The sequence below is a fragment of the Sylvia atricapilla genome, chromosome 20, assembly GCF_009819655.1.
Source record: "Sylvia atricapilla isolate bSylAtr1 chromosome 20, bSylAtr1.pri, whole genome shotgun sequence".
In the NCBI taxonomy this organism is placed as follows: Eukaryota; Metazoa; Chordata; class Aves; order Passeriformes; family Sylviidae; genus Sylvia; species Sylvia atricapilla.
The window spans coordinates 5,921,441-6,126,594 of NC_089159.1; the positions used below are offsets into that span (position 1 = coordinate 5,921,441).

At 47.1% G+C, this 205,154-nt stretch overlaps 5 protein-coding genes, 1 long non-coding RNA gene and 2 other non-coding genes across 17 annotated transcripts; 3 read left to right on the forward strand and 5 right to left on the reverse strand.

Annotated features, from left to right (window-relative positions):
- The first annotated feature begins 14,763 nt into the window (after window positions 1–14,763).
- Window positions 14,764–73,644, forward strand: LRRC75A (leucine rich repeat containing 75A). The gene is made up of 5 exons (XM_066333287.1): window positions 14,764–15,067; window positions 39,177–39,305; window positions 56,994–57,096; window positions 67,585–67,594; window positions 72,908–73,644. Exons 1-5 carry the CDS (start codon window positions 14,804–14,806, stop codon window positions 73,491–73,493), a joined length of 1,092 nt encoding a protein of 363 aa, XP_066189384.1. The 5' UTR covers window positions 14,764–14,803; the 3' UTR covers window positions 73,494–73,644.
- Window positions 73,645–83,984: 10,340 nt separating this feature from the next.
- LOC136370297 (uncharacterized) lies at window positions 83,985–85,976 on the reverse strand. The gene is made up of 5 exons (XR_010745145.1): window positions 85,862–85,976; window positions 85,232–85,255; window positions 84,740–84,801; window positions 84,483–84,580; window positions 83,985–84,128 (listed from the first exon to the last, which is right to left on the reverse strand). It is a non-coding gene; the product is annotated as an uncharacterized lncRNA (long non-coding RNA).
- On the reverse strand, window positions 84,202–84,275 carry LOC136370345 (small nucleolar RNA SNORD65). The gene has a single exon (XR_010745155.1). It is a non-coding gene; the product is annotated as a small nucleolar RNA SNORD65 (small nucleolar RNA).
- LOC136370341 (small nucleolar RNA SNORD49) lies at window positions 84,916–84,989 on the reverse strand. The gene has a single exon (XR_010745151.1). It is a non-coding gene; the product is annotated as a small nucleolar RNA SNORD49 (small nucleolar RNA).
- A 3,142-nt stretch (window positions 85,977–89,118) lies between the features above and the next one.
- On the reverse strand, window positions 89,119–104,510 carry NCBP3 (nuclear cap binding subunit 3). The gene is made up of 13 exons (XM_066333288.1): window positions 104,266–104,510; window positions 102,694–102,759; window positions 101,869–101,974; window positions 100,851–100,976; window positions 98,752–98,880; window positions 96,441–96,514; window positions 95,482–95,590; window positions 94,644–94,743; window positions 94,232–94,338; window positions 92,863–93,142; window positions 92,010–92,167; window positions 90,619–90,783; window positions 89,119–90,106 (listed from the first exon to the last, which is right to left on the reverse strand). Exons 1-13 carry the CDS (start codon window positions 104,416–104,418, stop codon window positions 89,871–89,873), a joined length of 1,809 nt encoding a protein of 602 aa, XP_066189385.1. The 5' UTR covers window positions 104,419–104,510; the 3' UTR covers window positions 89,119–89,870.
- A 5,518-nt stretch (window positions 104,511–110,028) lies between these two features.
- CRK (CRK proto-oncogene, adaptor protein) lies at window positions 110,029–126,908 on the forward strand. 6 transcript variants are annotated; one of them, XM_066333289.1, is made up of 4 exons: window positions 110,029–110,350; window positions 117,566–118,101; window positions 120,821–120,925; window positions 123,630–126,908. In XM_066333289.1, exons 1-4 carry the CDS (start codon window positions 110,107–110,109, stop codon window positions 123,765–123,767), a joined length of 1,023 nt encoding a protein of 340 aa, XP_066189386.1. In that variant the 5' UTR covers window positions 110,029–110,106; the 3' UTR covers window positions 123,768–126,908. The 6 variants fall into 6 exon arrangements, with proteins under 6 accessions (XP_066189386.1, XP_066189388.1, XP_066189389.1 ...); XM_066333291.1 differs by having other exon boundaries at window positions 120,821–120,983; window positions 123,630–123,841; XM_066333292.1 differs by lacking the exon at window positions 120,821–120,925.
- A 3,083-nt stretch (window positions 126,909–129,991) lies between these two features.
- On the forward strand, window positions 129,992–150,525 carry YWHAE (tyrosine 3-monooxygenase/tryptophan 5-monooxygenase activation protein epsilon). Of its 2 annotated transcripts, XM_066333307.1 has the most exons (7): window positions 129,992–130,186; window positions 140,312–140,511; window positions 144,943–145,049; window positions 145,431–145,637; window positions 146,164–146,300; window positions 148,197–148,243; window positions 149,582–150,525. In XM_066333307.1, exons 1-6 carry the CDS (start codon window positions 130,123–130,125, stop codon window positions 148,202–148,204), a joined length of 723 nt encoding a protein of 240 aa, XP_066189404.1. In that variant the 5' UTR covers window positions 129,992–130,122; the 3' UTR covers window positions 148,205–148,243; window positions 149,582–150,525. The 2 variants fall into 2 exon arrangements, with proteins under 2 accessions (XP_066189404.1, XP_066189403.1); XM_066333306.1 differs by lacking the exon at window positions 148,197–148,243 and having other exon boundaries at window positions 129,994–130,186.
- A 363-nt stretch (window positions 150,526–150,888) lies between these two features.
- On the reverse strand, window positions 150,889–202,888 carry MYO1C (myosin IC). Of its 4 annotated transcripts, none has more exons than XM_066333297.1 (32): window positions 202,492–202,888; window positions 169,044–169,199; window positions 168,374–168,489; window positions 165,267–165,465; window positions 164,302–164,382; window positions 163,435–163,614; window positions 163,142–163,240; window positions 162,814–162,927; window positions 162,279–162,350; window positions 161,944–162,063; window positions 161,651–161,733; window positions 160,955–161,060; window positions 160,569–160,649; window positions 160,133–160,224; window positions 159,486–159,580; window positions 159,305–159,351; window positions 158,995–159,075; window positions 158,743–158,848; window positions 158,143–158,260; window positions 157,820–157,933; window positions 157,573–157,649; window positions 157,396–157,464; window positions 157,064–157,148; window positions 156,703–156,862; window positions 155,879–155,962; window positions 154,701–154,794; window positions 154,536–154,591; window positions 154,024–154,159; window positions 153,467–153,537; window positions 153,101–153,198; window positions 152,827–152,926; window positions 150,889–152,313 (listed from the first exon to the last, which is right to left on the reverse strand). In XM_066333297.1, exons 1-32 carry the CDS (start codon window positions 202,564–202,566, stop codon window positions 152,287–152,289), a joined length of 3,192 nt encoding a protein of 1,063 aa, XP_066189394.1. In that variant the 5' UTR covers window positions 202,567–202,888; the 3' UTR covers window positions 150,889–152,286. The 4 variants fall into 4 exon arrangements, with proteins under 4 accessions (XP_066189394.1, XP_066189393.1, XP_066189396.1 ...); XM_066333296.1 differs by lacking the exon at window positions 202,492–202,888 and adding an exon at window positions 200,701–200,790; XM_066333299.1 differs by lacking the exon at window positions 202,492–202,888 and adding an exon at window positions 192,942–193,705.
- Window positions 202,889–205,154: the final 2,266 nt, after the last annotated feature.

Consider the following 205,154-nt stretch of genomic DNA (forward strand, 5'->3'; position numbering starts at 1 on the left):
GAGCAGCTTTTTTTAATGTTTGAATTTTAAAAAAAAAGCCAATTCCATGCCATTTGTCTTTTGAAGGGATCCCTGCTGGTACTATTCCAGCAAGAGGGGGGGTTATAGGGAGGAAGGTGGTAAATTATTCCATGTAGTCATGGGATAATCACACCACAGAGTTGTTTTGTCAGTGGGGAAAGGATGAGAGCCCTGGGGTAGCTCAGGTGAGGTGGGGGACTGAAAAACAGCGACCCTGTATGAACAAAATTGTCACCCAGAAGGCACAAATGGCTAAAAAAGGTGATTTTTGGGAGGTTGGGGCTCGCTGTGGGGCTCAGAGCGATGGATGTGCCCCTAAATTTGAGCCTCCCCCTCCTGAAAACCTGGTTGTGTTCCTTAAAGCTCAGGGAATGGGGGAAAACAGCTTTAAAATGCACATTTCCAAAAGGAAACCCTCAGTGAGATCCCAGACGATGCAGGTGACCTGAAAGTGCCTGGAAATGAGGAGAAACCAAACGGGGATGTGGGTCAGGGAGAGAATTCCCCGGAATTCCTGCAGGGAAAGGATCTGTAGGACTGAGGGAAAACTGAGGAATGTCAGTGGGAAGGGGGAACTGTGCCTTGAGGGGACTTGGGGGGCTGGAGAGGGATCCCAGAGGAGGGAGGGGAAATCCAGAGGGGCTGGAAGGAGAATCCCTGAGTGGGAATTGCTGAGGAAGGATGAGGATTTCTGACCAGGGATCTCTGTGGATTGACTCTGGAGGGGAATTCCTGGGGATGGAGGGTCTGAAATGGGGTCCGGCAGCAGAGCATCCCTGCTGGAAGATGCCGAGGTGAGGATCCCTGAGGATGGAGGGGCTGGAGAGGGAATCCTGCAGACAGAGAGTGGGAATCCCTTGGGACTGAGGGTCGGGAGGGGAAATCCTCGCCGGGGATTCCTGAGAATCGTGGGGCTGGAGGAGCGTCCCTGCGGACGGAGGGGATGGAGGCGGCTCTGGGATTCCCGAGGGGGATCCCTGAGGATGCGGCCAGGGGGATCCTGGAGCGGCGATCCCGGCGGACAAAGGCTCTGGAGCGGCGTCCTTGCGATAGGAGTGGGTCTTTAATCGGGTGTCCCCACTCGGCGTGGTCCTGAGTGAACACTCTGCCACTGAGTGTTCTCCGTGTCCCTGTCCGTGTGTCCCTGTCCCCGTGTCCCGGTCCGGATGTTCCTGATGTCCCTGTCCCGCTGTCCCTGCCCGTGTGCCTCTGTCCAGGTGTTCCCGGTGTCCCTGTCCCCGTGTCCCCGTCCGGGTGTTCCTGGTGTCCGTGTCCCGCTGTCCCCGCTTGGTGGCGGCACGAGCCCGTCCTTTCCCCTTCAGGACGGGCTGGAATATCCCTCGAGCCGCGGCGTTTTCCCATCCCGGTGCTCCCGGGGATCTCTCCCCTCTCCGGGGGATGTCCGGGTCCGGCAGCGCCCGGGATTTGAGCACCGAGGGCAGGGGCGGGAGTGAAAACGGGAATTTTCTCCTGTTTCCAGCTGAGGTGCGATGGGAACACAGCCGGGAGGTGTCCCTGGATGGGAGGCTGCGGGTTCAGGAGCTGCTCCTCACCGTGTCCCCGACAGCCTCCGAGCACAGCCGGGCACCAAAACACCTCCCTGACCAAACCCCTTGTCCTTCCATCCGCACCCGTGTCCCAGTAAAGAGCAAACCCAGCCCGAGCACTCCGGAGTAGGCACGAGGCGTCTGTCCCCTAATGAACTCTTAATTACAAACGATCCTCATCAGCAGCTCCCTGGGCGAAGTCTGGGCAGTGAGGTGGTTTTCCCAGGTCTTGCTTCCAGGCAAGGAAAGGCAAGAGCAGGAAACTTGTAAGGGATAAATTGGGTTTGTGGACCTCCCCCCATGGAAACGCAGCCTGGTGAGCACCAAGCCCCAACAATCAGCCCGACCTTTCCCTGCCGTCGATTAAAGGAGGAATTGCGGAGGATTCGCTTTTCCCCGCTGTGTGAAGCGCAGCCCCCGGCTCTGATGCTGGTTCTGGTTCCCAAGCCCAGGGTCTGCCTTAACTTCGAATTAAAATCAACAGCGATAATTGGGGCAGAGAGGTGCCGATTCCGCCGTGAGGGCTCAGATCCCTGCTGGCAGCAAGGCTTCACCATTTCCCGAGCAGGACCCAGCCCCGGAGCGTAACTTTGCCCTGAAGGCGAAGTGAATGAACTGTTCTTTGGGAGATTTGAGCTTCCCCACCCTTTCTCCTTTACTCCAATCCCCGCGTTTCCCGGCCGGGATGGATGCGGGAACTGCTCTCCCCTCTCCAGCCGCTTTGAAGGAAGCTGCTGTGGAGGAGCGAGGCAAACTCCCGTCATTATCTACGCGTGGATAAAACGCTTTGTAGGAACCCTTCCCGACTGCCGGGAGAGCTCCGGGCAGGGAAAGCCGCTCCCCACAGGGATGCTGTGTCCCCAGGGTGACACCCCCAGCGAGGAAGGGACGCAGTGTCACTGAGCAGTTTCCAGAGGAAAATCCCTCCCCTGAGGCATTGCCGGGAGTCATTTGGGGAGTGAGGGAAGGCTGGCAGGGTGACAATGACAGCGGCTGAAAGGTGTCACTGTCAGCTGAGCGGCAGCAGGAAGGAGCCCCCGGCATCCCCAGGGATTGCCGGAGCTCAGCCCGCGGGGACCCGCCCGCTTTGGTTCCCCGGGGCCGCTGCACGGGGAGCACCACGGAACCCGCGGGGTGGTTGTCCTGACAGCAAAGGATCCTTTGGGATGCGCCTCCACACGGCTGAGAAGCGGGATCCGGCACATCCATGGAAAATCAGAGGGCTGGGAGGGCACAAATGACACACCCCGGGCTGGATCCGCCGCCGCTGCTGCAGCACCGACACCCCTCCGAGGGGTTTGTGACATTGCTGCTGCAGAGAGAGAGAAATGGGAGATAAAACTTCAGAGCTGCCCCCAAATGCGGGATGGGAGATGGGAGATGGGATATGGATATGGGATATAGGATGGGATATAGGATGGGATATGGGATGGGCAGGACGTGGCAGTGCTGCCTGCAGGTTCGCAGGGTGGCGGCAGCGCTGTCACCGAGGCCCTGCTCCCCTGCCCTGCCACCTGCTGCTGGCACCTCCCCTGAGCTGTTCCCAGTCCTGGGCCGATCTGGGAATGTTTTAATCACAGGATCAGAGCTCCCAGGCGTGGGGAGCGTTGTCCTTTGAGGGCTGACTGGGATGGGCACAGGCTGGGGGAGGCTCTGCTGAGTGGGGTGAGCTGCTGCCTTTGGACAGGATCAGGGTCTGAGATCAAAACTCACTGAAACCAACATTCCTGGCGGGGTTGGGTCGCTCTTTTTGTGGTTTATGCCCTGCTCTGAGCAGGAGGTGTGGGATACAACCAGTGCTCTCCACGGTGTGACCTCAGCGGGGTCAGAAGTTTGTGGCTCTTGAGGACAGCACATCTCTGCTGTTCTTGGCCGGATTTTCCTGAGAGCAGCTCACAGATGTTGATGTTGTTGGAAGCTCAGAACTTCCAGAGCTGGCTGGGACAGCCCAGCAGGGGCAGCGGGCTCCGGCTGGAGAGATCTCTGTGCTGGGGATGTGTCCTCTGGGGGTTTAGTAATGCTGCCTCCTCCTCCTCTTCCTCCTCCTCCTTTTCTTCTCCTTTTCTCCTCCTTCTCTCCTCCTCCTTTTCTCCTCCTTTTCTCCTCCTTCTCTCCTCCTCCTCCCAGCCTCACTCCCTGTGACCCAGCCCTGCTGATCATTTTGCCATGGATCGAAAATCCAGATGTGCCCTTGCTGCCAGGAGGTTTTGGGAATTGTCCCTCCCTGCAGGGGGAGGCTGCTCTGGGCCTCGTTCTGCTCATTTCCCCAAAATCAGCCGCTCCCAGCCTCGAGCCTGGGGGGTTTCAGCTGTTGCAGGGAGCTGCCAGGAAAGCTGCAACCTTCGGCATTCCTGGAAATGGGAAACCCTCCCCCGTCCAGCCAGCTCCTCATCCAAAACTCTCCGGGCTCTTAGGAGGGGTTGTGTTTCCTCCTGGCAAGGGCAAGGGTTGGGATTTGTTTGGTTGAACCTCCTGGGAGATGCCAAGAACGTGTTGGAGGGGTTCGATTTAATTTCTTGGGTTTCCAGATGTGCTGGAAGCAGAGGGTGACTCATTAATCCATCCCATGTGGGAATGCTGGGATCTGCATTGTGCCAGGCTGGAGGTCTGGAAGTGGCAGGGGGCATTTTTGAGGCTGTAAAGTGACTTATTTGTTTTATTTGCAAAGAAAAAAAAAACACCTACTTGTAAAAAAAAGAAAATAATGTTCATTTGATTTATTTGTAGAGATGTAAAAGGAAGGCAAAGTGATTTATTTGCTTCCAAAGCCACAAGAGAGGAGAACCCTCTCAGCAGAGCCAAAAAAGATCATTTAAAGCAGGAACCTTCTGTCCCTGGATGGGTTTGGGTCTGTGTGGGGTGTTTGGCCTTGGTTACCCAGCGATGTGTGACCAGTGGGGTCATCTCCTGAGGATGGATGGAGGGATGGATGGATGGATGATGGATGGATGGAGGGATGGATGGATGGATGGAGGGATGGATGGATGGATGGATGGATGGATGGATGGATGGATGGATGGATGGATGGATGGATGGAGGGATGGATGGATGGATGGATGGAGGGATGGATGGATGGATGGATGGATGGATGGATGGATGGATGGATGGATGATGGAGGGATGGATGATGGAGGGATGGATGGATGGAGGGATGGATGGAGGGATGGATGGATGGATGGATGGATGGATGGATGGATGGATGGATGATGGAGGGATGGATGGATGATGGAGGGATGGATGGATGGAGGGATGGATGGATGGAGGGATGGAGGGATGGATGGAGGGACATTCTCAACTAACCCTTGCTCCAAACCCCATCCAACCTGGCCTTGGGCACTGTAGCTCTGGTTTTGTGCCTGACATATTTTGATTTTCTAAAATTCTTTTCCCAGAGGATTTTCTGCGAACAGGAGACATGTTTTTGTAGCTGTAACTTTGTTATTCATTCCTTTTCCTCAGGAGGGACTTCTCATTGATGTCCCTCTGCTCTGACCAATGGGAGCGAAGAGGTTTGTCTTTTTGTCCCCAGTCAAATTGGTCTGTGTACAATAGTATATAAGGAAGACATCCCAAAAATAAAAGAGTCATTTCAGCCTTCTGAAGTCAGAGTCTGTGTCATTGTGGTGTCAAACAGCACCAGGACACTTCCAGGGATGAGGAATCCACGGATTCTCCAGGCAGAGTGGGAGGAATCACCCTCAGGGTGAGCCAAAGGGACAATTCCCCGTGGATTTCCTCACTCCAGCACTTGGCTCTTGTGTAACCTGACGAACCTGAAAACATGAACACACCTCAGCAGAATTATTTTGGGGTCCACAACCAACTGAAATGACTTCCAGAGGCTTTGGCTCTCCTTCCCCAAAGGGCCGTGGGTTATCCCAGCTGGAAAAGGAGGGTGAAACTGGGAATACTCAGTGCAATAAATGAACCAGTTGGGTCTTGAGAAGTCTCAAAATAGCAGCAGTGCCCCTGCTCTGCGTGTTTTAACACCCTCATCTTCTTACTGTGTGAAATCAGCTCTCAGCTGCAGGAGAGAGGGCTTTGATCCAGATTAAGGTTAAGACCAAGCAGGGAAGAGGCCTCTGAGTTGCTCAGGACCGTCACCATCTGCTGCTTGATGAGCTTTCTCTTCTCTTTGCTGAACCTTTTCGTGGCTTTGGGTTAATTTGTGCTGGGGAGGAAAAAAAAAATAATAATCCCAGTGTCTGGCTCTGCCAAGGAGAGGTTCTCAGTCCTGGTGAAAGAGGCTCTGGGATGTGGAGAGCTGGGAAATCATCTTTGGGATGAAGGTGATGAGAGAGACCCTAAAATTGCTGCTCTGAAAAAGGGTTTGGTGCCTCTGCAAAGCCAAAGGCCTGAGCCATGGATGAGTTTTTGATGGCAATTTACTAAGTTCTGGTGGTTGTTCCTTTTAATTCCTCAAAATTGGAGTCAAGGGACTGCATTTTAGAACGTGGTGCTTCCAATTCCGGGGTATTTTTGTGTCCTGAGTGTCCCTGGGATGCTGAGCAATGTCACAAAAGGGCAAGGGGAAGCAGACCCACATTTCCCAGCACTGCTTTTATATTGTCCTTACATTTTAGGCCTAACTTTGGGGTTGTGGCACACCTGCACAACTCATCTTTTCTTTCTGAATTTTGGATGCTCCAAAATCCACTTGGATTCTCTCCACCTGCATCCTCTCCCTCCTAATCCCGTTATTCTTCTCCCTTAAACTGCCTTTTTTCTTTTCCACTTCTATTCCCCTCCACTACCTTGGTGCTGGTATTTTCTCATTGTACCTCTGCTTGTCACAATGAGAGAAACAACAACCCTGGCTGAGCTGAGAAACTGAAACAATCCAGTTATTATTTCAGTCAATATATGTTCAGTTTGTATGAATATTCCGAATAGATTCAGTTAATATATGAAATATTCAGTTATTGGGAGGAGCAGATTTTGGCTTTTGTGGGATCACCTGCAGTTTTGGTGTCCTGTTCCCCTTCCCATTCCTGCCTGTCTGCATTCCCTCTTTTTTTTTTAAAATTCCACCTCTTCGTTTTAGGAACACGTTTTCCACCTGGGCTGGATTATTTAGGAATGTTTGGAGCTGCCTCCCTCCCCCTCTTCCCAGGAAAGGAGAACTGGTTGCACAAAAGCTTCACCCACCCCTCGTTTGGGGTAGGTTCACTGAGTTTCTCTCAGGGAATGGAGCTGTTGGATGTGGAAAAAACCAAAAAAAACTCAAGGGGAAAACAGGGGAAAAAACAGGAAAAAAACCAGGAGAAAAAAAAAAAAAAAAACAAACCAGGAAAAAACAGGATGAGGAAAAGCTGGAGCTCAACAAACTCCAGGGATGGAGAATTCTGGGCTGGAAAAGGGAAAATCCTCGGTTCCATCAACTTTCTGAGAGGAAGAAGGGGAGCCCTTACCAGGAGGTGAAAATGAGCTAAAATTGATCATTTTGGGAATTGGGGCTGCTCCCCTGGGGATGGGCTCAGGAATTAGGGAGCAGCAGGATGTCAATGCTAAAACCTGCTAAAACCTCTTGGATAAAACCCCAAAAATCAGGTTTTGGGCTGTGCTGGGAGGGGCTGGGCAGCCCTGACCCTGCCAGGGTTTGGGGACAAATTCCCTGGAAAATTCTCTGCCAGGGAAGGGCTGAGCCAGCTCATCCTGCCCCTGTGTTTGATTATTGCAGGGAAATTAATTAACTTGCATTAATTAGTTTGACCCAGGGGATTTTATTTATTTTTCCTGCTGATTTTCTCTCCTGGATGAGGCTCCACCCCAGAAAGTGCCTTGTTAGGGACACTCCTGAGAGAGAAAAAGGCAGGAAAAAAGTGAATTATTAAAGAAAAACACAGGAGAATGTTGATTCCAGCTGCCTTCATCCACTCCCTTCACCCCAAGAAACTGATAAGTAAATTGGGGGTTCCAAAATCAGAAAATTTCCCTCACAAAAGGAAATGCAAACTTTGATTTATAATGATTATTTTTAAAATACCAGCCTGTGGTTTGTTTTTTTTTTTACTCCAGACTGCAAAGAAACATGATTGAAGCCTCTCTGTGGACAGGAAATCTCAGATTTTGGTCCGTTTTACCCCATGCTTCAGAGATTTTGGCTGAAAACACAAAAGATTTTACTTCTTCCTTCTCAAAAGAAGAGTTTCCAAAATTTTATGAACAAAGTGCCTGAAGAAGGCATCACTTTGGGAAAGTCCAGATTTTGGTGTAGCAGGTGCTGGGATTTTATTCCTGCTCGGAAAACTTTGCTGCTCCCTCTAAACCTTCTATTCCCTTTTATTCTAAAAGAATTCAGCTTTCACAGAATTAAACTGAGGAAGGTAAAAATTCTGTAATTAAACCAAGGCTGGGCTCTTAAGCTGGACATGGGGGAGTTTGTTTCACCTGAGAATTAAGGTCTAAACCTCGTAGTCTTTGGAATGAAAACATTCCCTTCATCCTGGAGAAATCCAGGCAGGAACACCCCCAACCCAAACCCCACGACCCAAAATCCAGCTGGAACAACGAGGATTTATTTCTCTGCTGCCCTTCCCCTCCCATCTGCATTGATTTCCCTTTCAGCGAGCAGCAGGTGAGAGATCTTTAAAATTATTATTTCTAATTATTTATGGATCATTTTAAACCCTCGGGGAGGGGCTGCACTTTCCTCTCCCGCTGGGAATTCAGCCTCCAGGTGCAGAGGGTGAAGGAAAACCCAAGTTTTAAACCCATTTTTTCTCCCCCCAGCCTGGGCAGCAAAGAGAAGGCCGAGCAGGAGGGGTTTAAGCAGCTTTGCACAAATAGGATTTGGAGCAGTTCTGGATGAACAATCCCGGAGTTCAGCCCCTCCTGCTCAGCCCCAGGCTGATTTGGGAATTTTGTTCCCCCCAACTCTGACATTTGGGGTTGTGCCTCTTTGGAAAGGGATCTGGGCTGGTTTTATTCCTGGGATTTGCCTGAAAAGGGAAAGGATCTTGGAAAAGGGATCCTGGCAAAATGACCCTAGAATAGGGATCCTGGAAAAGAAATTCTGGTAAAGGGATGATGGAAAAAGGAATCTTGGGAAAGGGAGTCTGAAAAAGTAATCCTGGCAACGGGATCCTGGGAAAGAGATCCTGGAAAAGTGATACTGGAAAGGGGATCCTGGAACCATAAGGCTGGAAAAGAGATACTGGGAAGGGATTTTGGGAAAGGTATCCCGTGAGAGAAATCCTGGTAAAGGGATCATAGACAAGTAATGTTGGAAAAGGTATTTTGAAAAAGTAATCCTGGGAAAGGGATCCTGGAAAGGTGATATTGGGAATGGGATTCTGGGAAAAGGATCCTGGAAATGGGGCCCTGGCAAAGTGATCCTGAAAAAGTGATCCTGGGACCATGAGGCTGGAGAAGGGATCCTGGCACAGGGATCCTGGCACAGGGATGTGCCAAGGGGATCCTGACCAACACTTCCCAAGAGCAGGGCAGGTCCTGGGGGGTTCCCCTCTCCTGTGTTCCCAGCTGGGGCTGTTCACATCCCACCACGGATCTGCTGCTGGAGCCCTGCAGGGAATGCACAAACCCCCAGGAAAAATCCAAAGACACGCTTCCCAAACTTGTTGGCTCCCAAATCCAGGCTGCACAGAGCCACAGTTCCCCACCCCACAGCTCCCTGCCCCTTTTCCCTGCCGAAGCCCCTCTGGGCAGTGCTGTTCCCTGCAGCCCAGAGAGAGAATTCCCCCAGGAATTTCCCATCCTGCTGGAAGGGAAGCAAAGGGTGGCTTTTCCAGACGACTCCAGAGAAATGCCTGGCAGCTTGAACCTCGTGCTAAACAACTTTAAGGCAGCGTGTAAACAGACTTTGGGATTTATAAACACGGGCTCCAGGCCCTGGAGCTGTCTCCTAAGGGGAGGATGGATCGTTTCCTGCAGCCCCAGGGGTTTGGGGTTTGCTCAGGGATCGGGGTTTGAGCTTGGCTGGGAATGTTTTGTGGGGGAAATCCCGGGGGAGAGAGGGGGAAAGCACCAGAATTTGGGGGAAATGAGGTTGGAGAAGTGTTTCTGGTGGGTTTGGTACCCAGGGGTAGGGAGGTTCCCGAGGGATCAGCTGGGATGCACATTCTGGGATGCATTGTCCCATGGAGATCCCTTTTTCAGGATCCCTGGCCCATGATCCCATTGCCAGGATTACTTTTTCAGAATCCCTTTTCCAAGATCCCTTTACCAGGATTTATTTCCCAGGATCCTTTTCCATGATCCCTTTCCCAGGACCACAGGCAAACCCCTCCACAGCCCACCCCTTTGCACTGAGGGAACACTTCTGGAGTCCAATAAATATTTTTCTGTTCTTCTGATTGGATTAAATGACTCGTTAAACACTCTTTAGTAGCAAAAAAAAAAAAAAAAAAAAAACCAACCAACAACCCCAAACAAAAAACCATCACTCCAAAACCTAAACCAAGGAATTCCCCCCATGAATTCTCTGGGAAATCAGTAAAACCTTTGCTGGAATTTCAAAGAGAATTTCATGAAAAATCCCAATTTCCGTCTGTGGCAGCAGAATTGCTTGGAAGGGGATTTGGGTTTGCTTTGATTGTTAAGTCTTTTCTTCTGAAGATGTTTGTACAGGTACAGTTGTTCCAGTGCCAGGAGAGGGACGAGGTGCAGCAAATTAATAATTAAGAAGGAAATTTTCCACGTGGCAATTTGGGGGTTTTGGCAGCTCTGTCCCCTTGCCTGTGGTCACTTTTCCCCCTGGCACCCACACAGGGAAGAGTTTCTTTTCCTCCTCCCTGACCCCTCTGTGACCCTGGGCCCTGCTGAAATCAGATGCCAGAGCTCAGGGCAGATTTCAGGGCTCTGTTGCAGCAATATTTCTCTGGCTGCTCAGGTTCCCCCTTGCTTTGGGGATATTTTTTCAATTCTTCTCCCTTTTGCAGCTGAGGCCAAATGCAGGGAATTAATTCAAAGGTGAACACAGGAAGATTTCACCCACTGCCAGGAGGAGACATTAATGCTTCTACCTTTCATCTCTCCTTCCAAACACCTCTCATGTGTTGGTTTTTATCATTTTATTGCCCCCTTTAATCTGGAGTTTAGTTCATCTGCAATTACATCTCGCAGCATTTCAACCCTGCCTGGCTGTCAGAGCCCAATTGAATCAGGCTTAGGATGAGGATGGCTTTTTGTCCTTTTAAAATCACATTTCTCAATTTGGCCTCCTTCCCCAGAGATTGCTGGGACTCGCTGCTCTCCTCTGGCTGCATTTGCTGGGGTCTTACTGAAAGGTCGATTTTTAAAACTTCTTTTTGGAGGAAGAGATCGAAATCACATTAACTCCAGGATTCCTTTAAATGCCACACTGAAAGTAATATTTCCCTTAGTCTTTTTGCACACATTGAGCAGCACCTGCCTGGATTTGACACTGATATTTAAAATTAATCCCAAATGATTCCACCCCTATCAACAATAATTGGGAATTCCTGGGTTGCCCTTCAAAGCAGGAGGGTTTGATGAGAGGCAGAAGTTGGTCCCAGCTCAATCTCTGGTTTGAATGAGCTGAAACTTTCCCCCCAAAAATCTGTCAGGTGAGGAAGAATCCCTGAATTCCAGGGGGTTTTTGTGCTGGGTGTCCTCAGGAGGAGTGTGAGATTCCCCCTCTTTTGGGAGGGTTCTTTGGTTGGTTTGTTGGGGGCTTTTTAGTTGTTGTTTTGGGGGGAGTTGGTTGTTTGGTTTTGGGTTTTTAAGGTTTTTGGGGGGGTTTTTGGTTTTTTTGGTTGATTGGTTGGGTGGGTTTGTGGTTGTATTTTTTTGTGGGGTTTTTTTGTTTTGTTTGGGGTTTTTTTTTTTTTTTTTTTTTTTTTTTGTTTTGGTTTTTTTTTGTTGTTGTTTGTTTTTGGTTTGGTTTGGTTTTTTGGTAGGTTTTTTGGGGGGTTTTTGTGGTTGTTTTTTTTTTTTGGGGGGGGGGGGTTGGTTTTTTTGGGGGGGGGTTGGGGTTGGGGTTTTTTTATTTTTTGTCCTGTGTGCTCTAAGTAAGTCCAGGAGCAGTGGGTGAACTCCCTGCCCTGCTGGCAGAGGTGTCAGGAGGGCAAAGGTTGGGGTTTATTTATTGACTCAGGGCCACGGTTGCTGTACAAAACCCTTCCTTGGCCTGGAGTCCTTTGGGCTGAGCTGCCCCTCCTCTGGGGAGGAGATTCGTGGCTCCAGAGTGCCCCATTCCTTTGGGATCCCGAGGGGATGGGCATGGAGGGGTCCCAAAAGGCATGGAAGGGCCTGGAGAGGTTCCTGATGAGGCTGGGAGGGAACAACCAGTTTGAAAAGAGCTGAAAACGCACAAAATGCTTTTCTGAAAGCGCTGGGAAGTGACTGGATTTGGTTCTCCACATCCCTCAGGACCCGAGGGCCCTTCTCCTCCCACCCTGGGTGGGATATTCTGATTTTATGGCCACGTCCCTCAGGTTCTGGGGCAGGGAGGGGAGCAGGGATCTCAGCCCTGCCTGGGCTCTCCCTTTCTGCTGCCTCTCCACCCTTGGGTATCTGTGTTGGAGAGCTGAGCTGACCTTGCCTTGCTGCACCCCAGAGTGACAGAGGTGAGGGGACAACAGGCTCTGGGGTGAACCTTGAGGATTTTAGGGCTGGGAGCACCTTCCCTGCTGCTCCTGCGTGTGTCAGGACTGGGGCTGTGGCTGCACAAGGATTTGGGGGCACAGTGTCGGGCCCCAGGACTGAAATGAAGCTCCATCAGTTGGGTTTTTTGGCGCCCAGAGCCTTGCAGGGCCATATTTTGCCATATTTGTCACCAAAGGGAGGGGGAAATGCTGCTGGAGAGGTGTCACCACCCCTTCCCAGAGCTTCCTTGGTGACACTGGCTGCCTGTCCCTGCCTCCTTGGGGACATTTACTGCCAGATGAGGCTCTGGTGAGGGGCCCAGGGGGGTTGTACCCCAACATCTCCCCCCTCCCTCTGAGCCATACAGACTACCTTGATCACTTTATTGATAATTTGTTGAATGCATTGGAGCAATTATTAGCACGTCCATTACTATGATGATTAAAATGTACAGATCTATTTGTAAAAGCTCTTTCATCCACGATGTTAAATCCCACTTATCAAACAGCTTAAATTCCACTTATCAAATAGGTTATATCTCGCCAGGTCCCGTCATCAACTCTAATTTCTGACACATCTTCCTTAAGTTGTTGTCTGCTCTCAGGGGTGGATTCTGAGTGGTCAGATAAATTCGTACAACACCTCCCTCCAAAATCCTCACCCCCGTGGCCATGTGCTCACAAGGGGAAATCAGCTCGTGGTTTCTTGGCTTGCCTGTTTCCTCATCTGGCCGGACTGGCTGTGGCTGAAGGACAGAAATGCAGTTTTTTGGCCCCTGAGCTGTGTTTCTGGGGGAAGACACCCAGCTTTGGTGGTGTTTTTGGCTGATGTGCAGCCTAGCTCTGTAAGGCAGAGCCAAGCCCTGGTGAAGCCACTGGGGCTTTGTGTTGTTCCCGTGGTCTGTGGATCAGAATGAGGAGTTTTAGAAACAATTGCGGGGCCCTGCAGCTCGCTGGTGGTGCCTTTTATCCACCACAGTGACACGGAATTTGTGTGTTTGTGGATGTGCCATTGCACGGGATGCAGAGAGCCAGAAACCTCTCATGTGGGATTCTTTTTTAAAAGAAAAAAAAAAACAAACAAACGTGTCTGTGTTGGAAACCATTCCCTCACTGCTTTGGGATTCTTTTTTAAAAAGAGTTGCAAAGCTTTTCTGTGGTGGAAACCATGTCCTCAGATCAGGAGAGGGTCTGAGGCCACGGCTGGCTTTATCCGAGAGCTTCACTCCGTGCTCGGGGGAGATCAGGAGTGATGGACTATCGATGAATATCGATGAATATCGATGGACTATCGATGAATATCGATGGACTATCGATGGAGGGGTGGCAGCGCAGGATGGGGATGCGGAGGAGGCACAGGAGGTGACTCCCAGACGGGCTGGAGGTGAGCCGGGCTCGCTGTGGCAGGATGGAGAGCCGGCATCACCCGCAGGACACAGGCTGGGGACAGCGACATCCCCGCCCCGGGCACATCCCAACGCCTGCCAATCCCCCGGGAGACGAGGCTGCTGCGGGAATCCCTCCCAGAGGAACCCCGGCGGGGACACCCCCGGCCTCCCCTCCCGGAGCATCCCCCGTTTGTTGAGCAGAGCCCCCGAAGCCGCGGGGAAGGAAGGAAGGACGAGCCCCGTCCTGCTGCGGCTTCCTCCACAAGCCCTGCCTCGGTGCTCGGAGCCCGCCCCCGGCCCTCCCCCGGCTCTCCCGGCTCCGAGCGCCCCGAGCCGAGCCGCGCCTCCTCCGGGGGAGCCCCGGGAGCGCAACAGTTGCCCCCAAAGCTCGGCCACCGCCCGTCTCCGAGCCCGGGGGACCCCCGGGGGACGGCCCGGCACCGGCCGGGGGCTGCGCGGAGGAGCCGCCCCGGAGCCGCTTTCGCCGAGGCAGCGCCCGGAGCTTTGCCCGGAGCTTTGCCGGGATCCGGCGGTTCTGCCTCTGCCGGCCATGGAGAGCAGCGGAGGGGCCGAGCCGCGGCTCCTCCCGGCCGGTTTCAGCCGCTCCATCCTCCGCCTTCGGCAGCCGAGCCGCCTCGCTGCCGGGCAGCGACCGCGCTGCTGAGCCCCTTCGGCCCCATCCCGCATCCCCCCGACCCTCCCGGGCATCCCCAAAAAACCCTTTGTGCACCCTAAACCCCCTTTGTGCACCCCTAAACTCCCTTTGTGCACCCTAAACCCCCTCTGTGCACCCTAAACCCCCTCTGTGCACCCCTAAACTCCCTTTGTGCACCCCCAAACCCCTCTGTGCACCCCCAAACCCCTTTGTGCACCCTAAACCCCCTCTGTGCACCCCTAAACCCCCTCTGTGCACCCCCAAACCCCTCTGTGCACCCCCAAACCCCTTTGTGCACCCTAAACCCCCTCTGTGCACCCCCAAACCCCTCTGTGCACCCCCAAACCCCTTTGTGCACCCCCAAACCCCTTTGTGCACCCCTAAAACCCCTTTGTGCACCCCTAAAACCCCTTTGTGCATCCCCAAAAAACCCTTTGTGCACCCCTAAAACCCCCTTTGTGCATCCCTAAAACCCCCTCTGTGCACCCCTAAACCCCCTTTTTGCACCCCCAACCCCCCTTTTTCATCCCCCACCCCCCTTTTTGCAGCCCCCGAAGCCCTCTGTCCCCTGGGCGCCGCCGTGTCCCCGCTGCATGTCGCCCCGGGGCTGCGGCAGCCGCGGGCCATGGGCACCAAGCAGACCAAGGGCTGCCAGCCGGCCAGCGCCGGGGAGAGCCCCCCGGGCCACCACCGCAAGAAGGTGGCGAGCAGAGAAAGAGGCGATTTCTTGGCTTCTCTGGTGGCCAAGTCCGGCGAGAAGTTCGGGAAGGGCGGCGGCGCCGGCTTGCCCCCGTACCACCGCAGGATCTGCATGATCCAGGACATGCTGCTGCTGGTGAAGCAGGGCCGGCAGGAGGAGGCCACGGAGCTGCTGAAGAACCTGCGGCAGGTGAGGATTTCTCGAGGGCGGCTTTCTCCCGAGGAACGCGAGGGGAAAAAGACGGTTTTGGGAGCGACTCGCGCTGCTTTGGAAAGCCTTTGGCGGCCACGCTGCGCTTCGGCGGGTCCGGTTTTCCGTGGTGTAATTTTGGGGAAGTGGCTGAGGAGCTGCAGGGTGGTCAGAGAGGGGGAAATACCCCCAGGGAGGTGCTTTGCATTGTCTGGTGCATTTTTTTTTTTCTTTTTCCTCCTTCCCTTTCCTCGCTGGCGTTTGGTGCCTCTGGGATTTGCAGCCTACTCCAAGTGGTTCCCAACTCAACTTTCCAAAAAGTTTGGCGTTTCGAGCAGCTCCGTGAAAGCGCCGAGGCAGTCGGAGCTGGCAGCTTTTGAGAAATCAGCTCTTTTCTTGCTTGGCTCAGAAATACCCAGAGCTGGCAGCGTTGCTTTTTAATCTTTTTTGACTCACAATCGCCTGGTGGAGTTGGTTTTTTTGGGGATTTTTTTTTTTTGCTGGTGTTGACTGGGGCTGGGAGAAACGAGGCGCTCTGGGAGAGTGAGGAATTAATTGCAAGGGAGCCCGAGACCTTTTGCCTTGAAAAATCTGTTTGAGCTGGGCATTAGCTCGAGAAGCAACAGGACGGAAAGTTGCTGTGAGCAAACAGAAAAGCAAATTAGCATTTAATCTTTCCTGCTGATAGGTGCTGATAAAAACACCCGAGCGCTGGGCGTTTTCAAGGCTCTGGGGCGCGCAGGGCTTTGAGGAGCAGCGAGTTTTCCATGTAAACCTACAGCAGATCCATCTCCCAGCTCGGCTTTTCTCCCTCAGCTGCTCGGTGTAACCAGTTCTGCCAGCCTGGGAAAAGCTGCTCAGATCTCTGCTGGGCATCGGCAGCTGCTTTCTTGGCCTTTATTCTGTCCATGGGACTGGTTTTCTTTAGGGGGTTTGTGTTTGGGGTTCGCTGCTAGCATTTTTTTGCTGTTAGCATCTCTCACCCCATTCACACACACTCCCATTTTCTGGTCCAGGTCACTTTTCAGCGAGTGTTGTTTGGGGCATGTCCCCATTCACCCATTTCCATTTAGCCCTCTGCCCTGCAGGTTTGGGATTATCTTTAGAGCAGCCGAGCTGAGAAATCAGAACCCTTTCATGTGATTTGTGGTCTTTTATGGAAAATCCTCCCCACTTTCAGCTTTGGGATGAAAAAAGTTGTGGGTTTCACTTTTCCTGAGGTGAATGTGCTGCCTCTCTGGGAGTGGGGGACACAATTCCTTGGGACAGTGACCTCTCCATTTGGGATCTGTGTGGCTGTGGGGGTTGAGTTGGGCAGCAGATCAGAGCCCAAATGTTGCACCCTCTCAGCCACGCCAAATCTTTATCGCTGTGGCAGCCCATTGGAGCTGGCAGAAGGGCAGGTGCTAATTTTAGAGGGTGTTTATCTCAAACACCTCCTCAAAAAATAAATCTTGGGGCCTGTGAAGTGCCAGCAATCACTCTCAGGTTCTCCCTGGCTCCAGCCTGGTGTTTCTCAGCCATGCTCGGGTCTGTCCTCACCCTCTGTGCAGAGTGAGGCAGCTGGGAGGTGTCACCGTGGATGCCCCGGTGACAAACCTGAGCACGGGGGAGCCCTCTCATCTCACTGGAGATGGGGAGAGGAAAAAAAAGCTAAAAATTCATCTTAAACTGCTGGGGGAAGGCAAGGAACCTGTTACAGTCAGGTGCATCTCTGTGAGTGTCTCTGAAGAGCTCGCTCTGATAAAATATATCTTTGAGTGTCAAAATAGAGCACACTTTGTCCTAGATACCATAATAGACTCCAAGCAGGTTTTTAATGAGGAGATATTAATCCCTGCCTCCAGGGAGGGAATGTGGGATGCCCCACTGAACAAATCTGGGCTTTTCCAGCTGCTGGATTTTGGGTGGGGATGTTTTAGGAGGGCGTTGGTGGCTCTGAGGGACCACTTGGGTTGTTCCCATTCCAGCAGGAACCTTCCAGAGCTGAGCTCTTGGGGTGTCTGAGCCTGCAAACGAGGATTTGGGGAGAAGGATGAGCTTCTCCCCGTGGAAAGGGGTGGATGGATGAGCCTGGTGGGGCAGAGACTTTTCCCTGAGCCATTTTTAGGGTGTCCCCCCGCAGAGGGACTGTGGCTGCTCCACTGTGTGATGCTGCTGCTGTAAAACTGGGCGTTTTCCAGCAAAATTGAGGTTTTTCCAGCAAACCCAGTGCCCTGGTGCCCAACCCTCAGTAGAGATTTTTTTTAAATCCCAGGTATTTAGGTCACGGGGAGCCTTTCCAGTGACTCCAGCCAGCTTTGAAGCCAGCCCAGCGTGCTGCTGAGGGGTGGGTGACAGCATCCCTGCCCTTGGAGAGACTCCATAATTTTTTTTGGAGCAGGATGAGCACATAGCCAGAGCTGAAAAAAAATCTTTATTTTTCAGGTCTCTGTGCCATAACACCCTTCCCTACCCACTCACTGCAACACAAGGTCTGGGGGGGGCTTTGTTTTGCCCCCACAAAAGGCGTGTTTACTGATCAGGGCAGGACTGCAATCCTGTATTTTAAAGCTGCTGGAGCAGGTCCAGCCCTGCCACTGGCACCAGTGTCCACTGTGGCCTTTGCATTCCACCCATTTATTTAGAATTTATCCATCCTTCTCCCTCCCCTGAGGTGGGAGCCGTGCTGTTCTGCTTCCAGGCTCCTGTAAGGATTCATTTGTGTTTCTGGGAATGGCCTGGAGGTTGCAAACAACTATGAAATGCTGAGATACAAAGTGATTTTTTTTTTTTTTTTAAATATAAAAAGCGTGAAGAGCAGACAGACTTTGCTTCCTCAGAGAGGTCAGCAGTGGTCTCTGGTGTGGAGGCAACTTGATCCCACTGCCTGCCCCCAAAATAACACTCCTGTTCTTGCTGCTGCCAGCAGCCATTCCAGAGGGTTTGTGCTCCTGTGGCACAGCCAGGCTGATTTAACATCGAGCTCCAGACACACAGAATACTCATTTCTTTTCCCTCCTTTCTGCTCTGGAGCCCAAACCCTGCGCTGCACAACTCAAACCCCCCAAATCCCAACAAGTGCCTCCCCTTGGCTGACGTGTTTTCCCTCAGGGTGCTGCAGGGGGGATCCTTTTGGCACAAACGGAGTGGAGAGACACTGAAATAATGAACATTTTGGTTTAGGCTGGTGCTGGGGGTTGCCAGAGGCTTGCTGGTCACCTGGAGGGAGCTGCTGGCCTTCCATGGCAGTGATTCCTGCACGGACTAACTTGGGATTGATCTGCCATGAAGTGACCTCTTGGGTTCACCTGGCAGCATCTTCTGTGCTTTGCAACAGGGAGCTGCTGCAGGGAGAGGCTAAAAAATTAATCAATTGAGACATGGGAATCCACTCTCAGACCCTCAGGTGGGAGAATTCCAGCTCCACTATTCCCAGTATCACCAGTTGCAGAGGCAGGATAGGTTTTAATGTTCCAGAGCGTGGCACTTTTTATTTTCACTCTTTTTATATATATATATTTTTTTTTCCTTTTCCCCCCCATACTCTCGAGTTTCGGTGGTTAGGGCGGCCAAGCCCTGTCAGTATATTAAATTCTGGGAGTGTCCCTCCTGCCGGGGAGAGGATTTGTAAAACAAAGCATGTTTTCCTCCTCCCCGGCTGCCAAACGGATCGCTTTTCCCAGGCGGAATGGGGAAGAGCTTCCCAGCACATTACGTTGCACTCCAGGAATTTGCCATTGGTTATGGGCTCGACCTGCAGCTTTTGCTGCTGCTCTGGGGCTGGTGGGAGAGGGGAGGAAGAGGAGGAGGAATCCAGCAGATGTGAACATCATCTGCACGGGGCAGGTGAGCAGCAGTTCCAGGAATTAAATGGAGAGAAAGGAGGGGAAATAAAAAGCCAAGTGCAGCAATAAATGCCGGGGTGCTGAGCGTGGCCAGGAGCCAAATGCCAAGGTCCAAGGTGTGGCACCACCTGCAAGGTGGATTTTCTGCTGTGCCAGCCTGGGGTGGGCAGGGGAGAGGGGTCAGAGGCCCCAAAAGGGAAGAAAACACCACCAAAAATCCTATTTGCAGGAAAGGGCTGGGAGCAAAGGTGCTCATTATTATCTTTAGAGCAGCCCATCTGAGAAATCAGAACTGTTTCATGTGATTTGTGGGGGTTTTATGGAAAACCTTCCCCACTTTCAGCTTTGGGATGAAAAAAGTTGTGGGTTTCACTTTTCCTGAGGTGAATGTGCTCCCTCTCTGGGAGTGGGGGACACAATTCCTTGGGACAGTGACCTCTCCATTTGGGATCTGTGTGGCTGTGGGGGTTGAGTTGGGCAGCAGATCAGAGCCCAAATGTTGCACCCTCTCAGCCACCAACCCCTGTCCTGGCTGTGATCCTGGCTGGGATCCCTGGGGTTTATCTCAAAAACATCCCCTGCCGTGGGTGCAGCTCTGCCCCTGCCCCATCCCAGGCTGAGCCCGGGATTTTTCCTGAGTTTTGGGGTTTTTTTTCCCAGCCAGAGGTTGTGGGAAACAAGACATGACCTGAGCAGCCTGGGAACTGTGTGGCACAGGGATGTTTTATTAATTAATGATGAATATCTTCATTGCAAGAGGGACTTGACCGGTGGGGATAGTAAAACACTGAAAAAATAATATATATATACTGATGGAGACAGCTCACCTCGGGTTCCTGTGACTTCATTGAGACACAGGAGCAGAGAGAAAAATTCAATCGACTTGTGGCTGGCCTCTGTGCTTGCTCCTGGCCGTGTGCCACAGGGCAGCATTCCCATGGAATGGGAATTCCCAGGAGTGCTGGAGGAGCTCAGCACTGCTGTGTTTCCCCCACAGGTGAAAACCTGCTCCCTTCTCCTGCTCAGCTGAGCCAGCCTGGGGTCTCTGGGCTCCTCGGAGCCCGTGGGTGCCAGCAGAGCACAGGGATGAGGAATTTGGCAGGATTGGGGTTGGTTTTGCTCAGGTGGGAGCTGCTGGGGCTGAGGGAGGGCTCTGCAGCTCCGGGCAGGGTGGAAGTTGGGTAACCCTGCCCTAAGCGGGGTGGCTTTGGGATGAACACTCATTTCCTCTGCCTCAAGCTGCTGATGAAACCCCACCGGGCTCCCCACAACCCTTCTTAACCCTTAGGCTGCTGGAGGCAGTGCCAACAAATCTCTCTGGCAGTGCCAGGGTGTTTCCTGCCCCAAAAAAGGGTGTCTGGTGTTCCCTCCGTGCCCCCAAACCCTGCCCTGCTGTAAGATGCATCTTTGCCTCCTTCCCATCCTTCTGCTCCTCTCCCATCCCCTGTGGGAGTTGCAGGTGGATGTGTCCTGTGCCTGTTTGTCTGGGCACAGGGTTGGATTTCATCATTTAATGAACCCTCTGGAGGGTGGGGGAAATGTGATTTTGGGGGGAGAGGAAGGCTGAGAGAGGTGGGATGTGAGATAAAGTGGAGGCTGGGTTAGGCTGGGCTCTGTGCTGTGGGCACCTGGAACAGAGCATCAGGTCCTGTCTGTGCCCTCAGTGCACACAGAAATCTCGGAGCTGGCAGAAGTTAATGGTTCTTGTTCCACCTCAGCCGCTGCTCAGCACCTTCTCTGTTTATATAATATCAGGAATGTGTCTTTTTCCCCCCCCAGGCTCTGCTGTTTTCTCACCTGAGGCGAAATGCAGCAGCTGGGGGCTGCAGACAGCCTGGCATGCACTATTTTATTTTTTTTCCCCCTTTTTCTCTTGCTGCAGACTGTGAGGATGTCTCCTCTCTGCCAGCGTGGGTGTGAGGGCTGTGTGGGCAGAGCCTCATGCACATCCCAGGGCTCTGCAATGGGGGGTGAGGCACCTGAAATTCAGTGTACTGCAGCTTCAGCGTTTGATGTGCTGGGGGATTTGTGGCTGTGGCCTTCTCTTAGCTCAGGGAGGTGATTATATATTAATATTCATTTCCTTCTCCTACAAGCGAGGTGGAATTTGTTTTTTTAGTATTCAACATCTTCAAGTCCTGGCCAAATGCCTAATATGATTTAATGCCTGATTCCATTTCTCTTTCTCTGTGTGTGTGTGTGTCTCAGCCTCCTTCTCTTTCAAATTTTGGAGAAAAGATCACTGCGTGGTAAATTTAATCTTGCCTCTAAAAGGAAAAGCAAATTGTCTTTCCCATTCCTCTCCAGGCCGAAGGTTTTAGCTCCAATTACTCCTGGCTCTGACCTTGCTGCTTGGAGAGCAGGAGCTGCTTGGAGATCTCAGATCTTTTCGAGACTCTTTATCTTTCAGATTTCGTGTCTTTCAAAGTCGAAGGCGCTTCTTTTGTGCCGGGCTCTGAGCTCTGGAGAGAGGCTGGGCCTTTTCCTCCTGCCTTTGGGCTCCTCAGTGGATATCTCACCCTTCAGGGCCTCTTGATATCACAATAATCTCCCCAGAGTCCTGGCTCTGCTGCCCTGCAGAGGTTTGGTATTGCTGGAGGAGATTTTTGTGTTTCTTTACGAGGTGTTTCTGGGTTTTCTGGCATTTCCAAAATCCTCCTTGGCCCATGGAGGTTTTTCCTCGAGGTCTTCTCCTCCCCAGCCCTGGGTCCTGCTGCTGGCTGCTGATTCCAGTCCCTGCACGTCCCTTTTCCCTGTGGGATTGGTTTCTGAGCAGCTTTCCAGCCCAGCTCCTGCTCCCACTGCTGCTGCCCATCCCCGTTATCCTCAGGGATTGCATTTAAGGAGATTTCAGGGAGGCACTGCCCCAGCAGCAGCGCTAATTCCAGTTCTAACAGCGCTCGGGTTGAAATGAAGGCTGGTTAATTAAAGGAGAGGCTGAGCAGCCAACCTGGAGCGTGGGGGGTTTAGAGGATGGGGATTTGTGCGTTGGGTTTTGCAGCTTTCTGCTGAGCCACAGAAGGTGAGGAAATGGGGGTTAGGACAGGACCTGCAGCCCTGTGGGAGGTGCAGCTCAGTTTTCTGCCCTCCAGCATGTAAAACACAGCGAGGTGAGCGAGCTCTGTCTGTCTGTCCCTCCCACCCCAAGGACGAGCTGGGAAAACACGGCATTAAACCTCCTCGGATGGTTCCTGTGCCTTCTCTCCTCTCTCTGTGCAGACATTCCCTGCTGGAAGAGCGCAGGGCTTTGAGCCAAACTGGGAGCCCCAGTCCCATGGCTGGGAAATTCCCAGAGCTGCTTCCTTCCCCTGTCCCAGGGGATGCTCCAACCGAGCCCACTCCGGGGCTGGGAGCAGATCATCCCTTGTTCTGCAGGGCTGCTCCTCATCCCCCACGCTCCCCAAGGCCAGGCTCTTGGCACAGCCCCGAGATCCCAGCAGGGGAAAGCAAAGGCTGCTGAGGAAGGAGAGCAGGCTGCGGTGGGAAATGGTTCTTTTGGCCGGGGATGTGCTGAGGGTGTTTTTTCCCTGGGACGCCTCTGTCCCTGTTCCCACCCTGCCACAGGGGCACAGAGCTCCTGCTGGGGCTGCTTTGGGATTTGGGGCATCCCCAACGCCAGTGGGAGCTGGAGAACAGGATTTGGTTAAAAAAACCCAAATTTCTTGCACGAGGGATGAGTGGAAGCCTCTGCAGCCTCTGCCCCAGGTTTGGTCGGTGTTGAACAAACCCCAGCTCCTGGTTCAGCCTGAGCTCCCCAAAAATCAGGGCAGAGAACCCCAAATCTCTGCAGAAACAGGACTCAAACCTCTCCAGACAGCCCTTGGTCCATCCCATAAATGGAATCCCTCCCTTTTTTCCCATTGATCCCTCGATTTGGATACAATTCTCTCCAGAAGGGATCTGGGGAGAAATCTTTCTCCCAAACGTCTCTGTGGGTTTCCTGGACTTGCAGAGAAACAATCTGGAACGAGAGTGTGAATGATCTACACCCATGATTTACATCCAGCCAAAATCATGCAGGATTGGATTAAATCTTGATTTAAGCATCTGGGGTTTTGGTGGGTTTTTTTTTTTTGTGATGAGGATTTTTTGGGGGGGAATTATTCTATAAGAAAGAGGATGTTTTCCTGTTTGGTTGTAAAAAGCTGCTTCTGCTCAGTGTAATTGGATACTTCCTTTTCTGAGGAGGGAGCCTGGTGTATCTGGGGACATTTATTTAGGCAGTTGTGTGGCCGGGGTGAGGAATTTTGTGTGTTTTTATTCTGGTGGGAAATGGTGAATTTGGGGTTCACAGGATTGATTGATTGATCTTTTTGTATTTCTGACTCGAGTTACAGGGAAACAAAAACAAGTTTAAAGAGCAAAAAAGTGGGTTTTAATGGTTTTTGGTCAGTTAATAAACTCAAAAATGTGCTGGATAAGAAAGCAGACAAAGTGAATGTCTCGAAACAGATTTTGCATTTAAAGCTGGTTGATTCATTAAGTGGAGTAATAATTGTGCATCATGATTTACACTTCTGGTCACTATAATTACAGATCTTGGTCTCTCAGGTTGAAGTTTTACTTGCAGATTGGAGAATGTGCATTTCTGCTTTGTACTCCTGATTTTTTCACTGACTTGCTATAATTCAGCATTAAACTGGACTAAGTGAATCAAAGTTCTTGAAACTGGAGCAGACTCTTAAGATCACGGTGTGAAACATTTGGATTTACTGAAATTCAGATGTTTTCTTTGTCCCTGTGAGAGAAGCAAACTCTCCCCAAAGCTGTGCTTGCACTTCACTCTTTTCTGGTTGTTTTTATCACTGACTTCCCTAAAGTCATTTGCAGCCACATCCTGTCTACCTGGGCTAACAGGAGTTGTTTAAAATTAAATTAATTTTTCAATTTTAAAATTAAAGCCTGACCAGAGGTTGGTGTCACCCTAAATTCCTGGTTTGAAATCCGGGTGGTTTAAACAAAGCAGTTGTATTTAATGTTTAAAGCTATTTTATAGAGCAGCATGAATTGAATTTTAATGTCACAATCATTAATTCTTCCTCAGCAAGTTTGAGCATTTCCTGGTGACTTTGATGAGCCCAAATCCTTGACTTTGAGGTTTTTCTGGAGAGACTGAGCCAGCTGGGAGGATCCTTCAAGGAGCATCCAAATTCCCTGGTGCCAGACAGGGAAGTTGCTGTGAAAACCTTTCAAGAAAGATTTTAACCTTCCAACCTTCTTCAAATGTCAAATCTCCAATACCAAATCCCAGCCCTGCTCTACCTGATGGTTAAAAAATCTGATGCTGCAAATAAAAATCACCCAAGCATGGTGTAAAACATGGGGAAGGTTTAATTTCTTCCCTAAATCCCCCAAACTGACTTTCCTTCGTTGATATAAACCAGGGGTGAGGTTCCCTGTGGTGTAGGGCACAGCACTGATGGAGCCTCAGGATGGGAAATGGGAGATTTTCAGCCACTCTGCCAAAAAAAAAGAAAAAAAAGGAGGATAATTTTCCCATGCTGATGGTCTCATCCATCCCCTTCCCCACTTTTCCGTGGGTGTTTTAAGAGGAAAGGCTCCTCTCAGCAGTTCCCTTCCTCGGGCAGTGTCTCCTCCAGCAGGCAAAACTCGATGTTTTATTGTGTGTGTGGCATTCCCAGGCTGTCAGGCTGCTCCATGGGATCACTGAGTGCCTTTGGAGGGGAATTCAGAGCACTCAGCAGCACCCTGGGGACTGCAGGTGTGCAGCTGTCCCTGCTGAGTTTGGGACTCTTTTTCATCCTCTCTTTGGAGCAGAGGTGGAACTCCTCACCCAAAACCACAGAGTGGCACTGGTGTGAGTGATGCAAAGAGGCTTCAGGCTGACAGAGGGCAGATTTGGGTGGGATATTAGGAAGGAATTGTTCCCTCTGAGGTTTTCCAGAGAAGCTGTGGCTGCCCCATCCCTGGGAGTGTCCCAGGCCAGGTTGGAGCACCCTGCTCCATGGAAGGTGTCCCTGCTCGTGGCAGAGGAGTGGGAATGAGATGAGCTTTAAGGTCCCTTCCAACCCAAACCAATCTCAGCACAGATCTGTGGGTTTGGGAAGGTGAAAAAGGTGTCTCAGCTGGACGTGCACAATGTCTGCTCTCCAACATCTCCTTTCTCAGGATGAAAATCCAGTCTTTTCCATGGCATTCTTCTCTCTTGCCTTGCTGCTTTAGAACAGAGGTGCCAGCAGCCCCGAGAGCTGCCAGGACTCCAGGTTTTCCTGGATTTTAGGATGTGTGCATCCCTGTAAAGGCCCTGGGTGCCTCATAAACAACAGAGGCTGTGGGTGTGTGGCATCCAGCACGGCCCTGCTCCCACATGGGGACCAGCTGCTGGGACTGAACCACTTCCAGACAGGAATTCCTGGCATTTCTTGGCAGGGGGAGAACGTCCCAAAGCTGACTTCCCAGCCCATGGCACTGGTCATTCAGTAGAAAGGCTGAACTGTAAAACAGAGATGGTTTTGGTGCTTGTCCTGAGCTGTCTGTGGTTTTCCCTCTGGTTTCCTTCCCACCCTGGTGCTGTCCAGAGGAGGAGCATGGTGGTGACAGGGTCACCAGTGCAACTTTGGCCTCTGAGAAACTTCTCCATCCTTTTTCAGGCATAAAGCAGTTCTCAGATGAACTCCCTGAAATGTAGTGAGGAATCTCTGCTTGGGGTGCTTTCATCTCTTGCCCATCAGCTGCTGTTCTCCACCAACACAAAGAAAACAAATCAGCCCAACTCTTCTCCTGAAAGAAAATAAATCAGCCAAACTCTTTTCCTGAAAGAAAACAAATCAGCCAAAGTCCTCTCCTGAAATATCTTTTCTGTTAAAAAAGACCTTTTAGTGTTGCCGCATCGTATAAATCAGCTTTATTTTCTACAAGGGCTCGTGTTTGCTTGTGTGCCCTCCTTCTGGAGGAGGGCAAAAATCCAGGAATATTCCCAAAGGCAGGAATACAGTGCCATCCCCACGGGCTGAGGTCATCCCATTGATTGCAGGAGGATGGGAATGGCGCTGTGCAAAATCCTGGTGGGACCCAGCTCTGCCTGAGCCATCCCAGAGCCAGCAGGATGCTGGAATCCTCATCCCTGGAGGGTTTATGGGATGTGGGGACACGGTTTAGTGGTGGGTTAGTGGTCAGACTTGAGCTTTTCCACCCTAAATCATCCCAGGATTCTTCACCAGGGGAAAAAAAACTTCTCTATTCTTCATTTCTCAGCAGGAATGGAGGAGCAGAAGGGTTGAGCATCCCTCTGGCAAAGGGGAAGGGGAGCAGGGAACTCCCAAGAACAGGAATGAAGTGCAAAGAAGTGGCAGTGCCACGAGCAGCTGCTCCTTATCTCTTCCTGAGCAGGCACATCAGGGAAGATAAAGTGAAAAGGGAGAAGATAACACAGATTGAGTCAGCCTGGCTCTCAGAGGGAGGTTTTTCCAACCTATTTACTTGTCAGTGGTGATTCTGGACGAGCCTGTGGGATCTTCAGACAAAACCAACCCTTTTTTTCCTTCCTGTTTCATGCCTCGCAAAAAAAAAAAAAAAAAAAAAAAAAAAAAAAAAAAAAAAGGAATCTTTCTTCCAGGCATGAATTTCTTGGCACGGGAAGAAGGTCCCAAGGTGGGTTTGGTGTCACTTGTGTGCTAAATGCCACCCCATGGCTCAGCCACATCTGTGTGTGTGAGGCCGGAGGTGTCTGATTCACCACACACCAGTGGCTCCTGCACTCTAAAAGCAGCTCCAAGTCTGTGTTAGTCATGTTTTAACGATATTGAAATCAGCTGCTTGTGGCCGTTCGAGGAATTCCAGCCCGGGGCTGGGGCTGGCTCGGTGGGAGCAGAGCAGGGAAGGGGAGGCTCAGCACTGAGCTCATCCTGGCTTTCCTCTTGCTCAGCTCATCAGGTTTCGGGGATTATTCAACCCCTGGGAAAAGAGATGAAGGAGTTGGTGCTGCGTCCTGAAAGTTTCTGGGGTTCTCCTTTCTCTGCTGTGACAAATATCAGCGGTGGCTCTTCTGGAGCTGGAAAATCAACCTTCTGGGCTTGCAGTGCAGGAACTGGGATTGCGGTAGGAGCTGCAAACCCCAGACTTGGTTCTGGCACCTGTGGGAATACCCTGGGATCCAGCAGAGTGTTCCCGGGGATACCCTGCGTTCCCTGGGATACCCTGCGTTCCCTGGGATCCAGCAGAGTGTTCCTTGGGATACCCTGGGATCCAGCAGAGTGTTCCATGGGATACCCTGCGTTCCCTGGGATCCAGCAGAGTGTTCCCGGGGATATCCTGCGTTCCCTGGGATCCAGCAGAGTGTTCCCTGGGATACCCTGTGTTCCCTGGGATCCAGCAGAGTGTTCCCTGGGATCCAGCAGAGTGTTCCTTGGGATACCCTGCATTCCCTGGGATCCAGCAGAGTGTTCCCTGGGATACCCTGCGTTCCCTGGGATCCAGCAGAGTGTTCCCTGGGATACCCTGGGATCCAGCAGAGTGTTCCCTGGGATACCTTGTGTTCCCTGGGATCCAGCAGAGTGTTCCCTGGGATACCCTGCGTTCCCTGGGATCCAGCAGAGTGTTCCCTGGGATACCCTGCGTTCCCTGGGATATCCTGCGTTCCCTGGGATCCAGCAGTGTTCCCAGCAGGGCTCAGCCATCCCTGGGGGAAGCAGGAGGGATTAGCAGGGATTAGCTCTGTTACCGACCGTCCCAAGCCTCTGCTTCTCTCTGGGGACATTCCTGGGCTGGTGTCACACTGGAGGGAATTCAGGGGATGACCCAGGGGGCACGGAGCCACGGGTGCTGTGCCGATATTCCCGCTCTGGAGCTGCTCCCTGCCCTGTTCCTGGCTGTATTTTGGTCCGGGGTTGTGCGGGAGGCCCTGAGGGAAGGAAAGTGCTGTGAGGGGGAAGAGCAGCGCTGGGCTCCGCAGGGCGGCTGTGACAGGAGCTCTGCCCTGGATCCTCGCCTGCAAAGCGAGCTCCAGGCGTGGTTTTTATCTCCTAAAAATCTCCTAATTCCTGCTCGTCCCTGGGCCCTCAGGTCCCCCACGGGCCCCATGTCCCCGGCAGGAGCTCCGAGCTCCTCTGGCCTCTCCGCTGGGAATGTCAACAGCGGCCATCGAATGGCCCCGACTTCAAACTAAGCACAACCATTCGGATTGTGGTGGCGCGGGATTTGACACCTTTTATTGCTGAGAAGAGGGTGTGACGGTGTGATGGCAGGAGGGATGTCCCTGGCAATGGGGGCTCCTGTGGGTTTTGGGGTGCAGAAAGCCCCTTTTCCCTCACAGGGGACCCAGAGCCACCGACAGGGCCGGAGGGACAGGCCACAGCAGGAAAAGTGCTTGTCACCTGGCTCTGTTCACCATCGGGGAAACCCGGGGAGGATTGCTCTTATCAGGCCATTTTGGGTTAATTTGTCACCCTCAGTGAAACCCGGGGAGGATTGCCCTTCCCAGGCCATTTTGGGGTTTATCCGTCACCCTCAGTGAAACCCGGGGAGGATTGCTCTTATCAGGCCATTTTGAGGTTTATCTGTCACCCTCAGTGAAACCCGGGGAGGATTGCCCTTCTCAGGCCGTTTTGGGTTAATATCTGTCACCCTCAGTGAAACCCGGGGAGGATTTCCCTCCTCAGGCCGTTTTTGGGGTTAATTTGTCACCCTCAGTGAAACCCGGGGAGGATTGCCCTTCTCAGGCCATTTTGGGTTAATTTGTCACCCTCAGTGAAATCCGGGGAGGATTGCCCTCCTGAGGCCATTTTTGGGGTTAATTTGTCACCCTCAGTGAAACCTGGGGAGGATTGCCCTTCTCAGGCTGTTTTTGGGTTTATCCGTCACCCTCAGTGAAACCCGGGGAGGATTGCCCTTCTCAGGCCATTTTTGGGGTTAATTTGTCACCCTCAGTGAAACCCGGGGAGGATTGCCCTTCTCAGGCTGTTTTGGGTTTATCTGTCACCCTCAGTGAAACCCGGGGAGGATTGCCCTTCTCAGGCTGTTTTTGGGGTTAATATCTGTCACCCTCAGTGAAACCCGGGGAGGATTTCCCTCCTCAGGCCGTTTTGGGTTAATTTGTCACCCTCAGTGAAACCCGGGGAGGATTGCCCTTCTCAGGCCGATTTTGGGTTAATTTGTCACCCTCAGCGAAACCCGGGGAGGATTGCCCTTCTCAGGCCATTTTGGGTTTATCTGTCACCCTCAGTGAAACCCGGGGAGGATTGCCCTTCTCAGGCCGTTTTGGGTTAATATTTGTCACCCTCAGTGAGACCCGGGGAGGATTTCCCTTCTCAGGCCAGTTTTTGGGTTAATTTGTCACCCTCAGTGAAACCTGGGGAGGATTGCCCTTCTCAGGCCAGTTTTTGGGTTAATTTGTCACCCTCAGTGAGACCCGGGGAGGATTGCCCTTCTCAGGCCGTTTTTGGGTTAATCTGTCACCCTCAGTGAAACCCGGGGAGGATTGCCCTTCTCAGGCTGTTTTTGGGTTAATTTGTCACCCTCAGTGAGACCCGGGGAGGATTGCCCTTCTCAGGCCGTTTTTGGGTTAATCTGTCCCGTCTCTGGGGCTCAGAAGCAGCAGCCACCGCCCCTTCTGGGGTCTGCTGTGTGGTGAAATGGAGAGGAGGAATTTCATGGCGCTTTACTGGAAATGTTGGCTGGCTCTGAGGGCACAGCACTCTCCATCAGCCCAGGGATCAAAGTAATTCTGTGATTTTATCCAAAATTCTTTTTCTACTGCCCACTTCAGCTGTATGTCGCTCTGGGGTGTCCCAGTCCCTCCCTGTGGAGAGAGCTGAACGGAGGAAAGAAGTTTTGCTGAACAAAAACCAGTCTGAAGCACTCTGCTAATCCAACCCCTTTGGCTCCGGCGGGATTTAAACATGTGCTTGTAGTTAATCAGGTATTTAAGTGGTTTTCTGACTTGGCAAACCCCAGAGGAGACATCCCAGAGGAGCAGAAGGAGAGCAGAGCAGTGCGCTCACCGCTGGAGGTGTTTGGAAATGGGGATGTGGAGGGCAGCGCTGCCAGTTTGGGGTGGTGGGTTTGACTTTCTGTGCCTCAGTTTCTCTTTTTGTTCAAGGGGACACTCTGCAGGCAGCTGTGAGGCATCAAAGGTGACAAAAAAGGAGTTGGAATCAGTAAATATCAGTAAATATCAGTAAATATCAGTAAATGCTGGCGGTGGGGGGCACAGGAAAGGTCCTGCCAGAGGCTGCTGAATCCTGCCAGGTCCTGGAGGGGAGACCCCCAGGGTGAGAGCAGAGGGCTTGAGAAAGGATTTTAAGGGAAAGAACTCCCCTCACTCTTTGAAAAGCTGCTTGGGGAACTCCCCAGCTCTTTGTGGGGCTGCTCAGCAGAACTTTCATGGAGTGTGAGGAAGGTTTTCCCTTGGCTCCTGGATTTTGCCCCCAGAGCCCCTGAGCAGGGAGGTTTTCCCCACCTCACTCTGATTTTCCTGCTGGGATTGCTCTGGAATTTGTCTCCACACAACCACCCAGCCTCACAGCACTGATGTTATTATGCAAAGTGTAGATTATTTAACCACACAAGGATGGGGTTTTTTATGTATTGATTTGTCGTTGCTTTGAATCCCATTACAGGAATCTGCTTTATTAATGGACTTTGTCCATGCTCGAGATTAACTGGGGATGCTGGATTTGCAAATGAAAGAATTGGAATTCATGTTGTCCATATTAATTACTTGGGTGATGCTGGCTTCCTTGGGGAAACCTTTATTTTTATTCCACTCCTGTTGCTTTGTCTTAATTCAGAAAACGAGCTTGGTGCTCTGGGATTGGTTTTTCTCCTTTGCTGGAATTCCCTTTTAACAGCTTGGAAAGTACTGAGTGGCTTCATAGAATACACTGTTCCTGAGGATAAATTTTAATGCAAGAAAAGGGTCAGGGAGCTTTTATTTCAATGTTTAGATCAACCCAACTTCCTCCTCTTTTGCTTTGAGCTGAAATCTCTCTGTATCTTGTTCCATCTAAATCTTTACCTTGCAAAATCTCCTAATTCCTGCAGTGATACTCAGCCAGATTCTTGTGCTGAGTAATTCCACTCTCCTTGCTGGTAAAAAAGCCCCCAGGGATATACCTGAATTTTGGTATATTCGGGTATTGCTATTCATCCAAACCCATTTTTTCCCTGTGCTCCTGCAATGGTGTAAATGCCCTCCCAAAAAAACCCCCAAAGGCTTGGCATGATTTTATGGGAGTCAGCTGCAATTTGTTCACTTAAATTATCTTTTTGTCACGCTCACATCATTCCACAGCGGCCGGTTTGGAGAGTTAATTGAATATTTGTGTCTCTCAAAGATGCCTTCAATTCCTTCCCTTGAATAACTCCGGGAGAGGGCTGTGATGAGGAATCACTGATGCTTATTTTCTGCCTCAGAAATATCTGAAGGTTTTATCCCAGCACCTATTAAAGGGTGCCAAAGCATTCCTGCAGCCTCCCACCCCGAAATTCCGTGCTTTTGAAGCAGAGTTTAGCATCCATTGAGAGCTGACAATGCATCCCTGCACGGCTAATGCAATAATAATCAGCTCGGGCCTTGGGAGGGGCAGCAGCTTGGAGAACAGCAGCTCTTGGGTTGCAGCCTGTCATTGTGTGTGCAGGAGTGGATTGGTTTCTGCCGGGTCCAGGTGAGACAGGAAGGTCGTTGTTGATGCTGCAGGTGCTGGGGGATGGTGTGGGAGTGTTGGGCATCAAAACAAAACCCCTGGAGAGCTGTGGGGCAATCCCCACCTCGGGATTTTCGGCTGCATTCGTCAATCCCCCCAAATTATCCACTTTCTTTTTCCTTCATCGGATTGCAACAGCTCTGCTGGCTGAGGAGGGTGAGGGGGGCCCATCAAAAGCAACATTTTTGGAGTGGATAATAAAAGGAGATGTGTTGTTTCAGGTGAGATTTGCAATTCCTTCTGTGCTTGGCTCTCCTGGGTGAGCTCAAAGAGACTTTTCACTCGTTGTCCATCAGGAGACCCACACTGGCCTCCTCCTGAAGCCTCTCATGGTGACAGCTGCTGGGCCAGGACAACAAATCCTGGTTCCTTCCTCAGCAGAGCCTGGTTTAGGATTAGTGGCAGAGCCTGGCAGGGTTGTGTTAATTGTGAAGGGAGGGTCATTTGGAGAAGGTGGCTGGCTCAGAGCAGGGAGGAGTGAGAGCTGAGGACCCCCAGTGTCCCATTTGCCCTGTTAGGGCAGGGCCAGGTCAGGCTGAGCTCTCCTGTCCCCTCCACCCCAGCAGGCACAGCCCAGCTCTAGGAGTTTGCCCAGGCAGGTCCTCCCTGACAGCAGCTGGGGACCATCTGGGCCAGCTGCAGAGCATCTGTTCTGCCAGGCAGGCCTTTCCACAGCCAAACCCTGCTCCTTCCCTTGCTGGGATCTGCTCCTTCTTCTCTCCCAGTTCCCCTGAACTCAGAGGACCCTCATCACCCGTGGGAGCCGTGCCCCTTTCCCACAGTTTAACCAGGGTGGTGACACAGGAGTCACCTCAGGGAGGACAAAAGGGTGGCAGGATGGACAGGCAGCACCAGCCTTGTTGTCTGTTGATCCATTACTGAGGCTGGGTCATCTGAGTGAGAGGCTTTGGGCTCTTTTTTCCCAGCAGAGATGTTGGCAGGGATGTGTCTGGCTCATGGAATCTCTCTGTGCAGGTGAGGAGCAGACTGAGCTTGTGGGCTCAGTGTTGATCCAACAACTCCCGTCAGCTGGAGGGGGTACAGGGAGCCTGTGTGTGATTCCAGGCAGGGAACTGCGATTGGAATGCTGCTCCTGCACCAGGAGCCCTTCCCTTGCTGCAAGCCCAGACACCAGGGTGGCCTCTCACAGGCACTGGGAAGGATGAAGGCGAGTGATTCCTCCCCATCTGACAGTGCCACCCTCTCCTTGTGAACCTCTTCCCCTTCCCTGCCAGGATCCCAGTTCTGCTTTTCTCTTTTGTTTCCTGTAAATACTGACTTCAGAGTCGTTGGTGGATTTAGTGCTTGTGAGGGCAGGGTGTGAGAGCTGCACCACAAATAAAACTCCTCCGTGGCCAGCAGGAATCTCCTGTCACCTTCCCAAGGACAAGAGTTGTCTGAGCCTCGGGTTCCCTCCAAAAAAACCCCCACGGGGTCCTGAAGCAAATCATAAACATGTAACTATTATAGATGGGGGATCAGCTGCAAAACAGCTGGGGCTGCTTCTGGCTGGGCGAGTGGGCACAAAACCCACACACAGCCCCGTGCTTGTGGGGCTGGAAAACAAAGGGGAGAGAGCAGCACCTGGGGGATTTTCCCTGCTCCAGTTGCCTCAACACTGCATGTCTAGGATCAGCTAATTAGAGGGGCTTTTCTTGGCAGGTAACTGAGAGAGACAAGCTCATCCAGGGCCTGAGTCAGCCCAGCTGTCTCCGAGCAGGATGAATCACCACCCTCATAGGAACTGACAGCAGACTGAGCTTAGGTGGCAGCCCTGGCTCCTTCCCTGACAGCAGATAATAGGCAGCCTGTCCTCCAAGTCCATTTTCCAGCAGAGATCTAGAAGGCTTTTGCAAGTGAAAATGAGGGGTTTTTTTGTTTTGGGGGTTTTTTTGCTGTTGGGAGTTGGCAGCGTGATCAAGGCTGGGGCTGATCCTGGGAATCAGCTCCGTGCTGGGGCAGGAGTTCCTTCTGCAGAGCTGCTGGTCACAGGGCAAAAGGGATGATAAATTTATGAAGTTCTGCTCCTGGCCTCTGGTTTGGATACTCCAGGCAGCCCCTGGGATGCTCTAGGAAGCTCTTTGGGCAGACACACGAGGGTGGAAATGGCAGATTTGCTTAGATTGGTTATATTTGCATTTAATGCCTCACTGCAGAGCTGTGAAGGGGAGGCCCAGCAGCCAGACTGGAGTTAACAGGGTGGGAGTTGTGCAGGATTGATGCATGAACCTTTTTCTTTGGGTTTTAGCCAAGGAATGTGGGGGGCTCTGGGTGGAGCAGGAGCTGAGGGGGTGGGAGAGTGACCCCTCTCACAAAGTTGTGCTTTGCTCAAATCCTCCTGCAGCTTTTTCTGCCTCTTCCCCTTTGCAGGAGGCAAACTTGGTGGCATCACTCTCCTTGGGAGGGTTCTAAAGTGACTCTGGGCTGAGCCTGCTGCAGGCTGGGCTGTCACCCATCCGTCTGGGAGCAGCAGGAGCAAGTGACAAGTCCCACCAGGAGCCATCTGGTGCAGGCTCTGCATGGCCAGCAAGATCCTGGCTTGGGGCTGGAGCCACAGCCCCGGGCTTGGATGGAAAACCAGGATGTGGGCAGCTCCTGCTGCTTTAGGAGGGATGAGTGGATGAGATTTGGTGAGCTCCAGGCAAAGGGCTGTGCTAAAGGCAGTGGTGGATGAGAATGGTTGGAGTGGTTCAAAGCAAATCCTGGAGTCACCTTCCCCAAATGGCATTTCCAGGCTTTTCCTGGGATCCCAGTGGCCCTGTAAATCAGGAGAGCTGAGGCCATCCTCACTGAACACCCACAGGCACTCTCCTGAAGAAGTCTTAGCTGTAGCTTGGCCAAATTCCAGTTGGAGTCATTGCCTTTGCCCAGCAGTATGAAATAAAAGAGCATTTTTCTGCAAATCTCCTCTCCTCAGTTGTTTATTATCTGGCTGGCAGCATCACATCTCTGCCCATTAATCCATCTCTCCAAGTTCCTCCAATTCCAGCCTCCTGGAGGGGGTTCAAGCTGCCACCATTTATTATTTGAGTCAGTCTGCCAGGGAAATATTTGCTCCTTCCCCCAAGCATCAACTCCCTTCTCTCCCTGCACCTTCTCTCAGGGCTGGAATGAGCCATTTGTGCCTCCCAAACCCCTATGAACTCTGTGAAACAGAAAAACCTCCCCCCAGATATTTAAACTCTGATTTTTTATTTTTTTTTCCCTCCAGGCTGGTGGGATGGACATTAAACCTGCAGAAGCAGTTGCTGGTTTGTGTGGAGATTTCCCAGGGTGGCTTTTTGGGATGCCCCATCCAGATGTGCTGCTCCCGTCACAGCTGCTTGCCCTCCTCAAAAGTGCAAATTTGATCATCTCTGTGTGGCTGAGGGCTGCTTTGTCCCAAAACCTGCTGTGACATCATTCCCTTTGGGGGGCTTTGCTCTTCTCTCCACTGAAAATCATTTCCTGCCTTGGAAATCTTTTTTTGGGGAGGAGTAGGAGGAGTGATTGGGTTTTCCTCACAGGACACGTGTTGAGCAGCAGGATGTGTCCAACATGCAGAAAAACAAGGGGCTGAGCCCCACCCCACCCCTCTCTCTGAGCTCATCTTCCTCCTCACACTATTCCCACCTGCTGGAATCTTTTTTTTCCCCAGATAATCTGGAGCAGATGATGGATGGAACACTTAATTAATTAATTCATCAATCCTTCCTTCCTTCGTGCCCAGCTCTTGTTTACAACACCAACCTCCCTGCTTGGAAATTCAGGATGCTGCCCTGATTTTAGTGGAGATAAAGGAGATTTGGAAGAGGTGCTGGCCAAAACAGCAGCTCTTGGGATATTGGGGAGCAGCTGTGCTGAGGCTTTTGGGGGTTTTTTGCACAGGAACCTCATTTGGGCAGCAATAACTCCGTGTCTGTGAAAACAACAACAGCAGAAGCTGCTGCCTCAATGACTCCTCGCAGGGACCTGCTGCATTTCCCCCTAATTACAACTCAATTTGCAGTGATCAATGGTTTAATAAGCAAAAACGTGGTTGGTTATGGCTCTGTGTGGCCTGGGAGATGCTGGAAACACAACCTGGAGCTCCCAAAGCCTGGGAGCTGCAGTTTTGGACAGCAGAAAGGAATAAGAAAATGTTTTACTTGGCATGAGGGAAAAATAAGTTGGGTCTGCAGCTCCCAGAGGTTTTGCTTGGGTGATGTGGAGGGTGAGCTCTGAGTTTTGGGGCAAAAGAGCTTTTTTTGTGGTTTTTTGCTGCAAACAACAGATTGGGAACAGCATCCCTGTGCCTCTCACTGGGCTTGGGGTTTTCTTTTCAAAATAATTTGGGGTTTTTTTATACCTTTTGTGGCTGTGACTGGGGAATGTCTATTGCTGGCTGCTGGAGGAACATGTTACATTTTTGTTTTTCTGCTGGATTTTTGGATATAAACTTCAAATTCACCCCTCATACTGGGGTAAGTGGTTGGATTCTTTTGGTGGTTGGATTTTTTTTGTGGTTTGATTTTTTTTTTTAAAACCTGCTAGATTTACAGAAGTCTCCTCCCGTGGAGGCTCAGCTGCTTGGTGGCAGGAAGTTTATTTCCAGTGGATAAGGATGGATGAGTGGTTTATCTTCCAGCTTCCTCAAGCTGGAAACAAATGAGATGAACTGCAGGGAAGTCACGGGTGATTTGGGTTTGAAAAATTCCCCTTTTCCCTGTCACTACGTGCAGGGATGTTCCCATTTTCCTGACACGTGGACAAAGCACCTCAGCAGATTTCAGGGGTTTGGATCCACTCCTGAACACCCCTCAAATCTCTCCCGAGGCAGCTCAAAACTCCCAGCACTTTTAACCCTTATTTATTTGAAGTCTGCGCTTGCCAGCCAGGTAAAATCCCCTGGGAAGAGGGAATGTGCTGAAATAAAAGCGGCTGGAGGCAGATGCTGGGCGTTTTCTGCAGAGCCGGTGATGGGTGATTTGCTGCTGACAGCCTGAACTGGTGTTAAGTTATTAAATTGCAGATGAGCTCATCACTTGGCCTCGAACAAGTTCCAGCCTTGAGAGGCTTCAAAATATCGCGTGTGGTGGAAAAAAAGAGACAATGCTGGTGTGGCAGAGGGGTTTGGGGAGCAGCTGAGAAAGACATCTGTGCACAAAAAAAAAAAAAATAAAATAAAATGTGTGCACCAGGAGCGGGGAGGGAAGGCTCCATGCGAGAAATGTGGAGTTCTCCCAGGAGAGAGGAGGAGAAATTCTCTGATTTATGAGCTGGACGTTTTTTAATTTTAGCTGAGGAGAAAATAGGGAAGAGTTTTGAGATGATGCTGAGCCTGGTTTGACCCTGAGAGGTCCCAGTGAGTTGTCCCATGTCCCCACATTGTCACTCCGCTAGTGACTGCTGTTTGCCACAGATCATGGGCCAAATCCAGCTTTTGTCTGACGTTTTAATGTTTCCTTAACCCAAATGCGGAGCTTTACCAGACTGGGAAGGTGACATCCACGCTGCTGCTTCTCTCCTTGGAGGAGTGGGAGTCTCCTTGGAGCACCTCCCTGCACAATTTCTATTTCTTCTTCCTCTTGCAAAGGAGCCCAAGCTCTCTCCATGCTGAATTAATTCTTTTTTTTTTTTTTGAAGCACAGCTTGGCAGAAGCCGTGAGACAGACCAGAAATCAGTTTGGCCACTTGATTTTCCCGCTTGGACACGTTTGTTCCCACCTGGACACGTGCAGGGTTGGGGTTTGTGGCAGCTCGGATTTGTTGTTCCGATGGGTTGTTTTTGATGCTCCCAAGGCAGAGCAGCCTCACACTTGTGTGGTTTTTAAAGGCTCGTCTCTTTTTTCACTAAATGACCTGTCTGCAGCCAAGGAGTCGGTGTTAACTCAGCCAGTGCTGCGGGGCTGATCCTAAAATACCAAGGAAAGCAGTGGGATAAGCACTTGTCACCTCGTTTGTGGCCTGAGCTGTAATTGCTGTAATGTGAGATCCCTCGGGCTGCTGTGTCTGAAGGCATCATGGATTTTTTTTTTTTTTTTTTAATTTTTTTTTTGAAGTGTAGATGTTTGTTTTCAACCTGTCTGAAACCACGGAGCATCCACACCTACAAGCAATGTGCCTTCCCGTGGGGATTGTTTTTTGTTTTTTTGAGGGGTTGGAGCATCTCTGAGCTCAGCAGCAGCTTTGATTTATTGCCCGGTGCCAAGAGGTGTTGTTGGCTTGTGTTTCCCAAGAGGAAATTCTTTGTGCCACGTGCCACCAGCTCCGTGGGAAGTAAAAAAAAAAAAAAAAAACAAAAAAAAAAAAACCAAAAAACTCAAAAGGGAATAAAAAGATTATTTGGGTCTTATACACACGAATATATTTGAGGTAAAAGGAGTACACTGTGTGTAACCCTTGCCCTCCTCATCCCTCTGCAATGATGTGTTCCATACCAGGAGGAGTTCTCAAAATTCCTCAGATTATTCTGTCTGAGAGTTGCAAATCACAGGAAGGAGCCTCGGAGGGGCCCTGGGAGGTCTGGCCCATCCCTGGGGCAGGATCTGCTCCATCTGAGGACCACCTCCCTGTCCCTCTCCCCTGGCAGAGCTCCCACTCCTCCCCGGTCAGTCCAATCCAGCCTTTTTGCTCTTCCCTCACTCCAATCCATCCCCCCCTTTGCACTGCTGCAGTTTGAGGCTGGTTCTCCCCTCCCTGCACAGAAAACTCATCCAAAGCTGCATTTATTCTCCAGCTGCAGCTCTGTGTGATGTTCTCTGGGGTCATCTTGGATTTCATCCTGTTGCAAGGGTGTCATTAACTCAGTGGGCTCATGAGGCTGATGCTGCAGCCCCAAAGTCTCTTTGCAGAGCAGGTGAAGGCCAGGAGTGCAGCTTCCCTCAAGTTGACCCCAGGTGTCCCCTTCCTTCTCTTTGCCACTGAAACTGCAGGGAAAACAAAAACCCTCCAACAAGATTTTTTAGTGGGGATCATTTCCTCCTTGGCTGTTATAAATACACATTATATTGTATTTTCACAGTACATATCTTAATACTTGCAAAAAAAGCCAATATGATAAATGCTATATGTATCATGTTAAAATGGCTTTGCTGTATGGATATAGGTTTTATTTCTGCTGTTAGCAAAAATTAAGTGTAGAGGTAATAATTGATATAGTGGGGTTAAACTGTCTGCTTGGCTGGGATAACGTGATGAGGACCCTGCTGCTGACAGGCCAACTATCAAACACCTCCCCTCTGTGAAAAATATAGACCAAGGCCCAGACTGGAAGTAATAAAAGAATGGATTAAACCACAGCCAAAACCCATGTGTGCTCTGAAAAGGCAGAACCCAAGGAGTGGCCATGCAAAACAGTTCCTAGAATATAAAAAATTAGTTTGTGAAGAAGTATAAATATGCATCATGGTCTATGAACAGGCCAATGTAATGGGAAAAGGATTTAAGGGATGCCTCCAAAAATAAAAGATGTGCTCCTGACTGATGCCAAGCACCCAGCCATTCAACCCTTTGCTTTAGCTCTGTCTCCTGGTGTCTTTTCATTAAACCTTCTCAATTTCACTGAAAAGGTAAACCTCTTTTTTCCCCCAAGGGCTGCCTTAAAGAACCACTGGCTTTCACATCCTGCCTGATCTTGCTCCTTTGCCCTGTCTCCTGCAGGATTTAGGGATGGAGTCCACCTCTCTGGATGATGTCCTGTACCGTTACGCCAGCTTCAGGAACCTGGTGGATCCCATCACTCACGACCTCATCATCAGCCTGGCCAGATACATCCACTGCCCCAAACCAGTAGGTGCCACGGTCTCCTCACACTGCCTTGGGGAACTGGGAATGTGGAGCTTCTCCCTGAGTGCCAGGGGAAAAATCCTCCCAAGTTTTGGGTGGGTCTGGACCGAGAGGATGAGGTTTTTCCAGCTGAACAAGTGATGTTTGGCTAATGTTGGTGCTCCTTTTGGCTTGTGTGTGGTGTTCTGATGGACCTGCAGGCATCACTGTATTTGCTGCTAAAAACAGGTCTTTAATTTCCTGCGAGTGTGTCTGAAGGGATGGAGCCATTCACTGCTGCTTCTTGGGGATGCTTTACTCAGTTATAGCCTCCACTGGTGTTTAAAAAGGAGGGAAATTGCCTTTTTTTTTTTTTTTTTTTTTTTTAGCACTTATAGATTTCTTTCATGTTGTGAAGAGAGGCCACAAAGGTGCTGCTCAGGCTGTGGTGTGATCTGACTCTGCAGGGTTTCCTAAAACTCTGTGCACTCAGTGAAAGGCGTTGGGAAGGGTGGAGTGGCTGCAGGGGACACCAGGGACACAAACCTCCACCTGCAGAGACCAAGGCTGGCTGTCCCATGTCCCACAGCGTGAGGTCACAGCCCTGTGCTGTGTCAGGGGACCCATGGAGCCCTTTTCCCGTGGAGAACAAGATCCTTTCCTTCCTCCTCCCCTGTGAGCTGGGAGAATGGAGAAACCTCCCCTGGTGTTTCCAGGCAGAGAGAGAGGCCCCATTCCCCTGCTGAGCTTTGCTCTTTCCAGAGCACTGTGACTGAGCTGGTTTCTCCTCCTGAGGCTGAGGAGAGCTCTGAATTCCCTAGAGAAACCCTCCGAGGCCACTCCTGAGCCTGGAGCTGCCCCAGTGCCCAGCTCCTGCTCTCCCTTGTCCCCCTGCAGGGTTGTTTTGGCACCAAGGCTATGGAGGAGGCAGTGCCAGGGTGAGCAGGGAGATACAAGGTCCTCATTGCTCTGCTCAGCCCTGTGAGGCACATCTGGACAGCTGTGTCCAGTTCTGGGCTCCTCAGGACAAGAAGAGCTCCTGGAGCAGGGCCAGAGCAGGGGGAAAAAGAGGATGAAGGGGCTCCATGGAGCATCTCTGACAGGTAAAGGCTGAGGGGGTTGTGCAGCCTGGAGAGGAGATGCTGAGGGGGGACCTCATCCCTGCCTGCCCCTGTGTGCAGGGACCCAGCAATGGGACAAGAGGAACAGGCTGATGCCCAGGAAGCTCCACCTGAAATGGAGGGAGAATTTCTTCCCTGGAGATACCCCAGAGCTGGGTGGGCACAGCCCTGTGCCACGTGCTGTGGGCTGACACTGCTGCAGCAGCCAGGCTTGGGCCTTCCAGCCTGAACCATTCCAGGATTCTGTGGTGGCAGAACCCCAAATAAACCAGCCTGGGCAGCACCGAGGCTCTCCCTCTGCAGGAGATGGGCTTTGGATGCCCTTGGTGCTGTCCACGTGCTTGGCACAGCTCAAAGCACCACACCAGGGATGGAGAAATGAAGGGATGGATGATGGATGTAGGGATGGGTGTTGCCTTGCAGAGGGAAGCAGGGTTTGTGCAGCTGGCAGAGAACAACTCCAGCAGCAGCAGGGCTGTGCTGCAGCTCCTCATTGGTGGCATTGCCTTGCTCAGGTGCCACCAGCTGTGCTTTAAACCCTTTTAAATTTTTTTTTTTTGGGCAGCTGGCTGAAAAGTAACTCCATCCAGTGTTTCGTGCTGGTTTCCTGAGATCCTGATGTTCTCTAAGGCCCCAGAAAGCTGCATGCTTTAGTCACCAGGGTGATTTTCCAGCTTCCAGCCCTCTCTTCCCCCAGACTTCTTTACTTTGACAGAGGCTTGGCACCATGTGTGAGAGCAGGAGAACGCTCAGGGCCAGGAGTGCTGCAGAAGTTTTGGCTTTTGCTCTGCATCCTGTGGCACAAATACACATAAATATGTATGTTGAGGCAGCTGGGAGCTTGTCCTTATCCACCCAGAGATGGATGGAGCTGACCCAGACCCTGGTCCCTATTAAACTTCTTTTTTAAATATGTCCCTGCTCAGGGTTATGGGGTCCTGCTTCCCTCCTCCCTCCTGGAGAGGTTTTCCTGACTCTCTGTACATTGCTTTTTTTTTTCACTCAGCTTCTATTTATACCACCCTTAGCTTAAAGGTGACCCTTTGGTCCCTCTTCTGAGCTAAAATAAAAGTTGAATCATTTTTCCAAGCCCTGGGTAAACACGGCCTGAGTCTGTACAGGCAGAAAAACATTCTGGGGAGTTCAGGGGATGCTGATCCTAGCCAGCAAATCCAACCCAAAAAGCTCTGACTTGTGCAGGGGGAGGCTGGAGTGCAGTGAGGGAGGAATGTGGGAGGTGGAGATGTTTGGGTGAGTTTTGTGGGGTGTGCAGGCAGAGGTGCACAGCTGGATTGGGTCTCCCAGGCCCTGCTGAGCCCCCAGCCTGGCCCAAGGGCCAGGGAGCAAAAGGAGCCAAGGAAAAACTCTTTTTTCCAGATCATTTGGAAGTCAGAGGTTGGATTAGGTCCCATCCCTATTTTCAGATGTGTGTCATGCAGTTCAAGGAAACCCTGGAGTGCAGCTCCTGTCCCCGTTGGGGTTCCTGAGGCCTCGGAAGGGGCAGATTTGGTGTCCAGGACACTCAGACTGTGCAGGAGGTTTTCCAGCAAGGAAAGGGGCGTTTGCTTTGGATCAAAGACATCTGAACAAGTGTTTTCCCTCCTTTTATCTTCCTGCTTCTCCCCTCGTGGAAAAGGTTCCTTGGGGAGCAGCTCAGCTCCAAAGCCACTTCCCAAAACCCAGTGCCAGGCTGAGGAATCAGTGGGGGCTGCCCTCAGGGTGACATCTGCCTGTCCCCAGGGCCAGGAAAAGGGGACAAAACACCCCAGCAAAGCCAGGGAAGAGCAGAAAACACAAACTTGGAGTAGGAGAGAAGGGCCCCCGTGAAAAATTCACAGGTCTCTGTGCCAGCAGGGAGATCTGGCCCTGAACTGCTGGAAAATTAAAGCAATTCCCCTTTTTTTTTTTTTTTTTTTTTTTTTTTTTTTTTTTTTTTTTTTTTTTTTCTTTTTTTTTTTTTTTTCTTTTCCCCAGACCAAAGCCACGTGTGTGGATGAGTGATGGCTGTGATAGGGAGTGAGTCAGGCTGCCCTCCAGCTGCTTGGATTTGGGATAAGCCCGGGGGGAAAGGGGAAAGTGGAGCCTTGGGCAAGGCTGGTTGGGAGCTTGGTGCCCTTGTGCAGTTTCACTGCAACCCCTGGGATGGACCTGGAGGCTCCTCCAAGCCCTGAAGGCTGCCCCAGGGTGAGATTTATCTTTGCTGATCCCCACCCTGCTGCTCAGTGCCAGGGGAAGGCAAAAGCCCCATCCCAAACCCCAGCTTTGCCTGCCCATTCTCCTGTTGGTGCCTGCAGGAGGGCAGGTGGAGGAGGTGACCCTGTTCAAACACTGCGGAGTGGATTTGGGCAAATATCTCAATTTGGGAGCTGCGTGCAACAGGGAACATCATCCTCATCTTCCCCACTGAAATTCAAGATAAATGGGGACAGGGAGAGGTTTTAGAGCTCCTCTAAGCAGCTGGAGAGTGGAAGCAAAGTGGATTTTGTTGCCCTGGGTGGATGGAGGATCTGTTTTCCTGGCATTTGAGCAGTTTCTGTGTGGCCACATCCCTGGCCCCGACGTCTTTTTCTGCCTGAGCTGTAAACTGATCAGGTTTGCAGGATGGCTTTGATTCCATGAGCTGTCACCCACAAAAACAAGAAAAGTGGTTGTTGTGACCTGGATTGAATAATCCATTTCTAACCTTCCTTCAGCCCTGTGGGATAAGCACTTAATTTACAACTGATATTGGGTTTTATGCCCTGCATTTTTAATTTTTTTTTTCTGTCAGGGCTAAAATAAGCATTTTTCTTCTTATTTACCACCCCTCTGTGCTGTAAAACTGTATTAATAACCTCAGTCTGTGCAGGAGGAAGATAACAAGGGCACCATGACCACCAGCTCAGGGCCTTTCTCCCCAATAAACATCCCCATAATCCAGCTCCTCTGCCACGTGTGTTATTGTTTGAGCTGGAATTCAAATTATCATTCCAAGTTCCTGACATCAAATTTGTTTTTCAGCCTCAGGAGGTGAAATTATGGGTATGAAGTGGTGACACGTTCAGGGACACTCCAGCACAGAGTGATCTCATCAACCCCAGAGAGGTTTTTACTTTTCCCTGCTCCTCTGGGGTGTGCAAGGAAAACCCCACAGGGCTCTGAGGGTCCAAAGTGCTATGAGAACTCTGAGCATTATTTGTTTTCTGCTTTAAGAAACATCATAAAAGCAGCTGATCTATGAACAAAACCCCTCTAAACCCCCCAAAATAAGATAGAAAAGCAGAGGCGATGAGGAAGATTCAATTTAATTCTGTATTAATGGCTCTTCCTGGTGTGGTGAGGGGTTTTTGTGGTTGTTTTGGGTTTTGGTTTTTTGGGGGGTTCTTTTTGGTGGTTTGTTTTTGGTTTTTGGGTTTTATTTGGGGGGGGCAGGTTTGTGTGGGTTTTGGTGGTTTGGTTTGGTTTGGTTTGGTTTGGGTTTTTTTTTGTTTGCGTTTTTTGTTTGTTTTTTTGGGGGGGGTGGGGGGGGTTTTGGTTTTTTTTGCTGGTCTTCCTTCAAGTGTGAAGATCCCTCTCTGTGGGTATTTAAGACATCTGCAATATGTGAAGATGTCCTGAAGAAGGAAAAAGTCAGGAAAGCTCAGGACCCCGTTGGGGGCAGCTCTGGTTCTTTGCTGAGTTTTGATGTCCTGCAATCTGCTCTGCAAAAGGAGAGATGTTCCTTCCCTGAAGCTTTTGTGTGAGAGCTGGAGCTGAGCTGAGTGCCTGGGAAACGGGGGGAAATTACACTTTGCAGGGGTTTGGAGCATGAAATCTGAAAGGGGAATAATGGCAAGGTCTGGATGGGCTGTGATGGGAACGTACAGGGGTTTGTGTGAAATGGGACATGAGCTCTGCCTGATCTCCCTTTGTCCAAACCCCGTGGGGAGCAAAGAAGCTCCTGGAGCCTTGTCCCTCCCAGCCTGAGGAATGTGCTCCCAGCATCCCCATTTCCACATGGGATTGGGAATGTGACCAGTTCATCACACTCTGGTCCCAAAATCACACTGACCACTTAATCACACTCTGATCATAAAATCATTTAGGCTGGAAAAAGATTTTTAGATCATCAACTCCAACCATTAACCGGCCCAGCATGGCCAAGGTGACTTTCATCAAACTTCTTCATCTCTCTGATCCCTTTTTATGGGTTGTTCATGCCCAAATCTCAAGGCCAGCTGGGCAGAATTGCCAGGGCCCCTTTTTTGCTCAGCTCCCACGATAACAGCACGACCTTTCCAACCATCTGCAGAGCTCTGGAAATGCTGCAGGGGTGGATCTTCATCAGCCTGGAGATGGATTTTTGCAGCTCTTCCAAATGTCAGGTGCCACATCATGCAGCAAAGGGATGTGCTCAGCTTGCCCTTTTTCTCCCCCAAGAACATCTCGGTGACACCAGCTGTGGGATATGGGCATCACCACATGGCTTGGAGGATTAATTCATTAAAAAGAGGATTAAAAAAGAAACGAACCAGGAGCTGGAAAAGATATTTCAGTCACCTGTGGGTGAGGCTGGAGCTCCTCAGTTAAACTCCCAGTCTTTCCTCAGGATCTCTTCACCCACAGTATCCCCAAGGGAGGTGACAGATGAAGAACCAGCCACCTCATTAAACAGTAACAACACATTTTATTGATGTTTGCTGCTGGTAATTGGCGTTGGAGTTCAGCTTGTTTGGGTTTTAATGAGAATGTGATTTCCCTCAGAGGAAGGGAGGGTATTGATCACCTGCCCCTGGCAGGAGGCTGCTTTATTCACCTGAGCAGAGCCTGGTGAGGAGCTTGGGGAGGGCTGGAGGGGAGAGCTGGCGCTTGGCTGGGGGTTGGAGATCTCCTTCATCTCCTCCTTGAGATGCCAAGCAGGAGAACGTTCTGCTGGAGACCTGGGTTTAGCAGAAATGAGTGGTTCAATAAGGAAACTTGCAGGGCTTTCACAAGGAGGGGTTTCCTCCCTGCTGATAAACTTCTGCTGAGGGGTGAGGAATGGGTTGTGGCCACATCTGTCTTGGTTCAGGCAGCAAAGGCTGCTCACCACCTGCCCAGGGCTGGGAGAGAAGTTTGAATTAGTATTATTTAAAATTTTATATTAAATTTTTAATAAGAATTATGACCCGACCTGAGCGGGTTTGGGGCTATAATCAGCCCATGTTCCAACCCTGGCCCCTGAAGACTGGCAGTGCCCAGGGTACATTTTGATTTTGCTGCTCTCCTGCAGCAGCTGGGGAAGGGATGGAGCTGCTGCCAGATCCAGAGGCTTTGCCCCAAAATCCTGCCTTTGCCTCGTGCTGTGAGCTTGAAGAAAAACCAAAAAAATCCCCCGAATTTCAGCTTCTTTGCTGGTCAGGTTTGCAGGGGGCTTCAGAGGGGCTGGGCTTTGCAGGATGAGCTGAAAGCACTGAGGATAAACCCCTGGGTGTTCCAGCAGCCCTTTCCTCACTGCTCTCTCCAGCCCTGAATGAGGAATAAAGAGGAATATTTGACACAGGGGAGAAGCAATGTCTGGATTTGGGCACCAAAACACCCCTGGGGCTTGGAAGCACTCCCGTTTCTAGGACTAATGCTGGAATTTGAACAGTTCCTGGCATTCAGCCTGTCTGCAGCATCACAGCTGCCTTGCCAGGTTATTTCTTGGAGCAGGGAGAAGTTTGTCCCTTTGCTGCTGAGCTCCAAGCTCCCAGCAGGGTCACCTTGGTGGGACAGCTCTGCATCCCTCGGCTGGGCTGTGCCATGGGGGAGAGATGCTTTTAACCCAGATTTGGGGTGGCTCAGGACCCTGTGGGTCTTCTGAATTCCCTCTGGTTCACCCCACAGGCAGAACGTGTCCCCCCTTTTCCCTGGGAAGCACCAGGTGGTGGCTCCTTCCAGAGGGGAGGCACCTGCTCTGAATCTATCAGGGGGGAAAAAAAGAATTAAAATAAAACCAAAAATAAATTCTAAAATCCTTAAGATATAAATAATATAAAATAATAATAATGATTAAAAATTAAATAATAGAAGCAAAGAGCTGAGTTTTTATAAATAGGGGAAGGTGCCAGGAGGTTTTCCAGTGATTGCTCTTGCTCGATGGCAGGGACTGAGATTCTTGGCCAAAGTCCAGCGAAGTGCTTATCTCCCAGTTTGGGGGATTTGAGTAAGAGCTTTATTATCCCACCCTTCCCATCTTCAAAGAGTTTCGCAGTCGTTGGGTAATTTGCTAAATCCTCCCGATTTCTCTGTCACTTTTCCCCCTTGCTCTGCATCCTCCCGGGGAATCCCCGGCTCAGCTCCTGGCTCTGCATCCTCAGTTTCACATCTTGGGGCTCTTGGAAGGGATCCTGAGCTGCTCCTGGCAGGGCTTGGATAGCCTCAGCTGCTGCTGCCTCACCTCTTTTTCCCTAAAAAAAAATCAGGGAAAATCCCGAGTCCTGCTGTGCCTGCCCCACGGTGGTCAGTGAGCTGGGGAGGAGCCTTGTGCCCTTTCCCTGGGATTTGTATTTACAGGGCTGGATGTGAGGGGGTCCTGCCGCCCCTCCCAGGCTCCCGGGGCTGAGAATTCCCCCGGGGAATGACAGAGACATCCCAGGGACACTCCCGGAGCAATGAGGGGCCGGGCTGGGCTCTGCTTCCCGTGGGATCCCATGTGGTGCAGCTGATCCAGGCTGGGAAAGTGTCCGGGGTGATGTCCTGAACGTGGGATATAAATAACCCATAAACAACCCATAAACAAAACATAGATAACCCAATAACCTATAAATAGCCCATAAATAAACCATAAATAACCAATAGATGACCAAATAAGCCATTAACAACCCAATAACCCATAATAACCCAATAACCCATAAATAGCCCATAAACAACCCATAAATAACCCATAAACAACCTATAGACAACCCAATAACCCATAAATAACCCATAGATAACCCAATAACCCATAGATAACCCATAGATAACCCAATAACCCATAGATAACCCATAGATAACCCATAGATAACCCAATAACCCATAGATAACCCATAGATAACCCATAGATAACCCAATAACCCATGTCTCCTGTCACCCTGCGAGCAGAGAGGGGACAGAGGAGGGATGGTGGTGCCTGCATTCAGGAGGTGCTGGACGAGACCCAGCTTCCCAAGGGGATTTTCCCTGGGAAATCTTGGTTTTCCTCTGGAATTCATCCTCCCTGTGTGTGCTGAGGGGGAAGGCAGTGCCTTCAAGTATTGAATTTCTTGGGGAGCCAAATGTAATTGTGCAATTGTAATATTGTAATATTGTGATATTGTGATATTAAACCCTTCCATACCTCTGAGGGGGTCCAGCGCCTCCCAGAAAATGGCTTAGACATGGCATGGGCGAGTGTGTCTTGAAAAAGCAAAAAGGTTTTAATAAAAGAAGAAAATATTACAAAACCAAAAGAACAAAGCTGAGCACAGTGTAGGGACAGGTCCCACACCTGCTACAACACCCAAAAGTGTCCTGAGAAGCCTCGTGGTCGCCTTTAAATATTGAACCCTTTGGGTGGGTTTTTTGGCAAACAGCCCAACAGAAAACAGCCACATTTCTGAGGAACAGGGAAAGAGACCTACCAGTGTTCTTGTCTTGGCACTGAGCTGATTCCTGCCAGGACAGCAAAGTTTCTGGGTCCTTCTACCTTATTAGAACAGCGAGGGTGAATCAAACCTTTCCCTGTATGGACACACCTGCTGGGAGCGTTCCTACAGCCGAGTGCCACCATCCCCTGAGCAGAGATGGTCCCTCTGATCCCAGCAACATCCCGGCTGCTTTTCCCCTCTTGGCTCTTGTGCTGCAACGATTAACCTGCTGTTTGCCAGAGTCACGAGGAAACCCAGAGGAACCCTTGTGGGTTTTCAGCTGCTGTTCCAGGGCAGCTCTATCAGCAGGATGCAGGTGGATTTGGCATTAAGGTGCTGCTCCTGTGACCTTTCCAGTGGCATTCCCAGAACGGCTTCATGTGCCTTCATTATCTTCTGTTCTTCTCTTAGAGCCAGGATTAAATGCTCAAGAGATGCAGTTTGTGTTCAGACTCAGATGTTTATTAATTTTTATCTATGATACAGGCTCACAAGCTGGGAGTTCCAGCTAACAAAGTGAAAAATGGCTCTGTCTCTATCTCTTTATAAGGTCTCATAAGCACAAACTGTCCAATTATGAGATGACACCTGAATTATTTTTACTTTTAAACCCCATAACCAACCACCTGTGGTCCACAATACGGATTTTTCTATCTAATTACAAGATACACCCCAAACCTATGAAGAAGAAGAAGGTAAAAAAAGTAGAACTTGGCTTAGACCCTAAATCCTCCATCTTGCTCTATATATATATTAATGTATTCTAAACCCCTAAACTCCGTGTTTCCCACCCTGTGATATCCCACACTTCTATTTCAATTATACATCCACAATCCCAGTGCTGTCACTCCGTTTTGGAAGCTTTTCCCAAGGCCTCAGGTCAATGGAGTGTTTGTTTGGGGCTCAGTGCCTTTGAGCACAGAAAAACAGGAATTTCAGTGCCCAGGGTCCCAACAGCCTCATTTGTAGCACTCAAGTGGGTCCAGTTTATCAGGAGTGGGGATGCTCCAGGGGCTCCTCCCCACACCTGGGCAGGTTTAGGGCCAGGAAATGCAGCACACACCTCCCTGCCATTCCCCACCCTGGCCCATTCCTCCTTTGCCCTGGGAGCTGAGCTGGGCACCCTCCAGCAGCTCTCAGGGAAGATTTTATATTCTTTTCTTTATTTTCTTCTTGATTTTTTTTTCTTTTGGCAATTTCCCTTTATCTTCCCTGTCCCCCCTCAGGGCTGTCTATCACCTCGGATTTTATTGCCTCCTCTAATTGCTTCTCTGAAGTCCAAGTGCAATATTACTCCAGGATCCTTTGGAACAACTTCCTGAGCTGCTGCAATTCCGTTCATCTCCTACTTCTGCCTCCCTCGATAAGCCTCATTGTCCAATGCTTCTCATTTCGGAGTGTCAACACCTTTGGCAAAGCAGATTGGGGGGGAAATGTGCAAAATTTGGTTTCCATCCTTTCCCTTTGTTTCCATAGATTTTGCTTTTTGGTGTTTTGCCCCTGCTGCAGCTCCATCAGCCTTTAATTTGGGGTTTATTAATTTGGGGTTTATTAATTTGGGGTTTATTAATAATTTAGGGTTTATTGATTTAGGATTTATTAGTTTAGGGGTTTATTAATTTAGGGTTTGTTAATTTGGGGTTTGTTTATTTAGGGTTTATTAATTCAGGGTTTATTAATTTAGGGTTAATTAATTCAGGGTTTAATTGCTGGCTCCTCGGTGCTCTGTGGATGCCCTCAGTGCTGGTGGGGGTTTGTGGTGGCAGAACTGGGATTTTTAAGGGTTGAACAGGAGGAAATCGTCTCCTGGAGAAGGATCCTGGCTGGTGCTCAGGGGGAGGTGACCACCCACCCATCCTGGCAGCCAGGACACGAAGGGGGAGCTGTGACAATCCCAATTATTTGGGGGTTCCAGCTCTGGTAGATTTGCCTGGAATGGGAGGATTTGCTGGTTTGTTTTTTGGGTTTTTTTGTTGTTTGTTTGGGGTGGGTTTTTTGGTGAGGGGGAGTTGGTTTGTTTGGTGTTTTGGTTTGTTGGGTTTTTTGGGGAGGGTTTGTTTGCTTTTTTGAGGTTTCTTTTTTGTTTGATTTTTGAGGATTTTGTTGGGGTTTTTTTGGGTTTTTTTGTGGGTTTGGTTTTTTTTTTGTTTTGTTTTTTTAATTTGGTTTGGTTTTTTTGTGTGTGTTTTATTGGTTGGTTTTGGTTTTTTTTGGGGGGGGCTTCTTGGGGTTTTGGGGGGTTTTTTTGTTTATTTGTGGTGTGGTTTTTTTTTTTTTTTTTTTTTTTTTTTTTTTTTATCATGGAGTGAAGACAAGTGCCACGCTCAGGGTTGCATTAATTTGCTGAAAGCCCAGGGGATAATTCTCCACTCTGGTCCCCTCAGGTGACAGCCTGGTTGTCCCTGCAGGCCCCACGAGTGGAGCCCACTCCCATTTGGCACCAGTTGCTGCCTTTCCCCTCATTGAGTTTTATGCTGCTGTCGAGCAGAACTCCACAAAATGTTAATTTTGCCCTGGCACAGAGCCCTGCCATCTGCTGCAGGACACCTTCAGCTGCCAGAGCTGCTCCAAAAAGGTGCTGAAGGGCCAGAAGTGCTGCTCAAGGTCTGTCTTCTCCCCCTGCTTCTGCAGCTAATTACAGCCACAACCTTTAATTATTCTTAGGCAAAAGCATTTTCAGCTCTTCCCTCTGCGAAAGGGTGGCTGCTGGATGGGAAATGTTGTGGGGTTTCTGATAAGGTTTTATCAAAGTTTAATTTTTGCTTGATGGAAGATTGATCATTCTCCTTTAAAAAACAAAACAAAACAAATTTTTCTTTGGATTTTATTTATGCTACTTCAGATTTTGCCTCTTTTTGCCCTTTTTTTTTCCTCTTTACCCTCTTTAGGATTGAATTTTTGGTGGTAAAACCTCTGTCCAAGCAAACCAGGAGGAAGGGAGTGAGGTTTCAGCATGAACAGCATTCCCTACCCAAACAGCATCTGGAGCTATTGGCTGGGTCTGCATTGTTTCTGTGCAGCTTTTATGCCTTTTATTTCTGTTTCTGGGCATCTTTTAACGTTCTCTCAGCAGGATTTCCCACAAACCATTGAGATTTCCTAATTTTTGGGGTGGTTTGTATGAAAACACCCCCATATTCAGTGATGGAGGCTCTGACTGTGTCTAAGCCCTGTGGATGCACAGTGAGCATTGCAAAATATGACCAAAAAAAAAAACCCCACCAACTCTCATTTTTATTAAAATGGCCTTGATTAAATTGCTTCAGTTCCTCCTCTAATTTGAATTAAACCAGACAGGATTATTTTCCAGAGGATTTCTGCTCTGTGCCACGGGGCTGGGGTCAAACTCCTCAGCCCTAAAGCCACGTTGTCGCATCATTTGGAATTTATTTTTGGGATCTGTCACTCCACCGTGCCAACATCTGCTTCCCTCTGGGCATCACCCATCATCCCTCATCCTCCACACGGATCCTCTTCCCCGAGGAGCCTGGAATGAGGGAAGGGGAATTACAACACTCCTGTGGTGGTGTTTTAAGGGCATTCTCTGGAGAGCTCGGCCATGCAGGAGAGGGGCTTCGGGTTTGGGGTTTGGGATCGGGAGTTGGGATTGGGAATTGGGATTTGGGGTCTGGGAGTTGGATTGGGGTTTGGGGTTTGGGATCTGGGAGATGGGATTGGGAATTTGGGGTTTGGGATTGGGGATTTGAGATTTGAGATTTGGGGTTTGGGATCTGGGAGTTGGGATTTGGGGTTTGGGATCTGGAGATGGGATTGGGAATTTGGGGTTTGGGATGGGGATTTGAGATTTGAGATTTGGGGTTTGGGATCTGGGAGTTGGGATTGGGAATTTGGGGTTTAGGATTGGAGATTTGGGATTTGGGGTGGCATCCTCCCCCTGCACACCTGGATGAGGCTGTAGGTAGGAACAGTCATCTCCTGGTTCCTGGGATTGTTCAGGGAGACGGTGGATTTAAATCTTTTTCTGCCTCTCGAACTCACAGCATTAGCTGGAGGAAAACCCTTTTAGGACTTCCAAAGGGAAATCTGGGCCTGGCTGCAGCACAGATGTCTGCGAGCAACAATAGGCTGAGCCCAGAGCAGAGGGGGGAGGGCAAAAAGGAGAAGAAAGGGAAGGGAAAAAGCAAAGCAGAAAACCATTAGATGACTCCAGCCGCTCGTGACAACATCAAAAGGGAAGAGTCGTAAATTTGGATCCCATTAAAGGCAGAGGGGAGCAGGAAAAGCTGTTTTGGGGGTCACAGCTGCAGGTTTGGGGGTGGGCAGAGCTCTGTGGGGTTTATGGGACAGGGATTTCCTTCTCTGGTTCCCTGAGATCAGCGGCTCCTGGGAGGGTTTGGGGGCTCCATTCGCACTTCAGGCTGTGAATCCCTCACACCGTGGGGCCATTTCCACATTTCTGGTTTGCTGCCATCTTTTCCCAACCCCAAAATCCGTCCCTGGGGATTTCCCTCTCTTTGGCCTCCTGCTAATTTGGGATAACTGATTGGATACACATTAAAGGCATTGAGGATTTTCTCCCCTGGGGCTTTCCCAGGGCATGTCTCACTGGTTTATGCCTTTGTTTAACTGCATAATAATTCCATTTATCATTGTGAACATGGAGGGGGGTGGGGGGCGTTTGTCTTTCAACTGTTTGAGGGTTTTTTGCTTAATAATCCAAACTATTATCCTATTGTCCCAGAAAAAAAAATCAAAAAACAAAAACCAAACAAAAAAAAAAACCATCACCAAAACAAAGCAAAACAAAGCACCACACCAAGGAGGAGGATTTGGAAGGAAATCTCTCATTCCCTTTATTTTTCAGGTGTGAAATAGGTCCTGTTTTAAGGTTTATTGTCTGCTGAACTGCGTGAAAAAGCAAAAAAACCTTGGCTGGGGGATCCCCCCACCCCAAATGTTTCCTGTGCAGGGAATGGTGTTTCCCAGGATAAGTGTGGTCTGTGCCTGGGCAGAGCGTCTCCTGCCTCACAGCAGCAAACCCCGCAGCACCCAGAAAGGCACAGTGCCAGTGTGAAAATCTTCTAAAAGAACCACAAAACAGGAGAGGGGGGAAAAACAACCCTTAATTTTAATATATTTGGGAAGACCAGGGAGTTTTTTATGTTAAGATAAGCAGGACAGCACTATTTTATTTTATTTATATTTTATTTTTATTTTTAAGCATGATTGTGAGCGACAGAGACGTGGAACTGTGTAATAACACCGAAGAAAACTCCCGTTGCCTCTCGGCAGCGCGCAGACAATGGCTAATTGTTGTAATTTGGGTCACTGCCCTGCTGTGCTGCAGCAGGAATCCTTCAGCCGGCCCTTCCATCCTGAGCCTTGGCCCCGCAGGGCTCTGCCCACCCCGGGGGTTCTGCTGCTGCAGGAGGAGCCGGGATTCATTCCTTAATGAAAACAAATTAATTGGCTGTAACATCTTTATCACCTCTGCGTCCTCCTCCGAGCTCTCTCTTGTGGAGCAGCGCTGAAATCCAGTTTGGGGACCCAATCCTGCCCATGTGGTGACACAGGGAGGCAGGCAGTGACTCCGGGTTCTTGATCTGCAGTGGGAATATAGATATCTAGAACGAATAGACAATATATTAATTATTATATTAAATTATAACAATGGAATTATTATAATTTCATTATCATATCTATATTATATAACGTAATAGAAAGTATATTTTTATATAATATGATATATAAATATAATATTATGTATTATATATTATTATATTAACAGTATAGTAGTGTATAATAGTATAGCATGGTACATATTATTAAATTATTTTATAATAATATATTAATAAACACTAATAAGTCAATTAATATAATATTATATTATATATTATATAGATATTATACATATTTATATATATTATATATATAATTGATTGGTTGATTGATATGTGAACCACAGCCCTGCTCATCCTGGGGATTTTCCTGTTCTCTTCAGATGGGCCTGGCAGAGAAGCCAGGAGTGTGCCCGGGGTGGTGGAAGGTGTTGTGCAGGTGATGCCTCGGGCCCGGGGCTCAGGGCTCCCTGCACGTTGGCAGGACACAAATCCCAGCTCCATGAACCTCCGCCTGCTCCTTTTATCCCTGGGTTTGGCCAATTCCCATTTGTTCACCCGGAGCAGCAGGAGCCTGGTGGTGCCCAGCCCTTTTTGGGGACACACAGGGCTTTGGCTGGTGCCTCTTTGTGAGGTTTTCATCTTCTTTTCTTCATGTCAGAGCCAGGATTAATGCACACACACAGTTTTCGTGTTAGGACTCAAAAGTTTATTAATTCTTTTCTATTCTATTATCTAGCTCTTCACCTTACCTTATTCTAGTACAGTCTCAGGAGTTGTGAGTTCTAGCTAACAAGCCCTGCCGTGCAGTTTTCCCTCCCAGAGCTTGAAAACCAGATTTAAAATTTTAAAAATGCAATGATTCCCAGCCCCTGTGATGTTAGAGGGGGCCACATCTTGTGTGAATCCTTCCCTGGGTGTGTTCCAGGAGTGTTTGCTGCTGGGATTGGGCACTGCTGGTGAGGAAATGCAATTTTTGTGCTGTTTTGTTTGTCCTCTCCATGGGAAGGGCACCCAGGTCTCCCCAAACCCAGCTCTGTGGGGTTCAGGCTCTGCAGGCTGAGCTTTCCCTGCCCTCTGACACCAAAAAATCAGCTTTACACTGACCTGCCCTGAGTGCCGTGATGCACACTGAAGGGGATGTGGCTGAAAGAGGTTTTGGCATTGATTTTGATGTTGTGGGGAGCAGCTCATCCCTGGGAGCTGCAGGATCTGTCCAGAGGAGTTTGTGGGGGTTTTTTCCATCCTTCCTGAGGGTGCTGATGGTGCAGGGTGGGGAGCTGGGGTGTTAGCCCAAGGCTGAGGGAGCATCCCACAGGAATATTTGGCATCATCCCTCCTCCAGGCACTCTCCCATTCCCCAGAGAGCTTCAAGCCTTGCCAGCACGAGCTGGGCTGGGGTTTAAGCTGATTTTTAAGCTGATTCCTTTTCCAAACAAGCTCTTGGGCTCAGTCCCACCAGGGCGTGTGTCAGCTCCAATTATTTCCTGATAGACTTGGATCAGGAACAGGGAAAAAGCTTTTGTTTGGAGCCCTTGGCACGCACCAGCAAAGTCCCTTCTGTGAGTTTTGGGCCTGTCCTGGGAGGAATTGCAGAGGTTTGGGTAAAAACCTAAAATAATGGGGGTTCCTGAAACACAGAGTTTGTCTCATCCCTGGGAATGAGCTGTGCAGAGGGAAGGAGCCCATGAGGAGGGCTCTGAAATGGGAATTTTATTTATCACTGGGGGGTTTTATCGACAGAGTTGATGTGTGCAGGAATCAGGTTATTAATATATGATTTAAATATTTAAATCATATATGAAACCCTCCCAAAATAGAAATATCCCAGGAGCTGCAGGGCTTGGGAGTTGATCTTGGGAAGGAAAAGGGCTGCAAGGGTCGGGATGGCCACGGAGGGATGAGCTGGATGTGGGGAAAGGATTCAAATATTCCTTGTCCTGCTGCTGTCCCTTTCCTTGGAGCTCTCAGAGTGCCAGGGCTGAGTTTGCTGAGCTGAACTCCTTCAGGCTGAATTATTCTGGAATTGCTTTGATGGGAAGTCCAGGGCTGAGCTTCCCTGGAGGTCTGGGAGCTGCTTGAGGGGAAAAAAAAACAAAACCAAAACCTCTCACTGGAGAGGCAAGATGGCCATGGCTCGTCTGAAACAGCAAAAAAATTTTTTTTTTTCTTTTGACTTTCTCAGCTTCTCCTCCACCTTCCTCTTGTGAATCATTTCGCTTCCCCAGCAGCTCAGCTGGGATAACGCTGGAGACAGCTGGAATTGTCTCTTCCAGGGTTATTTTGGAGGCAATTTGCAGCACAAAAAAATGAAAAAAGCCAGCACCGTGGTGTCCTTCCCCCACGATTTTAGCACATTGTTCCCTTTTCAGCACTCTTTTTTTTTTTTTCCAGGGAGGGCTCAGAGCTGGAAACCCCACTCATTCTGCTGTTTTAGGGGCTGCTGAAATGCTTAAAAAAAAATAAAATAAAAAGAAAAGCAGATGAAATGAAAGCTGCTGGCACCTGGCAGCTCGCTGTGGGTACAGAAAAAAAATAAATATATATATATAGAGAGAGAGAGGTGTCAAAATCTGTGGTGTTTTCTTCTCCTGTTGGGGCTGGTGCTCCCACAGGCAGGGAGGTGTTGCTGGCAGTGTTGCCTTCCCAAAATGTTTTGAGGCTCTCCTGAAGGAATTGCCCTGTTTTTCCAGGCTTCCCAGTGGGAAATGGGAGGGAAAATCTTGTCTTTCTTCATTTTCTCGGTGTTGACTCCACGGGCTGAGCCTCTCAGGGTTCATCCAGACCCGGGGCTGGTTCTTTGCCACAGGGTGTGCAGTGGGAGAGGAGCTGAGGAATGAAATTTGGGGCATTAAAACCCTGATTTGGGGTGGTTTTGTACTCCTATAAACTCAGATTTCCTGGGAATCAGAGGCTCAGGTGGGAAGTGGCTCCTGGTTCCCAGATTTTCCACACCCTGTGTCCTGCTGGGATCCCTGAGTCTGGAGTTTCCACCTCAAATCCCCTGGTGGAAATTCGAGTCAAAATCAAGATGATGCCGTGTTTCTTCATGTTTTTATTTCTCCTGACAATCGAATGTCCTGAGATTTTCTCTTCCCAAGATTCCACCAAACTCTCGAAGCCTCTGGGAAGAAGGTGGTATTTAACCAAATTTAATCAATCTCTGCCAAATTTTAGTGCTGGAAGCTGTTGCGTGGTGTCAAACGGTAAGGGTGGAATAACAAAATAATGATGATGATGATGATGATGATGATATTCCTGCAGAATCTTAGCAATCCGAGACCTTTATTTCCCCCCTTTCTGGACAGTTCTGAGGCTGGTCCCTTGAGGTTTCCCGGCTGGAGCCGCTCTGGCTGGGAGCAGCCCCTGGGTGTGGTGACAATGCCGCAGAGCCCTCAGCCCGTGTCCCCTCCGTGCTTTTTGCAGGAAGGGGACTCTCTGGGAGCCATGGAGAAGCTCTGCCGGCAGCTCACCTACCACCTGAGCCCGCACTCGCAGTGGAGACGCCAGGGCATCATGAAGAGGAGCCGCAGTCCTGGTGAGTCCCCGCTGGGTCACTGTCCCCAAAGTGGCCTTGCCACCCCCCTCAGGGCCACCACACGGGGCTGGGGACAGTGGGAAGGGGCATTTCTCGTGATTTTTGGCAAATTTGGGAGCTGCCTGTTGCTCTCTGCGGCGACGGGAGGAACAAATCCACCGGGATGAAGGGAAGTGCTCCGAGCTGGGAGGTTGGAGTGTCCCATCCTCCAGATTCCTCCTTCCTCTCCAACCTCAGCAGCATTTCCCTCATTTCTGGTTCCTTCTTGCTCCCCAGAGGTGTTTTCCTCTGTTCCCACCTTCCTTTCCCTGTGCAGAGCAGCATTTCAGTCCCGGGGAGGAGGAATGGTCTGGAAAACCTGAGCCATCCATCCTCCAAACATCCCTTGTCTCCCAAAGCGCTCCAAGAGCTCCTAATTAGCTGGTAATTAACGCGCAGCCCTGTGTCAGCATGCACACCGTGGCTTGCAGTTTACACAGGTTACGATTCGTTAAAAATAGGGGAAAAAACACCCAAATACCCTCTCCTTATCCAGCGAAGCTCCTCCTTATTCCCATCTGTTGTCATCCTGGATCCGCAGAGCCGAGAAACCTCTGGATGAGGGAATAGAAAAGCTGCTTGTTTTCCTGATGTTGGGCATTATCTATTTATTACTTTTGCTTAAGGAAGCGAGAAATAGAAAGGAAGCTGCCGCCTGGGAGAGTCAGGATTTGTGTCCAGGTGTTGGTTAGTGATCTCGGTGGAGTTTGGGTTGTAATGGAGCTGTAGAAGGAATTAATCCAATGAAAAAAAAAAACAAAAAACTGGGATAGGTAAGGAGAGGGAGGAACTGTGGTGAAAAAACTGTGGTGGTTTTTTTTTTCCTGAGGAGGAAAAACAGACACAAGGAAATAAATGATTGAGTGGCCAGGTAGGATTAGGAGCACATCTCCCAGGGATCTGGCTCAGCTCCTTACAAAGCGCTGTCCTGGGAGACCCAAACGCGGACAAACGGGTTTCATTAGCAGCGTTACCCACTTTTGGGGTGGTTTTTAAGGTGTATTGATGGCTAGGATTTGCAGTTTCCAACAAAGCAGCAGGAATTGGGAGTGTTGGAGCTGCCGGGCTGTGTCCCAGCACACGGAGCTGGGATGACCCAGCAGCTCATTACCCTCATTAATTAGGATGAAAATGCTCACGCGCTTCTCACCCCATCGGGGCATTGATCCAGTCACACATCGCGGAGCTCTTTACAGCCCCAAGAACACACGAAACCCTTGAAAAGGAAAAGATTTCGAGCCCTGCTCTGTGTGCCCCTCTGTCTTTAATTAGCAATCCCTGCCCTTAATCCCCAGGCCGGGATGAGCAGCGGGTTTGCGAGGTTTTATCTGCAGCTTGTCCTTGGAGCAGCCTGAGGTTTCCCAGGGCTTTAGGGACAGGGAGAGGTTTGGGGAGGAGGTTTTGGGAAGAGGTTTGGGCTGTCAGCGAGCCCTGGTCGCACAGAAGTGACCTCAGGGCTGCTGGTTCTGCCCCAGCCAGGCTTTGCAGGGTGGGATTTCCCTGGATTTCTGGTTTGGATGCTCTTTTAGGAGGTGGCTCTGAGTTGAACCTTTTCTGGAAGGTGAAGTCAGTCTTTTGTTAAGCTCAAAATACCGTAAAAGAGGGATTTTATCGAGAGCATCCTGCTCCGGGCTGGGGTGTCCAAGTGCCCTGTGCTGTTCCCAAGGGAATCCTGAGCTCCCATTCCCAGCTTTTGGCACTGCCCTGACCCAGCCCTGCTGCCACGTGTGGCAGGAACTCCGCAATATCACGGACCCACCTTTCCATGTGTGTGTGAAAGGGAAAATCGCTTTCCTCATCCCACACCACCGTATCCATGGCAGGTGACAATGGGAAGCAGAGCAGTGGGAGGAGGATGGGGACAGAGGATAGGGCTGATTTTTTGGCCAGGCAGAGAAGAAGGCGGCTGTGCTTCCCAATCCCAACTCCTCCCAGGCTGGGTGTGCTCCTTAAATCCAGACAGACATTCCCAGCCTTGGCACAGCAGCACCCAAACCTCTGCCAAATGACCTTTATTTTTTGGCACATTATAAATCTGTCTGGCTCTCCCTCGCTGTCTCCGCGCCTCCCTCGGAATACATTAAAACATCCAGGGATGAAAACCGGCGAGAGCCAAGAGCAGCGGGGTGAAGCCAGACTGCTCAGGTCATTTCTCTGCACCTGGCTCTGCCTGGGGACAGGATTCCAGCCCAGAGCTGCACCAGCGAGGCTGAAATCCTGGAATTTCCCTGCTCCTGCTGCTGCCAAGCGCCCTGTCACAGCATCACAAAGGGAAAATCGGGAATCGAAGCTCCTGGAATCCCTGTGGAGCTGGGGCTGGGAGGGGAGGTGTTTCCCAGGGGAAACCATCCCCTGGGGATATCCCCTGCCTTTCCCGGCTGTGGTAGGAACCAGCAGAGAGGATGAGGGTGGCGGCCACCAGGTGAAGGCATATCAAAATATTCACGTTTGAATTTACAGCAGATAAACCCTTTTTTTTTTTCAAATTTTTAAAATTTTTTAAATTTTTTTTTCCCCACAACTCTTGTTGCTGGCCCTGCACATAGCGAGGAAGAATTTAGGGTGAAGCAGCTCAGTTTAAATGGAATTAAATGGGGTCAATCTGGACCTAAATTCGTGGATTTTTTAACTCTACTGCTGCTCGCAATAAGCAGAGAAACCCCAAATGTCCACAAGCAGGTGACTTTCTGCACTTTCTAAGCCCATTTATTGTTTTACAACTCCCAACCCTCATTCATGCAAATCCCCTGGTGCTGGCACCTGGAAAGAGCCAGGAGCTGATCCTTTTCTCCATTTTCCTGGGTTTTCCAGCTGGTTCTCCTGAGCTCCAGCCATTCTTTTGTTTGCCACTTGTCCTTTCTGCTGGTGACACTCGGGACTCAGCCTGAACTCCTTCCACCCTCTGATGTGAAACCACTAGAAATCACCTTGAAAACAGCAGGGAAAATTATTAATTTGGACAGTTTTTGGAAACGTGGAGGCTCTGGGAGGCTGTGGCAGGTTAACCCTGTTTACCTGAGGGTTGGATCCTCTCCATGGCATTTGGCATCCAGCAGGTGCACAGCCCGTTAGAACAGAAGGTGTTTGGATTTCAGAGTGAATTTACAGAGGTTGAACAGCCTTATTTTGATGGCAGGAATGATCTTTCAGCATCCCACTCCCGATTTCACCGGGGGCACAGAACATTTCGTCCTGCAGGAATGCTGGGCTTTCGTGTTGGCAGCGCCTGCTCGCGCTGCTTTACAAAGAGAAAAGAAAAAAATCCTGTAAAAGTGAGTTTTTCCTGGTGGGAGAAGCCCTTTGGAAAAACAGAAAGGGAATGTTTGTGGCTGGGAATCCTCCTCTGCTGTGGCAGCTGGTGGGCGAGCGAGAGGAGCTGCAGCTCCTGCAACAAACGGTTCCTTCAGAGCATCCAGCACAAATCCAGGCGGTGGGAGGAGGCTGCAGCAGGACTCTGCAGGGTCTCCTGGCCATTAACATCCCATTTCTGTGTGTGTGCTGCAGGAGGCAGGGAATGTGGGAGTGGAGCCTTTGGGATGTGTGTGTGGGCGATCCCGCCGTGTCCATGGGATTGTCATTCCATGGGCATTCCGCGGCTGTCCCAGGGAGCAGAGAGAGGACACAGGGTGCCATAGCTCAGCACTCAGTGATCTGGCTGGTGGGGGTAGTGTTCCAGCTTTTGCAGTGGAAAACGGGCGATTCCCAAACCCCTCTGCTCTTCCCAGCGCGGCCTGAGGCTCTGGGTGTGGAGAAAAGCAAAGCTCTGGTGGTTGTTCAGGTTGGGAAGCAGAGGGATGCTCTGCCCTAAAGATGAGTCCTGCATCCCTCAGGAGGAGCTGGGGGAGGCTCAGAGCTGCTCCTGGTGGAGCTGCTGATTTTTGGCTGGGTCACATCACACAAAGTGAACTTTGTGTGGTCACTGAGTCCAGGAATCCTCCTCAGGAGATCCATTCCTGCTTTGGGGGTTCGCTCCCAGGTGGCACTGAATTCCAGCTCCTGTCTGCTCGTGTCTGGTGGCTGTTCCCCTCTGTGTTCCTGCAGCACAGAAAGATTGTGCCTAATTGCGCTTTAATTTCTGTTAATTGCCCTGAGAGCCTGTGAGGGGCCACATCTGAGCACGTCCCACACCTACTTTTGTGATTGAGGGCTGGAAATTCGGATTTAATCCCTGTTTACTCCTGAAATTCAGCATTTAAATCCCAGCCTGGCCAAGGCAGACGAGGCTTTCTCTGGGAATATGAATGGCCACCAAAAAGGTCCTGCAAGGTGTCTGACGTGTGGCTGTCACTTGTCACCAGCTTGGCTGTGCTGAGGGGACAGCAGAGCTGTTGGTGCAAAGGGAAATCCCTTTGGATGGCTGGGAATGGGGAGGGTTAACCACAGGCACTGAGTAATCTTCCCTAATAAAATGTCTTAATGTGATGGGAGGACCTGGAGTGACACAGGAACGAGCAAAGATTTTGGGGAGAGGAGAGTGGAAAACCCTTGGGAGACACCTTTGGTTTGGTGGGGTTCACTCAGGGCTCTGTGAGCTTTATAAATCTGGGGATATTCTCTGTGCTTTTGGCAAAAAGTTTGGGAATTTGTGGCGTTGAAGAGCAGGAGGGGGCTGGTCCCAACAGGGATTTGGTTTTCCCCACACAGCAAATGAGGAGTTGGATGAGGTTCAGGACACACAGAGAGAAAGAAAAAAAAAAAAATAACAAAGAGCTTTTTGAGGTACCAATAAGGAGCTGGGGGAAAATAACTGGGTGTAATTTTATCTCAGGAATGCCTTTCATCCCCTCTGTCCTCCTCACCTCACTCTCCTCCGTGGCCATGGGCATTGCCTCCATCTGCCTACTCGGGGACTCTTTGGACTTTTTTATAGCTGCTCCAAGATGTGACTTTTCTCTTTCTCTTACGGCTGGGCTGGGAACAAACCCTGATTTGCCCTGTCAGTTGTTCTGTTCCCAGTGCTCCTCCACACGATGCAGCCCCTTGAGTTTATTCCCTTTGGCACATGCCTGGCTGCAGGGACAGTCCCTGCTGTGCCCTCTGATGGCCTCGGTGACTTCCAAACTCGGTGCAAAATCCATTTCCCAGGATTTCTGAACGGGAGCAGCACTTGGGGCTGGTCCTTTGCCTGTGCCTGGCTGGGATTTGGGATTTTTTTTTTTTTTTTTTTTTTTGTGGAACCCCAGTGGTTGTGTTTGGGTGGGATGGAGAGGTAAACCTGGAGTTAAATGTTTCTGCTTCCCAGAAAAAAAGGGAAAATGGAAAATCCCAACCCTCTGCAGCCCCCTGGAGCTCCTTGTTGTGTAGAAATTCCAGTGAATCTCTTCTCCAAAAATGCTATTTAATGTGTGAACATCCCCTCTGGCAGCCCCAGGGCTTTGTGACCATGCAAAAACCGTGGTGAAGTGTTTTGTCCTGCTGGGAATGTTGGAGGGGAGAGGAGGAACAGACCAGCAATCGTCCAGAGCAGGCTGAGTGGGAAGAAGGGAGGAATTCCATCCAGCTGGAGATGGATGTCTTGAATGAGAGAGGAATTAAGGAAAAAAAGAAAAAAAGAAAAGAAAAAAAAAAAAGCTGTGTCATTTTAAAGTCGATGCTTTGGTGTTAAATAATTCTCTTTTCAGGCTAGTGGGGTATAAATTCAGGGTGTCAGGCAAGGAGGGATGGAGCTGACAGTGCACAGGATGTCCTGAGCTGCTCCCAGTGTTACAGCAAAACTGAGGCTGAAAACAAACCCAAGGAATTCCTTTTCCACCCAGTTCTCCCTGCTGGGTGATGGTGAAGGGTCCAAAAGCCGAGAGAATTCAGGACAAGCCGTGAAACAGCACGGTGCACACTCCAGAGGCTTGGGAGGAAAACGTTGTGATGCTTCTGGTTGAATTTAGAGAGTCAGAGACCTTTGAAAAGGGGCTAAACTGTGAACAGATGAAATGCCTGGTGTGGGGGGAAAGGTGGAGTGCTGCAAATCCGGGGGAGTAAAGATTTATGGGGGCTGTGGTTGAGAAATAGTTCTGCACCGTGTGGCTCACAGCAATTAGAGCTATGAGCTCTAATTAGAGGAGACTGCCCCCACCGTGGGATCATCAAGGCTGGAAAAACCCTCTGAGATCCAGTCCAGCACGAAGCCAAGAACACATCTCCACATCTTTTAAATGCCTCCAGGTTCCCCTGAAATAACTCCAGGGAGATAATTATTGATGGTGTCCTGGGGAAATCTGATTTTTCCTGCTCCTGTTGGAGTGGGAGCTGTGGGATCTGCTTCCTGGGAAAACTGAGCAAACCCCAGGGAGCAGGTGCTGAGATCACTCCTTGCTGCTGAGAGCAGGTTTGGGCTGGGAATGAGCTCTTTTTCCAGCCGAGTTTGGCTGGGGCAGAGGTTATCCCTGCCCCTGGAGAGGCTGCAGCCAGGAGCTGGCATTCACCAAGAGCTGCATTGGAAGCTGCTGGAGCTGAGCTGTAAATAATTCACGTGAAATGCCACCGGGGTGGTGGCACAGGCCTGGCACATCCAAAACTTGAGGTGTTCCAGTGGCTCCATGTGTCAAATGAGCCCTTTGCCCTGCTCCTTGTCGGGGCTGCCCCAGGACTGAAAACAGCTGACCCCAGCTCAAAGCTCCATCCCCCCACACTGCTGAATATCCACCCTGACAAAGGCTCCAACTGCCTTTTGCTGCTCCTGCCAGCCAGAAATGCTGGGAAATGAAGCAGGAACAACCCGAGGCTGGGCCGAGGTGATTTACAGCAGCAGGACATCCCTCCCTAGTGACTTTCCTCTCGCACTTTTGCTGCAGCCTTATGAACTTGGGGTTTTAAGGCACTACCTGGGATTTAAAACCCTCCATTTCAAGCTACCCTCATCCTCCTTTTCCTGTCTCCTCTGCAGCTGGATCAAGGAATAAGCTGGTGGTTTTCTTCCCTTGCACTTGGGGTGCTTGTTCCTCCTTAAATGTGGTTTTTAGTCCGATGATTAATTAGGAAAGGCCTTAGATGGTAAAAGTGGGGGGGGGTTAATTTTTTTTTAATTTTTTTGGGGGGTAATAATTACTCCTCTGCTTCTGGGCAGAGTGGAAATGAGATTTTCCACGGACACATGGCAGGGATTATTTAAATCCATCCCACCACTGGGCGTGCGGAGCCGGGAACCCACCAGTAGAAATTGTTATTAAAGGAGGGAATCAGCTGGGAAAATAACTCATCTGCCCGGCTTGGAAGAAGTCCAGATACTCTGTGATGATTTTTCTCGTCTCAAACCCACCTGAGTCCTTTATTTTGGGGTGGTGAGGGGCAATTTTGAGGCTGCATGCTGCTCCATGGGGGAAAGGCATCACTCCCCATCAAACCCCCAGCCTGGCTGTCACCCCGGGCTATAGATCCCAATTAAGACAATCAAGGCAGATGATGAAGCTTTGATTAGGCGCACTTTACATTCATTTTATTTCCCCAGCCCTTTCAGGCGGTGAATGAAGGTGTTTGTAGTGAGCTCATCCATCACTTTTAACCCGGCGGTGAATTCCCACCTCCCACTCTCTCTGAATGGAAATAACGCTTTAAACGCTTTAAAATAACAAATGGGAGCTGTGTCACCGAGGGATTCCTGTCTGTCCCGAGTGTCCCCACGGGTGGCACAACCTGGGCTCAGCCACCCTTCATCACACACCCCTGGACTCCTGGGAGATGTGCTGGAGAGAGAAAATAAAACAAACTTCTGGAGCATCCCAAGCACAGAAGGTTCTTTTGCATCTCAAAAGGGATTTTTGGCACTTCCAGGAAAAGGTTTCCAAAGCCCCTGGACACGCTGAGGTTTTTCCAGGCGTTGCCAGCCGGTGTTTTGACACATGGCAGTCGTGTCCTGGTCCATTTGGTGCAGCCCAAATATGTCCTTCCAGGTGTTTTACTCGCTCTTATCCAGGATTAGCGCCAGACTGGGGAGATGGAATTGGGTTTTTTGGGGGGATGAAACCACCTTGGTGTGCTCTGGGGAATGAGGATTATTCCTGGCAGAATTTCCCATCTGGAGCCAGTCCTCTCCTGAATTCCCTGTTTTATTCAGCTGCTGGGATCTCCAATGAGGCTCGTTATCCCAAAGATGATGAGCTGGAGACTTGGGGGGGAAAAAAGAAAAGAAAAGAAGAAAAAAAAAGAAAAAAAAGAAAAGAAAAAAGGGAAAAAAAAAAAAAAAAAAAAAAAAAAAAAAAAAAAAAAAAAAGAAGGGGAAAAAAAAAAAAAAAAGAAAAGAAAGAAAAAAAGAAAAAAATGGGGAAAGGGGGAGAAAAAGAAAAAATAAAAAGGGGGGGAGAAAGGTGTGTTTTGACATAACATGGGCAAATCCAGAAGATTTGTAGCTGGGCTGATCTTCCCAGCGCCGTTCCTTGAGCAGGAAGGAGCACAGTGACACAAACTGGTCACTGGTGGGTGCAGAAAGCAGAGGGGGAAAAAAGGCAAAATATTTTCCTTTGGAGGGCCTGCCTTGGAGCAGAGAAGCCAAACAGGCAGCCAGGGAAAATCCAGGGAAGGCTTTTGTGGTTTTCCTGCTTGTCCAGCAGAATTCGCCGTGCTGTGGGGCCTGGGGGAGCTGCTCAGAGCACAGGATCACATTCCTCCTGCTCCGTTTTCATCCTCGGGCAGAGCTGGAGGCTGAAATCCCCCCTCATCATCAGGGAAATAACCTGCCAAAGCAGCAGAGAGCAGGGGAAAGGGAGTTTGCTTTGCTGCCCGGATTTTCCCCTTTGTTTGGCTTTGCAGGGATGGCTGCAGCCTCTTTCTGCTGCCCCTGGGCTCAGGGAAAGGGGTCTTAAAATGAAATAACTGCGCCAAAACCCCCGTGCCCAGCAGGGAAAGCGACTCACAGGGTGCCAAAATTTCAGCTTCAACCTCTGCCGCAGTTACAGAGGAGAGGGGCTCTGGGAAATCCTCTCATTGGGACAGAAGGTGAAAAAGCCACCCCAAAAAATCCCTTTTCCTTCTGAAGGCAGGGAGGGAGCAGGGCTGTGTCCTGGTGTTCCTCACTGAGGGGACAGCGGTGCCTTTGTTCTGCTGGCCTCAGGGGGAGCCAATATTTGGTGCTGATGTGAAGCAGATTCCCAGGGTTGGAATTTCCAGGGTGTGAAGGAGCAGCCCCACACTGCTCAAATCCCCCTCATCCTGATCCCAGGGATCCCAACCCCATCCCAACCCCATCCCAAGCCCTGGCAGCACCGTGGGCCCCTGCAGGGAAGGAGGATGGCCACAGGAGCAGGGTTTGCTTGGCGTTTGTGCATTAGAAACCAGACCAGACAAAGCTTTTTTATTTTTTGGCTCAGTAGATGTGCAAATTCTGATTAAAAACTGGCCAAAGCTCAGGTGAGAGGCTCTTGGCTGCCTCACTGTGTCCATCTCCTCATCCTTTGGCTGCTGCAGCTCCTCCAGCACAAATCCCTGGATGTTCTTTGGGATGTTCAGCACTCTGGGGTGGGTTTGCTGACCTTAGGATGTGCTTGGAGGCCACCAGCCCCACTGGGACATCCCAGATCCATCCCAGGGGTCCCTGTCCCCCCAGACCAGCTGTGCCCAGGGGCAGGAGCTGGAGTTTTCCCTTGGAGCCATCACTGAGCACGGCAGGATCCACGCTGGGCTTCACTTCAGACACCAGAGCTGTTGGGATTTTGGTGGGAAGAGCAGGATTTGGCTTGGAATAGGGACCTGCTGAGGATTGGGGGTGGGGAAAGGGGAAAATAGGGGGAAAATAGGCTCTGGAAAAATCCCTTTCCAGGGAGGGAGAGGGGCAGGGAGCCCTGGGAGCCGGGCTGGCGGCTGCCTCTCGTGCTCTGGCTCTCATCAGAGCGAGGGGGGACCTCACTCTGCCTAAACTCTTCCAAATGTGATCTGTGCTCCAGGAAAATAAACATCTTAGGGAAAGCCAAGCCCCAGGCACACATTTTGGCAGCTGATCACTCCCTAATTGCAGGAAGAGCAGTTTTGGGAGAAGGTTTCTTGGAGGGTTTTGGTGGTGTTTTTTTTATTATTATTATTATTTCTTTGGGTTGTTTTCTGATGAGAAAACTGGGCTGGAGGATCAGAGCTGAAACTTCTCTCCACACATCTCCCCACCCCCCCAAAAAAAAATCCTGGGGTTTTTCCCTTTGTATGAATGGAATTCAGCTCGTTCAAGGAACAGGAAACACAAAACATCTTCTGCTGAGTGTGAGCCTCAAACCTCAGCGAGGGCCTGAGAATACAGAGAGTTCTCCACAATTTATTCCTGGATTTTGTTGTGTTGTTTGACAACACCAGGGGCATATTTGGGAGAGGATTTTGGTGGGCAGAGGTGAGTTGGAGCTGTTTGCCTGGGTGGTTTCCCCCAGCCCAAAACTCCTCGGGCTCTGGAGGATGGGATAGATAATTAACACCAGCCCCAATAATTAACACCAGCCCCGATTTCCATCTGCAAATGGACTCGTGGCAAAGCTCAGTTTTGGTGAGGGGACAGAGCAGGAGCAGGAGCACTCTGTGGAGTGGCACTTCCCCTCGCTTTTGGGGTCACATCCAGCCTGTAAACGGGGTCATCCCTGCCCAAAATCAAACAAAGAAACAACAAAACCGAAGGAAGAGGCTGGAATTACAGATTTGAGGGAAACCTCCATCCTGCTTTCCAGAGGAGTGCTGGAGTCCGGCCAGCACTGCTGTTCTCCATCCCTCTCCCTTTTCTTCTTTCCTCCTCTCCTTTCACTTCTTTTAAACATCTTGGCAGCCAGTTGTGTGCTTTTATGAGCAAATCATTAGGAATCTCTTTTCCTGTGGCCTCTTTGGACACTGAGGGCTGCAAATGGATTTAAAGTTCCTTTTCCTACCCAGCCCAGCTTCCTCTCTCCTGTGGGCAGTTGCTCATGTAAATCCAATCTGATTTGGGTATTTTTGTATCTACCCAATCATAAAAGTCCCTTTCCAAGAGTCTTTCCAGCCCTTTTTCCCCTCCTGTTTTAGAAATTGAAGAAAATGCTGTTTGTTTTATGGCAAACTCTCTTATTGTAACACAAATCCCTATTTCGGGCCAATTCTCTTCCAGGGAGTCACTTTCAGAAGCAATGAGCCCAACGTGTTGTTTTCCTTTGGATTCCTGATTGTTTTTCTCTGGCCATTTGTGCAAATTGCCTCTCCTGCAAATGCAGGTTCCAGCAGCTGCAGCTCCTTATTCTGCTGGAGTGGAGTTTGTTGGAAAAATTCCAGCAGTTTTCTGTATAAAAACAGAGGTTTGGGAGCAAATTGTGTCGTTGAGAGGATGATATAAATACATTTTATTTTGGGGAGGGTGGGATAGGAAAGTGGAGCTCTCCAACAGCAGGAGTTTACTTTTTTTCTTTTTTTTTTTTTTTTGCACTAAATTAAATAGAGTTATCATTATAGCAAAGCATTTTGATGACTCCCAAGTGCTTATTTTTAGCGTTTGTTTAGCAGGAAATGAAAAACAAGTTGAGAGGGGTGGGAAATGATGGTTCTGAAACAGAGCAAGAGCCTTTCCCTTCCCTCCCCATCCCAACGTAGGCTCCTGGGGCTGGGTGCAAAGGAGCTGCTGAATTGTCCCTGATTCGGACATTGGTCAGGTGGGGGTGACAGAAATCCATTTTCTGAGCAGCTCGTGGCTTTTAAAGGTTTAATTGGGTCCCTTTGCTGGACGGCACTGGGACACTGAGGGGCACAGGGGGACTGGGGGGTGCAGGGGATGAGGAGGGGTGGCATTTCCATGGGATATCCAAGAAGCCGGGCTGGGAATGGTCAGGGAGTGCAGACATGGGCCCAGCACGGGGGTGACATTGCTCTGGAGTGACATTGAGAGGGGACATTGCTCTGTGGAGTGACACTGCTCTGTGGGGTGACACTCTCTGTGAGGTGACATTGTGGGGTGACACTGTGAGGTGACACTCTGTGGGGTGACATTCTGTGAGGTGACACTGTGGGGTGACATTGTGTGGTGACACACTCTGTGAGGTGACACTGCTCTGTGGGGTGACACTCTGTGAGGTGACACTGCTCTGTGGGGTGACATCTCTGTGAGGTGACATTGTGAGGTGACACTGTGAGGTGACACTCTGTGAGGTGACACTGTGGGGTGACATTGTGTGGTGAACACTCTGTGTGGTGACACACTCTGTGAGGTGACACTTTCTGTGAGGTGACACTGCTCTGTGGGGTGACACTCTGTGAGGTGACACTGTGTGGTGACACACTCTGTGAGGTGACACTTTCTGTGAGGTGACACTGTGAGGTGACACTCTGTGAGGGACACTGTGAGGTGACTCTCTGTGGGGTGACACTCTGTGAGGTGACACTGTGAGGTGACACTCTGTGAGGTGACACTGTGAGGTGACTCTCTGTGGGACACGACTGTGGGGCTCAGGACTGTGCCCCTGGGCAGGATCTGGAAATACAGAAGATAAACCATCACTGGGCAGTTCTGCTGCAGCTCAGAATCCCCTTTCCCCATCAGCCAGCCCCAGCTCAGCCCGGGTGGAGCCACGGGGACAGCAGGGACCTGGGACCTGGGGACTGGGGATTTGGGGATTTGGGGACCTGGGGATTTGGGGATTTGGGGATCTGGGGATTTGGGGAGCTGTGAGAGCACAGAGCTGTTCCTGCAGCAGCACAGCAGGTCACTGTGGGGATCCTGCTGCCAGAGGGAAATTCAGGGACAGTTTCAGCATTCCCTCCAGATTTGCTCTTAAGATGCTTAAAAATTCCTCTGCTGAATCCAAGGAACAGCCCAAATGTTGGGGATTTTCTTTTGGATTTGCTGTTTAGGGTCGTGATTCCCACAGAGCATTCCCAGAGCAGCCACAATTCTTTTATAAACAGCCATAATAAAGGTAATTTTGATGGCACATTTCAGGCCCTGCCCTCCCAAATCCAACCCCTTGCAGCAGGAAGAGGCTGGGATTTGGGCAGCAGGACAGTGATGTTACAGGGATGTCTGGAGTTTATGGCATGAAAAGTGCAAACCTTGGCAAAGCTGGGAAGGCTCTTGGAACAAAAAGATAATTAATCCCCACTGGTGCTTTCCTAACAGCAAAGACTTAGGGATTTTTAATGAATTTATTGGTAAGCTCAAAAGAGGCTTTAAAGTTCCGTATTTTGATTTATGTATTTTAAAAATCCTCTTTTACCCTCTCTAAGGAGGGAATCTTCCCAAGCTGTGGGGAACAGAGGCTTTAAACAGTTTGTGACCACGAGCTCAGGAGCAATCACAGCAGTGCACACACGGGCTGTCGGGAAAATCCAGTAAAAAAAAAAAAAAAAGAGGATGAGCCCAAAGGAGGAATTTCCTGTCTCTAAATTTTGGAGAATTTGGCAACTCCAATTCTGGTCACTCCTTGGGTGAATTGCAGGATTTTGGTTGCTCCTCAAATTCAGTCCCTCCACAATTTTCTTTTATTTTCTTTTCTTTTTTTAACATTATTTTTAATCTTACCATGACTTTGGACGTTGTCAGCCCCAGCAGTGCCCTGCCCACTTGGGACCTCCCACAAAGCCCTTGGTCTCAGGGATGTCCCGTGGCTGGAGGGGAATTTGAGCTCCTTTTATCCCCTGAGGATTCAGTCTTTCAGCATCAGGAGGTGTCCTCAGATCCTGCATTAAGAGGGATGGAAAAAGAGCATTTCATTCTCATCTCCTCTGTTTTATTCATCCTCATTATATGTCAATATTTTATCTAAAATATTTTATCTAAAATATAAAATAATGCCAGATATTCAATATACAATATATTGTTGTCTAAGTCACATTCCTTCTTTAAGCTAAACAATTGTATTTATTTGTCTTGATTCCTCCTCTGAGGGTGGGGATTCCCAACCCTTTACTCAAAATTATCATGAATTTGCAGCTTTTTAAAATTATTCTTTCCTTTCCCAAATCTCTGTCCCAGTGTTTGACTGCCATAATTTGGGCAGGGATTTTGAAAAAGCACTTTAATAATGATCCTTGCCACCACCATTATTTCAGGACAAACCTTTCATCTCAAGATTTTATTTTTTGTTGTTGGGTTGTGGGGTTTTTTTGGGGTGACTCATGACATCCGATAATATTTCACTGACATTTTTGTAAATCGTTTTCTCACCAGGTGTCTGTGTAAATTTCTTGCTGTAATTCCTCACTCTCTGGGGCTGCCTCTTCATCTTCCCTGAGCTGTTCCTGCAAGGAATTGGGCTGAACATCCCAATTTTCCTTCAGAGCACGACACATGTCACAATCTGTGCCGAGCCTGAGAGCAGTGCCCTGAATTTAAACCAGGAGGAAACCCCTTTCTTTTAATTCCCTTTGATCTAAACATCAATATCCCTGTTTATGACAGCGTTTTCTGATCTGATTCCACGGGAGAGAGCTTTTAGCTCAGCGTGAGCGTGGATAAATCAGCACCCTGCCAATGTCTGAGCTTAGTGAAGGGCTCTGTTCCCAATCCTGGTGTTATATTGGGCAAAACCCCAGCTGGGGAGAGGAAAAAAATTTAAAAATCAGTGTTTTCCCTATGGAACAGCCTTGTAAATGTGAGGATGAAACCAAGTGGGTGGAAGTGATCCCCCACTAAAGCCCCGAGGGATTTGTTTAATGGTTGTGATTTTTCCTGGGATTTGGGGCCCGTTCTGTGGCCAACTTTGATGGCAGGGCTGGGAGCTTTTCCAGCTGTTTGTTAACACAAATACCCCCTGGTTTCCACGAGCTGGCTCAGAACAGCCCGGGAGAGTTGGGATTAAATCCTCTCTGGGGGTTTGTTTGCTCAGTTCCCCCAGAACCAGCCCAGGGCTGCTCTGACCAGGGGGTTCAGGAGATTTTGGTTTTGCTCAGCAGCAGGGTGAAAAGGCAGTTTGTGCAAGAGAATCAATCTGTTCCAGTGGGTATCAGCTAAATCTCTGTGGGGTTTTTTATCTTCTGTTCTTCTGTTACAGCCAGGATTAAATGTTCAAGAGATGCAGTTCGTGTTCAGACTCAGATGTTATTAATTTTTATCTATGATACAGGCTCACAAGCTGGGAGTTCCAGCTAACAAAGTAGAAAGTGGCTCTGTCTTTATATATCTCTGTACAAGGTCTTTAAGCACAAACTGTCCAATTATGAAATGACACCTGAATTATTTTACTTTTAACCCCATAACCAACCACCTGTGGCCCCAATATGGATTTTTCTATCTAATTACAAGATACCAGCCAAACCTATGAAGAAAAAGGTGAAAAAGAAGGACTTGGCTTAGGCCCTAAATCCTCCATCTTTCTTTATATATATATTACTGTATTCTAAACCCCTAAACTCTGTGTTTTCCACCCTGTGATATTGCAGTTTGTTGCTAGAGGACATGAAATGAAGGACATGCACAGTCAGGGCAAAAAGAGAGAGCAGTTTATTTTTTTACATGGATTTAAATAGATTTTGGGCAATGATCATGGATTGGAGAATGAGGTTGCCACCTCTCCAACTACACTGGTCAAACCAGAGGTCCATCAATTGTCCCTTCTCCATAGAGGAATGTAAACACCACTTCGTTTTTGTGAGAATTCATGAGGAATCCTACTACAAAAACGCAAACATCAGGAGGCTGGAGAAGATCAGGGCCACAAGGGTTCTGTTTGAATCACACACCACAAGGCCAGTGCTGTCAGTCAGTTTTGGAAGCCTGTTCTGAGGCCTCAGGTCAGATCCTCAGGTCAGATGTGGGGTTTTCTTGGGGCACAGTGCAGAAACCCTAAAAACTCCCATTGCCCAGGGTCTCGACATTAACCCCTGCGTGCCCTTGCCTCTCCCCTCGCAGCCTGAAGGCCGTGCTGATGGGGAAACCTCAGGACAACACGGTGGACTTGTCGGGCATCCCTCTGAGCCCCAAGGACGTGGAGAGGGTGACGTCCTACCTGGAGCACAGCTCAGAGCACATCGACACGGTGGAGCTGTGCTTCACCGAGCTGACGGACGAGCTGCTGCTGCAGCTGCTGCCCGCCCTGGGCCGCCTGCCCCACCTCACCACGCTGGCCCTCAACGGCAACCGCCTCACCAAGGCCATCCTCAGGGACCTCACCGACACCCTCAAGGACCCCAGCAAGTTCCCCAGCGTCACCTGGATCGATCTGGGCAACAACGTGGATATCTTCTCGCTGCCCCAGCCGTTCCTGGTCAGCCTGAAGAGGCGTTGTCCCAAGCAGGGCAACTTGCCGACCATCCTGGAGTTTGGGGAAGGGCAGGTCAGCGATTTGGAGGGGCAGGAGGGGCTGGGGGACAGCCAGGAGGAGCTGAGGGCTGGGCCAGGCCAGGCTGGCAGCACGGACTCGGGGCACACGGACAGAAAAGCCGAGGATGGGGAGTTCCCTGGCTCACAGCGAGGTGCTGCCACGCCGCAGACATGATGTCCAGCCCTTGGGTGGGCACCTTGAGCAAGGATGACTTCAAACCTCGGAGCTGGGAGGGTGTGTTCCCCACTCCTGGGTGCTGCAGGAGTCCCAGCTGCTGCCTTCCCCCTGTGCCACGGATGTCAGCGGTTTTCTTCTCAGAGAACACGTCCAAGTGATTGCGTGAGTGTTTGTATTTCCCAAAAGCTGGCCGGGTGTTTTGAAGCGTTCGTGGTGTTGCTGTGCTTTTGGCTCTCTCAGAAATGCCTCTCCAAGGGGCTGCAAAACCTCAGAAGGGCAGGAGAAGGGAGCAGGGAGGCTGTGCAGGGAAGGGCTCCCTTTCCTCAGTGCATGGACAGACAGCAGCCACCCCAAAGGATGGGATAAACCTTCAATCCTTCCCACTCCTGACTTCGGGGATCACTGGTGACAGGCGTGGCTGCTGAAACACAGCAAAAAGCTGCTCATACACAACCCAGGGGTGTTCCTGTCAATATTGTGAGCCCAGCCCAGAGGGAGAGCTTTGTTTTCCTGGGGCAGGGATAAATCCCAGCCTGCAGCGTGCCTGGACAGCACCCTCACCCTGCAGCCTTACCAAAACCAGTGGCACCTGTGCCTGCCCAGGATTTCTTCAGTAAAATCCAGTTTCCTATCAGCTTCCTGAGCTTTTAATGAGAGCATCTGCTCCATTCTGGGAGGGACACACAAATCCTGGGCTCTGGAGCATCACTGACAAAAAGAGAACACGGTACTGAAGGGTTACAAAAGGTAAAACAGCCCTGGGGTTCATCCCCTCTCACTGCCACACAGCCAGCTGGGATCTAAAGCCTCAGAAGGCCTTGGGTCACTTGGCCATGGCTGTTGCCCCCTGGACCACAAGTGCTTTGTTTCGAAAATGTTCCAGTTTTTTCTAAGGCAGGGCTTTGGGTTTGATTGTGCTTCAGATGGGAAATGGATCAGCCCAGAGCAGCAGGGCTGGAATGTGCATTTTGGCTTTTTGGAACAGGAATTTCACTGGATCCCAGACCTGGGGAGGGGCAGAGAAGTGGGAAAAGCTTCCTGTTCTGCATGTTCCAAGAGAGCAGACCTGACACCCTTTGCAGAGGGAGCATCCTTCTGTTCCAAGCCCTTCCCCTGAGCAGCTCCCAGCAGTGACTCCAGCTTGGCTTTTCTTGGGTGCAAACAGACTTTTGGTCCCATTGGCTCTGTCCATTTTTCCAGAGGGGCTTCAGTGGTTGTTTGTGCTCCATTTGCAAGAAGGTAACTTAGAAAAAACTCTGCTACTTTTAATACATTTGGCAACACTCAGTATGATTTGCATGTAAGCCTTTTTTCCTTATGGTTTTGTTTTGGTTTTGTTTTTTTTTTTAATTCTAACTCTTTCCAACAGGCATGAAAAGAAAACTTTCCAGTGAATATGGAATATTTCTGTTTGAAATAAAGGAGCTATCCATAAACAAAATAAATGATCATGTTTAATAAAATCCCAGTATTGTATTTTTCCTCTGTCCAGGTTGAATGCCCAGGAAAAAAACAGGACAAGGCAGTGCTGAGAGCTGCTGATCTGAGTTCTTCAAAGGGCTGGAGAAATAAAGAGCTCAGTTTATGGGCTGGATTCTTCAGGGTGGGCATAAAGTGGACACAGAAGCATCATAAAAGAATCTTTTAAATTTTAAATATTGCCAGTGTGCAAAATAATGTGGGAGAAAGGAATGCTGAGAGCGGGGCAGTGCTCCACAGGGAGTTTATCTCCAATATTAGTGCACTGAAGGAAAAAAAGCTGTTTATCTGCAGCAAGAGCTCTATCCCAGCAACAAACCATGGGGGCCAAGGAGTTGGGGGGAACATAGGGGGATTTAATCAGGAATAAGATTTCTCTCTGCAGAATAAAAGAAGAAAAAAGAAACTGCAGCAATTTCTTCTTTCTGCCTCAGTACTGGGCTCCCCTCCTCCTCAAGCCCCTCTGCCTGGTTAAATTATTTAAATCACAAGCACCTTGCTGCAAGGTTTTTATTCCCTGCTAAGTATTTGCACAAGGCAGAGGAGCTGCCTGGACCCCCCAGTTCACAAATTCACAAACCAGAGGCACTTTGCATTTAGAGTGAGCTCTGCATCCTTAATTCCTGCTCTGCTCCATTCCCTCACGGACAAAAACCACCCAGGAGGCCACATTTCCCCTCCAGCTCAGCTTCCACCTGCTGGGAAACACATCAGGCCATGAAGAAATAATTTCAGTATCTCCAAAGGGAGATCCCACAGCCTTTGCCCTGTGCAGGTGTTGCACTGCTTGAGCCACCTCTGCTCCACTGGTACTGATGAAATCCCTGTGCCCAGTGAGGACTGAGCCCTTCTGAGACACAGACAGAGCTAGAAAGGGCTTTTTAATCAATACATCCGTGCATGCTGAGGGATGCAACAAATTACTTGCATGGAAAAAGGGGGAAAAAAAAAAAAGCAGAGCTGTTGTAGAGAGTTGGTTATAAAAGCTTTGGCTCATCAGAGCCTTCCTCACAGTGTGGATTAGTTCAATTATCCACTTAGTGCACTTCAGGATAATGATGATCCTGTGGGCTCAGCACAGAGTGGGGCTCAGTTGGGTTTGTTGGGTTTATTTTTTTAAAGGAAGCAGGGTGAGACGCTTCCCTTCCCAGCTCATCAACATCAAAACAAGCTCTGGGCTCACTCCACGTGTAATCAATGTTTCCTGGGCTACACTGGACTGCTGCTTCGGGTCAGAAGCTTTTAACTGGCCTCAGATGAAGGATTCAAGGACTGAAAATCGCTGCTGTTAGAATATTAAAGCAGAATGAGGTCATTTCTTGTCAAGGAGGGGAGGAAAGGGCCACCATAAAATAAACAAGGCATAAAATGCCTGAGCCTGGCTTGGTTGGTTCTCTCCCACCAGCACCACAGCTCTGCCTGGGCATGAAGCAAAGCAGTCTGGAGAGGAGATTTATGCCCTCAGCAACAAAAACGTAATTGGAAATCATTCTGTGCAGATTGAGGAGCCCACAGTGAGGGGAATGGAAACAGCAGGCAGGGAATGAGAGAGGGATGAGAGAGGCATCAAAGGGCTGGTGCCATGCTCCAGAGAGCTCCTTCCAGCTGGGTGACCTGGGAAGAGCCTGCAGAGAGCCTGTCTGTGTTTTGAAGGTGGTTATTCATTTTAAATGAGGGTTACACTCTCAGAGGATGGTTGGGAGCAGGAAAGAGGGCGGGGAAGAGTCACCCCCAAGGGAGTGTGTGGGAGAGCAGAGGGAGACACAAAAACGCTGCTGGGGATGTCCAGAAGCTCAAAATACTTAAGCCAAAAGCACTGCTGCTGCTCAGGGGAGGAAGTCAGCAAATGTCAACCCAAAATTGCCCAAATACCAACTTTTCCCTGAGGAACAGCCAAAAAGTGACCTAAAGGATTGAGGGGACACCACGGGAGGCAGCGTGGTCAGGGACTGCCCCAGGCTGGGTTATCCCACTACAACTGCCTTTGGAGAGGGGCAAAACTTTCCAGGGCTCCCCTGTGCTTCATCACCCCTGGTTTCAGCAGCGCAGGAGGTTTGTGAGCTCATGTTCAGGGAGCACTTATGTCCTGGAAACACAAAGACTCTCCCTGCTCCTTAGCGGGGATCTGCTATTGCCATGGAAACTAATTGACCTTATAGCAGATTCATCAAAGCTAGGAGAAAGGGGGGAAAACAAGTGACCCAAGCTCTGCAGTGAGATGTCCCTTGGTGAGCCGCAGATGAAATCTCCTCCCGACCTCTCTGGCACAAGGATGTCATCCTGCGATCCCACTTTCTTTCCTCCACTCCAAGGGCAGTGGAGTTTTCCTCTGCCTGGGGGATGATTTCCAGCAGCAGGCTGTAGGGAGCACGAGGAGAGGGAGCTCGATGAAATGTCTGTAACAGGAAATTCTGCAGGACAGAGCCATCCCTCACAGCTCCCTGCCTGCTTCCAGCCAGGCTCCAGTCTCACTTCCAAGGGGGACCCAGCTCCAGGCACAATTACATTAATATTAATTAATTATCATGGATAAATAGATGGAGCTCCATCCCCAGGCTGGACAGGGCTTGAAACAACCTGGATTAGTGGGAGATGTCCCTGCCCACAGCAGGATGCTGGAATGAAATGGCTTTAAGGTCCTCTCCAACACACCAAACCATTCTATCAAATGTTTGTTCTCAAGGAGGATCACAACAGAGCTGTTGCTCACTGGAGGAATCCTGGATCCCAAGCGGCATACAGGAAAGGTATTTAGGAATAAATTGTCATTTTTTATGTGACAACTCCAACGTCCATCAGCCCGTGGCTCAATGACCCCTGATGGATGGGGGAGTGGAGATGCTTCATTTACAGCCCTTATGGCACTTCTGGGCATTTTTTTATCTCCCCCTGTTGTAAATACAGAGACAGCAGCTGGTTTTACCTTCCAGCTCAGTTGATGGTTTTACATAAAACTGAAGACCTGTTTTAATAGAGTCAGAAAAGATGCACCTGTTCACCACAGCCTTTAATTATGTGTGCAGTTTGCTGAGTTTTCTTGGCTCCTAATAGCTTAGTGATCCTGTGGCTTCTGAGCCATCTTTCTTCTTTGCGGTTTATTTAACGTCCATCTGAGGAGAAAATAACCTGTGTGGGGTGGTTTGCATCCAGCAGGTTGGGATGAGCAACCCCAGCCTTCAGTGAGCCTGGTGCACGTGGCAGCTCTCAGGGAGGAAAAAACAGATTTCAGTTTACAAAGAGGAGAGAAATATTAACATATAAGCTCACTGAAGGTTTGGCCTGGGTATTTATCACTGGGTTTTCAAGGGTGTGTGCTGTAAAACCAGGTTATTCCTGGCTCTCCCTCTCAGCTCTGTCCTTCTCACATGAAAACCAGAGCTCCTCTGGGTCTGGGCAAGGCTATGGGGAGGTGGCTTTGTTGATCAGTATTTTGCAAGCAGCACCCACAGCCATCCATAACACAATCTACATCATTAAAACCTCAAAGCATCTTACCACAGGCCCAAATTCCTGGAATAGACCTACAGAGACTCAGGGATGGATGGAAACTATGGGATTTTGGGCTACAACAGATGTGGAAAATCCAGCTGCATCAGGAACGAGCTCCCTTGGGCAGCTGCTTCCTTGCCTTGGAACTCACTCCAAGTAGAGCTGCAAGTTCCAGCTCTTCTAGAAAATGAAAAATAAGGCACTAAAGAATCAATCCCACTGTGGTACCCTGCTGCCCCAGGGCTCTGACTTCTGATCCTACAGGATTCCACTGCTGGGGAATTCTGCATGCAGAGAACAGGCAGAAAATCCCAGAGGTGGACAGGCTTCAAACATAGAAAATAAAGGCCTCTGCTGGGGCTGTGTGCATTTACACATCACTTTCCAGGAGGAGAACTTCAACCATTCCTTTTTTTGTTGTTTCATCTTCACTGTACCCACCTGCTTGTTAATTAATTGATTCCAAGGCTCAGGATTTTCCCAAGCTGTGCTTTCCTGCAGGCTCAGAGCTCCCCTCCACCACAGGCACAGAAACAGCAGAGCTGGGGCTGAAAACGCAAATATTATCCTTCTTCTGTGCTAACCCCCAAAATGAGCTGAACTCCCAGGGCAGGGGCAGCCACCAGCCCAGAGCTGTCCCCTCACCTGGTGGTCACATCCATTCCTGAACTATTTTGGTGTTCATGGTGATTCTTCAGCCCTGTTTTCCTCCCTGAAACCCTTCTTTTGCCTCAGCTTTAGCCTCTGACCTGGTGCCAAGTGACACCACATTGCTGCTGTCCATCTCCAAAGACCTTTTGAAGCATAACAAGCAGCACCTTTGAAATCCCTTGTCCTTGATGCAGCTCCTGCTCTGCATTTCCAAACAGCCTGGCCCTGACACTGATGCTTTATTTCACCTCCTGCAAGCACAGAGCATCTTCCTCCAAAGCACAGCAACAAACAGGCTGCTGGGGAGGTGACTGGATAGATTAAATTAAATTAAATTCAAAGTGCAGGTACCTTGGTGCAGGGGCTTCCCATCACTGTGCATTTCAAAGCTCCCACCTCGCTCCCAGCTTGAAACCTTCCATCATCTTCCCAGCAGGTATCCCCTGGATTTCACTCAGCACAAAGAGTTTATTATTTACTGCCATGGCTGAAAGGAATAAAATACCTGATTTGACACAGTTCGGGAGAATTGCTTATCCAATGACCAACCAAATCCTCTGCCTGCTCCCAGCACGGCTCCAAGCTCCAGTTTCTTATCTGTAATGAGGGGATGTGGAACACTGCAGACTGCTGCAGGATTATCAGATGGAGCACAGATGTAAAACATTAATATTGGGTATTTCAGCTGCTGCTGTTGTTGTGAGCTGCATTAAAAGAGCTCACAGATCACCTGAGCACCAGCACTGCACTTGCTGGCTGATAAGGGCCAGTAACCAAATTACCATTGGGTACCACTATTATCTTGACTCAGGTGTTTATTAATAAAGTTTCAGCCATCCAGGAAATTTTTTTATTTTTTATCATGGCTGATAACCCCAGGCTTAGCTGGAAGCTTTTCTTTAATGTGCTGTTAAACCTCAAGCCTACTCCACTGGTTCAGCGATAACAGCACCCAACAACCCAAAGCCAACACTAACAAATCTTTAGGTGCAGTTTACAAGTGCACAGAATACACAAAAAACCAAGAAAATCAAATCTGGAGTTTGATCCTACGGGATCTGGGAAAGCACAAGCAAGAAAGCAATCCAAAAATCTGGGAAATAAACTGAAATGATAAAGAAAACCAAGGAGAGCCCAGCAGAAAGCCATAGGCAGCTTCTGAAACATTAATCATTATTTGTTTAGAGTTCATATTGCAACTGTGCTGTGTGATGATTTTACCACAAACCATTACAAACAAACAACAAAAAAAAAGCTGTTATGGAAAAAAAATCCAAGTATTGACTTGCAAAAAACTAACAAACAAAAGTCTAATTATTGGAGATTAAACTTTTAACATCTCTATTGATTAAAACAACAGGGATTTGAAATCAGTCTCCACTGAGTGATTTTCTCGTTTGCATTTTGTTCAGGCTCAGTTCCAGGCAGGTGCTGGGCTGGGGTGTTTATTGACTCAAATGCACCTGGAGCAGGCACAACTTGGCAGCTCCTGAGCTGCATGAGAGGGAAAGGTAATGAAGGGCAATCGTCCTTTATTTTTATTAAATAAAATAGGTTTTAACTCCTTTGGCTCCTCATCGCACTCAGATAAGGAACGTTTTGGGGCTGGGACCACCACGACTGCAAGTTTGCACAGCATCACAAACTGAGCCTTTGCTGGTCCAACACTAAGAAACATTAATTAACAGCTAATTAAAGAGTGACATTTTCACTGTGTGTGGGATTCTCTACATAGTAATGAAAGTTGCAAATCTCTTATACAACAGGGAGGGAACCAGCAGTAAAACCAAGTTTCCCCAAAGAAGCATCTTCAAAGCTGCAAAAATCTGTTATTTCAAATGCTCTGAGCTTGGTCACTGCCCCATCTTGTGGGCTCAAGTGTCAGGAGGTAAAGCAGGACAGATGTTACTCTTTGAATTAGAGCACAGGAGCAGAAAATGCTCAATATTCTTTAAATCAGCCCTCCTTGCACGCCCTAAATCAAATCCCACCTTGTTCAGTCCTCACCACTTCAGCAGTTTTAGGATCAGTAGATAAAACAGCTGGGCTGAGACTGATCTCAAGCGTAAAATGAAGGCACTGAATTACATGAAGTGACAAAGAAGGGGAATGTTTGTCCTAGCAGAGCATTAAATGATGCATTAACCTTGTCCTTCACAGGAACACGTGAAATGTGCTCCAGCCCTGGCAGCACAAGGTCAGTGGGGTGCCAGGAACATTCCTGAGCCTGAGAAAAGCCAAAGACCCCCTGGTTATTTTGAGTTTTTGCTCTGAGCAGCTCAAGAGTTGCTGCCTGTGTTATCTCAGAAATTATAACAGAGCACTTTAGCTGGGAGAAAACAAACCTGTGGCACTGGTCTTGCAGGACACCAATGTTACTCCTTGCTGGAAAGCAGCAGCTCCTTTGTGCCTCGCTTCTCTGGAATGAAGGAGAGTTGGGAAATGAGCAGCTCTTCCTCCTGCTCTGAGGGGAAGAGGGATGAAGTGTCAATATCTAGGATTTGTTGGATCCTGCAAAGCTCAGATACACAGGATATCCCTTGCTCCTTTCTAATTAAGTAGATACAGCTCACACTGCCTCAACTGAAACAGCAGCCACCAAGCCAAGCTCTTTACATTTCCATTAACAGTTGGATGTATTAATTATAGTAATTTATAGCTTTGCATGAGTGATTATTCTCATGCTGGTGCAGATATGATTGCTTTACAATACCAATCAAGAAGTAAGGATGATAACCAGCATTTATGTGAAATGTGAGGCTTGTGATTTACAGGGAAGGAGCATGAGGCAGCTCTGCCCCTGCGGGTCCCTCTCCTCCTCCTCCACAATTCCAGCCCCTCTCCATGCACAGCACATTATTTTGGGGATAATCTCCATGTTTTTCTCTCAAACAGCGATTTGAGACATGGCACTGCCATCTCCCTTATTGCTAAAAGCTGGCACTCGGCCATTCTTTGCTTGCTGCATATTTTTCTTTCTTTCTGCTTTAATCTTTTCATCTATTTTAGATTTAGCCGGCGTTGTTGGCTGCTGTTGCGTGCCAAAGGGATTCCTGCCAACTGTTCTTTTTAAACCTTTAGAAAATCCAAAATAATTGTGTTTTAAAACCAGATTTTTGTCTGCTGTTTATTCCCCAACACGAAGTTTTAAGTGCTCCAAATGTAATCAAAACAGAATGGTTTTATTTCCCCTCCCCTCAAGCAACATGAAATTATCTGTGCTCCCCTGGAAGATCACAGTAAAATGTTGAAGATACTTGTTTTGTTTGAAAGGCAGCATTTTCTAACAAAAATAACACTTTTCCATTCATTAATCTCAGCAAAAACCCCAGCCTGTTAGAGGATCCCTGCTGAGGAACTTTGGTTTTGATTAGAACAATAAACAAGTGATGCTAAAATGAAACTCATGAATACTTATCTCCAACAGATACCACCAACTGCACCCTCAATAAACCCAGAGAAATTCAATATCTAAGTTTTCCCAGATCAACTTTGCTCTGTTTTAATGAGAGAATTCTAATACTAGAAAGCAAAAATTACAAAATAAGTTGCAGCAAACCTCCTCCATGCAAATTAAACAGCTCATTAAACAATTGCTGATTAGTTCTGTTTGCTGAGGGCATGTGGCTGCTTTTACCTCCATGGTCTGCAGATTCACATTTAAAAAGAGGTGCATTCCTTGTGCTCTCTGAGAGCTTCAAACCCATTTTTGTTCCCAGTGCATGTTACAAGAAATGTCAACATGCTCTAATACACAAGCTCTTAAAATCAAGGCAGAAATAGTTTTATTTCTTTAGACACTGAGAACAGAATGTAACTGCAAGTTTTAATTAAACAGTGGAGTAACCTGCTCGTCATACTGCTCAAATCCTTTCAGATGAAGAGCAACTAATTAATTCCAAACATGTTTTACCTACTCCATTGCTCAGGCTGAATGTTTTTTATAAGCCATGGATGTCTTACATTAAGAATTCTGGGGGGAAAAAAATCCAGTTTAATTTACCTGCCATGTTTTAGAACCAGATTTCTCTGAAAAACACTAAGCCTTTTTTTGTGCATACTAACTTTAAGAGAAGTTCCTGACATTTTATATCTCATGCAATTTATACCTGGGATAGCACAGCCACCTGTTTTTGGAAGGGACAGGGACACTGCCCTGTGAGCAGCACCAACTCACAGAAAATAAAAATTAAGTGTGATTCAGATTTTCACCTGAACTCCCCAGGGAAATCAAAACCAATCCCAAATTCTCTCACTTGGGGCTGTACAGTGAGCACTGTGTCCCCCCACTGGCAGAGTGACCACAGGCTCGTGAGGAATTAAGTTTTATTAGAAATTAAATTTTGCAAAAAGCACACCCTAAAATCTTCCATTTGCTGACATCAAGTGGGCAGAAGGCTCAGCACCATCAATTTGGATGTTCAGAACTGAAGTGTTACAACCTGCCAGTTACACTGACATTAATAATAAATTATTGGGGAGTTTTGGCCTCAAATGCTGGGTTTTCACTCATTTAAGCATCTCCAAGTTCCCGAGATTCCCCCTAACTCCTGAACTTTGCAGCAGATTTTGAATTCAAGTTTGAGATCACAATCAGAAAGAGCAAGCCTGCAAACAGGCTACAGATGCAACTGCATTTGCTGCTCTGGCTGTGAGAGTATTTAAGGGCTGATCTCTGCAGTAATTACACTCTTGGTGTCTTGCTTAAACTCTAATTACCACACTAACCCCAGTGGCATTATCTGCAGTAAACACTCTGTGATCTGGGTACATTTTACAGCAAATTATGGAGTGCCCAGTGTGTTTATTAAAAATGTGTTGCAGAATGCAAAGTCATTCCTTAATGCAGTAAAGTGACAAAACACAGGGTTTAAAAAAATATTTTAATGTACATGTCATAATACTTCGTTACCACTTTGTAACAGACAGAAAAACGTTGTGTTACACAAAATCCTCCAGCTCAGGTGTTTTGTTGGAGTCCTTCTGCCTCAGGGATGTTCCCAGCAGCACCACCTGGAACACAGGAGAGCAGGGTCAGGTAACCAGCCTTAATCGTCATTAGTGCATCTGTTAATGAGTGAGATATCATCAGAAAACCTTTTTCTCACCACCAGTCAATCTGCCGGTAATTCCAGCAAGTTTGGGTTAGTTTCATCACATGATATCACAGGGAAATGGACACATTTGTGACAGAATCAAGACCTTTTAATTCTTTGTCTACAGTGCAGAAACAGCTGCTCTTACACATTTACTGCCTGTATTTTAGTCCAAGTATTTTTTTTTTGGCCTAGAACTTAATTAATTATACATTTAGAGGAGAAAAAAGCCACCAAGTTCATCTAAAAGCCCAGTAAGTATTAAACTCACCCAGCAGATTGTCCTGCTCTGCTGTCCCAGTGCCCTCCACAGGACGTGTGAAGAGCTGTCACATCAGTGGGTGCACATCAACAACCTGCAGGCTCCACCTAAATATGCCAGGAAATAAATATCAGACTTAAAAAATTATGGAGCACAGATGAAGTGAAAATACACATCCCAAACTCCTCGTGCCCTACAAACCTCATTCTAAATTTACATTTCCCCGGTACAGGATTCTGTACAGTGCACTGAAACCCCTCACTCACCTTCACCTCAGGGCCACCTGCTGCCATCCCGTGGTGTCACATCCAGCTGGAAATCCCAGGCCCTGCAGGGGAAGTGGGACAGAGGGACACGAAGGTGAGATGCCTGCAGGGAGAAAAAAGCTGCCTGGGGGGTTCCAGAGGATGAATGTCGAGGTTTGAGCCCGTGTGTAGCTGCATTTCAGACCAGAACCAGGGTATCGTCAGTTCTCGCATCTGACGGCACTTCCTATTCAGGGTTATCATCATCAACAGCCGCTAATTACCTCCTCTAATTAATCAGTCACTCAAAACACTAGCTTTTGTCTCAAACAGTTGTATAATTTCCCCCCGTGTATGAAGCACTAACTCTTCATCTGCATGGACACAGAATGTTTTATTATTTTTTTTTTTACTCAAGATGTATTTTAACAGGTTATTCTTGACTTGTAAATGCCTGGAACCTCTTTAACAACTTTGCACACCTTAATATATACATAAAAAACTTTAACTTACTTTTTACTTCAAGCCATCTTTCTGCTGTAGGAATAAAAGCAAGAGAAGTGTTACTAGAATACTCTTCAGCATTATAAAGCAGGTTTAAACAGGGCAAAACAAGAACAAATCCAGACCCTCATGATTAACTTTGTGCTTCCACCCACTGTGCTTATATTAATATGAATCATTGAAATAATTATATCTGATATTAGTAGATATTAGATCAGAACTTTAAATATTAGTAGTCAGCAATCCTCTCTAAATAATTTCAATCAGGAAACTGAGAATTACAAAAATTTAAAGTAGTATAAAAATGCAGCTCGCAGAACTACATTTACCAACAAGGCAATTTTTAAATTGAAATTGCGAACACCCCAATGTTCGCTGTGGGTGTGACTTTTAATGACACAGAACGGGTCTGGCACATCGAAAAATTAAAATAAGAGACCTGATTGCTGAAACTGCACCATAAAAATCGAAAAAATCTAAAGAAGAGACCTAATTGCTGAAACAGCGCCATAACAATCGAAAATCTTAAGACGAGACCCGATTGCTGCAACAGCGCCATAAAACTCGACGGACGGCGCCGGATGCCGAGCGCTGCCCACAGCAGCGATACCCGCCCTCACGGAGCCCCTCCCGACTCACCGGGGCGGCCTTTCCGCAGCCCTGCCGGCGGGGTCGTGGTGCCGATGCCGCCTCCATGGTGGCCTGAGGGGACAAGGGCCGTGAGGGGACAACGGCCGTGAGGGGACAATGGCCGTGAGGGAAAAGGGCCGTGAGGGACAAGGGTCGTGAGGGGACAAGGGCCGTGAGGGGACAAGGGCCGTGAGGGGACAACGGCCGTGAGGGGCCAAGGGCCGTGAGGGGCCAAGGGCCGTGAGGGGACAAGGGCCGTGAGGGGACAAGGGCCGTGAGGGGCCAAGGGCCGTGAGGGGCCAAGGGCCGTGAGGGGCCAAGGGCCGTGAGGGGACAAGGGCCGTGAGGGGACAAGGGCCGTGAGGCGCCACGCGCGGCTCCCCCCTTCCCCTGCAATGGCGCGGCCCAGGCAGGCCCGGCGGCCGCTGCCACTGCCGAGCTGGGGCTGAGCGCTCCACCTCGCTCAGTGGCCCGGGCCATGTGCTCGGCAAACCGGGCCTGCCGCTCCCCTACCGCCCGCCCTGCAGGCCCCGAGCCCGGCCCCGAGCGCCGCTCCGCTGCGCTCACCTCACCGCCTCCAAGGGCACACGAGGAAAAGGACGGCACGCCTTCGCCGGCCGGTTATAAAGAGTCGGGCGGTACCACCCCGCGGCGGGGCCGGGCGCTGCCATTGCTCCGCAGCCGGGGGGGGCCAGGCTTCAGTTCCTCCCGTGAGGGGCCGCGGCGGGCGGAGCTCACAGCCCGGCCCCGAAACCAGCTTTAGGCGCTGCTGGAAATGCGTACTATTTATAAATACTATCGTAAATGCGCTGTTATAAATGCATAGTTGGATTTTCGCAAATATTAACATGGCTACTCTATGTATAATTATACTGTGTTATGTTTTATTACTAAGAGTTTAGAAGGGTAATGAATGTGTATTTTCTGGCTTTTTTTTCTTCTTTATAAGGTCTAAAGCACCAAGCCAGAAGTTATGGGAGGAGGCGTCACCTTGTGACCCTTCATTAAAAACCTGTTAACTTTCTGTTTTCTCATCCAAATGAAAAGAAGCAGAAGAAAATTTACACTCACGTAACCAGACTGAGTGGAGCCACCCACTAAATAAATCCATTAGATAAATTGATCGGGAATACTTAAAACTGATCGAAAGAAGACTGTTTGATTAACATCTGTTGCATATTCAACACCGCTCTCCTTAAAGAAAGAAGTCCTAAAAGGGTGAGGTGGGCTATGGGCTGACCTTGTGCCAAGCCTTATTCTTGCTTATTCTGTCTCCTAATTTGTCTATTTTCTTGATTTTTTAAATTAAACTTATAAATTTTTAAAAGGAGAGTGGAACTCGTTTTTCACACACCTTTTCCAAGACTTCCTACACGAAGGACTAGTGTGGTGCTGTAGTAAATCACCTAAAATTCAGTTTATTCCTCTGAGGCACAGATCCTCCAGCAAGAGCCAAACCAAACATTCTTTTTTTTTGCAATTTTCAGCACAAACACAGTGAAACACACAGCTCTTGTCTCCCTATCAAACATCAATTTCTGCATCAAAGTCTTGTAGGTGATGATAGCTGGGAGAGCAGTAAAAAAAAAATAAAAATAAATCAAGAACGCATAAGCTAAGGACTGCACAAAGAGAACACAAAGAGAAAGGGACTCGGAACAAAAATCTCTTTGCAATCTCTCGATCAAATATATGGAAGTTAAAATGTTGAGAACAAACCATTGACTTGGAATCCCAAGTTCATTTCTGATTCCCAAATCCCAGCACTTCTTGCTCAGATAACTAAGGAAGCCCAAAGCTTCAAAGAAACAATTTGGCCCAAAAGCCCAAAGAAACAATTCTTGATACCAGCACTCTTTGAGGCTTCTCTATACACCATAAAAAAGCAGAACCAGGCACACTCAATTACAAAACCCTCTCTACGAACAATAAACCTCGATTTTTCTGGCAGGCAAGCTCCTGTGGGCTCAGTATCACACATAACCCCCCAAAACCATAAAGCCACAGTCCTGACCTGTGGGGGAATTTTTAAGTTGTATTTCTGACAACCTGGAAAGCAGAAGCAGAGTTAAAGGTGCCTTTTCCTGAAACACAGGCCTGTGCTTGATTTCACACATCTTTTAGATCAGCTAAAGAGATCCTCTATTCCCATTAATTTATCCTTCAACAGGCTTAAATGAGGAATACTGACATGGAAACACCACCCAAGAGTTCCCAATAATCCAGGAGCTTTGGTGGTTGATTCAGGAAAAGAAAAGTTCCCAATGGCTTCAAAGCAGTGACACAACACAAAGGTTTTACTGGCAAAAAGACACGGGTTAAATAAATTTTATCAGGATCTGGAGAGGGGGTGTGATTCTCTGGGAAAACCTGGGGAGAGGGTATCAGTGAAAGCACACGTGTAAAATGAGTTATTACAGTGATCAGACATTGCAGGCGTTTCTCTCAACAGTACTTTTATGAGACATTTATATATTCAATAATTAAATATAAAATCAAGGATGAGTGTCACAAAACAAGGAAAGAGTAAGGCTTGAAGCCTGGCCAGCCCCCAGATTGCCCCTCCAGTCACTGTGCCTGTCATTTGACCTTTCATTTTACATGCTGCTATCCTCACACATCATAAAGCATAAAAAAAAGGTTAATTTTGCAGATTCCTTGCTGAAACCTCAAACCTACTTCAACTTAGTACAAAAATGGGGGGAAAAAAAAGAAAAAAAAATTTGCTTGTTAAAAAGCAGAAATGGGAAGAGAAGTTCACAGGTACTTTGGACTGAGAGAACCAAGGAACAGGGACAATGCAAACAGATTTCAGACTATTAAAATGGTTTTGCTACCTGTTGTTTACCTGAATGTGATGTGCTGCATTATTCCTCACTCAGAATTACTGGCAACATGAAAAAAAAATAAAATAGCAGTTGCACACTGATCAAACCCTTGTCCTACCCAGGGAGGGGTGAAAATGTGCAGGTAAAAAAGCTGAATGGAACAATCACCCATGTCCACATCCACGTGTACTATACAGGAAGAACACCCAAAATATTGACAGGAGACTGTGATCCTAAAGTTTTCCTTTTCTCTTTCACTTCTACTGTAGATGGAAAACACCACTAGAGTTTTCACTGTGGCCAACAGCAAGATTCTCACAAATATAAAAATGCTTTTCCAAGCTGTTGGATTGCTTCAGGACATAATCCAGGTGGAATGAAAGGAATATAACGTCTCCTCATGGAACAACAGCAAAAAGAAAAAAAAAAAAAAAAAAACAACAAACCAAAACCCCAAACTCTCAGGGTTTTACAGAATTGTCAAACATCCAACTTGGCAGTCCTGAACAGCTCAATCCCTGCTACAGCAGAATGTGGCATCACCAAAACAAATGAGGATTCCTTGGATTCTGGTGCTGCCACTGGGATAACTACATGGCATTTAAATGTATTAAAATGTGTAACTTGGGTTTACATTCAGTGTGTTGGAGGAAGGGAATGTGATAATCAATCCCTTCATGCTTTATCCTTGCTGGCTGCCCACCCAGGAAGCTTTATTGTTATTACTTCAAGATGAAAGGAAAGGTGCTGGTAAGAGCCAGAAGGGCAAGGCAATGATGTGGATAATGAAACGCCCTGTTCTTTGGATGAAGAGTGTAAAACATTTCATTAAAAGCCTCCATGATGAAAATATCAACAACAGAAAAGGTCTCCTTAAAAATACAGAGCATTTCTGCCTCATCTTTTAAGTTCAAAGCTCGGGGGAGAAAATGTTTTGCTACAATTCACTACAGGTTTGCTGTCATAAACAGAGAAGACAATGCCCTACAGAGCACAGGGCCAGCCACGGACTCCAGACAAACGTCTTTGCTTTATGTTTCAAGTGGTTTATGCCTCTCTTGTTGTAGAAAAGGAACAGAGACACTTCTGGAACCTTCACTGCAGAGTCTTTGCCAGTGTCCAGCTTTTGGGCAGAGGGGATCCTGCCACGCTGCAGAGTCACCACCTGGAGGGTGGGGCTGCAGAGGCAGTCATGATTCAGAGTCTGAGCCAGAGCTGCTTTCCCGGCTGATCTCGATTTGTAGGGAGGGTAAATGATCCAAGCGACTCTTTTTTTGCCTGGATTGTTCTTTTTCCTTTATGAGAGCACCCCAAACCCTCTGGAGCTCAGAGTCATCTTCCTCTGGAGATGCCACAGAGTTTTCAGCTTTCTCTGGAGTCTTTTCTTGTGTCTTTGGAGCAGACCCCAATCTGGTCCATAAATTACCTAAGCAGATGAAAAACAAACATTTTAAAAAACCCCAAAACAGACAGGACTGAGAGGAAGAAGTCAAGGAACCAATTCTTAAACCTTAAACTCACTGCAACTCTTCAAACCCTTCATACTCCTCCCACCTTAATATTTGGCATGGAACTGATTATGCTTTCAAGAGTAATTGCAATTAGGCTGCAGGAGGCTCAGGGCAGCCTTCTTCACTGTTCCCCATTTGCAAAGAATGTTGAATTCACACCTGAAGTGCCCCTGCATTCCTGACACTTGTTCTGGTGCCCATGGTTTGAAAGCAGTCCTTGATCTTCAGCACACATCCATAAAAATCCTGCCCCCAAACCCCCCCAGCTCCTCCCTTCATGTATTTAGATTTCAAAGCTCTGAACGTACATTTGCTAATTTATCCTGAATTTTGTTCAATTTTACCCCTTCACGGCTTTCTGCTAGAATTTATCTTCGACTCCAAAACCAAAGGAAGTGCAGCAGAGCATTTTCTGCACAGCACTAACCTGATTTCTTCTCTCTGGTGTCAGAGTAGAGGCCTTTTACATCTTGTTTGGGGATTCCCAGCCTGCTGTGCACATCTGAGATTGGCTCTCGACGAGGAGCACAGGTACTGCTTGGAGCTTTGATTTCTGGGGAGTGTGGCCTTTTTCCCAATCTCTGCCTCACATCTGGGGATAGTTTCAGTGATAAAATTACAAAAAAAAACCCAAAAAAACCCAAAAAAACCCACAAACGACCAAAAAAACCCAACAAACCCAAACAAAAAATATCTATATATATATCTGTATCTATCCTATTGTGTTTACTCTACCTCTGCCAGCTCAGCTTATGATCATTCATTATTGAAAACTAAACAGATTCTCTGTTTTTATCTTTTCCTTAGTTCTATTCATTTAAGTATTTAATACTCAGATTTCCTGGCAATTTCTGCAATACAATTTAGCCAGATTTCGTTTCAGATTTGGCCATAAATTTGACATTTCGTGTTTTCACGCTGTGCTCTGTCCAAAAGATAAAAACCTAAGTTATCCCATGGCCTGCTGCTTTTCTGGTGTAGCAGCAGTGTGTAAATATCCAGCCGGAGATAAAATTCCAGGAAAACTGGTCTGCCTTCAACAATTCTTTTCAGGTAAGAGATACCAAGCAGTGGTAGAATTCTAAATCAAGGTATCTGGCAGAATAAAATAAAAAGAATACTAAAGATATTAATACTTAACCCTTGATGTGAATTTTGTATTCTGAAGTTTGCCTGGCTTAGCTGGATGTTCCCAATTGTTCAGGGGGTCCAGACAAAAATAGGCAAAGGAGATTTTATGACCATGTGTCAACTTGTCAGAGGGCCAAAATGGGCAGGAGGGGTAACATATGCAAACACAATTTTGACATTTCATTGATACAAAAAGGTATTTTTCACTTATCAGTCAGATAACATTATACATATGTCAGAAGCAGCTAAAATAATACATGTTTAAGTCAAAGAAATACGTTATTTAAGCTCAGAAATAAATCCTGCCAAATGCTAAAACACCCATCTTCATGTAATACACATTTTTTACGTAGATTTTTAAGTGTAGTCAGTGTTTTATGCTTGATTTTGTGCATGACCTTCCCTGTGTGCTGCTTCTCAGCTGTAGAGAATCTCTGCCTCAAGGAAGGAGGAAATCAAAAAGGACAAAGTGGGGGAAATTGGCACAGGCAAAGAAAATGGATGGACATAAACACCACTAAAAAAGCTTTCACTAAAGTGGACTCGATTTTTTCCCCAAAGCCATTCCCAACTCAATCTCTTAGTGAGGACAAACTGTGTGAGTGCAGGGTTTATCCGCAGTGGAGCACAGGTGTGAAATAAATACATTTCATGACAATTCTGCCCAGCAATGAGTGATAAAATTACCTGATTTGACAGTGCTGTTTGGCTGCCTTGGCCCAGAGTTATTCTGTCGTTTCTCTTCCAACAGGAGCCTCACATCTGCAACTTTCTCCAAGGATCCTTTGCTGCCAATCCTGTTTTTGATGTTGCTGGTGGCTATGCTGTCTGCTCGCATGGAATTCCTAAAAAAAAAAAAATCATAGGTTTGATGTCCTCTAAATAAAATTCAATCTAATATAGTTCTTACGTCTTTTTATATGGAAAATTACAGCACAGAAATTAATAATGTATTTCTCAGCTGAGAAGTAGTAAAAACAATGCTTAGCTGTTCAAGCCAGAATCCTGAATGTAACAATAATTCATGAATACCTCAGTATCCATTTCAAGGCAGTGAACTGTTGACATTATAATGAGTATTACCACCCTACTGAAGGGACACATGTAAAAATTATTCTATTAATCTACAATATATACAACTTTGGTTAGTGAGCCCACAATAAACAGAAATTCCTTTTTATCATCAGCAATTGAAGGTTATTTTTCTTTCTGAGATAAGGAGCAAGGCTCAAAGACAAAACAGAAAGAGGAGTTCTTCTCCATTAATTGAAGTTGTTTGCAGAAATTTCTCTTGATTCTACTTCGAGTTTTATTATTATTAACAAACAAGAATAGAGAGATCTGCAGAAGAGGCTGTATTTAAAAAAAGTTAATTTTATTAAAAGCCTAGTTTCTGTATTTCTTGTTAGAATATCTACTACAAAATTATATCAAGAACTGAAAAACAGTTTCAAGTTAGAGCTGTGGAAGCTTGAAGACAAGTCACTAAAATCCAGAAATGCCTCTTCACTGCCGCTTTTAAAGACTAAGAAACTTTTACCTAATATTTTTCAGCTGTGACTCCACCTCATCTGCATACATGGTCATCTTCATGCTTTTCTTGGGCGAGGGGGTGGAGATCATCTTCAGCTCCAGGTCGTAGTCCATCTCATCCGAGTCAGAGGCGCTGGATCTCCTGGCGGCGCTGCGCTCCCGCGACTGCCTGAAAGCCTGCAGCTCATCCCGGTACTCCACCACCACCCTGTCATCTTCATCCATGTCCTGATCCTCCTCCTCCTCCTCTTCCTCCTCGATGGGCTCCTCGGGAACGTTCACCAAGCCTGCAGCAAAGCAAATTCATTCCCATCAATTGGATTTTAGCGTCTCTAGAAAGGACTTGGAAACGAAACCGAACGGAAAATCACCTCGCTGTAATTTATGATCTCCTCTAGATGAGTCTGTAGTTCTTTTAGTTCTCTCTTCTTAAGGAGAGAGGATATTTTGCCAAATATTTTTAGTGGAATCAATAAGTGGAATTAAACTGCCACAGGACAAAATGTCCCTGGTGTTCACTCCCTCAGAGGCCTGGCCAAGGACAAAGCTGGACAGAGTAATTAAAGTACAACTGCCTCTTGTAGAAGGTGAAAGTTCTTCCCTCCTGAGCTAAGCACAATTCCCAGGATCTTACAGGGCTTAATGTGCCAGCTGCTGGCTCTGCAAAAATCCTTTCAAGTCCTGCAAGCAGCAATGCCAAAAAGAACACAGGTGTCATTATTATGAATTCATCACAGACACTGATTTAAATAGAAACAGCTTCAATTTAGTCATCACCAGCACTCAGACATCTCTCCAGGCAGCACTACATGACCAACATAGAAAATCTTCCACGAGATTTGACACATTCGTGGCTGTATTTTTAACAGGCCAATCACACTGTACTTGTCTCATGTCAGGTTTTTACACCCATTATTTTCCTACCTTAGGCAGCAGATGAAGATATTCAAGCCCAATTAATAGAATTTTCTCATCTCTATTGTTCTACATTTAGAGATTGCTTTTTATAGACTGGGAGAATTGACTTAGCAAGTATGACAAATTGCCAAGAAGGCTGAAGAAGTCATTCACCCCTTCTTCTGGCCTTTGATACCACAGTCCCCATGCCCTAAATTTGTAAAAGGAAAAACGTCACATAAAAAGCAGCAGCTACGAGCAGAACGAAGCTTCTGCCTCAGGGAATTTCCTGTAATCTCTTAAAAACGGGATTCAGGTTTATCTTTTTGAGACGACTTCCACACATCCCATGGGATTGGTGAGGCAGCGCTCCAGATCCTGCCCAGCCCTCCATGTCCCAGTGTCCCCAGGGGGCTGTCCCAGTGACCCCAGGAGGCTGTCCCAGTGTCCCCAGAGGGCTGTCCCAGTGTCCCCAGTACCTGAGTGCCGATGTTTGTAGGGAGGAGTCAAGCCCACGTCGTCCCCAATCAGGGTCCTCTTCTTGATCACATCCCGGTGGATCCGGCGGGAATGGTACCTCCTCTTCCTGAAAAAACCACAGAGAGGATGACACCCCAGGCACAGGAGTTATGGCTCACTCTTTAGGATGAAGGATATGCAGTTATCACCTACTTTAACAGCAGACAGATTTATGTCACAGCTGGTCTGAATGGTTTGAGTATAAACTTTCTTTTGATGAGAAAATTCCTTGTAATTCACACTCACATTGCAAAAATATTATTTACACTGAAGCATCTACATAAACTAAATAGAAAATCCACAAATTAAAACAGTTTTAGATTAGCTTGTCTAATTACTTGCAATGTTCCAATTCCTCTGTCCAACACTCACCAAGAATTGCTAAGGATTCCTTTCATGCCTCCATAATTTGGATTGCCATATTTCATGTAATACTGGCTTCTCCTTGCAGCTCCCAGCTCCTTTTTGTCATCTACAAAAAACATAAATTAGTGGAATTTTCCCACTTGCAATGTAATTTAAAGAACAGCATAAAAACAAATAACCATCCAAAGACAGAGAGTGAGACTGTGAGACAGAGAGTGTGTCTTAAAATCAGAATTACTTCACCCTCCCCTATGAAGGATTCAATTTTGCTTACGCCTCTGGAATTTCTCCTACCACCACAGCTTTATTTGTGTCTAGAAATTTAATTCCAAGGAGACTGGGTTTCTACAGATCAGCTTAACAGGGCATTACATCCCTCTGTCATTGCTGCAGTTTCCACTCACCTTCCTCATCACCTTTTCTTAATCAATGTGCCACTTCCTGCATGGCCCAGAAATTATATGGATTTTCATTTTATTCATAAATAAAATGAGTGTTTAGCAATAATTTTTACTAATCCAAATGATCTCCATCTCAAATGATATCCATATGCATAAAATGTGGAATTTACTTCTGGAAAAAGACATCATAAAACTTATTCCATGGAAGTGGGAAGAATGCCCTGACCCTAAGGAACAACAACTTTCATACAACTTGAACTGGATATAACTGACACAAGAAAATGCAGATTTATGGCAAAATCTTAACACCTAACAATAAGCAAAAAAAATATAAAAAAATAATACTTTTAACTAAGAAGTAGGTACATTCTGTCATTAATTAGTGAACAAATCAAACTACAAGAAGCAGTGAGTTCAGGGTGCTTGTTCAGGGGGTCGTTTACCTTTGGTGGCAAATCTCATGAACAGCTTGTTTCCTTTAGCCAGTTTATTGGCAGGGCGAAGGTCATTACGCAGGAGAGAATCCTCTTCTACTTGGGAGAGGGCATCCAACTTTGGGGACAAAAAAAGGTATTTTGGACTCAAAAATCAAATGACTGTTGAACAAAAATGGGTTGCTTACAGAGAAGCAATCAAGTGATTATGAATAAAGTCACTTTTCAAATGATGTTCAAATGAACTGTGCTTTTTTTTTCCTTGACAAGCTGATGTTAATTTTTAATGTAAATTGCCCTGAAAATTTAAAATACATCCTTCTCTTGCTCCATAACATTAACTCAGGTTATTAAATCCAGTAATTGTCAAATAACTCCATATTACTGACTGAAATACAGAAAGTAAATAGCACAACTAGGACACTGAAAAGTATTTTTTCCCTGTTTCATATCTGAATGATTTTATTAACAGGTTCTTGTGCCCTCACACAATGATCAAAACCCTTTCTTTTTCGTTTATAGCTGCTTTATAGAAACTCAAATTCAGATTTCCATGATGTAGGAGTGTTCCCTGAGCCATTCCTAAAGGAAATCCTAATCACACCTATTATACCCTCAGCCAGTGAAGATTAAATTGCTGCCAGGACATCACTGTGTGTGCTGATTCCCACAGATCCATGGGCAGCCTAAATCCCATTGGGCTCTAAGCACTTTCCCTGCTGAAAGGTCACTGCCTTCCATTACTGTTCTTTCATTGCCTCCTCTCAGCAGAAAAGAGAAGCCAGGCTCATTCTTAAACTCTCAAAAATCTATTTTCACAAAGCACTTTACACTGGGATTATTACCACCCGCACTCCCTCTCACTCCCCACCTAATTTATTTTGATAATTAAATTGTGGATTGCAAATAGAAACCTAAAATGCTGCGAAAACTTCACAGCAGAGTTTCCACTTCCCCTCTGTACTGACCTCCACGTCACTGGGATTGTCATCCTCCACTTCACCTTCTTCTGTCTCCTCTTCAGAGCTTTCCTCCTGTTTTTCTAAGGAAAATAATTGGGGGGGGGAACAAAACAAAAAACAAAACCAAGTTCCATTTTAGTGTGTCAGCCTCATTTGATTTATGATCACCTACATTGTCTGAGATCTGCCTGAAGGTGTTTTCCTTTCTCCTGAGCAGCCTAAGGAATAATCAAAGCAGTGGATGCCTATGGAAAAGTGGAGCACAGTGAAATTCAGAGCCCTGTGCCTGCAGCAGCACATGTGCATCATTAATTTAATTCTTTGAAAGCAAATGAAAGTGCACTGCCTGTCAGGATTTAGTGTGTTCAAAATCAGAGATCAGCAAGGCCAAGGCACTAAAGGCACATAAAAGCCTTTCCTTCCATCTCCCTTTCAAATGCCTAAAAATACCCAATATTAACAGTGTAAAACAGGTTATTAATCAAAAGCTTAGAGAGAGCAGTGAAAAGCAAAAAACAACCTTAATGACTTAATTTTGGTGTGAAGTAACTAAAAAAGAAGCGCATGCTTCCAAAACTGCTAAAATTGTGAGCTGCTTTGATGTTTCAGTTCTTTTTAGCTCAGTGTAAGAAAATTCATGCTGATTTTTTCTCCAAAGTCCTCAAGAAATAAAATATTGTAAAGAAGTAATGACTATGGACAGCTATGAATTGTGATATGCCAATAATTTGCAAAGATCTCAAAGTACTTCATAGGCCTAAGATTAAAAAAACTTCTCTTTTATATTTCAGAGTTCCTTATCTTAAATCTCATCCAACAAAACACTTAAAAACTTAAAATAGAGAGTGGCAGCTGTTCAAAAATATTACTGAGTGAAAACAATAAAGAATAATTAACCAAACTGAAACCAAAGAGAGTATTTAAGTAAACAAATTACCCAAATTCAAACCAGAATAATTAAGTTCCATCAGGGAGAGCATTCATGCATTTTTCTCCCTCACAAATTAGAAGTTTCTCATAGCACAGACCAATCTTTTGCTTCCCTAAATGTCTAAACAGCCCTGAAATTCCCATCTAAAAAAAGGAACGTAACCAAGCCAGATGACTCCAGGGTATCTGTATGGATCTCACACCTTAAGATGTAATTGAACAGCATGTACTTTCTCTAATATCCCACTTTTCCAGAGGAACAGGAGTAATTTCAGATGACAGTTCTTGTTTTTAGATGGAGTATAATGATAAAATAATGTGCAATTCATAGCAAGCAGGATTAAATATATATGTTTATGCTCCATTTGAGCAATGTCCCTAATCTCCAAAAATTTCATAACAAGTCTTACTTGAAGCTTTATCAACATTTGGCCAAAACTAATGTCATGTGGATGGCTGAGGAGCCACTGCTTTGTGGAGAAAAGGAGCAGGAAAACGGGGTGAATTAGAAGAATCCATGTTTAACAAACTCTTAAACACCGAATTTCCCAGAAAGGCTTTTGGAAGCACTGCAGCTATCTAACTGAGAGAGACTGGCCACTTGCATTTAGGTCATATACAGCATTTTGAAGCAAAATCTATGAAAAATTTAGTAAATATAATGTTTTTTTGCTCTATATTCCTGTGATAGAGCACCTTCACAACCACAGCACTCACAACAGCCTAAGAGCAAAACTGCCCTCAGGTAGCAAAATGCTGCTTTTGAACTTCCCCACATAAAAGGAAAATAAATTTACAACCAAAGCAGTCAGGTACCAGACTGATCACGACACTGGAGATGTACTTTTGCTGCTCTGCTCTTTTATAACCAACCTTTTAATACCTTCTTTCTTAAAAGGCTAACAGCCAAATTTAGAGCTGATACACACCCCTGGTGAAGTGATGCACTGTCACGCAGTGCTGTGAGGGATACACTTGGAAGGCTGGTGGTGCATCAAAAAGGGGAATTAGCTGTGGTATTTCAAAAATAGGCCACTTTCTCTCACACCTGCTTTTTTGCTTTGCCTGCCTTTGTAGGCACATCACACAGAGCTATTTCTGTGCCACATGTCCCACTATAAATACCAGCTCTCAGTATCACCCTCATCTAACACGTTTAGTATCGACTGAATTACTGCTTTTGGTCTAGCTCCAACCCACCTTTTAAGAAGCAGCTTCTTCAAAAGGTTTCCAAGATGAAAGCCTTTTTTAAAGTGGCAGAATACATTTACCTGCAACTATATGATAGAAGCTCCTTCAGTAATTTAGGTTATGCAATACCCCAGCACAAGTTTAAAGTTTCATTGATTTAATGAGATGATGGCTGTATTTGCATATCTCAATCTACCTTTCTTGGTTTTTTCTGCTGTCTTCTCCTTATTGTTTTCTCTGCTCTTTGTTTTCTCCTGATCAGGCAGGGAGCTCATATTTATTAGAGCCCGTGTTGCTGTCACTTCATCAAGCCAGACCACATTACCTGGGACAAACAGAAACACAAAACCCAAGTGGAGCTGGTGTCATCAAGCAGTCACATCTCCTCTGCCTTGCTGGAAGGAAATTAATGATCAAAAAATTCAGAAATTGCAGAAAAGCCATCAGATCTCTTGCAGGGAAAGTCATATTCTTTAACACACCTGATAAGCTGGAGGATACACATTTTTCAGCTTATTACAAAACACAAGAGCTGATCAAAAACCCCAAAATCACTGAAATGCACAACCACAGATTTGAGAGGCTTCCTGAAAACAGCAAATCAGGGCACTGGATCGGGGTCAGTGGATCCATGTGTTCCCACACAAATGTGCTAAAGGGAGCAGCAGGGGGCAGGAATGAAGCCTGGATCTTCTTCCCCTTTGGCAATTTAGCAGAACCTTGGACTTTACTGACAATTCTGTTAATCTTTTTCAAAAAGCAGGAAAATAGGGGGAAATAGGAGAGCGCTGAAGCACTTTGCACAGATTCTAGAGTACACAGGTTCACAATACCATTGAGGATGTGCCTTAAGTGTCAGCAGATGGTACTGAAATATAATTTAGTAGGCCAATTAAAAGCATTTCATGGATGCTGAAATTGAAAGAGCTAAAACTGCTTAGAAACAGGATTTGAACAAAAGCTTTCTGCATTTGGTACAAATGCAGCAACAAATGTCTCTGTTCTGCTGTTAAGCAGAGTGAATTCAGATATTAAGAAAACTGCACAGGGACCCAAAATAAGAGAACCTCTCTTAAATTACTCAGACAAGAATTACAAGGTGAAGAACACCCAGATATTAACTTCAATGACTGGTTAATAAATCTACATTTTTTTTTTCAGTCTGCCTCATCTTCCCATCTCCAAATTTCCAAAAGCTTCACCATTTCACGTTAATCAGTCTGAAACACAGAACACTAAACCCACCCTTGCACTACATCACCTTAGGATGTAATTCAAATGAGAATACTGAAGTTTTTTCCATTATGCAAATCTATGCTGAAAAGAAAAAGCTTTTTCTTGACATTTTCAGAGTATAGCTCAGACACAGCATGAAAATTGCCCATTAAAAATTATGAGTATTAACTACAACTGGGTGCTGTTACAACCCTGAAGCCTTAAATTTCACATGCATTTACTCGTGTGGCATTTAAGAAAACACACACTCCTAGAAATGAAGGCTGGGATAGAGTTAAGCTGTGCATTTCCACACTCATGCATCAGCACAGGTCCATCCAGCAGCTCTGTACTGTAATTATCCACCCAGGGTTCATTGGGTTTCACATTTTCTATCAGCTTGTGCAGTACTTCAAGCTGTCACATACAGTGACTTCAAGGTCACCAGAGTTCTGTAGAACACCATCTATTTTGTCTTGCACTTGAACAGAATTTGTTCAGGGTCACTCCAGAGAATGAAGCTACTGATTCTCAGCTTTTAGCCATGCTTGTTAATAAGTTTCCAGCTATCTGGAAAACCTGCACTCGCTCCTATTTTTTCTTCTATTATTTCAGGCACAAGGTTTGTAGCCCCATGACAATCTCCCAGTATTCCTGTCCCATAATCCAGCACTCAACTGTAGCAAAAAACTCTTCAACAGCCTTCAGTGTCAGTGAGGAAAACACAACTCTCCCCTTCCTTTGATCTTGCTGATCTCACTCCCCAAAACAGCCCTGACCATGTGTACCCACATTCCTTTTCCCACCTATGGAAATCACACCCAGCTGCCACCTCCTTCCACCCACCCATTTCTCCTGGAGCATGCACTACACAAATATGGCAACAAATCTCCTCCTCCACACAAAACCATCCCAACCTGCCCAACTGCACAGTTCAATCACCCTCTCTCAGATATATTATTTATGTCAAGATGGAAGCAGCATATAATTTTAGACCTTTTTATTTTTTCCCCTCAAAGATACAGCTGTGACCAGGCTTAAAAAAAAGAAGTAAGGATTACAAATAGTCTTTTTACTTACATGAGGTGTCATCCAGCCACTCGATATGGGCAGGAGGATACTCTTTGAAATAGGCAAAGATGTCCTGGGTACTCATCTCATCCACTCCACAAATGTAAATGGTGTCCAGTCTTACTTTAGGAATTGCTATAAAGAGGAAAAGACACAAAACTGGTACTTATTCCAAGCTTTCAGATTAATACCATGTGAGTTTATAAAGCAAATACTTTAAATAAACCAAAGAGCAATTAATTGAAGCATGACACAGACCATAACTTAATTAACTCTTCCACAATGCAAAACTTCAATAAATCAAGAATTAAAAGAGGTTACAGGCACTGGTAGATACAGAGACTGCACAGCAACCAAACAGCTTGAAAAACATTTTTTTTTCCCTCTTAGAACACTGCCAAAGTGCTATCATTAAGTACTAAAGAGCCAGAACAAAACAAGGCCCTGCACAAAGCACTTCCACTTGTATCACCTGATGGGGAGCTGTTCCAGGCCACAGCTTAGCAGGTCCAAGCTGCCAGCTGGAAAAAAAAAAAAGCCTTGAGAACTAACTGGGTGCCAAAAGCACCGATCTGTTGTGCACACATCTCCTGGCTTCTGTTCCAGCTTGCCGTCAGTGCAGCTTCACTGTGTGTGCAGCACAGAGTCTGATCTCCCCGTGCACAGGACACAGAGTCCCCCACGGGCACCCACACACTGCTCCAGGGTTTTTACAGATGACTCCTAAAGCAGCACTGCTCCAGAGGGTGAATCTTGGGCATGTAACACTAGTGAAGAAGGCACACAAAAAATGTTGTCTTTGTGCTGGGCTTGGTGAAACAAGGAGTGAACTGGCAAGTGTCACTTAGCTTAAAAAAATAATGACGTGCAAATGGAAAAGGTGGAAAAAACTCAAAGTGATTCCTTCTGGCAGTAATCTGGCAAAACCTCTGGGAATGCAGAAAATATTGCAGGATAAATCAAGTCAAGACACTGTGAGGAAGTAACTAAAGGGATCTTTTTTCCTGACTGCTGGATGAACTCGTACCTTTCTTCATCATGTCCCGGTCCAGGGCCACATTCCTCTGGGCCAAATTCACCTCAGCCCGAAAATGGAAGCGTTTGGCTCTTTGCTCCTTCTTCTCAATTGCTTCCTGCAAAATGCAAAACAAAGTGCATTCAAACAGGAATCAGCAGCACCCTCAATAAACTGCACTGAGGACACTTAAAATCTACCAGACAGTAACAATTTGTATTAACGATTTTATTCATTCTGGAGAGAGCTGTAGGTTTCAGAATGTAGCAGTAGTTCACCAAAATATTTCTGTGCCACAGAACAGTTTTTGTGTAGGTCCAGCAGTGGGAATCAGGATGCATGGAAAACAAGGTGTTTTGGACAACACAGACTCCATCATGGAACAGGAACATTATCTAGTCCTTACTAACAAATATTACATAAAATCTCTCTTTTAAAAGAAGCCTTTTTACCACACGCAAAATTCATCTTTGAAGATTATAGAGCTTTTTCCCTGTTTTTTTTTTTAAATATATACAAAATGTGAATTTGTTTCTCTGAGCATGAACTTAACACTTTTTAGACTGGCAACTCAGGCTCCTCTTATGTAGCTGATGAGCAACAGCCTGCCTGGAAGTTGTGCAATTTTGGGAACTGGCTGAAAACTCCTTGTTCTCCAGATTTTATTAGGAAACACTACAGGTTTCTGGATTTTTGGAACACGCACTGTGATTCATGCCAGCTGTCTGAACACCAGGCTAAGCCTTTGTGCATGTTGGGGAAGAAAGAAATGAAACGGTTCCACCTCTCCAGTGGCAAAAATGACAAAATGTTGGAGAGCCATAGCACAAAAATTACCTTGGAGGTTACATCTATTCCGGTGATGAAACTTCCAGCTTTGTTTTCATATCTCCTACTGGTGTCCTAGAACAAAGCAAAATGGTGATGAAATCTCAATGAGCACTGAAAGCAACACATTTGTTACACTGAAAAGAAGAAGAAATATTTCTACAAGAAAGAGATCCTCTTTTCCCTGATCCAAGCTACATCCCTGGACAGAGAGGCACTCTGATGAAAGTGAAAGTAAAAGCACATGAACCGAACTAAACTTCCCTCGCTGTATTTTTTCCTTCTACAGAATTTAGTTTCTATGTCAGCTGCTGCCAAGCTACTACTCTTCCAGCAATACAGGGAAAGTCATCAAACATCTTTCCCAAGTTTGGGGTTGGGTATAATTCCCTTGTAAAACATGAGCAGATTTAACAGTGATACCCCACTACTGAAACGTCGGTTTAAAGCTTTTAATCTCAGAAAGCGAGAACACCAAGCCACATCCACAATGAAACAAGTAACTTTTTATTCCTATCATTATTTCAACCCCAAACTCCAAATACCAAGGTGAAACACTACTATTTGGATACTGTGAGAGGGTAAAAATGGAGAATGAGGGGGGAAAAAATTTCAAGTTCCCTGTCCATCAATCAGGACTGCAGAATTCAGAAAGAGACTAAACCCCACAGCCCCTGGATCAGTGACCCTGTTCTGTGCCCTCCATTGTTTGTGTCCATAAAATGGCACCACTTCATTCTGACACCCTCAACTGGCAGAAGTCTGGAGCTGGAAGAACCCCTCTTGCTTTCTCTAGGAATAAACGTGTTCTTTACACTTGTGCTGCAATAATTACTTTGGCTAAAGGACCATTTCTAGAAGTAGGTTAGTCTCAGTTTAGAAAGACGGAAGAACGCACAAAAATCCAACCGCTTATTCTTAGTAACAGCGCCAGAGTTCCTCTAATGCTGCCAAATGGTCAGAGATAGTAGAAAAAGCAAGATAAACATGATTTTTAAAGCTGAGAAGCCCCGCTGTGTGAGGTTGACTCACGGAGCACGAGGAAGCACGGTGCTGTCTCCCAGGCCACATGTTGGGCAGGAGCACCTTGGTAGACCAGCTCATTAAAGATTACCTTCCAAAACAGCTCTCACCCAAGTTTTGAGAGCAAAAGACTACTTAGGACTTTAGAACTGTGACCTGTTTTCAGTTGTTAAGCCTAATCCTACTGAAACTTGTGCAGAAACAATCAGCGAGAGTGAAAGCGGAAAGGCTCCAGCCCCGCTCCTCAGAGCCCGCACCGCCAGCTCTGCTATCCCGCGGCCAGCCCCAGCTCCCTGCTCCAGGTATTCATTCCCTGTGTGCCCGGCAGCACACATCCCCCGCACGCTCCCCCACCCACAACACTGCACCCCAAATCCTCTTCTCCGCCGCCTCCTTTATTCCATTCCCTCCCAAGCGCATCCCGCCCGCTTCCTCAGGGCTCGCCCCCGAGTGCCCTCACATCCCCGCTCTTCCCAAGAATCTCCCCCCAAGCCCCGACGGAGCTCTCAGACACCCCCAGCCGCCGGACCCAGCCCCTCCTCGCCCTCTCGGCCTCACCGGGATGAGCTCCCGCAGCGAGCGCCTCACAGGGATGGTCTCCAGCTCTCCCTCCTCCACCTCCATGGGCTCGGGCTCGGGGCCGCTGCGCTCCGCCGCGGTGGCGGTCGCCTCCGCCTTCACCGAGATCCGCAGGCCCCGCACGGCCGCCATGGCTCCGCCGGGCCCGCCCAGCGCGGCCAGCGAGACGAGCGCGGCGCGGCACAGAGCGGCGGGGCGGCTCCGAGCGCCGAGAGCGGCCAGGAGCGCCGGGCGGGCGGAGCGCAGCGGCACCGAGCGCCGCCCGCAGCGCGGCGGGGCCCGCGGGCCCTGAGAGCCCATCGCGCCCCCCGGGAGCCCATCGCACCCCCTGGGAGCCGGGATACCGTCTGAGAGCCCATCGCACCCCCTGAGAGCCCATCGCACCCCCTGAGAGCCCATAGCACCCCCTGGGAGCCCATAGCACCCCCTGAGAGCCGGGGTATTCTCTGAGAGCCCATCGCGCCCCCTGAGGGCCCATCGCGCCCCCTGAGAGCCCATAGCACCCCCTGAGAGCCGGGATACCGTCTGAGAGCCCATCGCACCCCCTGAGAGCCGGGATACCGTCTGAGAGCCCATCGCACCCCCTGAGAGCCGGGATACCGTCTGAGAGCCCATCGCGCCCCCCGGGAGCCCATCGCACCCCCTGGGAGCCCATCGCACCCCCTGAGAGCCCATCGCGCCCCCTGAGAGCCCATCGCGCCCCCTGAGAGCCCATCGCGCCCCCTGAGAGCCCATCGCGCCCCCTGAGAGCCGGGATATCCTCTGAGAGCCCATCGCACCCCCTGAGAGCCGGGATACCGTCTGAGAGCCCATCGCGCCCCCCGGGAGCCCATCGCACCCCCTGGGAGCCCATCGCACCCCCTGGGAGCCCATCGCGCCCCCTGAGAGCCCATCGCACCCCCTGAGAGCCCATAGCACCCCCTGAGAGCCGGGATACCGTCTGAGAACCCATAGCACCCCCTGAGAGCCCATCGCACCCCCTGAGAGCCGGGGTATTCTCTGAGAGCCGGCACCCCGAGAGCCGGGGCATCCTCTGGGAGCCGGGGTATCCTCTGAGAGCCGGCACCCCGAGAGCCGGGGTATCCTCTGAGAGCCGGGTATCCTCTGGGAGCCAGAGTATTCTCTGAGAGCCAGAGTTATCCTCTGAGAGCCGGCCCCTGAGAGCCGGGATAGCGTCTGAGAGCCGGGGTGCCCTCTGAGAGCCGGGGCATCCTCTGAGAGCCGGGGCATCCTCTGGGAGCCAGAGTATTCTCTGAGAGCCAGGGTTATCCTCTGAGAGCCGGCACCCCGAGAGCTGGGGCATCCTCTGAGAGCCGGGGTATTCTCTGAGAGCCAGAGTATTCTCTGAGAGCCGGCACTCCCTGAGAGCCAGGGCACCCCCTGAGATCCCAGCGCATCTCCTGAGAGCCCATCGCACCCTCTGAGAGCCAGCGCAGCCCCCGAGACCCAGTGAGCCCCGAGCCCGGCGCAGCCCCTAAACCCAATGCACCTGGAGCCCAACACAACGCGAATCCAACGCACCTCAGAGGCCCAGCGCACCCCCAGAGCCCGGTGCACCCCCGGAGCCAAGCACAACCATCACACCACTACGAATTCCTATTGCTTCTCCAGCTGCAGGACCCTCCCCTCCAGCTTCGTCTGTTCCACTCCTCATTTCTGCATGTTACAAATAAACCCCCTCCAGTCCATCCCCTGTGACACATAACTTTCCTTCTGAACTGCTGGTACTTCCCAGGAAAATTCAAATTTAGACTTTGTCACAAAGACATTTCCCAGCTGGCAGCATCCGGCAGGATCAAGAGATCATTCTTTCCATTCCAAGACTATTTATTCTCAAGTCTTCAGGCAGAGCTCGTTTACACAACGGCTCATGTCACTGTTCACCACAAGTGCTGCATTTGGCACTGACATCCCTCTGCAGCACTGGCAGGAACTTGTGACACAGGTGACACTTCCAAGCCAGGTGTGAAACCAGGTTCCAGGGCACATGAGATGAAGAAAAGGAATAAACAGGACACAGGCACCTCCTTGCAAGCAGCTGAGCCTGAACTAATAGCAAGAGGAAACATTTCTGTGGAAGAAATGCTGTTTCTTCAGGTCTCAGAGAAAAGAAACCAAGAGATGGAACTTCTTTAGTTTTAGTTTTCCAAGTAGGACAGAGTATTGCCATGTGATCTAGACCAGCCAAACCCTTCAAGGAGCAGTTGGGACAGGGTTATGTGACACCAGGTCACCTTGCACTGCTGTCACCAGATGAACCTCGGGCTAACCCAGGTGTTTCCTGATTTTGTTTTAACATCCCTTGGATGTCACCTCGGGCAGAACATTGCTGTACTACAGCCCTCCATACTTGGCACTTTTTCAAAATTCACTCATTGCACTCAGCAAGAAGCTTTCTGCTGATTGACTGTGGCTTTAGACACATTGCCAACATTTTGGAGTTTCTTAGGAAAAAATTATCTCTGGCAAACTGGTGGGGACAATAAAATCAGGAGAGGGAAAGCAAACCTGGGTACCAGTGGGGCTTTTCCCTGCCAGGTGGGTGAATAGAATGTTTTCACAAGATTTTGTAATTCCTTTCAGGATCTTGTAACTAACAGTGAATTCTTCAGTGTTTCAAGCTGATTTAGTTTTATTCTTCTGAGACTGTGTCTTTTGTTTTTTCTCTCACTTTCCTCTCTGCAATCCGTCTGCCTGTGAAAGATCATCTGAACTCTTAAAATGTTGTTTTCAAGCTTGTAGGAAGCAGGTTTGGGCAGAAAGGTTCTGTCTTGTAGCCTTTGTGCAGCAGGGATGGCTCAAGGGTAATAAACTACTGGGGGATGCAGCGTTTAAACAGGGGAGGAAAAAGAAATTTGGGAAAGGCTACCAGTCATTATCAGAAATGCCGACTAAGGAAAGGCTTTTACAAATAATAAAGGTGAGAAAGTGACTGTAGAAGAGAAGCTGTGGATAACCTGGAAGAGATCAAGGCCAGGTTGGATGGAGCTCTCAACAACCTGCCCTAGTGGGAGGTGTCCCAGTCCAGGGCTGGGGGTTGGATATGGATGATCTACGAGGGCCCTTCCAACCTAAACTATTCCGTGATGCTATGTAATCATTCCAGGATAAAAACACCCACGGGAGCGATATAGGGCAGGAGAGTTACTGGTTTCCCAGCTTTGACCACCAGAGAGAGCTCGTGCAACAGAATTCCCGACGTGAGCGAAAACCAAAACCTGGGGGAAAACACCAATTCCAGCAGTTTTGGGATCGGCTGAAAACAGGAGATAGAGATAGGGAGGGGAAAAAAGAACAGTCTGTGGTCCCTCAAAAAAGGACACTTTTATACAGTGGTCTGGCAGGAGTCAGAAAAATGATGAATTTTGCCCTAATAAAGTCTTGGTTGATTTGTTTGTTTGTGGTCTGTGAACACCGGACAGAAAGGACACGTGTTTCTCCTGCCGATATGATTTAACTCTCCTGCCGTCCTGGGCTCTCAACAAGGATCTGCAGCTTTTCAAACCCGTGAAAAAGCCATGGAAAGTGTGTGTGCTATTCCTGCAGCTGGCCAGCAAAGCCCACACATCGCCACGGAAACTGGGACTGCCTTCCAAATGGATTAGGGCTCCCTCCTACCTCCAGAAGGTAGAGAGATGCAGAGAGAACAGCATCAGCAGAGGAAGGATGTTCATCTGTGAGGCTGAAATCAAGCCCCTGGTGTTTTCTTATGGATTTGGTGAACGACAGGCTCCCCATCTGCATGAGGGAATATTTTCTCACTAGGATATTGGGAAGGTTAGGACAGCCTTGGCTACCTGACACAATGCCAGAATCCCATCCAGGAGACAGCTACAGGGCCCTACAAAAAAGCAGGATATTGGGAGGCAGGGAGGAGCACAGCACCCTCACAGTCAGGGACAGCTGTGCTCTAACATTGTTTATGCAAGTGCTGCCACAGGGAGATGACACAGTTGAAAAAGCACATTCCTTTCTGGAAAAAAAGGCTCCCAGAACTGAGCAGAGCTGGAGCAGAATCCTACACACATTGACAGATGTTACTCTGGGATTTAAGAGATATTGGAGAACGATCTAAAAGGAGTAAATATTGAGTTGCTTCTTACAGATATAATTCTTACTTTGTGCATGCCCCCACACACACACTTCTTCTCTGGCACCAGTGGAACTTAAGCTCTTCGCTGTTGTTGCACACCTCTGTGGTAATTCAGTCAGTGAACTGCCCTGAATAAAATTAAACTTTTTATTTCACAGGGCTATTTTTAACCCAGAGCAGCTCCTTGGCCCAATTCAGTGTGTAGTCCCATGAAAAGCAACTGTGTTGGCACAGCAGAGGGGTGGGAATATGTGGCTGGCAGGGAGGATGAGGACAAAGCTGCTGGCACAGCCCTGAAGGAAAACATAGTGGGCTGCAGCCTTTAATCACAGAATAGCTTGAGCTGGAAGGGACCCACCAGGATGATCCATTCCATCTCCTGGCCCTGCACAGACACCCCAACAATCCCACCCTGAGCATCTCTGAGAGCATTGTCCAAATTCTCCTGGAGCTCCGGCAGCCTTGGGGCCATTCTCAGTCCCTGGAGAGCCTGTGCAGTGCCCCAGCACCCTCTGGGGAAGAACCTTTTCCTAATACCCAACTTACCCCTCCCCTGACCCAGCTGCTGCCCTTCCCTCGGGTCCTGTCCTGGTCACAGAGCAGAAGTTTATGCTGTCCCTCAGGAGGATGTTGAAGACCATAGCGAGGTCTGACCTCAGTCTCCTCTTCTCCAGGCTGAACAAACCAAGTGAGCTCAGTCCATTCTCATAAGGCTTTCTCTCCAGACCCTTCTCCATCATGCAGCCTCCTCAGGCAAGGAATGGTGTGGCAGCAAGGCCAGGGAAGGGATTGTCCCCCTGTGCTGGGCACTGGTAAGATGACATTCGAGCCCTGTGTCCAGTTCTGGACCCCTGAATTCAGGAAGGACATCGAGGGCCTGGAGCATGAGCAGAGAAGGGCACAGAGCTGGGGAAGCATCTGGAGCACCAGGAGAGGCTGAGGGAGCCAGGAGGGCTGAGCCTGGAGAAGAGGAACCTTCTGGATCTCCACAACTGCTGGAAAGGAGGTTGGAGCCAGGTGGAGGTCGGCTCTGCTCCCAGGGAACAAGGGACAGGACAAGGGGAAACGGCCTCAAGCTGTGTTACGGGACGTTTAGACCGGACATCAGTAAGAATTTCTTCCTAGAAAAGGTCATTAGACATTGGAACGGGCTGCTCAGGGATGCGGCGGAGTCGCCGTGCTCGGAGGTGTTCAAGAAGCGAGCGGACGCGGCACTGTGATGTGGCTGCCGAGGCGGTGTTCGGTGAGGGTTCGGACCGGCAGATTTCAGCGGCGTTTCCCAGCCCGGCCGCTGCCGGCACCGGCCCCGCTCCCGCGGCTCGGCTCGGCTCGGCTCGGCTCGGCTCGGCTCGGCTCCGCTCGGCTCGGCTCCGCTCGGCTCCGCTCGGCTCGGCTCGGCTCCGCTCGGCTCGGCTCGGCTCCGCTCGGCTCGGCTCGGCTCCGCTCGGCTCGGCTCGGCTCCGCTCGGCTCGGCTCGGCTCCGCTCGGCTCGGCTCGGCTCCGCTCGGCTCGGCTCGGCTCCGCTCGGCTCGGCTCGGCTCCGCTCGGCTCCGCCTCCCCTCACAGCCCGCCCTCACGGCGCCCCCCGCCCCGCCCCGCCCGCGCGGGGAGATGACGTCACTCCTCGCGTGCGGTCACGTCCGGTAGGTGAGGTCAGGGCCGGGGCCGCCATTTTGAGCGGCTCCGCGGGCGGCGGCGGCCGCGGGCGGGGGAGGAGCGTGGCCCCCATGGCCGGGCAGTTCGACTCCGAGGACCGGGCGAGCTGGTACTGGGGGCGGCTGAGCCGCGCCGAGGCCGTATCGCTGCTGCAGGGGCAGCGCCACGGCACCTTCCTGGTGCGCGACTCGGGCACCATCCCCGGCGACTTCGTGCTGTCCGTGTCCGAGAGCTCCCGCGTCTCGCACTACATCGTCAACAGCCTGGGGCCGGCGGGAGCCCGGCGGACCGGCGGCGAGGGCCCCGGGGCCCCGGGTGAGTGACCCCCAGGGCTGGCGGTGCCCGCGGCCCCGGGCAGGGCAGCCGGGGCGGCTCCGCCGGGCGCCCGGGCGGTGTTCGCAGGCGTGGAGCGCTTTGTGGTGGAATGAAGCCGTGTTCCGGAGCTGGGGCCGCTGGCCGAGCCGAGCCGCCCGTCCGCACCTGCCGTCCTGTGCCACACGAAATCCAGCGTCCTGCAGCTGGGCATCCTGCAGCTCCAGCCTCGCACCCCTTTGTTTTCCTAACCCCTTTAGCAGTAATCCGTAGATTTTCCGTGTCATCTCAGCCGCGAGATGGTTCTGTGGAAGTGTCATCCCCAGAGTCTGATTTCTGACAAGGCAGTTTTGCGTTATCAGGGAGGCTGAGTTCGAGTGGGGAGTTTGAGTGCTGGGAACTCTTCAGGATGTAAAGGCAATGGTTTCTTTAAATCAGATGTGAAGTTCGGTTTCTTTCCCCTTGAAAGGAGAAGTTTTATATTGTTTCTCATCAAATGCACATGTAGTGAATAAAACAACACGTTTAAGTGTAACACTTCAGGAGCAGAAGGTGCTGATTGTGCCGGAGGGAGAAGCTCTGTCAGAAGCAGCATTTTTGCGGTTCAGTCCCACCGAACCCCAGCAGTGCAGAACCCTTGGATGTGTCAGAGCCTGCAGTCCAAAGGCAGTGGTGTCCCTGCTGTGGGAATTAGAGAAGTTGGTGCTGGAGCTGCTCGAGTTTGGATATTAATCCTCACAAAATGATGTGAATCTGTGATTCACAAGCAGCAAGGAGCCACTAGATAATTATTAATTATAGTAAACCTTTGTAATAAGAGATTTGGTGAACTTATTTGGCAGAAAGTAGACAGAGACACTCTGATGTAGGTCTGTGGGTGGAATAAGAGACCAGTGTTGGAAAGATGTAACAAGACTTGTTTTATTTTTCAGTCTCTGCACAGAGTGGTTGACTAAAGAGATAATCTGAGAGAAACCAAAATTAGTGCCAGTAGGTTTTCACAGTTATACAGGGGAAGCATTTCAGATTGGAAAAATGGGGAAAGTCTGAACTCATCCTGTTTATCCCAGGAACCTCTTGGAGCTGCACAGTGCACTCAAGTTACAGAGCTCCACATGTAGAAGTTAAAGGTGGCTGAATCCAGCTGGAAGTTGTTGCTGCTGTGGGGGGTCTGAATGTGGTGGGTTCTCTTTTGTTTCATGTGTGTGCAGACAGAGGTTTGGTGCTGTAGTTGCTGACAAGGGTGGCTGGTGTTGTGTAGAGCAGAGTTGGTCACTAGGATGGTTTGTTCTGAATCCAGCCTACTTGGATTTTAAAGACAGTAAAAAACCCTGGTTCACCATTATCTGTCACTTCTCAGCAGTTGCTTTTTGAGGAGCAACTCATCTCTGGAAAAACAGTGGCATCACTTCAGTACAGCCATCCTGACTTTTTTCTTGTGTTGTATCCTAAGCTCAGTAACATTTTGTGGCATTCTGTGGGCTGGCTCTGGTTAAAATCATGGAGTACATTGTAATTCTCTTCTGTTTTAAAACGAGTAGCTGTGTAAGCTGGTGGCACAGTAGGCTTAATATATCTGAAAAAGTATAATTATGTTTTGGTTGGTCTCCTTTTTATTTGTCCCCTGGATGTTCTTGGGAGGGGTGATGCATCACTCCTGCACTACAGACACTCCCACGCTGATTTTAGTAATTTTAATTAAATCATGCCTCCATGCTGATACTGCTGTCTTCACGCTCCAACCAGATAAGGTGCTGGGGAGGTGTCTATTAAATTATACTTCAAGTGTAATTAAGGTGCTCTTTCAGAAAAAAATAAGTGGGAGGTTGTTCTGCAGTGGAAGGGAGGTGAAAACATTAGTAAAAGATTGAAGATGATTTTGTGTTTGGGTAGGGAAGTTAATGCAGTAAAAAGAGTTAAATGTTTGCAAATTATCCTGCTTGTTTATTGTGGCCAAGCTAAAATATTAGGAGAACCAAAATCACTATATTTTAGTGTGGTACAGTTTTGTTAGCAATTTATTGTTTGGCAAATGCACAGGTTTCTCTGGGAAATTTGAATATTCCAGGTTGGGTTCTTGGGTTGATTTTTGTTGGGCTCAGTGTCTATGAAATTCCTGGCTGCTCTCAGGGATAGGGAAGCCTCAGCATAGAATAAATGAGATGAGGAGCTTCAGCTTCCCTAAAAATCACAATGTCACAAAAACTTAATACTTTTTTTTTGATTTCTAAAGTATAAAGTAAACTTGTAAGGTCTTTGTTAAATTGACTTTTTGTCTGATGCTGCAGTTTCTACCTTCTTGCAGGTGATTTTTTCAGAGCAACAAAGAAAAAGGAATTGAACAGAACTTTTTATGTCTTCCTGGAATGTTTTAAGGGTGTTAAAAAAACAGGATAAATCACTGAATTGTGGGAAAGAAAAACATTCTGTTTTAAGTAGAAATGGATCATTTGTGGTGAAGTGTAACAGTTATGGCTAAAGAAATCCCAAACAAGACCAAGTGCTCCATGCAGGCATTAGCATGGTGATGGACAGCAGAGGAAATATGAAATATGTCATGTGTTTGCAATTTGACATGGGGGCTTGGGGTAAAAATGTGTGATATGCACTAAAAAATGCCTGAAATACCTAAAGATAGAAATGTTCTCTGTTGAGAGTGCAGCATTATAAAGGCAGAAGCATATAATGTTATTAAATTTCTCTGTCTGAAGTAGGCAAATATGACAGATAAAATGCAGCAATTGCTGTTTTCACCATTTATGAGTTTTAAGAACATGATTCTGAATGTAATGCTTTGAAATCGCTTCCATTGTGCCTGAACTTCCTGGAATCATGGAATCCTTACAGAATGATCCCCACACTCAGCTCTGGATGAAGTGCCTTTAGGGATGTGTGAGCACAGTGGTTTGACTCTGATGCTTGGGTTTGTTTTTTTCACTTTTATATAGAGATCAAAATATATTTAAATGCAAACTAATTGCAACTCTAAAAAGTGCCTGTATTAGACATCTGCTCTAATCCTCTGATGAGCTTCAGAAATGAGTCTATAACTCCTGAGTGAATATTTTCCTGGTGTGCTCAGAGCTCTTCCACTCAATAGAGTTTTATGTTTTTATAGGGTTTTATTTGTTCTGCTCAGCATGGGCAGGGAGGTACTTGAGAACAAGGAAAAAAGGTGTCCCCGTGGGGGTGGGGGAAGCACAGGGACTGGAATGTGGGGCCTTCAGAGCCCAGTTCCCATATGCTCCAGGAGGAAGTGGCTTACATCACTGAGGTATCTCACTGGTGCCTTGTGTGATAAGACCTGTGATAAGGCCCTAAACACACTGAATTGGGAAAGGGAGCCACCCTTCCAGAATAAAACCAGATGCAAAAATAAATTCCCGTATTTCTGTGAAGGGAAAGCTTTCCAAAAAAGCTTGGGAATAAAGAGAAAACTCCCTATTGACACTAAACATTGGAGTGAAGAGAGAAATGTAAACCCTCTGAGATGTCTGAGAAAGTGAGAAGTTGCTCTGTGCTTTCACCACCTGCCCAATCAGTGGACTATTGGGTGGTTTATAGCCCTAATTCCCCAGTATCTGTACAATATTTAAAATATACGTACAAGCACCTTTTCCCAGACTGACACAAAGGCAGTACAGTGTCAGAGGGTTGTGACAGGAGGGAATGTGCATCATAAACAGAGAACTGATGTAAGCCAGGTTTGAAACTTTTCTCAACTGTGGGACCCTTTGGATTTTAACTCTTTCCTCACCTTTTGGAGAGCAGGGGGTTTGTGGCACCCTGAGATGGCTGCAGTTGGGTTAGTAGAGATGGAGTAAGGAAGGAGGAGGATACTCAGCTCTTTGTGCTTCTCATTCATGAAGTTACTCTTGCTCAGCTGAGCAGTGCTGGTGGTGGGGGTACTCCCCGAGCAGCTCTGCTGCTTCAGCTGTGCCAGGCAGCAGAAGGAGAATTTCCAGTGCTCAAGTGTCCCAACTTTCACAGGAAGTGACTCAAGTTCCTCCAGGATCTGGACTCACCTTTCCATGCTTGTGCTCCTTCCTGGAGGCCCTCAGAAGATGTGCACACTGTGCTGCTCAGACTTGTGCCTTCAAGAGAAATCCCAGGATCATGAAGGAAAACTGCTCTTATTCCCAAAAATACCCCACTCACCTTGTTGCTGTAACTTTTTCGTGTGTTAGATCTTGCCTGAATTATTCCATTGGCCTGCAGGTATGAGCAGTGTTGCAGTTCAAACAAGAGGCTGAAGAATTCCTCTCAGCCTGAAATCTGTTAATCTTTGAATTTCATTATACCAGGGAATGACAAAACTTGGGAGCCTGTGGGGAGTGGAATCATTTCCCCACTGCATGTGAGCATCACTTAGTTCATTGTAGCTGAACACAGGTATCCACAAAAACCTTAGACTGCTGGAAAGTTTTCCACTTGCTTGGGAAGGTGGAGTTGTATTTTATTTCCAATCTGCATTTTACCAACTGTAACTTTGAACTGCGTTGTCCTTTTTATGCCTGTTCTAGCTAAATTTTAGGAGTCTTCTATTTAAGTTCTCCAGACATTTGTGAGGTCACTGCCTTTATATTAATTGATAATTAATTTAGATTAAGTTTGTAGATTTCTTGTTCTAGATCTTGTCAGATTTCTGTAGCTGCTTTACATTTTTTAAAAAGAAAAGCATCAGAAATGCACATGGTTTTCTGGCAGTGTGGTCTTTTTGAGGATAGCATCTCTCCTTTCTGATGCTTTTTTCTCTGTCCCTTCAAGGAGTGCATTGATCTTTCTGATCCCAGAGTTTGGAGGGTCTGTGTCCTCTGGCTGTTGTTCACCTGTGCAAAACCTCTTAGGATCTGATTTTCCAGGATACAGTACAGTGATTTCTGTCACTCTTTCCCTGTACATAATGTTCTAAAAGACTTTTCTTCTTAAAGTCCAACTGGTATTCAGGTACACTTGGCAGGTCCCTCAGGCTGTTGTGCATTAATTCAAGAGGGTGAATGTGTTTCAAAGGCAAAAAAAAAAAGACACTCCAAAATGCCTTGTTCATCCTGGTGAAGATTGACCAGGCTGATGAATGTTACTGATGAATTGCTCATTCCCTGTGACCTGTGACGATTTTTCTGTGAATCCCTACATTGCTGAGGCAGAGCTCAGCCCCTTGGCTGACTCAGCCTGTAGCAGGTTTCACTGAGGTAAATTGGTGTTTCAGGTTCTGTTTCTGTCATGTGAAATAAGTTCCATGTCAGTGAACTTCCCTGAGATTCAGTCTTCTCCATGTGGCTGCAAAGAACTTTGCTGCCCTGCTCTTAAAGCTCCTATGACTTTTTACTCAGATGTCAAGCCTCGATCCTTTAAGGTTCACTGCTAAAATAGTGCAAGGTGTTTGCTCATGTTTCTGTCACCAGCTTGGTCTGAAAGCTGATTTATTTTCCACTTGGCTTCCCACTTCTAACTCTAATGAAAGTGCAGCATTCCCAGTTTTACACTGAGCTGTCCTGAGGTGGTGTAGGCATGCTGCCTGTCCAGCCAGAATTCATCTCCTGTGAGCCCACGGAGCTGACAATGCCACTGGGATGAAATTCCAGAGTTCTGGCCAAGTCTGGAGCTCTAAGTTACATCTCAGCACCAAAAGTTGAGGGAGTTTTGCATCCTCCCAGCACTACTCTTTGGGAGAATATGATGGACTCTTAATTTTCTTCCCATGCTGAGCTCACCTTTCTCATTGATAATTACATTAACTTCCTTTGTCTCTTGGTGATGCCAGTTTGCAGGGTTTTTTGCAGTTTTTTGAGGCTATTGCTTTTGGGTTTTGGCTCACTGTGTTTGTATTAATTTCTTTTGAGAGCCTTTCAGGGCTGTTAAAGCGTGCAAACGTGCATTTTCCAATGACTTAGTTCTGCTCCTTCCAATTTCCTTTAACCAGCTCCACTAATCCAGTATCCTTCAGGATACTTCAGAACTCATTTCTTGGGTGTTTGGCTGTGTTGATCTTATTGAATCTGCCCTTTTCTCTCTTAGAACCCCTTTTTGCTCTCCTGAAAGAACTTGTTGTAACATTAGCTTTCCATGCTGACAGTGCTACTTTGCAGGGAGTTTTGGATCAGTGACAGCTTGAAGGATTCTGCTAGCTTTGTACTCCAGAGCTAAGGCTTGGGACTGTTAGATATTCCCTGCAGAGAAAACAGACTTGCAAAGTAAGCATCTCCTTCTTGCTAAAAGAGTTACTCATTAAAGTATAAATCTTTTCATCTGCACTCCCTTCCCCCAGCATTCCGCAGTTCTTCCCACAACTGATTGCATGGGGCATGGTGGAAATAGAACATCATGTGTGTGTTTTTCCCCAGCTGAGCCTGAAGAACATAAAGTGGAAAAAAAAAAAAACAAAACAACAAACAACAAAGCACAGCACACAGATTGGAAATGGATATTCTGCACTTTGATGCTTGTAATGGCTTGGATGTGAACATCATCTGTATTCCAGTGTATTTGAGGTTTGGATTTATAGCTTAGGCTCGTCTGACAAATGTGGCAAAGAAGCTACAAGACTTGAAATTAAAAGGTTGAGTCATACCTGTTATGAAAATATATGTTGTAGATTTGCATTGCATAGAATGGAGATAATTTTTTTTACTGGTACCTTTTATCAAAATGAAAAATAACTTCATTTGCTCATTGACATGACTTGTTCACTGCCATGTAAAGCAATTTTCTGTAGTGTCCATGCCTTTAACCCAAGGTGTTACAACAGGTAAATAACCATCATTGCAGTGTTGTTCTTTGGAAATAGATCTGAACAGCAGAAGAGTGTTTTAAAAAATCATTTCCTTGAAATGGTACCAAATTTACATCCTATATTTGGGGTGTAAAACAGGAGAATTGCTCCTGAGAAGCCCAGATCTACTGAACATTTTCATCTGTTGGGTCCATATAACATTGAAAGAAACAAAGATATTTTTATCCTAATTGGGGAAGTTTGGCAGTTCCAAAGAATTTCTCTTTTCCTTCCATGACAAAATCTTTTTAAAAAAACCTGTACTCATGATCACGATAGTGCTGCCTTTGATTGAAAATGCTCAGAGAAGCTGAATATAATGTCAAGGTGATCAAACTTGGTGTCAAAATACTTCTGTTCATATGTATTTTAGTAATTATACATCTCCTCAAATGTTTGACTTAGAGTTTCAATGCTCTCTTTGACATGTTGCCTTCTCTTTTCAGGGTCGAATCCCACCAGATTTCGAATAGGTGACCAAGAGTTTGACTCTTTGCCATCTTTACTGGAATTCTACAAAATACACTATTTGGACACTACAACCTTGATAGAGCCCGTTTCTCGCTCGAGGCAGAATAGCGGGGTCATCCTCAGGCAGGAGGAGGCCGAGTATGTGCGAGCTCTCTTTGACTTTAATGGCAATGACGAGGAAGACCTCCCCTTTAAGAAAGGAGACATACTGAGAATCCGGGACAAACCTGAAGAGCAGTGGTGGAACGCAGAAGACAGCGAAGGGAAGAGGGGAATGATTCCCGTTCCTTACGTCGAGAAGTATAGACCTTCCTCTGCTTCAGTCCCCACTCTGATTGGAGGTAACCAGGATAGTTCCCACCCACAACCACTGGGTGGGCCGGAGCCAGGGCCCTATGCCCAGCCCAGCATCAACACTCCGCTCCCTAACCTTCAGAATGGCCCTATTTATGCCCGGGTTATCCAGAAGCGAGTCCCTAATGCCTACGACAAGACAGCCTTGGCTTTGGAGGTACATAATGGGCAAAACTTAGAAGGAAGAGATCTGTTCAAGGGATTTTTCCCTTTTGCTCATGTGGTAGTTTATTGGAGGAATGAGAAAGGGAAAAGCTTTGTAATACTGGTTTTACGTCATGATTAATAAGTTATGGATAAAACGAGTGACTCGAGTCACTTGTAAATTAGATTACTGATTATTATTAGGTTACTGAACCAGTATTGTGTCTGTTGTCAACCATCACTAACATAAGTGTTTCCCCATCCGTGTCTTCAGTTCTGAAATGTTTATTATGGGGGGAGGGCGAGGGAGCAGCTCATAAACTGTGTGTCTGAACCTGTGTGTGCTGTTCTGTGCCTCACCACAATCTGTACAAGGTGTGCTGGGTTGTTTGTTGGTTTGTATTTGGTTTTTTTTTTCTCCCCAGTGTGTCAGCAGTTTTAAAGCGATCAGTGGAAACATTGATGCACTTTGAAGTTACCTGGACTGGGATGATGATCACACACAGAATTGAATTGTATCATCACCTCAAGCACATTACTTTGGGTTTAGCTTTGAGGCAGGAGCATTTTACAATTCACACCACAGTTTGTTAGGTCTGCTATTAAAGCAGTGATTGATGGAGTAGAGTTTGTAGTAAAGCACTGAGTTTTCCCCAGGTTGATTCACTTCCTGACAGGATCAAGTGATTGCACAGGCCCTTTTTGATTGTCTTTTTTCCTCTTAAAAAGGTGACTGGAGTGCTCTATCTGTCCACATCAGATAGTTCTCCCCCAAATTACATTTGAAGAAATTGAGACTAAGGTATTCCCTGTGGCAGACCTTTGCCTTAGGACATGTAAATTGTAGCCTTTAATCTAGGCTTTCTTTGAGCTAGAGGCTCTGGAATTTCCTGATACCTAATTGACTTCCTGTTTATATAACATTTTAAGTACTTGGGAAAAAACAGTTTCTGTGCTGAGTCAGAGCATCTCCTCTCCACTCTCAAAATACTTTGTGTAATTGTGCATAGCACAAAAGGCACTCCAGGACTGCAGCTGTAGGTGTGTGTCTGGTACAGAGATGGATAATTGATGTGCAGCCTGGCAGATGTGAACTCTTTCCCATGTAGGTAGTAAATACACTCAAGTTGCTACACATTCTGTTATAGGTCTGAATATTTTTGGGTTGAGAAGCAGCGATAGAAATCTATGTAAACTCCCCAGATTTTGGGGAAATGTGAGGATTTTTACCCTTCAAACTCCCATAAAGGCTAAAATGCTGTCTCTTTCCCTCTTTTTCTCACTCTTTCCATCCAGTTACCTCCTGGAGCTTGGGAATATTCCTGAATGCAGGCTGTTGTAATTACCAGATGTTAGATTGGTTTTCAGTCTCTGGTACTGTTTGCGTATTTAGCAAAACTTTTTGGTTTTCTTTCTGAATTTTGCGTTCTCTTAAGCCTTAACTTGACACTTCATTCCACTAAAGAGCCCCACAGTGCTGCCCAGTGCAGGATTTGGGAGCACGGAGTGAAGTAGGGAGAGTGAGGAAATGCTGCTAATCCAGGCCATAAGCAACTTAGAGTGAAAGGAAATGCCTTCCACGCTGGAGAGCAGCTTGTGAGTGCCAGGGCTCATCTGAGGTTACTTCAGTCCTCTTCACCAAAACTCACGTGATCTGGCAAGAGCTCTGTGCTGTAGGAAGAGCAGTTTTGTGGGTAACACCTCTCCTTTCTGAGCTGCCTTACACCTCTGGTGTCTTTTACAAACTGATGGGAAAGTCTGAGTGGCTGAAGTGCTTGGGAGGGGCAGCTGAGAAATGTCAGCTCAGCTTGACACTCCTGTGACCACAGGAAATTTCTGGGGTCCAGAAATGGCTTTTTTGGACCTCTTCAAACTACTGAAATATTTATATTAAGTTGACACCTTGGCCCTCTTGGTTAGGGTGTTATATTCCTGTCTTGCTCTCCAATTCAGAAATGCAATAGCAGTGGTTCTTTATTCTGTGTGTAATATTGCAAACAAGTTAGTTTTAAAAAGTGAGCCATTTATCACTGCTGCTAGTGGCCTTCAAAGCTTTGCAGTTTTTATCACTTCCAGTCACAATGTTACTGAGTTGCTTTCAATGTCTGTACAGGAAAAAAAGCAATATGCACTTCATTTTCTCCCAAGTTTTTCTCCATCCTGTCTATCAAAGTGCTGTTTCTTGTTGTCTCCTTTTTCCACGTTCCCTTTCACTTCATGATGTTCCTTCTCTGTTTATTTAGAGATCTCTTTCTTAGATAACTTAGTAGAAAGCATTATGTAAATCTTACCAGACCATTTTTGCCCAGACCTCTTTATAAATACAGCAAGTGGGATTCTTTCCAAATGAAAACTCTTATCCTTAAATCTGGCAATGTTCATGGGAGGGGGTGGATCCCACTGTTGCTCTTAGAAAAATAGATTCTTAACATCAAACAGTTTTTGCCCAAACTGCAAACAGAATATCTGTGCTGGTCTGTTATTTTAAGCCTGACATGCTTTTGAAGAGTTCAAGGAAGGAGGATCAGAGCAGGTGATGTTCTAATAAAGTCTGTGCTCTATTGTGGAAAAAAAGATTCAGCAGGAGAAGTTAACATTTGTTTTGCATGTAACTGGACCTATGCAAGGAGTTTTCAGTCTATTTTAAGAGAAAATAGAGGAGAAAAAGGGAAGATCTGTGTGGTGAATGACTCTGAGATCGATCGATTTATTTTTTTTCTTTGTAACAGTAGCAGAACTCTGCCACCTTGACCTCACCAAAGAGGAGTACTTGGAATAAAACCTCAGCATACAGAAGTCTTCACTTGAACCTTCAGTTTTGCTTTGAAGCATATGGGGTATATTTAGTTTTAAAACTTCTGATGAAGACTGAGACAAACCTGGCTTTCTAGCAGGGTACAGTGTTGTTCCTGAGGTGCTGTGCTTGGTGGGAAGATGCACTATGGACTAATGTTGCCATAAATCAATGCTAAAAGTGAGGAGAATTCAGAGACAACATCCACTCCTAGCCTAAAGGTTATAAAACTTCAGCACTTGTAATAATAAGAATTTTTTGGAAAGGTTCTCTGTATTGTCTTCAGGAGAGTGGTTGAACTGTAGCTTACTAGGCAGAGGTTTGAAGCAGATCTAGAATGATCTTTCAGTTAGTCAGGATCTAATGGGGCCATTTTATTAAGGCAGCATTTGTGAAATGGTCCCTCTTTGCTTAAAGTTAGTCCTGCTTTGACAGATGTAAGGATATATATATATATAAAAAAGAATGAATGAGAATGTTTGTATATATAAATGAAATGGGAATGAAAAATTGCATCAGCATGTCTGCTAAATGAAATTACTGTCCTGGCAAAAGAGGAACATTTAATCTCAGAGGTCTCTCCTCATTTAACAATTAGTGAAATGCAGCTTTCAAGTGTAGCTCTGTATAGTGAGGGGAATTCATAACTGAGTGTCCCTTGGCTGCAGTGACCCTGAAACACCCTGGAAACCAAAAACCAGCTCCAGGATGCTCTGGGAGCCAGGGAGTTTCACAAGTATCCTGTACTGTAACTCAGTGTCATTGCTCTGTTGAACACACCTTTTGCAGGTGAGTTTATTGTAAGCCATCCAAGAGAAACCCTAATTAACACTAATTAGACAGCAAACTTCAGTGCAAGTTGTGCTTTTCCCTTCCCAGTGGGTTGGAGGTTAAACACTCTTCTGGGGAAGGCTGATCTGTAGATTATATCCAGGTCTGAAGCAGTTTCAGGTTATCTGGGACATTGTTTTGGTAATGGCTGTGATTAGGAAATCAGATTTTCCACTTCTAGTATTGTCACATTGAATCTTACTCTTGTTAAATTATAGCTGATGTATTGTTTTGGTCAGCAGAGTATTTTTGTTGGTACAACCCCCCAGTGGTTATTAGCAGTAGCAAAATTATACAAACTGCATGATTAAATTCCTAAAGAGCTGAAGCTTGCATTCAGTACTGGAGGAAGGCTTCCTTTTTGCCTGTAGCTAATACATAAGAGGATTTTCTTCAAAATATGATTCATTAAAATGTCTATACTAATGACTACAAAAGGCAAAAATAAAGCTACAGCAAGAGTCCCTATGGGCCTCTCATTAGCAGATAAGTAATCATCAGAGGTATGGGAAGCTTAATTAAATGTCTATGAAAGGGGTTGAGTTTATGAACTGTTAAAAGCTGTTCTGGCAAAAGATTGCAAGTGATTAAAACCTGTAAAGTTAATGGAGATTGGTAACATCTGAAATTGTTTTTCTTGTTCTTTGTTGGCTGCCCGGAAAGTGCAAATAATGAGGTTGTGTTTTGGATGGATTTGGAACACAGTGATGAGCATCAGTGTAAACTAGAACTCTGTATTCAGTGAATTTCTGGATGAAATGCAGCGAGGCCTTTGGCCACACCTTCAAGGTTTATTTACAGTATTAGTGAAAGAAAAGAGAGTGTATCTGTCCCAAAAGCATCCTCCATCTGCGATGTGGGAAGAATTCTAAAAACTGTTGTACGTTACTCATAAATCAGATTATTGACAAAATTCTGCAGAGGGGTAGAAATGGGTAGGCAGCTTTTCAGTGGTGCATTCATTAACTCTCCAGTGAGTGTCTTTACAATGTAAATTGTGCTTCCTGGGTTGTGTGAGTGCCACTTAATTGAAGTACCCTTAAATATGAAACACTTGGGGACTGATCAGACCTGGACTTGTGTCCTGATTTGAACCACCTGCACAGCCCTGGGAGGAGCCTGCAGTGCGGTTTGTCCCTGTGGCACAGGGGGATGACAGATGTTGCCTCTGGAATTGGTGCTGGCAGCATTAGGATGGAGATTAGGAGATGTAGTCCTGGGCAAGAGGGAGAGGGCATCAGTTGTCTTTGCTATTCCCAAGAGTGCTGGACTTGGCAGTGCTGAGTGAATGGTTGGGCTTGGTGACCCTAAAGATCTTTTCCAACCTAAACAATTCTGTGATTCAGTGGGATTTGTTTCTCTGAGAAATCCATGCTGGGAAAGACTGAAATTCTGAAAGGCTTTGCCTTTGGCAGTGGCTGACTGTGGAAGCCCAGAGCAAGAGCAGAGCCAGCCTTATGGCACTTCTTATACACCTGTGATAATCTGTGAAGAGAGATCCTCCACTTCCCTTGAAAAGTGGAATTTTAAAACTAAGGAGCAGTTGAGCTTGCAGATGAGTGTCCACTTGGTCTGGGTGCAAGCCTTCCGTGCTTTACGAGGCTCTGGATGGAGCCCAGCAAGGCACATTTATCAGGATAACACCTGATGATGGGTCCCAAGAGCACTTGGAAAGATTGGTTTTGGGATTGCTGGCTCTTCAGGTAGTTCTCACCTGATCTAGGCACATTTCTTTATTTACTTTGTTGGAGTGAATGGCATTGGGGGCAGGCTGGTGTCTCAGACACTGTCAGGACTGAAGCTGCTTTTTATAGATGTGTATCTGGTGCACGTGGGTGACAGCACACCAAGGGAGGGGTGGCAGCTCATCCTGCCCGTGTTTCTGGGTTGTAACTTGTGCCTTTCTTACCCCACAGGTCGGTGAGCTGGTAAAGGTCACAAAGATTAACGTGAGTGGTCAGTGGGAAGGAGAATGTAATGGCAGACGTGGTCACTTTCCATTCACACACGTCCGTCTGCTGGATCAACAGAATCCTGACGAGGACTTCAGCTGAGTGTGGCTCAACAGTTGCTCTTACAGATGGGAACAATCTCAACTTGTTTTTATTGCAGATGCCATCAAGACTAAGCTCGGACCGACGCTGCAAGCAGCATTGCTTGGATAAGCATTCTGATAACCTGCAAACCCCTGGGACTCACCACCACCATTCCTTAAGCAAGGGTCATGTAATTCAGGGTACGACAGTAGATAACTTGTGTGTCCAGTGGCAGAACTAGGCCATGATTATAGGTTGTAATGCCTGCTTATGTCCACGTGCACGGCAGCCTGGACCTGGCCAGCAGCAGCAGCTGGAGAAAGCAGTGCTCTAGATGTTCAGAGAACATTTATAGCTTTCTCCGGGCCCATTGCTTATGTTGCTTCTTCCTCAGGCGATGAACATCAACCGTAGACAATTGAATACCTTGACAGAAATTGGCCAGATTTCTCCCGGAGCTCTCTCCGTGTTTGTTTTTCCCGGCGAGGCTCTGCACGGTCAGTTAGCTGTGCACAGCACAGGCCGATGCAGCGCCCCTTGGGGACGGCCTTGTGATTTACAGATCCTTACCACTCCCGTGGGAAATGACTCATCCAATCAACCTCACGATTCTAGAAGCTTTTGGACACTAGATTGATTTCTTCAGTACTGTTGATGCTTCAAACATAGCAGCTGATTTTAATTTAAGATTTTTATTAACACACAGTATCTCCTTTTATCCACAAGTACAAGGCTTATGGAAGTGTAAACCTCCATATCAGTGCTGAAAATTACGTGCATAGCACTTTAATATGTAGCTTTAAAGCAGTGTTTGATTCACTAAATATACTAAAATATTGACACTGCTTTCCAATAAAATTAAATTGTGTAGGGCTAGTTTAATTTTTCTAGAGTTCTTCAATATTGTACAATACTGTTACAGTACAAATCAGTGTCAAACACAGTGAACTGACAAACCAAATATTAGTTTTATTTTAAAGACACTCTGGGGACTCTCCTGGTTTAATTCCCATCTGTAAAATATTTGATAGTGAATTCATGAGGATTTATTTTTAATAAACTAATGGAAAATAATTGTGTGTTGGATTGATTCTCAAAAGGCATAATAGAGTAAATATGGCTTCCTAGCTCATTATGAAAATCAGTGCATTGAGTAGGCAGTATTATGCACTGCTTGATGGTTGTTTTTTAGTCTGTTCTTCTAATTATCTGGTTTTCTCTAATATAAATCAGAATGGATTTAGTAAGTTTTGTAAACTGAAATTAAACACTGAAGTAACTCCCTTGCCTCTGTACCCTGGGTTGTTTTCCAAGCACAGCACTCTGGTGACCAAACTAAATTCTGTAACTCTGACTACACTATAATCCATGCAGAAGGGTTTTTTCTAAATAGCTGAAACTGTTGGGTTTGGTTGCTTCAAACCTGTGTGACCCCAATGGCTCATGGGTTGCACGTGCTGCAAAGGCCTTTGCTGCAAGGCACTGACCCTACAACAATACTGGTAACACTTTACCTCAGAACTCTGTAACATGCTGGAAATTATGATATTTCTGTTCTATTTAAGTATTAGTTGTTTTACTTCAAAACTAATCCATCAGCAAGTCTGAGTAATGTTCAGGTTATGGGCACTCATTAATTCTGTGGACTAATGTTAATCACACTTGTCCATCACCAGTCTCATGAGCACTACTGAGGATTATTATCAAAAACTGACAGCAGGGACAGTGGGTAAGAGTGGAAACAAGGAATTGCAGCTCTGTTCTACCTTGGATTGCTATTCTGGTTAGGGTGACGCGCCAGTGATTGTGGGAGCTCTTCTAGCTTAGTATAAAATTTACTTTGAGGGAAAAAAAATGGAGACACTAACTCCAGGTTCTGTAACTCATCAGATTCTTTAAGGCTGATTTGTATTTTTCCTCTGATTTTGATATTCACTGTAACTGTTTGGAGGGTTTTGTTCAATAGCTGCACTCTAAATAACAGATGTAATACTGAGTTCTTCTGTTGCCCATATATGCTTATATTGTTCTTCAGGTATTGCAAATGAAACATAATAAACAGTGTGTCCTTAGAGTGACACTGTTCTGAAGTATTTTTGCCAACTGCAGTTAATGAAAGCCCATGTATTTGTACCTTTCCAATCAGGAATTAAGATACCAAAAGAACGTTTTTCTGGAAGTTTTATTATGCAAACCTTGCCTTTTTAATACAAAAGACATAAATTGAATTAACTAGTGAATACCCTGCAAACTTTGTAGATGTGGTTTTGTTAAGACTGTATAAATTGTGAATATTTGTACGCTTTGAAAGAGCAAAATGAAGAAACTAGAGGAGTCTTAATAGCTGCTGTTACACTAGAATCCCAAGTTCTTGTCAAGCAGTTTTTTTAGCTGACTGATACATTAATGCAACTGTTCTCCACTCTTCAGTTCTAAGCTGAAATGTGATTTTGTTTCATAGGTGATAGAAAGGAGTATCTTTGCATTTGGACAAAACAGACATTTCAACTTGTCAGGCTCCTCAAGGCAGATAGGTAGAACCCATGTTCATGAACATGTAGATGAAATCCTTTTGTGGCCTTTGTTTATCCTCTGCTGTTTGTTCCCTCCCTTCTCCCTGATGCGTGCAAAAAAAATCATTGCTCAGAATGTTGGTCACAATCTTTTGTCTCTTCCTTGGCTGTGGTTTTGGTCTCTTGTGCATAGGCAGGTGTTAGAACTAGAATAATCATTTCTAGAAATACACCATGAAAGCAGAATGCTCAATTACACTGTGTTCTTCTGGTGCATTTACACGTTATATCACACTAAAAATTACAACTGGCTGCTATGGTTTTTTAATATATATATTTCATTTTGGTAAGCCCCAGCCTTTTTACTAATATATGACCTGGTTAAATCTTGTTAATCTGTTTGAATTGTATTTGTTAATAATGCAAATATTTCTAATCATCCTTAAGAATAAAACACTTCCTTTTTGTTAATGGTTTTGGGGAAGGATTCTAACCAAACCTGTTTGAAGAAAAATATGAACATGTGCCATTGTATTATAACACTATCCACTTTCTTGACAGTTAAAGTCCTTTTTTATTTTTTTGTAGCATGTAATGTATATGTTCATAGTACGTGAAGTAAATAAAAGTATAGCCAAAACTTTGACTCAGAGTCCTTCTCAATCAGTTCTTGAAGTATTTGCATTTAGTAATTAAAAATAGAGGGGGTATGGCCATTTTTAATTGGCCATGTTAGTATGAAAATTATTAAACACAGCACTACAGAAGTAAGACAAACCGAGGCACCTAAGTTAACCTATCAAACAATAAAATGTGGCTTTATTTGAAAGAAGATGACTTTCTGTAATTAAATGAGTCAAGGGGTTGGGGGAAATGTATATTCTCATTTAAAAAAAAAAAAAAAAAAAAACAAAAAAAAAACAAAAACAAAAAACCAAAAAAAAAAAAATGTGAGGAATATTAAGATGAGATTTTGTAGCTCTTGCTCTCAATTCTCCCTGCACAAATCTGGGAATAGTCTGGGGATTGTCTGGGTGGGGTGTTTGGGAAGATAAAAAGCTATTTATATATTCTTAGAAATATCAGTGAAAACAAAGTTACACAAATGAATAGCAGCAAGAATCTCCTGCAGGAGTCTACAAATGGTTCAGAAGAGGTGTTTTTGTGTGATGGTGTGAGAGCACTAATTCAGTGAAAGGCCAAGGTGTGCAGGTGCTGTCAAGGGCTGCAGGACAGAAAATCAGGAGCAGAATCCCATGGGGGGCAACGTTTGTGACATCAACCTGCATTAAAGCTACTTTTGCCACACTCTTCCTTAAAAGCTCCACCTTAGGCCCCAAGGGTAAGAATCTTGGTGTGTCTCCACACAGTGAAGATTATTCTATCAGCTCCAGATGGAAAAAAACCCTTAATTTTTCATAGGTAGAAGCCCCCAGCTTTGCTCCAGTGCTCACCCACTGCAGAACTGCAATGCAAGGGTGCCTCTCAATGAGATCAGGAGAATTTTAGAGCTCCCTGCAGCCCAAAGGAAGAGGCTGTGCCTGCCCTTCCCCGGGGCACTGCCAGCCATCCCCTCTCCCTTCCCCTTGTCCTGGCTAATGCAGCTCATGCAGAACACTGCATTTCCTTTTCCATTCCCTCTTTCAGCTGTGGGGTTTGGCTGCAGCAGTGGTTGAATGAATTCATGTGAAAGTTCAGGGGGCAAAGGACAAGCAAGGATTGCATCAGCAAATTCTGCTGTATTTCCTTGGATTAGGCTGTTTATTCCTCATGCTTTGCCAAATCCCTGACCGATTTCCAAATATCTGAATGCCGTCTGTATTGAGTGCATTCAAAAGAATTTAAAGTATTTAGACAATATGCTATTATTCAGCAAGAGCACTAAGAATGCACCTCGCTTCTGGCAATTAAATCTGCTTGAGGTGTTCTGATTTATTGATATTATTGAACTCCCTGCAAACCTGAGTGCCTGCTGAACATGAGGATCACAGAAAAAATCCTAAATTGATCCAAGTCTAATTTATTGTGCACAGTTCCCCAAGTCTCTGCTGAAAAATAGACTTTTATGGTCAATAAAGTGCAGAGCTGATTTGCAAGTCTTAAAAATTTGCATGAAGATAGTGACTGTGCACTACTGGGACCTTTTGAGTGCCTAACTTTGTATCATGTATTTACAGCAATTCACAAGTAAAGGTTTCCAATGATTCCTAATTTCAGCAAAACCAGCATTTTCTAATCTTATTTCAAATAAATAAAAAAAAAGCAGGGTTTTTTTTTCTGGACATGACACCTAATTTTCACCTTAGTCACTGATGTCTTTGTGTTGAAGAAATCCTGATTAGATAATCCTGATCTGTGAAAAAGAGGGCCTAAATATCCCTTGAAAACAGAGCACTGATTTTCTGAGCAAGTGATATAAAAATAATCCTGTCAAGTTTTTAGATTTATTTGTAAGAAAACCGTAAGGTTATGTTGATCTTGCAGACCCTAAAACTCTTGTTCATCAACTGAAAAAAACAAGTCAGGGCAGCAATAAACTATTGAAAATACGTGCTTTGAATGGTGTTCAAGGTGTGTGCCCTCAGTCACCCATCAGGAGCCCATCTCAGTGGGCACAATACAATAAAGAGAGATACCTGATTTTGTGTCCAGGAGGTGCCAGGTCCAGCTCTGTCTCTGCTGTCAAAACTTGCAAAGGTCTCTGTGCACTTCTCCCATGAGAAGGGCTGAGCATCCTTAGCCTGCACTTGCAAGGGGGCACTGGGAAAAGAGACAAGACTTCATTCACAGCTACCCTGAGCAAACCACAGAATCGCGGAATGGTTTGGGTTGGAAGGGGCCTTGAAGCTGATCTCATTCCAAATCCTCTGCCGTGGGCAGGGACACCTTCCACGAGGCCAGGCTGCTCCAAGCCCCGTCCAACCTGCCCTTGGACACTTCCAGGGATGGGGATCTTTGAAGATCAAGTTCACGACGGCCGTGCACAATCCCTTTCAGTTTTCTAAAACCATTGTTTTCAGAAATCCAAGCATTATCTCATTTAAGTGAATGCTCCTTTTGTTTTTCGGAGGTATTGCGTAAGGAACTCGTGAAACATTCAATTTTACTTTCTACATTTTCTAGCCTCGTAAAGCTGTGAAATTACCACCTGCTATTCACTGGCGGTGCTACTTTGGAGAGGCTGCAGAAGCCTGTATCTGACCGACTGCCTTTGGGTCACAGAGCCACCCTTCCGCTGATTTGTACCGAAATACCGGGAGAGGGTTATTCGAACAGCGCTGTCAGCGTCTGAGGGCAGCACAAACCCTGAGGGAAGCGCCATGGGCAGCCGAACCCGCTCCGTTCGCTCGCCCACAGCCGTGTCCCGGTCACGGCCCCGCCAGAGACGGCCGGGGAACGGCGGCTCCACCCCCGCCATTGCCGCTTCATCCCTCGTTATTCCTCATCCCGCCTCACGCCGCTTCATCCATCCTGCCTCACCCCTCAGCCCTCGTCCCGCCTCATGCCGCTTCATCCCTCACGCCGTCTCGCCCCGCTTTATCCCTCACCCCTCCTCATCCCTCACGCCGTCTCGCCCCGCTTTATCCCTCACATCGCGCTTTATCCCCCAGCCCCGCTCGCACCCGCCATCCCGCCTCACCCCTCACGCCGCCTCCCCCCGCCCGTTGCCAGGGAGCCGCCGTTGCCATGGGAGGCGGCGGGGCGCATGCGCGCGCCCGCGGGAGTGCCCGGATGCAGCGGGAGGAGGCGCTGCCGCCATATTTGCCCGGAGAGCAGCGAGCTGGTAGCTGCCGAGCCCCGCGGACCCATCGGCTGCCATCCGCCCCGCGCAGTCCCCGCCGCCGCCCCGCCCGTAGGACATGGACGATCGGGAGGACCTCGTCTATCAGGCCAAGTTGGCTGAGCAGGCTGAGCGCTACGATGGTGAGCGCGCGGGCTCGGGAGGCCGTGCACGGCCAAGGGGAGAGGGAGGGAGGGAGGGAGCGGCCACAAAATGGCGGCTGGGCGGGGGAGGGGGGCAGGGGCGGAGGAGGGGGCGCACACAAAATGGCGACGGGGAGCGCCCTGAGGGGCCGCTGGAAGCGGGGATGGGGGGCCCGGGCGAGGGGGTGTCTCGGGCCGGGGCGGGGCCCGGGGCGGGGGGCGGTGGCGGCAGGAGCCGGGAATAAAATGGCGGCCGCGAAGGGCGAGTCCTGAGGGGAGGGGGGGGTAGGGGAGCCGCCCCCGTCTCCCCACAAAGAGACCCGCTGCCCCTCACGGCGCCGCGAGCTCCGGCCGGCCCCGGCCCCGCGCTCCCTCGGCCGGGCGGCGCGGGGCGAGGGCGGCTCGCCGCAGACAACGCCCATGCCGAGCGCTCCGGAGCGGGGGCCCGGCCCTCGGCCCCTCGCCCGCCGTGCTCGTGGGGGGTCCCCGGGGACGGGGCTGCGCTTCTTTCTCTGCCTCTACCCCCGGCTGGAGATCCTGCTGCTGCCCCTGGCAAACCCAGAGAGAGCGAGTTCTCGCCCTGCAGGGAGCGAGTACATGATTCACTGCCTAAAGAAAAACCCATATGCTTTCATTATGTGGTAGAAATTATTACAGGTAGTTTTAGTTTCCCGGCGTCTTCTTTTCATCTTTTTCCCCCTTTTAAGTTTGTGCGCTGTCCCTGATCATTTAATATCCGTCATGATTTAATATCTGGGGGGAAAGTGGTAGAGGGGAGGAACTGGCAACCCTGGGTGGTGTCTCTTGCCCCAAAAATGTCTGTCTTTCAACTGTTCCTTTTAAACATGGTTCCCCTGCATATAATAGAAAGGGCTCTTAATTTTCTCGACTCTTCTGAGGCTGTTACTTTGCCCCGAGAGCTGTGATTACTCATTTGAAGTGAAATAAATTACATGTATGTAGAATGTGTGAATGCAGTAGCACTTCATTTGGAGAGGTAAGAAGACAATCCAAATGCTTTCTGCTCATAAATGTTTTAAGGCAACACGACCAAATTCTCACCAAATGGCAAATTTTTACTGGGTTATGCTCAAAAAACATCTCATTGCAGAACATCTGAAAAACGCACGTTTTGGGGAGGAAAAGAGAAACTAAAACAAAAAGAAGGCCTAAATGAGATTCCACTCAATTAGAGTTCTGATGGGAAAATAGTAATTAATAGTACCACTAAAGGAAAGCAATCAGGCAGTCTCCCCAATAACTGAAGGACTTGAAGCAAGGATATACTCCCCAGAAACCAGATATTGGGGTACAACGATTACCTTGGGCAGTGGGGCACATCCATATTCCACAGCAGATGTGCAGCTTCTGCTGAGGTGGGAAGGGTTCTCCCTTTGGTATGGATGAGTCAGTGCCACTGAAAGTGTTGGCTTTGGTTTGAGTGGAAACCCAACATCCTGGAGGAATCATCAGCCTTGGGAGCTCTTGAGGCATGACTTGTCTTTCTGGGGTTTTCTGAAGTCAGCAGTAAATCATTTCATTAGAAGGTAACAGGACTCTACCCCGTGGCACAGATCTGCAATGCAAACTTCCTGTCAACTAATAAAAATTGATTGGGAGGGATTATTGCCTTGGTGCAGCATTTCCCTGGGTGGACTTTCGGTTCTCCCAGCACCATGAATGTTTGCTAAACAGGCTGCCCAGGGGGAAATGTAGAGGAATTGGTACGCTTCTGAATGGGCATGAGGCTTGTTGTAATTTAGGATGGAGCCCTGAACTTAAAGTTGGTTGGTTTAAATCAGTGCTCTGGGGTTTGGGCTTCCAGAATTTTTAGGAATCAAGTTGAGTGAACAGAATTTAAGATGCACCCTTTTAATTCTGCCAGCTGCTTTAAATGCATCTTCACTTCTTTCATGTCCATGGCCTGGAAGAAAATGTACTGTAGATACTGTCTTATCATTTAATTCTGTGTTCTTGTTCAGCTGAAACAATTAAAAATGATTGGCATAATTTGTTCTTGTTTATGTGAAATAATGCAGTTCTGCCAAGATCATAGCTGAGACTGCTGAATAATTCTGTGAACAAAGTGGTTTGAGAAGCAATAGGAGAAAAGAGTGAGCTACTCCTAATTTCGCTCCTCAGTTTCATCTTTGAGGTGCACAATTATAAGGCCACAGTTAATAATTGGCTCATGTCAAATGGGGTGATGGTAAGTACTGGCTACAGGTACATTGGAATACAAGTCCCTTGGGTAATTGGAATACGAATTTAACAATTTTTTGTGCTTAACATTAGGATAAGTGTAAACTTCTGCCCCATCTTTCTCCTGGAGACTGGAAGAGTGGTGGGTTGCTATTTATGTATGGCTCATGGCATTTATAGCAGCACTTATGGTGGGCATCCAACTGTGGCTTCTTTGGTGTTACTTGCCTGACCCACTTAGGGAATTTCTGAAGTCTTGGGAGCTGCATTTGTGAGCAGTTGGGAATCTAGTCCTGTGTCTGTACTGTCCTCAGGATGGTGGCCCAGATTAAGAGGACAACTTTCTAGGTACTTTTGCAGTGTAAGTAGCACTTAAACCCTGATCTCCAGAGATATATTAAGAGATTTGGGTGTCTGACTATCTTCCCAGATCTGCTTAGGCATGTTATGGCAAATCACAAAATGCCAGGAAGCTTACTGGCAGTACAGGAAGCTTGGTGAGAAATCTCACTCACTGCTATTCCTTATTGGTACAATAATATGTAACTAAATGGGCTCCTTTTTTGGAAAACAATTGGAGTAAGTGATATTCTGGAGCTCTTTATATCAGGAGGTTGTAGAGGATTCCTGTAGACTGCCGCTGGGTATGGAGACCAATCCCTCTTTGTGGAAGCTGGGAACATCTTTGTTCCAGGTGGGAAACAGGCTTTGGCTCAAGGCAGACTCTGAGCAGATACTCCAGCAGCTGCTTTGTACTCCCAAGTCTTGGAGTACATTACTTGGGTGAGGTGAAATAGGTGGGGTTTCCCCCCCTCAAAGCCAGAGACTAGGGCAAGGAACAGGTAAGGAAAACACCCAGCCCACCCATGGCAGGTCTGCTGCCTGCCAGCACAGCAGGGTAACAGCTGGCTCCCTTTGTCTTTGGGAATTGTCTGTCAGGGAAATGTGTCTTTATCACGACGCCAGGAATGTGTGCAGCAGTGGGTTCAGTTCGAGATTTGAACCCTTTTTAGGAAGAACTGTCTCCTAGTAACAGGTCTTCAGCTTAGAGCCTAATGAGGAATCAATAAGTCACAAATTAGAATTCAAGTTGCATATTAATTTTGGTTTGCAGAGGATTGGTCTCTTTCAAGCAGATGTCGAGCACACTTCAGTTTTTTGGGTTCCTCTCCCCATTAGTGGTTACCACTTCCCCTGTGTGTTAAGGGTCTTACTGGTGTAGTGGTGTGGGGTGTGACTGCTGTCTCTGAGCTAAAAGGGAGAAAAATCTCAGCATATCCCTAAAAATTGTAGGAACCCAAGAGTTAAAATATGGGCACGACAGTGCTAAAGGAGCAAGGCTGTACATTTTTGAAGTGGGAGTTGTACATACTGGGACATAAATTGACTTGTGATTATGAGGAATTGTGTGAGAGAGGGCCTTTGTCTGTAATGGCCTTCTTGAATTTCCTGAGGTACCAGGAGCAGACAAAGAGACAGAGCTCTACAATTGGATAGTGAGGATGGTGGGCTCTGCAAGGAGCCCAGAAGCTGGACTGGTGTCCAGTGTTAGAGGATTGCTCAGTAGCAGATCTCGGTCAAGGGAAGGGATTTATTGAGATGTTTGCTTTGAAACTGAAATGTTTGTTAGAAATAGTGGGGAAATCCTCTTGATTTAGAAAAGTAAATGTCCACAGCTTGAAGAGATTACAGGAGTGGTTTAAAAATGTTCTTGCTGCAAGAAGGACTTATGGTAGACCATACAATTGAGTATGCAGAAAATCCCACTGTTGGATAACCTGTGCTTCTCCAAGGGTGTAAAGGTGCAGAATTGTTTATTGCAGAGTCATGCTGTCAGGTTTGGAAGGGTTCTGAGTGCACCAGCTGTTACAAACCTTGCACAAGGAATAGCAATATAACCCTTTGCTTTGTCCACAGAATCATCATCAAGCCACTGTGCAGGTTGGATATTATTTGGGTTTTTTTCCTGCTCTGCTTGTTGGTTGTCCTAACTGAGAATCCACCTGTTAGGTTCTTTTAATGCTCATTTGTGTAGAACTCTTGCATTGTGATAAGTATGGAATGCTTCTCATTTGTGCTTGAATTCTTGTTTGACCCTTAGAACCAGTTCAGTTCTCTAAATTAGAAGTAAGATTATTTTTTTCCCCTATGAGTAGTTGTCTGAGCTGGTGACCTGAATGAGCCAGTTGAGAGGTCAGAGGGGGGTTGAGCTGGCAGGAGGAAATCAATAGAGGTGGTTCAGCCATCTTTGGAGTCCTTGCCAAACACAGGATTCCTTAAGAGAACAGAAAAACCTTTTGCCTGCAGTGTCACAGTGGGTTTAGAGGAGTTCCTGGCGGATGGAGAGCAGAGCTGAACTTGCACTTGGTTGAATTTGGAGCTCATCAGTGTAGTGAGTAGGGTGGTACCCACTGGTGCTGGGTGGAGGTCTGGAGCTGTGGGAAATGCATCTGTGGGCATTAATCTGCACAGTTACATTCATCTCTTACTGAAGAAAATACACTGGCCCCTACTTCTTCAGGTCTTCTCGTGTTTGCTCCTAGGAGTTTGCTGCTACTGAGTACTTCTTTGCTTCTGCTTCCCAGCACAGATCCCTTGGCATTCCACTGGTGGGCTCTCTCTGTTCTCAGCACTTGTCTCATATCCATACCCTGTGTCCTGTGTTTCAGCCAAGTGTTTATCCATGTGGGGACTTTCTTTCCTATCCCTTGGCAGTTGAGCTCCTTAAAGAACCTTGGGTGAGAATGCCTTTGGGAAATCCAGGTAGACTATTCCAGTTAGGTCTTCCTTGTCCCTGTGCTTCCCTTGTTCAAAGCATTCCAGTACATTTGTGAGGCATAATGGAAGGATGCTCTGCAGTATAATGTTTATGCATTTACCCACTCATTCCAGGCTTTTTTAAAATGTAATTCCCATTGACTTGACCTCCTAGTGAGTTTTAGGTTCGTGGTTTTGTAGGTCCTCTTGAGTGTCTGCTGGAGCTCTTCTCAAGTGAACAGTGTAAACCATTTTGTGTTTGCTGCTGCTACTAAAGCCCTGACTGAGAGGTTACACACAACAGTTTAGGGTCAGATACTTCAAGTTCTTGTGACTTGTTCCTGGTCATCTTCTGTTCATTGCAAGAATGAGCAAGTACAAGACTAACACTTGTACTGAGCCTTTGAATACTGTTCGTGGTGTGTGAGATCTCTGGTGGACACAAGGGAAGACTTGTTTTTTCTGCTGTGGCCTCCACCTCCTCACAGCTCACAGGATGCTCATTTGCAGCTTTTAGCTCCTGAAATGCTGAAGTGGGTACTGGAGCAGCAGCTTGGAAGCTTGAAGATCTTGGTTTGCTTAATTGCCCTTAGATAAGGGCAATAAAAAAGATTAAACTTAAAACACAACTTCCGTTTGCTGATGTTCTGCTGCTACTAAATGAAGAGTTTAGACAGTGCTTCTGCTGCTCTTCATCACATAATATGTAAGAATTCTATTTTCTGGGTTCTCTTTTGATTTGAGAATGATGATCATTACATCATCTTCATCCCACCTTTACTCAACAAGTTCTTTCTCTGTTCTTGTTTTAAGAAGCTTTCTCTCTGAAGTAGTTCCTCTTTTGGAAGGGAGGCACGCCACTAAGAGATTTTCTAGATCTTGTTTTTTCCTGTGGTAACATTGAAATTCTTACAATTTATGTATGTTTGTGGAGTTACTACAGCAGTAAGGTCGAAGTAGATGCTGTGTATTGTTTAAAGTCACAAGGAGTGCCCTAGTTGTGAACAAAATAATCTCACCCTGTAGCATCCTGGTTAGTGAGACTCAGGCACTGAACTAGAAGTTACAAACACTGTAGATTTCCCCTAACAAATTTTCTTTAGTGCACCAGCCTTTGTTGAGGCCAGGTGGTTTCTGTTACAAGCACAGATTTTGACAGAACTGCCAGATACTGGCTATTCTCTTGGTAGGGTGTGCTGCTCCTTGTTTTGTATCCTGTATTGGGAAGGTTTTTAGTCTTCCCTCTAAAATTACTGTATATCACCCATTTACTTATTTCCTTACCTGGGGATATTGCAGTTTCCCGGGGTCTTTTTGGATTTCTGGAGTTAAAGAAGCAGTAAACATTTAGATTCTCATTTATCTCTGGTCAAGAGGGAGTCATTATTTTGTGACCTAGTGTGAGTCCTTAACAACTGTGCCCTTTGTTCTGTGGCTTGGCCTCTGAGGATGGTTATCAAACATGTGCTTCTCAACACTTACCAAATTCCCCATGACTTTGTAGCTTAGAGTAAGGCTTATTCTTTGTCTTTAATTTAAACCCCAGTCCTGGCACCTTGCTGTTCCACAAACCTTTTGTAGGTGGCCACCTCTGTCCCAGCCCTTTGTGCGTTCCAGGCTGTGCCTGTGTGTCCCTGCTGGAGGCTGGAGGTGACTCAGCAGGGTTTGCAATGGGGAGGCAGCATTTTAATCATAGTAGTAGAATATAGGAACCTAAAAAATGCCCTGGGCATCGGTCAGAATTGTAGGATCTTTAGGCAGCTGTTCGGAGTCTCAGCTTTTCCAGAAGAATATACAAACCTGATCAGACAGTGTGTGTGTGTGTTGGGGTATTTCCTAACCAGCAGCAGGTGCTTGGGGAAGGATCTAAATCTAGGGTGAGCCTGTCATGCTCCAGAATATTCCCCTTGCCTTCCATAATTTACATTTTTGGGATTTCCTGCTCTGATGGTGGCATGATCTGACAGTAGCAATAAGGTGACAGCCGCAATCACCTGAGAGGCTGGAAATTAACTACTTGAACACAGCCTCCCTCTCTCTGAATCTGCATAACACTGCTTTTTCCATAATGCAGTGTGAGCATCTCTGGATTTTGTATGCAATGAGTTGTCATTCCTGCAGTAATCCTTCTTAATGAAATGTAATTTCTGACTTGTATTTTGTCTTGAATGGTTTCTGACTGAGCTTTCCACCTCCTTGTGGAAACTTCCAGATTGGTAAAACTGCACTTAGAATAAAAAAATATTCGTTCTGTCGGCAGGTATAGATGGCTTTTTGTTTCCTGTTGGGGGAGATACAGATATGTTGTCCCCTTGTTTTTATACTGCCTGTGTTCTTAAGATTTTTCATCAGGCTTAAATTTTCAGGGCTGGGTTATGGCTTTACCATGGAAGACCAAATTATGTGCATAATATTTTGTCTTGTTGAAATATCAGCCCAGACTTCTGTATTTGTAATTAAAATTGGGCTCTTTACTAAACCAGAAACGTTTTTCTCCAGCAGCTTTGTGAGTAGACTGGTAAATGTTTTCTCTTTGGGTGAGACAGTTGTTTATGGGTGGGATCCTCGTTTGTGGTCGTGTGGTTACCTGGTGACAGGGTTAGGGTTTTGTAGAGGAGACCTTTCAGTTCCTGTTGCCAGGGCGTTGGGAGGTTGTGTACCAGCGTGAGGGGAGGTGAAGCTCTGAGGGTTTTGTGTTTCAGAACAAACGGAGGAGCCTGAGGTGCTCCCCCATCCCCCAGCATCCTGTTCCCAGTGACTGTCACTTGTCAGGCAGTCTGTTTAACTTACCAACAACTCAGTCATAGCCCTTATCACCCCAACATTTCTATTAAACTGCTGGGAGTGGTTGTGAGCAGGTGCCTGTTGCCTTTGGCTCCCTCCTTTCCGTGGTTGCGGCTCTGCAGGAGGGTGGTTCGTGACCTCCTTGGCCACCAGGCCGAAGAGATGCACCAGGACTAAAACACAGACAGAGGAGCTCCTTGTAGGGCAGGGTTTTGGGTTGGCTTTGTACCAGCTATTGTTCAGCTAAATTGAGTTTGTCCTCCAGTGCACAGAGCTGTTGAAACCTCTGTTTCCAGGGCTTGCAGATCTTCAGACTGGTAATATATAAAATCCTGCAGAAGCCAGGCAGTTGATTAAATTGGGAGTGATGTACTTGAATGTACACTGAAAACAGCCAAGTCCTGTGTATAGTTTTTTATTTTAAATTTTCACACTAGACAAGTGTGCTTCTAGGGAAGAGGTTGTGAAGGAAATCTGTAGAAAAGTTGATAAAACGTGTCCCTTTGGCCCCAGCTGTTGCAGTTTCCTGATACAGGGCAGATCTTAGAAGCTGTTGCTGTGCCTCAACCTCCACACTTCTGGACTAATTATTCCATGGATATCATTGTTCTGTGAGATAAGTGTGAACAGATTTCTGTTGTCTTCATCAAGAGGCAGGTTTTCTATTAAAGTGCTGTGTACATCCAGGAGTATGACTGAAGGGCTGTGTGTTTAATCCCAGTGGATAAAAGCACAGTAATATTAACAGTTGAAAAAAAAGGCAGCATTTCTGTAACCTGTGGGTTGCTCCTCTGAAGGCAATCAAATATTAAGCTTGAAAACAAGACCTGCGTTTTTTGCTGGAGCTTCTTGCAAAGATACCCAGATCATGGAGATTGCAAGGCTCAATTCCTGGTTGTCATTTTTGTCCACAAGAACTGTCAGGCATCTTATCCTGAGCATGGCTCTGTTTCAATAAACTTCAAAATAGGAGGTGGCTTAATTTGCATAATTCTAAAAATTCACAGCTTTTAAGTAGATTCTTTGTATGAATGGGATGGTAGGGTCATCCTTCAGGAAATCAATCACAGTACTTGCATTATTTAAGTTGCAAATTGTAGCTCTGTTATATTGCCTGTAACTTAGCTGGCTTAAATTATGTAATTATGTTTATGTTAATATTAATCCTGTGAACATGGAGTGTTCTAAGGTAGCTCTCACATTCTTCAGCAGAAACAGCTCACCATTTTGCAGTTGCTGGGTGGTGTTTTCAACAAGTTTTATCAAATCCTTGATGGATTTTTTTTTTTTGTAACTTTCTGTGATTTGGAGAAGCAGAATTTGCTGATAAAAATAGAGCTGCCATAAAATCTTGTCCTCCACATATGGAGACCTGTTGGAGACTGATAACACTGTTCTTGCCAGGGAGCCTATAGTCTCCATTGCTGAAGTAGCTTATGCCTGTTTGGGTTGTGATTTTGACACAGGGGGAAAAATGATAGTTAAGCTTCATTTGTATATTTAACACTGTTCTTCTAATGTGTCTTGAACAATCCCAGTGTGGTTAGATAATGAAAGAGTTATAGCATTCCTTAAGCAGTTCAGTCTTTGCTGCCACTGGGGTGTAGAAAAGCTGGTTTTGGTAATGATTGTTTTAACCTCAGATTTAGAAATACTTTTCAACAGGCTTAAAATGCAAATATGCTTTATTTATATTTTGTGTGTTACTTTTCAGTGTAATTGGCTGCTCGGCATGGATACATATGGTGCTGTGGGTACACTCAGGATGACTTTTTTGTTACCAGTCCAAGCACCAAATTTTTCTTTTGGAGGTTCATCTTGCAGCTTTGAGTCACTTTCCTAGTAACAGTATTCATACATCTCTACATATATTCAAATGTGGATGTTATATTTCTGTTAATTACCACATTAGACTGTGTTCCAGTTGACAAATCATCCTGTAATTCCCCAGTTTTATCCTGACTGTGCCAAGAGGCAGATCACATTTGCTTATCTTTTCTCACTGTTCTCTGCCTTCTCCAAAGCACTCTGGAGAGCACACACTGCTGTAGCATTGTGCTGGTAACTGTGGAAGAATGTTCTTGCTGCTACATCTTTTTGTCTGTGTGTTCAAAGAAGCAAACAAACAAAAACCCAAACCAAAAGCTGAACTACCTTTAAAGAATTTTTGGAACCCTTGTAAAATACCAGAGGAACATCAGACACTTCCTTTCTGTGTGTGCTGATTGATTTGTTTGGAACACTCCAGGGTAAAATGAGGAGTAGCTGGATTAAAGGAGGAGGGAACCTAATTTCCTAAGCTCTCATTAATGTGCAGTTTGTACTGAATGATTTGAAAGATGCTTCAGGTGTGAGAATAATTGCCTGACCTTTTCCTCCTAGAAATGGTTGAATCAATGAAGAAGGTGGCTGGAATGGATGTGGAGTTGACAGTGGAAGAAAGAAACCTGCTTTCTGTTGCATATAAAAACGTGATTGGAGCTAGGAGAGCTTCCTGGAGAATAATCAGCAGCATTGAACAGAAAGAAGAAAACAAAGGTGGAGAAGACAAATTAAAAATGATTCGGGAGTATCGGCAAATGGTAAGATGGAGTTGGTCTTACAGCAAAATGTCATTTGGTTCTGGTCCCCCTGCCATGAACTGCTCTGGTGTTCCAGATTGCCTCTGCTGGGCTCACCTGGAGTAGGGGGACAGCCTTGGAGCTTGTTCCTTATCTGGAGAATCAATCTCTTGCTGAAGGGTGTTTCTGTGTAAACACTCAGGAGGGCAGCAGGCTCAGGACAGGGAGGGCTTTTCCCTCAGTGCATCAACAGCTTTGGAGGCATTTGAGCTGCACTGGCACTTTCTGCTTACTCAGGTGTGAGACTGCACCTGCTCAGGAAAACTTCATTCCTTCTCCTCTAACCTGACTGACCTCAACCAACTTCTTTTCTTAATTAACCCTTTCAAAGGAGGTGTTTGGCTGTTAAGCTTCCACTTCCTGTAAAAGTTTGAATCATACAGTGACACTTTTCTGTGATTCCAGTTCTCTGTCCTAAAGAGTTCAAAGCATGAACACTTGAAATGTCCCTGGGGGAGGTTGTTCAGTGCTCTTCTTAACTGCTTGTCTTTTGTCACTCTGCATTCCTGGGGATGTCATGGTCATCCCAGCTGTGGAACTTGGGTGTGTAGCAGCCTCCAGGGCCTTGCTGTTTTCCCTCTCTGGAGAGAAAGGGAAAAATTGATCTACATAACTTCATGCTGACTTAGTGTGTGCAGCTTTACCTAAAATGGAGAACTTTCAGCAAGTTCTGACTTCCTTTGGTAGGGGCTAATGAAACCTCCAGCTCTTAGTGAGGAGTTGTTCCTCCTGCCCTAAATGATGGTTTCAGACATGCTCCCATACTATTTAAATCCCACACATTTCTGCAAAGGCTTCATCTCCATTATTTGAGGACAAGTGCCTCCACATGGTTCACATCTTCACTTCCAGAGAAACACTGGAGCCTGTTATATCACCTGGCACTGATTCATATACCAGCAATGGAAATTATATTGGCTTGGAAATCTTCTCCCAGGAATGGCTCTGGACTACTTTCTGTTGACTCACAGGGTTTCTGTTGCTCCATGGAATTGTTAAAGTTGTGAGTTTCTAATTTTATGCTGGCATGCTGATGAGATGAGACTCTGCCAGTTACATACAGTCCCAAATAACCTTTTCTTGATGGGTGTCTACAGTCTCCTAACAGAACACAGAAAACAAGACAACAGCTGTCCAGTGATAATTTTTTTTACATTGTGTGCTTCCAGGGTTTTTTGCACAGGGTTGTGTGGGTGGTTATCATCTTCTGCCAAAGATACTTTAATGCTGAAAAGACTTTTTTCCTGGTTTTGAAAGGACTCTAGAAATAGCCTTTGTTCTGTACCTCTCTTTGTAAAGCACATGCGCCATTCTGGATGGACTGGGGTGCAGGAGATACAAGTTTGTAGTGGTTGAGGTGTCTGAAGAGATGGAGAGGCCACATAAGTCAGTGTCATGCCAAGAGGGTGTTCAGCTGTTAAATCCTGAGAGGGAGCAGCTCTCAGCTGCACTGAGCACTCCTGGTCCTGTACTGGAGGGCGGGTGGCTGTGTCTGCCCAGCTCCACTGGGAGGGTCACAGGAGGTTCCTGAGCATCTGCAGCTGAAAGCCAGATCCTGTGAGTAGCTGCTGGGAGAGTTGGCATCTGCTCTGGGTATGTGAATGGGTTTGGCAGGAGGGCTTTGGGGGCAGGAGTGGCTTGAGGAGCATGGGAAAGATTTGGATGCTGCTGCTCACTGTCACTGCTGAGCAGTAGCACTCCTGCCCTGGTGTGCTCAGTGCTTCCCTGAAGAAACAACTTCCAGCAGAATTCAGGTCATTATGATTCCCTTGTCAACAAATTCTGCCTATTGTATCATTTCCCAGAGCAAGTTCAGTGTTGGGAAAACCTTTCTCAGACTTGAAAGGTTCTGAAGGAGGAAAAAAACAAACCCAACCAAATCAACCTTCTCCCCCAACCCCCAAACCATGTCTGGGGGCCGACAAGGCCAAGTTTAAAGTAACTGGGGAGTTGGAGAGAACCAGTGAGAGACACATCTCTCACCTACCATAGAAGCAGCTGTGACCTTGCTCAGGTGTAGAGTGCTGCTCTAGTAGGAATGGAAGCATTCTGTAGTAGTTTCTGTGACAGCAATGCTTTGTTGGGTTTGGTGTATGTCAGTATTTACTGTAATTCAGCTCGTGGCTCACGTTGGGAGGGGTTTTGAGCTGGTGTCCAGCGTGGCTGGGGGCAGAGCTCGAGGGATGGTGGTGGTGGGAGGGCAGGGCCAGGCTGGCTTTGTCTGAAGTGTGCACTGGGCAGTCGTGAGAGGTGACAGACACCAGACTGTGCCTCTTCCCAAACCACTTCAGCTGAATGGAGCCAAACACATCCCTAGCCATGAGGGAAAACGCCACTTGGTTGCTTCCTTTGCAGACAGGCTGCTCTCCTGGCTGCTGTGGCCATTTGGATACACAAAAGCCCCTGAATTTCTCATCTGGCTGCATCTCTGATGACAGCACACTGAGCCTTGTGCTCTTCATCCTGGAGAGGCTGAAGTGTCTAGAACAGCTCCTTTTTGTACAAGAGCTTTTAGCTGTGTTGTGGGTTTTTTGTTTGTTTGTTTTAATTACCTTGATTTATATAAAATCTTTTTAAACTGAGCTTGCTCAGGACATTTCCATTGCCCCGGACAGCAGCTGATCTCTGGTCTCTGTGACTGATCCTTTCAGCAAAGCTGGAAAAGGTCTGTCTGAGATGAAATAGAAGTTTGTACATGTATGGTTATTTAACTAAAGAGGATTAGAAACTGATTTAATTCTTTGCAGTTTGGCTGAAGATCTCTCTGCAAAAGAAGTCATTGAAAAAGAGGATCAAGAGGAAAGAAGTTTGCAGGAACTGACTGCTGTCCAAAGGTTTTATAGCTTTTGTAGCCCAAGAATATATGAAGTAGATTCTTCTCAAGTGACCATATTTCAGCACCTTTCTTAAGCATTTGTCACATAATTAAGTACAGCATCTTATTCTTCCTGTGAATGTCAGGGCATTCTGACATTTGTACATGAAATTTGCTTTCAGTTAATTTCTCTAACGGATCTTTTGCAAATCTGTTACTTTGTACAAGTCAGTATTTGTGTGTATGTGCCAGTTTATTGTTTATTTTGGATCTGTAATTTTAACAGCTTTTGGATATAACTGCTGTGGTTACAAACCCTGATAGTTTGGGAGCTGTGTGGTGATAAAAGGATTACAGGGCAAGGAAAATGCTTAAAAGAAAAAAGGAAAGCAAATGCTTGGGTGGGGAGGATAGGAGGGGATGATTGATGGACTGGGTGGGGCTGCTCCTGTCATCCAAGGCTTGCAGTTCCTGGTAGTTTCTTTATTGCCTTTGCTTGAAATCTCTCCTTTATATGAAATTAGCTTGAGTCAGAGTTCTCTTCGGCTGTAGCTGTGAAAGTTCTTGTGAAATGATGAAAAAGCAGCAATGGGTGTGTGACTGTGTGCATTAAACCAACCACTCCTACTGGAATGACCCTGCAGGCTCAGAGCCAGCCTGGTTTGGGCAGTGCTGATGGCAGAGGAGGGGATTCAGCTCTTCTGGGTGTGCTCAGGTTCTTTGCTTGCAGGTGTGAAACTCTGTGGGAAGCCCTGACCTCACAGACCTTGCTTTATGTTTGGAACTGGAAAAAATAAAGGTTCACGTGACTGTTTTCAGTTCAGACTATTCAAATCCAGTAACTGTTTTTAAATAAGGCTTTATATAGTGTTTTTTTTTGGCCACAGATTTCACTGTCAGTGTTGATGGTTTCTGCTTTGTTGCTGAGTTGCTGCGCTTTGTGTTTTTCACCTGCTTCTGGAGCTTGTTTTTGTCTTGTAACTGACCTTTGTTTGTGTGGCACATCTTTAATCTGTTCTGATACCCCATGGTTTTTGTCTTCAGGCTCTGGTTTTAGAGCTTTGCCTCCAAGGACTCACTAGAAACTGTTGTGAAGGTGCCATTTAACTCTGGGGTATAATGGGAGTTGAGCTGATTTGTGTTCATTCTCTCCAAATTGTCCCCTTTGCTGTTGCCACTTTTAAGGCAGCCTTCCAGGATCAGAAATGGAAGGAATTGAGTTGTGCAAGCCTTGCAGTAAGGAATTACATCCTGACACAAACTTAATGCAATGGTCTAGCAAGATGTCTTCTAAGGAATTTAAAAATCCACTGTTCAGTTCCCCATTTCATCATCCATGAGTCCCTGCCTCTTGTGTGTCAGCTAAATGTGCAGAACTGTTTAGCTTAATGCACCTGTGGAGCAGCTGAATTTTATTTTTCTTCTGTGCTACCCCTCTTTGGAATTTCATGATGTTATCTGTTTGATATTTGGCTACTTTTGAAACAGCTTTTAGTTTTAAGTGCTCACCTCAACCCCTCTTCTAATTTTTTACAACAAATTTTTTGGGTTTGTTTTTTTTTTTCTTTTATAATTAGGTTGAGACTGAACTGAAGTTAATCTGTTGTGACATTCTGGATGTACTGGACAAACACCTCATTCCAGCAGCTAACACTGGCGAGTCCAAGGTTTTCTATTACAAAATGTAAGTACCTTCTTGAGAGGAAAGGCCTGAAATAGAGACAGGAAATAAGTAGCTGTAATGAGAACTTAATATACACTGTTGTGCAGCTCTTAGATGTAAGAAACAACAATTTTAATTGAGTTGCTGATGAAGAAATCACATCCCTGCTTGGCTTTTTTTTAATTTTGTATGAACTGAACACTTGTAAAGAGAAGAAAATAAGATGTGTCCTGTAGTGATGGTTTAAAGTTCCCTCAGTTGCTGGTGCACTGTTGTGTAGACAGTAACTGAGCAGCAGAGTACTTGGTGTGTAAATATCTGAACACATTTTAATTTCAACTGTTAATTGAATGGCTGGTGGGCAAACAGAGATTGCTGACTTGCTGCTGTTTGTGTTCTCAGGAAGGGGGACTACCATAGGTATCTGGCTGAGTTTGCCACAGGAAATGACAGGAAGGAGGCTGCAGAGAACAGCTTGGTGGCTTACAAAGCTGCTAGTGATATTGCAATGACAGAACTCCCCCCAACACATCCCATCCGCTTAGGACTCGCGCTCAACTTCTCTGTATTCTACTATGAAATTCTTAATTCTCCTGATCGTGCCTGCAGGTAGGTGGTGGCTGGCAGTGTTGTGTGAGTGCCAGACAAGCCAGAAGTGGTTGCTGCTTTGCTTCTCCTGCTTTCTTGCTGCTGATGTTTGCTCTGATGTCAATTCACTGGGAGGATTTTCAGCATCACCATTTTCTTAGGAGGAATAATGGTGTACGAGAGGCAGAGCAGTGATAACCTTGAATTGATAACTAATGGCAGTTGAGCAGCTTGCCAGAGTTAACCTGGCTATCAATTCAAACTGCCCAAGGTGTGGGGTGATTTAAGGTCTCTTGCACAAGCTGGGGAGGGACGGTGGCACTGATTTCTGTGGCCTCTGTGCATGTACAGAATGGCAATGCTTGAAGCAGATACCATTTATCTTCTGTCACTGCAGGTTGCACTGAGTTTTTAGCAGCCCTTAATCAGGATGTAGAAATGTTTAATGAAACCAGTATTCTTGAGTAAAAAGCACACAGAATGACTGGTGGTGTGCTTCTGGATTGTGTTCAGCAATATTTGTTAAATCTTTGTTGTGTCCTTGCAGGTTGGCAAAAGCAGCTTTCGATGATGCTATTGCAGAACTGGATACACTGAGTGAAGAAAGCTATAAGGACTCTACACTTATCATGCAGTTGTTACGTGATAACCTGACACTATGGACTTCAGACATGCAGGGTGATGGTGAGTGAGTCCTGCTGGAAAAGCTCATCCTGACCCAAGGAAATGGAGAGGCTTTGATGGTTTACCTCTGTCTCCTGATAATGACTCTCTTGTCCTGCTTTAACTCTGGGTCAGGTGATAGGGGTGACACTGGAATCTTTTGAGCAGCCTCTCAGCTCTCACTTGAAGGAAGGAGGTGTGGAATTAGCAACACTTGGTTGTTTTTCCCTCCCCACCTGGCAGCTGTGGTTAGTGTAAAAGCAGCAATTCCATTTATTTCATCTTTTCTTTCTTTCTGCTTGTCATGCTCATCTCTAGCTGTCACTCCAGCCGGATGTGAACCTGCAGTGCAGGAGGAGGCCCTGGAAATGCTTTAGTTCCTCTTCATTCCAGGTCATTCCATGTGCTCATTGCCAGAACAAATGCCAAATATGTCCCCTGGCAGTACCTGACAGTGGGACATGGATTGCTTCTGTTCATAACAAAGGATAGTACAAAGTTTTGGAGTGGTTTTGGCACATTGAAATGAGTTCTCCAGCACTTAAACTGTCACATACAGTGCTTGGTATAAATTTACTCATTTTAGGGTTTCTTTGTTGAGGAGAGAAGTGAAAGAGCTGAGTTTCTTTGCTTTTAACTTGGAGGGGAAGAAATAAATCCTGTTAAGATTATTTTAGGTACCTACAAATGCCCAGAGCTTAGAAACAACACTGCTGAATTTCACATAAATATGTGAGTGTCTTAAAATTCTGGTAAGCTGTTCCTTGTAGCCACACAGCATTCCTGGGGTACTTCACTGGTGGTGTGTCCATTTGAAAGTAAATGCAGAATCTTTAAACTTTTCCCCAGTTCCCTGTTTTTATGTAGAGTCATGGGTTTGTTTTGAAGTGTTGTTACTCCATAGCTTCTCACCCTGTTCTTTGGGTGCTGAGACTGGGAATGCTGTAAGTGTGTAGGGTCTTGGCTCCTGGATTACTCCACATCCCAGTGTTCAAGGCTCCCTTTTCAAGGATTATCTCCTGGTGCAGGAGGGACCAGGATGGATCTGTAGACTTTTCTCTAAACACTGCAGGTGTTGAATGCCTTCCTTGCCATGGGTTGGCATTGGATAAGAAAAATGCGCTTCCAAATTCCCACAATTTAGATACAACTTTGGCTTTGTTTATTGGAGCCAAATACCCTGGTGCTCAGTGGAAACTGTTTTAGTGGAGTAACAAGGTTGGATCAATGTAGGATAGTCCCAATATCTTTTGAACAGTGTCTTCCAAAAGTTCCTGGTTTGCCCATAGCTGATGACTCTCTTGGATCTTGGATATTGTAGAAGTCCCACAGGATTATTTACAGGCTCCTTAGATTATAAAAAAAGAAATAGAGCTCTAAATTTCTTGCTCCACAACATGGAAAATAGACATTTTGATTATTCCTGAAGTAATTCAGATTATCCTGGTTACTAGTGCCAGAAAGAATAAATACAGAATTGAAAATACTGTAGGACTGCTTAAAGTCGTGGTGGAATTCTTCAGATCCAGGAAAAAAGTGTTTATGCAGAATGTTTAGACACAGGTGCAGAATTAAGTTTCCTCATACTTTTCCAGTGCTGTGAGTGCATTGCCAGCTGATGCTTCCAGAGCTCCATATTCCCAGAAGAGCAGAGCCTGTGAACAAGTCAATAGTGACACAATTAGCAGTTTCCAAGGGGTGGGAGAGGCTTGGAAGGGGCTTGTGCTTTGGCATTAAGCTTTTCCCTGTTTCCATTTGAGCCCTGTAGGGGTGTAAAGCCAGGCATGAGCCAGCTGCTGCCCTCCCATCCCAGTCCCTGTAGCTTTCCCATGGCCCAGACGAGTGTTGAGTTTATTTCCACGCTTGTAATGTCATCTCCATATGATTCCTGTTCTCCCCTTCTTTCCTGCTGTATAGATTCCTAAAGGAAAGCCCAACTGTTCATTTCCTAAAAACTCTACTTTGTAAGTCTCTTGTCGTGGCTCACTGGAGTTTTCAGTGTCAGTTTTCCTGTCACTAACAGTGCCTGCCTCTGTCACCTGCTGCTGACAAACGTTTGTGTCCCTGCTGCCACTCCTGTGGCACCTGTCCCCCTGCCCAGGGATGATGTGCTTGACTAAGATCCAGAGTAACTCACGTGTGTGGGAATTGAGCTGCAAACCTGGATGGATAGAAGAATATGTGGGCATGGGAAGTACTTCACAGTGGCCTGGTAGAGGAGTATTTGCTTACGTGTGTTGGTTAGAGCATGCTCAGATCTTCTAATCTGGGTTAAGGGCTCTGCTTTTCTCTCTTAAATGATCTGATATGGAATTCTATCTATAAACTTTATTGTTTTGTTGAATGTCCTGTGTTCCTAGGCCCCCTCTTCCAAAATCTCCTTCCTGTTGTACCTGGTGGTAATCCTGAATCTGGACATGCTCTGAGCAAACATTCTGGTTATCTGCTGGAAGTTACCAGTCTCATTTGATTGGGTTTTATTGCAAATTAAGTTTTTAATTACTAGTTTCTGTTTATTGCGCTTAAGAGAGTCCCATCTTATGTGGTTACAGATAATTGTAAGCATTTTTTCAGCCTCCCTTATCCCCATGTGCATGTGTGATGGCACCAGCTGAGGTAGCTGGAACTTGCCCAGTCGCAGCAGAATTTTGGCAAAGGCCTGCAGAAGGTGCTGCATGGAGCTCCGTGGGGCAGCTGGAATGTAACCAAACTGCAGGAGTCTCATGGCCAGACCCTGCTCCACTGCATGGCTCAGCCTGGTTGAACAGAGACATTAATTTCCACAAGATGTTTTTCTTGAATAACCTCAAACCCAGGGTTTCTTGTCAGGTTGGACTTGGAGTAGGGTGTTCATACCTTTGGTAATTCCTGCCATCAGTGTAACTGTAGAAGATTGCCTGAAGTACTTTGCTGTTGAGGCTTGAGTGGGCTTGGGCAGAAAAAGATAGATTGAGGGTTTAGGGAAGGGAATTCCTGATCCAAGGATGTTGATCCACAGCTGTTGCCATGGTTTCTGGGCTGTGCAGCCCTGGCTCAGCAGGACTGCTCACCTGTGTGGTGTCAGTTTTCAGGGCTGGGTTGGTTTGTCCTCACGTGTTCTAATGGCCTGGCTGCAGTTGTGTGTGAGGGTGCAGGTGATTCCAAGGCTTAATTTCCATGGGAACGCTTCACTCGGAGCTGGCAGTGTGGAGTGGGAGAGTGTATTGCATGAAAATATTAATATCTTAAGTGCTTGTTTAAGCTGTTCTGCAGCTCTCAGTTTTAAATGGTAACATTTTCCTTCCTTCTTCCCACTTCCGCAGGTGAAGAACAGAATAAAGAAGCGTTGCAGGATGTGGAAGATGAAAACCAGTGAGACACAAAGGCCAACAAGAGAACCCATCTCTGACCACCCTCCCCCTTCCCCACAAAAACCCTCAGTGTCACTCTGAGAACCACCAAATCTGACTTTTACATTGGGTCTCAGAATTTAGGTTCCTGCCCTGTTGGGTTTCTTTATTTTTATTTTTTTTACAGTTTAAAAGTTCTTAAAGGCAAGAGTGAATTTCTGTGGATTTTACTGGTGCCAGCTTTTAGGTTCTTTAAGACACTAACAGGACTGCGTAAAGGCTTTTTCAGCATTACTGTATTGTCTCTGCCAGCTGTGGTGACATTGCCATCAGACCTGGATGTGTGACACCTGAAGGCCGTGTAGGGAGAGATTGGTCCTGGCCAGGTAGTGCTCATGTTGGTGGCATTTTCCTTTTTTTTTTTTTTTTTTTATATATATATATATATAACTGTTTAAACTGAATTTTATACCAATGTTTCAACTTAATTGGGTGTTTAGCTTGAAGTTGCGAGGTTGCATTTGGGACATTTATCGTAGTGGTTTTACTGTATAAAAAAAAAAAAAAGTTTCCAAACTGCTGAAATGTTGCTGAAAATCATGGTGCTGGTAACAGTTCAACAATCCGTGGCTGCTCATTCTTGCCTGTTCTTTACTTTCCCTCCAAGCAGGTTAGCATTGAAGGTGGCATTGATAAGCCTGCATGCGTGTTCAATATTTTTTCTTTTCTCCCTCCCCTCTCCCCATCTCCCTTCGCTCGCTCAACCTCTTTTGTTCAGTATGTGTAACTTGAAGCTAATTTGTACTACTGGATATCTGACTGGAGCCACAGAGACAGAATCTGTATTGTTCTTACTGAAACACAGCATGGAATTAACATTAAACTTAAATAAAACAAACCTAAATTAAAAATGCCAACCATCACTATGAATTTCTTTTAGAAGAGTAACTTCTCGTTGTTGCTTGTACTAGGAACAGTTGGAGGGAGAGGGAGCAGCAGGAACAGCCTTGTTCTTCAGACAGGAGCTAAGGAAGATTTGGTCTGAGCGTGAGTTATGCTGCTGGAGCAGCCCTTTTTATAGTCTTTCCCTATATAAATCCCTGGGAAATGGTTGGTGAATTCCTCTCACCTGCTGTTCCAGCACTTCCCATCCAGTGCAGTTCCATAGATGGAGAGAAGGGACACAGGTTATCTGCTCTGCTGGGAATGGACACTGAGCTGGGGCTGGGGTCAACCTCCCCCTAAACCACGTAAGGAAACTGCACCACAGACAAGGGGAGTTGGTTTTTTTGTAAAAATTTATTCAGCATAGTCTGGCAGAGGTTATACACCACCATCTGCAGTGTGCTCTGCACACACTGAGCACATCTGGGGGATGGCCTGCAGGGTATCCCACATTCCAGCCTGGAGCAGGGCTGGACAATGGCATGGTGTCAGGAACCAGAGCAGAGGAGATGGAGCTGAGGGGGTGAGAGAGGCAGCAGTGGGTGAGAGTCATCCAGGGCTGGCTGTGGCTGCAGCAGGATGGAGGAGGAGCATGGCTAAGGCAAGTAGAGCAGGATGCACAGGCTGGGCTGTGGAGCTGTGCCATGGATGCAGCAGGAATTCCCCATGGAGCTGTGCACTGTGCAGCTGTTGGGGCTAAAGGAAGGTTCTGAGGAGGAGCCTGTGCTGCAGCCAGCACCCAACCCCTGTGTCCCTGGAGCTGTGGGGCAACAGCAGTGCCCAGCCCTCCCTGGTAAGGCAGCACTGAGGCACTGGTATAAATACTGTGGGAATCAGGCTTCCAGTTACGGCTAGGAGCAAGAGGAAAAGCTGTTTTTCCTGAAGGTGCTGCTCTGAGCCTGGGGAGCTGTGTGAGGAAGGGGCAGTGGGGACTCCAGACAGGGAAAGGCAAAGGGGAAAGCTCATGTTCATCCCATGGCCAGTCCAGAGCAGTGGTAACCTCTGCAGTCTGTATTACATTGTGTTTGTGTGGATATGAAAAATTCCTGCGGTATAAAAATAGACAGCAAGAAATGGGACAGCTGACTTCAAAACAAGATAAAAGTCTCTGGCTCCTGATCAGTGAAGAATTTACATGATGGGTTTTTCAGGTTATACCTTGTAACCGTAAACTAAATACAACAAAAATTCCAAATCTAAAACATAAAAGTTTCCACATCAACTCCATCTCTCGTAGTGCATCTCGTCCTTGGCTATAAAGTATTTACAGGTTTTACTCATTTACATAATATGGCTTCACTATATTTGTTACACAAAGCATTAAAACATCTCCGAGCAAAATTCTTCATAAAACATTCTGAATACAAAGTTTGGCATTTCAGTGATTTGGCTGAGAAAGCAGCAGAGTTACTTGTTTCCTGATTGTGCTCTTTTGTTTGGTGATGACAAGCACAAATTTTGGTCATTTCCATCAGGGCTTAAACTCAGCTGAAGGTCCCGAGCTGTGGTTTGCAGGGATGCTGATGGACCTCACGTTCAGTCGGGTAAGGAGAGAGGAGAAGGCCTTTGTCTGGGGCTTTAAGACAGGAGAGCAAGGATGGATTTCGTGGTGGTTCTGAAGGTGCAGGTCTTTGGTAATAACAGAAAGAGCAAAGCGAGGAAGGAGAGGTTTGCTGGGAGCAACGCTCAGCCAGGTCCGTGGAGGGAAAGGTCCTGGAACAGGGAACTTTTCATCATCGGGAATTCAACCGAGGAGCGACCTGCAGGTAAAGGACAGGTCTGAAAGTGTGTTCAAAATGCTGCAAAACTTTGAATTCCTGAACATTCTGAGGCTGGGCAGCCTCTGGTCCTTATGGGAGCTCTCCGCTCTGCTGGGAGACATCCAGTCTGGATTTGTTCTGGATTTATTTCTGAATAAGCTGGGATCTGACAGTGCATAAATCAGCTGTGAGCCAGATCTGACTGCCAGGATCACCACAAACAAGCTGAGAAGGGGAGAGGATTTTGTTTTGAGTTTTAAAATATATTAAAATTTGATTTGCTATGGAATAAATGAATCTCGGGGGGTGGCAGTTAAGTGAGTGTTAGAACAGTCCCTTGCTGAGTGTGAGTTTGGCAGCCCCTCAGGGCTGCAGGAGCCCTGTGCCCAGCTCCAAGTGGGGGAAAGGCTGAGACAGCAGGGCCCTGCCACTGGCAGGAACATCCCATGGCATGTGTCCCATGTCAGAATGCTGGTTGGGATCCAGGGTAAGTGATCCCCAGCCCACACTCACCACTGTTAGATGCCCGTTCTTGGCTTTGGCTATGAGCAGCTCCGATCCCGAGATGAAGTCGATGATCCCTTCTTTGCCTTGTCCCACTGTGAACTTTATGCTGTGAAGAGTAAAGGGTGAGAACAGCCCTCGTGAGTGTGTGGGACTCTGCAGGAGCTGGGTGTTAACAGGGCTGCAACAGATGTGCTTTGGAGCCTTGGTTGAGGTGGACTGGGTAGATTTGGATGGGATACAGGGAGCAGCAGAGCTGGGGCAGGGCCCTGGTGTCACTCACCTGCCCTGGTTGATGTTGACATTGTTGATTTTGTTGGCCAGAATGGCTGTTTTTGTCAATGTCTCAATCACGTGGTCACTCTGCAGGACGACGTCTCCCTGGGAGGAGGGATCATGGCTTTAGGATCATGGCTTTGGTGTCACTGTACCAAACCTACCCTGCTGTAAGGGACAGGGGCAGCACCAGAGGGGCCAAACAAGCACTGCTGAGCCCCAGCAGAGAACACAGGGAAATCCAGTGAAAGAGCTGGCACAAAGTCACATCTCTGTCACCTTGTCACCCCCTCCTCCCAGTTGGCTGTGCTCCCTGTGCCTGTCACCCTTTCTCCAGAGGAGGCTGCAGGAGGGAAAGGTGAGTCCCCGGTACCTTCTGCTTGTTGTCCTCACAGTGCACGTGCAGCACAAACAAGTTGTCACTCAGGCTGCTGACAGAGATGCCTGGGGAGAGATCAGGAGTGTCACCGGCACTGCTGAGACCCGGGGAGGGCTCACAGCCTCTCCAGGAATGCAGCAACTGCTCCCACACAGCACAGCTGAGAGGCTGCAGCCCAAGGCTGCAGGGACCACACTGCAGCAGGCTCAGCAGTTCCCCCTCCCGCAGAATCCAGTCCCTGTCAGATATTCCGAGGGCCAAAAGCTACAGCAGTGGCCCAGGCCCAGCCTGTCGTCCCACGGCCAGGCCCTGAAACTGGGAAATCACACAGGGGGAGGGTTGAGGGAGATGAATTGAGTCATTTTGGTGCCATTTTATGAAGTTTCATTTTAGAAAAACCCAATTTCAAGATACTAAAATGTTTGCCAGGATCAGCTCATCCCATTCTTGTCCAGGACAAAGACAAACTGGAGTTGGGAGTGGTACCTATTCAGTGCAGCTGAGGTGCAGGGTCAGGGGGGTGCCCAGCCCCATCCCTGTGCCATTCCCACCTGTCAGGTTGGCGTAGTCGATGCGCTGCTTGACCTTGGCCTCCTCCACGATGATGGCCGAGCTCTGGGTGAGCAGCAGCTGCCGTGCCCTGGCCTTGTAGCCCTTCCTGTCGTACTTGACCACGGGCACTGCGTACTGAAACACGAGTGAGCAGGGCCACATCCCCCCTGGGGCACTGCCAGCCCCCAGCAGGCACCAACCAGGCCTTGGGGAGCCAGGAATGCAGGGAATTCTCTGTGCCACAACTTCCCCACTGCCCCAGACACACCCTGGGGACAGGTTTGGGGTCCTCTGGGGGTTCCCCCTTCCCCTCCAGCTGTAACCCATTCAATTAATCATTAAACTGCACAAATCGTCACTTTCTAATCCATCAGCTCTTCCCAGGCAGTCCTCAAAACTATTACAAGCTTAATATAATGTGAAATTCTTGCTGTACTTTCTCCAGAATTCTAGTCTGCCCCTCTGCTGAATAACTGGGAGCTTGACAAAAGTATTATGACACATCTCTCACCTTAAGTGCTTCATTTTCTAATGCCTGAAGGACTTTAGTATTTATTTCTTCTCTACCTGTATTAAAACCAAAGAGGTGGGAGGTCAGAAAAGAATTTACAGCAAGAAAAGAGTTCATTAATCCCCCCCTTCCTTCCTCCTGTTCAACTTGGCAACCCCCACTCACCCAGTCGAGTGTTGATGAAGAGCCTGGGAACACTCTGAGGATAATTGTCTTTTTTACCCTTGAAAATCTCACTGGCAATTACTTTTTGTTCCAACTGCAAGGACAAAAAAATAAGTTTTCTTGTTTAGTATAAAATTTCTCCTCCTTAAGAAGATACATTTGTGTTAGAAGAGATGTTCCCTTTGTGGTTTTATTAGCAGTCCTCATTTAGTTCCTGTTTGGATGAGGAGTCACCCAAAGCTTTCAGTCCCTGGAGGTGGTGGCAGAGCTCCAGCCCCTGTCAGTGACCTGAGCCCTGGGCTCCTTTACTCCAAGAACAAACCAGGGACTGGGAAAGTGATTGAAATCCCCACTGCTGTACTTGGGGCCAAGGCTGTGACACAGGACAAAGGCAACTGGGATGATTTACAGGGGAAAATGGGGATAAAAGAGGCTCCTTATCAGTGAGTCTGGTTTACTGGGGGACAGCAGCTGCTGAGCTGAGTTAATCCCATGTCCTTAATCACAGGCTCAGCCCCAGCCTTTCATTCCAGGTGTCCATGCACTGCAGAAGGTGAGAGATGGTGCAGTGAAAAACCTTCATGGCAGTTACAGCAAACATCTCCTATTATGTCTCTTCACTGAGCTGGTTTTTTTTTTTTTTTTTTTTTTTTTAGTACAAAAACTCCCTCCCCCTACCTTTCCATGGGAAGAATCAAATCTCAGTATCATTTTTATTCTTTTTAGCTACAACAGAGCAGCTGAAACTGTTCCTGTAAGTTCTCTGTTTGGAAAATGACTGGGTTTGTGTCTGCAGGATTCTTACTCTCAACTTTACATGGTACAGGCAGAATAATGCAGCTTCTTATATTTTTAGCTTCCATGGGCAGAGTAGCAGGGCCTTTCAATAGAGAAATTATGTGGGGGCTTGGCTCCACAGCCTGTGTAAATAGTACCTATTGAAATATGTATAGAATGGGGTCTCTTCTGTGCACATTCCAGGCCTTTAGTGTTCTGTGTCTAACCTAAACCCAAACCAGTGACACTGTTTTGTGGCAGCAATTCACAACCCTGCAGCTCCCACTGCTGCCCTGAGTCCCAGGGCACAGCCCTGGCCCTCCCACCCAGCTGCTCTCTCCTCCATTCCCTGAGTTCAGCCCTTGGGAATGGCAGGAAAATGCTGCAAAGGTGCCCTGTACCTGCTGCTTCCACTCGGGGCTGATCCTCTTGCAGTAGGTCCAGACCATGTTCTGCATGCAGAGCCTGCGCAGGAGCTGCGACGCCTGAGGGGAGAGGGGACAGCTCAGAGCAGGGGACAGAGCCACAGGGACAAAACCCAACAGCTCAGAGCCAGGGCAAACCCACAGGGACAAAACCAAACAGCCCAGGGCCACTGACAAACCCACAGGGACAAACCAAATAGGGCCAAACTCAAAAGGAAAAAAAACCCAACAGCTCAGAACACTGATAAACCCAAGAGGGTTAAACTTGAGAGGGACAAAAACCCAACAGGGACAAAAACCCAACAGCCCAGAACCACTGACAAACCCAACAGAGCAGCAGCAACTGCAGAAAATGCACTGCTGGGTTAAAAAAGCTGTTTCCTGACCAAGAATTAAATAATAAGTAGTTGATTTTTTGCCTTTCTTTACAAGGGTTTGCCCTGGGACTTCTCCAGCTGCTTTAGAATGAGAAATAAACACCAGAATCCCTCTTCCCTGCACTGCTGTGCCCTTCCTTCCTTTCCTTCCTTCCAGCTGTACCTTCAATCCAAACAATTCTTTGGATAAGGTAACGGGGATTTTCTGCAATATTTTGTTTTGAGCAGATAAACCAATTGAAGCAGATGCAGAATAATAACAGCAGCAGAGGGAACTGAGTTTTTTAAGAGAAAAACTGAAAGAAATTTCAGAAATGGATGAGAAACCCAGGAGAAAATGGTGCTGGCAACAGCACCAGGCTCCAAGAAGCTGCAATCCTCTAGGCCTGGATTCCCCTCCCACATCCCAGGGCTCATTCCCACCTCACACAGTGATGGGGGAGGAGTTGGCCAGGATTTGTCCAAGACATTTTTTGGTAAGTTCCTCTTGAGGTTCATCAGGAAGGAGAAGCGGATGTAATCCAGGAAATACTCGTTCTCTGGGCACCGCGGGTGGTTCCGGTAAATGAAGCCTTTAATGAACCTGTGGGTGTGGAAAATATTGTTAGAAACTTTCAAAAGTAATCAAAATTAGTGGTATTTAAAGGTTCTATTTCCTGGGCTTTGTTTAATAGTTGTAACTTATTTTAAAAAAAGAAAAACTCTGTAGTGACAAGGAAGGGGATTTTAGCATCTTATTGATAAGGAATGTGATGTTTGAGGGCTTGGGCTGCTCTTTACACACCTCCTGATTGTCTCCACTGCCCATTTCCTCTTGGCAGCTTTTCGGCGTCCCAGGGTTCCCCTCCACCAGGACTGGATGGTGATGGCTAAAAATAACACAAAGATTTTGAATTAAGGGAGTTCCTTCATCCCCAGACTGACTCCACACACAAAACTGGCACCAAAAATGCTCAGGAAAACCCACTCTGGAAATAACCAGCTTTCACTGGGGCATGGGGACAAGAATATGAGTTTTTAATAATATGATAGATAGGATAAATGTCAGTAAAAAGATGGGAATTGCTATGGGAGCTGCTGGGGGAACATCTCTCCCTCTTTCCATGTCTCTCCTACCTGAGCGTTTCATGGTCAGGAATTTCTTCCTGCGGTAGAAACCCCTCCACGTCGCCTGCATTTTTGTGGCTGGAATTGCAAGAAAAGCAGCAGATTTGCAACTGTGATCAAGCACATTTTGGTAGAAAAAGACTCAACTTTTTAAATAGAAATCCACTGCAAGTGTGAGTGCCTCACCCAGACTCTGCTTCCTCACTTCTAGAGCATCTTCTGTCGCAAACAAGGTTTTGGGAAAGCGGATAAAAATCTTTGTTCTGGAAATAGAAATGCAGAATTACATTTCACATGCTGGAGCAACTTGCTTTTGGCATCCCCTCTGGACTCTGTAATCTTTCCTCCCCCATTATCTGGAGAAGCTTTATTTCAAAGGGACAACAAGGCCATGCAGTGATTCATAACCTCAAACTGAGAACACAGAACTGACCGTCCCATTTTGTATTCTTCTGGTTTGTAGCCAAGATGCTTCACCAGCACAGCCACCCCATCATAGGGCCGCCCATCCCACGTGGGCCACGTCTCTGGACACAGGGATTTGTACCTGGGAATTGGCAGCAGAGGAAATCTTAGGGAGAGAAGTGCAATCCAAGGAGGGAGAGGAGTCATGGGAAGGGAGAGAGCCCAAGCTTCCCGCTCCTCTAGGTGGTAAATCTGCCCCTGTGTGCTCAAAACAGCTCCCAGCCTCAACGTGAATGGGATGAAGCTCAGGGAGAGGGATCAGCAGAGGAAAGAATTCCAAAGGAGCTTCACCTCTGCAGGAACACCTCGTATTTTCTGCGGTAGGCGAAGCCGGCTCTGCGCACCCGCAGGTTCTCCATCAGCCCCAGGTACTTCACCTGGTGTCGGATCAGGACCTCATCAAACCGATCTTGGCAGGGCATGGAAATGGAGAAACAATCAGTGCACAGCTGCCCCTTGGTCAGGAGAAGGGCAATGTTCAGCTCTTGTTGTATCTCCACAATTATCTTTAACCTCCAGTGAACCCTCACAGCACAAGTCCCACACGGTTTTGTGTCTCCTGCCTTCCCCCCTCCCACTTGTTCTTAATTATTTATATTTAGCTCCAAAATGAAGTTTTCCTTTGGGATGTTTTATGCATAGAGGAACTGAAACTGGGGGAGAATAAAGTCATTATAATGAATTTACACAGGTCAATAATTCTTTACTTTAACCACGACCTTCCTCTACCCAAGAGCAGTGCTCCCACTGGGACTCCTGGCTGCTGGCACTGCCAAACTCTCCCTAAAGGAGCTCAGGCACGAACCCAAAATCGCGCAGGGCTTCGTTTGGCTCCTTTTTGTGCCTCCCTGACTGGGATGCAGTGCCCTGCCCCTGTCCCCAGGGCCATACCAGCCTGTTTGGCATCGTTGGGTTTCATGCAGCGAATGTAGGAGGGTTCTTTGGACATCAGGATTTCCATGAGCTTGGCGAGGCTGTTTTTGAACTGAGTCGCTGCCTAGGAGAAAAAACAGAAAACTACACATGAAGGGATGACTTAGAGCTGGCTACAAACCAGCAGCATCCCTGTGAGAGTCATGTCAGAGAGTTCATGTTTTAAAAAGAGGGAACAGCCACAGTCCCCTGCAGCTCTTGAGTTCTCACCGTTTCAGGTCTCTTTTTGTCTGTCAGCTCTGTCCTGTCAAAGCACTGGTTTATGATGGGGTTCTCTGAGTTGCACATGGTCTGCAGAGAGATGTTTTCAGAGATGAAGTACAGAGAGCTACCAGAGAAACTTGAGAACAAAACTATTTAAAATAACAAAATGAACATTGGGATCTCAGTCTTTTCAGAGCACAGCCCTGTGGACACACAGCCTCCAGGTGGAGTCTGAGGAATCCTTTCCCTCAGGTGCCACCTCATTTTAAACCCAACTCCTCATTCTGTCCTGGAAACTTCCTCCCTCCACACTCACCTCCTTCAGGTTCCGGAAGAGAAGGTCGTTGTTTTTATCTAGAAAACCTGGAAGAGAAACAAACCACTCAGGCTGTTCCACTGGAACTTCAAGGCAGGGATTTGAGATCTGAAATTGCTCTGGTTGATCAAACGATGTGGGGATGAGTTTTAGGCCCAGATTTTTGGTTTTTCTGTGTTACCTGCAACGCTGTAGGTGACATCCCCAGCGTAGTGCGAGAGCCGGAACTCCTCCCGCCCCAGGGACTTGCGCGTCTTTTGGTCAGCGAGTTTGTGCCTGGGGAGGGAGCAAAAACCTTCAGGGGAAACAAAATCCTGCAGGATTCACTTCAAAAAGCACCAGGACGTTCAGTCCTGGGAGTGGGACTGTGCAGAGGCTGAGCAAGGAATGTAAATTGCACTCGGTGATTTTTAGGTAAATGAAGTTATCAACCAGCAGGTCACAGAAGTGTCATTAAATATATTTATGTTTAATTAAAAGGGACATTTCAGTGCTCCTTGCAGAGTGATTCTGTGTGCACAAAAGAGGTAGACATCCTAAACTGAGCATTCAGAATAAAAGCAGAACATTCAGAATAAACAGACATTTGGAGCTCCAAAACTGAAGTAAAGCATCTGCAAGGTGAGAGGCGAGTCAGGAACAAGAGTTTTGTTGCTCCTGTTGCATTCTAGAACTCAGTCAGGTACTTAGTGTTGACAACTTATTTTATATTATCTTAAATATCAATCAAATCTCTTTGTTAAAGAAAATTATCATCATTTATGTGGGAGCCAGCACAGTGAGGATGTTATTCACACACTGGAATCCCTTAGCTGAAGGAACACTCACGTGAGGAAATGGGGGTGGTTCTTCACAGTCTCCTCCAGTTTCTCCAAGAATGTTGTGTCTGTGGCATCCCCAGGTCTCAGGCACTCCTCATCCTACAAACACACAAATTCCAGGGGTTTCTGACTGGGCTCTGCCTCACTGAAGCTCTGCCCCAGTTTGCCCCTTTGGCTTTTCCACAGAACTGACTTTTAGCTCAATAAATGAAGAATCCTGGAGCTGAAAAGGAAAACATTTCCCTCCTTCCAGACTGCCTGGACTGGGAGCTGCTTTCCCCAGAGCCCCTGGAGGTGATGCAATGACTTTTAATGGTGTCACTATTCAGTGCATTATTGCTCTTCCCACCTACTCAAACACTTCCAACATAAACTGATTTTTCCCTTGTTTTCCACTACACTGCCTGAAATTTTCTTCATTCAAAAAGATGTTTTCAACTCACCAAAATAGAAATGATGCCTTTGAATTTCTCTTCCACCAAATCACAAATTATTTTGTTATTGAAATACTGAACTGGTTCCCACTGCAAAGACAAGAAATCATTTTGGTGAAAACAACTCCAGACTGGAAAAGAAACACGGCAATTTCAGATCATTTCAGAGAGCACCGGACTTAATCCTTCTGTCAAAGCTTTTTTAATGATCACTTTCGTTTTCCTAACACTACCTTTATTAAAATCAGGGGAAAAGCTTGGGATGGCATTACTCACTTCCAGCTGTCTCACACAGTTACCAGGGTTTCAAAAAGAAGGGAAAAAGGAAAGTTCTTGAATTATCTTATCAAGATCTTATCTTGAAAGGAGAGGGAAGGGAGGATTTGGGCTCTTACCGCGATGCCCTCGGACTCGTACTCCTCCTGCTCTGACTTCAGGGTGAGCTCTATGAAGAGCTGCTGCAACTTCTCATTGCAATAATTAATACAAAACTGCTCAAAGCTGCAAAGAAAAATCAGGGGGGAAAAAAAATCACTGTTTGTACAGAAGGAGGTACAAACAGTGGGAGCAGCAAGGAAACAGAAAATCAAGAGAAATAATTTTTGTGAAGTGTTTATTTGCTGACTGCATGCATTTAGTAGGTTTATTATTTAGGGAAACTCAAAGAGTTCCAGAAGGAGGGAAAAATGGACATGAAGGATGGAACATGGAGGAACACAAGCACTTTGAATAAAGGCCCAATAACACTGCAAATTTGGAAGTCTTGGTTCAGTGCTGCCTGCCAAGGAGGTTTCAGACTCTGCCACCCCTGGGCTGGAGAGCAGGACAAAGGCCCAAGGTAAGGCATGGATACACCCCAAACCCAACAATTTATTTAAAATATTTAAAACACAGGACCATTAATAGCTGTAAATGCTAATTATTAGCTGGATGTCCTAAGTGTTAGAAGCCCTGTGACGATCAGTTTTTCACCTGATGTCCTGACAGTTAAATGCCACCTCTTTCACTAAGAAATGGAGTAAATCCTTGTTTCACAAGGGAGAGAAAGCACCATAACTGAATACTGTAATTCAGAATTTATCAAAACAAACCTGTTGTGCTGGAAAACCTCAAACCCATAGATGTCCAGCAATCCTAGAACTGTTGTACTTCTCCAGCCTGGAAACTTCTCTTCCTGCAACAGAGCAGAAAAAAAATGTAGATACTTCCTCACAGATGATCCATCCCTGGATCTCCATCATTTAATCCCAGCATTTACCGTGCAAATTTGAAGAACAAATTAATTTAGAAATTACTAAAAGCACAGAACTTGCTTTGCAGCTGAAAGGTTTGGAAATTACTTTCACGTTTGGGTGACTATCAACAAAACAGAAGGTTCTCTTGCCTTGTAAGCCAGGGATTTGTTGACCTTGTTGACCAGCCAGGAGAAGGTGCGGCCGTAGACAGCCTTGGCCAGGGCGTCCCTGGCGTAGGCTGCCTGCTCCAGGTTCAGGGGACTCACCAGCTGCAGGCAGGAGCAGATAAAAAACACTCAGCAGCCCCCAAAACCCCCTTTTCCAGCCTCATCATCATTAAACAGCCACTCGAAAGCATCCGTCTGGTGGCTGAGCCATCACCAGTGCAGTGACAACCTCCTGGGAGAGGTGATGAGGGAACTGCTGGCAGAACTGATTTATTTTATGCCATTTCCCTCCCAAACACTCCAGAGCCTGTTCTTACCTCCTCTCCTTTTGCTATGATCTTCTTGTGGATCAGTGCATCCCGAAGAACAGAGCCATCCACTGCCAGCAGCTGCATGCAGGATATTCAATTAATTCATGGAGCTGTACATTCCATTTTCCTAAAATCCCAGCCCAGTGAAACAACCCTGCATTTCCCACTCACACTGAACATCTCTGCAGCATCAATCCCTCCCCTTCCCTCCTTTCTGGCAGGGAGATGAGCTAACAAATGAATTGGCTGGAAGGAAGTGACCAAGCAAAGGTCCCAAAGGTGTTTTTTCTTTAAAACTCTTTTCCAGAGTCTATTCCTACCTCACTGCCTGAAGGTGGAAATCTCAGTGGTGGGTTGAGATTAAATTGTCAATTAAATGGGTTTGATGATAATATTTGCATTTTATTTAGGTCAAATAAAAGTGAAATTTATGACAACTTGTAAATCACAGTCTAAAATGATATGATGATATCAAGCTCAAAGTGAGGAATCCTCTACAATTCACCTTTCCTGTGGTATCTCCCTGACTGGTGATACTCACCCTGGCCAGGTATTTAATCTGATTCTCTGTAGTGACCTGAGCATTCCCCTGCTCATCAGCAGCAAACTGGACATTCCCCAGGTGCAGGACACTGCCCACAATGCTCAGCAAATCCTGCCATGGAAGCAACAGGCAGAGATCAGGATGGTGGATTGAACACACAGAGAGGTTTTTGTGTTAATTCACATTTTAGGAGAACAGTTTGTGTCTTTTTCAGGATTTTTCTAAGGAATACATTCACTCTGAGTTGATTCACTGATGTCAATCCCAAATCAAACAGAAAAAAATCCTTAAAAGTAGGAAAATCTGTGCTGTTAAACACTCTCACCTCCACCTCACTGTCATTGAAGCCAATAACAGACAGGGCTCTCCTCATGATCTTCCACTCATTTTTGTCATTTATGGAACTCACCCTTGCACAGTGACCCTAAAAAGACACAGTTTGATATAAATAAGTAAATAATCATCAAAGATACATTATCCATGCTCAATGCATTGTGTTTCTTTTTATAGCAGCCACCTCAGAGTTATTTCTGAAGAGGGGGGAAGGAAATTACAGAGTCCATGGGAGATATCCCACTCCGGTCATATAAAATTTTAAGAATTATAGTTAATGTTCACCTTTACTAAATAGTGATACTGCTGTGGGTTCTTCTCAAGGCCCAGCCTCCTCAGCAGGTCCTCCTCCCCTCCTTCCAGCAGCTGGTAGAAGATGTGGAAGTTCCTCTCGCCGTGGTTCTGGTGCACAACTCGGGATTTCTCCAGGAGGTAGTTCAAGATGTGGCCCCCAACAGGAGCCCCCTAAACCAACCCAGACACATGGGAAGAGTTCATAACACAGAGGAAAACGTTTCTGCTTCTTGATTGTCTGTTCAAGGACAAGATCTGAAGCAAAACCCAAAAAAAAACCCGCAGAAAATGACCTGTCATTGTGTGCCACAAGCTCCATTTCAGCTCCAGCACGGTGGTGACTTGAGTGCTAAAATTCCTTCTAGGAATTCAGCACAAAGGGAAAGCACCAAAACTGAGTGTGGAGGGACCAAAGGAGACCTAAAGGCCTGGAGGATGGCAGTGCTGAGCTCCTCAGCCCCTGCACTGTGCCCACCCTGCTGCTGTGGGGCAGCTGGGATCAGAGTGGGACACAAATTCTGAGCAGAGTTACACAGGACAGGGGTTATCTTCAGATCTCTCAGCATTCTTGTGTGGATTTACCTGGGGAGAATCCATTGGCTCAGAGCACCAGAAATAAAATACTCTGGAAATAAAAGGGTTTGATCTCACTGTCTCCTTGTACAGAGAAATAAGGGAGGAATGAAAGGAGAGCGAGTGCCATAAAACCCTCTGGACCAAACTTTGCCACCACAGGCTCTGCTGATGCTGTCACCAAGGAAATGCAAAGCACCCACTACACACTCACAGCAACACGAGAACACAGAGAACTCCTGTACCTGGGACCAGTCCTGAAATAGAAACCAGATTCCAGCTTACCCTGTAATCAAACTGCACGTCCATGTACTTCCCAAAGCGACTGGAGTTGTCATTCCGAAGGGTTTTTGCATTTCCAAAGGCCTGGAATGAAAAAAAAAATAAATGAGCACCAAGTCAGACTATTTATAAACACTTGGGTGAAGCTGCCAGTTATTTATTTACAGCCTAGGATTTTCCTTCCTGGAAACCCAGAAGGAAAGAGATTGCTGCCTGAATCCTGATGCTGCTCTGTATGCCCAGTGCAGATGGAACATCCCTGAAAACATCTCCAGTCCCCTGCAGGATGACTTCAGTGCCACTCCACTGCTGACAGCACAGGACACACCTGACAGCCCTGGCCAGGCTGCACTGCCACCACAGCCCTCTGTCACTGCTGCCACACGGGCTGGGGGATCTCCTGCTGCTGGAGCTCACCTGCCCTGAGATACAGGGACATACAGGGATATAGGATACAGGGCTATGGGGCACAGGGATTTATAGGGCACAGGGATACAGGAATATACAGGGATACAGGAACATACAGGGATACAGTATACAGGGATCCAGGATACAGGGATAGAGGGCACAGACATACAGGGATTCAGGGCACAGGGATACAGGGACATCTCAGGGCACTGCACACAGCCAGGGCTGGACACTAGAGGACACCACAGCACCAGAAAACAAACCCAGCCTCTCTGAGCTGCCCCCTGGGATGTGCCCCTTTCCAGAGTCCTGCAGCGATCCAGAGCTCTTCCCATGCCAAATCCCCTCCTTCCCCACACCCATCCGTGCCACAGCTGCTCCTGGAGGGCTGGAAAGGGCCGGCACTGCTTTGGCCGGGGATCAGAGCAGGATTCCCCGGCCATGTGCCCACAGGGCACTCCCGGGACACGCCGTGTCACCGCCCCACGGAGCCCCGCTGTCCCCAGCGCCTCGGCCGGGACAGGGGAACACTCCCAGGGCCAGCATTCCCTGGGGATTACCTCCAGGACGGGGTTGGACTGCAGCAGCCGGTCCTTGACGGTCTCGACCTGCTGGCTGGCGGGGCAGGTGACAGCGTAGTACTGCAGGATCTTCTTGGTGGCCTCGGTTTTGCCGGCGCCGCTCTCCCCGGAGATGAGGATGCACTGATCCTTCCTCTCGGTGCGCAGAGAGCGGTAGGAATTGTCTGCGATGGCGTAGCTGCGAGGGGACAGACATCAGGGGCTTTGCCTCAGAAATCCCGGCACAGACATCCCCCAAAACCAGCCCCAGGCCGGGGGCTGGGGGAGGTCACACTGGTGACAAGGTGCGACAGCAGTGACACCTCTGGTCACACCTCGGCCACCCAGCCAAGCTTCTGCAGGGTCCTGACACAAACTGTCAGATTCTCTGAGGCTGATCTTTCCACTTTTTTTTTTTTTTTTTCTGACAAAAAAATAAAAAGGTAGAAGTCGACTAAATTGTGCAGATCAACTGGCTTTTCTAAATATAAATGATCTCTCTCAGCTCTGGTCCCGTGGGACAGGAAAGTTTTACACTCAGGAAACACCTTGTTCTCCACTGGTATTTTTTTTCTTGCTTATCTTCTAAGTGATGACACGTTCAGAAGGTCACAACAGGATTTTGCTGTCTGGGTGGCTCCAGAGCTTCTCCTGGATGGTGGGAAGAGCTGGAAAAGCCACCAGAGATTAAGGAGCATCCTGCAGGTCCCCTCTGCCCCAAAGACCAGGCACTTCCCCTGCCTGCACAGAGTCTGGCCCTGCCCTTCTGCTTCCTCCTCTGCTGCTTTTTCTTTCATTTCTGTGCTGTGAGCAGACGGGATCTCACACCCAGAGTCACACACACTCCGACAACACCAGAGAGCAGCAGGGGATGAGTGACAATGGTGACAACTGCTCAGGGGGACAGGAAAAGGACAACCCACATCAGACAACCTCCCTAACAACATCTGCAGCTCTCACATGTGGAGATCAAGCTGATATTCTGGCTTCATACACCTGAAAACGTTTTAGTGGCTTGGCTTTTTTAATTTTTTGTTTTGAATTTTTTTAAACTCTCCTGCTGTGCTATTAATTAGAAGTAATCACACCAAAATAACAGCTGTGGCCTTCTCCAGTCTATTAATACTTGGTGCTAAGGCAACACCAACGAGCTCCCTTGGCAACACAACTCACCCCACGAAATACATCATGTTCCTCTCTTCCCCCATCCAGATTCTGCCTCTGGAGGCCTTTGGAAAACAGCTGAATAAATGCAAATTTAATTTGGATTTGAAGAAGTGCCTCTGGCCCTCCCCCGTGCCTTTATGGGGTGGTTTATGGCCCTGAGGGCTCCAGTCAGCCACAGACAGAATCACTGTAAATAAAGATGTTTATGGTCCCATTTGCAGGCCAGAGACAGGACAGGATGTGACAGATCTTTGGGAATATGCTGTGATCCAAGCCCATAGGGATAACTTTCCTCCTCTGAGTGTGAGGCCCTTCCCAGAAAACCCAGTGCTCAGGCCTGCACTCGAAATATCTGACACTGCAATGGAGATCTTGAAGTGTTTTGGCTTTCTAGAGTCAGTTCAGAAGAGGAGAAAGAGGAAAAGAGACACCTGAGTTACTGGAAAAGGAGAAGCCCAGAGCACTACACTGCAGGTGGAGCGTTTTGATGCTCCTCAGAGGATTTTTAAATGCATATATAATCAAATAATGTAATAAAATAATCAAACAATGCAACGGGAGAGCAAAAACAGTTGACAAAAAATTCTGTTTTCCCAGTGGGTACAGCAGTTTCCAGGATCACAGTTCTCCAGAGTTCACTTATGAGCTGCACATTTTACAGCTTCTGAAGGGGCTTGTTAAAAGGAGAAAGCAAACATAAGAAATAACCAGCTACACTGTGATTTAAGTGGAATTAAACACATCTGCTCAGTGCTCCATGCTAACCATGAGCACTGTCATCATCCTGGTCCCACTGTACACTTAAAAACAGAGCCACAGCCCCAAGGATTCTCCAGAGTCCCAAAATTCACATCCAAGGCCACAGAAGCCCTTCCCTGACCACAGGCAAAGCGAAGTGAGCAGGTTTGAATGCAGAGTTTTCCAGGATTCATTCTCCCCCACCTGGGCTCACACAGTAAAATCACATTTCTGTCCTGACAAATCCAACTTCAAGCGCTGAGACTTTCCCAAGTAATGGTGCTTCTCCCCCTCTCTGTGCTTGCAGCACATTCTGGTTTGTTTACTCTCCTGGGCCATGTGCCAGCAATAAGAAACAACCCAAATAGTTTGCTCAAAAATAAGATCATTTACTCTTCCAAGATCTCTTAAAAAAAAAAAAAACCAAAAACAAAAACAAAAAACAAAACCACAAAAAACAAAAAACAAAACACACAAACATAACAAAAACAAAAAAAGAACAAAAAAAAAAAACAAAAAAACACACACAAAACAAAACCACACAACAAAACACAACACAACATAAAAAAAAAATCCTCCTGGAGGTGCTCAGAATTTGGCCTTTAGTCCTGAAAAAAACCCATTTTGAAGCCATGTGGCCTCAGCTCTCAGTCATCTTTTTCTTTCAGCCTGACAAAAAAAATTCGAACGCTTTCAAAAATAACTGTAAACCTCAAATTTTTTTTTTAACGGGAAATTGGGAATGCTCACCAAGCCAGACCATGTAAATAAATACATTCCTTGTTCCAACAGGCTGAGGGTATCTTAGCAACAAGGGAAATATCAGATAAATATTGGTCAGGCAGTAACAGCAGAGGTAGGAAAGAAACCCCCACACACCAGAAACTCTTTCCCCTACTTAGCCCCGGACACAGAGACCCCAAATAACCCTGGAACAATGAACTCCTGTCCTGCCAGGGCTGGGTAAGCAACTCTGTTCCTGCAGCCAGGAAGGAACCAACTCCCTTTCCAAATACTGCTCTCGCAAAGGCAACTCATCCTCTTTGGAGAGAGGAACAGGAATAGAAAGAGCCTCACACCACACCCTCCACAGGATTCTCTCTAGCCCTAGGATTTCCAGGGGACTGGAAAAGTCCTGTTGGCCTCTTTTCACGTGTCCCAGCTGCGTGGGAGTGACAAAACCTGCCCAGGCACCCACTCACAGGTGAGGAGAAACTTCATAGAAGCTGACGCCGCGGTACCGCTCCATGTTCTGCTTGGTGTAGATTTCCAGTTCCTTGTAGGGATTCACAGACACCAGCACAGAGCCAATGTAGGTCTGGAAAACAGAACAGAGAGCAGGAAGGTTCCAGGAGGACTGGAGGCAGAGCTCAGGTGTCCCAGGAGGCTGCACAGCCATCCTGGTGTGCTGGGGATGATGGTGAGTGCTTCCAAACACACCCAGGGTGCTGAGGAACAGAACTCTTAGCTCTGGAGGAGTGACACTGCTGGAGTTGTGCCAGCCATGTTATCCATGCTGGGTAAAAAGCACCTCAAGTGGCTTTAGGGTTTCCAACAAGCCACAATACTGGGTGATTTCTGAGAAACATTTAGGATCGAGTTCAAGTCTGGGGTTGGTGGAAGTGAGTGAATTCAGGAGACGGATGAATGTGGTGAGAGTTGGATTTTCAGCGCTGTCAGTGCCACCAGATGCCAACAGGAGCCCTGCAGTGAGTCCCTACAGCCACCAAAGGACAGCCCAGGCTGCTCCTGGCACAAGCACCCACAGCCTGTGTGAGCTGCCAGCACCATCCCCAAACCCCAGAGCAGGGCACAGCCAACACACTCCAGGTCACTGAGGGACACCGTGGCCACTGTCCCTGTGCTACTCACATAGATCAGGTTCTCCTTGAAGCGTTTCCTCAGGTTTTCAATGAAAGCAGCTTCGCTGGTGAAGTTTTCCAGCAGGACAAAGTCCTGCACCCCGACACGGTCCCGGGCCGTCAGAGCGCTCTCCATGGTCAGCCGGAGGCCGTTGGCTCCCAATCCCTGCAGACAAAACACGGGGAAATGGGGATGGCTGTGGCTTTGCAGGCAGCTCCCCGAGTCCCCAAGAACCACAGTCACCCTTGGATAACCGTATTACAATGAGATATTGAAGTGGGGTATTAAAATAATCCCACCGCTGCTGCTGAAAACAGTGGTTACGACACGGGTGTCTCCTCTGCTTTGAGGGAGGATTAGGGAAAAATTACTGCTCAATTTCCAATAACTTCAAATCAATCAAAGAAAAACTTGATAGAGAGAATAAAACTTGGGTTTCCTTTCCCAGGCATCTGTTAGCAGGAGGGAGACTGAAATGTGCTCTGTCCTCTCTGATTTCACAACGGGAAGCTGTTTCGAGGTAAGAAATCTTTCATGACTAATGATGATTCATCTCAGAAGCAAACAGCTTCACACTGCTGACCAAATTAAAAGCTTCAGCAAGGCACCCAATGGGAAAATTCTGAGTAAACTGAGAAGAAATGAGAAATGGGCATTTCTGCATCCCACGCCACTGAATTTAGGCTGTGACACTGACGTGCAGAGAGACTCCTACCCCTGACCCTCCTTTAAAGGCTGTATTTTCAGCGTGATGTGGGTGAGACACAACCATCTGTGGAGAGCACCCATCTGCTGATTTCTGACTTCACTGTATGGCAGGAAGGGGAAATCTGCACCCAGGGGTGACTCAGTGGCTGCTCGCTGGGGAAATCTCTGCTCAAGGGACAGAGCTGGAGAAGATGAGAGGCACCACAGGAAACGAGAGACAGGAGAAACAACCTCACACCTGTGTGCATTTCCTGGTCTTCTTCAACCCTTCTTACTTTGCAAACTGCTCACAGCAGCATCCTTCTCCTAAACCATTTCCCCAAAGCACTAAGTGGTATTTTGGGATGTTGCACCTAGAGGGGTCTGTTCTAAAACAGGCTCATGCACCAACAGCAATCCCAGACAACCACCACAAACTGTGAATGCCAGACCCTGCATCCAGCCCCAAACCCTGCACACCGATGGAGATGACTTTTACTGACTCACAGAGCTCCTTTCTCCACCTTCCAAAGACTTGAAAGTGGTCAAACCACAGGGACTGATGATGTGCAGGGAGAAAAATAAACCCAGCCTTGGTCAGGAAAAAAAATGTACTTGAAGTTTTGTAAAACAGTAATAAAAGCAAGAGACACTGAAGTATCAGTTTGGGTCAAACCAGGTGCAAATCCCCTCAGTCTGCAGTTGTTTTGACTCACCAATTTCTTAGTAAATGTTTTTTTGATTTGGTTAATGATTAGTAAATGCAGTTTTGCTATTTCTGTGAGTTTTAATTGGCTTCCTCCCTGTAAGCCTGGGCAGAAGTGATTGCCTGAACCCAGCAGTTTGCAGATAGGAAAATTAGTTCCTTCTGGAAATCTCAAATCCAGACTCACTTTAATGGCTCAAACACCACAAACATCATTTGATTTCCTGTTTTATTTTTTCCAATTAGTCTCATGGTCTGGAAGGCCTGAGGTCTAAGCTTGGAAAGACCCAGCCAAGGAGGAATTCTGCAGATACTGTCATGAAGTAATCGTCCTAAAATGGCCAAAATTTTCCAAGCCAAGTCCTTCACAGCTTCAGCAAAATGCTCTGCTGCTTTCTACCCTCTTTTCCGAGGTGAGGAGAAAAGGGATAACCCTTGGAGAAGGGAGGTGGTGAGATAAGGAAAGGAAAATAGAGATAAAACACATACAAATAAACTCTGCCTAGAAACTGGAATCCTTCTGTCAGAGCAGTGCAATCCCAGAGCAGCTTTTGGCCAAGGTGATGAGAACGAAGGCAAAAACCAAAGGAAAATTATCTCCTTTTCAAGTGGGCGAGTTTAGGACTACAGCCCTAAAACGCAGCTGCCTCACCAAGGGCTGAGGAGAAACTCCCACCCTCGCCCAGTTAATCCCAGTTTATAAAATCCCAAAGACTTTCACAGCAAACGTCACTTGAGCAGCTCCTTCACCAGCCCCTCCCTGCAGCCAGGCCAAAGCATCCCAGCTGTGCACATCCAGGACAGGGAAGAGCCAGTCCGTCCCCCTCAAAACACACAAAACTCCACTCCAGCAGCCTCCTCTGGGACAGGCATTTAAGGCCAAGAACTTTCGGTTTCCTCCAGTTTTTGTCTCCTCATTCAGCTCCAACCTCTCGCCGTGAGAACCAAATAACGACCTCCAATCTGCAGTCGGCCCAGGGACAAAACAAAAGCCAAACTGACAGGACTGAAAGAGGCTTTTTGGTGATGATTAAACGTGCCCAGGGGATGTGATGCAGTCAGAGCCTCCAGAATACAAACTTCACTCAGTCTTGTGCCCTCCCAAGCCCAAGTTCAGATCAAACCCAAGCCAGAGCTGAGCAATAGGCACTGCTCCATGCCAGCATTTTGCTTTATTGCATATGTCCAAGTCTACCAGCAGCTTCAGATGTCAGGGTTAACTGCTTCACTGCCACACACAGGCCATAAAAGGAGGGTAAAAGAAACCCTTTTTGCAAAATGGAAACAGAGCAGTGATGCAGATGGGAGGAAGTGGGGAGGGAAGACACTGCTTAAGTAAAAATAATCACAGTGATGACCATATGTTCCTACTGAATGATGAATGTGACAGTAAGGCACTGAATAAAATAAAATAACCAGAATGTTGGTGATTTTCTGTTAGCAGGCAGACACCAGATCTGGTGGCAGTAAATTAATGCTAGAAAACCCAGTCTAGGGGGTTAAACGTGGCACAGTGGAGCTAATTAACCATTAAAGCAGTTGGTCTATGGACAACACTGAGTCCCTTGCTGTCTTTGCAGGGGATGAATTTCTTTGTGCCAAACCACCTCTGACCAATACACATTTCCAACATCCTCTGCTCCAGGCAGGAGATCGGCCTGGACCACTCTGACGGCCCTGTGGCAGGGAGTCTATTCCAGATAACTGGGGGAACACAGGCTGGAAGGGTCTGATCAGACCATTCCTTGTGAAAATCAGATTTTCTGGAGGCTGCCAGGAGGGAGCAGTGCTTGAGAAGCTGCTGTGACACTGAGCAAGGACCTGTGTGCAGCTGCACCCTTGGGTTTGCACTGGCCCAGGACTTGTACAATAAACCAGGCTGGAAATTCGACTGGGATTAAAACTAATTCAGATTCTTTGATTGTTTTAATCCAGGTCATTTTCCCACACCGGTCCCACATGTAATGGTGACAGACAAGGACAGGGTAATGGGGAACCACAGCAGGCCCAGGGAGGAGCCAGGATTCAGCAGCAGGGATGGTTCCTGCTGCCTTGAAATGCTTGGGAAGCCTCCACCTAAGAGGCAGGTCGGGTTTAGGCTAAAGCTCAGCATCAAATCCCTCCTCCAGGCTTGGCTGCCTCCCTGGCACGGGGTAACACCTCCAAACCAAACCAGTGCAACTCAATCAGCAAAACAAAGACCAGGAAAAAAGGGATCTGGTGGTTTTCTCTCCAGGTTGTAAACTAGGTCACCTCCCCGTGGGACTGGGAGAGTGTCAGATGCAGGGAAAGGAGGAAAGGAGCACAGGTGCCCTCTGACAGTTATTTAGGGCAGCTCCAGCACCTCCACCTTAGAGGTCCCCTACAGGGGTCAAAAGGAGGACCCAGCTGAGGATCCTGACCTCTGCAGGATGGAGACACCACACCCAGCACAGGCTGCAAACAGGGAAGGGCAAAAATCTGAGCAATCTCCATGTGATCTCAGTGCCTGTGGGCTCAGGAGTGCCTGTGCCTCTCCCAGTCTCCCCTTTCATCCCGTGCTGGACCCGCTGTCCTGAGGGTCACTCCCCTCCGGAGTGCCCAGGCTGACCTCTGCCACCACATTTCCCAAAGCCACTCCACGGTGCAGCTTCCAGGGATTCATTCCCACACTGGTTTAACCCACTTTTTGCTTTTAATGTCTTCTCCAGAGCCTTGAGCACAACAGTGGCTCAAGGCCAGGAAGGGAAAAGTCCCTCTGGAATGGTGGTGACCAGACCAGGGCAATCACCACCACAGCACTGCTTCCACAAGGCTTTTTCTGCCCTGGGATTAAATCTTGGGAAAGACTCTGCTGGTGTAAATTGGTTGCTGAATGCAGCCTGCAGAGCCAGGTTTACATTGGCTGGGGTTCCAGCTTTCCTTTGTGTTCCTACAAGAGTCAACAAGACCAGAAAATACCTCCAAGCTCCTGGGAGCACAAAACCACTCAAGACTGAACCAAGGAGTTTCCTAAACTGAACTGGGAAATCGCTGACATGGGCTTGTGAAGGTGTAAACACATATTTTTCCTTTAAACTCTGCTTAATGCCAAAGCATGATAAAGTTTTTCCTCTGCTCAGGACATGGAGAACTAATACACCTCAGAAATGAAAAACAGGACCTTTTGCCCTGCGCAGCAAAATCCAAAGGATTCGAGTCAGCCAGGCTGAGCACTTTGGGGGAATTAGTGCTGGCAGATGGGAAGGCAGCTCTGCCATGAGCACAGGGGGTTTGGGGCTGATGTGAGCAAAGCAAGAAACTCCCCCTTGGCTTTGTCCAGCAGCTGCTCCATGGCCATGGCATAGCCAACATGGAGCAAGGACTCATTCCCAGGCTTGACTTTCCCAGAGGGGTACTGGAATGGTTTCAAACTCAACTCCAGACACATTGAGGGAACAGGCAGCACCAGCAACTTCCCTCTCCTTTCCACAAGAAAACACCTGGAATTCTCAAAGTGAATGCTCTTGTATGGAGCAGGGAGACTCTATAACTGGAGTTTAGAAAGGAAAGTCGCAACATAAACAGAATTTGTGGTTCAACACCTAAAAATGCATCTTGGAATACTTTCTCCTGGCAATGTATTTTTACAGCCTGGGTCATATCCACTCAGGAGACTCACTGGAACAAGCCCAGGAAGAGGCAGGCACCTTTATCTTGGTATCAAGGGCAAGATGATTGATCTGCAGGCTCCAGAAATAGTTACAAAGCCGGGAACGGAAGAACAGACCAGAACCAAATGTGAGTGGGAAGGGAAATTCAGATTAGATTCTGGAAGACAATGCAAGCCTGAACCAAAGAAGGAACTTCTCGTGAGGAGGTGGCAGCTAAAAAACATTTGTCTCATGGATAGTTGGACATTCTTCACTGTCATGCCAAAGCTTCAGGAAAGAAAAAAAATTTCCTTTGATTTCTGCTTCATTCTACAGCCTGGGAAAGGGCTTGGACATAACATGGGCCAGAGAGCCAAAAATCAACTGCTGTGTCCAAGGCCTCAATTCCCCAGGTGCAGAATGGGAAAGCTCCTCTTTGCTTTTGCATGAAGAAAGAAACAATGAAGATGATGGATGTGGAACAGAATCAGGGATTCTGCCAGCAGATCCCTGACAGACTGAAGTGCAGCTACTCAGGATCCTCCTCCCTCCTGCCATGCTGAGAATCAGCTGCTCCTTTTGGACACAACTCTGTTAGTCAACAGCTGGGTTGGGAAGAAGGTTCCCTGAGAGGCAGTTCTGTGTCTCCCATAAAAATCCCCTGGAAGCAACCACATGGATGTGTCTGCCCTTTCTGAAGTCACCCGAGCTGAGATAATAAGTGATAAGACATTTATATGGCTTGTTTAGTAAAAAAAAATTAAATAACAAAAGGAAATGTTTTATATTTTGCTTTTTAGTTATGTAAGGCCAATGAATTGATTTCCCAAAAGACAATTTGGGAAAATCAGAGCTGTCAGGTGGACTGGGATTAAAACCAGGTAACATAACAGCTCTGGTCATCCAGACCAGCAGAATTAAAGCTACTTGAACTTGCAGCTGCCACTCAAGGACTATTTCTTACAATTACTTTTTGTTCTTGCTTTTTTTGGACCAATACATCACCAGCAATGGAATGTCTGGAGTCAGGGAACTCAGAACTTGGTTCTCCCTCTGATACTTCCCATCCTAACCAGATGGAAGGATGGAACTCCAGAATACACTATCCAAAAAATTTATATTAAAGAGATAGAAATGCTACATCTCTGACTCATTCTTGTAATTATTTTGAAGTTTCCCACACTTCGAGTAGGGACAAATTGAAATAATAAGTAGGCAATATTATTTCTTCAATATTTATAACATAATTGTACCTTCCAGATTTGACTTTGCGGGGGGATGAGTAAGGAAATAAGCAATTAGCAGTGAAAAGGAAAAGGCAGTTGAAAGAACTGATTTGAAGGACAGGAAAAATGTTTACCCTGAAGAGAGGTAATGATATTTCAATCAACAGGCTAAATATAAAAGACCACTAAGAAAAAATGAACTAGGCAAACCAGAAAGATCACCAGGGCTGGAAAAGTAAATACACAGAATTTCTATATTTAGGGAGCTGACATTTTTGCTCCTGAACAGATGGCACAAGCTGCTGCTGGGTAGAAGATGTTGCTGGTGGCAACTTTGCCCAGGAGACCCGAGCCCACAGGCCTGGGCATCACACAGCAGCTTCAGGGGACAAACTGATTTTAAAAAGGCATTTTAAAAAGCATTTAAAAAAGCAAAACCCTGAGATTGCTGCCCCTTCCAGTGAATTTTGATGCTGATTTTCAGATCAGCTGAGCAGGTGGAGGGTGGCAGAAGCTCAATACAAAGAGCCAGGGTCTGCCTGTGTCCCCTGCAGCTTTGGGGCACCCCCTGTTCCTGCTGCAGTGTCCCAGTGTTCCAGTGCCACCCCACTGCCAGCCCTTCCCCACTGCACTCCACACCCCCGGGTCTCTCCAGGAGTCAGACTTTCCACAGAGAACTCCAGAGCACTGCCAGGGCATGGGAAGGGCACCTCACAGCCACGGCTCCCTCGGGGAACACGGGCCACCACCCCGGACACTGCCACCCCTGCCTGTCACTGCCACAGTGCCACTGCCACCCCTGCCTGTCACTGCCACTGCCACCCCTGCCACCCCTGCCTGTCACTGCCACTACCACCTCCGCCTGTCACCTGCCACACTGCCACTGCCGCCTCTGCCTGTCACCTGTCACCTGCCACACTGCCACCTCTGCCTGCCCCACTGCCACCCCTGCCTGTCACTGCCACTGCCACCACTGCCACCCCTGCCTGTCACTGCCACTGCCACAGTGCCACTGCCACCTCTGCCTGTCACTGCCACTGCCACAGTGCCACTGCCACCTCTGCCTGTCACCTGTCACCTACCACCTCTGCCTGTCCCACTGCCACTGCCACCTCTGCCTGTCGCCTGTCCCACTGCCACCTCTGCCTGTCCCACCGCCACCTCTACCTGTCACTGCCACAGTGCCACTGCCACCTCTACCTGTCACTGCCACCTCTGCCTGTCACCTGTCCCACTGCCACAGTGTCACTGCCACCTCTGCCACGGCCACCTCCGCCTGCCACCTGCCACCTCTGCCATGGCCACCTCTGCCACCCTTTCTCCAGATGCCACCAGATGCCACCAGAAATGCCCTGTGGAGCCCTGTCACCTCCACTTCCATGGGGAAGGACTCAGCAGGTCCTCCAAACGCTCTGCCCTTCCTTTCATCCCTTTCTCAGCGGTCAAGACCAGAATATTTGGGAAAGCAGGCAAGGATCTCCAGACTGAGCAGGGATGGGATACACCAGCCCCACGCTAACTCTTCTTTAACAGAGAATTGCTCAAATCTACAGAAGTGACGTTTTCAATCCTTCTCCTCCTAAATTTGGTCACTTTACCAATTAAAGCCTTGAGCGTTCTTATCCAGGCAAAAGTCCACACACTTTTTTATAACACTCCCTCATTCCTGACCTCATCTTCCAGAGTCAGTGAATTCCATGGCTCAGTTATTCATTGTATGAAAATAATCTTTGCATCTCTTTTTGCAACTTTTAAAGCAGAGTCCCTGCTCCCATGCTACGACACAGAAAAAGGAGCTCTGTGTTCACCATGACACTGTTGGTTTTTTTTCTCCTTTCCTCCTCATCTTTTTTTCCAGGTAACAATCCCAGTCCTCTCAATCTTTTGCCCCAAACTCCATTTCCCAAGCTCAGGGCTGTGCCATGCAGGACGCAGGGCTGGGCGTTCTGGCTGCTGCTAAAACGTGGACAAAGTTTTCCTAAACTAAAACAGCCTGGAGGAACCGAGTGGCAATGAATCCTTCAGCAGGTAGTTCCTGCCACTCCCTGGGATGGCAGGAATGGGACAGAGCTCTGGGAAGGACAGCAGCAAAGCCCAGGACAGTCCCTTCACATCCTTGTGCCCAAATAAAAGCTCCACCCTTTCTTCCCTTCTAAAGCAGAGCACAGCTTCCCCTCTCTCTTCTTCCTCCTCCAAACAGCTATTCCCTGGGTTTTTAGCCAATTTCACCCCTTTCCACATAAAATTCCCAATGAAGGGATCCTTCTCAAAGCATCTCACTTTGCTGCTGAAACCCTGAAAATGCTTCTCCTCCCTTCTCCTGAGACCAGACCCGCGTCTGAAAGCTGCAAAGCCACCAAAGGAGTTAAACAAACCTTACCCCTCCTCTGAACTTCATCTCTGCCTCCTGCCAGCTCCCGCAGCCCTTGCAGAGCCTTCGTTTACGCTGCTGCAAGAAGCAGCAATCTGAGGACAAGGTCTCTCTTCTGTCAGCTGCCTTATTTTTTTTTTCCAACTTTTTTTTTTTTTCATGGCATTTTCAGTGCAGTCAGAACTCCTTCCCTCCCACCAGCTCCTACTGGAGCATCTGGAGAGGGCGTTTTCCAAGCAGGAGGAGAACTCTCCTCCCAAGCAGGAGCAGCCCAGGAGAGGCAGTCCCAGGGAAATCAGCTGCGGAGTTCCCACTGCCCAATGACAGGGGAAAAAACGGAAAGAAAAGTAATCCCAGGCGCTGGAAAACCTGGGGCTGAGCCCAGCACACAAACCACAGCCATCAGACAGGAAGAGAATGAGCTCTGGGACAGCGAGTCATTGTCCAGGAGCAGCAGCGTGGCCAGGGCTCCCCAAACCTGCTCCCAGCTCACCCCAAACACAAAATCCCAACCCTGGGACTGACATTACCCTTGAAATCACCCCCTCAGAAAATCAGAGAGCCATAAAGAGTCCAGAGCTGGATGCAGTTTACCTTGACAAGGATTTAGAATCACAGAACGGTTTGGATCAGAAGGGACCTTAATTTTCACCTATTTCCTATTCCACCAGGCCCCATCCGACCTGGCTCAGGAGTATTTTATCCCAGATTCATTTGGAGGCATCCAGCACCAGAACATCCACTTCCACTGAAGTTCTGAGGTCCTTATTACAAAATCATCTGCACTCCTGAGTAAGAATCTTCTAGAGGACACAGTGAAGGCTCTGCTGCCCTCAGCCTCGAGCCCTTACAGACAGAAGTTGCACATTTTGCTGTCTCTGAGCTCACCAGTGTTCTGGACCCACAGAATTATTTATGACCACAGTTACTCTGAGTGTGTGAAAACCTCACCTCACTTCCCACCCATCTGCCCGAGATAAGGGCATTCTGATAAAAGTATTGCACAGCCTTCTCTAGCATTAGGGGAAAGTGAAAGAACAAGACACAATGGACACAAGCTGGAAGAAGGGAAATTCCAATGAGTTATTGGGAAATTTTTTTTTCCCAGTGAGCGCTGTCAAATACTGGAACAGGGGTCTGAAAAAGTTGTGAAACTCCATCCTTGGAGATATTTAAAACTCAACCAGTGTCTGAGGAACTTGATCTAAATTGGTCCTGTCTGGAAAGTGAGGTTGGACCAGAGATCTCCACAAGTTCTTTCCAATCTAAAATTGTTCTATGATTTTATTAATTATTTTGTTCCTCAATGGACTAAGCTGTGCATCCATCCTAAAAGGAGTTATAGGTAGTGATAATAAAGACATAAATCTGCAAGAGAGGATGCTCCTCGAATGTTTCAGGCAATTCATACTGTAAGCTGCCCAGCAGATTCTCTCATCATTGAACATGCAGAGCCATGGAATGATTCCCAAGCTCAGCTGCTGATGTTTCATGACTGGCACTATCTGCACTCAGCTCTGCTTAAAGGGATTTTTGATTGTTTTGTTTCTTCCCTTCTTATCAAAATGCATCCTGCTGCAGGAAGGGTAAAGTCAAGCTCTGAAGCAAAACGATTTAGAACAAAAAGCTAAAAAGCTTCCACCTCCTCAGAGAGGAGGCTATTTAAAAGCAAAGACATGGAGCAGGTGTTGTCAGTGGTTGGGTGCAGCACTCCCCTCTCATTACCTCTGCCCAAGGCGGCCATCCCAGAGATCCCAGCTGTGCTGGATGGCACAGGCAGAACGTGCCAAGGATTTGGGATGGAGCACTGCAGTGCCACAGCTCCCCTGCCCTCTCAGGCTCCATTTTGAGCACTATCTGTGGCTCTTGCATAACTCTGTTTGGCAGGACTTTCATTCACTCCTTATCTCAGATGGGTGAATCTTTAACGGCAGCAGTCAGGATGTGGCTCAGGGGAGGGTTTAGCTTTGGGCTGGCACTGAAGGAAATGCACACTACTCCAAACCCCTCCCCTGTGCAAACCCCCTTACCTGTGCACAGGTAAGGTCAGAGGTGATATAAACTCCATTTCCCAAACTGAGCCACATTAACCATTACTGGAACACAACAGTGAGCCCTGAGCCAGGAGTTTTCCAAGCATAATTAAAGCTGTGGCCTGGCAGCTCTAATTCTTCAGGAGGAGAATGTCAGTGCTCCACCAGCACTCCTCAAACCATCTAATTGTCACCAAACAGATTCACTAAAACTCCTGTTACTATTCTAAGCATTAACAGAGTTACCTTCACACAAACAACCTCACCTTGTCCCCAGTTTACACCTAACACTTCTCAGATCACATCTCACCACTGAAAATGCCACATAAAAGAAGAATATACAAGAGCCCAGCACTTAGATGTACATTTTTTACACATTCCCCTTGGTTTTCTCATACAGGAGAATCCTTTTATTTATTTATTCACCAGAAAGACCTTTACTAGAAATGCTTTTTTTCTACAGCCAAACTACTACCCAACTACTTCTGGCCAGGAAAACACTCCTGAATGTGGGTTAGCCTAAATAGGAGGTGGGGGGGAAAGTTGGAAAGAAGAGATAATTTTATTTTATAAAATCTTGATCCTGGATTATGAAGGTGATAAAAGCAGACTCTTCCTTTCCAGCAGCAGAGCCCAGCCCTTGTCTGTGATTTCTGCTGAGGATGGCTGGCAAGGTCTGGCTCACTCCAACAGGCAACTACAGGCCGAGGGATGAATCAAGTTTTCCAGGCCTCACCAGTTAGAAGTGACTCATTTAAACCCTGGATTAGAGCACTGGGATTGCTCTGCTGGTTGCAGATAAGCAGCTGATTCCCTGCATACAATTTCACATTCAAAGCAAGGGGACTGGAAACCTTTCCTGTCAGCCCTGCTCCGACAGGCTCGCAGAGCCCAGCGTGACCTGCTAAACTACACCCACAAGCAGTGGCCCTGCTGGAAAAATAAAGTTTGTCCCTGTGAAAACACCATCAGTGTGCCCCTCTGCAGTGCAGATTCCACTGCAAAATATAAATCTGGAGGCATGAGGTGCTGCCTTGGGTTTATGCTGCTCAAAAATCAACATGGATCACATCTGTGTTGTTCCCAAAGGTGTCAGGTTCATCTATCAGTGAGTGAGTTCTTTCTGGATTTTTGTAGTATTTGTTATTTCTGCCTTGCAAAAGAACTACAGAATAAGATACATTCCATAATTAGAAAGCATTTGGCAAAAATACCATGGGAAAGAAACCACCCTAAACAGGCCAGGAATTTGAGAGCCCTTCCTCTTGCAGGTCAGAGGAACATCTTAATCAAAAAATAGAAATGTCTTTAACCTGTCACATGTGTCCTGCTGTCCAGATTATCCTGATCTAAAACTGATTAAAATGCCTCACATTCCTAAAACACCCTACAGCAGAAACTGAAGGTTCTGAGGGACATTTGTCCCACTGCTTAGGAAAAATACCCTGTGTCCAACAGAGGGTGAACATCTGACATAAAGATAATATATAAATCAATGCTCTGCCAAAGAGCCAATGCTAAATATTGTAATAGGTCTGATAAAAAGGCAAAACTCCTCTCTGTATTATTACTTCTGCTAAGAAATGTCTATGGATTAAAGCATCTCCTCTTCCCCTCTCAAGAGTGCTCCAAACAAGTAGTCAGGGAACAGAGGTTTGAACACAGGACATTGGCCTCCCGAGACACAACATTCCTGCTCAGTTATGAAACTGCACACCTAGAAAGGTTAAACCAAAAGCTCCTTATACTCACTGAAATGGTGCCTCAAGATGATGAAGGTTCCTTCATTTTACTGCAAACTTCATGACATCATAAGTTGAGTGAATTCCCCAAGTTTGTGTGAAGGTGTTTGCAGGCTTGCAGACAAAACCTTAAAAATAGCGAGGTGTGGCCAAAAGGGTTCAAAAACCAGAAGACAAAGAGTATTTAGATTATTATTTTGGATTCTAATTTATGCTTTGTAATGTCTAAAACTGTCAATACTGGTTTTGTTTGTTCCAAGAAAGCTCTGTCAGTGAGAACACCAAACTTCTTTTCTTCCCAAGCTCAGTCATTCATAAATAAATAGAAAAAAAAAGAATATTACAAAAAACGGAGATGCACACATCTCCTTGGATTCCTACACTTTCTCTGCCAGTGCTGTCCCTGTTTTGATGCCCCTGGTGATGGATTAAAAAGCACATATGATGGGCTTGTATTTAGTTATGGCTCCCGCACACACACAATAATTCTGGGTCTATGACGTGAGCGAAAAGAGAAACTGGGTTAATCTAACAAATTAAGATAAATTTTCCTTGTTGTTGCTTTCTGCTGAAGCAGTGAAACAGAAATGGCTGGCTGGCTTCGACAGTGGCCATCAGAACAAAGTCCCACTTTATAATTACCAGATGCCCTTAATGTGATGCCAGTTTGTCTCCTGCCCGTGGCTGCTCCCGCTCACGGCCCTGTCAGGGTTTCCCTGATTTTACAGACACGCTCTGATCCCAACAGCAATTGTTGCACTGACTCTGACAACAAAGTCTGAACCCAACAGTTAATTCCCTGTGACTGCTTTGGCCCTGCTCTGACACCATCATTCTCAGCAGCTCCCCTGCAGCGGCTGCGGCAGGGACGGGGTTCGGAGGCAGCGGGTAACACAAACAGCCTGACTCAGTCCAGCTGATGTGCATTCCTCCCGACTGACTTTCCAAACAGTCACTCCCAGTGGCAGGACCTACATCTTCCTTTTAAGGGGAAAAAATGTTTTCACAGGAAAAATTAAGTGTTCAAAGCCTGTGCATATCTCCGTGCTTCCAGTGAGTCTCGCCTTTAAAAAACACGTTCCTGTCGCACGCAGAACAAAAACTTCTCCTTCCTAATTTAAAGTTGTTCCTCTTTTTAAACACAGCCATTGGCTGGCTGCCCATCCCTGGCACTCTCAGGTGAAATATCCTAGCACACTACTTTTTACACAGTCCAGCACTCAACACAGAACTGGTTTTCCAAAGGAAGGACTAAATCTGTGTGAGGACAACACAATGAAAAAGGACAGGGAATGTACAGGCTGCAGACAAAACTTTACAGCTCACCCTGCTGACTGACAGTTCCTATTCCTTCACATTTCTTTTCCTGCATTTCTGAAAAGAGGCTCAGTGTTAGAAAGGGCTTGAGGCTGGAAAGCGGATCACAACAAAAACTTCTTGTTCCATCCACACGAGATAAGGAAAGAGTGAGCACTGGTGCTTTGCCTGCAAGTTAGATGAAGGAAACAGGATTTCCCTCTGCTACTCCCTGAGCAAGATCCCAAGGAAATGTTTCTAATAATAGGAAATGACTATATAAGGCCAGATCAGCACTAAACTGTTTGCAGTCTGGAGGAGAAGGATGTACAGGAATCCTGAGGAGGGACACACCAGGCTGCTCACACATCAGGGCTCCCCTCCACACAGAGGGACAGAGTTTAACCTGTGACTCCCCTGCTGAGCAGGGTCCTGTCCTACAGCCAAAACCAGCAGCTAAATGGACAAATCAGACCTGCTCTATCTTTGTGATGCCCTTGCTTTTCTCCATGGCAGTAAAAAGAACAGACTTTTAAACCTACAAAATAAGACTTGCAAAGCCAAGCTGAGCACGCCTCTGACTGGGAAGGAAAAGCCACAGCCACGTCCTAAAGCACAACATGGGCAGTGCTGATGCAGAGGGCAGGCTGAGAGCTCCCCTTCCTGCCCCTCAGATCCACGGAGCACAAATGTTTTATGAACTGCACAGTTCTCTTATTCATCTTGGTTTAAACAGCAAAGACATTGGGCACCATTTAAATTCATTTTTTTGCAGCATTCCCACTCAGTTGCAGGAATGAATGTCTCCCAGGCCAAGAGTTTCAGCAGCTACAGGCAGCTGTGCACATCCCAGCAGAGCTGCCAGAGGCACTGCTGTGGGGCTGTGCCTCCAACCCACACTTTTCACCATCCCTTCAGCACACACCAAACCTGCAAGCCCAGTTAAAAAGGACACATTTTCCTCCTTCTTATACAAATGGAAGGGAGTTCCTACAACAGTGCTCACAGAGGCCTCGTTTGGGTGAAGTGACAGAACTGGAAGGTTTCCCTGTGATTCCCATCAAGGGGTATCTTTCCATCTCTGCTTTGTCTTTGGATAAGGCCAGGAGCTCCCAGTGCAGGGCAGCTTGCTGAGCAAACACAGCCCCAGAGCTGCCACGGAAATGAGCACAGTATAAATTGCCAGACAGATTTATCACCCAGAGTTTTGGTTGGTGTGCTGTTGCTTTTTTTTTTTTTTTTTTTTTTTCTTCTCCCTGACAGCACGAGATGTTTGTGACAAAATGTACAAACAATTCTGTATCTATAGCCCTGCCACATCCTATGTCCCTTCCCTGCAGAATGACACAGCTTCCAGGAGAACACCAGGCCAAATCCCAGCCAACATTTTCCTGTCAGCTGGTGAGACCTCCTTGAGCTGCAGGGCTCAGTTTGCCACAGCAAATTTAAGAAAGAAAAATCAAAAAGAGAGCCTTAAAAACAAAACAAGCCAAGCCACCCTTGTGAAAGAGTCACTGGTGAGAGATTAGAGTTTGACAGCAAAGCTCTCTCCACATCACAGCATCAGGAGCTTCAAATCCCCATGAAAACACGGCTGAGATTCCCAATTATTCCCAAATCCCTACACTGTTCCACAGCATTCCTCCAGTGTCACCAGGATCTCAGCAGCTGCTCCTACCTGGCCCTTGTCCCCACAACACCTGGCCAGAAAAGGGTGTGCACTCAGCCTTCCAGGGCATGCAGCAGTTCTGTGCCAAGAGGATGTTTCATGTTGCGCTTTATCTTTAGGGACATCTTGATTTCTGAGGATTTTTAGACTGACCTTTAATTTTTGTCCTGTTAAATACTTCCCATCCTTGACTGCACAGCAAAGGGGAAAATGAGTGCAGGCAGCAGGCAGGTTTTTCAGAGCTGGGAAACACAAGTGGTTATGACTCTGAGACAAAAACAACTACATAAAAGCTCTTATTTTAAATGCTCTTATGCTTCTTTTCTCATGTAGTACTTGCTCCATAACAATTATAAAGCAATTCAGCAAGATGGCCTCTGCTGGTATGGCTTGTGGTCAGTGAAGTTAAATCTGGAAAAGAAACATTTTTGGGAATGAGCTCCCTGTGGATTTAAGTCAGTACAAAGTCTCAGCTGTAAGGCTGGACCCTGACACTGTTGTATTCCCTGTTTGTTTTTCATACCAGCTCCAAGGATGCAGGCACTGAGTTGTTTGCTCAGTTTCAAAGTCAAGTCCAGGAGAAATAAGATATTTGTCTTGGCTTTAAAAAGTGAGAAGAATCACAGGTATGAGACTGGGAGTCTGAAAGCAGAGTTCATCCACCCCTATTCATGTTGTATTGACAGGATCCCAAGCCTCCCCTGTGCCCCCACTGATTGCAAAATTCTTCTCTAAATACACAAACTGTCTGTTTAGAACTGTCAGAACTAAACCAGAAAGTTTAAGTTGCTTTATTTTCCTTAGCAGGTTAAACCTGAAACCTAAGGAAGGCTACCTGAAAGACATCATTCTTAACTGTGCCAACACACATCATTTTACAGAATTCCAAATACCAAATTTATCTACTATATCAGACTGTTTTATAGTAAACAACTGAATTTCACTGACCTCTCCTGTCCTCTTCTCTTTTGATTGACAACTTTCCCCAATGTAGCTTTACATTAAAACGAACCACACCCAAAAATCACATCACTGGTACTGTGAAAAACAGTTTAAAAAGGAAATACCTCCCCCTCCGAAAGAGCCAAATGAAATAGTTTCCTTTAAGGCAGTATGGAGCTTTTGCTTTTCATAAAGCTTCAACAAAGCTATCGTGGAATTTCTAATTTGTTTTCAAAACCATGAACTCTTCTGTTATGTGGAGACTGGAGCATAGGTAATATCTAGATTTTATGAGTATATTCAAGCTTCCAAAGTCAAAAGAATAAAGGTCAAATGACTGAAACTTTCCTGAAAAGCACAGCTCACATATGAAACATATTTGCTTAAATTTGGATTTTTTTAATAAAATAGTTTGTACACAAGTGACAAATCACCAACCCTACTCCTCCCAACTGTTACTGTATGTAACATCAAAATCCCTTAGTATGGACCCTTTATAGTAGGATAAAGACATTTATATCAGTGTAATATTTGGGATATCAGTATCATTTGTACCTAAAACATGGGGATATGTTGCTGAGAGCAACATTTTGTAATTGCCCAAGGTTTGTTCTATGGCATATCCACAGTTTCCTTAGGGAAAAAAGCCCAGTCAGCAACTGCAAGTGTTGGGTGATACCTGGGAGTAAAAGATCTTATTTTCCTTCTGGGTGTGACCCTCCTTTAAAGCAAACTCCAGGTTCTCAAGTGGAGTTAAGGTCTGTGAGCACACTGAATGCTTCAGACATTCAAACAAGTGGAGCAGTTTCTAATCTGATGATTTGTAAGTGAAGAGTTTACAGGCACAATCTGTACTTCCACCACTTCTTTTTTTTTATATTTTCTATTTTTTTTTCTATTTTTTTTTTCTCTCTCTGTTCCAAACAGACTTTGCTGGCCTAAGGCAGGCAGTTATTTTGGGGCAGTGAAAAGCTATAAATAAGTTCTAATAAAACTATTAGTGACACACATGAGACTGAACTTCTTTGAAACCCTTCTTTGTAAGGGAACAAAGAGCACTTCACACTGATTGCGATGGCACAAGCCCCCTAAGAAAAGTTTAAGGAAAGAGTTTCAACAACTAAATCATGAACCCAGAATAAGAACATTGGGGGAACAAGCTGTGGAAATTGCAGATTGTGCTCCAAGGAAGGGCCTGAGCAGTTTGCAGAGGCAGACAGGAGGAGAGGAGCCAGGCAGTGAGACTGGCAGCGTGTCAGGCTCGGGGCTGGCAGCGAGCTGAGCACGTGGGCAGATGATATTGCAGCTGATGTCTGAGCTGCTTCCCTTTCCCCTGCCTGCCCTGCTCCTGCTGAAAACCAGGGGAAAAGCCACCAGATGAAGGGTATTGTCTGAGGTCACCTCCTCTGACTGCTCTGCCAGAGCCCCAAAGAGCCTGCGGTGAACAGGCTTCAGTGCTTTGGTGAATCTTCTTTGTCCCAAAATAGATTGAGAATCGCTTAACATCCACAGGGAATGATGAGCTGACATTATGATGGCAAAAGTGTTCCAGGCCGCCTGGAAAATGCAGCCATCGTTTCAGAAGGATATCCCACGTCCACCTGCATCAGCTTGCACTCAAAACAATTCAGAATATTGTGTTCCAAGAGTTTAAAAACTGACATTAGTGGATCAAAACTGCCTTAAATCAAGATTTTTTTTTTAACATAAAAGAAGAAGTAATGACGTTGATGTTCAAAAATAAATAAAATATCGGCCTGCAACTTAGCCCCCTTTGGACTGTAAGGGATATCTCACCTCCAAAGAAGTTCCAGCTCCCTCCTAAGGAGAACTGCACAGTCCTGCTCTCTCCATTTTCAAAACTTTCTGCATTATCCGAGACATCAATTTAATCAGAAACAGAGGCACTAAAGGACAATGAAGGAGTCCATCCCTTTGTGGCTCTCAGGAATGCATGCTGCACATCTGGATAAACACGGGTCACTGCAGAGAATGGAAACATTCCTTCCCCAGCTGTGGTTAGGTCCAAACCCTTTTCTTCCTCTGTCTCATTTACTCCTAATCCTGCATTTGGTGGTTGCAAAACTGCACAAACCCTGCTGAGACTGACACAACAAGCCCAGGAATCTTCCTCATGACCCTTTACACCTATTTTCTAAACAAAACCTTCCTGTGGGCTGTGAGCTCCAGCTGAAAGGACAGATGCTGAAGGAATTGACAGTTGTGACATTAACAGAAATGCCAACTGTCCCAGAGCATCTTGTTCCCCAACAGGAGATGAGGACTGGCACTCTTAGGAGTAAGAGAAAGGAAGGGGATGTATTCCCTGTCTGTTTCTCATACCAGCTCCAAGGATGCAGGCACTGAGTTGTTTGCTCAGTTTCAAAGGCAGGTCCAGGAGAAATCAGATATTTGTCTTGCCTCTAAAAAGTGAGAAGAATCACAAGTATGAGACTGGGAGTCTGAAAGCAGAGTTCATCACCCTGCTAGAAATGCCTGGATTTGGAAATCCCATGGAAGAGTTGGGTGTCTTTAGATCTTCTGTTGTGATGCTGTGTGAAACCCCACAGTCCACAGCAGCCAGGACCACACAGGAACTGTCTGAAGGCCCATCCCACTGGGAAGGAAACACCTTTTTCCCTCTGACTTGACAGGTACAGATCCTGTAGCTCCTCTTGGAGACAGATCAAGGATCTCCCCCTGGGGAGCAGCTGCAGGACAATGAGGGAATCTGAGCTCTAACCTGACAGAAGGATCCAAGAGTCTCCAGAATGGGTATTTCACATAGAAAAATCAACATCTGTTATCAAACCCCACCATGTAAGAAATACATATAAACCACAGGCAGCAGCTTTGGTTCATCAGCCTAAATTTTCTGTTTTATCAACTCTCCTAAAGCCAGGGCAGCAGCATCTGCTGTTACAGCAACAACAGGAGCCCAGCCTTCATCACTCCAACAATGAGTGGAGGCTGCAAAAAGCTGAGAGCTGATAAAACATGCAGGGCAAGCCCTAAATGAACCCTGTCATGCCAAAGTCAGTGCTCTGCCCTCAGCTTCAGTGGTGTTGGAGTGCACCTGTGGCAGGAAAAAAGCTTAAGCTCTTTTATATCACCTAAAGGAAAACATCAATATTTGAGGGTTTGTTTCAGGAGCTGTTGTTTGCACGGCTGAAGTAGAAAAACAGAGACACAGGGAAGTTCATCACCGTAAATTATTGATCTGCTGCTTTCTAGACACTGAAACTGGTAATTAAACAAATGGTAAAAAGATACTTCATCAATTATAGAGGTGCCACTTTAAATTACACTTGCTCCAGGATGAATAAAACACAGAGGTTAAATGCTTTGGCTATTTCATGCCTGCTTCTTGTTCAAAATCCTCACTGCAACAACGATTCTTATTCTCATATCCTGCTGCTCCAGAGCTGTGTGCTCTGTATCAAGCTTCACCGAGGGAAATTAGAGCTTTTGTTTCACAAAGTCTCGTTTCACACCATGTCCAGGAAGCACAGTGCCGTGGTCAGGAGAGAGCATTTGGAGCAGATAGCACTGGGATCCCCTTTCTGCTCAGCAGGGTTGGTTATATGGCCATAAGTCAAAGCCCTGTGATAACAGCCCTCCCTCAAAAATCATACCAAGAAAGAGAATAGTTTTGTCTGCTAACAGCCACTTGTGCAATCTGTGAAGCACTGGGCAGACATCTGGCACTGGCCTGATGGTTTATAGAAGCTATAGACATGCACACACCCTCCCCAACCTAAAAGAACACCTGTAAGCTGCTTCTGAAGCAATATGGTGATGACATCAAAGATGCTCTTTTAAGCAGAAATCATGTCACAACCATGATGATGACTCATTATGATAATGATGATAAATCTTTATATGAGGGTGCACACCTTACTGCATCAAGCTTAAGGTTATCTCATTCCACATGTTAAATATGTGACTGTAAAGGTATGCTTGCTCTAATACTGATTTTGAAACAGAAACAGCAATCAAAGAGCTTGGCCATCTTGCAGCTGCTGGCACAGGTTCTCTAGATCCATTATTACATCTCAAATAGATTTCACCCTGGGAAAGCATTTAGTGAAGGCTGAGTTCATCAATTGATTGAAATAGGCCAGGGAATATGAATATTCCAGGTTCAAGGCTGCAAATGCAGCAGAAGCAGCTGCCTTCAAGGCACATGCAGAACAACCCTAACAGGTGGACACAGCTGGCATCCCTCAAGGAGCAGTGAGGCAACAACACTGGGAGGCAACAGCAGGGAAACAGCAGCTGCTGCTGGAGCCAGAACAATCCTGGAAGTCAAAGAACTCAGCATGGAGCAGTGGGGCAGGAGTGAAGGTGGGAGGAAAGAGAGGCTGAGGTGAACCATCAGAATATGGTGTGGAAGCTGGAGATGATGGAAAGTCCAAGTGGGAGATGGAGATGGACTGTAGGGCTTTTGTGGAGGAAAGAACACCAGTGCTTGGTAGGGGGACAGGAGAATCAAAGGCTGAGCTGACTCTTCCTACTGCTCCCCAGATAATGAGGCTGAAGCACAAGGAGAGCAAGCTCTGCCACGGGCCGGGTGCCAAGTGCTTTGTGAAGTGTTCCTTGCCTGTTCTGAGGAGAGTTACACAAGGTAAGGCTTTATTCATAAGTGCCTGATGGATCCTGTGTGTGCAACAGCTCCTACCAGCAGAGCAGTGTTTGTGGGAAATGTTAGCGAGAGTGTCTAAGAGAGATAAAGCCTTTGAGCTGCAGACGAAGCTGCCAGCCCTCATTTCCAGCTTGTCAGAGCAAGTCCTCCTTGAAGTCAGCAGGCTGGAATGAAGAGAATCTGGCATTTGTGCAGGGATGTATGGCTCAGACAGCCAGGGCGGAGCGGCTGCCTTTAATCACACTTTCCACAGAGGACGGGGGAGTGGCAAAGAGCAGAGAGTGACCCGCGTTATCTGCTGCACATCCACAAATCCCTCCCCTCCCACTTTGGATTTCGAGCCTGGCCTCCTATCCTGCTTCCACCAGCCCCTAGAGCAGGAGGGGAAGGGCTGTCCAGGACTGGAATCTGGGAGCACATCACATTCTCAGAATTCCTGGTGTGTGAGAGGCAGCACACACTTGTCTGGTGAGCTGACAAATTCCCCAACAGCTGATGGCTCCCAGGAGTAGCTGCAATGGCTCCATGCAGGTAATTGCAGGGCTGAACTCCACAATTCACTTTTCCGAGTGCTAACCCACTGCAGCTCACCTGCTGGTTGCAAAGCCTCTTCACCCACACTGCAACAAAAAGGAGCAAAACTCCAAAACATTTTAATCCAGCTTGCCCACTGCAGCATAAAGAATTCCAGTGCAAACCACTTTTTTGGTCGTTTTCTACCCTCACAATGAAGCTACAATCCACTACATCACACAGAGTTTCAATTCCATCTAGAAATAGCCTCTTGAGGTCTCTGTTGCAGGATGGCATTCTTAAATTTTGTTTCCTTGTGTGCCACTTCTGGTGGTGACAGCAACAAATTGCAGGAACCTGCACGTATGCCCAGAGTGGGCACAGAGCCAGGTCTGACCTCTGGCACGGAAAGTTTTGGCAGCAGAATTAATTCCTTCTCCTTTCCGTGTCAGTCACATCGTGCTCAGACACCACAACACAGTAACCTTGTCCTACAACCCACCAAAAATGCCCTGTTAGAGTCCCACAGGGCTCTAAGGTCCTTTTGAAATTTATCCCTGGTGAAAAGCAGGGCAAAAGTGGGAATCCCTGCATCCTCACCTGGGTAAGGTATCCCCCATCCTGACCATCAGTGCACCCCAAAAACTCCAGCCATGGAAAACAGTGCTCTGGGAAGGGGAAGAGAGCAAAAATATTCCAGACACCAGTGCCCATCTGGACCCCCGTGCCTGGGGCTCCTCTCCCCATTTTGGATCCCAGCCAGCCTAAGGATGCTCTGGCAAGAGGCAGAACAGACACCAGCTTTTCCTGGCTCTGTGTCCAAGCATGAGCAGCCTGGCAGGATTTGTCAGTGCCTCTCTCCCCCTGATGTGAGAGCACATACAAGGGCACCAGCAGTGCAGGGCTGCATGGGAGGTGCTCCTGCTCTGCCCAGGGTCTGGGGCTGCTGGAGCTTGGGAATGCTCATTAAGAGCAGATCACCTGTTCTGTTTGTAAACCTTGATAAAGCCAACATTTAGAAAACAACTAATTACCATTTATGTTCCAAACAGCTGGCCTAGCTCCACATCCACATGCTGGGAGGTTTTAGTGCCAATCAGCCCACACATCAAGAGCACAAAAGTCCCCCAGTGAGACTGCAGAACCTTCTAGCAAACAAACTTCTCACTAGCCCTGACTTCAAGGATCAAAACACAGCAGTGTAAGATCAGAGCAGCCACACAAGCCGTGGTTCCCCCATCATTACATTATACAGACACTTGTCCAAGGTGAAAAGGGCACAGAAAATGTCCTCTGAGGTGCCAGAGGGCAGTCCCAGGCTGCTGTCAGCTGGCCTGGACAGCTGCTATAGTGTGACACATCTCTGTCCCAGCTGTGCCTGTCCTGGCCCTCTCCCCTCTGGACAGGGACTGGGATTCCTTCAGCTCAGAGCACACAGTTCAGGGAACTAACCTAATAGAAAAGGTTGTTTTCTTCATCACTGCTCTCCCAAGTTTGTTTCAAAGGGTTAATCAAAGGGTCAAATGGATGCAAGTACAAGGCAGGGAGTAGAGAACTACAGTGAAACCAATTGAAATTGTTTTAGTGAAAGGTGGAACAAAATGGTCTTTAAGGTCCCTTCCAACCCAGACCATCCTATGATCCTAAACAGAACTGATATCAGGATGAGTTTATCTTAGACACTGAGGGAATACAAAAGAAAGGGCATTTCATGGAAGTGACGTGGATGAAGCTCCAGGATTCTCTGGCTGCTTGTTCATCCCCTCCCCTCTGCACACCCTCATGCCTTGAGCACTGAAATCCTGGGGAAGTGATGCAAGGACAGTATCCCGGGCAGCAGCCCTGGGGACAAGGCCAGGAATGCCACCAGGGGTGCAGCCTGTCAGCTGCAGTGCTCCAGGAGCAGGGGAGCAGCACCATAAATCACCCAACCTGACACGTGGGGATCCTGTCCCAGCACTGCTCTGCTACACCACAAAATTGCAAAATCCTGACACACTTTGGCCTTAGAAATGAGAGCTGATGGTGGTTTTGGTTGCCAGCACACAGGAGAGGAGCAGCTCACTCCACACTCTCATCACTGAGCCACTTATTGACCCAAATGAACCTCCCCAGCCCCTATCAATCCAGAAATGTCAATCCAGCCCACACTAAACACTGATTGATTTTCTACTCTAACGAGCACCGTGTCACATTTGTGTTAACTACTCATCAGTTCAGATAAGTGGTTTGCAATTAAGATAATTTGAGAGCAGTGGAAGTGTGGCCTGAAAAGCACTTTCAAGAGTTCAGCCCAGAGAAATGCACTGCTCAAATTCACAGCCCGGTGCCAAGCTGACAGCTACTTTTAGACTTTTACACCAGAATTCACCTTTCCAAAACGAAAAGTTTCATCACAACCTAATTTTTCCTTGGAAGGCAATAACTGGCTGGTACAAAGATCTCTTCCCAGATGTGCACACTCACCCTGCAGCAACACTGATTTCCTTCCTCCCAGGTGACACCACAATCCTTTCACGGGTGCTCCCTGTTCTGATGGCAGGCAAGCGGCATTCCAGCAAATCTGCACTCAGTGACCAGCAGCCAACTCCACTGAAGCCTCCAGAAAAAAACAAACAGTTACAGGAGAGCAGGGTTTGAGTCCCATGGCCGTGAGCCTGGGCATAGCTCACATTCTCATCCTACACGGAGCCACTTGGTGGAATTTTCCTCCCAGTGCAAGTGGCTTGGACACCAGCAGCTGCCAGTTGAGCACAGCCAGGTTACTGCTGGAACTCCCCTGTCCCCACCTAGATCCGGAAAACTTCACAGAGCAGACACTTGGCAACTGCTCAGCTTTCAGTTTGAGAGGAGAGAGAGAGATCAAACAGCCTCCTCCACAACGCAAGGGGTTTTTTTTGGTTTTGTTTTTTTTTGCATGGAGGACACCACATCTCTTGCAACATTTCCTCTTCACATGGAGCCCTCATGACCAGCCTCCAGAGCAGCAGGGAAGTCCTCACTCCCTCCCAGCACTCACTACCTGCCAGGCTGCCAGCACCAGCCTGCTTTTCTCTCTGGGAAGGGCAGCTCATCTTTTTTTTTTTGTTGTTGTTTTTTTTACTCTCCTTTCCTCTCTGCTTCTTCCTGGTATCAAGACACAAATTCCTCCAATCAGATTATTTATATTTCAGTCAAATAACGTCTGAAAGCTTTACCCTAATATGTAAATGGCTCCTAACCATCAGCCTTTAATTATATCAGGCAAAGAGAAAAGACAGTGTTTCATCATTATTGTTGTTTCTCCTAAAAGTTCTAAGGGACTTTAAAACACTTGGTTTGGAAACACCTCTTGAATGTGCATAAATCATCCCGATTTCCTCCTAGCTTTCTCAAATCCCTGCAAAAGCAGTCAGTGCTGTTCCTTCTGTGGGTTGAGGGGACACCTCACTGCTGATCTTAAAGAACAATATTTTAAGGTATTGAACTGACAGGCAGCACTTCAGCTCATCTGCACCACTTTTACAATCAAGACTCAAACAATTTACAGAGCTGCTTTCTGCTGGAAACCAAATTTTTAAGTGCCGAAACAAAGCACCAACTGAATTAATACAAGAGCCAAGACAATGGGCATTTGTCCCCAAGTTATTCCATAAACTTTAATTTTTTTCAGCTGAATAGTCTGTGAGCCCCCTTCTTCAGGAAGATGTGGAGGCCAACAGAGCAAAAAGAGATTGATCAGATCTCTGATAAGGGGTTATTCTGGCCTCACCACCTTTTCTGCCTCCCACTCATCTTTATCTCCATCTAACTTTTCCAGCCTCTGCTTTTTGGCCTCTACTTTCCTTGCTGACCTCCCACACCGCTTTGGCCTCCCACTCCTTTTCAGTTCCTGCTTTTCTCATTGGTCTCCCACCCTTTCTCAGCCTCCACTTTCCCTTCTGAGTTTTCAGCCTCTGGTTTTCTCTCAGACTCCCACTCCTTCAACCAGCACAGAATATTCAAACCCCCTGAAGGTTATGAATTTGTAAATTCCCTTTCCAGACAAGCACATTTCACCTTGATATGTCCATCCATACTTTCTCTACACTCCAGCTGACCAGAAATAATTAATGTCCATCCTGACAACTTGCAGTCAGAACAAATTGGGTTTATGCCCAAGGAAACCTCATGGCTCTCTCAGTAATTCCAATCCTGCTGGGATTATGACAGCACTGTACAGTTGTTTTAAGGGAAGTATAAAAGTAAAACATGAGAATTCCTGGGATGGTAAAAGCTGATGCTCTAAGCTTTGCTGATGACTCCATAAACTGCTGTTCCCAGGTCCCATCCACCAGATTCCTGGACAGAAGATCAGCAAAATTAAATATAATCCGTGTTCCCAGAGAGTGCAATGGTTGGGCACACACAAAAACACACTCTGTACTTCTCTGCAGAACTTGCTTTTGATCCTCTCCCCCACTTATAAGAGCAAACAAATCCATGCACAAATAAAATGAGGATTTTGCAAGTCACATACTTTGTACTCGCTTCTATTTTCACACAAGACAAAGTTTTCCTTTCTATTTTCCAACAACATTATGTCCAAAAAATCTTGTGATTTGGGAAAAAATTGAAAAAGAAATGTTTTGATTACACTATTTAAAATGAAGCACTTGGTTTTCTTACAGAAGTGTGATAGGTGCTCTGCTGGTTGTTGCATTTGGTTGTTTCTTCAGAACCCCAAAACCAACCAGGGACACAAACCCTGGCTGTTGCTAAAACCTTTACAGGTGTAATGGGTGGGGAGGGAATTCCTGTAATATCTTTGGGAGAACCCCATGCTAACACAGAACAGCAGATAATGAGTCAGAAAGAGGCAGAAAAGCTCTCAACTGAACTCCAGTGCTCACTCAAGTGAGGCAAAAGAAACATCTGTTTTACTGTCTGAGTTCCAATTCTGTCAGAGAGAGAGTTCCTGGCTTCCTGGTGCAAAGGTGTGGCTTTCCCTCCCAAGAAGCACAAGAGGCAATTTCAAACAGACTCCAAAAGTCTGAAGAGTGGAAGACAACCTGTTATTTGAAACAACCAGATGTGTGAACACAGAACGAGGCTTCCTGGTCTCTAATTTGGAAGGTTCAATAAAACTCTAGAAAAGCCCAACACTAATTTGTGCAATAATCTTCCCTCTCTCCAAACCACACCGTTGGGCTCACCAGCTTTTACTGCACATCAAAACCTGAGCTGCAGCAGCACCATTTGTAATGCAGTGCTGTGTGGTGTTGCAAATATGCACCAGGTTTTGTTTTTTTCCCCAAATGCTGATTATAGTGTGCAGCCTTGTAAAGCATAGAACTGCATATTTTAGTTATTAAAGTTCGCAAACAAGTCTGGCTGTTGAAAGTCATTTCCCTGAGTAAACAATGAGTCAGTGTGGGCTGTATAATGTACAAGTTATTAGTTACTGTTAGTGAGTTTAAAAAAAAAAACCAACTCTATACAAAGGCCTGCTTCAGAATGGAAAATAGTTTTCCTCCTACTTCTATAGTCCCAGTTGTATTGTTTCAGTGGAATTTAATTTTCTAAAAAGCTAAACAGATCACTATCTCTTCATTATATAATTGGACATTGACTTAACTGGACCCTTCAGCCATGAACAATATGTGCAGTGTGAAAGCTGAGTTTACCCTTTTTTCTGTTCTCGGTTTGTCATTATAATGCTGAAGTAAAGCTGATTCTTTCCTGGATAGGAATATCCCATCCAGACCAGGCAGCAGGTGGCAATGAAAACAGACATAAAGACAACCATAAAATATTGAGTATATGGTAATGAAGAAAAATGCAGTGGCAAGCTCAATAAAACCCTCTGACAAACACTGCTCCCTAGTTGAATTACAGCTCCTTCTATAATCCCCCTCTTCATTAGCAAAATGGTCAAATACACCTGATTGTGACTGTCAGCTGGCAGAAGGCACTGGGGCCACTCTGCCTAATGAAACTCAGCTGCTAAGGCACCAAGGTTTCCCTGCAGCCTCACACCCCTCCAAAGGCTGTTCTCCTGTTCCAGTGGGCACTGTCCCAGGCTGGGAGCACAGCTTTTGTAAGGGTCAAACCTCTGGTTTCAGACACCAGAACAGTAAAAGGAAATACAGAGTCAGATCACAGAAGATCCTGAGCTGGAGGGAGTTACAAGGATTACCCAGGCAAACTCCTGGTCCTGCACAGACACCCCCAACAATCCCACCCTGTGCATCCCTGGGAGTGTTGTCCAAATTCTCCTGGAGCTCGGGCAGCCTTGGGGCCACTCCCATTCCCTGGAGAGCCTGTGCAGTGCCCCAGCACCCTCAGGGGAAGAACCTTTCCCTGATATCCTAAACCTGCCCTGGCACAGCTCCAGCTGTTCCCTCCTCCTGTCACAGAGCAGAGGTTGGTGCTCATGAGGAAGCTGCAGCCCCCAGTGAGGTCTGACCTCGGTTTCTTCTTCTCCAGGCTGAACAAACCAAGTGACCTCAGCTGCTCTTTATAGGACTTCCCATCTAGACCTTTCATCATCTCCACAGCAAACTCTGTGGTGATATTTTACTAGAAAAGTGCCTTCAAAAGAAATTACCAAAATAAATTTGAAGGCACAGCTCTAGCTTATAGAGCCCAGCCTGCAGGCTGAGTGCCATCACAGCTGTGTCACCAAGGACTTCTTAGTCATTCATGGACTCTCCATTTCCTGGCAAATATCACAACACACTTTGACACGACATTCCTCACCACCAACAATGACACTGCCCATTCAGTGACAAAGCTTTCAGTGACTGCAGCCTGCTGTACCTCCCAGCCCTGGGACCTCACTGCCCAGAAGGCAAACACTGCAGCACTCCAAAGGTACTGCCAAAATGTCAAATTCTACCTTCATTTATTATCAGCTGCTGAACTGAATCACAAGAAGGGCGGTGGCCAGGCTGGCCCAAGGTCACCATGCTGGTTAAAGGGCTGAGAATGTCCCAGGAAAGCTGGACATTGGCACCTGACCAAATGCTTTCCTAAAGAAAAAAAGCTGCTAGGGAGAGCTATCCATGCATGCATGAATGCCACAGGAGTTCTAAATACTAACCTTTACTGCCTTCCAGTACAGGAATTTAATATAGAACAGACTACACTGGAGATATATGGCAACAGAAAAGGTACTGGCCCTGCTGCTCCTTGCTGTATTTAAATGTTTAAATATTTAAATAAGGCAGGGCAGGGTTATAAGGAACACTTCCACCCCCACAGAACATGACTCAGTTGCAACAAATTACTTGAGATTTGTCCACTCCAAACCTTCTGCCATAATAAGCTTTGTTAGCCTTTCACACTGACTTGTGCTGCCTGCTTACATCTTTATTAATGCTTTCTGGGAAGAGCTGGCCACTCACCCCACTGACACATCAACAAGAAATATGCAGAGGAGGGCACAAAATACAGAGCAGGATATTCTCCAGCACAGAGATCCCTGAACCCAGGCACAGAGAGGAGGCACAGCACAAGTGGCTCCCTCCAGGCAGAGAAAGAGCCTTGCTACAACCTCACAGGAGGACAAGGCATGCAAACCTCAGCCACTGGAGCTGACAGCAGGTTGGATGGATGGTTTCTGGAGAAGGCAGGGATAGCAATCGTAGGCAGAGCCAACCACATCACTCAGGAGCTGGTTCCACAGCAGTAAAGCAGCGTTTAACCCAGGAAAAGCCCTGACAGGAGACACACACACACACATGCCATAATTGCAATCACTTTGTGGCAGCACAAAGGGCCCACCTGATGCCAGCCTTTCCTGCCTCTGTGCAGGTGTGGCTGTGCTCACACAGAGAGCTGGGCTGGGGAACTGCTCCTCACAAATCACCGGTTTGTTTGGGCTCCTCAGCTCTGCCTTGGATCACGAGTTAACCACCTCTGGCTGCCACTGATAGAGGTAACCCAAAGCACAACACAGATGGTTTTCCCCACGGTAATGCTTTAGAAGCACACAAATCAGCCTTTATAAATGGTTCTTTGGCCTGCGTGGAAGGACAAGTGATTGAGTTACACTCTTACAAAGGGCTGTGGGACAGACCAGCCCCGGGAAAATCCGCTGTACTTTGAGTTCTCTCCACCTCCTTTTCTGCAGCACCTGTAACACATCAGCTTTTCCCAAACACACATTTGTCCTCCAGAAGGCACTGCTGGTTATCTGAGAACAGTGCTCACTCATCGGTCCTTTGAACTGGGAGGCAAAGTGCTGCAGCCCTGTGCTCCTCGATATTTTCCATGCTGGAACCATTGACACCTGCCCGGTAAGAGCCAAGGGAAGGGGCAGTGGGAGCTGGATTTTATACACTGCCCTGGGACTGTGGCAGCTGCTGCAGTTTGTTTTTCCTGCATTTGGAGCAGACTGTTCCTTTGGACAGGGGTAGAGGAATTTGTCCAGTTCCTAGAAAGCATGTTGTTCCCAATGCAGTAATAAGCAACATGACACTACAAACAGAAAAATCCTAAACATCTGAACAAGACTATCTTCGCTTTGCATAAAGGCATCCATAGAGCTTGAGCTTATTCATAGAAAGAAACACTATCTTTAATGTTATAAAGCATTCTTAGCCCCCACTGTTTTACTGGCCTTCCTCCAGTGGCCTTAGATCGACTAAAAAAATAAAAACTGCTTAACTCATTTTGTCAGGATCTGTATAAGTTCTCTTACAGTTATTATAAATCCTGACAATGTACTGTAAATCACAAGTTTCTTCACCATTAATTATGCAGAACAGAAATTACACACTGTTGATCCTGACTCACATGGGATTTCTCACTCCTTAGTGTGTTATGATTCACGCTTTTTTTTTCATTTTAAAAATAAATCTATCCTTTACACCATGATAAATTAGGACAGCGTGTGTTCAGTGTAGCACTCCATTGGTCCCTGCCAACCAGAACACAAAATTCAAATTCACACAGCCCCTCCCTAGAACAACAGGATTATATCCACTATCCAAACTGAAACCCCTGAAGTGTTATGACAGCGGTTGCCATATCAGGGCCTACTGTGAAAATTAAGAACTCATCAGTTCCATAAGCCTTAGGCAGTTTCTAAGAGATTTGAAAAGGTGCTGACAACTGGCAATTGTCTATTGCTCCAACAGGGGATGAAAGAAAAATGCTTTTCTTCCCAAGAACCACTAAGATGTGGTGCTGTTTTCATGGCTTGTCCCACCAACCAAACAAATTTTCTCATTTGTCACTTTTAAAAACCAAGCAGCTGCCATCCACAAGTAGTTCCGGAGGAGCCTTCCACTCCAAGCAACTGTCAGAGAGAGATTAAATACCAGAATAATCTCTGCATTGTATCTCAGAACCACTTTTCCTCCTCCCAACGACAAGAATGCAGCTCAAGCCAGCTTACTTGGAAAATTCAAGTTACTAGAATGAGTTGCTCATTCAGGCAGAGTCAGATTCCTCCCATGAGTCACTGTCACTTAAAGCAATTAGCTCCAGGTATATTAGAACTGAGGAAAACTGGCATGGAAAGCAGCACTGGAGATGGTCTCAGTGGGGACACAGATGTGTGTTTAAATCGGAGAAGTTAAGGAGTTTGACCATCTCCACCTGTATGAGAGGGCTAAATACACCGAGCTCTCTCCGTGAAGCGCTTTGAGGCACCTGCACAAGCACTGCCAAAGGCGGCACAAACCCTCCAAGGCGAACGCCAGCGCTGTGCACAGCAGGGCGGATCACGCCCAGCGCGCTCGGAGCTGTAACGCAAGTTGGGGATGGACAGGAAGCCTGTCTTGACAAGGACAAGCCGAGCCGCCTGGAGCCCCGGCCGTGTCACAGCCACGTCTGAGGCGGGAGCAGCCCCGCCACACCCTGCCCGGCCCCGGTTCTGGCCCCGGTTCTGGCCCCGGCCCCGCTGGGGCTCGCCCCGTGCCGGGCAGGGATGCGCGCACTGGAAGCGTTAGCGGAGCGCAGCCACGGACCGCCCGCAAACCGGGCAGCCTGCAACTGCTCCGGCCAGCCGGAGGCACGCCGTGCCGCCCCGCCGGGATGCCGCCTGCTCTACCCCGCTCATTTGTTCCTTCCGCGGAGAATGTTTCGAGTTTCCGGGAAGGTCGGCGGCTGCGGGAGAACGGCCGAGCCGCCCCCGCTGCCCGCGCTGCCCCCGCTGCCATGTGCCCGAGCGCCGGTGCCGCCGGGCAGGCGGGCAGACAGGCGGGCGGCGGCCCCGCACACCGACCGCTGGCTGGGTCCCCCCGGCCCCGCTCACCTGCGCTCGGTGCCCCGGGACGGGCGGCTCGGGGCCCTGCGGCGGCTCCGGGAGCGGCTCGGTGCCGACTGCCCGCGGGAGCCCGCGCCGCGCCGCTAGTGAGCATGTCCGAGCGCCGGGCATGCGGGCTGCGGGCCGCTGCCTCCGCCCTCACCTGCGCCGGGACCGCGCCTCGGCCCGCCGCGGTTACACCGCGGCAGCCCGCTCAGTGATGGTGGGGCTGCCCCCAAGGGCGGACGCACCTGTCTGCTCCAGACGGACAAGATAAACCTCGAACGCTGGTTAATTCTACCGGCCCCTCCTGGCTGCGGGAGGCATCAGAAGTGCATGTTCCCGGGGAAGGACGCGGGGTGAAGTTCGCTCTGGAGTGATCAACCGTCCGCTGTGAGCAGCAGGTTGGTTCATCCCACACTGGTGTGAAATACCCGAGGCGGTCTCGTCAGGATGCACGGGAAATTCTGCACATTGAACTCCAACAGTCTGAATCACTCTGGGCTGAAAGGGTAAAGCTCTGCTCTTGCCACTCCTGCGGCAGTTTGAAGTATCTTAAAGTTTCTGTAAAACCACCCTTCTCTGGCCATTCCTGCAGCACCAACACTGCTTGAAACACAGTTTTCAAAATAGTACATTTCATGGAGTAAGTGCTTAAAACTTTTTAGGAATTTGAACCTCTAATTTTTCTCTGTGTTCCCCGGGACCCCAGCACATGCTAACGTTTAAAGGAACATTTCCCCCTGGGAACAACAATTCACTCCTGCCAGTGTCCCCTACTCTCACTACAAATAAGTCAGTAAAACTGCAAACCGAAGAACACCAGAATTGCCACTGCCTCCTCTCCCAAGGCAGAGGGAGCTCTCAGATTCTTCTGAAGTAAAACGATTCTACCTGACGATCGTGAACCACATAGTAAATGTCTCAGCTAATTTTCAGATTGAGTTTCAGATTAGTCACTAGAAAGACAATTCTAGGAAACAGCAGCAACATGCACAGATGTGCACTTCAGTACAAGATGGCTCTACCAGAGCTGGAGATCTGTTAAACAGGTTTTAAATAGCTGTGACAGAGAGAAATTCACAGTTGCATTTAGGTACTTCCAAACATTTTAAATTTTTCACAGTTTCTTTTCTTTAGACTCCTTTAATTAAAAATTATACAACTGCAGATAGAAAATATTCTGAAGCAAAGCACAGAGAGCAGCCATTCACTCCAAGAAAAGTGAAATTATTCTTAGAAACGTACCGTCTTTCTCAACTGTTTGTCTCAAACCAGAAAAGATCAGCTCATGGATTTCCACTTACTTACAAACCCTGAACAAGTCAATGAAGTCCCAAGGTAACAGAATAGTCAGTTCCTTGAGGTATTTGTAAGTTTGTTAATATGTGCCTATACCACTGAATTTTCCATAGGGAACCTTTCCATTCAGGGCATGAACCCCGTAACAGCACAATCAACTAAAAGGAACAAAATTGCTTCAAAGCTCCCTTCCTCTGCAGCCTGACAGTGCTCCCAGAATTCTGACAGAATTCGTACAGCCAGGCCAAACACCAGCTTTGGTTCACTGCAGCATTTCTACAGGAAATAAATTTTAACGATTTTCTAAACTCCCACTCACTCCACTCCTACTAATTCCATCCCAGAGAGAAAAAAAAACTGTTCACAACACAGCTCCAGTCCCTCCAAGCCTTGCAAACCCTTCCATTCTTGCCCTGCAGTTGCTCAGTTCAGATCTAAGTTGGTTTTTGTGTAACCAACAGTACCAGAGGGGGACAGAGAACAGTAAAACAGCCTTACAGTCCTGCGCTCTGCCTTGCGGCCGACCACACGGATGATTTCTCCTGTAGGAATACGTTCAATCTGCAGCTCCATTTTCTCAGGGAATGCCAGTAAATCCCTCTATTCTTTATGGATAGTTCTGATTTCAGTGTGCAGCAGCAGCAGCAGCAGCCAACCTTGGCTAAGTGCAGCCTCTGGTTGAGAGCCCTGTCGTGAGAGGAAAAGATGAACCTCTGTATTTATACCAAGTGTTAGGTGTGAGCTGAAACAATGAAGTTCAAGACTGGTTTCCACTCGTTCCAATGTGCCACGACAGTTCCAAGAAGCCTAAATTTATGTTTGTGTTTATTGCCTCCAACTTTGTTGCTGTTCCATTTCTGTCCCACTGGGCTCAGAAAAGTCAGGTCGCTGCGGATGCTGTTTCAGAGGTGTTGGCACGAAACAATCCCATGGTGGACTTCAAAAACCTACCAAGAGATTTTGTGCAGAAAAAAAAATCCTTCATCTTTGCCTCTAAGAGCAAGCAGTAGAAAACCCTGATTGCTCCCATGGTAACTACAGGAAGTTCTGCAAACTGCTGCAGAACGGAATCAGTATTAATTGAGTCCTTGAGTAGCTAACAAATCATGGCAAAGGAAATTAATTGGCACGTTACTGCATGAAAATTCCTACAAATAGGAGAAAAATAATCTGGTGAACACTGGTTTAAATTCAGTTACAGAGCTTTATAATGATTATGCCATCCATTAATGGAGTGGCCAGACCTATCACCCTCCAAAAAAGTATCAGATATCCTGCCTGTGACTGGGGGGTGGAAAATCAGTCTAAAATTTAAGGTAATTTTAAGATTTGCTGAGGAGATAATTCTTTCTATCTTCCTGGAAGAGCCAAATTTGAATTTTCAGCTCTGCTACAAGCCAACTTTATAATGCTTGCCAAGAAAGCATAACAAGATTAATTAATAAAGATTAACAAGCACTGGCCACTCCAGAGCAGATACAGGTAACGCAGTTCTGTTCAGCAACTGCAAAGAAAGGGCTTGTGACTGTTCTGTGTTTTATATCTGGAATTATTCTTATGCTTCCTAAGCCATTATACAGAAGATTGTTCCAGTCCAGCAATTGTTTCCTTGAGCACTTACTTCCCAAGTTCTACCAAAAAAAAAAAAAAAAAAAAAAAGATTTTATCACATTTAAAAACCCAACATTGTCACTTCCCCAAACAAACCCACCCTATTCTCAGTAACAAGGAGCAATATCCAGCCTGATTTATCCCCCCTCTCTATAGAGAGGAATCACAAAGGTTAGAACACCAAAGCTGTGTTAGTGGAATGGCTCCTGTGATGCAGATACCAGAACTACATGCAAAAAAACCTACTGAAAATGGGCTACAAGTGAGTGGTAAGAGGGAAAAAAAAAAAAAAAGGTTAAGACAGCAGAAATAAAAATAAAAAAGGGCAAAAGGGCAGAGAGGAGCAGAGTGTGGTCTCTGATGAGCCTGGACTTGACAAATGATGCTGAAACATTCCCTACCAGAGCTGATGTCTGTACTTGAGAACTCCCAGTTTCTAAGCATGGTTAGCATGGTAAAACATTTCCTATTCTGGTTTTCGTCCTTTTGTGATGCCTATCTTAATATTTTCTGAATTTTTCCTGTACCTCTGCATTTCCTCTCGGCAGTCTGCATTCCCAGATCTCACACTTCACTGTTTGACTCCAGTGATTCTCCCAACCTGTGTTCAGCTGATCCCACACAGATTTCTCTTGCTGCTTTCTAGGCTGCACAATGTTCTTTTTAATTGCAGAGACCCTGTAAGTGGAAGATGACAATTCCACTGTAATAGAGGGAGGTGGGATGTACAAACACAGATCCATGATGTTCCTCAAACTGAAGCAATGAAACAACTTCAGGGCAGTCCCTGAGCAGATCATTTTCCTGAGTAACTGTGTATTAAATAGAAATTACTTTGTGTCAATCACATTCAAACAGCAATCCCTAAACCCAGGGGCAGAAAGGGCCACAGGAAGTTTCCTGTTAGCAACATAGAGCTCTCAAAAAAGGTATCGTTTCCTCTCTCAAGGAAAACCTAATTCCAGCTTTGTTCAACTAGCCTTTCCACTGCAGTATATTAATCCAGACAAGTTCATCTGAGTGTCACTCAGTGTCCAAGAGCAGAGAAGGAAGCAGAGGTAGTAGAAACAATGGTCTTTATCAGAACGTATTTTTAGGGTCTCAAAACACGCAAGACATCTTAGAAATATTTCCTGTTTACACAGAGCTGTACTATCTGTGAGCAGTGATACACTGCACATCCTGAGGTTAGCCAGCAATCAGAAATGTATGGGTGTTAAATGAGGCTAGACTGGACAACATTCCTTGGGATATATAGTTCTCATTTGAAAATTAACTCTCCAACAGCAGGGAGTTATGAAAAGTTATCCTTAGATGGAAATCAAGTGCAAATTTATATTAAAATAGATGACGTTTAAAATACGAAGCAAAACTTAGCAGATCTTTCATAAAGGCAAAAGAGACACCTCAAATCACACCATGAAAAATTCACTGCGAAAAAGTGAAATTAGAAGAACCTGTTCTCAAAAATTAAGAAACAATTGTCATGTGGTCTGGACATTTTTACAAGGAAAATGTCAAAACCTCAGTGGGGAAGAGGGACAGAAAAT

Bases quoted from the DNA above. Each gene is read 5' to 3' on its own strand.
- LRRC75A (XM_066333287.1), top strand. From the start codon at position 14,804: ATGGGCACCAAGCAGACCAAGGGCTGCCAGCCGGCCAGCGCCGGGGAG. The intron at 15,068-39,176 runs GTGAGGATTTCT...TGTCTCCTGCAG, and splicing joins TGCTGAAGAACCTGCGGCAG to GATTTAGGGATGGAGTCCAC. The intron at 39,306-56,993 runs GTAGGTGCCACG...TGCTTTTTGCAG, and splicing joins ACATCCACTGCCCCAAACCA to GAAGGGGACTCTCTGGGAGC.
- NCBP3 (XM_066333288.1), bottom strand. From the start codon at position 104,418: ATGGCGGCCGTGCGGGGCCTGCGGATCTCGGTGAAGGCGGAGGCGACC. The intron at 96,515-98,751 runs GTAGATTGAGAT...TATTTTCCTTAG, and splicing joins AGCAGAAAAAACCAAGAAAG to AAAAACAGGAGGAAAGCTCT. The intron at 90,107-90,618 runs GTTAGTGCTGTG...TCATCTGCTTAG, and splicing joins CACCAGAGAGAAGAAATCAG to GTAATTTATGGACCAGATTG.
- CRK (XM_066333289.1), top strand. From the start codon at position 110,107: ATGGCCGGGCAGTTCGACTCCGAGGACCGGGCGAGCTGGTACTGGGGG. The intron at 110,351-117,565 runs GTGAGTGACCCC...TTCTCTTTTCAG, and splicing joins CGAGGGCCCCGGGGCCCCGG to GGTCGAATCCCACCAGATTT. The intron at 118,102-120,820 runs GTACATAATGGG...TTGTAACAGTAG, and splicing joins AGACAGCCTTGGCTTTGGAG to CAGAACTCTGCCACCTTGAC.
- YWHAE (XM_066333306.1), top strand. From the start codon at position 130,123: ATGGACGATCGGGAGGACCTCGTCTATCAGGCCAAGTTGGCTGAGCAG. The intron at 140,512-144,942 runs GTAAGATGGAGT...TTTTATAATTAG, and splicing joins TTCGGGAGTATCGGCAAATG to GTTGAGACTGAACTGAAGTT. The intron at 145,638-146,163 runs GTAGGTGGTGGC...GTGTCCTTGCAG, and splicing joins TCTCCTGATCGTGCCTGCAG to GTTGGCAAAAGCAGCTTTCG.
- MYO1C (XM_066333297.1), bottom strand. From the start codon at position 202,566: ATGGAGCTGCAGATTGAACGTATTCCTACAGGAGAAATCATCCGTGTG. The intron at 165,466-168,373 runs GTGAGTGGGTGC...GTCCCCTCGCAG, and splicing joins TATGAAGTTTCTCCTCACCT to CTACGCCATCGCAGACAATT. The intron at 163,615-164,301 runs GTAAGCTGGAAT...GGGTTGGTTTAG, and splicing joins ACGTGCAGTTTGATTACAGG to GGGGCTCCTGTTGGGGGCCA.